The following is a 288358-nucleotide window of genomic DNA, read 5'->3' as shown; positions in this document are numbered from 1 at the left end:
TCCAATGGTAAACTTGACTGCTTTTTCGACGTTATTTTACCAGCTAACTAAAACTAGGAAAGCCTTGAACCCCTTCCACTAAATTTAGTTTGTATTAAGATTCTTTTACAGGGAGTGCAGTGTAGCTGACGCTGAGATAATTAAGTATTTGGTTATATCATCGCTAGTCTCACTGAACTCTTCTGAATTCTATATGTCATGTGTGGTCTGGCTTCTCCTTACCAGTAACAGGTACCAGATTCAAACCAGTCAATTCCCTAAAAAACAGGCTCAGAGCGTCGTTGCGCGAAGGTGGTAGGGAGACACGATATAGAACAGACACCACCATGAATGTTAGACATGAATGTTAGAACTTAGGTCAATTAAATAAACTGCTGACATTACATTTGTCCGGCCTATTCTCGATTATTGATGTATTTATGGGATCCGTAACAGATACGACTCACGGACGACATGAAAAAAGCTAAAATCACGGCTACTCGTTTTGTATTGTCGTGGAGTTGACAAAGTGCCACTGGTATGAGACACCGAATTGGAATGAAAAAAAATGTGTTTCACGTTGCGGCGAGATCTTTTCACTAAATTTCAGTCACCAACTATCTCTTCTGGATGAGTAAATATTCTGCTAGTGCGCACCTACGCAGGAAGATATAATCATCGCATTAAAATAAGAGAAATCAGAATTTAAGTGCTCATTATCCTTTGCCCTCTTCGCTAATTAAATGGCAGAGAAATAATCCAATAATCCTGTAGTCGTACTGCGCAATAAATGTCTTGGATGGACTTAACACATTTTGTACAACCGTTTACGCTGATATGATTATCATTCTTTGTATTTGAGCTAAGACCTATTTGTAAATCTATGTAAAATCATATTATGGATAAGTAACTCACATGTCACAGAACCAATGCACTCAAATTTGTAAAATGCTGTATTACATATTAGCTGATGATATATGTATTGCTGGAATAGGCCTATAGCTCAAATAAAAAATTAATATTCGTAGCAGCGCACTGTTTATACAAAATCTATTATGTCCTTGGTAGAGAAATATTATGAAGATGTTTCGATGAACCCTCTGGGGGCAGACAGTTAATTGTGAATTGCAGAACAGTCTTGTGGGTTTGGACGTAGAGGTGGGTCATTCGGTCGGTGTCATACGATCATTTCGTTAACATCAAAATCATTTTAGATGAGCAACCTTGCTGTATAAATAAAGACCAGAAACTTACTTAGATATATTACATAAACTAGGACAAGTTTCACAAAGTTCACAGGTTGCATTAATTAACATTGGTATTTGTGTAGTAAGTACACCTACATTTATTTTATGGTCTGCTTCTCTTCTCCTGAAGTCCACAATTTCACGAGAAGAGAAGCAACCGAAAAAGAAACGCAGATCTACAGACAGAGGATCACATTAAGAGCAGAAAGTCAATTGGAATCTGAAACAGGTTTATTGTCCTGGAAGACGAAAGAGATGATATAGAATAGTTACAGTCCAATGTCAAAATTGAAGTCTAACACGCCACAGATAACGTGATGAAATCATTGGAGAGAAGAAGTAACAGGACATGGCTTAATGGTAGCAGTAGAGATCCAGTGGACAAGAGAAATAGAGATAAAGTGTTACTCCTGACAAACGAACAAGCTGAAAGAACAAGGTCGGGATAAATGGAAGCAGCAAGATAATCAAGAAAAGTCCTCCAAAAAGAAAAGCGCCTATTCTACAAGAGAGAGTATATAACCTAACATGTCAAATTTCGACGACAGAAAGGCTACCAGGCAAACTGGATGCAGTCTGTCATCTGCCCAATATTTAAGAGAGCAGAGCGAATGCGATGCACCGACTGTAGATGAATTAGCGTACTATGACCAGCGCGTAAAAGCCTAAGCATGTGGTTATTGAAACGCCTAACACCGTACACCGAAAAGAAACTTGGGTTACAACAAGCAGGGTTGTGAGAATAAAAGTCGACGGTAGACGAGCTACATATAATCTGGAAATTCTTATGTAGAAGGTTGGAATTTCGCGGAGACGTTCACTTTCTTTTAGTGGACTTACAAAGAGTTTATGATAGTTTAAACACTAAGGCAATGTCACAGGAACTGGAAATTGCGGATTTCCCAGAAAACTAATAGAACTAACACAACCAAGTGTATGGAAAGACGCCGGAGAAGTTCAAGTTGAGGACTTCTGCTTAATCCAATTCTGGAAGGAGCATTGACAAAGGTAAGAAGCCTGAAAACAGGAATTAAACATGAATTCAACTGGGTAGAGGGCTCAATACCTTGTGCTATGCGGTTGAATAGTGTTAGAAGATATAACGAGAAGCATCTGTTTTAGATCGCAAAAATGTTAGTGGAAGAGGTAATGAGAGCAGCTTTGAAGATAAAGACGGTTGGGAGCAAATACTTGGTGAGTCGTGGCGCCTTTATATCGCTCCCGTCTGGAGCCTGTGTATCGGGAGAATGACTCATGTGTGCACCGCGGGAGATGGTCTGAAGTGGGTTCAGTCGAGAACGTAGTTCTAATTTTCAGCCACCAGAGTATAGTAGCGGACAGAGACAATCAAGAAAGACGTCAAAGGAATGTTATTGTGAATAGTTCAGTTTATTTCTTGAAGTCTTTTCTGTTCTTTATGTTTGTTCAGTTTTGTATATGATTTTAGTCGTGTAAATGATGCATGAATGTGGCTTAAAATAAATATGTAGATAATTGTTATACCGATAAATGCTGTACAAACTAGCGTGAGAAATTCTTAATACAATGTTAATGCAGACGACGAGGAATTTTTTAGCATTATATGTTAAGTAAGTTTGTGGTACAACGGAAGATAATTTGAGTGCTAATGAAATTGGTGAATACCATAAAGTATAAATAAAATATCACAATGATAAATATTTATTTCGGAAGAAAGTACATTTCGAAAGTGCCTTATTTGTTGGTTGGTTAGTCATCAAATTGCGGACTAACGCGGGAAAATAATATTTTTCTATTGGGCTTAAAAATCTGAAGAATCACAACGGAGTAGGATCAGCAGTGGGATTGGCAGTGAACTTGTAATCCTCAGCTTCAGGATAAACCCTCGGAGATATGGAATGCTTACAGCAGTCTAAAGTAGTCGGAGCCCAGCCTTTCAATGGTTCGGTCGAGTGTAGTATGAGCTCCGGAGGAAGTTACAGTTTGCCAGTTTTAGTTGTGCTACATACCTCAAAAGTTCTTTAATATGAAGGTATATACACTCCTGGAAATTGAAATAAGAACACCGTGAATTCATTGTCCCAGGAAGGGGAAACTTTATTGACGCATTCCTGGGGTCAGATACATCACATGATCACACTGACAGAACCACAGGCACATAGACACAGGCAACAGAGCATGCACAATGTCGGCACTAGTACAGTGTATATCCACCTTTCGCAGCAATGCAGGCTGCTATTCTCCCATGGAGACGATCGTAGAGATGCTGGATGTAGTCCTTTGGAACGGCTTGCCATGCCATTTCCACCTGGCGCCTCAGTTGGACCAGCGTTCGCGCTGGACGTGCAGACCGCGTGAGACGACGCTTCATCCAGTCCCAAACATGCTCAATGGGGGACAGATTCAGAGATCTTGCTGGCCAGGGTAGTTGACTTACACCTTCTAGAGCACGTTGGGTGGCACGGGATACATGCGGACGTGCATTGTCCTGTTGGAACAGCAAGTTCCCTTGCCGGTCTAGGAATGGTAGAACAATGGGTTCGATGACGGTTTGGATGTACTGTGCACTATTCAGTGTCCCCTCGACGATCACCAGAGGTGTACGGCCAGTGTAGGAGATCGCTCCCCACACCATGATGCCGGGTGTTGGCCCTGTGTGCCTCGGTCGTATGCAGTCCTGATTGTGGCGCTCACCTGCACGGCGCCAAACACGCATACGACCATCATTGGCACCAAGGCAGAAGCGACTCTCATCGCTGAAGACGACACGTCTCCATTCGTCCCTCCATTCACGCCTGTCGCGACACCACTGGAGGCGGGCTGCACGATGTTGGGGCGTGAGCGAAAGACGGCCTAACGGTGTGTGGGACCGTAGCCCAGCTTCATGGAGACGGTTGCGAATGGTCCTCGCCGATACCCCAGGAGCAACAGTGTCCGTAATTTGCTGGGAAGTGGCGGTGCGGTCCCCTACGGCACTGCGTAGGATCCTACGGTCTTGGCGTGCATCCGTGCGTCGCTGCGGTCCGGTCCCAGGTCGACGGGCACGTGCACCTTCCGCCGACCACTGGCGACAACATCGATGTACTGTGGAGACCTCACGCCCCACGTGTTGAGCAATTCGGCGGTACGTCCACCCGGCCTCCCACATGCCCACTATACGCCCTCGCTCAAAGTCCGTCAACTGCACATACGGTTCACGTCCACGCTGTCGCGGCATGCTACCAGTGTTAAAGACTGCGATGGAGCTCCGTATGCCACGGCATACTGGCTGACACTGACGGCGGCGGTGCACAAATGCTGCGCAGCTAGCGCCATTCGACGGCCAACACCGCGGTTCCTGGTGTGTCCGCTGTGCCGTGCGTGTGATCATTGCTTGTACAGCCCTCTCGCAGTGTCCGGAGCAAGTATGGTGGTGTCTGACACACTGGTGTCAATGTGTTCTTTTTTCCATTTCCAGGAGTGTATATTTCAGGGCGTTTTTTAGAAAGTACGGATTTTTAAGTAATTTTGTGTATGACGAAAGACAGTAATTCCGCGTGGATATTGAGCAGGTCGGTGACCAAAAACTTGATCGGATTAGACATCGATAAACTTCATAGTGTGAGGAGCATTATCATTTAAGAATAATCTGTGCTTTGTAGCTGTTCAGATTTCGGAAAATATGTAACCATAGACTTGCTAACGTGAATGAAATGGTTTGTACTGTGTTAGGATCAGCACGGGCTTGGCAGTGAACTTGTAATTCTCAGCTTCAGGATAAACCAACAATTTGCCAATATTACATTTGTTGTGTCTATGCTGAAAGACCGAGTAACATATAAACTAATAAAGATTTTGTAAATACGAATGAAGAGGAAGAAATCTCATTCAGTGTATGTGTTTCACAAACTAGCATGCCTAACCATAGAGATGGGGTAGATGATAGAGTAAAAAAGGTTTTTGACGATATTTCTTTGTTATTTACGAACAGTGGAGTAGAGTCTGCTGCAAGTATGTCAGTTAATGTAACTAGTGAGATTAATGTAAATCCTGAAAGTGACATTAGGCACGAAATCGGTAACAACCAACTGTGTGATGACAGTGTGGGTAGTGTTACTAAAACAAATTTGTCAAATGTTGATACCAAATTTGGTTCAGTACTGGTGGAAACAGGTAAACCGGGAACAGTAATGCAGAAAGTAGAACCTGGAAGTACGCAAGAAATATTTGCAGCATTAATAGGTTCTGTAAAAGATGGACATACTAATTTGACTGAAACAATTGGTCAGGAAACTGAAAAGAAAATTAGTGATTTTAATGAAAAACTTGAAAAGCAAACTATTGATTTTAATGAAAAACTGGAAAAGCAGACTTTGGATTTAAAATAAATGTGGAAAAATGATTTCAAGTTGTTAGAAAGTAAAGTGGATGGCAAAATTTTTCAAGTTAAGAATAACTGACAACAATCCATTAAAACAGTAAAAAGTGAAATGACCGAAGCCTTGAAAAAAGTTGCTGTTGGAAACAAAGAGAGGTAAATTTGATAAAAGGAAGTGTGCGGAAAGTAGAGGCGGTAGGGTCCATATGTGTAAATGATATCACGTTGTTAGACAGTAAAATCAGTTCTGAATATGCCAAATGTATGAACGAAGGAAAAACTGTGTCTGACCAAGTGGCTGTGTCTCATGAAAATGTTATTCATCTAACTAACCAGGCCAGCCGGTGTGGCCGTGCAGTTCTAGGCGCTTCAGTCCGGAACCGCGTGACCGCTACGGTCGCAGGTTCGAATCCTGCCTCGGGCATGGATGTGTGTGATGTCCTTAGGTTAGTTAGGTTTAAGTAGTTCTAAGTTATAGGTGACTAATGACCACAGATGTTAAGTCCCATAGTGCTCAGAGCCGTTTAACTGACCATGTAGAAGAGGCTGAAAATAAGTTGCATGAGCATAGAAATAGATCATGCCAAGTTCAGACTAACCCCAGACATGGAATTGATAGTGGTGGGTGTAGTTTTCTAGCAGAATCGCCTGAAATATCATATGTCGCTAACAGGCAGTTTTTATGCTTTGATCCTACAGGAAATGTACTTCCAAAAGAATTTTTGAATGCCTCTGAAGTTGTTCTACCTAGTTTGTGGTCAGATAGACATAAATAGGGTATATTACGTCTAAATGCTTGGAAGAGGCTAGAATTTGGGGGATTATTGCTACTGAACAGTACGATATTCAACACAAATTTAAAGAGGCGTTTTTTTAAAGAATATTTGGCCAAGCAAAAACAAATGTAGTTGCTAAATAGTTTCTTGGTTGGGGAAAAGTTTAATCCCAGAAAGAAAAGCGCAAGGAAATTTGCATTAAAATGCATGACAAATTTGTCATATTTAAACAATAAAATCGAGCCATAACTAACTGTTATGGGCGTGGAGCGTAAACTGCCCATGAACTGTCGAAACCAAATTATTTGTAGCTCCGCGGTATACGTTCTTAAATTCATAAGTTATTTGGAGAGAGTTGAGAATTTGTTGCATGAGGAGGAGCATGCGAATCGTAATGTTAGACCAGCGAATAATGCAGAACTGCGGCAGAATGTAAACATTAACAGAATTGGCGTGTACCAGGAGGTGGCACTCTCCAGCAAATGATAGGCGAAATAATGGGGAGCGGGTGCACAACTGTCGATCGTATTCTCCGGTGCGAGAGGGTGATGTTTTGCCAAGGCGACAGTAAATGGGGGTAAACGTAAGAAATGGTGCAGAATCCCATTAAACTAAATGCCGTCTGTGAAAGGGTTAGCGTTTACAAGAGAGGAAGTAGTAGTTTTAACCCGCTAGCAAAATCTTTTGTACGTGCTAGAACTAAACAGACAGGGTTTCTAAGTGAGGAGCAGAATAATGTAGTACCAACAGACTACATAAAAATGTGTAAATTCAATGGAGGTTTTGGGGAATTTTGGGACAGCCATAAACAAAAACAACTGCAGACGAGATGGGTGATGAATTACCGGAAAATGTGACACAATCTGATTGCCAGGAAATCTTTAACAACCAAGTTGAAGTCGAGTCATGTTCCGGGGAAGGAGTAAGTACAGAAGTTGCAGAATTACAGGAGAGTAGTGATGGCGTACAAGAAATACTAGCGTCTATTAATGATGACGTTTGTGAGGTTCTATGGCAAAGGAAGGGAAATGCTGACCAAAATGAGGTTGATCCAACTACTTGTGGAGAAAAGGAAGATAGAGAGAAATGGAGAATGGCGAAACGCCGGAAATATTTTGGATCTTTGATTTGTCGACAGAATAGTTAGTATGGGAGAGAAAAGTGTTTTAGGTAATTCTGCAAATATCTGTGTAGTTTCTGGAAATAGGGAAGGTTACGATAGAAGAGAGGTTGTGAACGATTTATTGTTGGAGGGTTCTGATACTAGCAATGAAAGGAAGATGTAGAGTCAGTCAGTAAGTAATCTGCAAGTAGTGTTTAGCAGATGGTGGCAGGGATTTATGTGCTGGTTATAATCGTTGCCAAATAGAAATGTAGGTGCAGACAATTGTAGCTACAGAAAAGAGTAGGAAACCTGTTAAACACGACGTTCTGTTGCTAGTAAAAATAAATGGTAAGCAAGTACTCTGTAACTTCCTTATAATTCCTGATATATGTATAAAAAGTCTCATTGGCGTAGATTTCTTTAACCAATATAAACTGAGATTTCATTTTGATGAACACGTAGTAATTTTTGAAATAAATGTGAAATATGTAGTGGTAACATTTTTTCGGAAAAATAATTTTACCAAAGAAGAAGTAGCCAGTATACCAACTAGGTATTGTATAACGATGAAGGATTTAGAGTGATGCAATGATTATGTGTGTGTGGGGCCGGGGGGGGGGGGGGTTGGACCCCAGAGGAAATGAAACCAATGGGCCTAAGAAATGTTGTCCGCTTGAAAAGATACATAGTCAGGAGTTAGATGTGAGCTAAGCTTGGAGGCTTCAGAGAGCATTGCAACATATGCAGTGCTAAGTGTTTCGTGAAAACCAGGTGCTTCAGTTATTGACAATGCTATTTCAGTTAATTTTCATATTATCAATCTTCCTCTTCTGTCATTATGAGCTGAATCTACCATCTGTAATTTTCTACTCTGTCAGTGAAGGTAAGAGCTTCAGAGGGAATTATGGTGTCTTATGAGAAAATAAGTTTTATGATGAAAGAAACAAGGGTCAAATTGTAGTTGAGCAAAGTTACGACATGTAGTAAAATGAAAGTAACCGGATGTGACAAGGGCAGATAATAAAGGAAATTTTGACGATGAACCCTAAAGTGTAGTTGTCAGGTTCAAAATGGTTCAAATGGCTCTGAGGTCATCAGTCCCCTAGAACTTAGAGCTACTTAAACATAACTAACCTAAGGAAATCACACACATCCATGCCCGAGGCAGGATTCGAACCTGCGACCGTAACGGACGCGCGGTTCCAGACTGTAGCGCCTAGAACCACGCGGGCACCCCGGCCGGCTTAGTGGTCAGGAAAAGGAGTGTTGTAATGACGAAAAAGGACGTACAGTGGCCACATAGCCAAAGCAAATTTAATAAATGTGACAGAAAATATACCTGGATAAAGCTGAAAAACATTTATTATGAATGAAATATGAACACCGCCACTCCCGGTCCCAAGTCCGGGGCTTCATCTCGCAAATGATGATGAAGGAGGAGGAGAAGGAGGAGGAGTAACACCTCTTAAAAAACTTGGGTCCATCTGGCTCTGGATGGCAGTACTCTGTGAGGGCCCCTGCCTAGGGTTGCAGGTGAAGCCCAGTCAATGGTCTCAAAGGCAGAGGAGGAATCCTAACTCCCCACAGAAGAGAGGGCGAAAGAACCTAATCGATGAAACCATGAAAAATAATCGTTTTGGACTAACAATCCGATCTTACCTCTGAATTTATTTCCTGTCATGTACAATGTACAATATCCAATGCAGAATGAAAAGTCCGCTAGAAGACAGCACTACCCCAGGTGGTAATTCTAAAGAGGAATCCACCATCACTTTATTCAATGCATCGGAACCTAGAGTTATGGGAAGTCCAAACATCTGCATTAAGGATGTGGCGGGGCATCCTTAGTATCCTTCCACACTCACGTTCGAATTGAAATTCTTTGCAGGTACCTTGAATGTAAACTCATTACTAAAACTTGATAAACAAGAAGAACTTCAAATCCTCTTAGATAAGCATGAAATACAAATTTTAGCAGTTCAAGAAAGAACATTATGCGATGAAAATGTTACGGTAACAAAAACAATAGAATTACTAAGGGTAAACCAGCAATAAAAATCAAGACTAGCATGACAATACTTGGTACTGCTTTCTATTTTCATAAAAGTTTAGTAGATAACATTACAGCATTCAAATCCACTTCAGAAAGAATATCTCTACTCACAGTTAAATGCAAAAATGAACAGTATAGCGTTATTAATTTCTATGCTGCATTCAGTGATGCCAATAAGAAAATCCCAATGAAGTAGAAGCATTTTGAGCAGTATTTGAAGAAGAAATATAAAAAATTCCAAAATCAAATGTTGTTACACTAATGGGGCATTTTAACGCACAAATAGGGAGGAAAAATCGTTTCTAAAAGCAGTAGGACATTATGCAGCCAATAAAATATCAAACAAAAACGGCACAGACTAATCAGTCTTTGCAAAACACTTCTGTTGAAAGTAATGTCAACTGTCTTCGAAAAATTACAAAGGAAGGCCAAAGCATCGATATCTTCAAATCCATTGCTATGGGAGATCCAGTTACATCACGTGGATATTTTTAAATGCAATTTTAAAGAAATAATAAACGTAAAAGTAGTAAGAAACAAGGAACTCGATTCTGATCATTGCCTGATTGTAATTAAACTGATGTTTCTCCTATTAAAAACCAAAAGAGACAAAATATAATTAAGTATTATACAGACATGCTCGACATCACCAATGAGAAATCACAAATTCTTGACATACAAAAGAACTTCGTAAAAAATAACTCCCAGAATTTCTATCAGACGATTAAAAGTCATCTAAAGGGTTAGCAAGCTCCAAATCTTTGCTTCACAGATGTAAGTGGTGAAGTACGTCTAAGCAACAGCCAGAATTGTGAAAGTACTTTGAATAATTATTGAACTGTTTGGGACAAACTGTAGACTAGAATTTCCAGACCTCCATGAAAATAAAGAAGCAGATCCACCACCTACAGCTGAAGAAATTAAAAAAAAGTGAAAAACAACAAAGTCAGTAGAGTAGACTCTACTACAGCTGAACTTATTAAATAGTCTCAACCAAAAATTATAAATAACCTTCGGCTCATGTTTGAAGAAAAATGGGAAACTGAAAAGATACCAGAAGACTGAAAAGTGGCTCTCATCCATCCCTTGCACAAGAAATGTGATAAGCAAAATGTAAATAACTACACAGGTATATCTTTGTTGCCAGTGGGTTATAAAATATATTGCTGGCCGATGTGGCCGAGCGGTTCTAGGTGCTTCAGTCCAGAACTGCGCTGCTGCTACAGTTGCAGATTCGAATCCTGCCATGGGCACGGATGTGTGTGATGTACTTAGGATAGGTTTAAGTACTTCTAAGTCTAGGGACTGATGACCTCAGATGTTAAGTCCTGTAATTCTCAGAGCCTTTTTTTTATAAAATATTTTCAACAATAATACTAAAAAAGATAGAAGCAATACTTGATAGCTATTTAGGAGAATATCAGAGTGGATTTAGAAAGGGCAGATCTTGCTCAGAACAGATTTTTCAACCTAACGTCCATAATTCGTTACAGGCTTACAGACTCGAAATATAATGTTGTAACATTTCTAGATTTTAAAAAGGCAATTGACTCTTTTAGTACGGAAACACTAGATAAAGTGATCAGAGAATTTGGCATCAAATCTAAATTAGCAAACCTTATACAAGAAATGCGCACAGACACCAAATCAAAAGTAAAGTTTTCGGGGTGAAATATTGAAGGATTCAACATACAAACAGGTGTAAGGCAAGGCCTGTCTCCACTCCTCCTTAACTGCATACTAGAGAAAATAGTAAGAGCATGGAAACAAACATTAAAAGAACAGAAGGTATCACCAATCACACTGGGAACAAATACAAAGGGACTGAAATTCACTGATTAATATTTGTGGAAGATTTCGCCATTCTTTCTTAAAACCTAGCAAATGCCAGAATACAAATCAATCTCTAAGAAGAAATAGCCAACAAAGCAAGTTTAAGAATATCTGTCAAGAAAACAAAATTTATGACAAATACAACAAATGCTCCAGAATCCTTGGCATAATATATTGGACAGATAAAGAGGGTACATAATTTTAAATATTTGGGTGAAAATATCCATGAATAAGCTTAGAAAAATTCGCTGTAGAAAAAAGAGTACATAAAATGGAGAGAGCTTTTGCAATCACTAGGAATGCCTAAAAGAAAAGGTGTCTGTTTAAAAATTTGAAGATACACCTCTATTAAGCTCCACATTACACAACTTGAAGTCCTAGAAAGGAAAATAGTTCGAAAAATACTTGGGTCACCAAAAATACAGAGGTATGGAATTTAAATACAATTATGAAGTTTATTGCAACATAGAAAACATAAATGATACACTACGAAACAGATGACTGTGGTCTTTTCGACTCAGGTGCAACAGAAAAACAGATTTTCAAGAGGAAAGACTAAAAATGGAAGGTTTTCCAGGCAAGAGGGGGAAGAAGACATGGTCAAAATTGTCTGAGGAGCGAAAAAGAATACATAGTGAAAAAATGAAAGAATACTGGAAGAAGAAAAAAGAACAAGAAGGAAGCATTTAAATTGATTTTTGTTCCTTAGACGACCCAAACAAAGAAGAAGTAGAGGAATTAGAAGAAGAAGAAAGGAATATGAATGAATGTGTATATTATAGTAAATTATTATTGTATTATTATTATTGTATTACTATTATTAAAGTAAATAATTTTTTTAATTTCTGTTTTATTAGTTATAAAATATGGAGAATAAGTAATGCAAAGAGACACTCCATAAAAGTGATGACTATGTATTATAAAATCTTTGTAATTAATTGCTTTGTGTGAAATGTGTTTCTCCCTATTAAATTTTCTCCAGTTGAGTTAAAGTGAAGAAAATATTTAAGTTTTGTTTTCAATAGCAACTAGTTGCAAAAAACTCATTAGATCTTGCTAATTATAATAAGTAATACTCAGTTAATTTACTTCCATTTGAAATCAAGATAAACGAAATAAAATATTTATAAATAATTTCTTGTAATAATAAGTGATTGTCGATTAGGATGTATGTAAAGAAGGTAGTCTTAGACGAAAGTATGGTTTCAGGGTCAAAGTTGCATGTAAACCATGGAAGGACAGATGTGTGGAGACTGGAGGAATTCTAATGTTTTTTGACGGCTAAAATGTGTGAAGTTGGATTGCAGGCTTCCCACTTCTCTTAGACGAGTCGACTTACTTGGTGTATACAGCTGATCTTCCCTGGATAGCCGGCTTCTGGAATCTCTATAAACTTCTTCTCCAAAGAATGATGCTAGTTGCAGTAACCTTAAAGACTCTCTCTCTACTTGCGAAACAATTAGGTACTCGAAGAATGATTTTCAACAACTATCGGTATATTTGAGCTTCATAAAGAACAAAATTCACACTTCGCATATAAACATTTGACTCACAATAGAAATAGGCTTAAGTAGAATTTAGAAAAGAGTTAGCTTAACAACCATACCTCTATTACAAACCAATCGTAAAAGACGGCTTGTCTCCAGCAAGTCCCAGATAAGAGTTTTTTCAGAATTTCGAATCTCAAACGTTTGTGTTATTTATAACAGTGGTCACTGATGTGATTAACACAGAAAAACCTAGAAGTTCCATAGTTCTTCATTGCTCTTCCACTATGACTTCCATAGATCGACCGACAAGTACTTCTCGGTGCCGTTCGACAGATGTGTCTACAGTCTTCTCACGACATACTTCAAACCTGCACACAGGAATATGTGACGTGCAGTAGGCCGGATTCTATCATCACACTCTCACATCTAAAATAACGTGTTTTCGAGCCGGTAGAAGGCCGAGTTGTTCTAGAATTTACGCCGAAATTCTCGAAACACTACAGAATGTTATGGATGCTACAACGCAAAAGTGCCACAATCGAAAACCTGGGAAATGTGTATGATGTCTATTGTGATGTGCTTGTTTTAAGGTAGGATACAATACCATTATTAAATGGAATGACACAAGAAGCAGTGCCTTTCAATAAAAAAGCGAAAAAAAACGGTAATTTCAAAAGACTTTCACGAAAAAACCTATTAAATGCTCTTCATTTGTTTTGAAAATTTGTATGACTTTTGACAAGTAAGAAATGAGTTTACATAAAGAAATTAAAAGATTAGGTTAAATTAGTTGTAGGTTGCCAAGTCTGGAATAAGCAATTTGTACTTTCAGTTTAAAGAACTGAGAATTTTTGAAAGATTTAAAATTTGAAGCCAGGATCGATAATTTTGTATAATTCTAAAATTTTTGGAAAAAACTTTATAATCGTCGCTCCTATTTAAAGCCTGTGTATCGAGAGAATGACTCATGCACGCACAGTGACAGAAAGTCTGACACGGGTTCAGTCGAGTACGTAGTTCTAATTTTCAGCCACCAGAGTACATTAGCGGACAGAGACATTCAATAAACGCGTCAAGAGAATGTTTTTTGAATTGTTCAGTTTATTTCTTGAAGTTTTTTCTGTTTCTTTATGTTTCTACAGTGTGGTATATGTTTTTAGTCTTGTGAATGATGCGTGAATGTGGTCTAATGTAAATATTTAGCTCATTGTTATACTGACAAACGCTGTACGAACTAGCGTGAGAAATTTTTAAGACAGTGTGAATTCAGACTACGGGGAATTTTGTATCAAAGTATGTCAAGCAAGTTTATGGTAAAAGGAAAGTTAGTTAGGGTGCTATTTAAAGTAATTAATAACATAAAGTATAAAGAAAATATCGGAATGTACAATATTTATTTCAGGGAAAAGTACAGCTCGAACAAGTGTTATTTGTTGATTGGTTAGTCATGAAAGGCTCGTACTGCTTCAAAAGTGCTTTAAGGTGAAGGCATATATATTCCGGTGCGTTTTTTAGACAGTACAGGTTTTTTAAGTAATTTTGTGTATGAAAAAGACAGTAATTCCACGTGGCATATTGAGCAGATCGGTGACCAAAAACTTGAGTCAATTAGACACCGATAAATAGTGTGACGAGAATTTTCGTTTATGATCAACCTGTGCTCAGTAGCTGTTCAGATTTCGGGAATTACGTTATCATAAACATGCTAACATGAATGAAAGGGTTTGTGCATGACTGTGTTAGAATCAGCACGGGCTTGGCAGTGAATTTGTAATTCTCAGCTTTAGAATAAATCTGCAGTTTGCCAGTATTTGCACCTTTCATTCAAAATTAAGATCTCTTCCTGAGTTTCAGAATAATTACGTTTTATACAGCTTGGTGCAAGTCGCAGTACGGTAAGTCTGTGCTCGGCTTTCCTGCCGCCGATCTGGTGCGACGAGGTCATAGGTAGGTGCTGCCTTAATCCCAGAAAGGAACCGTGCTGCCGCACTTGTACTGAATAGGGAGAAGGATGACAGAGCTTTATACGAGTATATGGCTGGTATGGCTCATTAAAAGGGTAAAACAGTTCATATGTCTTAGTGCAGCACTCAATGAAAGGAACGAGATAGACCAGGAAATAACGGCAACAATCCAGGCAGGAAACAGGTCAAGGTTTGCGCGCGCTTTTATGAGACATATTTTGGGAGTAGTGAATGACGGAGATGAGTGGAGAAAAAGGAAAACCCGTGAATTACAAGAACTTCACAACTGGCAGGACATCATGGCTGCAATTAAAGAGAGGATACAGAACTTCCATAGGCACGTAATGAGTCGAGAAGGGCACATTACCAAGCAGTTGGTGTAAGAAGACATCAGAGATAATATTCAGAGTACAGGTGGCCATTTAGACGGCCAGGTACAAGGTATGGCCCAATGAGATTGCCGATACAGATGTTCACGTACTTGGTGGTGTGATTCTCTACAGCCTGAGGGTTTAGAGGCCTCGTCAGGTAACAGCACAGTCGGGAGGAAATCTGGTCCATCAGTCGATTTTCACGGACGAGTGTCTTCAGTTTTAGAAATGTTCAGTCATAAATAAAGTAATTGAACGAAAGCAAAGTCTTGATAGCAGACTTTCTTTTAAGGAAAGTTTGGAAAAGCGTTCTTTACACCAATTGCTTCATATTCTATTAATTGAACCATACAAGCTAAAGGCCGGCCGCAGTGGTCTCGCGGTTCTAGGCGCGCAGTCCGGAACCGTGTGACTGCTACGGTCGCAGGTTCGAATTCTGCCTCGGGCATGGATGTGTGTGATGTCCTTAGGTTAGTTAGGTTTAAGTAGTTCTAAGTTCTAGGGGACTGATGACCACAGCAGTTGAGTCCCATAGTGCCCAGAGCCATACAAGCAATAAGCCCTCTAATTCAGGCGATAGATAGGGAAGGTGTTTGTATCATTCTCACTAATCGCTTTTTCACAATAAAGAACAGCGGTAATTGTTTATTTCCTATTGTACTGCGACGAAACGTGAGTAATTCATAGTCATACCAACAGTGTTTGTATATTGCGTGATAGTTTAAAGTCCTCCAGGAGATCTTTTGAATGACAAGTTGCGTTAGCGTGATGGTTAAAGTGTATGGGTGCTTAGCGGAAGATTCTGAGTTCCAACCTTGTTTGGTGCTTAATGTTTTCTTTATTTAAAAACAATATCGAAGTGTCTTACTTTACGAATTTTATTCGTTTGAATGTAATTTTTTGAAATTTCTAATGGCAACTAAAATCGACTATACGGAAAGTATACGCTATGGAGTGTTACCTCTGCAAACTCTTCAAAATTTCGTGCAATGGTTTACTACATGTAATGCTGCACAATAACTGCATTGAACATCGAAACAAAATTAAGTCCTTTATGGGAGGGGGGGGGGGGGAAGGTACCAGTCAAGAAGATGGGTAAAAATCAATTTTTCGGGTCAAATAGTTTTTGTGAAATCGAATGATAAATCGTGTCAAAGCAGTCGAAACACTATATGTCTGCACAGGCGAGCAGTGCAATGATGACAAAATCGCGCACAGCTCGGTATGCGGGGGGCTCGTCTCTATAGCAGCGAAACGGTTAATGCGGCCGTGGTCGCTCTACCTCATAAACTAAGTTTTGGAACTATAGTATGGCGCTGCTTCTCTTGGCGCGTACAACTGGCAACGCAGCAATCTCCCGCGTGTGGGCGGGCATGCGCGAACCGCCAAGATAAAAGAATTGAACTACAGTATGTGCAGTGCCCATTTCACGTGCGATACGACGAGTGCCTGCAGTGGCGTCCGCTGCAACCAATTCCAGCACCTCCTCTTCGAAACCGAGTGTGCGAATGGTCCTGATGTTGCCAGGTCCCTCGTTGGTTCTTCCCAATGAGCGTGTGTCCCGCATTCGTCGATCAAGAGAAATACTCGTCGTGACGCATAATGCCTGTTAGGAAATCAGGAGCTGGAGCATGGCAGAGTACTTCCGCATACAGAAGGTGCAGGTCGCTGATTACTGAGAAGCTGTACCGGTACTGCTCCACCGTATTGTACCGTAAGAGCCTGAACAGCACTGAATAATAAATGGGACGATGGTTGATTCATAGCACGTTCTGTCACGGGACAATACGACAGAGCCACCTTATCGATTAGTAAAGTAAACAAAGCCTGCATCATGACTTCCTAGTAAGTAGGTTCGTTGGCCTTGTTTTCTTGCAGAAAATAAATAATGTACATGTGAATAAACAGCACAGTACGTGTAAACCTGAACACATGTTAGTTGTAAATACGCTGGAAGGCAGAACTGCTAGACATAGCGGTAAACACTTTATATCCAAATCTTAAACTGCCTTCTCCGTCCCCAGGTTCCATATTTCAATTTATTCAGTGCAGCAATCCCTATATCCTTATACATTTTTGCACTCTAACGGAAACACGTAAGTAGACGCGCGGCTTAAGGAACTTACAAACTGGTGAAATAAAAAACTATTACATTTGATACACTAACGAAAAAGGGAAAAAATATACAATACGCAATGAAGTAACTTCGTTTCACCAAAATCTGTACAAACAGAAAATGGCGAAATAATGGGTTCTATGAAAGGGAAGTTATAGTATGCACGGGAATTCTCAAAGTTTGCGAACAATTTTCTAGAAACAGACATTTTCTAATTTCAATAATTAACAAACTGACATGTGACTTTAGTAAAAGTAACCATTATAGAACACAGAAATATCACTGCTACAGTGTTATTGCACTAGATTTGGGGTTGAAACGTATTTTTGCATTGGGATATTCATGAACACGAATATTTTGAATATGAATAACTATTGAACTGGTAAGATTTCGTTAGAAATAAAGCCCTTACAAAAATTTTCTAAGGGACAGAAATCGGGTGTGCAAGTATGTTTCTGGTATCGCAAACTATAAATTTTTCTTTACTCTAAACACTTCCATTTCTACTACATATTGTTATCATCAGCAAAAAGAACAATATTGAGTGAAATGCTGGAATAATAATTTCGAAATTTTGTGTACAATGGTATATGCACTAGCAGTACAATATAAAAACTAGAAAAAATACTTACATAAGCAGTATAATTTTAGCATGTGGGAGCCGGCCGTAGTGGACGTGCGGTTCTAGGCGCTACAGTCTAAAAACCGAGCTACCACTACAGTCGCAGGTTCGAATCCTGGCTCGGGCATGAGTATGTGTGATGTCCTTAGGTTAGTTAGATTTAAGTAGTCCTACGTTCTAGGCGACTGATGACCTCAGAAGTTAAGTTCCATAGTGCTCACAGCCATTTGAACCGTTTTTTGAGAATATCCGAGGTGTTAAGACCTCAAACGAGGGCTTAGCGTTAGCCGTTTTCACGCGTCATTCCCGAATAATAGAGGAAATGATGATGTCGCGGGGTGGTTTATGGAGCACAGATGGGGCTATAGACAGATGGTGTCTGAAAAGTAAGGGAGAGGGAGATACTGATAGATATCTATTTGATTTATATTTACATGAACTTTTATACATGCATTTAAGGCAATACGAGTAGTGCGATGAAAACTAAGAGTTCGCCTGTACAAATATCCCTACAGTTCCGTAGGATACTTGTGCTGTATCGACACGAGGCTGTCAAAACAGGCTCGTGCAGGTAGCTAGCAGCTGAGTAATCATAGGCGATGCTTGTTAGCTCATACTCGTCCTCGTATATACCACCATGTGCAGGCACGTGTCAATACGGAACTACATTAGGATCACTGTTATTGGTTATTGCGTTGTGGCAGAAAGGGATCGCCTGCTCCAGCTAGAGAACTGGCCCTGTCATAGCGTGTCATACCGACTAAAAATGATTTCAAAGTAGGGGGACGTTTCTGTCCTATCACCCCTGAAAAATCTAATCTGCGAAAACTCTGCATGTGTTTACTACCTTCGTTTGAACGGATGTGAAGATCGCAGACGCGCATGTAGTTGAAGACAAAATACCATGCAAAAGACAAGTGTGACCAGTATATTCACAAGAGTACCTGATGTGAGGTGTTAATTTGCAAAAAGCATCACATTAAAAGTCCTCGTCCCCAAAACAGAAGATCTTATGTTGCCTCACGTTCTTCACCGAACCAAAGACTTCATCGAAGCTTACATAGGAATTTTGGGAGAAAATGGTAAAAGCCCAGTTTAATCAATATGTACATCTACCTCTACATGACTTTTCGTCAATTCACACTTCAGTGCTTCGTAGAGAGCTCATCGAAACACTTTCTCTGTCGTTCCACCTTAGAATAGCACGTAGGAGAAACGAACACGTAAATCTTTCCATGTGATCCTGATTACTATAACTTTGGAAAGATGGTAATTTTTCCCTATAAAGATGGAAGATAGCAAGATATTCTTGCAGTCAGCGAACGTTGATGATTGAAATTTCGTAAAAAGTGGTCGCAGCAACAAGAACGTCTTCGTTTTTATGACTGCCAATCTAGCGCTCGTACCATTCCCGTGATAGTCTCTTCCATTTTTCCTGACGATAAAAAACGAGCTGCTCTCTTTTGAAGTTCTCGATGTCCCCCATCCATCATATCTAGTAAGTAAATGATACGGCGTGGCAGTATTCCAGAAGAGCACGCGCGAGCATGATGTGTGCAGACTCGGTAGTAGATTTGCTGTCTGTTAAAATTGTTTTGTCAATGAAACGCAGTCTTTGGTTCGCTTTCCAAACAACATTGTCTATGTGATCATTCAAGATTAAGGTCTGTTTTGTTGTAATTCTTAGACATCTAGTTGAATTGGAAACTTTTAAATTTGCTTAATAATCGTCTGACTTAAATCAAGAGATTCATTTTAATACTCATGAGACTCAACTACCCTGCCCCGTTGAATACGCCCCGGTTCCCAGGAGATCACCGAAGTTAAGCAATGCCTGGTGTGACCGCCGGCCGTGGTGGCCGAGTGGTTCTAGGCGTTACAGTCTGGAACCACGCGACCACTACTGTCGCAGGTTCGAATCCTGCCTCGGGCATGGATGTGTGTGATGTCCTTAGGTTAGTTAGGTTTAAGTAGTTCTAAGTTCAAGGGGACTGATGACCTCAGATGTTCAAATCCTATAGTGCTCAGAGCCATTTGCACCATTTGAGCCATTCCGTCAAAGGAGGGGAGTGGTGGTGGCGTACAAATGCTGACCACCACCGTTTTCGCCAATATACTGTAATAAGCTGCAAACTTCTCTTCAATGTCACACACTACACACAGTCCCAATTATAGCAATCTACATATATGACACGCACTCAACAAATGGCTCTCACAGTTCCCAAAGAACAAGCGTCAATGTGAACGTAGGACTGGAGAAACCTTCACAATTAAGCAGCTTGCGAACTACGACCCTAGCAGGCTGTATGACTTTCTCCTTTTAGTACCGTACTCTTGGGGATAACCTCACACGTTTTTGTTATTTAGTCAGTTTGCAAGATCCTCTCGCTTCTAAACTGGTACTGTTATTACTCAGCTTAGCCGCGAGTCCGTAGAGGGTGGTATATGTGACGTACAGTATAACTGGTCAGCACTTCCACCCGGAATTTGCGAGTGTAAGTCGGACCTTCCTTGATCAGCGTTGGTGGGTCGTGTCGTCGGATTTCCACCTACCTGTGCGAGTTGCAGCTCTCGTAAATGTCGTCCCGTGCAGATTCTTCATTGGCGCATTGGATGTCTCTGTCGGTGGAAGCTAATTGTCTGAAATTGCTGTCGATTAACTTTGGGGTATCCATTTACTCGAAATTAACATTCAGTATGCTGTAATACCATTTTTATTCCTGTTAGATCAATAATGAAACACTTATGTCACAAACTACTCGTAACCGAGAGCATGGCTACCATCGAACAAGACAGGCAGAGCTCTTAACGCCGACTGCCGACTTTGGTGCGCAGTCCGTGTCTCTTACTAGTTTCGTTACAGTTCCTGGATTTCCGATCAAGTTCGTACTTACTAAGATATGTATTTGTTAATGAACAGGTGTGAATTTTAACGACGCAAAATTATGGTAAATAGTTTTAAACATCCAAAGGCTCCTCCTAGTATTCATGTTGTCATAAATGACTTCAGTTATTGAATATAAGTAAACAAAATCGGTGACTTTGGCGGCAAGATGGCGGTACTTCCCGTCATCTATACTTCCCAGGTTGACGCTTGTTGCTACGGTCCAGCGCAGAGCCCCACCCCACTACGTGCGACATATGGTCGCATCCTCACCTAGCCAGCCAGCGTGTGAAATTCTCTCCGACTCATGGCCGGCTACGGTCTACAGCACTGCCTAACTATCGTGAATACATCAATAAGAGACCATAATTTACTAAAACTGGTAAAAATGTCTTCCTCGCGTAAGAGGCACCTTACAATTTGCCACTTATCGCACCATACAGATACCTTGTCTGAATCATTCTGCTATTGGATTTGATCTTCTATGTTTTTCTGGATAGTAAACGACAGCATCATCTGCAATGAATGTAAGAGGGTGGCTAAAATTTTCTCCTAAATAGATTAGGAATAGTAGAGGTTGTATAACACTTCCTTGGGGAACCCAGTGCCTTAGCATCAGTTACTACAAACTGTGTCTTTCTGCCATGAGGCCACAGTGGTGCAAATGCGACAATACTGCAAAGGCATATTATGTTATTAGAAACCTCTTGTGATGATCGATGTCACAAGTCTTCCCGAAATCAACGTAAACAGAATCAATTTCACATCCTCTGTTGACAGCTCTCGTTACTTCTCGTGAATAAAGAACCAGCTATGTTTCACAAGAACGACATTTCCTGAATTCGTGCTATGTGTCAGCTAGTAAACGGGATGTAGCATACCCATATTGGAGGCCCACGTGAAAGAGAGCCGCGGCGCGTACGTCACGAGTGTAGGCCTGAACTCGCTCGCTCTCACAGCTCGGCAGACAAAATGCGTTTCTAAACCTGTTAACTCGCAGCTGGGCGTGTACGTACTACAACTGGACTCTGCTATTATGAAGTCTTACTGATCAACAGTACTACAACACAATTTAATTTAAGCTCAGTACTCGATATAAACAGTATAAAGGCTTTTTAATAGCATGTAGTCTCTTTTGCTGAACAGTCCTCACTTCGTACATCAAGTGGTGCGTAGTGCAACTGATAATCATTTTGGCATCATTTTAATTTTGTTGTACCCCAGTAAAGCCGTAACAAATTATAAGTAGGCCTGTGGACTTCAGATCATTGTAGGACTAATAACAATAACATTCCATAAGAACGGATTCTATTGCTGAAGTGTTTGTATTTACTATGTCCACACTTCCACTGCCCCTTCGTGGGCCACAGTTAATTATTCGTGAAAACCTTAACAGGCGTGCCATTAACCTGTCCTTTCTTATGGTAAAGGCTTCCCATGGAGCTACTCCTTCACCTATGTTATTTAGGACTTCATTTCCTACTTTTTCTGTCACTTTTCATTCAAAACTTCTTGGATAACACCACTCTTCCTACGATACAAGTTTCACTGTGCTCTAGTTCACACTTTCTGTAACACCTGTCTCAGGTCCACATGAATGAATTACACCAGTAACGATCCATTTGTGGAGTCAAATTTCTTCTCCTGTGACAGTGAACTTCTGACCCATTCCTTGCTTCGACAGAAATTTCCTCTCCGTTGGCAGTCTACTTCTGATACCTCCCTGCTTCGGCCATAATGTTTCGTTACCAGTTTTGGGTATAAGTAAGTCTTTAAGCTTCTGCCACTCTTCACCAGCTTCGACACTGCGTTATTTCCTTATAAGCCGTATACTGTGCCAGTTATACTGCAGTCCACCTAGAGAAATGAATTAGAAGTACTACTTCTTTCATTGCAAATCAGAATAAATCAGAATCACCATAAAAAAGGAAAAGCACGGGTAAATGAATTTTTGAAATGAAAACTGATGTTTAATGTCTCACTGACGACTAAGCTTCTACAGAGGAAAACAAGCTCGTTTTGGAACCGTGTATAGGCATTAAATCAGCCTTCCCATTTTTACAGCAACCAGTTCAGCATTTGGGAAAAGCTTAATTGGGGAGGCCAGACGGCTGTTAACTCCCTGCTATTTCCAACGGCGAATCGAGATTCGGAGCCTGGCTGTATTTGTGTTGCAGAGTGATTATTCTTTCCATGCATACGGTAACTACAGCTCAGCGCCCCAGATGATGTTCTGGAACTAGAAACACTGTATACACAACTCAAGGATAGAACTAATAAATGTAGAAAGGTGTATGTGAGTTTGTACTGAGAGAATTTTTTTCACTTACTGTTTTCAGCAACGACAAAGAGACGTCGTAAGGGAGTAGGAACCATAATACACTACAGGCCATTGAAATTGCTACACCAGGAAGATGACGTGCTACAGAAGCGAAATTTAACCGACAGGAAGAAGATGCTGTAATATGCAAATGATTAGCTTTTCAGTGCATTCACACTAGGCTGGCACTGGTGGCGACACCTACAACGTAATCACATGACGAAAGTATCCATCCGATTTCTCATACACAAACAGCAGTTGACCGGTGTTGTCTAGTGAAATGTTGTTGTGATGCCTCGTGTAAAGAGGAGAAATGCGTACCATCACGTTTCCGACTTTGATAAACGTCGGATTGTAGCCTTTCTCGATTGCTGTTTATCATATCGTGACATTGCTGCTCGCGTTGGCCGAGATCCAATAACTGCTAGCAGAAAATGGAATCTGTTGATTCAGGAGGGTAATACGGAACGCCGTGCTGGATCCCAACGGCCTCGTATCACTAGCAGTCGAGATGACAGGCACCTTATCCGCATGGCTGTAACGGATCGTGCAGCCACGTATCGATCCCTGAGTCAACCATCTGCAGGAACAGTTCGACGACGTTTGCAGCAGCATGGACAACAGCACGGAGACTATGGCTGCGGATACCCTTGAGGCTCCATCACAGACAGGAGCGCCTGCCATGCTGTACTCAACGACGAACCTGGATGCACGAATGGCAAAACGTCATTTTTTCGGACGAATTAAGGTTCTGTTTAGAGCATCATGATGGTTGCATCCGTGTTTGGCGACATCGCGGAGAACGCATATTGGATGCGTGTATTCGTCATCGCCATACTGTCGTATGAACCGGCGAGATGGTTTGGGGTGCCATTGGATATAAGTCTCGGTCACGTCTTGTTCGCATTAACGACACTTTGAACAGTTGACGTTACATTTCAGATGCGTTACGACCCGTAGCTCTGCCCTTCATTCGATCCCTGCGAAATCCTACATTTCAGCAGGATAATGCACGACCGCATGTTGCATGTCCTGTAAGGGCGTTTCTGGATACAGAAAATGTTCGAATGCTGCCCTAACCAGCACATTCTCCAGATCTCTCACCAACTGAAAACGTCTGGTCAATGGTGGCCTAGCAACTGGCTCGCCCCAATATGCCAGTCACTTTTCTTGATGAACTGTGGTATCGTGTTGAAGCTGCATGGGCAGCTGTACCTGTACACGCCATCCAAGCTCTGTTTGACTCAATGCCCAGGCGTATCAAGGCCAGAGGTGGGTGTTCTGGGTACTGATTTCTCAGGATGTATGCACCCAAACAGTGGAAATGTAATCACGGGTCAGTTGTAGTATAATATATTTGTCCAATGAATACCCGTTTATCATCTGCATTTCTTCTTGGTGTAGCAGTTTTAATGGCCAGTAGTGTAGTAGCAGCTGGTAACCAATACACGTGTGCTCTGAGAACAACAAATCGTAATGTTCACGTGTGCATTTAGCAACAATAGAGTCTGCACATATACACCTTCCGCGTCCGTCCTCGTCGCTTGCAACGGTACTATTGAAAGAAAACAACGATAGAGTCAATAAAGCTCTACAAGGAAATCATATTTCGGAGTTGTCTCTCATTTTATTTTGGAATGAACCATTTATTTCGTTATTTAGTAGTTAAATAATTTAGGCCTCTTGGACATTCTCAAGCTACATCACGTTAAATATTTGATTTTGAGAGAATCCACATTGCACTACCTTCAAGGAATTGTCTAACGTCGTTTCCGCTTACGGATGTAAAATATTTTATTTTGTAACTAATGCGACTGCAGTTTCGAATACTACTCTGTAACTAAGTCTAAAATACATTTCCTCTTTATTGGCAGTAGCGATATAGCCGCTCTCCAACGTACAGACTTTCAGATGTTTTGGACGCATTAAAAAATATTCACGGTTGATAACGATGATATCTTATTAAATACAAGGCGATGCTAATTCAGTGCAAATGAACCTGTGCAATGAGCTGGTTAGTGGTTATGTGTGGCAGAAGAGCATGCTGATCCGAGTTCATACTTGATGATCAGTTGTAGATAATGGGACGATAGGAAGGTGCTTAGATGAAGGATGAGGATAGGGAGCAGACGTTGGAGTTATAAGCATGAAAAACAGACTGTTAGGTGTAGATTATGAGGGCTCACGTAATGGGAGGCATCTAGTTACGCTGTGAGAAGTGTTGTGTGAAAAGTACTAGATGAGGGTGTCTAGCCGAGAAAGTAGAAATTTAAATGGAACAGAAATTTGATATGAGCGAATAGTTTGAAGACGGTGGGAATGAAGCAGATGATGTCGTTAGTGGTGAGAGTGGTATGTAGTCATTTGTTGTTTGGGTAAAGTGGTAAGTCGATAGGACAAATTGGTGCTCTCAATTTAGGTCTGATGAGTGGCGGTTTAGTTCTATATTTATTAGATTAAATAAGATTGGTCGTAGATGTTGCGGAAGGATGGGATCCGTAGATCAGTATTGCTAGATTTCTGTGGATGGTTTTGGAGGCGGGGGTGGGGGTGGGGGGGGGGGGGGGGTTCGGTGGAGAAGCGTGGAGGGTTGTGACATGAGTGGGATTTGGCACTCAAAAGTGAAACTGCAGTTTTTGGTGAGTCTTCAGAGAATATTTGGATGAGAAACGTGGGACCATGGTGGTTGTGAATTCGAAGAACTTTTTCAGTCTGGCAGTTGGGTAGGACATTAGATCCCACCTGACAACATTCGCTGCGTTCTCGTGGTCCACTGATTTTGCAACAGCAATGAGGGTCGGTAAAAACTGTATGGAAAGACAGAGATTTCAATACCTCCAAAAGTAACTGAAAATATATGGTACAAATGCTACTCTGCGACGAAGAGGTTAGGGTGGGATAGAAATTTGTTGCGGGCCGCCTCAAACCAGTCAGGAGACTGAAGACTCTAGCAATACAGGAGTTGACGGACAGTGAGGGGTTACGTACTGTATGTGATGTGGGAAGTAAGGAGGCTTGAGGACCGGAAGTTATGGCAGGAAGCCTGTGGTGCAGGTGGGAATAGAACGCAGTACAAGACGATCTGATGATTATGGAGCATCTTTCGGGAGATGGCAAGTGCTGTTTGCAAACAAAACGTCGAAAGAAAGAGCAGAAAATGGAGTGACAGAAGAAAAACAAATTCATGGAGTGAAGCACGAGAGTCATAGAGCCTTATGTGATCTGATAGGGCGCAAAAAAAATTAAAAAAAAATGGTTCAAATGGCTCTGAGCGCTATGGATGTTACCTTCTGAGGTCATCAGTCCCCTAGAACTTAGAACTACTTAAACCTAACTAACCTAAGGACGTCACACACATTCATGCCCGAGGCAGGATTCGAACCTACGACTGTAGCAGTCGCGCGGTTCCAGATTGTAGCGCCTAGAACCGCTCGGGCACAGCGGCCGGCGATAGGATGCCAAAGAGAACCCCTACAAAACGAGGTATCCTTTGTATTGCGCAGCGAGTGTTGGGCAGGAGCTCTGCAACACTTACCTGTTTGCGACGCGGTCTCTCAAACACGGGTGTTGTGTAAATATTTTCTTTTGTAAGCAGGAAAAGACTTCTGTGGTACTCAGCCAAATATGTACAGAACAACCATTTAAAGAGAAGCATAATTTGATTAGAAGCACGATTGTTTCATAAAGCAATACGTAAGAGAGTAATTACTTCCTGAAATACACTGTGATACCTCCGATGAGGCTGTTTCCACCGAATCAAAACAGCAGCGGCCCAGAGTAACAAGAGAGGCGGACTGCATACGACGAGCGACCGAGACTTGGACACTAGAGGCGTTCTGCAAATACATGGCGTGTGCGTGGGACGATGCCCTCGTCTCACTTAAGAATGGACACTTTCCAGAAAGCCTGGTGGACAATGAGAAACGTGAAGCACACTGATGGAGCCCGTGCACCCACTAGAACGGATTGTCAAGAATGCACAATTGAAGGCGTATGAATTCTTCTGCTGAGTTGATTCCTCTGAAAATGAGACGGCTAATTTAATGGCTTTACCTTTCCCAAAAGGCGATCGTTTCTCTCAGTAAAAGCCTAATCGTCAGTATGACATCAAACAATAATTTTTGTTTCAAAAATCTATTCACACAAGCATATCTTTGTTATTGTAATTCTGATTTACTCTGATTTGTAATGAAATTAATGCTATTCCTAATTACTACCTCTAAAATGACTGTAGCATGGAATGCTAATAACTTGGCAAAGAATAAGGCTTATGGGGAAATAACGTAGAGTCGCAGCTGGTGAAGACTGACAGAAGTGTAGCGGGCCGGGGTTTAATGGCACTAGATACTGAGCGTTAGTGACAGAGGGGAGCAAAGGTCATTATTTTGTCAGGCATGGTGGGAGCGAAGCGACGTTTTCTGGGCTGTGGAATGTGTTCTTTCCTTGGTACAGTGGGTGAGCTGTGATGGAAAAATTGGTGGTTCCACTAACGGTCATTTATTGACATGTAAGATCCTTTGGTGACATTAAAAGCAACGGCGGTAACATTAAGAGTGCAACGGGAATTCCACTGTTAAATGCAGAGGAGAGAGCAGATAAGTGGAAAGAATACATTGTAAGCCTCTATGAGGGTGAAGATTTGTCTGATGTGATAGAAAAAGAAACAGGAGTCGATTTAGAAGAGATAGTGGATCCAGTATCAGAATCGGAATTTAAAAGAGCTTTGGAGGACTTACGGTCAAATAAGGCAGAAGGGATAGATAACATTCCATCAGAATTTCTAAAATCATTAGGGGACGTGGCAACAAAACGACTATTCAAATTGGTGTGTAGAATATATGAGTCTGGCGATATACCATCTGACTTTCGGAGCAGCATCATCCACACAATTCCGAAGACGGCAAGAGCTGACAAGTGTGAGAATTATCGCACAATCAGCTTAACAGCACATGCATCAAAGCTGCTTACAAGAATAATATACAGAAGAATGGAAAAGAAAATTGAGAATGCGCTAGGTGACGACCAGTTTGGCTTTAGGAAAAGTAAAGGCACGAGAGAGGCAATTCTGACGTTACGGCTGATAATGGAAGCAAGGCTAAAGAAAAATCAAGACAAGTTCATAGGATTTGTCGACCTGGAAAAAGCGTTCGACAATATAAAATGGTGCAAGCTGTTCGAGATTATGAAAAAAGTAGGGGTAAGCTATAGGGAGAGACGGGTCATATATAATATGTACAACAACCAAGAGGGAATAAGAAGAGTGGACGATCAAGAACGAAGCGCTCGTATTAAGAAGGGCGTAAGACAAGGCTGTAGCCTTTCGCCCCTACTCTTCAATCTGTACATCGAGGAAGCAATGATGGAAATAAAAGAAAGGTTCAGGAGTGGAATTAAAATACAAGGTGAAAGGGTATCAATGATACGATTCTCTGATGACATTGCTATCCTGAGTGAAAGTGAAGAAGAATTAAATGATCTGCTGAACGGAATGAACAGTCTAATGAGTACACGGTATGGTTTGAGAGTAAATCGGAGAAAGAGGAAGGTAATGAGAAGTAGTAGAAATGAGAACAGCGAGAAACTTATTATCAGGTTTGATGGTTACGAAGTCAATGAAGTTAAGGAATTCTGCTACCTAGGCAGTAAAATAACCAATGACGGACGGAGCAAGGAGAACATCAAAAGCAGACTCGCTATGGCAAAAAAGGCATTTCTGGCCAAGAGAAATCTACTAATATCAAATACCGGCCTTAATTTGAGGAAGAAATTTCTGAGGATGTACGTCTGGAGTACAGCATTGTATGGTGGTGAAACATGGACTGTAGGAAAACCGGAACAGAAGAGAATCGAAGCATTTGAGATGTGGTGCTATAGACGAATGTTGAAAATCGGGTGGACTGATAAGGTAAGGAATGAGGAGGTTCTACGCAGAATCGGCGAGGAAAGGAATATGTGGAAAACACTGATAAGGAGAAGGGACAGGATGATAGGACATCTGCTAAGACATAAGGGAATGACTTCCATGGTACTAGAGGGAGCTGTAGAGGGCAAAAACTGTAGAGGAAGACAGAGATTGGAATACGTCAAGCAAATAATTGAGAACGTAGGTTGTAAGTGCTACTCTGAGATGAAGAGGTTAGCACAGGAGAGGAATTCGTGGCGGGCCGCATCAAACCAGTCAATAGACTGATGACAAAAAAAAATACAAGATCCTTTAAGCAAACACAGTAATACCACACCCTTCAACTCGCTCAATTCCTCGCGGCTGCTCATCGGCGGAGAATAGCGTGCAGATTGCAGCGATCGCTGATGCGGCGACGGCTCCTGTTGCTACGGCGCGCCGGTGGCTTAAGCAGCTGGCACACGGACCGTGCCGTCGAACGTCAACATTGAGCGTTCTGAGTTCAACGTGCTGCTAAACGCTCAGAAACGATGCGCCTTGTGCATACGGTACGTACGCCCCAACATGGTATACGCGATCACAATGCTCTCCAGCGGCAGTTGCGGGATGTTCCTAGTTCGTAAATCACACTGTGCTAATCGGGCCCGCGTAAACTTCCCACATTAGCTCTATTAAAACTCACATTCCCTCCATTGTCCATATGCTAGTCACGTTGTTATATATGTAATAAATACACATAAAAACCTCAATATCCATGTTCATGTTTTAAGACGAAAAGGAAAGAACCATATCCAACCAATAAGCACACAGGCTTACAAACGTCCCTTACAAACGTCGTGATCCAAATTTTCAATAGCTCTCCACATAAGATGAACATTATTTCATCATTCCCTCATTATAGTATAGCGCCAAGGTCATCCTTACTTGATAACAGTTCCTACCTTGTAGCGGAATCCTTGCAACGTGTGAATCACGAAGCGTAAAAGAAAAAGTAGCAAAATATCTTTATACAAGTAGCGCAAGCTGTCCTGTAGATTAAGCTAATCGAACCAACTCACTGCTCAAAAAAGGTGAACTTATATTTAAATAACATTTATTTATTTATTTATGCATTTATTTTACCTAACCAGGCACACTCAGATTGAGCAAATTTCAGTTTCTACAGAACATTAAGGACATATGACATGTTATACAGTATTATTGTTAAAGAAAAAAATAGAGATTATAACAGTAGTACAATGATAATTATAACAATCACAAAATAATTATAACAATCAAGAATAATAATAATAATAATGATAATAGCAATGACTATGTATATGAAAGTATACATATTTTTCTTTTATGAATGTCAGTCCTATTGCTAGTTGCGAATTTTCTGGTTATATTCTTGCAGCTTGTGAGTTATTCTCATCGAGCAATGACATAAGACGATAGAATGGGATGAAAGAGATGTAGAGGAGGTAGATAGGTTAGAGGAAGAGAAATAGAATGGTAAAATTCGAAGCTATGATGGAGAGGAGAAAGAAAGAGATGAGAGGGGCACAAAAGTGGTGGCTATACCGTTCCTAATATGTAAGTCTTGAGTTCCCTCTTGAATGTTGAGTGACATCAAATATTATAGTATATACTTACAATAAACTAATAATAAGGCATCAGAAACTATTAAAAACGCGAACGTTAGGAAAGAAATAGGTGTGTGGGGTGGGAGACGCGAACCCCCATATCATAGTCGTTCAGGAATCAGTCATGTTACTCACTACCCTGCACCGACATCCCGTATAGTGGAGCCAGTATTAGCATGCTGCTAATGGCCAAGCAATTTAATTGTAGCTATGTTACTGATAATTTAATTATAACAAATTGTACCAAGAACAATGCGTTTTTGGTGGATCCTCAGTTTGTCGTTGCATTCAAATATCATACTCCCATAATAAGCAAGTTACAATAATTCTTTTGCCACGAATATGATGTTTCTCATTATTTACAGCAACGAATCACACAATTACGACGTGTTTCCGAGTGGGTCTCAATTTACTGGTGATCAGAAATGGCATATATACGTATAAGCTTGAAATGAATGCCAATATGGCGCCTCAACTCCGTGCTGAAGGGAGAGGGCGTGCGTGTGACGTAGGTGACGTTGTGCCGTCTCATTGGTCAACGCTGAGACACACGCTCAGAACATCTGACATGCCAGATATTGCTCAGCACGTTTGGAAACACTCCCGAAAGTGCTATTCGGCGCTATGACATCAGAAACTCGGCACCCTCCACGTTCAACGTTCGGATGCACGGTCCGTGTACCGACAGGTTAGTCTTCCATTCAGTACAGTGCCCGTTGAGTCACTGCTGTGGCGGCGTGATCTTCTCCTCGAGGTAGAAATCTAAGAATTATTAACATATTGCACCCTGTCACCAACTGTGATAGAGTGGGGCGGATTTTTCAACGTATTTCTCCTCGAGGATTCGCTAGCTGCGTTATCAACAAGCAGCTACGGCGTAGCGCGGTGTGCTCCGTCTCGGACTCGAACCAGCGTCCCTCAGTTTCAGCGTCTGCTGGGGGAGTGCATCAACCTCTTGGTTCACAGCTGACCCATTTGGTGAGGCTGCAGCCCCTTCGCCCTCACCAGTCACCTGGGTAGGCGCCACACGAACTTCGAACTTCTTTCTGATAACATCTGAGATGGCATCTTCTGCGTTGGCCTATTGGCGCGGTATCGACACCTCCTTCTGTCGAGCACCATAGTGGCTAAGCAGTTGACATCCGCTGACAAACCATAGGTCCGTCCGTCCAGGCGACGTTCCTTCGTGACTTCTTTCTCCTCTTGAAGGGCCTCCCCAAAGGACCCCCTCACACCCCTTTTTCGGTGTTTTTGCCAATGTCGTGAAGTTTCTAGGGCGCGACTGACTGTTCGGTCGTTGATCTACACTTCTCACGTTGGGCACGTGCCGGCCTTCCACTGTTTTACCTCTACGCTGGCGTGGTTGTTATAGCCCAGTGGTCCTCCTCCGCATCGTCAGATAAGTCTGAAACGTCCCTTAGAAAAATTATACACGACTGTGCTTAAACTGAAACACAATATCTTTTAGCGCAACGCAATCTGACTTTCAAAAATCCCTACGAAAGAATGGCCCTGACTAACATTAACCTATACGTTTCACATATCACTTACCTCACAAAAATTTTGGTTACTTGAACTACTGCAATACAGCAAGCACCACTACTGCCAGATAAATAAAAGATTCAAACTACGGAAGGCACTAACTACTGATAGGCATAGTTAGCAAATGAAAGATTTTAATACAGAACAAACAATGTATTTACGTTAATAGTCATAATGTATATATATATCAGTTCATGACATCCAGTCTTACAAAATTTCAAAACTCCGCCATCTCTCTCCCCACGTCCATCACTGCTGGCGGCTCACCTCCAACTGCGCAACGCTACGCGCTGTTAGAATCCAGCTGCCGCTGCCCAACACTACAATGCAGACAACAATGCAAAGCAGCCACAGACTGCACACGGCACAGCCAGTGATTTTCATACAGATCGCTACGTGGCGGCGGCGTTACCAATAAAAAAACCTAAACAGCCTACTTACAAGTCACGCACGTGAGTTCAGTATGCTGACAGTTCTTGGAGCAATTGTAAGTAGGCTGTTTAGTTTTCTACGTTGGTAACGCCACGTAGCGCTCTGTATGAAAATCACTGACTGTGCTGTGTGCAGTCTGTGGCTGATTTCCATTGTTGGAATTTTGCTATTGTAGTGTTGAGCAGTTGGATGTGAACAGCGCGTAGCGATGCGCAGTTGGAGGTGAGCCGCCAGCAGTGGTGGATGTGGGGAGAGAGATGGCGGAGTTTTGAGAGCGGACGATCTGAACGCGTGTCCATCAGAAAAAGGAAATTTGTAAGAGTGGATGTCATGAACTGATATATATATATATATATAATGACTTTTGAACACTATTAAGGTAAATACATTGTTTTTTCTCCATCAAAATCTTTCATTTGCTAATTATGCCTATCAGTAGTTAGTGACTTCAGTAGTTAGAATCTTCCTTTAGTTGCCAGTATTGGCGCTCTATTGCCGTAGTTCGAGCAACGAAGATTTTTGTGAGGTAAGTGATTCATAAAAGGTATAGGTTATTGTTAGTCCCGGCCATTCTTTTGTAGGGATTATTAAAAGACAGATTGCGTTGCGCTAAAAAAAAAATTATGTGTCAGTTTAGTGTTGATCAGAACACGTAACAGAGAAATGTCTGAGTACGTTCAGTTTTGCTCAGCTGTCTGAAAATCAAATAACGTAAGAGGTTTACCAGCACTGTCATTTATAAACTTTTCTAAGGGGACGTTTCACATTGACAACTGATGTGCGGAGAGTGTTGGTCGTTGTTTCCCTTCGAATCATTGCTCGCCTGCTCGTTCGTCGATCTGTCGTTCTGCAGCCTGCTTTGCACAAACTCCGCTGGTCATCTGCCATCTCACGTGAGCTACGTGAGCAATATCGACGCATTTGCTGGCTTCCCTTGTTCCACTCCTAGCGCTTCCGAATATTGTTGCTTAAAGTGTCAAAATCTCTAAAATATTCACTTAATCTATAATAACTTTTTACGTATTTTTCTGTTAGAACAACCACACGTAATTATTATACATAGTTATTATACATCCTACAGAAGCATAACTACTTGCTTAGAATCAGTATTGAGAAGGGCACAGGTTTTAGAAATGTACTGCCACAGGAGAAGAAATTCCGCCGAAGAAAGGAAGGTGCCAGAAGCACTCTGTCACAGCGGAAGAAATTTGTCTTCTCTAAATTATCTTCACCGGTATTACAAATTCATGTAGAACTGAGACATTAAGTTCCAGAAAGTGTAAGGTAGAAGTAACTACAGTAAAACTTGTATCGTTGAAATACACTCCTGGAAATTGAAATAAGAACACAGTGAATTCATTGTCCCACGAAGGGGAAACTTTATTGACACATTCCTGGGGTCAGATACATCACATGATCACACTGACAGAACCACAAGCACATAGACACAGGCAACAGAGCACGCACAATGTCGGCACTATTACAGTGTATATCCACCTTTCGCAGCAATGCAGGCTGCTATTCTCCCATGGAGACGATCGTAGAGATGCTGGATGTAGTCCTTTGGAATGGCTTGCCATGCCATTTCCACCTGGCGCCTCAGTTGGACCAGCGTTCGTGCTGGACATGCAGACCGCGTGAGACGACGCTTCATCCAGTCCCAAACATGCTCAATGGGGGACAGATCCGGAGATCTTGCTGGCCAGGGTAGTTGACTTACACCTTCTAGAGCACGTTGGGTGGCACGGGATACATGCGGACGTGCATTGTCCTGTTGGAACAGCAAATTCCCTTGCCGGTCTAGGAATGGTAGAACGATGGGTTCGATGACGGTTTGGATGTACCGTGCACTATTCAGTGTCCCCTCGACGATCACCAGAGGTGTACGGCCAGTGTAGGAGATCGCTCCCCACACCATGATGCCGGGTGTTGGCCCTGTGTGCCTCGGTCGTATGCAGTCCTGATTGTGGCGCTCACCTGCACGGCGCCAAACACGCATACGACCATCATTGGCACCAAGGCAGAAGTGACTCTCATCGCTGAAGACGACACGTCTCCATTCGTCCCTCCATTGACGCCTGTCGCGACACCACTGGAGGCGGGCTGCACGATGTTGGGGCGTGAGCGGAAGACTGCCTAACGGTGTGCGGGACCGTAGCCCAGCTTCATGGAGATGGTTGCGAATGGTCCTCGCCGATACCCCAGGAGCAACAGTGTCCCTAATTTGCTGGGAAGTGGCGGTGCGGTCCCCTACGGCACTGCATAGGATCCTACGGTCTTGGCGTGCATCCGTCCGTCGCTGCGGTCCGGTCCCAGGTCGACGGGCACGTGCACCTTCCGCCGACCACTGGCGACAACATCAATGTACTGTGGAGACATCACGCCCCACGTGTTGAGCAATTCGGCGGTACGTCCACCTGGCCTCCCGCATGCCCACTATACGCCCTCAATCAAAGTCTGGCAACTGCACGTACGGTTCACGTCCACGCTGTCGCGGCATGCTACCAGTGTTAAAGACTGCGATGGAGCTCCGTATGCCACGGCAAACTGGCTGACACTGACGGCGGCGGTGCACAAATGCTGCGCAGCCAGCGCCATTCGTCGGCCAACACCGCGGTTCCTGGTGTGTCCGCTGTGCCGTGCGTGTGATCATTGCTTGTACCGCCCTCTCGCAGTGTCCGGAGCAAGTATGGTGGGTCTGACACACCAGTGTCAATGTGTTCTTTTTTCCATTTCCAGGAGTGTAGTGGTGCTGTAGAAGAAGGTTTGAATTTGAAGAGACATAAAAAATAGCAAATGAAATCTTAAACACCATAGGTGCACATTGAGATCCATTTCAAACCTTTTCCAGAAGAAAGTGTACCACTATTATTCAATCTGTAATCTAACTGATAATTTTTTTCCTTCGAAGTTTGTAGTAATACAACTGTGACATGCAAAGACTATATGGGAAGTGTGCTGTATGTGAAGCTAGTGTACTTTGTTAATGTATGTTTGTAAATTATGTAAAGAATTGAGTGAAATGTATAATTTACAGAATAGTATTTATTCGTGGCCTGATGAAATGAAAATGTTCGAGTATCACATTTTATATAATTGTGCACGTTTTCATTTATATAAAATGGTACACCCTAAGGGTTGTTGCATAGGATATGTGATGTGTGAAAGATGGAGTGCTTTAGTATGGTTTGGGCTATTGTGGCGCCCCACCTGTAGAGCGAGCAGGATGGAGAGGATGTACTCCATAGGCAGAAGTGAAAGAGTCAACACACAGGCGTAGCAGGCGATGCCTTGCCTGGTAACTGATGCACAACAGCCTCGGATGATGACTGCTGAATTACCATGGCTCTGGGATAAGTTGTTCGGCTATGTTATGAACGTTAAAGTGATGCCAAGAAGAAATGATTAATCCGCACTTCAAGGAACTTTACGCTGTACGTTGGGTAGTGTAGCAGCCATTACTATCCACCACGCCCAACGACTACAGCCAGCAGGTTACGAACTGTATAATTAGAATCGTATAAGCATGGAAATTAACGTTTCTTATAAAATTATTGTGTTAAACACAAAATTTGGTTCGTCTGTTTCTTGTTCATTCACCTATGCAATGTTATTTAATGTTTTTGGTTATTATTAGTAAACCTGTTATAAAATCATTTGAAGAGCTTTACTCAATATCTACAAGCACTAATTTTCATCTTTCAATAAATGTATGAAAACAATTGTTGGGAACTAAATTGAAAGAGCAGGTAAAAGCACTATATGGTTTACATGGTACATATGCTGAAGTGAAATTATGCTTAAGTACTGATGTAGATGTCCTCAGACAAATTTAACGCTTTTATTATTCTTACTCACTTTGTGATAATCAATAAAGTGTAAGTAAATAATAAGTTTGGCTAACAAGACGAACTTGTCACGCATTAGTGAGGTTTTGCAAATTTAAGTTTTGACTAAAGACAAAATTCTTTCAGTTATAAATGAAATTCAGTTAAGTCCATAGTCATAAAAAGAAAATTGCTTATGTTACTCAGTAACACTGAAGTAGGGTTGCATAAACAAATTGAATGACAATATAGTCTGACCACACCCGACCTTTGGGCTTTGACAGATCATTTGTTGGAAGAAAGGTCTAAAGAAAGAGTCTCAAGACATTTTAATGTGTGTATTATGCTATTAGAATATTTAAGTATTTCATTTGTTGGTCGAAAGAAATGCAAAGGTAGTATTTTCCCCATGGAAAAATTTACTTTAATACATAGTGTTGATTAAAAATTCATGGCCTTTTCAGATCACAGCTATAAGTCTATGTGGTGTATTAGCTAAGAGAATATTGAGCTTTCTCAGAACCATGTCCTGAAATTCTATATTTACTTCTGAATTTACTTTATTGAGCAATAGGAACGTAGGGCAAAATTTACCTCTTCTGATTTTCTGGAAGTTAATCAGTCCTTTGCCTAGGTAGTCTGGGGACCGCAGATCCATTAGATAAACCACTTAATGCACTTGGTACAGAAACGACTTAGATTCAGTATTATTTGATTTTTTTCTGCGTATCTTTCTAACAGAAAAGAATTTGTTGTCTGATTTATATAGCCATTAGTTATACATCAAGATGAAATTGTGTAAAAGAGGTAAACATTATGCGACAGTTGTGGGAAGTAGTCACGTTTATTTCTATATGTTACATGCAAAGTTCGCCGTAAAACAGTGATATACGTTGCTTTGCCGTGACAGGACTACTTGTTCTGTCATGGTATAATGTTGAAAAAGGAGAGGTTATATGATGTATCATGCAGCGTAACTTGCTGTGACAGTGCGAGAGAGAGAGAGAGAGATAGAGAGAGAGAGAGATAGAGAGAGAGAGAGAGAGAGAGAGAGAGAGAGAGAGAGAGAGAGACTGTTTATTACTCTGTGGCGGACAGCGCTCACATAATTAGTCTTAGGGGATAGAGCTTTTGTGCTTCTTAAGAGTAAAATTTTAGGAGAGGAGAGCCATTCTTGTGATGTAAAAATTGACGCCATTGCGAGTTTTGATTCACATTGTAAAACATATGTGTATATGGAAGGAAATCAGTTAACAGAACAATAAAATATCGTTCATTTCAAGAAGGTAAGAAGTCACTTCATGGATCATTCAAATCTACAATAGTACCTGGACATTTCTCAGAAATGAAAGCAATCTGATTGCTATGCAACACAGCCCCGAAGAATATTTCTCCGTACTTTGGTTACCACTTTCAGCTCAACACGGTATCTGCAGCATTTGGGGCATATTTCTACAACAGCGGAAGCGTGTAATCGCTATCAGTTTCACACATCACCCCGTGTACGCTGTATGTATTTACCCACAACAGCGAACGTAAAGTTACTCATATACATAGAAAGACAATACGAGGTGGTGTGGGAAAACATTTCAGTATAAAAGTCCTGTAGAGCTAAACAGTAATTAGCCTAGTAGTAGTAGTGGTAAAGAAAAAAAAATTCTTTTTTTTTCAAAGGAGAATTTATATATGTCTACCGTTAGACAGGACACGATCCTGATACAACACTCATAGTGAACCTGCAATATAACTATGTAATTTAGTAATTAATGTTTCATTGTGTGTATATATTTCTAGTTTTATAGAGTAACTACATTATGGTCCTTTGTATGTTTCATGCTAACGGAACGTGCATGAGTATCTTGTAAAGAGAACGTGTACGCAGCCGAGCAGAAACTTCAAAAAGGCCAGAACATTTGAATTACTAGCTTTCTTGAGCATTTATGCATTGTAGTGACCTTTCACGTATTTTCTAAGTATAAATAGTATTGCTACATTACTTTTACTAGAATTCCAGTATTTCAGTAGATATAGTAAGACAGTATTTTATGTATTATCTATGTACTGTGTTTGTGCCATATTGTAAAGTATACATTAACAGCATTAGGACATTAACTTTTTTTGTGTGTAAAATTTAATAGTCACTTTTGTAGGACTTATTTTGCGGAGGAACTGTCAATTGCTTATTTACATGGTGATAACTAGATCTATGTTCAAAGCCAATAAGCAAGTACGCTTCACAATACCACAAAATGAATTGAATAGTGTGAATGCATCGTCAACTAGTGTCACAGAATTTAATACCGCCGTAGTTAGCGATATGTCGATTACGGCTGAGCAGCCAGCAGTAATTAATGCGCTCACGCCATTGACACAAACGGTTGCTAGTTCCGACATTCATATGTCGAAAGAAGTCCAGAGAAATATGCAGCAACCAACAAACAACATGAATTTCATCTGACACAGACGCGTGCGAAAACGAAATGACTGTACTGAAAATTGTGTCTGTACAATCCTCATTAAGCCCAGTGCAACCGTCAATTGCTGAGAATACCGATTTGTTGTCCCAGCTGATGTCAAGTTTGACTGTCATAACACAAGGTTTTAAAGCATTGGAAACCACACAATCCCCGTTTGCAAATGACATGAATCGTAGATTCCAAGAATTGGAGAGTGCGCAATTTAATTTGGCTCAGGAGCAATCTAATAAACTAAAAGAAATAAATGATAAGATTACTGAAAAATTCCAGAGTTTGAAACAAAGCAGAGTCACTTGATTCCCAGTCACCTGTACACGCCATCCAAGCTCTGTTTGACTCAATGCTTAGGCGTATCAAGGCCGCTATTACGGCCAGAGGTGGTTGTTCTGGGTACTGATTCCTCAGTATCTATGCACCCACATTGCGTGAAAATGTAATCACATGTCAGTTCTAGTATAATATATTTGTCAATTGAGGACCCGTTTATCATTTGCATTTCTTCTTGGTGTAGCAGTTTTAATGGCCAGTAGAGTATCTGCAGGGTGTTTAAAAAATGACCGGTATATTTGAAACGGCAATAAAAACTAAACGAGCAGCGATAGAAATACGCCGTTTGTAGCAATATGCTTGGGACAACAGTACATTTTCAGGCAGACAAACTTTCGAAATTACAGTAGTTACAATTGTCAACAACAGATGGCGCTGCGGTCTGGGAAACTCTATAGTACGATATTTTCCACATATCCACCATGCGTAGCAATAATATGGCGTAGTCTCTGAATGAAATTACCCGAAACCTTTGACAACGTGCCTGGCGGAATGGCTTCACATGCGGTTGAGATGTACTGATTCAGCTGTTCAATTGTTTCTGGATTCTGGTGGTACACCTGGTCTTTGAAGTGTCCCCACAGAATGAAGTCACAGGGGTTCATGTCTGGCGAATAGGGAGGCCAATCCACGCCGCCTCCTGTATGTTTCGGATAGCCCAAAGCAATCACACGATCATCGAAATATTCATTCAGGAAATTAAAGACGTCGGCCGTGCGATGTGGCCGGGCACCACCTTGCATAAACCACGACGTGTTCGCAATGTCGTCTAAGGCAGTTTGTACTGCCAAAAATTCACGAAGAAGGTCCAGATAGCGTGATGCAGTAATCGTTTCGGATGTGAAAAATGGGCCAATGATTCCTTTGGAAGAAATGGCGGCCCAGACCAGTACTTTTTGAGGATGCAGGGACAATGGGACTGCAACATGGGGCTTTTCAGTTCCCCATATGCGCCAGTTCTGTTTATTGACGAAGCCGTCCAGGTAAAAATAAGCTTCGTCAGTAAACCAAATGCTGCCCACATGCATATCGCCGTCATCAATCCTGTGCACTATATCGTTAGCGAATGTCTCTCATGCAGCAATGGTAGCGGCGATGAGAGGTTGCCGCGTTTGAATTTTGTGTGGATAGAGGTGTAAACTCTGGCGCATGAGATGATACATGAACGTTGGCGTCATTTGGACCGCAGCTGCAACACGGCGAACGGAAACCTGAGGCCGCTGTTGGATCACCTGCTGCACTAGCTGCGCGTTGCCCTCTGTGGTTGCCGTACGCGGTCGCCCTACCTTTCCAGCACGTTCATCCATCACGTTCCCAGTCCGTTGAAATTTTTCAAACAGATCCTTTATTGTATCGCTTTTCGGTCCTTTGGCTACATTAAACCTCCGTTGAAAACTTCGTCTTGTTGCAACAACACTGTGTTCTAGGCGTTGGAATTCCAACACCAGAAAAATCCTCTGTTCTAAGGAATAAACCATGTTGTCCACAGCCCACTTGAACGTTGTGAACAGAACACGCTTACAGCAGAAAGACGACGTACAGAATAGCGCACCCACAGACTGCGTTGTCTTCTATATCTTTCACATCACTTGCAACGCCATCTGTTGTTGAAAATTGTAACTACTGTAATTTAGAAAGTTTGTCCCCCTGAAAATGTACTGTTGTCCCAAGCATATTGCAACAAACGGTGTATTTCTATCGCTGTTCGTTTAGTTTTTATTGCCGTTTCAAATATACCGGTCATTTTTGAAACACCCTGTAGAAAGTCACCAGTAGATCAAAATCAATAGGAAAATTATTTAGTAAAGGTATCTGTACGGTGCAGAAAGTGGCAATTGACCAGCTAATAAAATGTGTGGCTATCCACACTAGTACGGCACTAAATGAATCATGATTGGCTGGTAGTTCCCAAGCTTCTTAACTATAGAGTTTCTCTCGTCCTTCGTGCACACCGTCACCTTTCCTTTAGGAACTGTTAGCGCCATTTATTAAGTGTGTGTCATACGTGTAGGTGACCGTAATGTGTGGGTATGTAGAGTGTGGTGTCATGTTCAAGACTTCGAGGTGAAGAGAAAATGGAAACGGTGAAACTTGGTGATGGCACGCAGCCCACTCCTGTCGAACAGCACAAAGGAGCCCGCCGATTTTAACCTCCCCATTTACTGACGGATCACCTTGAGTAGCGTCTGTGGCCCTCATTCCGTGAGACATTGCAAACACGTTTGTAACTTGATCTACGACATCGCCGAAAACCGTGGAGATCAGCATTTTGACAAAGCATCAAATAGCGCGAGGCATAACAGAGAGGTAACACGATACATCACCCATATTTCAAGGTTGCCAACTCAACTAAATGCCTGTGGACTACCATTACACACAACTTCAGTTGGAACGTTCACACAGAAAATGTAGCGAGGAAGAGGATCCAATGACCACGTTTTATTGATAAAACGCATAGAACAGGCAACAAATCTACTAAAAGACTGCTACATTACTCTTTCCTATCCTCACCTGGAATATTGCAGCGCCCTATGGGATGTTTACCAAATAGGGTTGACACGGGACTTCGAACAGTTTAATAACGGGCATTTCATTTTCAATTTTCTAGAAAGACGAAGATAGTGTCAAGGAAGTGATACGGGAGTTGGGTTGGAAATCATTAAAACAAGGGCGTATCCTGTTGCAGGGAGATCTTTTCACGAAATTTCTTTCACCGACTTAGTGTTCTGAACGTGAAAATACTTTTTCTGACCCCCACCTGCATAGGGACAAATGACCATCATACTCAAATAAGAGAAATGCTAGCTCTCATGGAAATATTTAAAAGTTGATTTGCTCCTCTTGCTATTCGAGAGTGCGACGGTAGAGACAGCGTATCTACAAACTCTCTACCAAGCACTGAAGAATGAACTACAGAGCAATCACATAGATGTAGACGTAGATGCCGATTCCAATGTGCTTTACTCATTTCTCTGATAATCCCCATCTGCGCTTCAGTGACGATTAAGTGAAGAAATTATGTGTTTTGCGAAATAATACCTCATGTAGCCCGCCCCGCTAGCCCTGAGGTCTAAAACGCTGCTTCCCGAGCGGGAAGCCGTACCGGTCCCCGACACGAAACCGCTCGGCGGAATATTGTCGATGCCGGGTGCCGACCAGCCTGTGGGTAATTTTTAAGGTGGTTTTCCATCTGCCTCGGCGAATACGGGCTGATTCCCCTTATTCCGCCTCAGTGACACTATGTCGGCCATTGCTGCTTAAAACACTGTCTCCACATACGCAAACACCATGCTTATTCTACCATGCAATCATTTGGGGTGACACTCTGTAACATTCCGTACTTATGGTTACCATCCATTCATTATGTATTCCTCGATCAGTACTCTTGTATCTGCAGCTATAGCTAAATTCAATTACTTTTCTATAATAGGAAAAAGGATCTTAAAAGAATAATAGCAGTACCAGACAATAGTATTTACAATACCCTTTGTACCATAAACAGTTAAAATCAGATTCAGGAAATTAATATGTGGAAAATGTTTAGATAAAAGAATAATATATTTTGTTCTCATCATCTGTAACTGGTAGGAATTAAATCCCTAGCCTAATTAACAAAATATAGATAATTGATCGTTTAGCATTGTTAGAATGATTGTTTATGCACTTTCAATGTTAATGTGATTATTGTGTTTAGAAAATGTCTTAAACTTGTTCTAGCAAAGTAGGGAATATTGTAGAGTGTTTGATAATGTTGTTAAACTATTTAATATTATAAATTATGTTTTGCATTATTATAACCAGTAGTACATTGTAGAAAGAGTGTAAATATTTGACCTCGACTATTGTTAGGACATAAGATGAGTGTTGGACCCTCTAGAGGACAGATCTGTGCGTACAGTTGAGATACGTTCTTGGTGCATGATTCATGTTTGGATTTACAATAGAGCAACTTGTGTGTTGGACATTGTCTCAAACAGCATATTAGAGCAGTGCAGTGACGGATTATTTCGGAGTGTTAAACAGTTTGACTTAATACCGCAAGAGGAAGAATGATATGTGTCTTTATGTTCGTACTTTGTTGAGTATCAGTGTTGAACAATGAAATGGACCTCACACGCGCATTTCTATCAAATTACTGCATCTGGACTATTCAAGATCGCCACTGTGGTATGTGCTGCCATCGGTTAGCTGTAGTAGTAACAACTAGGCTTATTACACCAAAGACTGGTCATGAGCTCGTAAGATACAGGTTTTGAAGTGAATAAATCTACGTTCTTACTTTACTTCAGTTTTGGCCTACATCAGTGTAGTGAAATCCATTATGGTATCCTGTATTTATTGAACAAGCATATTTAAGCTCATTTATTCATTCGTCGAGAGACACAAGTATTTAAACCATTTTTATCTACTCACCATCCGGTTGGACGTTACAACCCGCCTGGTATGAGACGTTTCCGGGTGGGTCCACTAGGGGCCAAACCGCACAATAACCCTAGGATCGGTGTTGGGGAGTGACGGTGGGGTGGGCGGACTGCTTTGACCTGTTGGGAGGGCTGTGAACCACTAAGGGCTACGTCGGGACGAAGCCTCTCCGTCGTTTCTAGGTCCCCAGTGAAATACACAATACAATACCTCATATTGAGAATACACTGCTACATTTGTCTGTTGTATAGTATTTATTCTTCATCAGTATGCGCGTCGGAAGCCTTTACATCGGTTAATGTTTAAACGGTGGTTGTAAATACATGATGAGTTTTGTGGTTGGCAGGAGAGCCAACACCGTGTTACTAGAGGAGGCCGAAAGGCACGCGTTTTAGCTCACCCAGGCTCGCGTGAGGTCTGGAACAGGACAAGGAATTAGAATTGAGAAAAACGGACGTAGCTGGTGGAATACTTAACTTTAATCGATTAATGACGAACGTCGGTCTTGACGGTACATGATACACAATATCAACAGAAACTGATAATGGCGCCTTGCTAGGTTGTAGCAAATAACGTAGCTGAAGGCTATGCTAACTATCGTCTCGGCAAATGAGAGGGTATTTTGTCAGTGAACCATCGCTAGCAAAGTCGGCTATACAACTGGGTGAGTGCTAGAAAGTCTCTCTGGACCTGTCGTGTGGCGGCGCTCGTCTGCAGTCACTGATAGTGGCGACACGCGGGTCCGACGTATACTACCGGACCGCGGCCGATTTAAAGGCTACCACCTAGCAAGTGTGGTGTCTGGCGGTGACAACACAATGAGCATTCGCAGATTAGATTTTTCAGAGGTGATGGGGCAGACACTTAGTCGAACTTTAAAATCATTTCTGATCGGCTTTAGGCGCTCTAACCGGGGCAGTTCTGTAGCCGGAGCTGACCATCATTTTCCGCCACATCCCAATAACCGATAACAGTGATCTTAGTGCAGTTCCGTGGTGACACGTGCCTGCACAAGGTGTTATCTACTGAGGACGCATATGCGCTAACAAATATCGTCTATGATTACTCAGCTGCTGCCTACCTTGACAGCCTTGTGTCGGTACAGCACAAGTACGCTACGGACCTGTAGGGAGGCTTGAACAGGAACACTAGTTGTTATCGCATTACAGTTTTGACTTGAATGGGTCTATAAAAATTCATGTAAAAGTAAATCAAATGGGTATCTATCTGTACGTGTCTTTCTATAGGTCTAATTGTTAGTTACCATTTATCTATAGCCCCATCTGTGCTCCACAAGCCATCGAACGACATCATCATTTCCTCTACCATTCGCGAATGATGCGTGGAAACGACTGACGCTAAGCCTTTGAAGTCTAAGATTTCCGATATTCTAACCTCGCTCATTTCGTGAGACGTATTTGTATGTAGCGAGGTACGATACCCCACATGCTAAAATTGTGCTACTTACATATTTTCATATTTTTCCATTGTACAGGTAGCGCACAAGCCATGTGTACATAAAATATCCAAATTCTTATTCACGAGTTTCATTAAATAATATTCTTCACAAACAGTTTACAGCTAGCTGTTGACAGGAGTATATTTAATTACTACGAAATATTGCACTTTGAGAAAAAATCGTAATTTACTATACACACAATATACTTGAGCGTAGAAATTCAGTACATCCACAAAATTGTTTCAAGGCTCGCTACAGTATGACTGAAAGCCCTCACTCTCCTCTTCCAGGAAAACGTTTTACTTGTATCGAAAATTCACCGGTTCAAACCTTATTCACATTCAAAATATTTGGGCTCAAGGACGTTCCAATGTAAACCATGTTTCATTCATTAATCCAGCGTAAAAACTTTGAATCCATGGTTTTTCTATATTCTACAACGTATACTTTTACTGAAGTAACGTGCTAGTTTGTTAATTATTCAAATTACAAAAAGTCAGTTTCCAGAAAATTTTTGGTAAACTCTGGGAATGCCAGTGGATATTAAAAATTTTCCTTTCATAAAAACTAGTGCCTCACCAGTTTCTAAGTAGACTACTGTTGGTGAAACAAAGTTACTTCCCTATGTATTGTATCGTTGCATCTTTTTTGTCTTTTTTGTTACTACACCAAATGTGATGGTTTTGTGTTTCACCATTTTGTAAGTTATGTAATACGCGCGTCTATAGATGGGCGTCGCAGACAAATAAGCAGTAAATGTGAAAACTTATATGACATTTCTAAAAGCTGTAACTAGCCATTAATATGCAATATCTTACGTTGCGTACTTCCACGCTCGGTGCTCGGTTAGTGTGTACCTCTTATGTTTAGTATTTGGTTGTAATAATTTTCGTCTTCCATAATTTGGCATACAAACTTACTTGCCTACTTACTGCGTCGGCCGCAAATACCTCAGTTTGTCTTTGGCCTCACCCGTCAGCCACGTCCATCTTCTTCGGTCCATGCATTCTTCTCCAGCTGGTCGCACTGTAATCGTATCCGCTCATATTCCGTCGATCCATCTCAGCCATGGTTTTCCTCTCGCTATAATGCGTCTGATGTCCGCTTTTACTCCAACTGCTTGGTGAACCGGATTACTCGACTCGTTACCACTTCAGCCTCCTTTCTTTAACCACAGACACAACGGTCCGCTATTTGTACAATTCGCGGTTTTTCATTTTTCTTCAGTTGACTGTCTTTCAGTAGTCCACTGATCGGTCTCAGACCAGCGAGTGCAAACCTTGACCTGCTGTTATTTCCTGGTCTGTCTCATTCCTTTCACTGAGTGCTGTCCTAGTGTATATGAACCGTTTTACCCTTTCAAAGATTTTGCCATCCATATATAAAGGTCTGTCGTGGCTCGCTTAGTCCTCTACGAGGTATTTGCTCTCAACCAAGTTCATCTTCAAGCTTCATCTCGATGGCCCTTCTATCAACACTTGGTCATCTGTAACACATGTTGCTCCTTCTGCGCTAGTACTACATTATCAGCAGAGTCAAGGGCGTTGTTCCCTCTAACTAACTGAATTCCTGTCCGCAGGGTTGTCATCTTCCTCAGCGTTCTTTCCAGCTTTCCAGGATCAAATTAAGCAGATGTCCTCAACTTTAACTTCTCCAACGTCTTTCAATTTACTTGGTTGTATTAGTTTTACTAGTTTTCCAGGAAACCCACCTTTCCCAGTTCTTGCCACGGTGATGGCCTGTTCACACTGTCTTACGCTTCTTGGAAGTCCACCAAAATATTCCAAGCTTTTTGCTAACACTTGCCTTAATGTGTGTAGCTGGTTTACGGTTGATTTTTCGCTCTCGAAACCCTGCTTGTTCAAATCCAAGTATCTCCGCTTCAGCAGTAACATGTTCCATATGTTATAAATTTGTCATAGTACGGTAATTATTATTTAATGTATCTCATGGGGTCTCATGTCTTAAGTATTAGACAGATGACATACTGCATCCGAGCTACTGGGATCCTTTCTCTCCTCAAAATTAGACAGGTTAGATTATATATTCTTTCGTGTAGGATATCTGTTCACTCTTTTAGCATCTCTGCAGGTATTACGTATATTCCTGGTAAATTTTCTTTCTTCAGCATTTTTGTGACTTCATCTTTCTGTTTCATGCTTGGTGTTTCATTCTCCACTGTCGCTACTGTCACTTCATTTTCTCTGTAAAATTCTTCTTGTTCTGACGCTGCTGTCGAAACCATCCACATTCACTAGATTGTCGAAATAGTTTTCCCATTTCTGCACACCTGTCCCTTCATCTCTTATCATTAGTTTTGCCTAACGTTTGACCGCATTAATCCTTGCATTTTATCGTTTCTTTAAGACCCGGACTGTCTTGTATAAGGCTCTTGTATTGTTTACAGTTCGATCCTTTTCTGCCAGCGTTATCTCGCTGATTAAATAGATGCGCTTTCCCTTTTCGGTGGACATTTCTTGATTCTGTAGCTACTTCCATGTATCCCTATCTTGCTGTTTCATCTTGTTCGTTTGTCAGGAATAACACTTTATCTGTATTCATATTGTCAATTGTATCTCTACACCTACCGTGAAACCATTTTGTGTTCCTTCTTGGTTTTTGCACCTCATCTGTGACGTGTTCGATTTCAATCTTGAGATTGGACCACAACTTGTCAGCATCACCTCTCTCTTCTTCCAGGGCAGCAAACCTGTTTCTAATTTCAATAGCTCGTCTGTTCTTAATGTGATCCTCTTTTAATAGATCTGCGTTTATTTTCCGGTCTGTTTCTCTTCTCGTAGAAGGAAGGATTCCGCAAACTAGAGAAGAGAAGAAGACCGTAAACCAAACATAGAAATACCTACTATTCAAATATCTGCTAATTAATGCAACTTGTGAACTTTGTGAAACTTCTCCTAGTTGATGTTGCCTATCTGTGCCACGTTTCTGATGCTCATACATACAGCAAGGCTGCTCATCATACATACAGCAAGGCTGCTCATCTAAAAAGAATTTTCTGTTGATGAAATGATCGTATGACATGTGCCGGGACATAGTCCGCTCCCTACACTGACACTTACATGAAAACCCTGCAATTCACAATTTAATGTCTGCAACAAGAGGGTAAAACGAACCCCTTTCAAACTATTTCTCTACGAAGTACGTAATTTTGTATAAAAAGTGTAACTAGCATAACCAGTTACGCTGCTATGAATATTATTATTTTATATGAAGTACAGGCCTATTTCAGCTATACAGCCATCATCAGATTAATACACACGTTTTCAAATAGGCCTATAGTTCAAACAAAAAAAATTGTACTCATAGCAGTGTAACTGGTTATATAGTATCTACTATGTCCTTGCAGACATTTATTACGAAGCAAGCCCATAGGATTACAAATTATTTTTCTAAGATTCACTCCAGAACAGGACACAGGAAAATCGAACACTTAAATATTTCCGTGAGAGCTCTGATTTCTCTTGTCTTACTGCGATAATCATGGATTTAAATGTAGGTGACTGTCAGCAGAATATTTTTCCATGTAAAAGAGAGAGCTTGTGGTTGAAATGTAGTGAAAACTTCTACTCTTTAGTTTTAAAGAACGCCACATTAACTCGCAGCTAATTTCCCAGGCACTTTGTCCCCTACTTCACCCCAATACAAAATGAGCTGCCATAACTTAAACATTTTCGATGTCATCTGTCATTTGCGTGTGATACTTACTTTTAGTATTCTTGTGGATAATCTCACATTTTTCATTATTGAGAGCCAGTTGCCATTTTTCGTAACATACAGGTGTCTTCTATGATTCATCTTGCAAATAGATTTGATCTTCTGATGAATTTACTAGGCGTTAGACGACAACATTACATGCACACAATCTAAGAAGGCTGCTCACCTAACTCATTTTTATATATTGTAAAGAGCGGATCTTATTATTTCTACGTTAGCAGCAATCTCATTGGCTGCGTTACATACTAATATGCAGATCGGCGGAAGCAGAATTTGGTCCGTCTCTAAAACAGCGCCATCTCGTAGTGCGGAGACGGACGATCGCTGCGTCTGCGCTGTTGTGCTTAGCGGGGCGCGCTCTAGTGGGAAAGTTGTGTTCGCGCTGACTACGCGGAACTATGTACGCAACAGTCGGCCTGCCACTTCCGAAGTCACAGAAGCCCAGTTTACAAAATGAGAGAAATAGGATTTACTGATAATTAATTTCAAAAGCACGAAAAGCAGTTCTATTATTACGGCATAAAGTCAAACGTCGGCAGGCTACTCGGGAACGAGTGAGCTGAGAGGTCAGTGAAGAAGACGTCAGTCAACTGCACGCTGACCGACCCCTCTCCAGGACGACAATGCGACAGCAGCGCACTCTATACGAAGGGGACTGAAGAGCCGCTCCCGATACTACAGCAGCTTCAGGACTAATCATTACGCTAGGGTCCGCCCCCGGTAGCTGAATGTTCAGCGTGACGGATTGTCAATACTTTGGGTCCGTGTTCGATTCCCGGCTTGGTCGGGGAATTTTCTCTGCCCAGGGACTGCGCTGTCCTCATTATCATCCTATCATCCTCATCGACTGCAGGTCGCCGAAGTGGCGTCAAATTGAAAGACCGGTACCAGGCGAACGGTCTGCCTGACGGCGGGCCCCAGCAATACGAATAAATAAAATGATATTACGCTAGTACTATTTCACATTGTCTGTACTGAAGAAGCTTGGTTATTTCGTACGTCGCTCTTTGCTTGCGATACTTCTGTGTTGTTATCTCAGTTAAATATTTTCATTTTTCATTTGGTAATAAAACTCATTAATACGATTTGCTTGAATTGTTGTCTAGCGATCCGAGAAACAGCTTTCCTAGATACCCCACAATTTCACGATGATTTGGCAGGGTTCGATATCAATGTTGAGGGATCGCGCCTGACAACAGGCGAACCAGACGGCACTGCCGATGCCAGACCATGGAGCATAAATATCTATTAAGTGAGTATTCGGAGGTGCAAAACGGGAAATCCGTCCGTACCATCTCCCGCTGCTCAAGTCACGTGGTAATGGGACGGCGCATGTTTGTCCGTATAGTGCTAAGCGGATTTTGAATGTTATTACTCCTCTAGAACAGATACATCACCTTGAGAAGTATCCTGAAACTTTTTATATGCGTTTTATAGACATCTTAAATTTATACCTGGAACTGAGATAGTTTTAAAGCGATGAAGAGTAAGGGTACTGGGCTTTTTCGCCACAGTTCCACTTTACTGACGTTTTTTCGGGTGCGGTAAGAGGAGTGACAGCCAATAATACCGTTTTATATTTTCAATTGCACCTATTCATGTTCTCGAATCTCCATTCTAATTAATTACGTCACAATGACACTGTATTGGGTGTCGACGAATCACAGAAACGGGGGCAAAAACGCATTTGTAGCAATGGAATTGTTACCGTAAATAAGCAGTTTACACCACCTGCTTTATTTGTTTGACAGACACTGACTGGCAGCTTAAACGCAACTGCAAATTTATATAGGATTTCTCTTGTAAACACAAGGCCAAACAAAAAAGAAGAAAATTATCACAGAAATTTGCTCTACAATACAAGATACTATAATACCATCTCGATATTTTTGAGCATATATAAAGCACCTCACATCAAGGGGTTTGTTGTACGTACCTGTGAAAAATAACTGGTCATCTTTCCACGCTCTTCTCTTTACACCCGTAGAAGCAACAATACTGTGCCATGGCCGTGTAATATTAACGTTTCGCTGTTACCACAAGTTGCAGACAAGCAGCTAAGTCCCACTATCACGTTACTAGCCCAGTTTCATGTTGAGAACATGCGCAGTAGGCTATGCTCATTCCATAGATGTTTATACTCTATGTGCCAGACAGGCTACAAGGATATACAAGTGATGGCAACAAAGAAAATTACTACGCTAGTGTCACTAACAGAACAGTCGTTGAATGTGCCGGGTCTGATGCTCAAATAATTAAAATGGACACGGAATCAAATATAAGATGAATCTCGTGTTTAGAGAAACATTGGCCATAAACTATCCAGGACATAAAATTACTAGCCTCTTTTAAAATCCATTCGACATTGCCGAGAACCGTTTCTTAAACTACTTTGCATCAGTAATAAACAGCTGCACCACCCACCACACAAGAAAATTTCTCTTAAAGTATATTTTACTATACTTGAGCAATGCTTGCTTGAGCAATGCAGTAAATCTAAACTCAGTCTAATACTAAAATGAGCCTTATTTTGATATTTCCTTCTGTGGTTCCAGTTTTTGGACTTCATTTAAATAAGTAAATTTGAGGAAATTTACATTCACCTGTGATTTAATTGCAGGATTTAAAATAATTCCTACTACTTAACATCTACAACATTTTGAGATATATGCATATCTGCTGCCATATAATTATTAAGTTGAGCTGTTACAATTTTCAGAAAAGTCAAAAGAAATGATTACTTATAAAAAAACTCTCAAGATATTGCTTTTTCTACTGCCCAACTTAGGCAGTTGTGGGACGGAGCATAAGTTTTTTGATGTATCAAATATCCGCGCCATTGCTGTACTTCAGTCACGTATGCCAAAGACGCAGTTACCAAATGTCGTGTAAACACTGGGCCTTCAGCTGCAGCTGCTTTAACACTGCACATGTTTGATTTGCCACTGTTGACTCAAGTGTCGTTACAACACAGAGGTTCTTTGCCAGCGCTTTATAAAGTGGGCCATGGTCGAAGAAAGGAACCTTTTGTTGAACCACCCGCTGTAAGTACACTACGTGATCAAAAGTATCCGGATACCTGGCTGAAAATGACGTTCGTGGCGTCCTCCATTGGTAATGCTGGAATTCAGTATGGTGTTGGCCCACCCTTAGCCTTGATAACAGCTTCCACACTTGCAGGCATACGTTCAATCAGGTGCTGGAAGGTTTCTTGGGGAATGGCAGACCATTCTTCACGCAGTGCTGCCCTGAGGAGAGGTATCGATGTCACTCGGTGAAGCCTGGCACGAAGTAAGTGTTCCAAAACAACCCAAAGGTGTTCTATAGCATTCAGGTCAGGACTCTGTGCAGGCAAGTACTTTACAGGGATGTTATTGTCGTGTAACCACTCCGCCACAGGCCGTGTGAAAAAGTGCTTAAAACATCTATGTAGGCCTGTGCTGTGACAGTGCCACGCAAAATAACGTTTTTCCACTGTTTAACCATCCAGTGTTTATGCTATTTATGTTGTGGTTGGCAGGAGAGCCAACCGCATGGTTAAAGGAGGCCGAAATGCACGCGTCTCAGCTCACGCAGGCTGGCATGAGGTCTGGAACATGACAAGGGAATTAGAATTGAGAAAAACGGACGTAGCTGGTGGAATACTTAACTTTAATCCATTAATGGAGAACGTCGCTCTATATGGTACATGATTCACAATATCAATAGTACGGATACTGACGCCTTGCTAGGTCGTAGCAGATAACGTAGCTGAAGGCTATGCTAACTATCGTCTCGGCAAATGAGAGCGTAGAAGTCAGTGAACCATCGCTAGCAAAGTCGGCTGTACAACTGGGGCGCGTGTTAGGAAGTCTCTCTAGACCTACCGTGTGGCGGCGCTCGGTCTGCAATCAATTGATAGTGGCGACACGCGGGTCCGACGTATACTACCGGACCGCGGCCGATTTAAAGGCTACCACCTAGCAAGTGTGGAGTCTGGCGGTGACAACACACCTTACACCAAGCGAGGCGTCGTTTGGCAATTACTGGCGTGATGTGTGACTTATGAGCAGACGCTCGACCAGAAAATCCAAGTTTTCTCACCTCCCGCCTAACTGTGATAGTACTTGCAGTGGACCTTGATGCAGTTTGGAATTCCTGTGATATGGTTTGAATAGATCTCTACCTAGTACACATTACGACCTTCTTCAACTGTCGGCAGTCTCTGTCAGTCAACAGACGAGGCCGGCCAGTACGCATTTGCGCTGACGTGTCCCTTCACGTTTCCACTTCACTATTGCACAGGAAAAGTGGGCCTAAGGATTTTTGGGAGTGTGGAAATCTCGAATACAGACGTATGATACAAGTGACAACCAATCATCGCATCCTGTTCGAAGGCCGTGAGTTCCGCGGAGCGCCCCATTCTGCTCCCGCACGATATCTAATGACTACTGAGGTCGCTGATGTGAAGTAGCTGGCAGCTGGTGGCAGCAAAATGTTTTTGGGGCTGTCCGGATACTTTTGATCACATAGCGTATCTCAATGTCGCATTGTATCGCGCGACCATTAAATAATTACCTCTACTGCAAATCATTATGGAATTACTGTAGAGTTTGTAGACATTGTTAGTTACCTAGTCTCTTAAGCTTCATATATTTTATGGCCTCCTAATAAGTGTCCTGAAACCACACATAAACTATCCGATCGTAAGCATTTGGGCAACTGTTAGTGGAAGTTAATGTGGAGCGTGCCCGCCCTTCACCTTGACGGCTTGACTCTCCTGGGGACTCTTTCAGTGACATCTGTAAATGAAACTTTCTCGCAGATTGAAAGTGTGCGCCATTAGGGGACTCTAACTTAGGACCTTTGCCCTTCACGCGGTAGTGATCTACATATTGACCTATCCAACAGCTACTCACGACTCTTCCTCTCAGCTCTAGTTAGACTCGCCCTCACAGTTCCAACTTTGTAATCATTTCACCTCCTACGTCCCAAACTTCACAGACGTTCTCCTGCGTACGTTACTGGAACAACAGCACTGGCACAAAGGATCTTGTGGTGACATGGCTTACCCCCAACCTCGGTGATTATTTCTAATGCAGGAATGTAGGAGATCCAGCACTGGTGGACAAGAAACATTGAGGACAGGTTATGAGTCGAGCTTTTATAGCTCAGTCGGTAAAGTGCATGGATGCGGAAGGCAGAGGTGCAAGTTCGATTCTCGGTTAATCCACCAGGAAGTTTCAAATCAGCGCACACTCAGCTCAAGAGTGAAAACTGATTGACGTGGCTGAATGTGTGTGGAGCAATGCCACCACCGTGTCTCCGACAACCGAAACCAGAGAAGGTAGTGACTATGTACGCTGGGGCCTGGAGTGATGTCGAACCTCTAACTCATTCCAAAGCAGTTCCGTGGGGTTCACGTTGGGAGACTGGGCAAACCAGTTCGTTTCAGAAATGATATTGTCCATAAACCGTTAACTCGAACTGTTTTATGACAGGTTGTGATCTTCTGTTGTTTCGCAAACGCAATGACACGACCAACGAAAAGCACCCCAATACCGTAACACGACATACGTCGTTCATCACTGTTGGTAGTGGGCATAGTGGCAGCTACCGTTCTCCAAGAATTCGCCAAACACATCCATCGGATGCCCACAGGGTACAGCTTGATTCAGCACTCCAAACGACGTTTTGTTTCCAGTCACCCACTGTTCAGTACGAGAGTCTTCACACCAGGGTGTCGCTTAGAACTGACTACAACTTAATCGAAGCTGTTCAACTATTACGCGGTATGCTTTTTAACTCCATTCACACAATTATCGTGCTGGCTGGGCTGCAGGCACCACTCTTGAACTCAGAATTCCTTTACAACCACCTACTGTAATGGTTGGTGTTCCTGCCCATCTGTAAGGTGAAGTCTGCCTCGTCCTGTTTTAACTGTAGTTGTTCATCTTGGACAGATTTAGAAGGGTAGAAACGCCCTTCATGGGTTTGCTACTCAGGTGACATTCAATGGCTGATACATTTTTAAGCCACTGAACTCTCTTCAGCTACCCATTCTGCTGTTATTTTCTCTGTACTGACAACTCAATACTCTCCGCCTACTTTCATGCTGAGGAGTCATCCTCTCGTGGCAACCAGTGATCAATTCCGCATTGCACAATGGTGTCCGGATACGTCCGATCCGGTAGTGTACTTTCAGCTTTGGTGAAGAGAGAGCCATTTGAAATAAAAAATTGTGTGTGTGGTAGCAGAACAAGGGGTTGTCAGTTCACCGCTCCCGTGCGGCTAGGAAAGCGCTGGTGATGTTCTTTTCTAATCACTGGATGTAGTGGGAATGCGTTGCCCGCCTAGGCAGCTGCGCACATTGGTAAGCAAAGGGGCCCGCGTTCGATTCTCGTCCCGGTCCGAGATTTTCTCCGCTCGGGATCGGGGTGTTGTTCTTACGTTCGGTGTCGTCATAATTGATATTAAAATAGTGATGTGACTGATTGGGCACGACTCGGAAGTTACCGGCCGCGGTGGCCGAGAAGTTCTAGGTACTTCAGTCCGGAACAGCGCGACTGCTACGGTCGTAGGTTCGAATCCTGCCTCGTGCATGGATGTGTGTGATGTCCTTAGGTTAATTAGGTAGTAGTTCTAAGTCCTAGGGGACTGATGACCTCAGACGGTGAGTCCAATAGTGCTCAGAGCCATTTGAACCATTTTTTGAAGACCCGGAAGTCAGAGAAAAATGGCTCTGAGCACTATGGGACTCAACATCTTTGGTCATTAGTCCCCTAGAACTTAGAACTACTTAAACCTAACTAACCTAAGGACATCATACACACCCATGCTCGAGGCAGGATTCGAACCTGCGATCGTAGCAGTCCCGCGGTTCCGGACTGCAGCGCCAGAACCGCACGGCCACCGCGGCCGGCTCGGAAGTCAGAAACAGAAATGGGAATGAGTTATCAGAAGTGTAGTAAGCTCAGAGCCGTAGGATGTATAGTGGATCCGATATCCCAAGTACATCTAAAACAACATGTTATTGCAGCGCATGTAACGATTTAGGTGAAGCGTTTTCAGTATGTCTAGATGACATAATGATAAGAAAATAGACATGCGTACGGTGGGAGAAATTCCCTCTCAGCCATCCACATTTAGTTTTACGTCTTTTAGTATTTACGACTGCCCACCTGAAGCTGCACTCTAATGACTTTTGAGAGCTACAGAGGTCTGCGTTGAAAGCGGATGGAGTGGTCTACCTGCCAGTTGCAGTAGCGAGATGTGTACCGGCAAAAGGGCATGGGTTTGGAGTCATGTGATACCGAGAGCCAGCATAAACACCTGCAGAACGACTCTGTTACGATTATTTACAGCCATTTGTGGTGGTCAGTAAAGTGTTATGGGTGTGGTGTGCTAGTTTCAGGTGGTGATATGAGTGGAAGGGGGTATAACTGTGTGTGTGACTGCTACCTAATTCAACTTCGCATTTCATAAAGGCTTAAATTTGATTGTAGTAGATTCTAGTAACTGTGGGCGAGCTTAAAATATGTACTTGAAAACGACCCACCGTTGCAACTGGCCAATCGTGCAGATACTAAACAAATTACAGTCCACTGGACCTTGTTTTCATTTTCGAAACTGTAGGAAACTCTAAGAAGACCGAGTCTTTCTTCTTAGAATTTCGGGAGGCTACTATGACGGAGGTATTTTCACTTCTATTTTTAACATTGCGTATTTATTGCTAGACGTTATACACTCCTGGAAATTGAAATACGAACACCGTGAATTCATTGTCCCAGGAAGGGGAAACTTTATTGACACGTTCCTGGGGTCAGATACATCACATGATCACACTGACAGAACCACAGGCACATAGACACAGGCAACAGAGCATGCACAATGTCGGCACTAGTACAGTGTATATCCACCTTTCGCAGCAATGCAGGCTGCTATTCTCCCATGGAGACGATCGTAGAGATGCTGGATGTAGTCCTGTGGAACGGCTTGCCATGCCATTTCCACCTAGCGCTTCAGTTGGACCAGCGTTTGTGCTGGACGTGCAGACCGCGTGAGACGACGCTTCATCCAGTCCCAAGCATGCTCAATGGGGGACAGATCCGGAGATCTTGCTGGCCAGGGTGATTGACTTACACCTTCTAGAGCACGTTGGGTGGCACGGGATACATGCGGGCGTGCATTGTCCTGTTGGAACAGCAAGTTCCCTTGCCGGTCTAGGAATGGTAGAACGATGGGTTCGATGACGGTTTGGATGTACCGTGCACTATTCAGTGTCCCCTCGACGATCACCAGAGGTGTACGGCCAGTGTAGGAGATCGCTCCCCACACCATGATGCCGGGTGTTGGCCCTGTGTGCCTCGGTCGTATGCAGTCCTGATTGTGGCGCTCACATGCACGGCGCCAAACACGCATACGACCATCATTGGCACCAAGGCAGAAGCGACTCTCATCGCTGAAGACGACACGTCTCCATTCGTCCCTCCATTCACGCCTGTCGCGACACCACTGGAGGCGGGCTGCACGATGTTGGGGCGTGAGCGGAAGACGGCCTAACGGTGTGGGGACCGTAGCCCAGCTTCATGGAGACGGTTGCGAATGGTCCTCGCCGATACCCCAGGAGCAACAGTGTCCCTAATTTGCTGGGAAGTGGCGGTGCTGTCCCCTACGGCACTGCGTAGGATCCTACGGTCTTGGCGTGCAACAGTGCGTCGCTGCGGTCCGGTCCCAGGTCGACGGGCACGTGCACCTTCCGCCGACCACTGGCGACAAGATCGATGTACTGTGGGGACCTCACGCCCCACGTGTTGAGCAATTCGGCGATACGTCCACCCGGCCTCCCGCATGCCCACTACACGCCCTCGCTCAAAGTCCGTCAACTGCACATACGGTTCACGTCCACGCTGTCGCGGCATGCTACCAGTGTTAAAGACTGCGATGGAGCTCCGTATGCCACGGCAAACTGGCTGACACTGACGGCGGCGGTGCACAAATGCTGCGCAGCTAGCGCCATTCGACGGCCAACACCGCGGTTTCTGGTGTGTCCGCTGTGCCGTGCGTGTGATCATTGCTTGTACAGCCCTCTCGCAGTGTCCGGAGCAAGTATGGTGGGTCTGACACACCGGTGTCAATGTGTTCTTTTTTCCATTTCCAGGAGTGTATGTAATGTACCTTCAGTTTAAATTTCATTGTTATTTTTGTATGTATTTACGTGTATATTAACAAAAATGTAATGAAAATGTGAAATGGATATCTACAACCCATGTTTCACAAGATTTTATTTTAACGTAAGTGTAAAAAGTATTTTTGGTATGACTGCAGAAAATTCAACTACACAAATTCTTGTTAAGAAGGAAGTGATAAAGGCAGAGTTTGAAAATTGTGTTTGTGTGTGAAGAAGCATAGACTACTGTCTAGATAGACACATATGTGCCCTGATATTTTGAGGATGCGTAGAACATACACTGTTGGAAAGAAAATCGAAATACCACGAAGGATTTGTGCGACATAAACGAAAATTCGTAGGTGTGTTTCTTCATCTGAAAGATGGTATCTATTACACTTTCGCGGCAGTCGCATAAGATTGACGCTAGTAGTGCCATAATGAGATTGAAATCAGTTTTCTCTTAAATACCCGCTGTTACGGTCATGAGAATTAGTAACCTTTAAGATTGGCTGTAGTGATATGATGTTAAGAGCGAAGAAGTGCAACAGGCATGAAACTCCCTCCCAGAAACTGACATATACACCTGTAAAAGTTCAAATCGACATGCCGACGCCGCAAGCTGAAGACGATGAGATAGAGAATGTATATGAGGAAATTGTATTGGGCAACATAGTACGTAAAAGGAGATGACAATCTAAAAGTCATGGGTGAATGCATTGCGTTGTAGGAGAAGGAGTAGAAGAAACGTTTACAGGAGAATATGGTCCTGGGACAAGTAATGAGACAGAAGAATGACTATTTGAATTCCGTAATAAATTTCACGTACTAATAGTTAATAATCTGCTTAAGAATCACAAGAGGAAGGGGTACGCTAGGAAAAGGTCGGGTGATACGGGAAGATTTCAATTCTATAACGTTATAGTCAGGCAGAGATTCCGAAATTAGATAATGGATAGTAAGGCGTACCCAGAAGTAGATACAGGCTCAAATCACAGCGTAGTAGTCATAAGGTGTAGGCTGCAGTTTAGGAGATTAGACAGGAAGAATCAATATGCACAGAGGCGGCACACGGAAGTACTAAGAAATGACGACATACACTTGAAGTTCTTGAAGGCTATAGATACAGCAATAAGAAACAGATAAGTAGGCAGTATAGATGAAGAGGAATGCACATCTCTAAAAAAGGGCAATATACAAGTTGGAAATAAAAACACAGTTACAAAAAAAAAAAAAAAACTGCGGAGAAACCCTGGTAACTTCAGTTGCTCGATGAAAGAAGGCTGTACAAAAATGTTCAGGGAAATCCGGGGTACATAAAGACAAGTCTCTGAGGAATGAAATGAACAGGAAGTGGTGGGAAGCTAAGACGAAATGGCAGCATGACAAAAATATGAAATGATCGTATAGCATTCTTGGCCGGGAGGCCCCATCCGAGTGCAAGTCTTACTCCAGTCGACGCCACACTGGGTGACTTGCGTGCCGGTGATGAGGATGAAATGATGATGAAGATAACACAACACCCAGTCCAGGCGAAGAAAACCTCCAACCCGGCCGGGAATCGAACCCGGGCATACTGCATAGGAGGCAAGCTCGTTACCACACAGCTAAGCAGGCGGATGGAAGCATGAAAACATAAGAAATCGAATATGAAACGGTTATCGGAAGGACTGACTCAGCATATACGAAAGTCAAAATAGCGTAGAGTAAAATTAAACGCAAGGGCGGTAACATTAAAACTGCAACGAGAATTCCACTGTTAAATGCAGAGGAGAGACCGGATAGGTGAAAAGAGTACATTGAAGCCTCTAAGAGGGGGAAGATTTGTGTGATATGGTAGAAGAAGAAACAGATGTCGCTTTAGAAGAGGTAGGGGATCCAGTATTAGAATCAGAATTTAAGAGAATTTTAAAGGACCTAAGATAACACAGAATGGATGGATCTCATTCCATAAGAATTTATAAAATCGTTGGGGTAAGTTGGAACAAAATGACGATTCACATAGGTGTGTAGGGCGTATGAGTCTGACGACATACCATCTGATTATCGGAAAAATATCATCCACGCTATTCTGAAGACTGTAAAAGCTGATAAGTGCGAGAATTATCATGCAATCAGCTTCAATAGTTGATGAATCCAACTTACTAACAACAGCAATATACACAAGAACTGAAATGAAAATTGAGGTTTTGTTAGATGACGAACAGTTTGGCTACAGGAAAGGTAAAGGCGCCAGAGAGGCAATTCTGACGTTGCTGTTGACGATGGAAGCAAACGTAAAGAAAATTCAAGACAGGTTCATAGGATTTGCCGACATGGAAAATGCGCTCTACAATGTAAAATGATTCAAAACGTTCGAAATTATGAGGAAAATGGAGGAAAGCTATAGGGAGAGATGAGTAATATAAACACAGCAAAAAAGGTTTTGCATCAACCCGGTTCCCAGAGATCCTGACGACAGCCGACCATCTATAGTCATTGCACCAGGAAGAAAGTACACGGCACGTGTTATCTTTAGTTTAACAATGCCTAGACTGTTCGATCGCGGTCGCATTATTACTTTGTTCCAGGAAGGGCTCTCAACAAGGGAAGTGTCCAGGCATCTCAGAGTGTACCAAAGTTACGTTGGTCGGACGTGGAGGAGATACAGGGAGACAGGAACTGTCGATGACATGCCTCGCTTAGGCCCCCCAAGGACTACTACTGCGGCGGATGACCGCTACCTAAGGACTATGGCTCGGAGGAACCATCTCAGCAACGACACTATGTTGAATAATGCTTTTCGTGCAGCCAAAGGACGCCATTTTACAACTCAAACTGTGGGCAACAGGCTGCATGATGCGCAACTTCACTCCCGACGTCCATGGCGAGTTCCATCTGTGTAACCACGACACCATACAGCACTGTGCAGATGGGCCCAACACCATGCCGAGTGAACCGCTTAAGAATGTCATCACGTTCCCTTCACCGATGAATGCCTCATATGCCTTCAACCAGACCATCGTTGGAGACGTGTTTCGAGGCAACCCAGGCTAAACGGCACAGACACACTGTCCAGCGAGTGCAACAAGGTGGAGGTTCCCTGCTGTTTTGAGATGTCATTATGTGGGGCCGAAAGACGTCGCTGGTGGTCATGGAAGGCACCGTAACGGTTGTACGATACGTGAATGCCATCCTTCGACCGATAGTGCAACTATATCGGCAGCATACTGGCGAGGCATTCGTTATCATGGACGACCATTCGCGCTCCCATCGTGCACATCTTGTGAATGACTTCCCTCAGGACAACGGCAGCGCTCTACAAGAGTGTCCATGATGTTCTCCAGACATGAACTCTATCGAACATGCCTGGATAGATTGAGAAGGGCTGTTTATGGACCTACCACTCTGAGGAATCTACGCCAAATCGCTGTTGAAGAGGGGGATAATCTGGACCAACAGTGACTTGATGAACTTTGAACCATTGAATCGTATCCACGACGAAAACAGGCATGCATCAATGCAAGAGGCTGTGCTACTCGGTATTAGAGGTACCGGAGTGTTCAGCAATGTGGACTCTGCCTCTGATGGTGGTACAACATGCAATGTGTGGTTTTCATGAGCAATAAAAAGGGCGGAAATGATGTTTATGTTGATCTCTATCCCAATTTTCTGTACAGGTTCCGGAACTTTCAGAACCGAGGTCATGAAAAACTTTTATTGATGTGTGTATAACATGTGGAAGAGCCAAGAGGGAACCATAAGGGTGGACCGCAAATAAATTTTCGATTTTCATCATTTTATATCTGTACGAAATTTTCAGTATTTCAAAGACACCCGAAAACCTTTATTGGTCAACTTCATTTATCATTATCTCCTCACTCTGATGTTCAATCTGGATGTTGTATGTTCACATATCGAGGGAACAACGGCCGAATGCATGCGGAACATTGGAAAAACGTACACGTCATACGAAGACTTTCGTGACGCCTTTTTAAACAAATACTGGACAAGGAGACACAGGACAGGATCGAACAGGAAATAATGATGAGTAGAGACTTGGAGAGTTCATGGTTCTGTAGTACTGTGAAGTTTCTGGAAAACTTTACCAAGAAGAATCTGTATTTGGACTACCCATGCACACCGGCTGATATCATAAGATTGTGTTACATGAAGCTGCCAATTTCCTACCAGCACACGCTCATCGGCCGTGGATGTGATGTAGAAGGCTTCAATAGTATCCTAAGAGATTTAGAGTTCCCTTTCAACGAGCAGTAGGCGCGAGGAAAACCTAGGCAGAGAGTCATGCACGGTGAAAGAAGGGAGAACAACTGAGGGAATAATAGAGCCTATACTTGGAAAAACAATGCAATCCGTCCGCCCCACCAAAAGATGTACCAGTGAGATTGTAGCGGGTATAATAGACAATGGAGGAACCATGATAGAGAATCTAGGCAACAAAATAACCGGAAATGGGTGCCACAAAATAATGGCGCATCATGGTGCGACAATAGAGAAACTCGTCAACGTCTGACCTCGGATGGGGTGAAAGGACCAACAACAGGAAACGGGAACAATCGATTGAAATTAGACCACCTAACCCTGGGAGAATTCGCAAAGATAACATCGAAAATGAACAATGACTATGCCGTACGTCGGGAACTAGAGAAAATGCGCCCGTAAACCGCCTCGGAAGTAATAATAAAAATATTATAGAATATGAGTATATGACTAAGATATTACTCGAAGAAAACAAAACGTTACCTAAACGGGACATCTACACTGCTGGCCATTAAAATGGCTACTCCAAGAAGAAGTGCAGATGATGAACGGTTATTCATTAGACAAATATATTATACTATAACTGACATGTGACTACATTTTCACGCAATTTGGATGCATAGATCCTGAGAAACCAGTACCCAGAACAACCACCTCTGACCGTAATTACGGCCTTGATACGCCTGGGCATTGAGTCAAACAGAGCTTGGATGGCGTATACACGTACAGCTGCCCATGCAACTTCAACACGATACCACAGTTCATCAAGAGTAGTGACTGGCGTATTGTCATGAGCCAGTTGCTCAGCCACCATTGACCAGACGTTTTCAGTTGGTTAGAGATCTGGAGAATGTTCTGGCCAGGGCAGCAATCGAACATTTTCTATATCCAGAAAGGCCCGTACAGGACCTGCAACATGCGGTCGTGCATTATGCTGCTGAAATGTAGGGTTTCGCAGAAATCGAATGAAGGGTAGTGCCACGGGTCGTAACACATCTGAAATGTAACGTCCACTGCTCAAAGTGCCGTCAGTGCGAACAAGAGGTGACCGAGGCGTGTAACAAATGGCACCCCATACCATCACGCCGGGTGATGCGCCAGTATGGCGATGACGATTCCACGCTTCCAATGTGCGTTCACCTCGATGCCGCCAAACACGGATGCGACCATCATGATGGAACCTAGATTCATCCGAAAAAATGACGTTTTGCCATTCGTGCACCCAGGTTCGTCGTTGAGTACACCATCGCAGACGCTCCCCACTGTGATACAGCGTCAAGGGTAACCGCACCCATGGTCTCCGAGCTGATAGTCCATGCTGCTGCAAATATCGTCGAACTGCTCGTGCAGATGGTTGTTGTCCTGCAAACGTCCCCATCTGTTGACTCAGGGATAGAGACGTGGCTGCACGATCCGCTACAGCCATGCGGATAAGTTGCCTGTCATCGCGACTGCTAGTGATACGAGACCGTTGGGATCCAGCATGGCGTTCCGCATTACCCTCCTGAACCCAACGGTTCCATATTCTGCCAACAGTAGTTGGATCTCGACCAACGTTAGCAGCAATGTCACGATACGATAAACCGCAATCGCGATGCGCTACAATCCGACTTTTACCAAAGTCGGAAACGTGATGGTATGCATTTCGCCTCCCTACACGAGGCCTCTCAACAACATTTCACCAGGCAACGCCGATCAACTGCTGTTTGTGTATGAGAAATCGGTTGGAAGCTTTCCTGATGTCAGCACGTTGTAGGTGTTGCCAGCGGCGCCAACCTTGTGTGAATGCTCTGAAAAGGTACTCATTTGCATATCCCAGCATCTCCTTCCTGTCGGTTAAATTTCGCGTCTGTAGTACGGCATCTTGGTTGTGTAGCAATTTTAATGGCCAGTAGTGTATACAGTGGTAAAAATACAAATTGGAGGAATTAGGGGGACTGCTGTAATAGATAGTGGAAGTGAACTCTCAGCTATTTCAGATAGGCTGTTCGCTAAATGCAAAGAGTCAATTAATCAACCGGTGCTCACAGTACAAAAAAGACGGGTACGAGGTGCGTTAATCGGAAAGGGTATGGGAATGTGGCAACAAACACGTCTAGACTTTGATTGCCAAGGACACCATATGACTGCAAATCTATTCATAATACCGAAACTAACAGCTGATATAATAATCGGTGCACATTTTCTTTCAGTGCAGAGAGCTATCATCGATCTAGGAAGAGGGGAGTTAACGTTAGGGAAAGAGAATAAAATAAAAATTAGATTTGATGAGAAGGCAATAGAAGCTCAAATTCCGGGGAGCTGTTTAAAATTACAATTCACGGGCCATCATGCAGTTCAGAGTGAAGAGTGTAAAAAAGATACCGACAATAGAGCTGGGTTCAAGTCATAACGTGAACATATTAATGAAATTAACAGTAGGATTGATTCCAAATATGAAAATATGGATAAGGACAGAAAAGGGTTGGAGCTTGCACTCAAAAATATCGCAGATATCTTCGTACCCATAACCGGATGCGTTAAGGAGTATCAGTATAAATTTGATGTAAGGAAACATAGACCACTTCGGGTACCTCCTTATACCATCCCATGGTCATACCGAGAAAGGGTTCTAAGTGAACTACGAAAGATGGAGGACGAAGGTGTAATTGAAGCCGTGAGATCTGAGTATAATAGTCCGCTACGCATAACAGACAAAACGGACAGTGGAATTTGACTGGTGTTAGACTCACGGCGAATAAATACCATTATTGTGCCACAGACGGATCACCCTGAAAGGCCTGAGGAGGTGCTTCTAAGATTTCATGGGGTTTCGGTGTTTTTCTCTCTTGATTTGCGCTAGAGCTTTTGGCAGATAGACCTCAATCCTGAATTCCGAAATACACGGCATTTATTGCCTTCGGAAAGTGTTTTCAATGTAAAAGTCTCCCTTTTGGATCGAATATATCTTCAGCTGCGTTTATCAGGCGTTTTATCAAAATACTGAGTGAAGAGTTAATAGAGAAGCTCACGTGCTACGTAGACGATGTATTGATAGCCCAAAATACCTGGGAGAGACATAACAAACTCTTAGAGGAACTGTTAAGCAGTTTGAAACGGTATGGTGTGACCGCAAACATTGAGAAGTCTTGTTTTTGGAGCAGTAGGGTTAGCTTTCTGGGACACCTGATAACAGGAGAAGAGATTAGTCCCAACCCAGAGTGGATGGCAGCAATTACAAAGTTCACGATTCCTACAACCAGAAAACCACTGAGAGGGTTTCTGGGAATAATAAATTTTTATAACAAGTTTATCTATATGGAAACATTAGCTAGTCCCCGACTCTACCAATTAACAGGAAAAGGAACACCCTGGGTGTGGAATGAGTGTGCAGACCGAGAATTCAATAATTTGAAGGTTGCACTCGTCAATGCTACTATTTTATCTCATCCTGACTTTTGACAAGATTTTTGTTTGGCCACTGACAGCGCGAAGACAGGTCTGGGAGTTATGCTGTTCCAGGAGTTTGACCAAGATGGCAAATTAGTACACACAACAATCGCCCTCGGTAGAAGGGTACTATCCAAAAGTGAAAGAAATTGCTCTGTTACCGAACTTGAAGCCCTTGCAATAATATGAGGATTTAAAAAGTTCAGATAATTTCTGTTTGGTAGGAAAACCAAAGTTTATACGGACCTTAGGGCCCTAGAATTTCTCCTAACCGCCAAATTTCCGCATGGGAGACTGGCGAGATGGCTAGTTGTTCTTCAGGAATACCAGTTTTCAACTGCCTATGTACCTGGTCCGACCAACGTCATCGCTAACGCCCTCTCCCGCTAACCTATTGGTTTAACAGAAGAGACGGCTGAAGCATTAGAGCAAGAGCACTTTTCATTGTTCTACCTCAAAGGCGTGGCATTTGAAAACTTCCTTACTGGAACGATGCGGAATATCCAGAATGAGCAGGATAAAGACCCAGTTTTAGTCAAAATAAAAAAAAATGGAAGGATCGGACGCAGGCCTGAATAAGGCACCACTACCTCATGAGAAAATGAATTCTGTTCTATAGGGCAAACGCTAAAGATTCGTTGTGGGTGGTGTGCATAACAAATGAGTTATTAAATATGCTTATATGGTATACACATATAAGTTACGCACATTTCGGTCCACTAAAATGTTTTATCAAAATGAGCAGTGTGTGCTACTTCTAAAAAAAAGGAGAAACGCATACGGAAAGTACTAGCCATCTGTAAAAACTGCCAAAAGGCGAAATCCATAAGTGTAGGAACACAGTCTCCTTATCCCCAATTATTCCTGAGCAGCTAAGGCATGTAGGAGCGACGGATTTAATTACACCAAGGGGCAACCTGTGTATATGGGCAGCATTGGAGCTGACATCCAAATTTGTGACGTTGACACCACTAAAAAAAGGGCGACTGTAATTAGAGGCTTGTGTAGAGACTTCATAATACCAAGTGGGAACTGTAGACTATATCATCTCAGACAATGGACCTCAATATAAGTCTGAAGTATGGAAAAGAAGACTAAGGAGGTATAAGGTAAAGACCACATTTATTAGTACGTTTCACCCGAGTTCGAAACCCGCAGAGAGAACGGTGAAAGATTGGGGAAATTTATGTAGATTATACTGAGGAAAGAATCATGCTAGCTGGAATATGTTTCTTAAAGATTTTCAGGATGTGGTAAACGAGCTTCCCCACAGTACTACACTGCTGCCACCTATGATGGCTCCGAAGAATAGTGACCCTACAGATAAAATTCGCGGACTGATTGATTTTCCACAAAGGACGCACCGACAGCATAAAGTTATTGTGGAGGAGGCTTTGCGCAATATTCGGGTAGCTGGAGAGAAGCGCAAGGTGCGCGCAGACCAAAATGCGCACGTAATGGAATTTGTAGTTGGACAAAAAGTCTTAGTTAAGTCTTATAACAAATGAAGTCTTATAACAAATGAAATTGTGTCAAAAGTCCTCCGGGAGATACGGCGGCCCTGTATGTATAAGAAGACGATCACATGCAAGTGCGGTTCAAATTGAATCTGTGAAAACAGGAAAACCTTTGGAACTCCATCATGTTGGCCATCTCAAGTCATTTATAGAAGACGTAGGGAGAACTGAAGTGAGCTTGTATGGCAAAAGTGTAGTACTATATACAGTTAGAAATTACACTGAAGGGATCTGTAGATTTGTCAAATTTTCTATAATATTATCATGTTAAAAGAAGTAATATAGTACATAAAAGGGTACGATACAGTGGGTAAGAAAAATTGGGTATGTCTTTTCGTAGGTTATAACTATGTGTACTAAAAGCTGAGCATACAATTTTAGAATATGTTTGGAGTGCAACAAGTGTCATGACGGAATAAAGTGTAATTGAGAGACTTGTGGTACTGCAAAGATGCTGTAAAGATGTGTTAACAGATAAAAGCTGTTAAGCAATTGATGTGGAACCTATTAGGAGAGAACGTAAGTAAAAAAAAAAATAGAGATGAGTGTCTATTTTACATGTTTAGCAATAGGATCATAAATGAGTGACTTACTAATAGGGTTTGCAGTGAGACGCAGGTGTGTCGTCCCAGTATGGTTTTCTCCATTCACAGAATGGGAGCCGGCCGGAGTGGCCGTGCGGTTCTAGGCGCTACAGTCTGGAGCCGAACGACCAGTACTGTCGCAGGTTCAAATCCTGCCTCGGACACGGATGTGAGTGATGTCCTTAGGTTAGTTAGGTTTAATTAGTTCTAAGTTCTAGTTCTAGGCGACTGATGATCGCAGAAGTTAAGTCGCATAGTGCTCAGAGCCATTTGAGCAAGCCAGAGAATGGGAGTTAAATAGGTGGTTAACTTCACGTGTCTACGCGAGAGTGCACCATTATTTGTATGGGGAAGTTGTATTTGTGCTGTCCAAAGAGACGGAATAATTGTGTAAATGGTGGCCAGTTCTACAGAATTCCATATGAGCGCACCGAAACATTATTGTGAGTGTTACAGGGACATGAAAAGAAAGTATAATAAGGGGATATAGGCACTTAAAATATAATGAAGGAAAATACGAAGCTGTACGATCAAAGCACAGGACTCAGAGGGTAATACATAAGGACATGGCATTCGTATCGGTGAATAGTGATTTCATATAATGTACCAAATCTTTATATTTCCAGATAGCACTAATAAAATAAAGTGTAAGTTTATTAAGATGAAAAGAAGAGACCACCAGAGAAAGGTAACAGCAGCAGATCCGAAAAGAGAAGAGAATATATTACTGTGTAAAACCATGAGAAAAGGTAAGTGAAAGCGTGATTAAAATGAAAGATATCAGTAATTGCACTAAACTTGTTACGTAGTATGATTGTCCACAGGGAGCGCGCCAGAAGCTTGAAATGAAGAAGATGCCCACCTAATCATTCATTTGTGTTGGTTTGTGTGTGCAGATATGCACTTTACTGTTCACAGATATTCACAACGACATCCAAAGTGTAAACCAAGAGCTATGAGATCGGACGATCTTGTGATATCCATGACAGTGTAGTAGTTAGACTTATATAAACATCCTACTGGCCAGTAGTTAACAGTAGCTTATCAAGTAGTTTAACAAGTAGTATTTGCAACTGTTAACAATTGGATTTGGTGTGGATTAATTCTATTATTGTATGAACAACTAATGAACATGTATTTTTATAGGTATACAGGTTCCGACAAATATTTAATAATTCATTGACATAGGTAGAGGCGTATTCCTTTGTAAGTAACATTAACAACGTACATAAAAATTGTCAAAATAATAATAGTATATACGTGAGTGTCTTGGCTAATAATACAAGTAGAACAATAATAAATGTAAAGGTAAATGACAGCACTACAGAGTAAATCTTAACATTTTATATTTCATTAATGTCAATGAATTGTGTTATGTACGAGTATTGTATAGTATTTGTTGTAAATCGGAAACTAATTGTGGACATTAGTGAACACAGTATGCGCAAAAAATTTTGCAAGACACACTTGATAGAACAACACGGTGTACAGACAGAATGATCCAGAAGCAAGGGCCACTGTCAGTCATGTCGCGGCAGAAATAAGGACGTGGGCTGTTCATCGGCTGCCTGAAGACCTCATCCCGGCGGCGGACAATGGCACCAGGTAACGTGGCCAGCTCAGCATATGATTTGTCTCCACTGTTCTCCTACACGATGGAGACGAGATCAACCATTTGCACACATAATACAGTCAGTTAAGCCTACAGCAGAACTGCTAATAGCTGTACAGAAATGTGAAATACTTTTGCATTTCTTCTGCGGTTTTCTGCCAGACAGAGGCTGATAACATCGTAATCCGTAGCAGTCAGTCAACTGGCATTGACCTCTAAGGAATATGAGTCACACACAATGGCTCAAGTTCCACGTGTACTGTCACCAAACAGAAAACCTACCTGTTCACAATTACCGGTATCCTGATCCAAAATACAATAGTTATATAAAGAGAAAGAAGCGACATGTAGAACAGAAATGAACACAAACACAGTAAAAGAAGAAACAGGAAGAACTGAAGACTAGATACAATTACACTTCTGTTAGCTAATACAGAATAAATCTGAGTGACCTAAAGATCCTACCTGACTATACCTTCCCCATACTGTATGCAAATTCGACAAAAATCTTGGCTGTTTCAAAACATACATCCACTTACCTGGCTGTGTATTCCGAGGACCCTTCCACATCATAAACTCTACGAGAGGCTGGTAACCTGACGGAGTCAGCAATGCACTGAGGGTCCAAAGTCTGACTTGCAAGTTCAATATGTCCGATCTCAAATGATCTTCGCGTCCTAACTTAACAAAAAACTATAGCTTCCAGCTCTGTACACAAATGAAGATGAAAGTTTGTTGTGAAATCCGAATCAGTGTGAGTTTCTTGATAAAGAAAGTGGCATAATGTAGTGAACACTGAACAGTTACAACTACAAAGTAACAATTTCCAGTATCTATCATTTGTTTAAACATTTTGTACTTATTTTTGAGGGTAGTCTTTAGAAAATATTTGTGTATGTATTCACGTAAAGTATTGTTTGACATACTCTTTGATAATAATGCGATATTGTTCACTATTTTTTTATATTTGTGTATTTCCAGAATTTTATTTGTCTATGTATTTATGTAAAATTATTGTTTGTCATTTTCTTTGTTAATGATGCTATGTGCTTCACTGTCTTATATATTTGTGTATTTTCCGAATTTTATTTGTGTATGTATTAATGTAAAATTACTGCTTGTCATGATGCTACAGGTTTCAATGTTTGTCATCTGTTACATTTTTATACACTGTGAACAAACATATTAGTTAAAATTGGTGGTCGATCCGAACTCTTATTACAAATATTAATTCTCACAGTAAATGTAAATTCAGTTTGTCAAAGAACTCTTTACAACATAAGATTTCGGAAATATTTAAAGGTCATACACAGTAAATAAAACTAGTCTTGGTCAATCAGTTTGTGAAATGATGCTTTCTTCTGCAATGTAAGCCAAGAGCATAAATATGACCAAGCGAAATTACGTAGGATGTCTCACAGAATTTTATACAAATGTATAATGACCAATAGATAACCTCTTGAAAAATTGACATAACTGCTAGTTTGGCATATCAGTGGCTAAATGAAGCACATGTAATTTACTGGTCGACCACTCTGGAAAGATTACGACACTTTACTTTAATATTTCTAGCCTCAACCTATGTCTTAGGGATGGATGAATGACAGAGAGCATGGGCCTTAAGTTTAAAGAAACATGGGAGCTGCCATTTTTGGAAGAGAATAAAATTTTGTAATGTTAGTTAAATTTTTTGATATTGTATATTCCAATTGTCACGTCTCGGAACAATGTTCCTAACATAAGGGGTAGACAGATTACAATAAACATTTAATAACTATATTTATGGGAGTAAACCCATTAATAATTGCAGAATGACTGTAGAAGAACATATAATAATTCAAATGTTCCTCTGCCCTCGTATTCTTATTAGCTCGCTTGTACTGACAGTTGATGGTTATATGATTTTGTGCTGGATGAGATAATGCTATAAGAGAATTACTCCATCCTAGTACAAAACAGTTCATTATGTGGGGTATTGTAAGGTGGCTATGAATTCGCACCTTACAAGATCTCATCCACATACTTTGCCGTGCTCTACAAACACAATTAGGCATCATGTGATAGGTTGTAAATCGTATATATGAATGTATAAAGGAGACTGACATTGTCACGTACGTCTTGTAAATAATTGTTAACGCTTATTGCATGAAAGGTGACGAAGTGTCTTTATTATAAAATCGGTGTAATGAATGATTGCCTATACTAGTAGAGTTTGGAACGCCAGTAGAGATGAAACGGCAGGCAAAACTCAAGCTCTGGGAGGAACGCCCGCACAGGTGTTGGTCCTTCTTAAACACAGGAAGTAGCTAGATGGACGTCGTGACATCTGAGCTGTGGAGCACAATAGGGTGACGGCCGCCAGCTATTGTAGTAGGGGCCGGAAGGACAACCAGATAATACTTCCGAACGCTGAAAATCTAGGACGCAGGTGAGAGGCACGAAGAAGTGTCTCGTCGGAAACCACGCAGGGTGGGTTATTTCCAAGGATTTTTACTCAGAAGCGTACCATTGCACGGGTATAGATTTTTCCTCGCAAACTTAACGCGCTGGACGACAAACGACTAAAATATGGTTGGTTGGCGTTCAGAAGAATCTCTAGAGAAAGAGAATATTCCGTGGCTTCAGGTATATGATTTGTTTTCCGAATTACGATGGTGGGAAGCCAAGCCTTGCTGGGAAGCATGCACTGGAGAGATGTGGTCTTCCGTTGTGAGCGCCCGTGTGTGACAGTCAGTCGATATCAGCTTTGTTGGTACGGACGGACTTGATGTCTTTGCTCTCAGAAGAGCCTGTAGTTAGAACAGTTAGGCACTGTACTGTTGTGAACTTATGCGGTTCTGGATTTCACTTCCGGGTTGGAAGTCGTCGTTGAGTATGCAGCGTTCAGTAACTGAGAGCACTTACTCTGGCTATACTTATGTTTAGACGTTATCTTAACTCCTTCCTTGTGGCTGGGAGTTCGCGTTTCTTGTGTGTAGAACACAGAGAGGAGAAGACAGTATTAGAATATATTAGTCAGAGGACCGCCTTCTGCAGCCCTGCAGCTGTGATCACGTTAGTTTATTTCCACTGAAGTTCCACACCACCGTAGATCATCTTTGAATGTAGTGTCTTCTAGTGTTTGGTACGTAGATTATGTCAGTCATTTCGAGTTACTGATATTCGACAGTGCAGTCATAATAAGGGGCAGAGTTGGGCAATTGATTATTAATTTTCCTTACGAAATGTAAACTTTCTATATAAAGTTTTTTTTTATTACAGTAAATATATACGCAGAAACAAGGTTTATTATTTAGTAGGATTACTTGTCTTCAACATTCATTTATGTTTAGATTGTAATTTATAGAATTAAGAGAGCCTAATATCTGCTTCAGGAGGTACTCAGACAGGGCCCAATCTTCATTTTGGCGTTTATTATTCTCTGTTGCGCATATTCACTTTACACCCACCTGCAGTAGCATCTTGGAAAGTTAAGGAGTTCTACCACTTAGGTAGCAAAATAACCAATGACGGACAGAGAAAGTAGGACATCAAAAGGAGACCTGACCAAGAGAAGTCTACTAGTATCAAACATAGACCTTAGTTTGAGAAAGAAATTTCTGAGAATGTACGTCTGGAGAACAGCATCGTATGGTGGTGAATACCGGAACAGAAGAGAATCTAAGCATTTGATGTGTGGTGCTACAGACGAATGTTGAAAATTAAATGGACTGATAAGGTAAGGAATGAGGAGGTCCTGCGTAGAATCGGTAAGGAGAGGAATATTTTGAAAATCCTGACAATGTGAAGTGACAGGATGATAGGATATCTGTTAAGACATCAGGGAATGACTTCCATGGCAGTATAGGGACGTGTAGAGGGCAAAAACGTAGAGCAAGACAGAGGCTGAAATACATCTAGCAAATAATTTAGGGTGCATGTTGTAAGTGCTACTCTGAAATGAATATGTTGGTAGAGGAGAGCAATCCCTGGTGGGCAGCGTGAAATCAGTCCGAAAACCGATGAAGAAATCCCTACTTGCATAAAATTTGAATAGTTAAGTGAGGCATTACTACCCAATGTCTCATGGCAGTCTCACCCAGCATACGATGAACCAACCTTAATCAGCACCTGAATCTTAATTAGGTTGCGGAGATATTCTACGTACTGTAGTTTATAATTCTCAGCAGCAGCTCTGTTGGCGAGTGTCTCTTCATCAGAGTCGTTGTGACTTACATAAAGGCAGCAAGACGGTGGAGATGCAGGCTCTTTCAAGTAGATTAAAAACAATGAGTGACATGGTTCTGACGAATAAATTCGTGAGACGAGTATTTAACAGCAAATGTATTGACTTTAAAAACAAGGTAAGAGCTTTACAGCCGCGTAGGGGTATTTCGGCCAACAATTTCAAGTGTCAAAAAAACAAAGCAATGCCATCTGAAATACGTAATTCTGTCCCTGTAAAAAAAAATTATCTTATACTTCGGGAGAGGTCGACTTCATTATTAGACGGAGGAAATAAAACAATATATGATGCAATAAGCAGCTGCCATACAGTACGTGATAGCAACTTGGAGAAGCTACTACATGCGTGCAAACATGAGAGCGGATACCTATAAGACGAGTAATATAAACAAATATTCTTAATCTAATCTCGCCACTTAAAGCTAATCATCTTCACACTAAATAAAAGGAGTTGCGCTTACCCATTTCCATACAAGTTGCAATGTCTGCTCAATAGCGCGGACCACGTTCACAGAAAGGCAGCTTACTTCTCAGAATCAGAACACAGTACAAAGTGCCTCTTCGACTTCACCTTTCCACGTCGGAACTTCTTGTTCTGAAGACTGTTGGAATATTACTTTCAAATAAGAAGGATCGCATCTCCCACATCGAGGAAAGAATACTGCTCGTCGAAATAAAAGCGACTCGTCCAAGTCTGTCACAATGATCAAAGACAGAGGTTGGTAAAGAGCTTATATCGACAAACAGAAACAGGTTAGAGCAAGCTCTCATAGCAGCAAAATGAAAGTACTGAGTGAATAGGAACCATTCAAGTTAAAGAGTGAAAACCGACGAGAGGTACGTGTTGCAATATTAGTGGACAAGAGCAGTGTTTTGCGTAACGGAAGCTGTCGGAAGGCGCAACTAGGAGAAGAGAATTATTGAACACAGATAGTGGACGCTCTTTAGGAGTGGAGAGACAAATGAAACGAAGAATTCCACAACCGATTGTCATGGCGGTATAGTTACGATAAATTAATAAATTTTAAGAGGAAAGACCTATTTGAAATTATAAACGACGACTGGGAGACCAAGAGAAAATTCCGCAAGAGTTAATTCTCAAGACAGAACCTTTAGTAAAAGCATCGCCACAGAAGATGCAATAACAGGTCAAATTTTACAATGCGTCGGTGACAAGTGGGTCGCAGGCAGTTATCACCTCAAGAAAATGAAATTCTGATACATCGGCAAAGACTCTGTACGAAGGATATAACGGAGTTATTTCGTCTAAGAGACAGAGTATGGTTTTCGTGCTGGAGGAGTGGGCAGATTAATTGCCAAACTAGTCACTCATTGTGAGGATGAAAGCAATCATTAAAACTGGTAGTGAAAAACTAATAAATAGACACCACACTACCCAAGAAAGTTTTACGGTGTTGTCTGTTCTTGTGTGAAAGAAAAGTGAGAATCTCATCTCCATACTACATCAGGAACGTCTACCAAAGTGTCGACTGTAAAGCCATCGGCACACGGACCGTGCGTCCGTATGTATTTAGGGAAGGCAATTTGTTTTGTAGTGATCTCTTCAGGTGAAACAGCAAAGGGCGTGGAGACCCGCTTAAGAATTTCGGTTATTGAGAGTGACAACTAGCAGTCCATCAAGCATTCCTTTATATCTGTAATAGTGAAATCAGTATTCAAGCTTACATCAGTGGTATTCCAGTATTATTTAGTCAGTCGGACATATTCTTAATAGCGATTTTAAGTGGATCTTTCGATTTCAATGAAAATGAATCAACAGTTACGAAATAATTCGGGGACTTAGAATAGTGACAACTCTATTTCATTTCCTGATCAGTACGCTAATTACAGTAATCCAATATTTTTAATATTTTGTGCAAATGTTTTTTAGAAGTGTGTATTAATTTTTGAGGTAAGAAATTAATTAAAAATAATGAATAAATGAAAGACGACCTGCAATCATGATATACATAGAAAATATCCATGTACAAAATGTGATGATACGCTCTGGTCTAGATTTCACCTGAAGACTAATTTACCCATCCCGTACTTGTGGAAACTAAACATATACACGCAACATGACATGAGCCTGGTAATTTTTTTTTAAATGTGGGGAACTTGTAACTAGAGATGCAGCAAATATTTACCGGTTAGGAGCTGCTGTGTACATACAGAATATTTGTGCAGTGTTATGGTTCAAATGGATCTGAGCACTATGGGATTTAACTTTTAAGGTCACCAGTCCCCTAGAACTTAGAACTACTTAAACCTAACTAACCTAAGGACATCACACACATCCATGCCCAAGGCAGGATTCGAACCTGCGACCGTAGCGGTCGCGCAGTTCCAGACTGTAGCGCCTAGAACCGCTCGGTCACCCCGGACGACTGTGCAGAGTTACAGTAGGACATAATAATAGGATTCTAAATAAAACTGTTGTAATCAAAAGTAGCATAAAAGAATTTAAAGTGCTACCGAACTATTCCTTCATTTATTTCTCTATGAAATATCGCTGATGGCTACCATTACGACAATGCAGCGAGAAGTAATCACAATTAAAAAGCAAGAAACAACCACCTACCTGAAACACTACTCCAGGTTTGGAGAGAGCAATTTATTTTTTTATATTATATTAGCATTTTGTAGGTACGAGGTAAGAATCAAACAATAATGTAAAATCCTATTGGTAGCAATAAGAATGACACCTAAGGTCGCTTACTGGCGGTTATGACTCGTTCGAGAAGTGTAAATAGTAGATATTGAAGGTCACAGGTGTCCATATCTGAATATTCCGCGAAACACGCATGCAGATAAACTAATATTAAATGAATTACGTAAGAGTTTCGTTTGACGCATCCTCTTCTGTATGTTCAGCTGGCAGTATTGTGTGGCCGTAGTGAGAAAGTTTGGAGCGTTTGTATAAAAAGACGTTGAGGTTCTCACAGTTTATCATTCGAAAGAGCAATCGTTAGCAGTAAGTAGCTGACTTTTATTCTTACACATCGACTATGCTCCTTTCTTGTATTTCATTTGGCGTTTTGTAGCTCCCTCCGTTACCTCCCAAACAATAACCTCACTGTCAACAAAATACTACAAATTTTCTCACTAAAAATAGGCAAAAATAGATTATTTACGTGTCCTGCTTAAGTTGAAGGTCGAAGCTAAGTTGCAAAACCAAGAGCTTGAATTTGAAAGGACACTGTACTCGCCTCCTTTATAGGGTTATTCCCCTTTAGTCAGAGTGAACTCACGTTTCATTATGGGCTGGGAGACTCCCTAAGGGGATGTGCAGATGCCTGATTGGAAATGCTCTCCAACCTTGCGTGCAACAGCGACATTTCTTCGTGAAGAGTGAATGGTGCGTCTGAAGTGTATATGCCTAGTGTATTTGACAACGAATGGTGCCTGTAGCGTTTTAAGTCATCTTTGTTTTGGTGACGGAAGGACAGGGAATGAAGAGGATGCAATCCTGTGTCGGCATGGAGTTTATTCTTTTAGATTATCACCAATTGGGAGCTCGAGCTTAGCGTTCGTATGCGACGGATGATTCAGCATAGCGTCCCATGTTCATTCCACATGAGGCGCTGTGATGAGGTTTGAAATTTAACGCAGGACGCTTCCGCGAAGTCTGATGATCAGGCATTGTCTCTTTCCCCCCCCCCCCCCCCCCCCACTCTTTAAAAAAAATTGTTCAAACGTCTCTGATCACTATGGGACTTAACATCTGTGGTCATCAGTCCCCTAGAACTTAGAACTACTTAAACCTAACTAACCTAAGGACATCACACACATCCATGCCCGAGGGAGGATTCGAACCTGCGACCGGAGCGGTCACGCGGTTCCAGAGTGAAGCGCCTAGACAGCACGGCCACACCGGCTGGCTCCCCCCCCCCCCCTTCTTCCCCACTTCTGGCCCACAAGCTGGCGACGAAGGCTTCTCCACGTCAACCAGGATTCGAACCTTTCATTCCGGGTCGAATGGTATCGCAAAGTCAAGATTTAGAAACGTCAATATTTTGTTCCTGAACCGTTGAAAGATTTATTCACGATCTCTGTTTCGCCCTACTGTGCCATTATCAAGTGACAGTTGTAACAATCTACATGGCCTCCAGGTTAGTTCAGCTTTCAAAATATATACCGTTCTCAAAAATTTATTAAAAATTATTTGACAATGGCATTGTAGGCCGAAACTGCAATGGTATGTTGTCATTTAAAAATTACTGTAGGACTGGAAAGCAAAGGCATGCCATATAGATCTGGCTAAGGAAGCGGGTCTAAGATTATCAGAGGAAAGACTTGATAGTTTTGCTGTTGCAGTTATGTAGCTAGTTTCCGGTGTTTGTTTCATCGTTGGATTCCATAAGTCCATGTCGCCAGTGCTAGTCTCAGTAAATGAAGAAACAACGGTCGAAGTTTTGGAGAATTAAACCACTTAAGGCTCACTCACAGATTCACTTTCCGGGAATACAGTACGGGTTTCTGACACGTGACGGCTTTCTCTTGTGCAGATGATGACTTCCTCCCTGCTGCTGGTACCTCTGCTCCTGGCTGGGGCAGCCCTGGCCGACACCTGCACGCTGCCCGACGCCTCCACAGAGACCTTCAGCGTCACCACGGTGAGTCTCCGTCACCAGGCACTCTGCGCCTGGTCAGATGCAAAGTAACACTGTGCACGTTGTTCCCCTTATCTACACAAGTGTACCTTAATGTGGGGTCTGTACTCCATACAAAGTACATCACTCACAGGGTACTGTCTCAATGCTCAGCATTTAGTTCGAATGCTGTTCTTCACTTTCTTCTGTGTCGTTGGCCATCCTGTATCGTCTCTTCCAGTTTGATTAAACTTTGACGTTGGCCTTGGTAGGCACTCACGTGCCATCTCGTTAATATGGTGTCACCATTTTTTCTTGTAATGCCTGATCTTATTACCGCATCTAATTGCCTGCTATTGTCCTCACATATACACTCCAGGAAATGGAAAAAAGAACACATTGACACCGGTGTGTCAGACCCACCATACTTGCTCCGGACACTGCGAGAGTGCTGTACAAGCAATGATCACACGCACAGCACAGCGGACACACCAGGAACCGCGGTGCTGGCCGTCGAATGGCGCTAGCTGCGCAGCATTTGTGCACCGCCGCCGTCAGTGTCAGCCAGTTTGCCGTGGCATACGGAGCTCCATCGCAGTCTTTAACACTGGTAGCATGCCGCGACAGCGTGGACGTGAACCGTATGTGCAGTTGACGGACTTTGAGCGAGGGCGTATAGTGGGCATGCGGGAGGCCGGGTGGACGTACCGCCGAATTGCTCAACACGTGGGGCGTGAGGTTTCCCAGTACATCGATGTTGTCGCCAGTGGTCGGCGGAAGGTGCACGTGCCCGTCGACCTGGGACCGGACCGCAGCGACGCACGGATGCACGCCAAGACCGTAGGATCCTACGCAGTGCCGTAGGGGACCTCACCGCCACCTCCCAGCAAATTAGGGACACTGTTGCTCCTGGGGTATCGGCGAGGACCATTCGCAACTGTCTCCATGAAGCTGGGCTACGGTCCCCACACCGTTAGGCCGTCTTCCGCTCACGCCCCAACATTGTGCAGCCCGCTTCCAGTGGTGTCGCGACAGGCGTGAATGGAGGGACGAATGGAGACGTGTCGTCTTCAGCGATGAGAGTCGCTTCTGCCTTGGTGCCAATGATGGTCGTATGCGTGTTTGGCGCCGTGCAGGTGAGCGCCACAATCAGGACTGCATACGACCGAGGCACACAGGGCCAACACCCGGCATCATGGTGTGGGGAGCGATCTCCTACACTGGCCGTACACCTCTGGTGATCGTCGAGGGGACACTGAACAGTGCACGGTACATCCAAACCGTCATCGAACGCATCGTTCTACCATTCCTAGACCCTCAAGGGAACTTGCTGTTCCAACAGGACAATGCACGTCCGCATGTATCCCGTGCCACCCAACGTGCTCTAGAAGGTGTAAGTCAACTACTCTGGCCAGCAAGATCTCCGGATCTGTCCCCCATTGAGCATGCTTGGGACTGGATGAAGCGTTGTCTCACGCGGTCTGCACGTCCAGCACGAACGCTGGTCCAACTGAGGCGCCAGGTGGAAATGGCATGGCAAGCCGTTCCACAGGACTACATCCAGCATCTCTACGATCGTCTCCATGTGAGAATAGCAGCCTGCATTGCTGCGAAAGGTCGATATACACTGTACTAGTGCCGACATTGTGCATACTCTGTTGCCTGTGTCTATGTGCCTGTGGTTCTGTCAGTGTGATCATGTGATGTATCTGACCCCAGGAATGTGTCAATAAAGTTTCCCCTTCCTGGAACAATGAATTCACGGTGTTCTTATTTCTATTTCCATGAGTGTAGTTGCTGTCTTACGTCTTCACTTCTCACTGTTCATGTTAACGTTAGTCCAATATGTTGTCAGAGATTTCTGATCTCAACTGCTTCAATTCAATAATCTTCTCTTTGGAATGATGTTTTCACTGCCATAAACAAGAACAGGCTTGGCCAACACGTGTGGTTTCAGTGTTATCTCTTTCCCCATAATTCTGTCAAGATACCGCCATACACAACCATGTACTTTTCTATATTTTTTTCGAACCACAACTGAATTAGTTTTGCAGATTGATATTTATACGCCAAAGTATTTGAACGAATTTACTTGTTCCGTTATTGTTCATCATTATTTTTGCTCTTCGTGAATGTTTCACTTCCACTGCCATTACCTTTGTTTCGTTTAGAGGCTATAAGTTTGCAAAAAGTTACTCAATGTAAACACGTATTCTCTTATAGGGCTTTCACTGTCTGCTAGGAGAACCTGGGCGTCCACAAATAAAATAGTGGTAACATGTTTGATCTTTCCCAGATTAATCTCCTTGGAGGTTTCAGAATTCCATTAGTCGATTAGTCTAAAACTTATTAGTTTCTACACGTCGACTGGTGAGAAGAGACCACACACCTGTATTAGCCCCTGATTTACAGTCAAAAACTCTTCGTTTACACCAGTTTTATACTTTTCGAACTGTGACCTAATAGTACTCAAGTAATTAATAGTTTCATTCTAGTCCGTATTTCCACTAATTCTTGCTTTCTGTCTTATCGTAGGGCTTCCCATAGTGTGGGAGAAGTAAAAAGTAAAACGACTGTCGCTTTTTTTCAAGACTTAGATTCACGAAGGCTGCAACGTTCCTCTCGTACAACTGTTTCTGCTTTTCGCCGGAGTTTCCTTGTAATGGCACATGAATATTTTTTATAATTCTGTTCTACGCCAACTAAAATCAACCGAGACTGTGAGACAACTGCAGACGTGTTGTGTGTGCTCCGCAGGCCCACAAGAAGTGGTACCAGCAGTACCGCTACCCCTCAGCAGTCCTGGACCCCCTGGGCTGCCTCATCCTCACGCAGGACCCTGGCGCGGCTGCTAACCAGATGACGCTCAGCGGTGCCTTCAGCCAGGACCCGACGTGAGTACCTCCATACTGAATCAGCAGATGACGTCCATTGCGACGGATATCTCTTTCTATTGACTCAGATAATGACTGTCTTCCACACATTTAGCTCAATGGTTAAACACCAGACTACAAGTCCAAAGCAGCTTCAGGGGCTGAATAAGGCTGTGGCCCAGATCGGGACTCGAACCCGAAACCTTTTGCGTCTGAGGGCAAATGCTCAACCGAGTTTATCGAGGCACGACTCATCATGAAAACTTTGCTTCTGCCAATAATGTTGTAAGGCTGGTCTTTAATCTATCTGTATGGCTCAGTCTCTAAAGCATGTGCCCGCGAAAAGCAAAAAAAATGGCGTACGTGTATCGGCCTTGCAATTCGTTTTAACCTGCCAGAAACTTTCAATTCATCGGACAGTTCAAATTCATTCTGGATACAGTTCTGAATTTCAGTCTGCAGTCGGTCCTAGGACTTTTTATGTCACATACTGCTTCTTTCACCTGCGGCAGCGTTGACTGTGACTGGTAGATCATGCTGAATTGCAGGTCTCCCTATATCTCGATAACTTCAAAGGTCGGAATAACGCAAGACAAAACCACTCCAAATAGCACCACGAAAGTAAATAGTTGAGGTTTTCCGTGGTTCGGATTGTGGCCCTCATTATTTACCTGAAAAAAAAAAGCTGAAAATTGATATGATTGAACGATTTTTATTTTATAAGAAATAAATAGAGAATTAAATATATAATCAAGAACAAGTTCCTTTGAGGCCAAGCCGTTGAAGACCTAAAACGATTTAGAAAAATGTGGGAAAACGTGTGTCAGTACATTACTTACAAAATTTCATCGCTACTCCTAAAGAATATGTTTCATGTTCTGGTCACGATATGACACGACGTAAAAAATTTGCAATAGGAATTAAAATCCATGGAGAATAAATAAAAACTTTGAGGTATGCCGATGACATTGTAGTTCTGTCAGAGACAGGAAAGGGCCTGGAAGAGAAGTTGAACGGAATGGACAGTGTCTTCAAAGGAGAATATAAGATGAACATTAATAAATGCAAAACGAGAATAATGGAATGCAATCTTATTAAATCAGGTGATGCAGAGGGAATTATAAAGGGTGTTACAAAAAGGTAAGGCCAAACTCTCTTTTCGTATGTGGCCTTCACATTCCTCACATATAAAAAAACAACGATGTTATGTGACATGTGTCCGGAAACGCTTAATTTCCATGTCAGAGCTCATTTTAGTTTCGTCAGTATGTACTGTACTTCCTCGATTCACCGCCAGTTGGCCCAATTGAGGGAAGGTAATGTTGACTTTGGTGCTTGTGTTGACATGCGACTCATTGCTCTACAGTACAAGCATCAAGCACACCAGTACGTAGCATCAACAGGTTAGTGCTCATCACGAACGTGGTTTTGCAGGCAGTGCAATGTTTACAAATGTGGAGTTGGCAGATTCCCATTTCATGTATGGATTAGCACGGGGCAATCGCCGTGGAGCGGTACGTTTGTATCGAGACATATTTCCAAAACGAAGGTGTCATGACAGGAAGACTTTCGAAGCAATTGATCGGGTTCTTACGGAGCACGGAACATTCCAGCCTATGACTAGCGACTGGGGAAGACCTAGAACGACGAGGACACATGCAATGGACGAGGCAATTCTTCGTGCAGTTGACGATAACCCCAATGTCAGCGTCAGAGAAGTTGCGGCTGTACAAGGTAACGTTGACCACTTCACTGTATGGAGAGTGCTACGGGAGAACCAGTTGTTTCCGTACCATGTACAGCGTGTGCAGGTACTATAAGCAGCTGATTGGCCGCCACGGGTACACTTCTGCGAATGGTTCATCCAACAATGTGTCAATCCTCATTTCAGTGCAAATGTTCTCTTTACGGATGAGGCTTCATCCCAACGTGATCAAACTCTAAATTTTCGCAATCAACATGTGTGGGCTGACGAGAATCCGCCCGCAATTGTGCAATCACGTCATCAACACAGATTATCTGTGAACGTTTGGGCAGGCATTGTTGGTGATGTCTTGATTGGGCCCCATGTCCTTCCACCTACGGTCAATGGAGCACGTTATCATGAATTCATACGGGATACTCCACCTGTGCCGCTAGAACATGTGCCTTTACAAGTACAACACAACATGTGGTTCATGCACGATGGAGCTCCTGCACATTTCAGTCGAAGTGTTCGTACAGATTCGGTGACCGATGGATTGGTAGAAGCGGACCAATTCCATGGCCTCCACGCTCTCCTGACCTCAACACCCTTGACTTTCATTTATGGGGGCATTTGAAAGCTGTTGTCTACGCAACTGCGGTACCAAATGTAGAGACTCTCCGTGCTCGTATTGTGGACGGCTGTGATACAATACGTCATTCTCCAGGGCTGCATCAGCGCATCAGGGATTCCATGCGACGGAGGGTGGATATTTTGAACATTTCCTGTAACGAAGTGTTTGAAGTCACGCTGGTACTTTCTGTTGCTGTGTGTTTCCATTCCATGATTAATGTGATTTGAAGAGCAGTAATAAAATGAGCTCTAACATAGAAAGTAAGCGTTTCCGGACACATGTCCACATAACATATTTTCTTTCTTTGTGTGTGAGGAATGTTTCCTGAAAGTTTGGCCGTACCTTTTTGTAACACCATGATTAGGAAATGAGACGAAGTAGCAGATGAGTTTTGCTACTTAGGGAGCAAAATAACTGATGATGGTCGAAATAAAGAGGATATAAAATGTAGACTGCTAACGGCAAGGAAACCGTTTCTGAATAAGAGAAATTTGTTAACCGGATACACATTTAAGTGGCAACAAGTCTTTTCTAAAAGTATTTATATAGAGTGTAGCCATTTGTGGGTGTGAAACATGGACGAAAAATAGTTTACACAAGAAGAGAATAGAAGCTTTCGAAATGTGGTGCTACAGAATAATGCTGAATATTAGATGGGTAGATCATGTAAGTAATGAGGAGGTACTGAATAGAACTGGGGAGAAGAGGAATTTGTGGCGCAACTTGATGGGAAGAAAGAGCGGTTGGCAGGACATGTTCTGAGGCATGAAGGGATCAACATGTTAGTATCGGAGGGCAGCGTGGACGGTAAAAAATCGTAGAGGAAGGCAACAGATGAATACAATAAACATATTCAGAAGGATGTAGGGTGCAGTAGTTATTTGGAGTTGAAGAAGCTTCCCCAGGATAGAGTAGCATGGAGAGCTGCATCAAACCAGTCTCAGCACTGAAGATCACAACAACAACATGACAACTACGACAACTGAGAAACACTGACAACTGACGAATATTGCAAACGAGAAATTACAAAAGGTATCAATGTTCTGTAATGTAACGTCATCATCATTTATGATGTAGAGCCTACAGTGTCAACACTAAGGTGCAGACGCACCCTGACAACAGTATAACTGACATTTTTACTTCCTTTAATCAGCAAGTGTATTTCATCAGAAATCATCAATTTGAAAAATAAGTAAGGAATAATATAGGGTGCAGAAAGATAATAATAGGAGTGAAGAGGAACATATAAAAACAGGATAGGTTTTGAGACTTTCACCGACGGTTGTGGTGCGAGCAATTAATTGTGCCTACTTAGGGTGCAGTAGAATACTTATTAGAAAGGACTTAGTTCGTTAGCTAACTATCAGAAAATCATATCTTCTCCTGTATTCGCATTATTGTAATACATATGTGTAAATATACTGTTTTACAGTGAAACCAAAGCTTGTTATGAACACGTCGTTTCAGAGCTCCTGTCACCGCCGACGTCACTATCGAAGGAAACAGACTTCACAGTACCTACTACGGCACGTGTGAGTACCTGTCATAGAGCTTGCTAACGGTAATGTATTTCATCGCCAAGTAATCAGATGCATTATTTATTGCTCTACAGTGATGGTACAAACAAAGAACAATGTCTTAGTTGCGTTCGTCTACGATACTTTTTTGCTGCTTTGCTACTTGTTCCATAATCTTATAAATTACTTACCTAACAGTTTGACACGTGTCTTCCAGACGGCGAAATGTTGACTGCTGAACGTAACCTCGTCTATGGAAGCGCAGACATCTTCATCGAACACTTCTGCATGGAAAGTGGCGGTAAGCTGCACATTTATGCCTCACGACTGTAGAAATGTTCTGTCATAATGTTAGTGGTTCAGGTAAATGTTTCCAACATCACTCGAATTATTGCATAATGAAACTGAGATTCAAATCTGTCCCTACTCAGTAATATTCGCAGACTTACAGAACCTTTGGAACGAAAGCCTACGAAAGAAAAAATCGTTTCCACAGTGTAATTCGTCTGTCAGTCAATTTCTCAGACCATATTTACAACTAGTAAACAGGGGTATCTGCAGTAATTATGTGCTGCACAGCTGCAGGTGATGAAGGAAAAGCTTGAGAGAAGTTCAGCACCCAGCTGAGAGCTACATACGAAAAAAGTGTTTTTTCAGCTGTCACGTATATTTTTAGCGTAACAATGTGTCAGTAAAGAACGCTACAAGCATTGAATCTGTATGATCAGTGTGAAGTAGACTGTTTTAAATAATTCTATTATTTTACTCTCACCTAGGCAGGTGTTGGGTATTAATTATTACGTTATTTTGTGCGATGAACTAGGTAGCATTACATGTTTTTATGACTCCAGACATTGAAGAATAAATGAATGGTTTATTACAGCTACATCCATACTCTAATCTGCCTTTCACTGCGCGGCGGAGGGTTCTTTCCGTATCATTAACAGTTCTGCCTGTTCCTGTTCCATTCGCGAATGATACTTGCGAAGAACGACCCTCCTTAAGCCTTCTTCTGAGACCGAATTTCCATTTGCTTTCAATGTCATTATTCGAGCTTAACAATGTAGCTTGAAGATATTCATAGCCTCGAGACACGTACTAATTTTTGATGCGAATAGTGAAAATGGTTGCAGAACTCATATCATAAGACTCTCATGGAAGTTTCAATCAGCAGTGTACTGCGACAAATTTGTTGAAAATGAGTGAATAGTTAACCACACTGATAGTATCAAATTACAGTGCCCCTCTTACATCAAGACTACACAATGTGGCTGTGCGTTTTGAACATCTGGACATCGTCTCTATTAAAACGTAATTCAGAAAACCAAGTGCGGAAATTTGACTCTGTAACATCTGTGTAGGGTATAGCCATTTTAGAGGGAGACGGGTGATAAAATTAACTATGGAAATCTAAACTCGATGTGGAATGAAAAAAACTTAAACCCAATGGGGACAACAGGCTTAGATTTACGCGGATAAATCTGGACAATGTTCTCAAATGCTGCTATTAAGCTTCTCATGCTTTATGTAAGCTACATTATTGAAGTATGCATATTCCTTATTTTTCTTTGTTCTTGTTACCCGTTGCGTAGCTTTAACTCATACTTAACATTCTATGGAAAAACAGGCGCAAGTGGCTTATTATTTTACCAACTTTTTCAGATGAGATGACATTCATCTTCACCACTGCCGAGAATCCGAGTGACGATCTGGTCAACCAGATATGGACTGAGGTCGACGCTCGCCCTGAAATCGACAGATCCAAGTTCCAGAAAGTCAGTTGTTAACCGTTGTTGATCTCTGAACGAAAATAAAACAACTTCAGTATAAACTATCATTTTGTTTAATTGTATTTCATACTCCTTGCCTTTGTTGACGGTGTTTGGCATGTAAGTGTTTAACATCCGTTTTTGAAAGAGGGTACTCTCCAAAGGAATGTATCGTCGATTAAGGAACTTTTATCATAAGCTGCACCTCGCTATTGTAAATAAACTTGAAGGAGAGACAAGTTATTCGTGGTGTGGCCTTAGACTTGGTGCAAATCTGAACCAGGTTGCACAGTACAACAGAGCTGACAGGAGTCGTCATCATATCATAAAACGACCAAATATACACACTCCTTCAGTTATTTGTCATTACTCTCATAGATCACACACTAGGAATTTCTAAAACCTGACATCGTAAAGTGTGGGAGATACGGAATATATATTGTTTATTACGAATGTTAATGGTCTTGTACACAAGATGAATGCGATTTTTTTTTATTAGCAGCCAACCTCAGATCATGGGCAAACTACGACTTGTTCCTAAATACAGTGTTAAGCACACCATCACCATTACCAAGTGTGAAAAAGGATGGTTTCTTGTGAACAGAACCACTTTACCTTCTACTGCTATAACTTTATATTATAATCAAGACCACAGCAATTAATAATGCACTAAGGAAGTTAGTGAAATTATGGAATCATAGAGACGTAATACACACTGCTGTATAACTTACACTGTGCTTCCTTCTCTAGATTGTCGCACAGTTGACAAAATGGTAGATATCGAAGTAGACGACAGAGGGATAGAGAAACAATTAAAATCGCTCAAAAGGGGAAAGGCCGCTGGTCCTGATGGGATACCAGTTCGATTTTACACTGAGTACGCGAAGGAACTTGCCCCCCTTCTTGCAGCGGTGTACCGTAGGTCTCTAGAAGAGGGAAGCGTTCCAAAGGATTGGAAAAGGGCACAGGTCATCCCCGTTTTCAAGAAGGGACGTCGAACAGATGTGCAGAACTATAGACCTATATCTCTAACGTCGATCAGTTGTAGAATTTTGGAACACGTATTATGTTCGAGTATAATGTCTTTTCTGGAGACTAGAAATCTACTCTGTAGGAATCAGCATGGGTTTCGAAAAAGACGGTCGTGTGAAACCCAGCTCGCGCTATTCGTCCACGAGACTCAGAGGGCCTTAGACACGGGTTCACAGATAGATGCCGTGTTTCTTGACTTCCGCAAGGCGTCTGACACAGTTCCCCACAGTCGTTTAATGAACAAAGTAAGAGCATACGGACTATCAGATCAATTGTGTGATTGGATTGAGGAGTTCCTAGATAACAGAACGCAGCATGTCATTCTCAATGGAGAGAAGTCTTCCGAAGTAAGAGTGATTTCAGGTGTGCCGCAGGGGAGTGTCATAGGACCGTTGCTATTTACAATATACATGAATGACCTTGTGGATGACATCCGAAGTTCACTGAGGCTTTTTGCAGATGATGCTTTGGTGTATCGAGAGGTTGCAACAATGGAAAATTGTACTGAAATGCAGGAGGATCTGCAGCGAATTGACGCATGGTGCACGGAATGGCAATTGAATCTCAAAGTAGACAAGTGTAATGTGATGCGAATACATAGAAAGATAGGTCGCTTATCATTTAGCTATAAAATAGCAGGTCAGCAACTGGAAGCAGTTAATTCCATAAATTATCTGGGAGTACGCATTAGGAGTGATTTAAAATGGAATGATCATATAAAGTTGATCATCGGTAAAGCAGATGCCAGACTGAGATTCATTGGAAGAATCCTAAGGAAATGCAATCCGACAACAAAGGAAGTAGGTTACAGTACGCTTGTTCGCCTAATGCTTGAATACTGCTCAGCAGTGTGGGATCCTCACCAGGTAGGGTTGATAGAGGAGTTAGAGAAGATCCAACGGAGAGCAGCGCGCTTCGTTACAGGATCATTTAGTAATTGCGAAAGCGTTACGGAGATGATAGATAAACTCCAGTGGAAGACTCTGCAGGAGAGACGCTCAGTAGCTCGTTACGGGCTTTTGTTAAAATTTCGAGAACATACCTTCACCGAAGAGTCAAGCAGTATATTGCTCCCTCCTACGTATATCTCGCGAAGGGACCATGAGGATAAAATCAGAGAGATTAGAGCCCACACAGAAGCATACCGACAATCCTTCTTTCCGCGTACAATACGAGACTGGAATAGAAGGGAGAACCGATAGAGGGACTCAGGGTACCCTCCGCCACACACCGTCAGGTGGCTTGCGGAGTATGGATGTAGATGTAGATGAAATAAATGAAACGAATATTTAGGCTGATAAAAGTGAGAGTGAGTTTAGCAACGAGTCATAATTTTTAAAATACGACATTACTTTTTTCTGTAATGTGGATGATGTCCTGAAACCACGGACGTTATACCTGAGATCAAATTTCTGTGTTTCAATTAGGGAGCTAGACATGTTCAGAGATTTAGTCGTGGTTCCAACGTACTGTACATAAGTTGCTGTGTTCAGATATATGTTCTGGTAGCGGAATGTTTTATTAAATAAGCTGTTCAAACAAGTGGCCATTCTCCGGAAAGAACAACTAAACGCGTCTTCTAAACGAGATTCAGACGAGGTGGAAGTTGCTGTTGCCATTGAGCAAAAAGCTTTATAGATGCGCTGCTTGAACTCCTCTGGAGTATGAAGGAATAGCTCGCAGAATCCCCTCGATTTGTCATCATGAGATTTTTTTGATGTGGAGATCTCTAAAGAATCGTTATTATCTCCTACTCCGCAATCCCAAATTAATTAGAACTGGGCACCGAGAACTATCTGACAGAGGTATATTTTTTACAAAAAGCGGTTATGTCATCAGCAATGAACGTAGTGAAGTGTAATGTGCCACACGAGCACATTTTCAGATCCGTTGATGGACAATTTTGTTTACTCAATTACTCTATCAGCATCTGAAGAAGAGGGTGTAAGCCATCGTACTAGTTACAAAATATATTGAAAATAGTGGGGGTAACGCATGTTTCAGTTCATAATATACTAATTATCTGAGTGTCCAGTGTTGCCTGGATACGTATTTATTCCACTCTTCTATTAGTACATCTCCTCCTTCCCCCCACTCTGTGCTTCTCCCACTCCTCCCCTCCCTATCCACCTCCTTCTTACTCTCACTGTTCATCTGCTCCTACTCCTCTCTGCCCATGTGATCCTTCATCCTCCGCCCATTTCCTCAGCTCTAAGCCCTCTCTATTTTCTCCTCACTCCCCCTAAACCATCTTCTCCTCCTCTCTCTGTCCATCTCGCTTTTTCCCTTTCCCTCTGTCCATCTCGCTTTTTCCCTTTCCCTCTGTCCATCTGTTCTTCCATATCTCTCTACCATTTCCATGTCCCAAATCTCGCTGTCCATCACCTCCTCCTCCTCCTCCTCCTCCTCCTCCTCCTCCTCTCCCTCCCCCTCCTCTCTCTGTGTCTATTTCTTTCTCCCCTCTATCTGTCCTGTCCTCCTCCCTTCTTCTCGTCCACCTCATCCTCACATGTCCCAGTCCATCTCCTCCCCTTTCCTTTCACTGTCACCTTCTCGTCCCCTCTATCTCTGTTCATTTCCTTCCCTTTCTTTTATCTGGCACTTTTCTCCCCCCCCCCCTCATTCCGTCCATCTTCTCCTCTCCCTATGCAATCCATCTCTTCCTCCCCCCCCCCCCCCCCTAGGTTCGTTTCCTTCTCTTCGCTTTCTCACGCCAATAGGAGGTTTCTGGTTCTTACCCCCACAATACTGCTCTCCACACATTGATATTCCAGACAGTAAGTGACATTTGTAACAAGTTTGATTGAAATCAGTCGAGTGGTTTAGGAGGAGATATGGAATATACATACATTCGTTAATTTTTATGGTATGTATGTACATAGTACAGAGCTGAAGAATTGTAAATACTGAACCGTGAATTTACTTTCAGAACCTTTTCTTAAGGAATTTAATTTATTTAATAACGATTCATCAAGAACATTAACACATTTAATCACACTATGAGAGCGCGGAAGTAGCTGCCAGTGGGTAACCCATGAAAAAGAAATTAAATTTAAACAAATGGAAATTTATTCATAAAAGCCTTTCCAACACACATTTAAAATTTATAAGCAGAAAAGCACCCTCTAAATATCAAGTTACAACTTTATTTAGAGGCAGAATGAACAATATTGACAGTATGAGCCTTCGGGCTGAGAAGCTTGCCGCTCCCTTTCAACACGGCCGTAGTCACGACCGCTCACAACAACCTCTGAAAGACTACACTGGTGCAAATCTGCAACACACCAGATTACTTTAAACTAAAAATTATAACAACTCACACAAACACATTAACTACGCCCCCGTAAGAGGGATGGAAATGATAGAAACACTCACACTAAGAAATTATATGGCAGCGAAAATGCAATTTGTTTTTAAAAGGACTCTTACGGTGGAAGGGTAGCACCTTTATAAAAGTGACTATTTAAATAAAACCCATGAAATTCAGACTTACATAAAATGTACAACATGCTCTACATTACACATATACCGCCTCGCAAGATGATAGGCAAGATAAAAACATATTTCAGGAATTCGGTGTGGCCGTGCGGTTCTAAGCGCTTCAGTTTGGAACAACGTGACCGCTACGGTCGCAGGTTCGAATCCTGCCTCGGACATGGATGTGTGTGATGTCCATAGGTTAGTTAGGCTTAAGTAGCTCTTAGTTCTAGGGGACTGATGACCTCAGAAGTTAAGTCCCATAGTGCTCAGAGCCATTTGAACCATTTTTTTCAGGAATTCGGCCTTTATACCATAATTCTATAAATTCGTTAACACCGAATCCGACAAACATGAAAGAGGCAGCTATTAACGTATGGCAGAGTGACAGGGGGAATACTGAACAACCCGAACCGCAGATTGCTCTAATCCTCCCCAACTCCAAAAGGGAAAAACGGACCACCCAATTCACAAATAACCGCCTTCCCGCGGGTGGGCAAACGGAGGAGAATGGTGGGACAACCCCAAAACAAAGCGGCTGGTGACCTCACCAAGAGAACAAGTAGAATTTAACAAGTAAATGAAACAACATATCTCCAATCACCTAACTTGTAATAAACTGCGATTTCTGGCGAAGACCTGGCGCAGCACCTCCAATGCTCTCCCGAACCGTCCGCTGGCAGCCGCTTCAACGGACGCTGGAAGGCGCGCCAATCTCCCGTCTCAAGGCGTCGCAGCTCGCCCCGACCAGTCCGATGTCGGGGGTTGACTCCTGTTGCTCTCGTGTCGGCCACGAAGCCACTACCCCTTTCTATGCGGCGCGGCCCTCTAGACTCACGTGGGGACCTCACATGCGCCGACAAGTCATCTCGTGTCTCAGTGCGCGACCGACCAACCGACCGATCCAACCGCCAATGACAGTTGCCCGAGCAGACTGGGGGCCTAACGTGCAGACTCAGATCCAGGAACTCAGCCCCGACCGGGCGATCACTAGCTGAGTTTTGTTACTGGCGGAGTAGCAAGACACTCATTTTCTGGCTTAAAGTTTGACCCAAACGACAGACATACTCGCACTCCGACGACAGACAGTCACTAACTGCAGCACAAATGCGAACGAGAGACAGACCAGCAACTGGTGACCTGAGACTGACCTAGCCTCACCCCGACTGACCTCCACTAGCGAGCTCATCGCGCCCCTTAAATGCACGTGAACAGGCAACCTTTCCCCTTTTCCACCAGAGGAAGACACCAAAGCTGCGACTGCGACAGCGGCGTCACCGCCAGAAACACAGGGCGACTGCTTTAAACTACGCTGTGCGGCGCTCTCTTCAAAACGGCAATTTTTTCCACGGCTCAAATACGATGGGCTTTTATTATGGTTTAACTATCACCTCGAATAATTCTATCTACTTGGCCCATTATCTAGTTAAAATCCAATGCTGTTGAGAGGTTCATTTTGCTCCAGACGTTCTCAATTGGGGAGAGATCCGTCGACCTGGCCAAGACAGACGTTAGCAAACAAGACGACAAGCAGTAGAAACCCTAGAAACCCTCGCCCAGTGCAGGTGGGCATTATATTCTTGAAATTTTAGCCCAGGATGGCATGTCATGAAGGGAAACAAAACGGGACATAAAACATCGTCGACGTACCACTGTTCTGAAAGGGTGCCGCGTGTGACAATCAAAGGGGTCATGCTACGAAATAAAATGACGTCCTAGATCGTCACTCCTGGTTGTCGTGCCGTATGGCGGGAAACAGTCAGTTTGGTATCCCACCATTGTTCGGGGCATCTCCAGTTACGTCTTCGCTGGTCATAAGGGCTTAATTCGAGGCGGTATATTCACTGAAAACAATTCTACTTCACACTGTGAGATTCCAGGCAGAATGTGCAAGAAAATGGTTCAAATGGCTTTGAGCACTATGGGACTTAACATCTATGGTCATCAGTCCCCTAGAACTTAGAACTACTTAAACCTAACTAACCTAAGGACATCACAGACATCCATGTCCGAGGCAGGATTCGAACCTGCGACCGTAGTGGTCACGCGGTTCCAGACAGAAGCGCCTAGAACCGCACGGCCACACCGGCCGGCGAATGTGCAAGACACCACAGCAATCGGGGTTGTTGATATACACAGGTCAACGGCATTAGGTGCAAGGAGCGCCGTAATCGTGGCCTAATTCCTGTGAGCTGCCTTGTAATGGTGCTTCCATCAGTGAAGCACCGGCTGCACGTTTGATCGATGATAATTCAGAATCAATGGCTCTGCGCACATCTCTGACGATGGCTTGGTCCCCACGTTCTGTTGTCTGCCAAGACAGACCACTGCCTGTTTGACGCTGTATTCGGACTTGTACCACCTATTCCTGCCAAAGTCGTCGAATGGTGGCATCGCTCCTGTTCAAACGTCGAGCAATTCGCCGCTTACTCCAGCCGGATTCTTTGAGCCCAACTACATGTCCTCTGTTAAACGCTGACATATGCGTACATTGTTCAAGCATCTGTCTAGGGGCCATAACTGTTGTCCACCTGACTAACCGGAATTATATTCTCTAAGAAATTATGATCTGATACCGATATGTCCCCCGTTTACTATAATTGCTAGCTGTGAAGTGGAGCTGTGCTGCGCGTCCCACATTTAGCCATCGGCAGCCAAAGTTTTCAGTTCAACATTTTCCGTCAGTATTGTACGATTATCAATTTGTGAGCAATTTGCGTCGTCTTTTGTGTCTTAGAACGTATTAACCAAAGGCCTAAATTTGACGAACTAAGTTCTGACAACATACATCTGGAGCCCCAGAACAGAATTATAGACTGATATAAAACAGGCAAAGTAAGAGTATCTAAGCCCGCCCGGTTGGCCGTGCGGTCTAACGAACGGCTTTCCGGGCGGGAAGGAGCGCCTGGTCCCCGGCACGAATCCGCCCGACGGATATGTGTCGACGTCCGGTGAACCGGCCAGTCTGGGGATGGTTTTTAGGAGGTTTTCCATCTGCCTCGGCAAATGCGGGTTGGTTCCCCTTATTCCGCCTCAGTTACACTATGTCGGCGATTGCTGCGCAAATAAGTTCTCCGCGTACGCGTACACAACCATTACTCTACCAGCAAACATAGGGGTTACACTCGTCTGGTGTGAGACGTTCCCTGGGGGGTCCACCGGGGCCGAACCGCACACTGGGTTCGGTGTGGGGAGGCGGAAGGGTGAAGTGGACTGCGGTAGTCGTCGTGGGCTAGCGGACCGCTGCGCCTGCGGCGGGGACGGAGCCTCTCCGTCGTTTCTAGATCCCCGGTTAACATACAATACAATACAACAGACAACAGCACCTAAGCGTTTGAAATTTGTTACAGAAGGATATTGCAAGTGAAATGGCCTGACAAGAAATTCAATTTTTTGAGTCAACAGTCTTCTTCTCACTGATTTGATGCAACCGCCACAGATTTCTCGCTTGTGTCAACCTCTTCACGCCAGAGTAGCAACCTAAGTCCTCAGTTATCTGCTGGATGTATTCCAATCTCTGTTTTCCTCTATAGTTTTTGCCCTCTGCAATTCCCTCTTGTTCCATGGATGTCAGTCCCTGATGTCTTAAAAGATGTCCTATCATCCTGTCCCTTGTCCTTGCCACTGTTTTCCAAATATTCCTTTCCTCTGCGATTCTGTGCAGAACATCCTCATTCCTTACCTTATCAACCCACCCTGTTTTCAACATTCGTCTGTAGCACCACATCTCAAATGCTTCGGTTCTCTTCTGTTAAGACTTTCCCACAGTCCATGTTTCACTATCATACAATTCTGTAATCAAAACGTATAGTCTTTCAAATTTATTCGTCAAATTAAAGCCTACGTTTCATACTAGTATACTTCTCTTGGTAAGGAATGCCATATTTTTCCAGTGCTAGTCTGTTTTTGATGTCCTACTTGCTCCGTCCGTCCTAGGTTAGTTTGTTGCCTAAGTAGTAGAATTCCTTAAGTTAATCTACTTCGTGACCGTCAATCCTGACGTCAAGTTTCTCGCTGTTTTAATTTCTGCTACGTTCAATTACTTTTGTCTTTCTTCGGTTTACTCTCAGTCCATATTCTGTACTCATTACATTATTCATTCCATTCAGCATATAATGTAATTCTTCTTCACTTTTACTCAGGTTAGCAATGTCGTCTGCGAATCGTATCATTGACACGCTTTCACCTTGAATTTCAATTCCACTCGTGAACCCTTGTTTTATTTTCATTATTCATTTTTTTATGTACAGAATAACCAGTAGGGGCGCCGGCCAGGGTGGCCTAGCGGTTCTGGGCGCTACAGTCTGGAACTGCGCGACTGCTGCGGTCGCAGGTTCGAATCCTGCCTCGGACATGGATGTGTGTGATGTCCTTAGGTTAGTTAGGTTTAATTAGTTCTAAGTTCTAGGGGACTGATGACATTAGAAGTTAAGTCCCATAGTGCTCAGTGCCATTTGAACCATTTTGAACCAGTAGGGGCGAAATACTACATCCCTGTCTTACACCCTTTTTAATCCGAGCATTTCGTTCTTGCTAGTCCACTCTTATTATTCCCTCTTGTTTCTTCTGCACATTGTATATTACCCGTCTCTCCCTATGGCTTACAACTGTTATTCTCAGAATTTCGAACATCTTGCACCATTTTATACTGTCGAACGCTTTTTCTAGGTCGGTAAGTTCTATGAACATGTAATGATTTTTCTTTTTTCTTGCTTCCATTATGAACCGCAACATTAGAATTGCGTCACTGGTGCCTTTACCTTTCCTAAAGCCAAACTAATCGTCGTTTAACACATCCTCTATTTTCTTTTTCATTGTTCTGTATCTTATTCTCGTTCCAACTTTGACGTAAGAGCTGTTAAACTGATTGTGCGATAATTCTCGCACTTACCAGCTCTTGCAGTCTTCGGTATTGTGAGGATGATATCTTTTTGAAAGTCAGGCTGTATATTGCAAGAGTCATACATTGTACGCACCAAAGTGACCAGTCGTTTTGTTGCTACTTTCGCTAAAGATGTTAGAAATTCTGATGGAAAGTATCTGCCTTATTTGACCTTAAGTCTTCCAAAGTTCTCTTGAATGTTGATTCTGATACTAGATCCCCTATTTCTTGTATATCAACTCCCGTTTCTTCTTGTATCACGTCAGACATATCTTCCCACTCGTAGAGGCACTCAATGGACTCTTTTCTCCAATCCGCTCTCTCATCTGCATTTAACAGTGGAATTCCCGTTGCACTCTTTAATGTTATTACACTTGCTTTTAATTTCACCGAATGTTGTATTGACCTTGCTGAGTCAGTCCTTCCAAGTATCATTTCTTTTTCGATTTCTTCCATTTTTCATGCAGAAATTTCGTCTTAGCTTCCCTGCATTTACTATTTATTGCATTCCTCACCGACCTGTATTTCTGTATTCATGAATTTTTCTGTACATATCATTATTTCCTTCTTTCATCCATCAGCTGAAGGATTTCTTCTCTTTCTCATGGTTTCTTCGACGTTATCTTCTTTGTACTTACATTTTTGCTTCCATCTTCGGTGATCGCCATTTTTAGAGATATCCATTCCTCTTCAACTGTATTGTCTACTGGACTATTCTTTATTGATGCATTTTCAGCTTTAGAGATCTACATGCGAACCTCGTAATCCCTAGTAATTCCTTATCCAACTTCTTTAAGTATTGATACTACGTGACTGATCTCTTAAACTTCAGTCTAATCTGCATCACTAATTCATTGTGATCTGAGGTTATATCTGATCGTGGGTACGCCTTAGAATCCTGATTTCGGAATCTCTGCCAGACCATGATGTAATCTAACTGAAATCTTTCCGGATCACCAGGCATTTTCCAAGTGTACCTCCTCCAAGAAATGGTTCAAATGGCTCTGAGCACTATGCAACCTAACTTCTGAGGTCATCAGTCGCCTATAACTTAGAACTAATTAAACCTAACTAACCTAAGGACATCTCACACATCCATGCCCGAAGCAGGATTGGAACCTGCGACCGTAGCGGTCTCTCGGTTCCAGACTGTAGCACCTAGAACCGCACGGCCACTCCGGCCGGCATACCTCCTCCTCTTGTGATTGTTGAACAGGGTATTCGCTATTGCTTGATGAAAAATATTACAGAACTCAATTAGTCTTTCTCCTCTCTCATTCCTTGTTTCATGCCCGTATCTTCCTGTAACCATATGTTCTACTCCTTTCCCTACAACTGCATTCCAGTCCCCCATAATTATTCGATTTTCATCTCCCTTTGCGTATTCTATTACCCTTGCAATATCCTCACATACTCTATGTCTTCATCTTCAGCTTGCGACGTTGGCATGTATACCAAAACAGTCGTTGTCGGTGTTGGTTTGCTGTCGATTCTGATAGGAATAACCCTATCACTTAACTCTTCAGAATAACACACTCTCTGCCCTACCTTCCTATTCATAACGAATCCTTCACCCGTTATACCATTTTCTGCAACAGTTGATATTACCCATTACTCATCCGACCAGATATCCTTGCCTTCCTTCCGTTTCAATTCACTGACCCGTACTATTTCTACATTGCGCCTTTGGAAATTTTATCCGAAGAAAAGACGAGGAAGTCAGTATCTGGATAACTGGAAGCATGAACGGGATGACAGTTTGACGCTACAACACAGTTATCGACGCTGATGTATTAGTTTTGTCTGTTTATCGCATGCATAGTTGTGTTTTCAGTCAGTGTGACCGACGAAATTGCATGTTGTTCAATTATTTTGAAGTACATATAGAGAGTGTTTATGTTCGTAACTACAACAATACGTGAAATATGAGAACAATTTTAAAGGTATGTAGTAGCGTCATTGGTATTGTCAGCGACTATATTACGTGAATCGTGAAACAGAGTGAGAACGAAAATTAGAATCTTTGACTTTCTAAAATTGTGTTGAAGATATCGATTAGTTGCCGTCGAGAGCCTGGAGTGCTGCAGAGTGGTGGAGGAAGGGTGGGAGGGAGAGAGGGAGAGAGAGAGAGAGAGAGAGAGAGAGATAGAGAGAGAGAGAGAGAGAGAGGAAGCAAAGCTCTTGCGTGGCAAAGATGAGAGCAACGAGTTATACTCGTTTAGAGCTACAGCGCAGGTTACTTACGTGGACAGAGTACTGCGGCCACTGGCTTCGAGGCTCCGTACTGCAGAGTAACAGCGATCGCTAGACCATTATCAGCACCACAAGTGTTAGCTTCCCGAAGAGAGCTACCATGGTGTGCAAAAATGGAACACTCTTATCACCGGAGGTCTGCAGGCAGTAAAACTGCAAGGTAAGAACACTACACACTTTTAGCAGCGTAAAAAACTTGCAAGTGTTTCGCATGATAATGACAAGTATTCAGGGTATCGAACTCGAAAGCAGCCCCACAGCCAAACATCTGCTTAAATTACATTTAAAGGCCGTGTATTAAAACCAGGAAATGAAATGAACACGTCATACCCTGTTCATGGATAAGTAAAACTGCTGCAAGTGACCGCCCTCGACTTGTAAACACAGTTGAACACAAAGCTGCAGGTTCTCGAATGTTGCAGTCAGAACCTCTGCTGTCACTGCCTAGATATCACTGATGATCTTCTCTCGTATGTCTTCCAAGTAGTATGGTTTATTCCTGTAGGCCTTACCATTTAAGCCACCCAAAAGGAAAAAGTCAAGTGGTGTTAAATCAGGTGGCCTTGGGGGCCACAACCGTTTCGAAATCGTTCTGAAATGATTCGACCTTAGCCATGGTCATTCGAAAACGTGGCATATGTTTCCATCCTATTGGTGCCAGCCGAGGGTAAGTTCTCCATCGTCCTCCTCGTTCAAAAATTACCGGAACATTTCGATGTAAACTGCACTTATAACAAAGCCGAAAAAAAATTGTCTGATGATGCGACGCTGTGACATTGCGCACACCACACCAATCTTTTGTTAATGGATGAGTTGCTCGACCAGTGCTTGTAGATTTTCGATACACCACAAACGTGTAAGCTACGAGCTCACATATATTTCAGGGAGCTAACACTTGTGGCGCTAGCAATGGCCAAGCGATCGCTATTTAATCGGCAGTACACAGCCTCAACAGAGAGGTGGAACCACGCTTTATCAGTGAACCACGTGTACTGCAACATTTCTGGCTTCTGAGAAATAAATTGCTGAAACCAATGGCAAAACGTAATGCCTCTTTATTTGGCATTGACGTTAATTTCCTGTTTATCGTATCGCGACACTGTGCGTTGGTCAAGATCCAATGACTGCTAGCAGAATATGGAATCGGTGGGTTCAGGAAGATAATAACGAACGCCGTGCTGGATCCCAGCGGCCTCGTATCACCATCAGTCGAGATGACAGGCAACTTATCCGCATGGCTCTAACGGATCGTGTAGCCACGTCTCGATCCCTGAGTCAACAGATGTGGACGTTTGCAAGACAACAACCATCTGCTCGAACAGTTCGACGACGTTTGCAACAGCATGGACTATCAGCTCGGAGACCATGGCTGCGGTTACCCTTGACGATGCATCACAGACAGGAGCGCCTGCAATGGTGTACTCCACGACGAACCTGGGTGCACGAATGGTAAAACGTCATTTTTTCGGATGAATTGAGGTTCTGTCGCATCCATGTTTGGTGACATCTAAGTGAACGCAAATTGGAGCGTGTATTCGTCATCGCCATACTGGCGTATCACCGGGCGTGATGGTATGGAGTGGCCTCGGTCAACTCTTGTTCGCATTGACGGCACTTTGAACAGTGGACGTTACATTTCAGATGTGTTACGACCTTTGGTTCTACCCTTCATTCGATCCCTGCGAAACCCTACATTTCAGGAGTATAATGCACGACCGCATGTTACAGGTCCTGTGTGGGCCTTTCTGGATATAGAAAATGTTCGACTGCTGCCCTGGCCAGCACATTCTCCAGATCTCTCACCAATTGAAAACGTCTGGTCAAACGTGGTCGAGCAACTGGCTCGTCACAATACGCCAGATGTATCGTATGGAAGCTGTATGGCAGCTGTACCTGTACTCGCCATCCAAGCTCTGTTTGATTCAATGCACAGGCGTATCAAAACCGTTATTGCGGCCAGAGGTGGTTGTTCTGGGTAGTGATTTCTCTGGATCCATGAACCCACATTGCGTGAAAATGTAATCACATGTCAGTTCTAGTATAATATATTTGTCCAATGAACACCCGTTTATCATCTGCATTCCTTCTTGGTGTAGCAGTTTTAATGGCCATTAGTGTACTTAACCCATCAATCCACATTGGAGTAAGAATAACATTACTTCAAGTTTCTAAGTTCATATTTGTAAAAAGTACTGAAATGAGTACAATATGTCTAATTTCAATAATATCCTGTTTATGAAATTAAGCTGCTCAATTATTTTGGTTCTAGTGACGACAGTATATTCCGTTGTAGCGATTAGTGGCGTCTTGCTTAGAGGTATTAATATGTCAATGAATGAGTACCGAGAAAAATATTAGGCAATTTAGAAAGGAAATTGATCCACCAGAGTGGCCGAGCGGTTCTAGGCCCTAAAGTTTGGAACCGCGCGATCGCTACGGTCGCAGGTTCGACTCCTGCCACGGGCATGGATGTGTGTGATGTCCTTAGGTTAGTTAGGTTTAATTGGTTCTAAGTTCTGGGCGATTGATGACCTCCTTAGAAGTTACGTCGCATTGTGCTCAGAGCCATTTGACCCATAACCGTTGGATTAGGTGATCCAGAAATTTTTGATTTTGAAATCTAACTGTAATAAATTTTTCATTCCCGAGACATTGTCAGTGCCAGTGTAAACGGATCTTAGGCGATTCAAAGAATAATCGTAACTACTGACTTCAAATTCAAATCGTCCGTTTTGCCATTTTGGCGATTATTGGTGCTCTTTTTCCATGACCTTGGTTTAAAAATCTTCGAAACTGATGCTTCATCTATGGAGTAGGTACACACGACCACAGTCATGTTAATTAAACTGAACGGCGTGGAAAATCACATTAGGACATGTGTTAACGCAATAGTCAATAATTTGCATGGCGCTAGAGGAAAACGCAGAGGCAAAACACTGTAGTGAAAGAAGGAGATTTTAATATATCTAATTGTGTGAGTTTGACAGATGTATATACTCACAAAGATGCCAAAACTATAAAAGGATACAGAAAAAGGGCGATACACAACAGCATAAGTAGCTCAGCAATGAAATAAGCAAAAAGACCAGGGAAGCTAAAGCGAGATGTCTGACACAAATTGTGAAGAAATCGAAACTGAAATGCTCACGGGAATGACAGTTATAACAAGTATGATGATTAAAACCAATTGCGCCAAAATTAGAAAGTAAAAATTATTGATAAGCGGAGGACGGATAGGAGGAAATGCAGTCAGAGTTTCTGCTAGGTGAACTGCGTTCTGACTCAACAGGAGAACAAATAGGCACCGACTTGGAAAACATAGATGATCCAACAATAGAGCAAAAAAATTAACGGAGTGTTTGGAGGCTTGCGATTAAGCAAGAAGAAATAGGTATGTGAAATTTCTACGGTCATTGAAGGCACAGGCTACAAGTTTCAAATTTGAAAACGCAAATAATCGTTCCTGAATATTTAAATATCTCGAATTTTTACACACTGGTTCTTCCTGATGAGTCTCTTCAACTTCATTACTATGTTGTGATTACTGTTACGTATGCTAATGGATCCTCCTTACAGTCCAACATCTCATTTCATAATCTCCTCCTCACCATGATGTAATCCAGATGGTATCTTCCCCAGTCTCTGGACCATTTCCATGTTTGACGCCATTTACTGTGACTTTAGAAAATTGTGATTGCTGTTACATGTTGAAATTTGTTGTAGACATCGGTTAGTCCTCCCCCTTTTTCATTTCTACTAGAGAGCCCATATACTATCGCAACTCTTTCTCTTTCCCTGCAAGATTTTTCCAAGCCACCATGATCATCTGATTTCAATCCCCCTTAATAAACAGGAAATTAATTAGGTTCTTTGTTTTCTTTCTCACGTACTTCTGCAAGGAAGTGAATTATACGTGTGCATGTTACTGTGTAGATTAGTGGTTTGAAAATTAATCGCAGGTTTTGGTTATTGCGTAAGTCTTGTGAATATCCTTGTGTAGAGTGGCTTCCTAGTGTAAATTTTCCCGCCGTCAGACAGCCACGCCACCCGTCGCGTAACTCAGTTGAGTAAGTGACCGTTGACTACTCAGTGCAGCGGCAGCCGCCGAGCCGAGAGGACGCAAGCAGAGCAGCAGCACCTGTGTGATAAACAGTAAATTAATTTAGTCTCGGTTTTTTTAATGTGCTTCTGCAAAGAACAGAATTATACGTGTGTGTTTTACTGTGTAGGCTAGTGGTTAGAAAATTAATAGTAGTTTTTTGTAAATCTTGTAAATATGTATGTAAGGCGGCTTCCTAGTGTAAATTTTTCCTTCGCGAGCAACTTCGTCACGCCACAAAGTTTCAATTTTGTGCTAGTAGACAGCGTAGAGTTTAGATCAGTACATTCTAGTTTGAATATTTATATCGTGCAGTAACTTTTCGGTAAACAGGATTTCTAATAACAGGTATCTGTAAATGTATCAACTGCAGTAGAGAAATTTATTTCTGTTTAAATAGCTTGCGGTCTCAGAGTACAGTGAGAAACCTGCACAGCAACTGTTAGTGTTACTTTACTCTACTTTGGTATATTTTGTATACATTTCAAACTCAATAGCTCCACTTGAGACCTTATATCTATCTTATACACAGTACGATATGGCTAGGGACTGAGCTTGTTGTATGCGAACACAAGGAGATTTAGCTGCTGTTCATAGACAGCTGGAAGCTGCGTTGGATACCATCGAATGCTCAGAGTTGATGTGCCGTCGCGGCTCCAGTGACGAGACCTGCGACAACCTTGGTGCCACTGGAATCCCTCGGTGACCCGGATGTCGCTGGGGCTTCTGATAAGCAACATCAAACCAGTCCGTCCTCACTCCAGAGCAGGTGGCAGCCAATGGTGTGTGTCACTGGACGGAAGGCGAAAGAGGGAGCAGGTCGTGCGCTGGCTCCCTACGTCTCAGCAACAGGCACAGGATGCCTCTCCTGTTGGTCCAGCGGTCGAGTTTCCAGCCTAGTCGGGACAAGTACAGAGGGTGGGTACGTAAGTAATTGGGAGTTCCAATGCTAGGCTGGTGATGGAGCCCCTCAGGGAGATGGCAGGCAAGGCGGGAAAGAATTCCAGTGTGCATTCCACAGGTTTGGCGGGTGGTCTTATCTGTGATGTGGAGGAAGCCCTGCCGGCGACTGTCGCGCGCACTGGGTGTAACCGGCTGCATATAGTGGCACATGTCGGCACGAATGACGCCTGCCGCTTGGGTTCTGAGGCCATCCTCGGCTCGTTTTTGCACCTGGCTGATTTGGTGAAGGCAACTGGTAACGCACGCGTGGTGCAGGCTAAGCTTTCTATATGTAGCATCATACCCAGGGTTGATCACGTTCCTCTGGTTTGGAGCAGAGTGGAAGCTCTGCACCAGATGCACAGATCACTCAGCGACGGAATCAGAAACTAATTTCTCGACCTCCGCTATCGGGTGCAGAAGTGTAGGGTTCCCATCAATAGGTCAGGCGCGCACTACGTGCATGGAGCGGCTACTAGAGTATCGCTGTACGTGTGGCGTGCACGTGAGGCTTTTTTAGGTTAGAGAACCCCTCCCTTGGGAGTAAAGACGATTTTCCTCTTAAATCAGTCAAAGTGATCTCAAAGAATCTAATTCCACGCAGATCAAAGATTAATATGATTTTAGTAAACTGCAGGAGAATCCATGGAAAGGTCACAGAATCAGTATAGCTCACAGGTAGTATTGGGGACAGAAAGATGGTTGAAACCAGACGTCAATGAAAACGAAATCCTAAGTACAGATTGGAATGTTTATCGTAATGATAGGTTAGTCTCCAATGGTGGCGGCGTGTTTATTACAGTAAAAAATTCGACAAAATCTAGCGATGTTATCACGCATTCTGAATGTGAATTAATTTGGATAAAGTGAGTATCAAAGAACCGTCAAAAATGGTGATGGGATGCTCCTACTGACCACCTGGGTCAGTATCTGCAGAATATCATTAGTAACTTTCCTGATCATGCCGTTGTAATAGGGGGTGACTTCAACTTATCAGATTGAGAGTGTTATGCCATCAGAACTTGTGCCAGATACAGGTATCCGTGTGGCATTGTCTTGGATGTCTTGTCCGAAAATTAGCTTCAGCGGATGTTAGAGAAACAGCTCGATACGGTAACGTTTTAGAACTCCTGGCAAAAAACAGATGTTAATTGATCGAATCAGTTAACGTAGAGAAAGGTATCACTAATGATAAGGTGGTGACAGCATCTATAGCGGCGGGTCCTGCAAGGAATGTTAAGAAAGGCAGGAAGATATATTTTCTCAGCAAGGGTGACAGGATACAAATTTCAGAATACCTCAGCAGTCAGCATCAAATATTCGGAGATGAAATGAAAAGATCGTATGGCATTGTTGGCCGGGATGCCCCATGCGGGGAAGTTGGGCCGCCGTATTGCAAGTCCTTTTTAGCTGACGCCACTTCGGCGACTTGCAAGTCAATGATGATGAAATGATTATGAAAGAAACACAACACCCAGTCATCACGAGGCAGAGAAAAATCCCTGACACCGCCGGGAATCGAATCCGGAACCCCGTGCGCGGGAAGCGAGAAGGCTACCTAAAGACCACGAGCTGCGGAGTCGTCGGATGAAGACGAAGATGTGCGGAAAAAATGGAAAAATTCAAACGCATCGTTCAAGTATGTTCCGAGTAATGTTTTAAGGGATGGGAAAGATAAACCACGGCTTAATAGTCATGTTAGGAAAGTGCTACACAAACAAAGAGCAGTTCATCTCAGATTCAAACTGACAAACCAAATCTCAACGAAGCGAAAATGAGCGTAAGGAGATCAATGAGAGAAGCATTCAATGATTTTGAAAATAAGGCGTTGTCAATCTAGTTGAGTTAAGACGTTAAGTCATTTTGGTTGTATGTAAAATCAGTAAATGGGTCAAATTCTCTCAGCGACCACACCAGCACCGAAACGGAAGATAACAAAGAGAAGGCTGAAATACTGAGTTCGGTCTTCCGAAGCTGTTTCACCGCGGAAGGTCGTAACACTGTCCCTCATTTTAATAGTCGTGCGAACGTCGAAATGGTAGACACTGAGAGAACTTCTCGTGGAACTGGAAAGCAGCTACAATCGCTTAGTAGTGGAAAGGCGTCAGGAGCAGATGAGATAGGTATAAGATTCTGTCCCGGTGTAACGAAAAGCTCCGTCACGAGGATCAAGAACGATACAGCAGAGACGGCTGTGAGACGGTAGCACGCTGACTAGGACGTCACAAGGACAGGAGCGCCACCTACACGAAGAGAATAAAAGCGACGCGCCGCCTAGCCGCGACCACACTGGTAGAACCGGACTGACAGAGCCGAGTTGTGATCCACACCCAATACTTGCATTCACATTGTATATTGTGAAGGACTTTGATTATATGCATGTCACCAATTGCTTGAGACAACACGTTGTAAATACAAACTCAATTACTGTAATAAACTACATTCATATGAGTGTGCTTGTATTTTGTCTAGCTATCCCAGTAGAAAGTTCCTAGGCACTATATAAGAGATGAGTGGTCAGGATCTCACAGATTGTATATTATGTTAAAGAACTTGCTCCCCTTCTAGCAGTAATTTATCGTAGATCGCTTGAGCAACGAAAGGTACCTAGAGACCGGAAAAAAGCATAGGTATTTTCCGTTTTTAAGATGGCCGTACGTTAGATCCACCCATTTATAGCCTTACATCGTTGACGTAAATCTGTTGTAGAATTGTGGAACATGTTTTATGCTCAAGAATTATTACGCTTTTTAGGAAAACGAACATATTCTCTATTAAAATCAACATGGACTCCAGAAACAGAGATACTGCGAAACTCAGCTCGCTCTATGCTCCGTGAGATCCACAGCGCAATGGACAAGAGCGCTCAGGTTGATGCCGAGTTCCTTGATTTCAGTAAGGCATTTGACACCGTCCCGCATTGCCGTTTATTGAAAAAAATACAAGCTTACCGAGTATCGGAGCAGACTTCCGATTAGATTCAAGACTTACGAGGAGATGGAACTAAACACGTCGCTCTTAACGGAACAAAATCGACAGATGTAAAGTAATATCCGAAGTACCGCAGGGAAGTGTGACAGGAGCACTGCTGTTCACAATATATATATATATATATATATATATATATATATATATATATATATATATATATATATATATATAGTAGAAGGCGTCGGATCCTCTTTCAGACTATTCGCAGATGATGGTGTTGTTTATATAAAAGTAGCAACGCCAGAAAAAAATGGTTCAAATGGCTCTGAGGACTTAACTTCTGAGGTCATAAGTCGCCTAGAACTTAGAAGTGCTTAAACCTAACTAACCTAAGGACATCACACACATCCATGCCCGAGGCATGATTCGAACCTGCGACCGTAGCGGTCACGCGATTCCAGACTGTAGCGCCTAGAACCGCTCGGCCACGCCGGCCGGCCAACGCCAGAAGATATTAAGAATCTGCAGAACGACCTGCAGAGAATTGATGACTGGTGCAGGCTCTGACAGTTGACGCTGAATGTAAATAAATGTAACACATTGCGCATACACAGGAAAAGAAATCCATTACTGTGCAGATACACTATTGATGGCAAACAACTGGAAACAGCCTCTGCCCTAAAATATCTAGGCGTAAATATATAGAGCGATCTTAAATGGAATGCCCATATAAAACAGGCAGTGGAAAAAGAAGACCACAGACTCAGATTCATCCGAAGAATCTTATGGAAATGAAACTCACCCACGAAAGAAGTGGCTTATAAGTTGCTTTTTCGCCCGATTCTTGAGTATCGTTCATCTCTCTGAGATCCCTGTCAGGTGGGATTGATAGAGCAGATAGAGAAGATCCAACGAAGATCGGCGCATTTCGTTACGGGATCGTTTATCTGGTAAGAGAGCGTTACAGATATGCTCAACAAACTCCACTGGCAGACGGTACAAGAGAGGCGTTGTGCATCACGGAGACAGTTACTATTGAAATTTATGGACAACACTTTTCAGGAGGAGTCGGACAACATATTACTTCCCTCCCTCCAGATATACAACTCGCATATTGACTACGAGGAGGAAATTCGATGAATTAGAGCCAGTACAGAGGTTTACCGACAATCATTCATCCCGGGTACTATTCGCGAGTGGAACAGGGTACGAGGGATCAGACAGTGGTACCAAAAGTAGCCTCCGCCACACACCATTGGGTGGATTGCGGAGTATGATGTAGATGTAGATGGCCTTGGTATGTTGAATCACTTGAGATTAATCCCATTACTGAACAGTCCACAGTAACTTATTCTCTGGCCTGCTCTGCTGTTCGCAACAAATCCTACTCATACAAGTATTGGACCATTTTCTTCTGATGTTGAAATTACCGTGTGTGATCCTGACGAGAAATCCTGATATTCTTTCCATTTCACTTCACTGTCTCCTGCTATACATTGAGCTTTCCCACATTTTCTCAGGCAGGCCTATTCTAGCTTTCCTACCCTTTTCAAGTGTCTGGCATTCAAATAACCGCCCGTTAGCTACCTTTGGCGGTTTTCCAATCATTTTTGTATGGCCTCCTCCCACTTGGCAGTCCAGTCCGGGAATTCCGACGGCAGAACTAATCCAAAATCTTTTGCCATTAGAGATCATCATGACACTTTTAAGTTTCAAGTCACATTTCCTGTTGACACACAATGTATGTCTTTAATTCAGTGCTTGCCATCGCCTTCTGTATCCTCACGTCTTTCATCATTGCTGGTTCTTTTCTTTTTTTTCTTTTACGGGCAGTTTCCTGTTGCAAAGATTAAGAAGGCGCCCGGTATCTCTATCCACTCCTACGGCCTTTTCGATAAAATATTTGTCAGAATGAGTATATTGCCTATAAGAAAAGTCTTCGGTCGCCATTGCTGACGATTTTCATTCAGATTCTTAGCAGTGCTGGGCTCTAATCTGGGACAACTTTGATCAGTACTCAAAGATTGTGCTACAAAAGTCACGATGAACCCTCTGTACTATCTAACATACTAAATTAAATTGTTGGAAACACCAGTAGTCTGAGATTTTAAGAAATTATTTCATGAAATCTGTTACCATTAAAGCAATAGTGTGCCACGTACTTCCTTCATTCAGCTGGACCTCTTAATATCAACATTTTTAATGGAAGAAGAGTAGGAGCAATGTCTTAGTTCACAATTTCTACTTAGATGCTGAGTAAAGGCCAGTCTTGGGACAGTACGGCAGACTGTGATCTTAGTTGGAAGTTCCTGAATTTGAGTAATTTAATTGCCTTTCTGCACCTGTTTATAGATCAGCCATGAGGAACCCCGTCTTCGTATGTCAGCTTACCGAGTCACTTACGACAATTGGAGTTTAATGTGGACTCTGAATCAAAGTACATTTCGAGTTTTTCTCTTACACAAAGCATTTCCAGACACAGAAGTCATTCGATTAATAGAAAGTACCACAGGGTGAATCACCATTCACGCGCTGGTAGATCATACTGTAGCTGTCGAATAAGAGTTTCTAGAATAGTAATATGTAGATTAATGACGAACATCCCCTACAAATTTCGTGCCCACAACGTTCTCTCTGTGTAGAATTGTGAAATATATCGCTTGTAAGGCCGAACGTACAATGCCCACACCGCTAGGAGATTTCCTTTTTGTCGGTTCTTGAGTACTAGCATGTTAAAAACACTTTTATGTCCTCCACATTTGCTGAAAAGAACGATGGAATATAGTAAGAACTATCAAATTATGTTGTCTTATGAGTAAAGTTCTTCACCAATGGAGAACGCTTTCCCATACTACCAGTGGATAGTACATTTGTCTCGTGTTCTGGACGACGGCAGTTCAGTTCCGGGTCAGGGATTGCCCTCACTCGATCGCGGACAATGCCGAGATTGTTCCTTAGAATGGGCACAGCTGATTTCCGCGTTCTTGAAACACCCCAAGCTCGTGCTTCGAATTTAATTATCTGCGTGTCGGCGGGACGTTAAACTCTAATCTTAATCTTCCTTCCTTTTCTTAAGTGGATACTCCAGGTGTACGTCTGAAGTAGTTTGATGAAAATTTAGAGGCGTAGTGTGCAATGACTGCTACGGATAGGTGGAAGAGCCGTTCTTCGGGTTTTTTGGCATGGCGCTCGGCTCTCCTACCTGTTAAGGGCTACAGGAGTCCGTCGGCAAAGTAAGTTGGCTACAGAAAGGCAGACGGCGGTAGTGGAAACACTTTACTGTTCCAACAAACTTACATCAGCTACAGGTACGAGAAGTCATCTGGCCCTGTCTGGCGTCGATGCATGGACCGCGGTGTGAAGGTCGTACTAGGCCACCTCTTTATGGCGTCTAGCCTGAACCAGATCCATGTTGACTCATTAGGTGGGAATATGAGTTTATGTAGACTTCTAGTCCAGAACGTCAACCTCTGATCATCTTTGTGTGTGGTGTGTTATCAACACACAACAATAAAAGTTTTGAATGACCACGGTTCCGAGAGTTCCAGAACATGTACAGAAAACTGGAATAGACATCAACATAAACACAATTTCCACCCTTTTTATTGCTCAGGAAAACCACACATTGCATGTTGTAACACCATACAGCGAGACCTTCAGAGGTGGTGGTCCAGATTTCTGTACCCTCCGGTAGTCATTGTCCAGTAGCACGTCCTCTTGCATTGATGAAGGCCTGTATTCGTCATGGCATACTATCCACAAGTTCATCAAGACACAGTAGGTGCAGATTTTTCCATCCCTCAACGGCGATTCGGCGTAGATCCCTCTGAGTGCTTGGCAGGTCATGTCGTCCAAAAACAGCAATTTTCAATCTATTCCAGGCATGTTCGGTGGGGTTCATGTCTGGAGAACATGCTGGCCTCTCTAGGCGAGCCATGTCGTTAACCGAAAGAAAGTAATGCACAAGACGTGCATGATGGGAGCACGAATTGTCGTCTATGAAGACGAATGCCTCGCCAATATGCTGCCGATATGGTTGCACTATCGGTCGGAGGATGGCATTCACGTGTCGAACAGCAGTTACGGCACCTGCCATGACCACCAGCGTCGTATGTCGGCCCCACATAATACCATCCCGAAACAGCAGGGAACCTCCACCTTGCTGCACTCGCTGGACAGTATGATTAAGGCGTTCAGACTGACTAGGTTGAATTCAAACATGTCTCCGACGATGGTCTGGTTGAAGACATATGCGAGGCTCATCGATGAAGACAACGTGATATCAATCCTGAGCGGTCCATTCGGTATGTTGTTGGGAGCACCTGTACCGCGCTGCATGGTAACGTGGTTGCAAAGATGTACCTCCCAGTGAATGTCGGGAGTGAATTTGTGCATCATGCAGCCTATCGCAGTTTCAGACGTAACACGACGTACTGTGGCTGCACGAAAAGAATTATTCAACAAGGTGGCATTTCTGTCAGGGTTTCTCCGTGCCATAGTCCGTACGTAGCGGTCATCCACTGCGGTAGTAGACCTTGGGCGGCCTGAGTGAGGCACCTCACTGACAGTTCCTGTCTCTCTGTGTCTCCTCCTTGCCAGAACAACATCGCTTTGGTTCACTCCGAGACGCCTGGACGCTTCCCTTGTTGAGAGCCCTCCCTGGCACAAAGTAACAATCCGGACGCGATCGAGCCGCGGTAATGAACCTGTAATCGTGGTTGAGCTACAGGCAACACGATGTATGTACCTCCTTCCTGGTGGGATGACTGGGAGTGAGCGGCTGTCAGACCATCTCCGTCTAGTAGGGGCTGCTCATGCATGTTTGTTCACATCTTTGGGCCTGATTAGTGACATCTCCGAACAGTCAAAGGGACTGTATGGTTGATACAACATACACAGTCAACGTCTATCTTCAGGAGTTCTGGGAACCGGGGTGATGCGAATTTTTTTTTTTATGTGTGTGAACCTCAGTCGAAAGTACCCGTTATGGAACATTAACCTTCAGTACTTAAAAGTCGACATCTAGTACCTCATGTATAGAAATCAGTTTATCAGATTTAGTTTCTTACACCTTTCTGTGTGAAACATCATTGCATTGGTCAAGAGATGATTGTATGTTTGTGTCAGTGTGCTCTAATATTCTGGTGAAGCAGTAAGTTGTATTCGTTGAGTCATTTGCACTCATGTAACTGCACACAATACGTCAGCAGTTTTTAGAAGTTATGTGATACAAAGAACACCATCTCGTCGACCTAAGAACATGTCTTTCAGTTCGCCAGCTGTCACGAGACGTTGCCGCTGGAAAAAGGACGGCTGTAAATGTCGCTGGGATGTAGGAAATCGCCTCGTCTTATCTGCGCTGCCGAGATGTTTGTGGAAAGGCATTCGGTCTCCATCTGCTATCATTAAGGAGAGAAGATTTCCACATTCTCTCACATTACGGTCACAAGCAGCCGTATTAAAATCAGTTTCCCTACATGGGTCATTTATGCAATAACTTACGCTACAGACTGCAACATTATGTACTTTGCCGTCTTCTCACCTTCTAGCGAACAGTGAGGTAGTTTTCAACACATACCATTTCAATAAGTGCAATTTTTCTTTCCGGAACAGGTTCTACTCTCTGTAAGATCCGCAGTGGTGTTTCGATCTAACAGGCTTACTACCGACTGTCTGTCTAGTGTATTACTTCCACACCTTTATTTTTTATGGCGTCTTTCGCATGTAGAAAATCACATGATTAAGAAATTGTTAACTCTTTGGTAAGCTTTGGGCGTCAGTGACAAGTTAATAGGAAAAGGCTGAGTGCATGTGCGATGTGAAAGCAGGAGCGTATTACAATAGCGGTTTAGCGCCATTTTATTGCTTTGGAAGACAAAACGTAATTTTGAATAACGCATGACAGGCTTCAAGTAAATTCACAGTTCGGTACTATTCACAATTACTATGAAACGATAACGATGAACATCAATCATAAAGCTGTAACCTTACTAAAACACGAAAAGGTTGCGCGCTCGTAAACTGAATCGTAAACCCGTAATCAAGTTACAAATGCTTAAAGTAATGGTAAAATATATAGTGAAAAATTGCATCATACTGACTAGACAGAATGAATTCAATGTTTTTACGTGGATTTTAACTATAGATACGTCGGACAGCAATGGATTTAAATATGCAACGTTATTTACATTTCATCGTTAGGCCAACTATAATGAAATTTATAATAGAATGAATTTCAAATTTTGAAACCTAAGTAACTCGTCAGAAACTAACTAGGTTAACATTTAAACTACCGAGTATGAAGGACATAATTAAAATTGAAAATTATCTGATACATCTATGTAATCGTTATTTTCACAGCAAAATAATTGTTACGTCGAGAATAGGTTATCAAAAAGTTTCCGCTTGAGGATATTGTTGCTGCTTTTAAGCAATGTCGACATGTGTCCGGAAACGCTTACTTTCCATGTTAGAGCTCATTTCTTTACTTCTCTTCAAATCACATTAATCATGGAATGGAAACACACAGCAACAGAACGTACCAGCGTGACTTCAAACACTTTGTTACAGGAAATGCTCAAAATGTCCTCCGTTAGCGAGGATACATGCATCCACCCGCCGTCGCATGGAATCTCTGACGCGCTGATGCAGACCTGGAGAATGGTGTATTTTATCACAGCCGTCCACAATACGAGCACGAAGAGTCTCTACATTTGGTACCGGGGTCGCGTAGACAAGAGCTTTCAAATGCCCCCATAAATGAAAGTCAAGAGGGTTGAGGTCAGGAGAGCGTGGAGGCCCTGGAATTGGTCCGCCTCTACCAATCCATCGGTCACCGGATCTGTTGTTGAGAAGCGTAGGAACACTTCGACTGAAATGTGCAGGAGCTCCATCGTGCATGAACCACATGTCGTGTCGTACATGTAAAGGCACATGCTGTAGCAGCACAGGTAGAGTATCCCGTTTGAAATCATGGCGGTGAATCGAGGAAGTACAGTACATCCTGACGAAACTAAAATGAGCTCTAACATGGAAATTTAAGCATTTGCTGACACATTTCCACATAACATCTTTTCTTTATTTGTGTGTGAGGAATGTTTCCTGAAAGTTTAGCCGTACCTTTTTGTAACACCCTGTATATGCACCGACATAAATGCAAGGGATTAGTGCGGCGTTCTTGGCGTTCCAACAAACGTGTAGTAAACGCTGAAAGACGGACTACCGCGGCACTATTACCAAATACGTCCAAACAGAACCAACGTGCTGTTATTCCTTCCTTGGCTCCGAAGGATAAACACCGGTAGAGATTAGATGGAAAATGGAGAATGTGTATGGGACAGCATTTCTCTCGAAAAACCAGTGTTGCGGAATGGAGCTCCAAGTTCCCAGTTGGTCGCGCTTCGACAAGGGACGGCGGTCGGTCTGAGAGGCCAGAAGGTACCAGAAGGTGCGTCAGATGAGGTGGGAGACACTATACCACATACCCTATAGTCTTGAACTTCCCCAACGCAATTATCACACCGGTCCCTAAAAAGAGGCGCCAGACTGAAACGCCTTGAACCGCTCGGCCGCTACGGTCGAAGGTTCGAATCCTGCCTTGGGCATGGATGTGTTGATGTCCTTAGGTCAGTTAGGTTTAAATAGTTCTGAGTTCTAGTGTACTGATGACTTCTGATGTTAAGTCCCATAGTGCTCAGAGCCATTTGAGCCTGAAATGAGGCCTTGAAAGGTCGACCATTCCTGTCGGAGGAGAATGTGCAGCTTGAAGCTGCAGACCTCTTCACGCAGTAGGGCGCGGCGGTTTTACTAAATGAGTAAATACAATCTGAAGCATGGGTGTGATTATTTCCACAATGCTCACGGCGCTTTTTCCTAAATGGCATTTCTGGAACTTTTTGATATTGTGCTCTGTAAAGCCACTCTATAATACATAAACTGGATATAATACCTTCGGTCGAAGTCAACTGATAATTTGGTTAATTCCTCCAATCAAACAAAAAAATTGATGAAAAACATATCTTCTTTAGAATAAAATATAAGGTACATAGTATGTAAAATAAAATAGACAGTATGGTACATGTATCACTTGTTCAAACGGCTGCAGCCCGTTTGTAACAGAGGGTACTAATGGGCAATTTAGCGTCCTCCCTCCTTTCTGCTGATCACATATAAATGGGTGCCGACGATTCGTGGCAGCCAGAGGCGGTCCAACAACTGTGAATCGCTAATAGTAAGTTGTTCGTCTCGTATTTGTCAGCTGACCGTTATTTCGTTTGCAACGCTATGCGAATATGAATGTTGTTGTTGTTGTCTTCAGTCCTGAGACTGGTTTGATGCAGCTCTCCATGCTACCCTCTCCTGTGCAAGCTTCTTCATCTCCCTGTACCTACTGCAACCTACATCCTTCTCAATCTGCTTAGTGTACTCATCTCTCGGTCTCCTTCTACGATTTTCACCCTCCACGCTGCCCTCCAATGCTAAATTTGTGATCTCTTGATGCCTCAAAACATGTCCCACCAACCAATCCCTTCTTCTAGTCAAGTGGTGCCACAAACTTCTCTTCTCCCCAATCCTATTCAATACCTCCTCTTTAGTTACGTGATCTATCCACCTTATCTTCAGTATTCGTCTGTACCACCATATTTCGAAAGCTTCTATTCTCTTCTTGTCCAAACTAGTTATTGTCCATGTTTCACTTCCATACATGGCTACACTCCAAACAAATACTTTCAGAAACGACTTCCTGATACATAAATCTACATTCGATGTTAACAAATTTCTCTTCTTCAGAAACGCTTTCCTTGCCATTGCCAGACTACATTTTATATCCTCTCTACTTCGACCATCATCAGTTATTTTACTTCCTAAATAGCAAAACTCCTTTACTACTTTAAGTGTCTCATTTCCTAACCTAGTTCCCTCAGCATCACCCGATTTAATTTGACTATATTCCATTATCCTCGTTTTGCTTTTGTTGATGTTCAACTTACATCCTCCTTTCAAGACATTGTCCATTCCGTTCAACTGCTCTTCCAAGTCCTTTGCCGTCTCTGACAGAATTACAATGTCATCGGCAAACCTCAAAGTTTTTACTTCTTCTCCATGAACTTTAATACCTACTCCAAATTTTTCTTTTGTTTCCTTTACTGCTTGCTCAATATACAGATTGAATAACATCGGGGAGAGGCTACAACCCTGTCTCACTCCTTTCCCAACCACTGCTTCCCTTCCATGCCCCTCGACTCTTATGACTGCCATCTGGTGTCTGTACAAATTGTAAATAGCCTTTCGCTCCCTGTATTTTGCCCCTGCCACCTTTAGAATTTGAAAGAGAGTATTCCAGTCAACATTGTCAAAAGCTTTCTCTAAGTCTACAAATACTAGAAACGTAGGTTTGCCTTTTCTTAATCTTTCTTATAAGATAAGTCGTAAGGTCAGTATTGCCTCACGTGTTCCAACATTTCTACGGAATCCAAAGGGATCCTCCCCGAGGTCCGCATCTACCAGTTTTTCCATTCGTCTGTAAAGAATTCGCGTTAGTATTTTGCAGCTGTGACGTATTAACCTGATAGTTCGGTAATTTTCACATCTGTCAGCACCTGCTTTCTTTGGGATTGCAATTATTATATTCTTCTTGAAGTCTGAGGGTATTTCGCCTGTCTCATACATCTTGCTCACCAGACGGTAGAGTTTGGTTAGGACTGGTTCTGCCAAGGCTGTCAGTAGTTCTAATGGAATGTTTTCTACTCCGGGGGCCTTGTTTTGACTCAGGTCTTTCAGTGCTCTGTCAAACTCTTCACGTAGTATCGTAACTCCCATTTCGTCTTCATCTACATCCTCTTCCATTTCTATAATATTGTCCTCAAGTACATCGCCCTTGTATAAACCTTCTATATACTCCTTCCACCTTTCTGCCTTACATTCTTTGCTTAGAACTGGGTTTCCATCTGAGCTCTTGATATTCATACATGTGGCTCTCTTTTCTCCAAAGGTCTCTTTAATTTTCCTGTAGGCAGAATCTATCTTACCCCTAGTGAGATAAGCTTCTACATCCTTACATTTGTCCTCTAGCCATCCCTGCTTAGCCAGTTTGCACTTCCTGTCGATCTCATTTTTGAGACGTTTGTATTCCTTTTTGCCTGCTTCATTTACTACATTTTTATATTTTCTCCTTTCATCAATTAAATTCAATATTTCTTCTGTTACCTAAGGATTTCTACTAGCCCTCGTCTTTTTACCTACTTGATCCTCTGCTGCCTTCACTACTTCATCCCTCAGAGCTACCCATTCTTCTTTTACTATATTTCTTTCCCCAATTCCTGTCAATTGTTCCCTTATTCTCTCCCTGAAACTCTGTACAACCTGTGGTTCTTTAAGTTTTTCCAGGTCTCATCTCCTTAAATTCCCAACCTTTTGCAGTTTCTTCAGTTTTAATCTACAGGACATAACCAATAGATTGTGGTCAGAGTCCACATCTGCCCCTGGAAGTGTCTTACAACTTAAAACCTGGTTCCTAAATCTCTGTCTTACCATTATATAATCTATCTGATACCTTTTAGTATCTCCAGGGCTCGTCCATGTATACAACGTTCTTTTATGAAGTGAATATGAATATGAATCTGAATAAAACGTTTTTTGGTATCAGACCGCGAGTAGTAAGCAGACTGACTATCACCATGTCCAAGTGGGTTGACAGGTCTGTTTTGAAGTGTTTTTAATGTTTTGTAATGAAGCGTGTTACAAAAAGAATATTATTCAAATTGTTTCTGATCGTTGAAAACTACGAATTATGTAGGTATGAGTAAGTTCTCTGCGAGTAACTTTCTTGCCTGTGACATATCGTATTCAGTCATTAGAATGTCTCCAGATTCATACAGTTTTTTAGCTTCTTCCTTAGACATTAAGTGCAGAACTGTTCCCAAACATTTCTCCCCGGTACTCTACCACAAGCTTCACAGATTTTGGATTTACCGTCAGAAGTAGTTCTTAGAATTCTGCAAGTCGCTATCCCTTCCAACTAGTGCAATAAATAATTTCGTTATTAAATATTCAATCTGTCCCTTTGGTCATTTTAATTGGGATTTTATTTTATCGAGTATAGAAGAGTAACCCTATTTCACTCAGGTGTTCACTTTAATTTCAATAAATCAGGGAAACAATGTTCAACATATTTGAGAATTTTTGACTAATTACGTTGTGTCTTGTAGCTTAAACTCTTTAAGAAAGAGAGGTCTTTCTTGCTTGAAGGATAGGCGCTATGGAGTTAACGCACATCACTAAATAATTGTTTTTCGTGGCATATCGAACGTCGTGTTTCAAAAACTTTACATCTTCACAGGGAATCCTTTGAAAAATACGGAGCAATAAACTGTTGCCTTACAGTAAGGTTGAAACGGCCACTTACACAACTTCTTTATGAAAGTTAATAATAATCATGGTTTCCTCAAGTGTGAAGAAATTGTGATAGGGATTCATTCTTCTCTCGATAGTATGAATTCAGGTGGCTACTTGAACCGCTGCAGCACTGGACAGTACGTCAATAGACAATGTTCTTTCACCAATGGTAAACAGCTGACTTTTATGTTGTATAAAAAGGAATTGCACTTATGGTGGAACGTTGCAGCAAAAGGACACACGACGTGGTATATCAATGGCCTCAGTTCACGGAAATTTGGTGATTCTACACTCAGCAAGACAGTTGCCAGAAGAATCTCAGAGCGAGGTGATGCAGTCATTAAGACGTTAGACTTGCATCTCAGAGGAGTAGGCTTCAAATCCATGATGGTTTGTGGGGCGCTCAACAGTCCTAATTTTTTCACAGTCCAGTTTTTTTACACATTCGAATCTAGCCACTGTTGTGAATGATGATCATGATGATGAAATGGTGAGGACATCAGTCCCTGGGCAGAGAAAATCCCCAACCCTGCCGGCAATCTAACCCGTGACACCGTGATTCAGAGAAAGTAACGCATTCGAATACCTGTCTGTGTAATCCGTGATTTCTCTAAGTAGTTAGGGCCAGCGCCGTCAATATGAATTTCGAAAAGACACAATTTTTTTCCTTGTCCAATCACAGCTACTGCTCCCTCAATAACAGGCTCTTTGTTGATTGGAAACAATGACGTTCCTCCTTTTCGAATTAGTAGCACCAGTCAGGTATTCATCGAAATTTGTGGAGATATTCAACATGTAAACAATACTACCACATGAGTACCCAGCATTGACCGGTTATGTACTTATTCTGGTCTTCTATTAATCAATCTCCTCCTCCCCCCTCTCTGTCCATCTTCTCCTCCCCCTCTCTGTGTCCACCTCCTCCACTCCCTGCTCTCTGACCATCTCCTCCTGCACTCCTCTCTGTCCATCGGTTAGTCCCCCTCTCTCTATCCATCTGCTCCTGCCCCATCTCTCTATCTGCTCCTTCACTCTCTGTTCATCTTCTCTTACCCTAGCTGTCCATCTTCTCCCCTCAGTCCTCTTTTTCACCTCTGTAATTCCATCATACTTCACCTCTTCATCTCACTTTCCATCTGCTCCTGCCGTCTCTCTCTGCCCACGTCCTCTTCATTCTGTCTTTATCTTCTCCTTCTCTTTCCTGCCTCTGTTGATTTCCTCCTCCCCCTCTCTGTCCGCCACCTCCTACCCTACTGCCTCTGCCCATCTCTTCCTTCCCCCTACCTGTCCATTTTCTCTTGTTTCTGTCCATCTCCTCCTCTTCTGTCCCTCTATCAGTATCCTTCTCTTCCCTTTCTATCAATCCCCTCCTGTCCTCTCTACCCATGTCCTTCTACACTCTGTGTCCATCTCGTCCTTTCCTTCTCTGTTTTGTCGTCTTCTCCTCCCCCTTCGCTCTTCACTTTATCACTCCCACTAATAGGAGTGTGCTGGTTCATATCACACAATATTTATTGCCAGATAGTAAGTTAAATGTTCACCAGATTTTGTTGAAATTGACCAAGGGGTTTAGAGGCATCATTTACCCATCGTTTTGTCCGCATATACATATGTCACGTACGTTTAACGTATTTCACACACATTTATACACGTATTTCACCCATATCTGTAGCGAATTGTGCCCAGTACTTGCGTTTTCACGTATTTCAGTGTCAATGCTGTAATATCTTCTGAACTGTGTGTCGTACAATGACATAATTTTGTTGGTTGATCCAGTAGTGAATGTGGATAGTAGCTGAGAAATGTTTTCCTAATTGAGTTGCTAGTAAAGAAGTAATAAATTAAAATTCCATGTGTGATGGAGCAGTTTTTCATGTATCTCAGTGTTTATGATGACTTATGTCATGAACTATGTGGCATGTACTCATGTATTTTTGCGAGTACATTCAGTTTTATGTATGAATAATGTCTGCAAAACTTGTTACGATGCGGCAAAGAAGTAATAAATTAAAGGTCAAGCCCGATGCGGCAGTATTACTACAGGAACAGCGACAAAGTAGTAAGTGATGAACGTTTTTCTCTTTCATTATGTGAGATGTGTCAACGAAAAAAAGTCTCTAAGGGTTTAATATAATGTGTGCTCTCATTCTCAAAAACTGGATGAATATAGAATGATTTCTGTTTCACACTGGCCCCTAACTCTTCCAGGTGTTAGGCTGTTCTTAGCCCCACACTGTTTCTTTACAGCAGATAGCTGACTTTTAGTTGAAATTGATCCTGTGGTTTAGCAGGAGGTGTAGATCATACATACATGCCCACATCCACTTTTGTAATATGCATGAATTCGACTTGATTCTGAGAGGCAGCCCTAGTGGGACTACATAAATTGATTCATTGTGTTGGCATAATTTTGGTGTTCTAACAATACTTATTTTTTTCTTTAAAACAGACATAAATTAGGCTAAACAAGTTATTGATTGATTTTTCATATACAACCGAGGTGGCTGATGGAAGTGGTTCACAGGCCTATTTTGCAGTTTTGGCGAACACAAAAACTTGCGAATTTTTATTATGTGTGGCTCTGCACAGAATGCCTGGCTTACAACTCCACTGTGTAGGTACATTTCTTCAGACCATCACCCTCATCCCAGGACACTGTTGGCACTGTGGTAGCTATCACTGCATTGTTCTGCTGGAGACCTGTCTCGACGAGGGGCTGCCATGTCTGCCCTGTAAGGCTGTGGGCCTGTCCAGCAAGCTGTACTAAGGGATGGTCTCGCTGCCAATTTCTTTCAACTCCCAACATGCCGTTTCTACAAGGTAGGAACCATAAAAATACCTCATCCTTTTAGTGCCCTACCAGGCTCCTTCAACATCTGCTCAGGCTGCTAACTTTCTAGAGTCTCGTTCAAGGTGCATCAGGTTGTTACATAATTTTCCATATGAGAGAAATAGGCAAGAGAGTAATTTGTCCTCTCTCAATTTTATCTAGAACTGATTTCCATAGTTAACATCGATAGGAGGTATCACCCCACAGGCTATAATAAGCTCTTGTATTCATTGTGGAAACGGACAGCCTCCAAATGGCATCTCGAGAAATTCTTGTCAAGACTGAAACATATCCTGTATTTGCTCAAAAAGTCTGCTGGCTGGAGGTCAGTATAATACAGCTTCTAGTTGCATCACAGACATATTGTAAGCAGGTCGAATCTGGGGATCAGACCAGTCAGACAATGAAACTGCAAATTCCTCATGGCGCCTGTAGTATGTACAGCAGTACTGGATGTTGCATTATACTGCTGGAATACAGCATTCGACATAAAAAATCGTTCAAATGGCTCTGAGCACTATGGGACTTAACATCTATGGTCATCAGTCCCCTAGAACTTAGAACTACTTAAACCTAACTAACCTAAGGACATCACATAACACCCCCATCGACATAGGATGTGACATTAGGATTTACCATACAATAATTGAGCATCCATTCTATCAAATCAGTCCTGTTGTCATATCCACTAACCCCACACACAATGGTTCCACGAGTTGAAGGAGTGGGGACCTACAGAAACACTACTTCCTTTGACCATTCACCAAGTCATCTACAAATAAGATGGTGTCGATATGACCATCACAAACGGAGGCGAGACGACGCAAAATGCTCAGTTTCCGTGGCTTTGCACAATGCAAGTCTCTGTTGTCTTATGTATGCGGTCAGCAGTAAATTTAGAGTTTCCATAAATTTTTTCCCAAAAGTTCGTGGTGACAGTCTGTGTGAAAACTCGTTCGGGATTTCGGTTATTGTCGTCCATCTGTTCGTCAGAGCAAGTCGAAGAGTCCTCTGAACTTGCGGTGCGGTCCTTCTGGAAGGCCCGTGACACTCTTTATGCAGTCGTTGCATTACAACCAGCTGTCCATGTGATCGGGCAGTGGAGTGACTCCAACGCCAATAATTCGATCTTTCTCAAAGTCCTGAAGATGGTGACTAGCTGCACAACCACGTTCTCTCAGCATGCTGTGTTACGGTCTCCGCCTGGAGATTTCCAGTATCGTTAGATACTTTCAGCAGCCATCCATGTACTCACATCCTTCCTCTATGGAAACTGGATTTTCCTGTATTGAAAATAAGCTCGCATGAGGATGACAATTCAGCGTATCCCACAGACAGTTGGGTACCGCTGGGTCTAAGTGTTCCACTTCTGTCAATGTATAAGGAGTTAAAATGTACAAGATTCAGTAGTGTGAATGTTGGAGCCACTAATGTCTTGTAATAATGCTAGAGATTATTGATCGGTGGAGTATTGTCAAAGAATTATGTTACATGCTCCTTTACAACAGTTGTTATATAAAATTCTTTCTTCAGTCCGAAGGTTGCCTTAAACAATGTAGTTGCCATTAGCCTTGTTCATATTTGTGGCGAAGGGGAAATTCAGACGTCAGCTACATGAGGGCACAGTGATTATTCAGCGCCGACAAGCGAACATTTGTATGGGACTCGGACTCGAACACTGATTTCCCACATTGCGCGTGCGGTCCCCTCAACTGCTTCGGCTATCCGAGCACGCTTCCCTCCAAGCCAAATTCCAAACTTGTTGCACAGTACTTTACTGTCCACCATTGTAATTCCTACCATCATTTAGCATTATTCCCGCAACATGGCGGACCTAGGGTGGCTCCATACTCAAAATATCATGAAATACCGTCAGAGCGTGTATATTCCTATGTATGTGGTAATACGGTACTACTGCATGATTCGGACATCTCCGAAAGAACAGACACGACACATATAACAGAAATGCTCTTGTTGGCGTGCCGGACGGAGTGGCCGCGAGGTTTGAAGCGCCATGCATGGAGTGCGCGGCTGCTCCCGCCAGGGGTTCAAACCCCTCCTCGGGCATTGGTGTGTGTGTTGTTCTTAGCTTAAGTTATTTTAAGTAGGTGTAGGTCTAGGTACCGATGACCTCAGCAGTTTTGTCCCTTAGGAATTCACACACGTTTGAACACGCCTGATGGAGATGGAATGCCCCTTACTTTGTAAGACGTTTAACTTGGTTTACCCAGGCTGTTATGCGGACACCTACAGTCAAACGTGGACTCCCAGCCACGGAGCAGCTACATTTTCCACGTATACAGATCGCTGGCAGAGGTTCACGGAAGCAGCAAATCACCGAAAAAGTTCGTGAACTGTCTAAGGATAAAAGCCTTAATGTATTCCACTTATCCCCTAAGTCACAACTATTCAGCTCGTCACGAATTTTACGAACAAACTTTCACATGTCATAGCGAGGTAACGTTTTTGTTGAAGAATCGTGTCCTCAGATCATACGTATCTGAGTAGGTACACTATTAAAGCTCCACCCCTCCTACTTCCGTGCTTACTACAAGATTTGCTACTAATAATCTGGAGGTTCTTTAGTTATTCTCTTTTTCAGGGTCACAAGGAAAGACTAAGACAGAAGGAGAAAATGCTGAGGGCTGGTGTAACATAGCCACTAGTGAAGTCACTATATCACACAATCGCTTGCCTACCGCTCGCCGTCTGCTCTAGTGCTTCGGAAGCGGGTCATATAGAATAGATAATTTTGTTTGGAATGCGGGCTAACTACCACACGAATGGCGAACACTTTTCTTTACAATGCTGTATTTATTCGGCACCTCGTCCTTTGCATGTTCCCTTTCAAGATTCAGCTTGCTCAAAATTGCATAACAAAATATCATATACAATGAGGTTCTGTTAATATTCTATTATCTTTACACTACTTTCAGGGCTGGCGCTATGACTGAAGTACAAAGTTGAAGCCACTCTACGTTTCTCTTTCTGTTACGATCAACCAACGTGGAAGTGTGCAAGAGACGGTACTTCATTGACGAGTCCCCCATAGTCTCCGAAAATAGCACAGCTCTTGATACCTGAAACTGACGGTCGTAGAGTCTCATTTAATTCGCGAGTGATTGGTTGACAATGCGATCCGCACTTGCTACCATTAACCGGGTGCTTTTGGTATTACTAATTGGTAATATTCATGTTCCTGGTCATGATTTTAAACAAATTATAAGGCGGAAGCCGGTGCTGTACACAGCTAACTTCACTCTAACAGTATCGAGAGTTCCCCAATTCTAGGTTTCCGATCAACCTGACGGATCACCATCTATTTTGCCACATGCACTCTTTCCCTCCCACATTTCATAAGGGCCTTTAACCCATACTTTGTGCTAATGTCTGCTGATTATAAACTTCACCTGCATTTCTTTGGCAACGAATGTTCCGCTTGAAGCTTAGTGCCATCACCAGTAATTGAACCTCGCTGCTTCAGTACAGTGCCTTTGCACAAGTATGCGTCATAATCCTAGACAGCCTCTAAAGCTCTGCACCTTAAAATTACTGTCTATTATAGAGTGGTGATTCTATTATAAGAGAAATTGGACTAAACTCCCTTAATTAGGTGTCAAACTATTTCCCATTCCAACATATTTCCACCTGGTATTAGGATAATATTTTATGGCATTCGTTCGAAGGTTTACTTTCAAATTTGGGTTATTTCGTAGTTGAACTAAATAGTAAGGAAGAAATATTATCGAATCATATAAACACTGATGTAGTGTACTAGGTACATTTCAATATTTGCGACATTAATCACATCATTAAAGGTTTTAATTACATAATTCACTATCACCATATTTTAGGTGATATATCTCGGCTAAGAAACATATATCACCCTTAGAGGTTATACATTAGTGTGATGCCTTCACATATAAAAGTGGTCAAAACCGAACTAAGTGGTGGATTCAGAGTTTTTGTGGTCACCAGCAGATCGTTGATAATCCAGATTAGAGACGTGCAAAGCTACTAAATTTGGAGCAACTTCAACCAAAATCAGTCCAAATGGAACTGACACATCACTAGCAATCGTAAGAGTGAGGACGAAAGTGGAGGAGGAAAAGGAGGGCGAAATAGTCCTGATATCTAGCTTATCAATCATTCAGGTTGACCTCAATTATTTTAAAATGACTTTAGGTACCCGTTGGATCTCGATTCAGGATAACAATAAATGATTCACAGGGCAGGATAACAAGTATTGTGTAATGGGTTTGAGATGTCCCCTTGCTTCTTTCACCAACAAGTTTATGTTTCTCCTTCAAGAATTTTAGATTCTTCTCCAACTACAAGAATAAATGCGTTTTGAATTTGCAGCAGGAACTAAAATACTTTATATGTTCAAGTTTAGTGTTAAATCAGTATTACATTAAATGTGTAGGTGATTTCATTTTATAATTTGTATACCTGCTGCTGTTATGCTTTTTTGGTTAGTGACTTTCAGGTGTCCCTAGATGACTGGGCGTTGTTGTGTCGTCTTCGTCATCATCATTCACCGTCATTAGTCTCGGAGGAAGGCAATGGCAAACCACCTCCGTTAGGACCTTGCATAGTACAGCGGTGCGGCTCTCACACATCGTTCCCATACGCTTTGTCAAGAAGCATGGTACTTCATTTACACTTTAGACAAATTTATTCATGTTGTGTACATAGTTCCGCGTAGTCAGCGCGTACACAACTTTCCCACTAGAGCGCGCCCCGCTAAGCACAACAGCGTAGGCGCACCGCTCGTCCGTCTCTGCACTACGAGATGGAGCTGCCATAGAAACGGATCAAATTCTGCTTACGCCGACATGAGTATTAATCTGTAACGCAGCCAATGAGATTGCTGCTAACGTAGAACCTTTTCTGCTCGCGGATCACACTCGCGCAGTGATACATGAAAGCGCGAGGTATTTTAACGAGTGTACAGACCTCCGATTAGTGATTCTGGATTTGTCTGTACCATTCTGTACGAGTTCTAAATTTGCCTATAACAGTTTATAGTCACGTTTCAGTCTGCACCTAATAAGATTACCATATTCCGGTACATAGGCATGAAGATAACTGAATAGACTCTTTGACAAGTATCAGTGATATGTGAGAATAAGATTAAAATATCAAGACCACAGGAACTTCAGATTGTCAATTTTAAATAGCATCCAGGACCAAGTTAAGTAATTTTTATGCTTGTTATTATTTTAATAAACGTGAGCGAAAATTAATCAAGGTCTGTTTAAAGTTGGTCACCGTGAAGCTGCTACTCTAAGAGTGCAAGTGGCATTTCTATCGTCTGACCTAACGGCAGAAGATAAACACGCCACGCCACGATAAGACCACGAGACATATTTCTGACACTCGCCTACTTCGTTAGAGTGACAAGTCAAATAATCTGATGGCGTGTGTACTGAAGGTCTTACTGTACGTACACCACAATTCATTTCCCTATGTAATACGTAACCGACAACGATTGGTAATCGCCTAGTTTATAACCAAACTACATAAAAGCATTAGGTACAATATACTGTTTACTGAATAACTGCGATGACACAGTTTTCACGTGGTTGGTAGCTCGGTCGTTAGTCATTGAATATCTGCGCTGTGCGCCTGCTATTTGTCTGCAGATGGCTGCCCTTCTCGTGTTGGTGCCGTTACTGTGTGTCGCCGCTGTGGTGGGGGAACCCAGTTGTTCGCTGCCACCCCCCTCCGAAGAGCAGTTCCCATTTACCATGGTGAGTTTCTCCCGACAGACATACGTTACTAAACTAGTAAAGGCACATCTTTTCTGAAGCCTGACGTTTGGTGTGGTAAACGGCTGCATTAAAAACTTCATTTATGCTACTACTACGAAGAAGGTTGTATACATCGAAGAACCCTGGAGATACTAAAAGGTATCAGATAGATTATATAATGGTAAGACAGAGATTTAGGAAGCAGTTTTTAAATGGTAAGACATTTTCAGGTGTAGATGTGGACTCTGACCACAATCTATTGGTTATGAACTGCAGATTAAAACTGAAGAAACTACAAAAGGTTGGGAATTTAAGGAGATGAGACTTGGAAAAACTTAAAGAACCACAGGTTGTACAGAGTTTCAGGGAGAGAATAAGGGAACAATTGACAGGAATGGGGGAAAGAAATACAGTAAAAGAAGAATGGGTAGATCTGAGGGATGAAGTAGTGAAGGCAGCAGAGGATCAAGGAGGTACAAAGACGAGGGCTAGTAGAAATCCTTGGATAACAGAAAAATATTGAATTTAATTGATGAAAGGGGAACATATAAAAATGTAGTAAATGAAGCAGGCAAAAAGGAATAAAAACGTCTCAAAAATGAGATGGATAGCAAGTGCAAAATGGCTAAGCAGGGATGGCTAGCGGACAAATCTAAGGCTGTAGAGGCTTATCTCACTAGGGGTAAGATAGATACAGCCTAAAGCAAAATTAAAGAGACCTGTGGAGGAAAGAGAACCACTTGTATGAATATCAAGAGCTCAGATGGAAACCTAGTTCTAAGCAAAGAAGGGAAAGCTGAAAGCTCGAAGGAGTATATAGAGGGTCTATACAAGGGCGATGTACTTGAGAACAATATTAAAGAAACGGAAGAGGATGTACATGAAGATGAAATGGGAGATATGATACTGTGTGAGGAGTTTGACAGAGCACTGAAAGACCTGAGTCAAAATAAAGCCCCCGGAGTAGAAAATATTCCATTAGAACTACTGAAAGCGTTGGCAGAGCCAGTCCTGAGCAAACTCTACAGTCTGGTGAGCAAGATGTATGAGACAGGCGAAATACTCTCAGACTTCAAGAAGAATATAATAATTCCAATCCCAAAGAAACCACGTGTTGACAGATGTGAAAATTCCCGAAGTATCAGTTTAATAAGTCACAGCTGTTAAATACAAACGCGTATTCTTTAAACACGAATGGAAAAACTGGTAGAAGCCGACATCTGGGATGATCAGTTAGGATTCCGTAGAAATGTTGGAACACGTGAGGCAATACTGACCCTACGACTTATGTTAGAAGAAAGATTAAGATAAGGCAAACCTACGTTTCTATCATTTGTAGACATAGAGAAAGCTTTTGACAATGTTGACTGGAATACTCGTTTTCAAATTCTAAAGGTGGCAGGGGTAAAATACAGGGAGCGAAAGGTTATTTACAATTTGTACAGAAACCAGATGGCAGTTATAAGGGTCGAAGGGTACGAAAGGGAAGCAATGGTTGGGAAGGGAGTGAGACAGGGTTGTAGCCTCTCTCCAATGTTATTCAATCTGTATATTGAGCAAGCAGTAAAGGAAAAAAAAGAAAATTTGGAGTAGGTATTAAAATCCATGGAGAAGAATTAAAACTTTGAGGTTCGCCGATGACATTGTAATGCTCTCTGATCCAGCAAAGGACTTGGAAGAGCAGTTGAACGGAATGGACAGTGTCTTGAAAGGAGGATATATGATGAACATCAACAAAAGCGAAACGAGGATAGTGGAATGTAGTCGAATTAAGTCGTGTGCTGCTGATGGAATTAGATTAGGAAATGAGGCACTTAAAGTAGTAAAGGAGTTTTGCCATTTGGGGAGCAAAAAAACTTATGATGGTCGGAGTAGAGAGGATATAAAATGTAGTTTGGCAATGGCAAGGAAACTGTTTCTGAAGAAGAGAAATTTGTTAACATCGAGTATAGATTTAAGTGTCAGGAAGTCGTTTCTGAAAGTATTTGTATGGAGTGTAGCCATGTAGGGAAGTGAAACATGGACGGTAAGTAATTTGTACAAGAAGAGAATAGAAGCTTTCGAAATGTAGTGCTACAGAAAAATGCTGAAGGTTAGATGGGTAGATCACATAACTAACGAGGAGGTATTGAATATAATTGGGGAGAAAAGGAGTTTGTGGCACAACTTGAAAAGAAGAAGGTACTGGTTGGTACGATATGTTCTCAGACATGGAGGGATCGTCAATTTAGCATTGGAGGGCAACGTGCAGGGTACAAATCTTAGAGGGATACCAAGAGATGTATACACTAAGCAGATTCAGAAGGATGTAGGCTGCAGTAGGTAGTGGGAGATGAAGAAGCTTGCACAGGATAGAGTAGCATGGAGAGCTGCATCAAACAACAACAACGATTTTCTGAAACGAAATGACGTCTTAACCTTCACGATGTGGCGTAAACAAGTTCTGCAGTTCAGAAAACTTTTACGCACTACTTGAATTTAACACATACATGATAGAATCATGTTATGAGAAAAACATCAAGCTGCATACGCACAGGCTTAAAGCAGACTGAACACTCAAATGCATAAAGACAGTTGCTGTCAACGAAAAATAGAGCATTCTACTTACAGGCGTACTTTCGTAACGAGCGTTCTATTCGAAGGAAAGCCAAAGTTGTTCAGACTTGGTTAAAAACACATCATTAAGCTACGTCTGCTAATACTAGACTTATTGAGCTCCCGATTCTATATACATAAACTATTTAAACAATGCCAGTATTTCAGATAACACAAAATATAATATCATTCTTAAGGCTTCCACACGGAACAAAAGCTGAAATATGTGAGATGTATCTAGTTATGCTTGCATTGAGACTCGTTCCTTTCCTTGTATCTTCGGTCTTCAGTACGAAAAATCACAGCCAAACACGTCTCATGTATTGACCATCGAGTCAAAATTGTAAAGGTGACGTAGCTGTAGTATTTTCTTACGGGTATTTTATCAGTAAATAAACAGCTATTTACTCGTCCTTAGCGGTCGCCTCCATATTGCGATTTTAAAGTGTTGACTTCAGTGGCAGCACTGAAACTGTACACGGTATTGCCGGTCCAGCAATGTATGCCTCTGCTCCCGGCGAACTGACACTAAACTACTCATCCACAACTACAAACCTAGTATAGACATGCAATGGTACTTTGTTCACTGCTACAAATTAGAAACTGAAATATGTAGTATTCATGTTCTAGAATATTATTTATTTAATACTCCATTGCAAACCGGCTTTTGTTGTTTTGGCCTTACTCCGATGACCCGAATCCTTTTTAGAGTTAGTACTGCATAATTCCTTAAGAAGAATGTAATGATCCTAATACCACGTAAGTTAAGTAGAGCCGAAACATCGTTTTAATAAGTCATACTTACAAGGGAAACACCCAATTGCAACCCCTTCAGATATAGTGGTAAGTTGGACGAGTAATAGCCTGTCAAAAACTGAACACAGATCAAGCATGAAAACAGTAAGAAAGTGTACTGAACTGTGAAAAAGAAGCATAGCAGAAACAGTAAGCGTTTCAGGCTGAAGAAATACGTTGAACGAAGGGGGGCAGTGGTTGTCACAGTATTGGGCAGCAAAGAGGACGAAGTGTGTAAAAAACTCCTTCCTGCCAATTTTGTCACAAAATTATGAACTGTCCGTCCTGTCATTGAAATGTTTGTTCCTTCTCTGTAGTCTTGGCAACTGTCGCACTATAAATTTGGTTATAGAATATGAATCATGTGGGATGAATACACTAGCATCGCAAATAAATGTTATGAATAGTACAAGCAGACGAGATACGACTTTTCACAGGAAAGAAAGCAACATATAATCGGGCATGAACAATATTACAACAAAGGAATTCAAGAGCCATAACTTCCAAAACGGAAAGCAAATTCAAAAAAAGTTAAAAACGTTTGTTCTGATAGAGCACAGAGAAAGCTGTGTGATTGTGAAACTGTTGCGTTGATTCGTGTGCAGGTTTTCTCACAAACTAATTATGCTTCCAACATTTCTTTGGTAGCGTTCACATTCACATTAATACGAATACCTAAATCGGGCAAGGAGCCATATCTCACTCACTCACCAGGCGCAGAAGTTAAGTGCGTCGATAAAAGATCCCTATCATATGACACATGTACTGTCACTAATGCCGTGTATGGCACACCAGACGTGTCTTCCGGTGAAGGATTCGGCTGACTAGTCGCGTTGTCATCAAAGGTTTGTGGTTCCCATGCGAATGCCACTTCCTTTCGGTTGTTAACAGAGTAGTTGTGCAGAAGCAGCTTTTATTATAGGTCCCCTCCTTCACACCTCGCTGTTGCAAACGGACGTTGCACCGCGACAAAGACATAAATTTGGATACAGCGAACAGACACGTCAGTGACCGGACAGACAGTTCTTAACTGTGAAAAAAAAATTGGCCTGTTGGACCTTTTGGACACGGCTTGCCCTCCTTGAGTCCAACACCGTGACCACTTAACCACGTGGACGTGGTTCTTCATCTGTACTACTTTTCACTCTTTCTGTTTTGCCTTTTTTCACAGTTCCATACAACTTTTTCCTGTTTTCATGCTTGATCTGTGTTCGGTTTTTAATGGGCTGTCCACTGGTCCGTATTACTTCAAAATCTGAGAGGGGTGTGATAGGGACTTTCCTTTGTCAGAAGCGGTGGTAGATGCCAGCCTCGGGGTGGATCATATTATGCGCTGGCGAAATGAAGGAAGACGAAGGACAATACCACCCTTAATTTCAAAGAGTGGCAGTACTTGGAGCGAAAGCTCTAAACTTACCCCTCTAACTTTCATGCACTATCACAGACGTCTGGTAACACGGTGTACTACAGTTGGTCTGCGTGCGGAGACGAATCCAGAATAACAATAGCAGCAAGCGCTACATGAAGACACTGCGACAGCTAGACCAAACCACAACAGTGCACTACAGCCACACTCGTAAACACGGTCGTCATCGTAAACATGTCCCTGCAGATGCTGCTCGTCGACCGTGGCCCGTGTTTGTTACAACACACAACTGAACGTCCGAGGTTTCAAGCGTCAAATTTGGTTACAATTTCTCCGGATGTAATTAACATTTTACAATGCAACAAACGGTACTGATTACGTATTTGTTTATATGTTCAGATGTGCTAACAAAACTAACGGGTTTCCATTTAAAAAACTTAGGTTTGTGTTAAAAAACATACTTCCGTTCATTTTTTTGTGGTTTGTATTAATCAATTACACTAGCCCCTCTCCTCACGTTCAGTCTGTGAAATCGATTCGTCAGTATTTGACGTGGTGTACGAAATATATCCAGCGGTAATGCTAGGTGGGTCACCCTGTTTATAATGAAAGATATGTAATTTGTTTTCCTCTTACTTTGCTAGTACATCTCTGAAGGGTTGGTATATACAGAAATAGCTGAGCCACAGTTCAGTAACACAGCACTAGAGTAGCTAAAAAAGACAGAAAAATGGCGTAGCCTATTGATGAGATGAACATCTCTCCACATTTCTCCTTTAACGGTGTGAGCGCTATTGCAACGTCTGTCAGAACAGCAGATATATACTTTCAAAGGAACTACACTTTCGTTACGTAAGTTTTTCAAGTCGATAATTAAAACTGCCGATGTACAATGCTCTCGTAATCAACCGATCTGTCACTGTCTCCCGGTCGTTAGTCAGTTAGTTACATGTTCCATAGATTATCTGAACGATGCTTTTATCAAAATGATGTGGAACGAGTACGTTTACACGCTATGTATACATGATTAGTGTTAACATTGATGAACACATTATTATTCTAGTATTGCAACTACACTTTTTATTTTTTGTGTTTGTTTTTACTAACCACCGGTTTTTAAGAAGAAATTCGTCAATGGAATAGAAGGATTTGTCCTGGGAAAATGATTTTAAATTAGGTTTTAACTTGATTCGCTACCTGTGAGTCATTTAATGTTAATGGGCAAATGATCAATAATACTTATTGCTGTATATTCAACTTCTTTAACAATGGGTAATGGTCATTCTGCCCTGTGCTGTTGTGGATACGGACATCACTGTTCTTCTCAAATTGTGATGGGTTATTCATGATGAAATTCATGCATTGTGAGGACCCAGCTAAAACGCCTAGCTCCTTGAAGAGGTTCCAACATGGCGTTCGTGGATGAACACCACATACTCTCCTTTGTGCAATCAGTGCTTCCTATGTGATGTGTTAATCCCGAAAATTATTCCGTAAGACGTTACTGAGTGGAAATGTGCAAAATAAACCCAACTTCTCATCTCAATCCAGGAACACACCAAATGGTTCTCTCTGTGCTTCCCACAGCACTACGCTGAGAAAAATAGGCCAGTGGATTGTGTTTAACCTACCAGGCGACATCTTAAAGTGAGATGCTTGTTATTATGGCAGGCCAGTTAATATCTTAGTGAATGCTCCACTACGCTTCAAAGTGACACACATACACTCCTGGAAATTGAAATAAGAACACCGTGAATTCATTGTCCCAGGAAGGGGAAACTTTATTGACACATTCCTGGGGTCAGATACATCACATGATCACACTGACAGAACCACAGGCACATAGACACAGGCAACAGAGCATGCACAATGTCGGCACTAGTACAGTGTATATCCACCTTTCGCAGCAATGCAGGCTGCTATTCTCCCATGGAGACGATCGTAGAGATGCTGGATGTAGTCCTGTGGAACGGCTTGCCATGCCATTTCCACCTGGCGCCTCAGTTGGACCAGCGTTCGTGCTGGACGTGCAGACCGCGTGAGACGACGATTCATCCAGTCCCAAACATGCTCAATGGGAGACAATTCCGGAGATCTTGCTGGCCAGGGTAGTTGACTTACACCTTCTAGAGCACGTTGGGTGGCATGGGATACATGCGGACGTGCATTGTCCTGTTGGAACAGCAAGTTCCCTTGCCGGTCTAGGAATGGTAGAACGATGGGTTCGATGACGGTTTGGATGTACCGTGCACTATTCAGTGTCCCCTCGACGATCACCAGAGGTGTACAGCCAGTGTAGGAGATCGCTCCCCACACCATTATGCTGGGTGTTGGCCCTGTGTGCCTCGGTCGTATGCAGTCCTGATTGTGGCGCTCACCTGCACGGCGCCAAACACGCATACGACCATCATTGGCACCAAGGCAGAAGCGACTCTCATCGCTGAAGACGACACGTCTCCATTCGTCCCTCCATTCACACCTGTCGCGACACCACTGGAGGCGGGCTGCACGATGTTGGGGCGTGAGCGGAAGACGGCCTAAGGGTGTGCGGGACCGTAGCCCAGCTTCATGGAGACGGTTGCGAATGGTCCTCGCCGATACCCCAGGAGCAACAGTGTCCCTAATTTTCTGGGAAGTGGCGGTGCTGTCCCCTACGGCACTGCGTAGGATCCTACGGTCTTGGCGTGCATCCGTGCGTCGCTGCGGTCCGGTCCCAGGTCGACGGGCACGTGCACCTTCCGCCGACCGCTGCCGACAACATCGATGTACTGTGGAGACCGCACGCGCCACGTGTTGAGCAATTCGGCGGTACGTCCACCTGGCCTCCCGCATGCCCACTATACGCCCTCGCTCAAAGTCCGTCAACTGCACATACGGTTCACGTCCACGCTGTCGCGGCATGCTACCAGTGTTAAAGACTGCGATGGAGCTCCGTATGCCACGGCAAACTGGTTGACACTGACGGCGGCGGTGCACAAATGCTGCGCAGCTAGCGCCATTCGACGGCCAACACCGCGGTTCCTGGTGTGTCCGCTGTGCCGTGCGTGTGATCATTGCTTGTACAGTCCTCTCGCAGTGTCCGGAGCAAGTATGGTGGGTCTGACACACCGGTGTCAATGAGTTTTTTTTTTTCCATTTCCAGGAGTGTATATGGCCCTTTAGAAATCTTTGGAAGAACTGTACGATCTACTTTCAATTTTGTGTTTGTTTATCACGACCTGCTTCGGCCCCAAGGCCAATTTCTAGTGAATATATCAGGCGTCCTGGGAAGGCACAATGATCCTTTTACCTACAATACCAAAGCACCAAAACTTTTCAGCCGGCTTCCAAGTCGAGAAAGCCACAAACCACGCGTGGTGCGTATCGTAACGATTATTTCAAACAATGTAGTTGAAATGTAACATATCCTTGCATGATTAAACAGCATGATCATCCAAATGAATGTTCTCTCGTTTATAGTTCACTCCTTGAAGTATACTTGTGAGAAAATATATACTTTGTACCTGCAAGAAAATCACATGCAACAATACCCCCCATGATATTTAAAGTTGATGCTTGTGTTTAGCTTGAATTTTGCAAAGAATATCTGCCTCATTCAATAAAATTCTAATTGGAATTTATATATATTCGCTGCTTTCGGTAACCCATATATATTACAAAAATTGGTGTATGTACATATGTATATGTAGGTATGTTCAATACCTCCTGCCGAACCGCTAGGCCGGGTACAACCAAATTAGGTACACATATCCCTTACTGTCAGCCAACAATCTATCCATCATAGTTATGGAGATCACACGTCAAAACTTTGAGTTGCGTCAAAAAACGGGGCATCATGCATAACGTTTAAATTTATTTCTTAATTGCTATTAACCTAATCGCAACGCATTTCACAGGCAGTATTCACACATGCCACTGAATATAGCTCCACAAATACATTATTGTAAGACACATAAGCCTAGATACACAGGGTGTTACAAAAAGGTACTGCCAAACTTTCAGGAAACATTCCTCGCACACAAATTAAGAAAAGATGTTCTGTGGACATGTGTCCGGAAACGCTCAATTTCCATGTTAGAGCTCATTTTAGTTTCGTCTGTATGTATTGTACTTGCTCGATTCACCGCCAGTTGGCCCAATTGAAGGAAGGTAATGTCGACTTCGGTTCTTGTGTTGACATGCGACTCATTGCTCTACAGTACTAGCATCAAGCACATCAGTACGTAGCATCAACTGGATAGTGTTCATCAGGAACGTGGTTTTGCTGTCAGTGCAATGTTTACAAATGCGGAGTTGGCAGATGCCCATCTGATGTATGGTTTAGCACGGGGCAATAACCGTGGAGCGGTACGTTTGTATCGAGACAGATTTCCAGAACGAAGGTGTCCCGACAGGAAGACGATCGAAGCAATTGATCGGCGTCTTAGGGAGTGCGGAACATTCCAGCCTATGACTCGCGACTGGGGAAGACCTAGAACGACGAGGACACCTGCAATGAACGAGGCAATTCTTCGTGCAGTAGACGATAACCCTAATGTCAGCGTCAGAGAAGTTGCTGCAGTGCAAGGTAGCGTTGACCACGTCACTATATGGAGAGTGCTACGGAAGAACCAGTTGTTTCCGTACCATGTACAGCGTGTGCAGGCATTATAAGCAGCTGATTGGCCTCCACGGGTACACTTCTTCGAATGGTTCATCCAACAATGTGTCAATCCTCATTTCAGTGCAAATGTTCCCTTTACGGGTGAGGCTTCATTCCAGCGTGATCAAATTGTAAATTTTCACAATCAACATGTGTGGGCTGTCGAGAATCCACTACGCAATTGTGCAATCACGTCATGAACACAGATTTTCTGTGAAAGTTTGGGCAGGCATTGTTGGTGATGTCTTGATTGGGCCCCATGTTCTTCCACCTACGCTCAATGGAGCACGTTATCATGATTTCATACGGGATACTCTACCTGTGCTGCTAGAACATGTGCCTTTACAAGTACGACACAACATGTGGTTCATGCACAATGTAGCTCCTGCACATTTCAGTCGAAGTGTTCGTACGCTTCTTAACAACAGATTCGGTGACCGATGGGTTGGTAAATGCGGACCAATTAATTACATGGCCTCCACGCTCTCCTGACCTAAACCCTCTTGACTTTCATTTATGGGGGCATTGGAAAGCTCTTGTCGACGGAACCCCGGTACCAAATGTAGAGACTTTTCGTGCTCGTATTGTGGATGGCTGCGATACAATAAGCCATTCTCCAGGGCTGTATCAGCGACGGAGGGTGGATGCATGTATCCTCGCTAACGGAGGACATTTTGAACATTTCCTGTAACAAAGCGTTTGAAGTCACGCTGGTACGTTCTGTTGCTGTGTGTTTCCATTTCATGATTAATGTGATTTGAAGAGAAGTAAACAAATGAGCTCTAACATGGAAAGTAAGCGTTTCCGGACACATGTCCACATAACATATTTTCTTTCTTTGTGTGTGAGCAATGTTTCCTAAAAGTTTGGCCGTACCTTTTTGTAACATCCTGTATGACGTCATAAACAGTGAGATGCATGAAAAAAATTCCGCATCACGCATGGAGTTGTAATACGTTCCTTCTTCACTACTAAGACACTCCTGCCTTCAAATTAACTTAAGAAAATCCCTGATACCTGTCAAGGCTTTTGACAGCTTTCAACTGAGAAGCGAAAACTGCTGTAGGCGAAAGCAATAGCCGTCTACGCAGCTACGAAGAGACGTTGCCGTAGACGTGTTTACAAATGGGCGTTGTGGACACGCAAAGCAGCTGTACTTGTATGTTACTCATATTTCTATGTACGACTGTTTCATAATTCATGGAAACCAACTTTTTTTCGATGTTACACGCTACAGTTAATTTTTGGTTTCCGTTTCTAATAGCAATTCACAATACGCATGCACTGACACTACCGTCATTGCAACCTAATAGCAAATAAAATTTCGACTCAGCAGTAAGACAAAAAATTGACTGTTTGAGACATGGGTCTTCATAGTGTATACCTTACGTTAATGTGATACCTGTTCAGTCAAATATTTTTGATGACCGTTGTAGATCGATAGAGTTAAGTAAAGAAATTATAAGAATTCAGAATTATGAGTGAAAACGCATGCTTCGAAACATGTCGTTCAGGTAAATGCCTGAATCTCTTTCATCTTCCGATACTTCACATAAACAATTTCATGCGTCTGTCATTTTTCCTTACAGAAAATCATATAATAGAAACGAAATTTACTTGATAAGAAATTAATTATTTTATGTGACTTTGATAATAGCAATGAATATTAAATCTGGGCTAGAAATTGCCCTAAATAAAGAGTTTTATTTTAGAAATGAATAAAACTTCGGAAATGACATCACAGACACACATACGCAACGCTACGGAAATTCTCAACGCATCTGAAATGATCTACTACTGTTTGTGAGTAACGTAAGGCAGTCACGGAATAAAACAAGACGATGTTAAAGCCTGTGCTCTAAAACTTGCGAAGCAAACTTATCTACAGCAATCCGAAATAGTTACTAAGATAACTTACAATTCGTACGACATGAGTAAGCATTATTGTCGATGTAATAAGTGACCTAAAGGCATAAAATCGTTTCCCTAATTATTCTTACATCCAGCGTTTACACAAATCCTCATAGTTAATCAATACTACCATACCGGAAAATCATTTAGCTGACTTGATGAAAGGAACGAAACAGAAATGAAGATCTGCAACCTTCTACTAATGTAACAGTTGTTACTGGATACTACAAACAAAAAGTTTTTACAGAGTACAGTCAGATTACAGTTGCACGATTCACGTTTCGCTCCCAGCACAACGACAGAAAGGACTGGTCCATAGCGCAGATATGAAAAATACATAAGAAATGAAACCCTTTGGTAAAATGGATTCCTACATTGAATCACGAATCGTGCGTAACACACGTAAACAAAATGCAATCTGCCCATCATTGATCGCAACCTCGAGTGTCACTCTGTTACTCATTTGATGACATTACCTAAGCAACCACAGCGTTCCAATACAGCTTGCCAGATCTTAAAATAAATAAACACATTACACTGTATTCTGTGGACGGTGTATAGGAAATACTATTAGAATTCTCAGTACCACTGAACGAATACAAAACCATAAGGTGGCTTTGGTTACTGCTCTCCAACCTTGTCAGTGTAATTTAATGCAGACGCGTTGAAAAGCACACCAAATCACACGCAACGAAAATACGCCTTCACTATAAAGTAGCCCCAAAGGAGTCGCTAGAAAGCAGAACGCTTTTCTTCTCCTCAAAACTGTGTGGTGACCGCGCCGTCACTACAAAAGCTCAGAAGGCACTCTCGCCTCAGAGTCCTCCGGCAGAGAAACAATTCAATCCAGGCAGCAGCAAATAAGCGGCAGTCGATAAATGATCACAGATACAAGAGAAAAAAACGTTGCTCACCAGAAACCTTAATATATGGATAATTTTCTTCATGTTGGGTACCACAGCCATACATTTTGAAGTTTTCCACCTCAGCTGTTTTTGAGAATTCAGGTTACTATATGAAGGGCTTATTTCAACAGTGGTACAAGTCCATTTTTGTTCATTCTGAGACACAGAGTCCTATAGTTAAAAGATATGAGTTGATATATATATATATATATATATATATATATATATATATATATATATATATATACTTGAATATATGTACTTGAATACATATACTTGAATATATCTGGTATCTCAACTGCAGACTTTTCAGCTCTCTTTTAACTTGTGACCCTGTATCTCAGAATGAACAAAAATGGACTTGTACCACTTGTACTCCCCCATTAACCACGGACCTTGGCGTTGGTGGGGAGGCTTGCGTGGCTCAGCGATATACATGGCCGTACTGTAGGTGCAACCACAACGGAGGGGTATATGTTGAGAAGCCAGACAAACGTATGGTTCCTGGCCTTGCAACATTAACCAAAACGGCCTTGCTGTGCTGGTACTGCGAAAGGCTGAAAGCAAGGGGAGACTACAGCCGTAATTTTTCCCGACGGCATACTGTATGTTTAAATGATGATGGCGTCCTCTTGGGTAAAATATTCCGGAGGTAAAATAGTCCCCCATTCGGATCTCCGGGCGGGGACTACTGCAGAAGACGTCGTTATCAGGAGAAAGAAACCTGGCGCTCTACGGATCGGAGCATGGAATGTAACATCCCTTAATCGGGCAGGTATGTTACAAATTTTAAAAATGAAATGAAATGGATAGGTTAAAGTTAGATATAGTGGGAATTAGTGAAATTCAGTGGCAGGAGGAACAAGACTTTTGGTCAGGTGAATACAGGGTTATAAATACAAAATCAAATAGTGGTAATGCAGGAGTAAGTTTAATAATGAATAAAAAAATTGGAGTGCGGGTAAGCTACTAAAAACAGCATAGTGAACGCATTCTTGTGGCCAAGATAGACACGAAACTCATGCCATCTACAGTAGTACAAGTTTATATGCCAACTAGCTCTGCAAATGATGAAGAGATTGATGAAATGTATGACGATATAACATAAATTATTCAGATAGTGAAGGGAGACAAAAATTTAATAGTCATGGGTGACTGAAATTCGAGAGTAGGAAAAGGGAGAGAAGGAAACATAGTAGGTGAATATGGATTGGGGGTCAGAAATGAAAGAGGAATTTTGCACAGAGCATAACTTAATCATAGCTAACACATGGTTCAAGAGTCATAGAAGAAGGTTGTATACATGGCAGAATCCTGGAAATACTAGAAGGTATCAGATAGATTATATAATTGTAAGACAGAGATTTAGGGACCAGATTTTAATTTGTAAGACATTTCCAGGGGCAAATGTGGACTCTGACCACAACCTATTGGTTATGAACTATACATTAAAACTGAAGAAACTGCAAAAAGGTGGGAATATAAGGAGATGGGACCTGGATAAACTGACTAAACCAGGGGTTGTACAAAGTTTCAGGGAGAGAATAAGGGAATAATTGACAAGATTGGGGAAAGCAATACAGTAGAAAAAGAATGGGTAGCTCAGAGGGATGAAGTAGTGAAGGCAGCAGAGGATCAAGCAGGTAAAAAGACGAGGGCTAGTCGAAATCCTTCGGTAACAGAAGAAATATTGAAATTGATTGATGAAAGGAGAAAATATAAAAATAAAGTAAATGAAGTAGGCACAAAGGAATATAAACATCTCACAAATGACATCGACAGGAAGTGCAAAATGGCTAAGCAGTAATGGCTAGCGGACAAATGTAAGGATGTAGAGGCTTATCTCACTAGGGGCAAGATAGATACTGCCTACAGGAAAATTAAAGAGACCTTCGGAAAAAAGAGAGCCACTTGGATGAATATCAAGAGCTCAGATGGAAACCCAGTTCTGAGCAAAGAAGGGAAAACTGAAAGCTCTAAGGAGTATACAGAGGGTCTACACAAGGGTGACGTACTTGAGGACAATATTATGGAAATGGAGGAGGATGTAGATGACGATGAAGTGGGAGGTGCGATACTGCGTGAAGAGTTTGACAGAGCACTGAAAGACCTGAGTCGAAACAAGGCCTGGGGAGTAGACAACATTCCATTAGAACTACTGACAGCCTTGAGAGAGCCAGGCCTAACAAACTCTACCATCTGGTGAGCAAGATGCATAAGACAGGCAAAATTGCCTCAGACTTCAAGAAGAATATAATAATTCCAATCCCAAAGAAAGCAGATGTCGACAGATATGAAAATTACCGAACTATGAGTTCAATAAGTCACAGCTGCAAAATACTAACGCGTATTCTTTAAACGCGAATGGAAAAACTGGTAGAAGCCGACCTCGTGGATGATCAGTTAGGATTCCGTAGAAATGTTGGAACACATGAGGCAATACTGACCCTACGACTTATCTTAGAAGAAAGATTAAGAAAAGGCAACCCTACGTTTCTATCATTTGTAGACTTAGAGAAAGCTTTTGACAATGTTGACTGGAATACTCTTTTTCAAATTCTAATGGTGGCAGGGGTAAAATACAGGGAGCGAAAGGCTATTTACAATTTGTACAGAAACCAGATGGCAGTTATAAGGGTCGAAGGGTACGAAAGGGAAGCACTGGTTGGGAAGGGAGTGAGACAGGGTTGTAGCCTCTCCCCAATGTTATTCAATCTGTATATTGAGCAAGCAGTAAAGGAAACAAAAGAAAATTTGCAGTAGGTATTAAAATCCACGGAGGAGAAATATAAACTTTGAGGTTCGAGGATGACGTTGTAATTCTCTCAGATCCAGCAAAGGACTTGGAAGAGCAGTTGAAAGGAATTGACAGTGTCTTGAAAGGAGGATATAAGATGAACATCAACAAAAGCCAAACGCGAATAATAGAATGTAGTCGAATTAAGTCGTGTGCTGCTGAGGGAATTAGATTAGGAAATGAGGCTCTTAAAGTAGTAAAGGAGTTTTGCCATTTGGGGAGCAAAAAAACTTATGATGGTCGGAGTAGAGAGGATACAAAATGTAGTCTGGCAATGGCAAGGAAAGTGTATCTGAAGAAGAGAAATTTGTTAACAACGAGTATAGATTTAAGTGTCAGGAAGTCGTTTCTGAAAATGTTTGTATGGCGTGTAGCCATGTATGGAAGTGAAACATGGACGATAATTAATTTTTTCAAGAGGAGAATAGAAGCTTTCGAAATGTAGTGCTTCAGAAGAATGCTTGAGGTTAGATGGGTAGACACATAACTAACGAGGTGGTATTGAATAGAATTGTGGAGAAGAGGAGTTTGTGGCACAACTTGAAAGAAGAAGGGGACGGTTGGTAGGACATGTTATGAGGCATCAGGCGATCAGAAATTTAGCACTCGAGGGCGGCGTGGAGGGTAAAAATCGTAGAGGGATACCAAGAGATGAATACACTAAGCTGATTCTGAAGCATGTAGGCTGCTGTATGTACTGGGTGATGAAGAAGTTTGCAGAGGATAAAGTAGCACGGAGAGCTGCGTCAATAGAGTCTCAGGACTGAAGACGACGATAACAATAACCACTATTGAAATAAGTCCTTCATATCTTGTGCAAGAAACAAAGGAAAACATCAAAATGTCCTATAACAAATGTAAAGCTGTGTTACTCAGCATGAAGAAAATGATCGAGATGCTGCCTCACGAGGAAGGAGTGTTCTTGAAAATGGCCTGTAAGGCAGATATTGGATAGTCGTGTATTATATAATACATTGAATTCATGTCAGAAACAGTCGAGGTGGAAAATTTCAATAAGTCCTTTAAGAATCTATGTGGAAAACAACAAATTAGAAAGACGTGTATCAAATTGAAAACCGTGTTTTCTGCACAGAAGCGCTGCCTGTTTTGTTTCACCTACGTTGCAGGAGTTCCACTGAGAAGTCCTTACACATCCTGCACGCAGCCCTGGTCTCTCCCTACGCAATTTCAATATATTTGGAGCCGAGATGAAGAATTTGTGGCCGTCGATTTGCTTCAGACGAAAAGGTGCACGCCAGGATACAATACTGGTTCAGTGGGCAACCGCAAACGTCTTTCTATGAAGGCAATGACTTTTTTGTCTCACAGTGGGATTATTGTATTAACATTTGCCGGCTACTTTTGAAAGAATATTGAATTTATTTATTTTATTCCAGGTGCCTTGCTTCCATTTGAGTGCCTGTTATACTTGGACAAGTAGTGTTATGAACTTCATGTAATCCATACGATATTACAGTGCCTGTGTTGTTCAGAAATGCGATGCAACTACAATGCACTCATATCCGAAGAAACATTGCACCTACTGCTGAAAACACAAGCACTGCAATGTCTTATTTTTCCTCCGACGCCGGTCAGACGACTTTCAGTTAAAATGTCTCCCCGTGCACGGAAATATATATACTAGATGTACCCATACACGTTGCAGCCACGTGGTTGACAACATATGGAAATTTTGTGTCGGATATCCTAACGGTAAGTTCGCCCCTCGCGATTATAGGGCAACACTGGTTCTAATCCGGTCAGACACAAATTTTCACTGCCGTCATTCCATTATATAGCTCATGGTTGTCCATATTCTCAGTTGCGAACAAACTCCATGAATTATGCAATCTAGTCATGGGGGAGCGCCCTCCAGCCACACGCAATGTGAGAGTGTGTCTGAGAACTATAGAACTATTTGTGACGGCCCCTTTCGTCCGCAGGAGACGAAGAACTGGCACGTGCTGTTCCAGTATGAGGCGCCAGACTACCAGAGGTTCGGATGCTTCGCTCTCACGCAGACGTCCGGCGAGAATCCGTACCAACTCAACATCAACGGCAGTTTCAGCAGGCAACCTGAGTAAGTGCACAGTGGAAACCACGCCACGCAGGATGTATGGCCAAAACGCGGCACCTACTTCATCGTTTCTGTAAACTGTGGGACTCTTCTCGCAATACGAAACAGGTTTTTTCATTTAAGAACTTTCAGCATTGCAGCGCGTCAGCAATCTTAAGTACCGAAATAATTATGAAAAATCCAGACGACCAGAAATCATTTCGTAAATGGTTCAAGACACCGAAAAGAGTGTCTTGGCAAATGGCAGCACACAGAGGGCCACCTGATTTTGTTCCATCATTGTGTCTAGAATACTACATAGATATTAAGACAAGTAAATTTATTTTGTATGGCCTTAAAAAAATTTTACAACACCTGCAAACTGTTGAAAAATTTGTGCCATGACATCTTTTTTCCTAATATCTTCGGCAGTCACCTTATCTACCCATATAATCTTCAGCATTCTTCTGTAGCAGCACATTCGAAAAACTTCTGTTCTCTTTTCACCTGGACTATTGCATACACGGCACTACACTCCAGATGAATACTTCTAGAAAAGATTTCTTAAGGTTTAAATTCTATATTAACACATTTATCTTTTCCACTAACGATTGTATAGTTACTGACAGCCTACATTTCATTTCAGTAGTTGTTTTGCTGCCGGTTTGCCGGTGTGGCCTAGCGGTTCTAGGCGCTTCAGTCTGTAACCGCGCAACCGCCACAGTCGCTGGTTCGAATCCTGACTCGGGCATGGATGTGTGTCATGTCCTTAGGTTAGTTAGGTTTAAGTGGTTCTAAGTTCTAAGAGACTAATGACCTCAGATGTTAAGTCCCATTGATAATTGCGGTTTGTATCCTTCAAGACATTGTTAACTATCATCAACTCATCACGTCCGATCTCAAAACTAATTAACACTCGTGATCGTAACAGTATTTAGAGCAAGCCTGATTTGTGCTACTACCGCCAGTCTTCTGCCACTGGCGCGAAATTTGAACAGACATCATCCTTCAGATATAGAAACACATCTATCATCTTTCGTTTAAGTCGCAAAATCCTCTCTTGGTATTGCTATATTTTTTCATCAGCGTAGCTTAAGACACTGTTTACAATGCAAACAAAACCGCTTTTAATGAATCGTTGCATTATCCTCTACTTGGAATTAAGGAGCTCTTAGACAATAACTAGGTCTAACTATCCAGGGCGACGACATACAGCAAATAATAGGAAAAGCAGATGGAAGACAGATTCATGGAAAGAATCATAAGAAAATGTAACTCTCCCACGAAGAAAGTTCCTTGTAAGGCTCTTGCTTAAGCTATTCTATCGTTCATCGATATGTAATCCTTCCCAGGTACAATTGACAAAAGATCCAACGGAGTGCGGCTCGTTTCGTCACAGGATTGTTAAGTCGGTGCGAGACAGTTATCGAGTTGCTTAACAAACTCCAATGTCACTCGATACAAGAGAGGCGTTGCTCTTTATAGAAATTTTTAATACCGAAATTTCGAAAAAAGCACTTTCAAGGAAGCATCGTACAGTACATTACTTTCTCCCCTCGTGTAATGACCACGAAGAGAAAATTCGAGAAATTAGGGGCAATACAGAGACTTAGCGGCAATCATTCTTCTTCGCTATTAGATCAGGATAGGAGGGATCAGGTGGTAGTACGAGAAGTATTCTCCGCCACACACAATTTGGTGGCTTGCAGAGTATGATGTAGGTGTAGACAACTAAATGCTAGATGGAGTGGTCACGCTGATTAGGACGAAAAATAACTGAAGAGTAAACTTTCACACGAATGAGCAGGACCTGAGATTCAAATGATAACCTTCCAGTATTTGAAGTAGCGTAAAATGTAGCAGCAACAAGTGAGGAAATGTAACGTAAGGTGAGTAAGGGTGAATACTCTGTATGTCTTGATGTGAGTAGGCTATGAACAGCTTCAACAAAGACTTTCACGTGTGACAAACTCGCTTATCGATAATGAAGAACATTTCCAGTTTGTATATTTGAAGCGCAGAACTGTGTTTTGAGTAAATGAACCAGTCTTTTGGTGTGACTGGTAGCGGGAACTTTTTTACATCCTATAAAGGCACAGTCACAGAGTTCGACAACATCCACTGTGGATAAAATTCGCTCTTCGAACAATGCTATAGAGCTCAAAGCACTATGCTCATTCATAATTTTAAATGTTTTTCAAACACGTATTGCTTCATTTAAGTATAAAAAATAATACCTTATTTACCTTTTTTCAGTTTCCCTGTGTCAGGTACTGCAGTATTCAAAGGAAACCGAATGATAAAAGTATATGACGGTAAATGTAAGTATGTGTTAAAATATAATTCATATTACATTAAAGATTATGCGGAAAATTTTGTTTTTCTTGTGCTTAAGTTTGACGTAAAGAACATCAAAACACATATCATTTACGCTGGGAAATGCCAGTTATTACAAATATACTGAAGATACGATAAACAAATAGTCTACATCTTCTCGAATACTAGCAAGAAAGCTTCCTCCAACTTTATGATATTTTACAAAGTCTAAACTGTTTCAGTACACCAGTATTTTCGCGTTTCGTTCTACAAAAACACCCTGCAATGTAAATCGGTACATGGTGTTACTAAATATTGACAGTGGTAGTTCAGTGCTTCCATTCTATTAGTGCCAGTCTTACTGCATTCCTCCAGTGGAGCTCTATCGTGAAATATTTCAAGAACATTTCCCTGAAGTATAATTTCTTGAAAGTCTCAGACATGCCAAACGTGGATTTCGTAACACTAGATCACACATAATAAAGTGAAGGATAGTATGTTCCACCAGGTTCCTCGCATATTCATATAGCCTAAAAGCCTCAGTATTACTCAAGTTACAATATTACTCATTCACAACCACATAGGAACTAACGGGTCACCAGCGGTACAAAGACTGACATTAGAAACAGAAACGATACAAGCAGAATACATAGAAAAGGAGAACTTACTTGGTCTAGAGAACAAACCTATGCCTAACTTATTTTCCGGATTATTCTGAAAAACAATGAAAATTGTAACTTTCTCCAAGATGTCTTACACGTCAGTATCAATATAACTGACCCAAAAATTAACTCTAATTTAAATAGAAAGTAAAATAACACTATGAGCTATTGCTAATTTTGTGTTACAATTAGACTTGAAGTAGATCACATTACATACATGCTTTTCGCCGTTTTCATTTCAGGGGACAAGGAGTTTACTGGGGACTACAATGTGGTGTACGTAGACAAGGATATATTCATTGATCACTTCTGCTATTTGGGAAATGGTGAGCCTACATGTTACATGCATTCCGATATCTCCAAAACTCTGCCTTTCCATTTGCGCTATATTTAGGACAAGCGTAAATATAAAATAGTGAATGATTTTTATCTGTTTACCGTCCACTTGTTTCGTAAATGCACATTGCTCTACATTCTCTGCCTGACGTAAATGTTTATAGCAAATACATCAAATTACAATCAATGAATTTAATTAGTGGAACGTTCATCAAGCGCATTGCTTAAAGTAATATATTTAGCGGAGTGAATTTCAGATTATTCGTAGTATGAGGATGACGGGTGCACATGTAGCAATGTTGCAAAGGCATACTGTAATTACTTTATATCTACGAAATTCGTCTAATTTGAATGATAGCTCCAATGGTGATTTTCGTATGTCCATTCCTCTCATAGAAGGATTGAGGGACTTCGGTAGTCCACTCACGTAATAAAATGGATTACTACTGCCATCCTTTGGATGATATTTCTTATATGGCTTCAGGCATTAGCTGACGCTGAGGGGGTTAACTCTAACCATATACACGATTCATCAGTGACCAGCATGTATGAAATGGTTTCGCATACTACTTGTAACAATAGACATACGAGATAAATCGGACTCACAATCAGAAAGTGGAGCACTGAAAGAAGAAGAGAAGAAAATCTTCACCGAACACTAGATACAAGCTCAGTGGTCCTCAGTAGCCCAAAACGATGAAGAAGACAGAGAAAGGGTACGTCGTATCAATAAAATGTCGTTTTTACTAACACTTCGTTAAGTAATTTTGTTGCTACGTATTCTTCTAATGCAAAAAGTGGTATATAGAAAATGTATGATCGAGTTCAGAAGGAATCAAATCTGGTGAAGAAGTTGACTGGCCTGGAGAAACGCCAAAAGTATGCAGAAGAGCAAGAGAGCATAAGAGCATCCTACACAGACAAAGATTTCGAAGTTACGTATTCAATTTCTGTTAATAACTATATATGTATCTACACTCCTGGAAATTGAAATAAGAACACCGTGAATTCATTGTCCCAGGAAGGGGAAACTTTATTGACACATTCCTGGGGTCAGATACATCACATTATCACACTGACAGAACCACAGGCACATAGACACAGGCAACAGAGCATGCACAATGTCGGCACTAGTACAGTGTATATCCACCTTTCGCAGCAATGCAGGCTGCTATTCTCCCATGCAGACGATCGTAGAGATGCTGAATATAGTCCTGTGGAACGGCTTGCCATGCCATTTCCACCTGGCGCCTCAGTTGGACCAGCGTTCGTGCTGGACGTGCAGACCGCGTGAGACGACGATTCATCCAGTCCCAAACATGCTCAATGGGGGACAGATCCGGAGATCTTGCTGGCCAGGGTAGTTGACTTACATCTTATAGAGCACGTTGGGTGGCACGGGATACATGCGGACGTGCATTGTCCTGTTGGAATAGCAAGTTCCCTTGCCGGTCTAGGAATGGTAGAACGATGGGTTCGATGACGGTTTGGATGTACCGTGCACTATTCAGTGTCCCCTCGACGATCACCAGAGGTGTACGGCCAGTGTAGGAGATCGCTCCCCCCACCATGATGCCGGGTGTTGGCCCTGTGTGCCTCGGTCGTATGCATACGACCATCATTGGCACCAAGGCTGAAGCGACTCTCATCGCTGAAGACGACACGTCTCCATTCGTCTCTCCATTCACGCCTGTCGCGAGGCCACTGGAGGCGGGCTGCACGATGTTGGGGAGTGAGCGGAAGACGGCCTAACGGTGTGCGGGACCGTAGCCCAGCTTCATGGAGACGGTTGCGAATGGTCCTCGCCGATACCCCAGGAGCAACAGTGTCCCTAATTTGCTGGGAAGTGGCGGTGCGGTCCCCTACGGCACTGCGTAGGATCCTACGGTCTTGGCGTGCATCCGTGCGTCGCTGCGGTCCGGTCCCAGGTCGACGGGCACGTGCACCTTCCGCCGACCACTGGCGACAACATCGATGTACTGTGGAGACCTCACGCCCCACGTGTTGAGCAATGCGGCGGTACGTCCACCCGGCCTCCCACATACCCACTATACGCCCTCGCTCAAAGTCCGTCAACTGCACATACAGTTCACGTCCACGCTGTCGCGGCATGCTACCAGTGTTAAAGACTGCGATGGAGCTCCGTATGCCACGGTAAACTGGTTGACACTGACGGCGGCGGTGCACAAATGCTGCGCAGCTAGCGCCATTCGACGGCCAACCCCGCGGTTCCTGGTGTGTCTGCTGTGCCGTGCGTGTGATCATTGCTTGTACAGCCCTCTCGCAGTGTCCGGAGCAAGTATGGTGGGTCTGACACACCGGTGTCAATGTGTTCTTTTTTCCATTTCCAGGAGTGTACATCCATTGCAAATAAATGTTAATTTTTTGGGAGAGTGTATTTCTCATCGTCTCATATATAAAGGTTAGTTCCCATTTCATTCACGGACGTAAGCAAGTTCCTCACAGCTGCTGGTATGACTCTTTACAGGCTATGTATTATTTCCCCATCCTCATCAGCCTTATCACAACGAGTGAAGTTGAAAAAAGTTTTAAGCTTCTGCCACGAATGACTGTGGATGAAGTTTCCTAAGCGGGATCTTGAAGCTTTCCGGACGTCCTCCTTCGAGTTATTGCCAGTCTGTCTGTAGTAGTCTCCAGGTCACATTTCTGGATTACGTCCATTTATTAGTAGGAGGTGGGCGGGGGCGGAGGCAGAGCTGACTAATGACAGACGGTTTTTCCCCACAGTGCGTTAGCGCAACTAATTACCAGGTAGGCGCTGTCATTGTCTGTCGGCGCACGCACGGCATCACGCTGCGTGCGTGCGTGCGAGGTCGGCGACTGCAGGAAGCCGCTGGTTGTGACCGGTCTAGCGTGAGCTCAGAGCCGACCGACATCTCGAACCAAGTCTAGAGTGACCGATTAACCAAGTCTTCCTTGGCACCTCTGGATCAGAACCCACTCACTGTAGACGTACTGTTTATCGTCAGAAGCTACACTCGAGAACCGCCCAGAATGAGAGAAAACTGATCGTCGTAAGGACTTACGTAAAACATCCGTTTCAGGCGCGTTCTGTCTTTTGATCTATCAGTATGGCGATTGATTCGTAGAAGTTGAGTTGTTCGCTAGAAATATTCCTCGCTCCTTGACGATGTACACAGATATTTTCAAAAAATATTCGAGAATATAAAGCAATTTCTCAGGTGTCAATTACAGCATCTCTACGTGAGCTAAACTCCATTTTCCAATAGCTAGTAACTACTTACGACAGCTACATGGAGCTCGAGCATATCCCTGTTACCTGCTGACCGACAACAAGCTTCAGGCCCATCTCCAATGTCCAACAAGGACTCACGGGTAGGACGTATCCTGTGCCCTGTTTGCTTTCTCCCCTCCAGAAGAAAGGAAAGAGGGCTAATTAAGGATGTACGTATCCTCGACGCTCAGCAGGCATGAAGCAACAGCTTAGAATGGGCAAACACCACTAAGAAAAAGAGTCACGTCCGTTGGAAACGAACTATCCTGACATTTGTGCTAAATGATTTGGGGAACCCTGAATCAGGATGTAAAGAAGAGGATCTCACGCACCTCCTGCTCCTGTTAAATTTGCGTCTTCTCTCTAAACCATTGCACCATACACCTCACGCGGTTTCCAATACAGACATACATCACAAAGCTGCATGATGGAAGAGACACACCGGGTCTCATCTTCAACATTTTCGTCTGTACGTAGTAGCACTGCAACGTAAGAAAATCCAAAGCTCAATATACAAATCCAGGACTTCGTACACTACATTATAACAACAACAAAAAAATTTGACAGAAAATACGTTCCGACAGTAACACTACACAACAATGTCTGTTGTAATTGGCAAAGCAGAGGTTGGGCGATACGCCAGAAAGAAACTACTTGTCATAATGAAATTTCGTCACAAAACGCCAGACCAGACTATCCAAGACAGTCCTTTCACTATTCCAAAATATCATATTCCACCAATGAGAAATTTGTAATTACATGTAAAGCTCCAGAATGAGATTTTTACTCTGAAGTGGAGTGTGCGCTGATATGAAACGTCCTGGCAGATTAAAATTGTGCTCCAGACCGAGACTCTGACTCGGGACTTTTGCCTCTCGCGAGCAAGTGCTCTACCAACTTAGCTACCCTAGCCCCCGACTCACGACCCGTCTTCACAGCTTTACTTCCATCAGTATATCGTCTCCTACATTCCAAATTTCACAGAAGCTCTTGTTCACTCTGGAAGCACCTCCAGGCTGTGGCAAAACCATGTCTCCGCAATATCCTTTCATCCAGGAATGCTAGCTAAGATAGTTACGCAGGAGAGCTTCTGTGAAGCACGGGTCGCGAGTCGTGTTTGGGTAGCATAGTTGGTAAATCACTTGCCCGCGAAATACAAAGGTTCCGATTTCCAGTTTAGGTCCGGTACACAGTTTTAATCTGCCAGGAAGTTTCATATCAACGCACAATCCGCTGCAGAGTGAAAATCTCAATCTGCAAATATCCCCCAAACTGTGTCAGAGCCATGTCTCCGCAATATCCTTTCTTCCGGGTGTGCTAGTTCTGCAAGTTTATCAGGAGAGCTTCTGTGAAGTTTGGAAGGTAGGAGACGAGGTAATAGATTACATTAGATTAGTACTTGTTAAATATATCATGAATACGGCACTTCGTAATGATGTGGAACGTGTTAGGTTAATAAAAGGTGTCTATTCAAGATATTACATTAGACAAAATATTACATGACACTCAATATTTTTAATTTCTTTTGTGGGGGTTGGGAAATTACCCACTTACTATATCCAAAAACTCATCTAATGAGTAGAAGGAATTGCCATTAAGAGATTCTTTTAATTTCCTTTTAAAAGCTATATGGCTATCTGTCAGACTTTTGATGCTATTGGGTAAGTGACCAAAGACTTTTGTGGCAGCATAATTTACCCCCTTCTGAGCCAAAGTTAGATTTAACCTTGAGTAGTGAAGATCACCCTTTCTCCTAGTATTGTAGCCATGTGCATTGCTATTACTTTTGAATTCCTTCAGATTGTTAATAACAAATTTCATAAGTGAATATATATATTGTGAGGCTACAGTGAAGATTTCTAGCTCTTTAAATAATTGTCTGCAGGATGATCTTGAATGAGCACCAGCAATTATTCTGATTACACGACTTTGTGCAATGAACACTCTTTTACTCAATGATGAGTTACCCCAGAATATGATGCCATACGAAAGCATAGAATGAAAATAGGCGTGGTAAGCTAATTTACTCAGATGTACATCGCCAAAACTTGCAGTGACCCTAATAGCATGAGTATCCGAACTCAAACATTTCAGCAGATCCTCAGTGTGTTTTTTCCAGTTCAAATCCTCATTAACGCATACACTTAGAAATTTTGAATATTCTACCTCAGCTGCAGATTTCTGATCGAAGTCTATATTTATTAATGAGGTCATTCCAGTTACTGTGTGGAACTGAATATACTGTGTATTGTCAAAGTTTAATGAGAGCCCATTTGCAGACAACCACTTAATGATTTTCTGAAAAACATCGTTTATAATTTCACCAGTTAATTCTTGTTTGTCAGGTGTGATAGCTATACTTGTATCATCGGTAAAAAGCACAAGCTTTGCATATTCGTGAATAAAGAATGGCAAGTCATTAATATATATTAAGAACAGCAGAGGACCCAAGACTGAACCTGTCGGCACCCCATTCTTGATTGTTCCCCAGTTTCAGAAATCACCAGTTTTTTGCATATTATGTTAACTGTTTACTTCAACTTTCTGCACTCTTCCAGTTAGGTATGATGTAAAGCATTTGAACACTGTCCCATGAATACCATAGTACTTGAACTTATCTAGAAGCCTTTGATAGATCACATAAAATCCCAACAGGTGTCTTCTGGTTACTCAGAGCATTTAATATTTCATTAGTGAAAGTATGTATAGCATTTTCCGTTGAAAAACCCTTCTGGAAACCAAACTGACATTTTGTTAAAACTTTATTTTTACAAAGGTGTGAAGCTACTCTACAATACATTACTTTTTCAAGAATTTTGGATAAGGCAGTCAGAAGAGAGATTGGGCGGTAGTTGCTGACATCAGACGTATCCCCTTTTCTATGCAGTGGTTGAACAATGGAATTCTTCAGTCTATCTTGGAAAATACCCAGCTTCAGAGAGATATTACCTATGTGGCTAAGAATGCCACTTATTTCTTGGGAACAAGCTTTTCTTAACCTGTTGGAAATGCCATAAATTCCATGTGGGCTTTTATTCTTGAGAGAGTTTAATATTTTCCTAATTTCAGAAGGAGAGGTGGGTGGAATTTCAATTCTATGAAATGGTGTGGGTAAGGTCTCTTCCATTAACTGCCTTGCTTCTTCTAATGAACATTTAGATCCTATTTTCTCTACAACATTTAAACAATGATTATTCAAAATGTTTTCTACTTCCAGCTTGTTGTTTATCAAGTTTCCTTTCGCTTTGATGGTGATGCTGTCATCCTGTACTCTTGGCTGTCCTTTCTCCCTTGTAATAATATTCCAAATGGTTATGATTTTGTTATCAGAGGTATTAATCTCAGACATTATGCACATGCTTCTGGACTTTCTAATAACCTTGCTTAATGTAGCACAGTAGTTTTTATAAGATTTGGCTGTTTCTGGGTCATTACTCTTCCTTGTTGTTAGATACAGTTCCCTTTTGTGGTTGCAAGATATTTTTATTCCTTTAGTAAGCCAAGGTTTTTTGCAAGGTTTCTTATAATTAGATTTAATTACTTTCTTGGGCAAACAGATCTCAAATTCTCTTAAAAGTGTATCATGAAATAAGTTATATTTTAAATTAGCATCAGGTTCCTTGTACATCTCATCCCAGCCTACTGCTGAAGATTTTCTCTGAAGTTTCAAATTGTCTAGTCATTAATTGAACGCACAACTTTGGAGGGTAGTTTTGAATTACTGAATGGAGCTATGTCATATATTGTAAGTAGCTGAGGATCATGATCAGAAAGCCCATTCTCAAAAGGACAATAATTTATGTTATTATACCTATCTTGGTCTATAAAAGTGTTATCTATCAATGTGCTGCTGTCCTTCACTACCCGAGTAGGAAAATTAATGACAGACCTCAAATTGAAAGAACCAAGCAAGACTTCCAGTTCATTTTTCCTATTACACTCTTTCAGTGAATCAACACTGAAGTCCCCACAAATAATCATTTGCTTTCCCCTATCTGACAGATAGCACAACAAGGCATCCAAGTTTTCCAGGAATAAATGAAAGTTTCCTGAAGGGGACCTATATACTGTTCCAATTATAAAAGAGCTCTCCTTCAGTTTAAGTTGACAGGCACATGTTTCTATATGTTGCTCTAGACAAAACTTTTAGTATCTAAGCTTTCTACACAGTGATAACTTTTGACATATATAGCAACTCCTCCTCCCAACTTATACTCTCTATTTATACGTGCAGCTAGTTTATGACCATGATATTTACCTTTCCCATATCAGACACAATGTGATGCTCAGACAGTCATAGTATATCTACTACATTATCAGATTCAATGTCATCTAAACTAACCAGGAGCTCAACAACTTTTTCTTCAATCACGGAATATTTTGGTGAAAAATTTTAACATTATTTTTTACTTTAATTTTGTGAGAATCTACTTTTTTCTTTAATCCGCCAATATTTTGGTTAAATATGGTAACATTATTATTTACTTTCCTGTTGTGAGAATTTTGTGAGTTTTGGACCTCTTTACCACCTATTGGCGGAAGTAAAGCTCTGAGGACGGGTCCTGAGTAGTGCTTGGGTAACTCAGTAGGTAGAGCACTTGCCTGCGAAAGGCAAACATCCCGAGTTCGAGTCTAGGTCCGGCACACAGTTTTAATCTGCCAGGAAGTTTCAGATGGAAAGTTACTGGCACTATTACTGCTAAATTGAAGCACCAGAAACTAACTTCGCATTATGGAACATTTGTTCATTTTTGAAATGAGTATTTTCTGGCGCGAAATATGGCGTATTCTGAGAGTTCACTTATTTGCAGCTGCTAAATCAGTCACCTTCCGTAAAAGTGAAAAATTGGGGACTCAGATGTTCCAGTACCAGTTCATTGAAAAACCACTCGCCAAGTTAATCACGTGAAGTTGTATTCGAAAGCCTTATGATTTGCACACAATTAAGCTTTTAAGTATAAAGTTGCAGAACGTGTTTGCTAATAGTCTGACTAGAACATTTTCACAACAGCAGCGTTCCTGTTTTGTTGGACTATTCTGTAGCATAGCAACGTTTCCTGGCGTTCTGGATAGTTTCCAATAACTCTCTAATGATCTCTTGGCTGTTTAGATGACGCTTTGACAGAAAATCTGAAACTACATTTCGAATCAGCTGTTTTATATTCATTCTTTTGTTGAGAACGTGGTACATATACAAGCAAACTACATGTCCTTAGCTTTATAGAAATGTGAGATGGATAGCTCCCAGTTGGTATGAATAACTTTTCTTTTGCAGAAATGGCCCAGATCTTCACAACTGACAAGGAACCCAGCGCTGAGGTGCTCCAACGAATCTGGAAGGTCGTTGACGAACATCCTGAAGTGGAAAAATCCAAATTCAAGGAAGCAATCTGCTAAGCTTTACTTGTTGACAAATGAAAGTTCGAGTAAGCTGTTTCTAAGATTTCTAACCTGTGTTTCCTTCCAATGAGCTTCCTTCTATTGAATGATAACTGAACACGTACAGGACCCAGCTAAACCCAATGTTTACACATATGTTACACAGATTATTTTAGAGATTAATAATAATATTGAAAGTTTCATTAGTTGACACCAGCAAATAAAATAAATAAATAAAAACTGAATAAATCGCTTATGCAAGGAATAGGAAATACCCTGTTTTGAAATGACTGTCAGAACCCACAAGCTGGAAAACTATATTGATAATGAATACAACTCTGTTTACTTTCTCATATTATCGGCACATATCACGAAACTTAAAGCAACAAATTGATGATAGGTACATTTATGTAAGAGAAGGGGATATAATGTGAAATAAGGTCAACTGTAGCGACGTCCAGAATACGCCTGCAACAGCATATGTCACTACGATCTCTTATGCGAACTCCAGATCTCCTCAAATTCAATTAACTGACTCTGCCTTATTTCATTTTTATTGTGTGACCTATTCCATGTATTCAACGTACATATCTTTTCCACAAGATTTCGTTCTGTCTCTGCTTCTGCATACTGTCTACGAACATCTCATATTCTTAAGTCATGTGTACCAGCAAGTAGACAGTTAAAAAGAAAGCGGATCTGAAGGAGAATATCAATCAGTATATGGAAACCAGGAAGAGTGGAGACATAAGAATAGAACAGCATACACGAGTAGGCCTATATGTCATTTACATTATGTAATCGTTAGAGACAGATTTAGGTACTGAGTATTGTACTGGGAGGCATGCTTAGGAATGAATACGAATTAAGATCATGACATAGTTCTACACCATAGGCAACAAAGAGAATAGAAAATGGTCGCGGGATATTTGCAAAATGTAACTGAATAAGGTAAAGTAGAAACCCTTTAAACATTTTCCCTCACGCTGTCGAAGGAGGCCCAAAGGGATAAATGCGAAACGTCCTAGACGGTCAGTGTGGAAATTCGTGCTTCAGACAGCAGATCACCCAAATATACGGTACAGTAAAACATCACTTGAAAAAAATACACAAACAGAATGTTTCACTTGTACAAACGACGAGTTTGCTGGTCAAGCTGTCTTAGAATGATGAATAAAGAGTATCACAATGAATGAACGCAGCAAAAGTACTTCAACAGTAATCACTCGATAACCGAAACTGTCATATCTAGGCAGAAACAATAATATTGCTGAAAATAATTGAGTGAAATCTGCGTTAGTCGGAGTCATTTTATTGAAAGGAATTTTTGGATTGTTTTTACCTTGGCTAGGAGAGTTCCTACATTAAATTAAGTTTATGGAAATCACTTCAAATGCTTCTATTAAAACATAGAAGTACCGTTAAAAGTAAATGACTGGGAAGTAAAGCGACGAAGGTTAAGATAAGAGAATGTTGGATTCACTACTTGATAACCGCTGGTTAAAAAATGTGATTTCATAATGTATCCACTATACTTAACTCTTGTTGCAAAATACAGGCGCTGAGAAGTATATAGAACCAAAGAAATTAGTCTTCACACTGTTTTGGTATTTTCAGATTTCTCTGCTCTGTAAGAAAACATTAAATTGTAATTTAACAAATCATAATACATTCTTATCTGTTACCGTACTGAAACTCAAGCAAATGGATAACCTTGTCGACAAATTTAATGAAAGCTGGTAGATGCATTTTCTCCGTGAGTTAAGGTTCTGGCTATCTTGATACCAGAGAAACACTTTTTTACTATTTTTACGTAAAATGTGTAAATTTTCCATTGGAATAAAAATTCTCTTGAAGTCAGATTTCCAGCAGTCTTCTTTTTGCAAATTAAAAAATCGGTGTAATTTTTGCGCTTTGCAAGTTTGCTAACAGTTTAATATCTTCCGTTTGTATTCACTCACTAACTGTAGCTTTTTTCTAGATATCCTAAACCAAGAGAATTTCTTGAGCACCGGTGCAATATGTGATGCTCACAATGGTTTCTGCGACGATCTGTGACCTTTAGCACTGATTTCATTAACAAAGAGAAAGTTTTTCAAAATTCAAGTAAACGTTTAAACACGTAAACACAAGCAAACTGCAACGCCTGCTTTTCACTTTTCACTCCGCCCCCTGTTCACTTAACGAAATTTAGTGTACGTAATTGTAGCCATAGGATCTGAAGGGGTTAAAAATTATTCAGACTGTCAGTAGATGACTGGGTGTTGTGCGATATCCTTTAGGTTAGTTAGGTTTAAGTAGTTCTAAGTTCTAGGGGACTGATGACCATAGATGTTATGTCCCATAGTGCTCAGAGCCATTTGAACCAATAACAGTAACAGTAAAAAAATCAAATAATAATGATAAACATGAGAAAAATTGGCAATAGTAATGAAGATTTGTGCAGTTGTACATTAATATCTTGGTGTGCAAAGTAGATGTTAAGTAGTATAACGAGTTTTGGTGAAGGGAGATTTAAGGAGGGGGAAAGAGGGAAGTATTGAGGTGAAGTGCATTCATGTACTGAGTAAGGCATTACTGTTGCTTAAGTAGATTCGTCATTAACTGTTTTTTGAAAACGAACGTGTTTTTAAGTTCTCTAACATAACGAGGGTTCCCACTACTGTAAAGGACTTGGAGAAGGTGATTGAGCGACGCAGGGGAACAGAGAGGAATTTATTATGATGGGAACGTGTGTTTCTGTCCTGTTGTTCCGACATCAGCGTTAAGGACGAGTGAAGAGAAATGAGGGACAGTGTACATTTATAAGGCAGTAGATGAGACAGAATGTATGTAATTCTCTGCGTTTGTCTGCACGCAGCCAGGACAATTTTGCATATGCTGGTGAAATGTGATCAAAAAGTCGAACGTCACAGATATATCGGACGGAGGCATTCATGATCAGTTCCAGACGTAGCTAATTTTCCTGAGGAGGCCTTGTAGGATAATATCGTTGCAGTCAATGATTGGGAGTATAAGCGTTTGTACTAATTTCTTTTTCAGATCGAAAGGGAAGAGTATTTCATATTTTTGTAAGACATGAAGGGATGCTGATGCTTTTTTGCACACTGAAGTTACGTGCTCTGTCCAATTTAGATTTTCATCTATTATTACTCCCAAACTCCTTGCTGAGGGAGAGAAGTTAATATTTGTTCCATTTAGGATAAGAGATAGTACGGATTCCCGATGTTTTGGGCTAATGAGCTTAGAGTGACTAGCAAGTACTGCTTGGGTTTTAGATGGGTTTAGTTTTAGTCCTATGTCCTGTGCCCATTTTATAGTGCATCGAGATCAGTATTGAAATTTTCAATAGCTTTCTTAAGATTGCTTGGTTTCGCACTTAGATATAACTGAAGGTCATCAGCATACATGTGATATTTGCAATTGGCCAGAACCGATGACACATCATTGACATACAAAGAGTATGGGACCTAGTACCAAGCCTTGGGGAAAGCCTGACACTACCTGCCACCATTGTGATTTTATATTCCCGGACAGGACGCGTTGCTGACGAGACGTCATGTATGAGTGAAACCATTGCACTGCAATTGGTGAGAAATTTAGACCGCTTAGTTTGGCTAGTAAGATTCGAAGTCGACAGTATCAAATGCTTTGCTGAAATCTAAGAAGCAAATGATAGTCGCTTCTTGTCTGTCCATGGGGAGTTTCAGGTCATCTGTCACCTTTATCAGTGCGGATGTTGTGCTTCGATGTTCAAGGAAACCTGATTTAGTATCATAATGTCTGAACGATTCAGCCACAATTCGTCGGTCGTGCACCATACTACACTGGCAAGCAGAAGAAGGTGCTCTGTAACGGAGCTCGTGCTATTTACAAATGAATTGAGTTTTTTTATAATATTATAACAATTTTCCCTGTCGTGAAAATGAAAATTTTTGTTGCTCTCAAATAGCTTCTGTATCAAAATGTTTTTAGCTTGTAACTGGTTTATGAAAATATTTCTTCTTAATTTCATTTTACTTACTGATTACTGGAGTGCAGTAGATTAATAACGAGACACAGAACTACTGAATACAGCATTGACAAGATTCTCACGATTGCAACACCTTCAAAAGCAGTTTGTACCTCGGAACCGTTTCTTATACACTCCTGGGAATTGAAATAAGAACACCGCGAATTCATTGTCCCAGGAAGGGGAAACTTTATTGATACATTCCTGGGGTCAGATACATCACATGATCACACTGACAGAACCACAGGCACATAGACACAGGCAACAGAGCATGCACAATGTCGGCACTAGTACAGTGTATATCCACCTTTCGCAGCAATGCAGGCTGCTATTCTCCCATGGAGACGATCGTAGAGATGCTGGATGTAGTCCTGTGGAACGGCTTGCCATGCCATTTCCTCCTGGCACCTCAGTTGGACCAGCGTTCGTGCTGGACGTGCAGACCGCGTGAGACGACGCTTCATCCAGTCCCAAACATGCTCAATGGGGGACAGATCCGGAGATCTTGCTGGCCAGGGTAGTTGACTTACACCTTCTAGAGCACGTTGGGTGGCACGGGATACATGCAGACGTGCAATGTCCTGTTGGAACAGCAAGTTCCCTTGACGGTCTAGGAATGGTAGAACGATGGGTTCGGTGCCGGTTTGGATGTACCGTGCACTATTGAATGTCCCTCGACGATCACCAGAGGTGTACGGCCAGTGTAGGAGATCGCTCCCCACACCATGATGTCGGGTGTTGGCCCTGTGTGCCTCGGTCGTATGCAGTCCTGATTGTGGCGCTCACCTGCACGGCGCCAAACACGCATACGACCATCATTGGCACCAAGGCAGAAGCGACTCTCATCGCTGAAGACGACACGTCTCCATTCGTCCCTCCATTCACGCCTGTCGCGACACCACTGGAGGCGGGCTGCACGATGTTGGGGCGTGAGCGGAAGACGGCCTAACGGTGTGCGGGACCGTAGCCCAGCTTCATGGAGACGGTTGCGAATGGTCCTCGCCGATACCCCAGGAGCAACAATGTCCCTAATTTGCTGGGAAGTGGCGGTGCGGTCCCCTACGGCACTGCGTAGGATCCTACGGTCTTGGCGTGCATCCGTGCGTCCATGCGGTTCGGTCCCAGGTCGACGAGCACGTGCACCTTCCGCCGACCACTGGCGACAACATCTATGTACTTTGGAGACCTCACGCCCCACGTGTTGAGCAATTGGGCGGTACGTCCACCCGGCCTCCCGCATGCCCACTATACGCCCTCGCTCAAAGTCCGTCAACTGCACATACGGTTCACGTCCACGCTGTCGCGGCATGCTACCAGTGTTATCGACTGCGATGGAGCTCCGTATGCCACGGCAAACTGGCTGACACTGACGGCGGCGGTGCACAAATGCTGCGCATCTAGCGCCATTCGACGGCCAACACCGCGGTTCCTGGTGTGTCCGCTGTGCCGTGCGTGTGATCATTGCTTGTACAGCCCTCTCGCAGTGTCCGGAGCAAGTATGGTGGGTCTGACACACCGATGTCAATGTGTTCTTTTTTCCATTTCCAGGAGTGTAGTTCTGAAAAGTGCATTATTCCGGATCAATTTTTGTATTTTAAAAGAAAGACTGCAGCACGCATAAAGTGAAAGCTGGTTGCTGTGAATTCAAAATGTGATCAGAAAATGTATTAAACGACTGTTACAGGACTGGCTATGGGCGAACATCTGATAAGTGCCCCAAGATACAGCGCTCCTCGCTACCACACAGCACCGAGGTGTATAGCACGCTCATCCATAAACACCGTATTTTCCGACAGTTTAGCACAACAAATCTTTTTTTTTTTTTTAAATGTGTTTCGGAGATATCTTTAAAACAATCTGTTAAACAGCAATAATGCTAGTACAACATCCAAAAGTACCAAACACCACACATTAGTTTCACAAGGTTTTAGATAAATAGGGCGGCTGCTTGCTCTGCGTATGTCAGAGACAACGACAGACAAGTTTCCACACAAAATAATGTTCTCTCTCTGACGACAAACTAAAAATCAGAGAATTCACCAAAAAAAATACCGTTTAATGTCTGTGTTATTTATCAAAACAGATAAAGATTTCACTGTCTCAGTACAAAACACACACAGCTTGCTTGTTGGCATTATTGATGGAACTTACAGGCAAAGCCGCACTCTTCTATGGCTACAGTTCGATATTTGTTCGAAATTTTAAGTAAATTAAAAGTTGTCGACATTATTTTTCATAATATTATTTCTGGAGCACTGCAAAACTCATGTGCTTAGGTTATTGGCAATACTGGGTCGAGGGTGTAGCCATGACATTAAGAAGCACACGAGCATTTATCTCAACACAGTGAAATATGACTCGTGTTGAGATTGGACAGGCCTCCAATACGTCTGAGAAGCACATAAATATTTCTGTTGACTTAGGAAAATATGATACACTGGAGATCGTTTCAGTGTGTAAGACAGCATACAAAGGAACCATCTCACGTTACCAAAAAATCTAAATCCCTCAATAACAAGAGAGATTTCGGTTACCTTGAGTTACGTGTCTATCTCCAGCAACATAGAACCAACTTCAGCGAGAAGTCAATTGACACACAATGGCTGATCTTCTGGCTCTTTTCTTCTCTACATCTGTTCAGCACTCACAGGAATGATCAATTAATTTCATTTCTGTTAAACTGTTCACGACTGCAACATGTAGCTGTCTTCCACGAAATATGTCTACAACAAATACTTACGAATGACAGTGAAACTACTGTTCAGCAATGGCAGCTCGTTCCTCTTGACAAAATAGGATGCTTACCAGGTAATGAGCTGCTCAATGCTGCAGACATTACATTCTCTCCGTTTATTGTTGGTAACTATCTTGTGGTGGCTGATTGAACAAATCACTCGCAATTCCCATTTACAGAGACATTAATTTTCATGTGCATAACTTTTAATTCACATTGTAGATACTGAGGCCAGAGCTGGCAACCTGTTACATGTGGGTTTTGAATTAACCGCTGGTAGCAATGCAGTTTCCTTCCGGTAAATTGTCGTACCTGATAGTGCAGTTCTTCTGCCGAATTCTGGAGAGCAGGTCATCTGTGTCACAGACACTGTGAGAGTAAACGTATCCTGTCTGTATGTAATTTTTTGGTCTCCAAGTATTTTTAATAGCTATTTAGCCTTTCTGTACACGAGTTCAAGTGGTGTGTCATGTGAGAGTCTTAACTTAAGGTAAGTGATAAAATGTTTAAAAGTTTTCTACATCTGAAAATTGAGGTTTATCTCTAAGTTAATATAAAGTGGCGATGTGTGGGACTACCTGTTAAAATTTCTTGGGACCTTGGTGTTACCTACATCTCCATCTACGTCATACTCCGCAAGCCACGTAATGGCGTGTGGCGGAGGGTACTTTTCATAGCACTAACCGAGCCCTCCAACCCTGATCCACTCATCAATATTGGGTGGGAAGATTGATTCTCTGTAAGCCTCTGTATTGGTGCCCGGATCGCGAGGATGGAATAAACCTCTGTAAAAAATAAAAAATAAAAAAAAAACACCTCAATCTCAAGGTACACTGCGCGCTGATGAGATGAAAGACAGTTGAGGTGGAACAGTCGTTAATGGTCAACGTCTGGGGAACCACAGTTGTATAAGGCTTACTCAGGCACGCGGGGCTGTGTCTGAGTGGGCCATTATTTCCCCAGCTGCTCGTGGGACCAGGATAGATCCTCCGAAATTTTCTTTTCCTCCTCCCAGCGGAGATGGTGGGCCACTGGAAGGTAGTAACGCTCAACCTAGTAAGAGAGCTCAGCCAGCCGTAACAGAACATAGGCCGGTAATCAGAATATGTTTTTAATAATAAAAAGGCTAGAAGGAAATTTAGATAAATTCTTCTCTTTCTAAATCCAGAAAGGATTAGAAATTATTTCCAGGACTCTAAAATCTGTACAGCGGTTGCGAAATGGCTCGCTGTTGGTTGAAACATGCAGTTCGCAACAACCTATTAACTTACAGAGTGCTAAGTGGCTGGAGGAATGTGCCATCGAGGCAGAGTCCCACAGCACCTTGAACTTTGCCAAAGGTTTTGTGTGATGTAGTGACCTAGTTGATATTCCTATCGAAGAACTTAAGAGCGCGTGGTCTCCAGAGGGAATTATTAATGTTCAGAATGTTATGAAAATGGTGGATGGAGACCTGGTGAAACCCGACCCTTTAATTCTTACCCTCAATACGCCAAATCTTCTAGAGCACGTCACGGCAGGCTTCACCTAAACGTACATCCGCATGTCCCAATCTTAATGCTCTGGTTTAAATGTCATCTATCATGGCAGAGTGTAAAGGAGAAGCGACGTGTGGCAACTATGGTAAGGTCGCTCACGAATGAATAGGTTGCTCGTCACTGCTCTGGAAACCACCCTGTTTGGAGGAGACATTCCAGAATCTTTCTAGAGAAACAGAAAGTACAGGAAATAAAAACAACAAAGCATTCCCCTTATGCTGAGGCCAAAAATACCTATAAGTCCGTGCTGCCTCCCGCATATTCTACATGTTTTGCATCACTGCTTCAGAAACCTGCTTCAAAACCTTGTGCCTCTCCACAGATGGAGGTAGCGAGTGTGAGCACTAACACCTGGACTTGCAAGGTAGCAAGTTTTTCAGAGTCTCTAGTCCCCCTACAACAGCAGAAAAAGTACAGTGGCCAACATGGGAGAGCCCCAGGCACTTCTAACTGCTGAGGCTCTTCAGAAGCCCAGCATGGTTATCACTACTTCTACTCTAGCTCCAGCAAACCTTTCTAAATAGAGAAAAACCAATGTCCAGTAGCAACAAAAGCTGAAATCAAGTAGTGAACCGCCGTACCATGTCGACATGATTCTCCCTGATGCTTCATCTGAATCTTCCCCAGAGCTGATGGAGTATGAGGTATGTTTGGACCAATCGTCTCGCCCCTCGACTGAACATCCACTTCCTGCAGTGTCCCCACACCGGCAGAGAGACATGATGAAGGCGCTACCCCTGTGATAAATGGGTCCCATAGTTCAGTGGAACTTTCAGGGTTTGAGGGCACACTTGGTGGTACTTCATCTACTATCTCAGGGTAGACCACTGTGTCTATGTGCAGGAGACTAATTTCCATCAATCATACGTCTCTGAGCTCGTTGTTCTCCACAAAAAGGACAATGTGAGTGGAGAGAGTGCTCGAGGTGGAGTAGGTATTTTCGCCAGAACCGACTATCACTCCTCACCTCTATCAAATGTTCAAATGTGTTCGAATTTGTAAGGTACCAAACTGCTTAGGTAATCGGTCCCTATACTTACACACTACTTAGACTAATTAAACTATGCTAAGAACAACACACACACCTATTCCCGAGGGAGGACTCGAACCTCCAGCGGGTCGCCTCTCTCCTTACAACGAATTTACAAGGTTTACATATCAATGCACATGTGTCATGTGTTGACAATATGTTCCCTTTAGCTGTCCCCACAAGACGCACTTGGCGAAGAGGCTCTCAACGACTTTCTTAACAGTTCCCCCACCCCTTCAACCTCTGTGGTGATTTTAATGCCCACACTGCGATTTGGGGTCTGCAACAACCTGCCGCAATGGTAGAGCAATTGAGAGGCTTCTCGTATCGTCATTTGCCTATTTGCTAAGTATGGGACAGAGCAGACACTTCTGCACTGCAACTGGATCGTCCTCTTCCATCGATCTTTTACTTTGCTCTCCAGCCCTTGTTGACACTGCTCAATAGGAAGTGATCACTTCCTGATCTGGATTCACCTCCCAAGTGGAGTGGAACCCGATAGGAACCCGCTGCGATGGGTGCTCGGTAGATCAGAGTGGACACTTTTTTTACAGTCACCTAGCCCAGTGTGAACATCGTGTAGATTTTGAGGAATGGGTGGATCATGTTACCAAAATGGTCCACCGCGGCGCTGTAGCATCTATTCCACAATCCACGGGACAACTAAGAGGCAGCCTGTCCCTTGTTGGAGTGACGAATGCCGCTATACAATCAGGACTAGGCGTGTGGCTCTGCGTAAGTTCAAGTGCCGAACAACCACAGAGAATCTTGTAGCCTTTCGAGTAGTTAGGGTGAAATGTCGCCGGATTATTCTAGAGAGCAAGAATAGCTAGTGGCAGCAGTTCCTGAACACCATTAAACGTTCCACAAAGAGTGCTATTGCATGGGAGACCATCAGGAGAAATTCTGGAGAGGATGGAGATGTCACATGGTTACTGTAATGGGGAACGGTACTATCCAAATCGATCTGCGAGACATTCCCAAATTATGGCGGTCTGTTTTGTAGCAGTTACTGCAACTGCCAGTCAGTATCCAGGTTTCGTAGTAAAGCGGTTGATGACAAGAGCAGTTTGGACTTCCTGTCCACCACTGATGAAGACTACAACTGCCCTTTCCTAAGTAAGAGCTGATTCTGGATTGTCTGTGGTTTGTGACACATCCTCTGGTCATGTCAGAGTCCATTATAGTACGCTGCGGCACCTCAGAAGGCAAAACAGAGATATCCTGCCCGTACTTTTTAATGCTGTTTGGGTGTTAGGTCACTTTCCCGACTAGTTCTGTGAGGCAATTGTAATTCCTCTTTTAAAAGCTGGCGAAGGTCATACATGCCCGAGTAGCTACTGTAGTGTTGCCCTCACTAGGTGCCTGGAAAAGACCCTGGAGCGGACGGTCAACTGTTGGGAAGGGACCTCCGAGTTTCCTTTGCTACCGTTAGGTGATATGCAAATGAACTGTGTACTGAACTCGCATTTCTATTGTAAATTACCCCAATTAGATTGTTTGCTCTTAGTGACATCTGAATCTACAAGAAGAAGTGGACTGGGTAGGGTCGCTTGCCTCATAGAAGGTAGTGACAGATCTAAATTATTAACATCAAGTTAACCTCACCAGAATTTTTGACTAGGTTGTAGGATAGGATTGGTATGTTAATGTAGGGAGTCTGAAATATCGGGAAAGAGAATCAAATTTATTCCATTTGAGAATTTACATATGATCATAAATCACATTCACGAGGTGATGCCTCTTGAAGGTGGACATCTTAATAACTTACTAAGGACAAAAAACACGAATCTACAACGATAAAAACTAGCGATATGCATTGGAGCTTCGTCATAACTGAATGAGAGCACATGATTCTAGGTCACATACTTTCCACCTATATCTAATCACAGATATAATGCAAAAATGCGCTGCGGTACTCAATAGGTCAATGGCCAATTGTTTAACTTCTATGAACAGTGAGGCTGATCGTGCTACGTCCACAGCAGCGTATATTGCCTAGTCTGCTCTTATGATCAACGACAGGGTCCCCAGCGGGCTGTTCTCATCTTGTTGTTATGCAAATAAGGTGTGGTGTCTCTGTAGCAACAGCAGCACGCATCCGCGACACAGTCCCGCGAAATCATCCAGAATTCCGGATAAGGTACACAGTTACTCCGCGATCACTCTGTACCTCCCGGTGCAGAGTACTGGGTCCTTCATGAAAAGACGGTAAAACTCAATTGTCTCCTTTCTACCAAAAAACCTAGTGCGGTGTTCTATTCCGCTGGTGTGGCTGTCCAATTGTAACATTTTAACAAATTTTTCACCAATGACTGTTACTCCCGCTCGACTATGAGTGCATGGGAAACACCTCTTAGGTCTCGTCGGTCTGGGAAAACGTGGTGGCCTATGCGAGTCGCCGCTCGTCCGAAGAACTTTACACATGTTTCCTTGGCATCAACGTCTAAATGGACACATTCCGCTCCTGTGTCCCACGCTCAAAAAATACGGAGTGGAAGATTCGCGGAGGTACATTTCTTGCTGGCAATATCGCCTGCGACGCTTTTGTGAGGACAAGGCGACACAGCCAAGGGGGAAAAAACCGTCTCCCTATGTTATGAACATTGGGAAGACATTCTGCTTGCGTCGTAGTGTTCTGCCGAAAATGCTACCTGCCTGTCGGGTGGCATCAAAGCCCTGCCATTAGAAACTGCCCCGACGGTCGACCACCTCCTGGAGTGCTGGAGGTTGCAAAATTCGACCTTTGGGCTGAAACGCCGCTGGCTTTCCGCCACCGGCACCCTGAGTAAAATTCCCCATGCAACTCTATCCACAAAAATTATTTGCACTTAACACAATGCAGTACATTCTCATTGCTCATTCCTTACTCATCTCTGTTAGCATAGCGCGATGAACCGCAAATTTGTTCACAACATGCTGCTACTTGTCATTACTGCTCTAATTAATTACTGATAAATGCCAAGTGGCGACTGATTGGACGTTGCTGTCCCAGTGCATAGCTCATATATGTTACCACCTGCCACCATCGTTTTTCCAGGATATTAGAATCCAGGCACTCCTTAGTCACTTTCAGTGTGGCTCCACCTCTGATAGCCTGACCGTCCTGGAGGGCGGCATACAACAGGCTTTCATGAACCGGCGTCATCGTCTATGTATAATTTTTGACATCATGAAGGCCTACATTACTGCTTGGTGGCATCTTATCCTCGAGCAGTTTCACAAATGAGGTTTTCGTGGATGTCTTCCCAATTTTTTCTGTCCTTTCTCTCGCAGGCGAAATACCCTCAGACTTCAACAACAATATAATAATTCCAAGCCCAAAGAAAGCAGATGTTGCCAGATGTGAAAATTACCGATCTATCAGTTTAATAAGTCACACCTGCAAAATACTAACGCGAATTCTTCACAGACGAATGGAAAAACTGACAGTAGCCGACCTCGGGGAAGATCAGTTAGGATTCCGTAGAAATGTTGGAACTCGTGAGGCAATTATGATCCTACGACTTATCTTACAAGAAAGATTAAGGAAAGGCAAACCTACGTTTCTAGCATTTGCAGACGTACAGAAATCTTTTCACAATGATGACTCGAATATTCTCTTTCAAATTCTGAAGATGGCACGGGTAAAATACAGGGAGTAAAATGCTATTTATAAATTGTACAGAAACCAGATGGCAGTTATTAGAGTCGATTGATATGAAAGGGAAGCGGTGGTTGGGAAGGGAGTGAGACAGTGTTGTAGCCTATCCCCGATGTTACTCAATCTGTATATTGCGCAAGCAATAAAGGAAACAAAAGAAAAGTTCGGAGTAGGTAATAAAAACCATGGAGAAGAAATAAAAAATTTGAGGTTCGCCGATGACATTGTAATTCTGTCAGAGATAGCAAAGGACTTGGAAGAGCAGTTGAACGGAATGGACCGTGTATTGAAAGGAGGGTATAAGATGAACATCAACAAAAGCAAAACGAGGATAATGGAATGTAGTAGAATTAAGTCAGATAATGCTGAGGGAATTAGATTAGGAAATGAGACACTTGCTATTTGGGAAGCAAAATAACTGATGATGGTCGAAGTAGAGAGGATATAAAATGTAGAATGACAATGGCAAGGAAAGCGTTTCTGAATAATAAAACTTTGTTAACATCGAGTATAGATTTAAATGCCAGGAAGTCGTTTCTGAAAGTATTTGTATGGAGTGTAGCCATGTATGGAAGTGAAACATGGACGATAAATAGTTTAGACAAGAAGATAATAGAAGCTGTCGAAATGTGGTGCTACAGAAGAATGTTGAAGATTAGATGGGTAGATTACATAACTAATGAGGAGGTATTGAATAGAATTGGGAGAAGAGGAGCTTGTGGCCCAACTTAACTAGAAGAAGGGATCGGTTAGTAGGACATTCTGAGACATCGAGGGATCATCAGTTTAGTATTGGAGGGCAGCGTGGAGGGTACAAATCGTAGAGGGAGACCAAGCGATGAACACACTAAGCATATTCAGAAGGATGTAGGCTTCAGTAGATACTGGGAGATAAAGAAGCTTGCACAGGATAGAGTAGCATGGAGAGCTGCATGAAACCAGTCTCAGGACTGAAGACCACAACTACAACGACACCGAGTCGGTGACGCCCTGTCTTATCAGTTTGAGCAGGAGTATGGTGCCCCTCAAGGTAGTGTTTTAACTGTGGCAGTATTTGCCATAGGTATTAATGGCGTAACGTCATTGGTGAAATGTCCAGTCCTGTGTTCTCTGTTTGTGGATTAACTCTCTGTGTTTTGCTCATGGAAAAGGGGTGACCCAGCTGAGTCACGCAATTTTACTCTTATTCTGATCAAGAGGTATGGCCATAGTTGCACGCGTTGGTCACGCAGGCTGACGTGAGGATCAATGAACTGTACTTGACGGGATGTACCTGGAACATCTTTGGTCAGGGCCGGCCAAACGCTGCACAGTGAGCAGGCGTGTTAAAGTGCTGCATATGTGCGCACGTGTGCGACAGCGAGCGACAGCGACATCTGTTATTAGGCATGTGTCCTAAATGAACGGCGGCGGCTCCACTTCCCTGTGGTACAAGCAAGAGCGCAACATATCCAGTTTCGTTTACCTCTGGTGACCGTAACCTTAACAGAGAAGTACTGAGAAATGGCAAGTATTGTGAAAAAGCAAAGGACGGGAGACATATGTTCTCAGTCATTTAAAAATGACTGGGAAATGCAATTCTTTTTTGTATCCGTTGGCGAAAACTCACAGTGTTTGCTGTGCCGCCTAATAATAGGCGGCCAGCGTAAGTTTTCAATTGGAAGACACTACAATACACATTACAAAGACGAGTGTAGTGTACTCAACAGTGAAGAACGACAACCGAAATTAAATGTCCTTAAGAAAATGGATGAGACACATCAACTTGATTTTACTGCACGTCCAAGTAACATACTTCTTGAACTCTTAGTTTCGTGTGTTACATTTGTGTTTTACTGTACGCTGTACTATGCACTGTTTTCCATTTTCCAGAATGACAACCACACTAAACCTTCACTGCGAGCAAGTTTTAAAATCGCATTAAGAACTGCACAATCTGGGGAACTCTTTTCCGAACGGGAGTTTGTGAAAGGGTGTCTGATTGATGCTGCAGAACTTTTGTGTCCCACGAACGTTAACAGGTTCTATCCAAACAAACAGTGACAAGACGTATCATGCTATGGCCGGCGATCTGCACAGGCAGCTAATAAATAAGGCTAAATACTTTGTTGCTTTCTCTGTTGCGCTCGATGAGGCAACAGATCTTACAGATACAGCCCAGGTTGTGATATACATACGAGGTGTCGATAACGTACTTTGTGTAACAGAGGAGCGACATCTGTACGTAGAAACATGCACTACATGAACGCTGACGGCTGCGGCGTGCACGCTGTGACCCGGAAGTTGCACATGTGCAAGAGCACCGCACGCGTGCAGAATTCCTGACCGGCCGTGTCTTATGTGATTAGAAAGTTAGTTGTATAACTGCCCACGTCGTTTTGTGCCGACTTCACTGTAGCATGAATAGATTTTTAAGTTTTTTTTATGTGCCCGACTTCCAATTTCACCACACACGTCTCCATGGTTGAGCAGTTATTGCCCGATGACGACACGAAATACAGTTTGTTAAAGCGGAGTTCATCGTTATTAATTATGTTTTTAGATTTAATTTTATTACTCGTACACAGACTCAACGTTCCTTTGTTTAACAGCGCGTCGTCAAAATAAGTATGAAATGCTAATGTCTTTGCAATACATAATGTCGACTATTGTGTTAAAGTTCGTACATATTTTGCCATTTTAGAGAAGAGAAACCTTAAGCGCTTTTGCTTCTATAGTCTCAGTATCAAATATTCGCTAATTTTAATTTACTTCCTATCTCAGTTCAGTAGTTAACACAAATTATATATGAATGTCCTCTCAGAGATATTACGTCGGTTCCACACTAATTGTCATTTAACATCACTTTTATTAATAATCTTTTTCTTATGAAGTAAATGTTAATGAATGATCACTATCTAGGAGGAAAGAGGGATTGATCCTAATCATGACATAGTAGCTTTTAATTAAATTAAAAGTCACGTTCAAGGATGGTAGGCGAACTACTTTCGTTACGTCCGTTTTCACGTATCTGTCAAAATTAATCCTGTCGCCCAAAATTCAAATTAACACTGACGTTAACCCCTTTTGTCGGAACATCGAATCGTAACTATTATGTGAAAGTTTATTCTAGTCCCCGAATTAATTCCTTTCAGATAAGGAACAACCGAACAACGGAATGACGTTACATTACGTCAATGTCCGCCCAATGAACATCTCTGACTTTATCTTCTCTACTCTGCCTAATTAATTTATTCCTAATTACAATTTATTCAGCTATTAAACGAAAACATCTAACAAAAAATTTATCCCAATGTAAAAGATCCGTGTAAATACTTAGCTTTAATTCAGAACCAGCGGTGAACGTCGATCTTGACTTTGTACAATAATATTTACAAGTTCAGATATAGACTGAACTGCGAATACCCCTTTACAATTCTGATTGCTTCACACATACAGATCAATTGTCAATGAATAAACTGTATGTGGCACCTGGCTAGGTCGCAGATACTGACTTAGCTGAAGGCTATGCTAACTAGCGTCTCTGAAAATGAGATCTCTGAAACTATAACAAGTGAACCATTCCTATTAAAGTCGGCTGTAGAACTGGCCAGTGCGCTAACTTGTCTCGTAAGACCACCGAGTGGCGGTCTGCTAGCGTCGACAGTGGCGACTTGCGGGTCCGATGTGTACTGACGGACCGCGGCCGATTTGAAGCCTACATCGTAACTACTGTGGTGCCTTGCGGTGACACCACACTTTTTAACCATTCTCGTTCCATTTTAACCTCTTCTGAATTGAGGATGAGGGACACAGATCGTAATTTTAAAGACACAGTGAGGTTTCTGAGCTTCATATTTGACTGTAAATTTACCTGGTTGCCAATTCTAAAGGACCTTTAAAAAACGGTCCCTTAAGGCTCTAAGTATTTTAAAATGTGTTATCCAGTCTAGCCTGCTCCAGTTTTACAGGGCATTTGTGAGATCTCGCCTTCAGAAAGTGAATAATGTACTTGTCTTTTTGCACCAGTTGACGGGGTAACAAACCGCGTATAGTCACTGCGTTTGTTGATACACTGAGAATTACTGTTTAATATGGAATCCGAATCAAGGTACAGCTGGATTTTTTCCGCTGAGACAGAGCATTACCAGAGGGACTGGAGCCGTTCCAAAAATTAGGGAGTATCCTAAGACGAGTCGCCAATCAAAGGCTGCACGTTGGAGTTAGTACTCGCCGGCCGCGGTGACCGAGCGGTTCTAGGCACTTCAGTCTGGAACCGCGTGACAGCTACGGTCGCAGGTTCGAATCCTGCCTCGATGTGTGTGATGTCCTTAGATTAATCAGGCTTAAGTAGTTCTAAGTTCTAGGGGACTGACGACCTCAGCTTGTAACCTCCCAACAGAAAAATAATATAAATAATATTCTCATTTAGTGTAACCTCAAAACAGAAAAATTTCTAAACCTCTCAACAGTAAAAAATATTATGTCGTTCACATTCAGTATAACTTACCAACAGGAAAATTGCGTAACCTATCAATAGTAAAAAAATTACTAATCTCCCAATAATAAAAATGTGACTCACTTATAACCTTTCAGTAACTAACTGTGAATTTAAACTGGTAAATTCTGGACGTCAGAAGTGCTGCGTCATGGCCCTGAAAATTCATTCTGAATAAATTAAAAAATCTTACCTCAATTAGGTCGCTGGATAACGCGTATATATCTGCTCCTATAAGAAATTTTTCTGGCGCAGCTCTGTGCAGTGCTGCCCGATAGAGTTGTCATGTATAAAAAGAAACAACTGATTTTTCCTTTCAATAATCGGGATGACTAAGGAGTGGAGGAACTAGTAAATTCTTTAAATTGAAATGACTGGTTGTCAAAAGTTACTTTTTATGAGAAATATGATTATTAAGAGATTTTTAAAACATTTACATGGGACTTGATATAACAATACTACATATGCGCGAGGGTGCATTTACCTTATACTATAACACTCAGGCTCCGCCATGACTCCACCACGACCGGCCCAGCCAACACAATACACGAGACAGCTCGCTAGCAACAACCTCCTCCTACTGCTACACAGTTCCTATTGCAGTCAACACTGCTCTTTGGTCTCAGATTCTCTTATAGCTTACATATCGCAGGCAGCATGTCAGCAATCCATCGAAATTACATCAGCTCGAGTGCGCTCGCAACGAATTCTTTAGTCATGGACCTCTTACATAACCCTCCACTGAGGGGGGGGGGGGGGGCAAAAATTTGGCAGCGATGGTGAGTCAATTAGACTTGCCATGAGCAACAAATTTTTCTGTTATCTATTTAGTTACTAAGTCTACAGTCTCAGAGTATACACATTATTGATAAGTGCAGAACATATAACGAAATGAAATAGAGTGCACACGCACTGAGTACAGAACATATCAAGAAATATATTAACGAATAACATAAAGTTCACACGCACTGTAAAAGTTTTTAGCATTTTTACATGAATTAAACATATCACGGAGTGAAATAAAGTGCACACGCACTGTGAAAGTTTAGCATCTTTACATGAACTAATCACATTAAGAGATGAAATAAAGTGCACGTGCACAATCTTTAGCATATTTACATGAATTGAAAACATTAACAAATGAAATAAAGTGCACACGCACTGTAAAAGTCTCTAGCATATTTAGTACAACTGATCATATTAACAAATGAAATGAAGTACTCACGCACTATATATGTCTTTATCATTTGCCTAGAATTTAAACGCACTGTATAACTCGTTAGCATTTTATAAGAACTAGGAAAGGAATGCGAAGGATTGCATCATACTTGTAGCACAGTAGTTTGCACGTAGCTGCACTGAAAGTCCATATCTTTCTACAGAAGCATTTCATAGTAAACCACAGTGGTTCTTTAATTTATTTCTTTTTCACAGTTTTGCTTTCTAGAAATGATGAATAAGGATTAATATGTTGCATTTAAATCACATATTCATTAAAAGAAAACTTGTTTCTAGTGATATAATTAAGCATACAGCATAACATGACAGAAAACGTATTAGGTCAAAAACATAGACAGTTTTCAAGTGCATAAAATGTACACACAGTATCATAATGTAGTATCAAAAAATGTAGAATAGTCAAGATGTTGAGATATCATAAGGCAAAATGTCAATGTCAACTGGTTTTTATTACATCTTAAACATTTCATAGTGCATACAGACAAAAATTCTACTTTCGATAGGAAAACAATCATACATACACAAAAAATCGAAAATGCGCACGGTCTGATGTCTAACGACAAGAAAAGCGACCTGCTAACCTTACCTTGCCGGGCACTTGCCAAGAAAAAAATATAATCATCTTCAGTAAGTGGTCATATAAATATCTGGAAATGGCATTACAGTGTGCTGAATCATCAAGTATGTTCATTCAATAAAGGGCTTAATATTGGAAATATGGTGATTGCCTTTGCTTTTTCTGGTTCTCAAAGTTTCGACGTGTACTACATTGGGGTGAGGAGTGCAGCGAATTCTGTATGGACCTGCGTATAGAAGCTCGAATTTACTGCACCTACTCTTTCCTCTGTTGGATAAATAATGCGTGCGTACTAATATCTTCTGTCCAATGTGAAAGTCACGGCGTGTACAAACCTGTTTCTGCTGTCTTCTCCGGCGCTCTGCGGCACTTTTGATGTTGTTGAGCGCAATATCAATTATTTCATGGTGGCGTAGTCGATGTAGGAAACGATACTAATTCTTTAATTTTGTTAGGTGGTTCAACATTTTTGAATATAACAGTGGGAGACAGCGTAGTAGACTTTATATGTTTTTTATGGCAGTTATATTCTACATAGTTTACCAATTTCTTTCATTAGTCGTTCACAAGGGTTCGAAGAAGCGTGATACCTGGATATATAGATCGGAGAAATGTTTGCAGCTCGTAACATACGTGTCCATATCGCAGATCGAAATTGTGGTCCATTGTCGGAAGTTACTTGCAATACATGAACTACATGAAATAGAAAATGTTTTATAAATGCATTTGGAACAGATTTAGCAGTAGCTTTGCGTAACGGAGTGAAGGTAACAAATTTCGAAGTGAGTTCAACAGCGACAAAGATGTAACAAAAACCTCTATTAGATCTGGGAATCGGACCAAAAATGTCTACAGCGGCTATGTGTCTCAATTTAATGGGTACAATGGGATATAACGGAGGAATATGTGAAGTCGTGTCTGATTTAGCTTTCTGGCAGATTTTACATGACGCTAAAACTCGTCGAACACGTTTCTCCATGTTCGCAAAATATCACTTATGTCTCAGTATAAGAAAACATTTTCTGGCTCCGTAATGTGCGTAACGTAAATGAGTATACCAAATTAATTTGTTAACAAGCTCGTCAGGAATACATAATAACCAGTTGTTGCTGTCAGGGTGAGAGCGGCGAAACAGAATATTATTGCGTACAGTATAATGGTTTCTAATGGTAACATTATTCTTATCTTGCCAAAGGCGTTTAATTTCTTTCCACGCGTTGTCTTTGGTCTGCTCTTGTCCTAGGTCTCGTAATGACGATGAAATGAAATTTTCAAATGCGACTTGTTGAGTATACATGACGCTAAGAATTTACTTGGCAGAAGTTGGTTGCGATGTCTTGCTCATTGTTGGTGAGAGAACGGGATAGTGCGTCTGCTACAACATTTTGTCTACCGGGAATGTGAACAATTGTAAAATTAAATTCCTGTAAATAAAGTTTCCATCTGCTTAACCTGTAGTGTGTAAATTTTGCGGAAAGTAAAAACTGTATAGCTGTATGATCTGTGTAAACGGTCGTATGTCTTCCATAAAGAAAATGCCTAAATCTCGTAAATGCCCATATAAAACATAATGTTTCAAGTTCTGTGACAGAATAATTGCGTTCAGCAGGTGACAGAAAGCGACTTGCAAAGGCGGTGTTTTTAGTTACTGTAGAACCGACTTCTTCAATTTCCTGAAAAATGAGTACGCCTTAAGTGGTGTTAGAACTGTCGGTGGCAATGGAAAAATGTCTAGTGAGATCTGGGTGTGATAAAAGTGGTGCATTCAACAAGGCATGTTTCAAATTAACAAATTCTGAATGTGCTTGGCTATCCCACGACCAAATAGCGTTTTTACCCGTCAGTTGGCACAATCTATGGGTGTCTAAAGTAGAGTAATGAATAAATTTACGGAAAAAGTTAATTAATCCCAGAAAGCTGCGTAATTGTTTCTTTGTCGTTGGAACAGTAATGTCACGTAAAGCTTGAAGTTTTTCCGGGTCAGGCGCAATGCCTTCTGCTGAAATTACATGTCCAAGAAATTTTATGGAAGTTTTCCCAAAGTGCGATTTGTTAAGATTAACTGTGAGTCCTTGTGCACGAAAAGTTTGCAACAGTAGTTCCAGAATCAGATTATGTTCAGACCAGTTAGCTTATGCACTAAGAATGTCGTCTACATACGTTGTGATTCAGTCTTTAAGTTCTGTCGGAAGTAAAGTATTCAAACCGCGAATAAATGCAGCTGAAGAAATTGTTAGACCAAACGGTAATTTGCAAAATTGATAACAGTCACCAAAACAGAGAAAAGCTGTGTACTTTCTGCAGTTCGGTTGGAGCTGGATTTGCCAAAATCCCGATTTCAAATCTAATGTCGAATAAGTATCAGTACCATGAAATTTCTGTAAAAGTTCTTCTAGTGTCTGTGGGCGATCTGTTTCATTAATAATAATGTCGTTGACATGAAGCGAAACAAGTACGAGGCGAAGTGATCCATCCTTTTTCTTAACAATATGGAGCGGGTTTATGTACGGACTAACTGCCGGTTCAATAATACCTTGGTCAAGCACAGCTTGTAATTCTTTCTGAACTTGTTCTCTGTAGATATACGGAATAGGATAATGTTTGGCTTTAAATGTGTGATGCCGTTTAACTTGAAATTCATACATTAAGCCAGACATAGTACCAGGGATGTTGTCAAAAACTGGAGCTTGCTGTAAAAGAATATTGAGTAGTTGAGTACGTTCGCCGTCTGTATTTGCACTGCTTTGCTTTACTTTCTCAGAAATCATTTGCATAACGTCACAGTCGGCTTCGTCTGGGGTATTGTAGTTGTGTATGTACGTATCAGTGAACAATATAGAATGACAGTCTATGTTAAGCGATGTCGAAATGACCTCTGTTCGATTAATTGCCTCTTCTTCTGCAGATAAAGCGTGCTGAAATTCTACTGCCAGTTGTATATTTTCATCCTTTAACATTAAATAGGAATTCTGAAAGTCAATAATTGCGTCGTGTTGTACCAGAAAATTCGTACCTAAAATAATGTCTGTTCTCAATAAGGGAACAATCCAAAAATTTGAGTGAAACTTACGACCTGCAATACAAAATGATAAGTGTGTTTGTAATTTTACATCTACTCCTTTACCAGATACTGCTCCTTTTACTTTATTTTCGCCTAATCGTAGCGTAGGATAGGTATTCTCTTTATTACATTCGTTGAAAGTTTCCTCATTTATAACTGACATAGGTGATCCAGAATCGATTATTGCTGAAAATGTGTATGATCTAAGCTTTGCTTCACTGACTGGGTGGGAAATGGTTTTTTTGAATAACTAGTTTTTCATGCAAAAAAGTGTCTCCGATGTAGTCAAAAGTAATAACATTTTCGTGAACAAGATTCTGTGAGTTAAAAGTATGGCTTACGTTGCTAGAAGATGCAACCTGTACTGTGTCCAGTCAAATTCTTTCTGACGTGCTGTTATTTGCGGGAGGAAGCTGTGGCATTTCAACAATTTGTACTGTTCTGTTACTTCGTCCTGACGTATTAGGTTCGTGATGATACAGACTGTCTGGTTCATTCAAGATAATCTGTTGTTGTGGTTGATTCTGCTGCTGGTAAGACCGACTGTTACGCTGAAAACTGTCCTCATTACTTTTACGCCTGTCATAATAATCATTGCTATACGACGCATTGCGACAGGAGTTGAAATGAGGCGTATTCTGTACGTAGTGATTTCCTTGTTGCTGTGCGTTACTATTTGGTGGAGCCGACGCTATACGTGTAGGCGGCGAAACATTAAAGCTTGGTTCACCTTGCAGACTACATTGTTGGTTAGGTATGCTAACCGGCTAGTTTTGATGCTGTTGCGGACAAAAGCCTCTATTGTCGCCAAAATACATCTGTAATAGCTGAAAATTTTGTACATACTGATGATTACACTTCTGTCTTTCATTAAAATTACGCTGGTAGTTCTGGAGTGTCTAATGAAAATTGTCACTTTCGGCAAAACGTGCCATATCGGGTTTTCTTTACTCATTTCTTAATACTAGATGGATCGATATTTGGAGAGCTGTTTTGATAGACGTATAGGATAGTAAAAGAGAAGGCAGAAAACTAAAGATGAAATAGCACTACTACGGCTCGCGGCCCTGTGCACGCTACGGCACATATTCATCGAAGCGTAATGAATGCCCTGAGGTCTTTTACGCGCTGCAATAAATTTTAGTTTCTGCCTTACAGGCAATGTCGGTAAAAATTCAAAAGCAAGTTGTTGTATCCTGTCCAAAGCGTGAATCTGTTTTCTGTTATTCTTATATTTCCTAACCGATAGAAAGTGCTTGTAATCAAAGTTATCGTCCCTACATGACATTGCAGGTTCAGGTTTGTGTAACCATCTGTCTGTGATTGTTCGGAATCTAAGACACGTACTCTCTGTAAATTACCTAAATTATACTGGCTGTGTGAGTGTGACAAATGTTCGGAATGTGTCGTACGCTGTGCCGTGTTAGGGGCTGAAACATTTTTCATCTCTGTCACTTCTTGCTGTAAGGACGACACTTTTCTACGCAATATATTATTGGACGAATCTATCTCACTGATTGTCTGGTGTAAGTTTTGGAATTCGGGTGTTTGATTGAACGAAATTGGTGACGTATCGTCTGATTTAGTGTCGTTGTTATTTTCGATAACCTCAATACGACTGGCCAATTCATCAAATTTGTCAGTCAATGCTTTACTTGATCATCATTTTTAGTGTCAGAAGCATTAATTTGTTTTTTGATTTTACGTGTGGTTTTGTTTAATTTCTTAACGTCTGCTTTAATGGCATCGGAATCCTATATTAATTCTAACTGTTCAAGTGTGTTGGTCATTGTCTGTAAGCCTACTGTATATTTTCCAAAGTCTGAATATTAGTATCTGTTTTTGTTTTTAGATCGGATATTTCACCAAGCAATTCAGTGTCCAACTGTTTGATAGTATTGATTTTGTCTGATACTGTAGCAATGTTGTTGTCTACGTATGTTTTTGCTTTCGTAAATAACTTACGCTTATCTTCCTGTCCCTGTACAGTCAATTGGCTGTTCTGTTGGTCAAGTTTCGTGTCTACTTTCGCATCCGGTGCGCGTGAAAGTTCTGATGACATTAATTTATACTCGTCGCGTAACTGTGTTTTCAGAATATTGTTTAGCGACTGCACTAATTTCATCTCTAAGTAATTTGGTTGTGGCTGCATGTGTATTACTTAATTCTTGTGCAACGGATCTACACTCGTGGAAATTGAAATAAGAACACCGTGAATTTATTGTCTCAGGAAGGGGAAACTATATTGACACACTCCTGGGGTCAGATACATCACATGATCACACTGACAGAACCACAGGCACATAGACACAGGCAACAGAGCATGCACAATGTCGGCACTAGTACAGTGTATATACACCTTTCGCAGCAATGCAGGATGCTATTCTCCCATGGAGACGATCGTAGAGATGCTGGATGTAGTCCCGTGGAACGGCTTGCCATGCCATTTCCACCTGGCGCCTCAGTTGGACCAGCGTTCGTGCTGGACGTGCAGACCGCGTGAGACGACGCTTCATCCAGTCCCAAACATACTCAATGGGGGACAGATCCGGAGATCTTGCTGGCCAGGGTAGTTGACTTACACCTTCTAGAGCACGTTGCGTGGCACGGGATACATGCGGACGTGCATTGTCCTGTTGGAACAGCAAGTTCCCTTGCCGGTCTAGGAATGGTAGAACGATGGGTTCGATGACGGTTTGGATGTACCGTGCACTATTCAGTGTCCCCTCGACCATCACCAGAGGTGTACGGCCAGTGTAGGAGATCGCTCCCCACACCATGATGCCGGTTGTTGGCCCTGTGTGCCTCAGTCGTATGCAGTCCTGATTGTGGCGCTCACCTGCACGGCGCCAAACACGCATACGACCATCATTGGCACCAAGGCAGAAGCGAATCTCATCGCTGAAGACGACACGTCTCCATTCGTCCCTCCATTCACGCCTGTCGCGACACCACTGGAGGTGAGCTGCACGATGTTGGGGCGTGAGCGGAAGACGGCCTAACGGTGTGCGGGACCGTAGCCCAGCTTCATGGAGACGGTTGCGAATGGTCCTCGTCGATACCCCAGGAGCAACACTGTCCCTAATTTGCTGGGAAGTGGCGGTGCGGTCCCCTACGGCACTGCGTAGGATCCTACGGTCTTGGCGTGCATCCGTGCGTCGCTGCGGTCCGGTCCCAGGTCGATGGGCACGTGCACCTTCCGCCGACCACTGGCGACAACATCGATGTACTGTGGAGACCTCACGCCCCACGTGTAGAGCAATTCGGCGGTACGTCCACCCGGCCTCCCGCATGCCCGCTATACGCCCTCGCTCAAAGTCCGTCAACTGCACATACGGTTCACGTCCACGCTGTCGCGGCATGCTGCCAGTGTTAAAGACTGCGATGGAGCTCCGTATTCCACGGCAAACTGGCTGACACTGACGGCGGCGGTGCACAAATGCTGCGCAGCTAGCGCCATTCGACGGCCAACACCGTGGTTCCTGGTGTGTCCGCTGTGCCGTGCGTGTGATCATTGCTTGTACAGCCCTCTCGCAGTGTTCGGAGCAAGTATGGTGGGTCTGACACACCGGTGTCAATGTGTTCTTTTTTCCATTTCCAGGAGTGTAATTTCTTCCCTACTATTCCTAGCACAAGCCTTAATTTTCTCATGTAATTGTTGTTTACTTATCATGACATTGCACGGCAACGGCTGCAATCTGTTCATTAATCAGTTTAAAGTTCTCATTAATTTGCTTGATCGACCTGTCGAGTTTTTCATTCGACTGTTTGAAACTTCCATTAAGTTGTTTGAAATTGTCGTCTTGTTCTTTCTTGGACTGTTTGAGATTTTCATTAAGTTGTAGCAATACTGCCATAACTTGATCCATGACAAAATTAGCGACTCTATTTTCTATGCTGTGTGTTGGTCTATCTCCATTTGTCACGTTTTGTGTAACCATTAGGTCATTGTCTGATTCAGGAAAAGGTTTGCAAATCGGATGTGCTCTGTTGGTCACTACATCGGAATCAAATAAATCTGACGTACTTTGAGTACATTGTTCACCTTCGTTAGAAACAATTATCTGTTCGCTACGTAAATTTTGCAATACAGCCGTGTCAAACTATACAGCGTTCATTGTAACTGGAAGTGCCGCGTCATCAATTGTCGTTAAATTTACAGTGGACACAATTGAATTTGTTTGCTCATCATTTAGATTATAATCATTACTGGTGGTCGGTACGCACTGATTTCTGTAACTGTAGGATTATTATCAAGACACTGAGGGTCGCTAGTATTATCAGTCAAATTATTCAAGTCGGCTGTTTCACTCATTACGGATCGCGATATACTGTTAGCAGTTTTTCGCGCCATTTTCACAACTTAAAGTTAAGCACAAAATCAAACAAAGACAAAGCAAAAATGGAAAAAATATAGTTACAAAAAGAGCAATAAATTGCCAAAGATCTGTGAAAGAAAGAGTGACAAGTTAGTAAATGCTTTGCGCCAGATGCAAACTACCTTTAACAGTAGTGTAAATAAGAGCAGACATATAACTGACTAATTCTCAGAAATTCACAAAAATACGATCCTGCCCGGTTGTCGCCAAGAGTAACCTCCCAACAGAAAAATAATATAAATAATATTCTCAATTAGTGTAACCTCAAAACAGAAATACTCCTAAACCTCTGAACAGCAAAAAATATTATGTCGTTCACATTCAGTATAACTTACCAACAGGAAAATTGCGTAACCTATCAATAATAAAAAATTACTAATCTCCCAACAATAAAAATGTGACTCACTTATAACCGTTCAGTACCTGACTGTGAATTTAAACTGGTAAACTCTGGACGTCAGAAGTGCTGCGTCTTGGACCTGAAAATTCATTCTGAATAAATTGAAAAATCTTACCTCAATTAGGTCGCTGGATAACGCGTATATATCTGCTCCTATAAGAAATTTTTTGGCGCAGCTCTGTGCAATGCTGCCCTATAGAGTTGTCATGTATAAAAAGAAACAACTGATTTTTCTTTTCAATAATTTGGATGACCAAGGATTGGAGAAATTAGTAAATTCTTTAAATTGAAATGAATGGTTGTAAAAAGTTACTTTTTATGAGAAAGATTATTTTAAGAGATTTTATATTTACATGGGACTTAACATAACAATACTACGTATGCGCGAGGCTTCATTTACCTAATACTATAACGCTCAGGCTCCGCCATCGCTCCACCACGACCGGCCCAGCCAACACGACACACCAGACAGCTCGCTAGCAACAACCTCCTCCTACTGCTACACAGTTCCTACTGCAGTCAACACTGCTCTTTGGTCTCAGATTCTCTTCTAGCTTACATATCGCAGGCAGCATGTGAGCAATCCATCGCAATTACACCAGCTTGTGTGCGCTAGCAACGAATTCTTTAGTCATGGACCTCTTACAAGTTGTTTAGTCCCATAGAGCTCAGAGTCATTTGAACCAAGTTAGTACTCATGTACATTCACAGGCAAACATTCACAGGTCACACTGATAACGTTTCTTGAAGGAAAGACACAATTTCACCTTTATGCAAGACAGGTGTCCGCTCTGATCATTTAATCACAATTCCTACTGTTAAATCATGTAGACTGATAACCAACATTCCCTACAAACATCGCTCCTACAGTATTAAATACATTTAGTATATGCATCTGTTAATCTTATCATGGTCAAAAATGTATTTAGTATAAAGCTGAAAAATAAAGGTCAAAATCGATGAACTGAGAAACATGTGTCGCTTGAACCTAAGAAGATTCATTTTTTCATGTGAAACTAGGATTTTCGGGGCTAAATTTTTAATTTTAGAATGACTTCATCAATATGGCAATTATGGAAAAGAGTGTAACAAACCAGTACCAACAAACATTTATTTTTCTGACAATGAAAAACATGACATATCGTACACAATAGTCGACATAAAATTTGAAAATGGTTTTCACGTACTACATCCCAATGTTTTCTACATTCTGTGGAGTTTCCTGGGGTATATGTGTCCCACTACACACAAATAATGTATCAACCAGTAAAATCACTGAGGTGTATAGTAATGTTTCAAAACAATGTCTATGATGTGCAAGAAGACACATTTAATTTCTTCAGACATTCTTGGAACGCAAAAGATGGTGTTTTGATTTGATTTTCGTGAAACAGACCCACTATAAACACACACTGCTCCATTCAATCACTCGCTAAAGCGCCACTCGGTAGTTAGTATTTTTCCCCAAGTTCCGAATTCATCTCTCTGTATGGTAGCGTCAGGCAGACACTCATAACTGAGTGTAACTTTAGTGGAACAACATGTCAACGGCGAAAATATTAAAATACTTTCATATCCTCCGCATTTGCTGAAAAAAAAGATGTTAAAACAGAAAGAATTACCAATGACAATGCCTTAGGAATAAATATCTTTGTTCGTCAGGAATAGGGCCATTTGAAGTAGTTGCGGATGGAACTCGTTGCAGTGTGAAACTGATATGAGCTCGATGTATTTTTTTAAAGGTTTTCCATAATACCGAGCAATGTGGCGCAGCGGCTAATATGCTAGACTCGTATTCGGGAGGACAACGGCTTCATCTCTAGGTTTTCCGCGATTTCCCTAAACCGCTCTAGTCAAATGTCGGGTTGGTTCCTATCCTTCGAACAATCAGAGCTTGTCCTCTGTTACTAGTGACCTCGATGTCAAGGGACATATCCATGATCCTCTTTTTCATTCCGGATTACTTACGAGTGAATAGTGCCGGCGTTGTGTCTGAAGATGTTTGAAGGAAACTGCAGCGGTCTGGTATGTAATGACTGCTGTGGAGTATGGGAGAAACCTTATTGTTCCTGTTAACAATCTCGGAGCAGCTACTGGTGCGCAAGCTCCTCATTCGTCACAGTTTGTCGTCGCTCTACGGACTACAAAATGATCCTTGTAGTAGGTAACATCGTTATGGCGTCTAGCCTTTTGATGGACTGGTGCTGTTACAAAACCAAAGAACTGACTAGTTGGGGATTTCAGTTCCTTCACACTTCTAGTCTAGGATCTCAACCGCTGCGCCACCTTCTACGGTGTTTTATCCAAACTTCACTCGAAAGGTCCTGTAGGTGTAAACACTTAGTGGGCACAAAAACCTTCATTTACAATCATCATCATCAAGACTGATTATGCCTTCCAACGTTCAGTCTGGAGCATAGCCCCCTTATAAAATTCCTCCATGATCCCCTATTCAGTGCTAACATTCGTGCCTCTTCTGATATTAAACCTATTACTTCAAAATCATTCTTCACCGAATCCAGGTACCTTCTCGTTGGTCTGCCCCGACTGCTCCTACCCTCTACTGCTGAACCGATGAGTCTCTTGGGTAACCTTGCTTCTCCCAAGCATGTAACGTGACCCCACCATCTAAGCCTGTTCGCCCTGACTGCTACATCTATAGAGTTCATTCCCAGTTTTTCTTTGATTTCCTCATTGTGGACACCCTCCTGCCATTGTTCCCATCTACTAGTACCTGCAATCATCCTAGCTACTTTCATATCCGTAACCTCAACCTTGTTGATAAGGTAACCTGAATCCACCCAGCTTTCGCTCCCATACAACAAAGTTGGTCGAAAGATTGAACGGTGCACAGATAGCTTAGTCTTGGTACTGACTTCCTTCTTGCAGAAGAGAGTAGATCGTAGCTGAGCGCTCACTTCATTAGCTTTGCTAGACCTCGCTTCCAGGTCTTTCACTGTTTCCATCCTGTGAGAATATGCATCCTAAGTACTTGAAAGCGTCCACCGGTTCTAACTTTGTTCCTCCTATTTGGCACTCAATCCGTTTATATTTCTTTCCCACTGACATTACTTTCGTATTGGAGATGCTAATCTTCATACCATAGTCCTTACATTTCTGATATAGCTCTGAAATATTCCTTTGCAAACTTTCAATCGAATAATTTAAAAAACATCATCATTAAAAAGAAACGACTTTCACATATCTGCTTTGGAATTTAGATTATCGCCAGCCTTTCTTTTGTGCTCCATTCCATGTGATAAACAAGCTCGTTGCATTGATAAATTTATGATTGTAAAATTGTATCAGTATGCTCTAATACGCTTGTAACACAGAAAGAGATATTCGTTGTGTCATTTTCTGTCATAAAACTGCACACATTGCGCGACCAGTTCCTTGGATGTCCTCAGATGCAGAGAATACAAAGGCCTGTTTATAATCACCAGCTGTCAGAAGACGTTCCCGCTGGAACAAAGGAATGCTGTGAATGTCTTTGGGACGTAGGAAACCTCCTCCACTTATCGGCACTGTTGGATGTTTGTCACGACAGAGTCGTCGGTGGGAAGGCGGGCGACCTGCAGCTGCCCTCATTAAGACGAGGAGCTTTCCACATTCCCTCCCGCCAAGGTTACAAAACGTTGTCTTGTCGGTTTAAAACAGTAACATCCCTACATGAGTCAGTTATGTGACGATTGCCACTATTGCCTGCTACAAAATGTTCTCATCTCTCTACTTATTTTTCAACGAACAGTGCAGTAGCTATTCAATAGATACGACATAAACATCTTTTTCCGAGTCGGTTCTTCGCTTTTTAAGACAACAGTAGCGTCTACATCTAACAGGCTCTATACCTTCCTCACTTGTACCTTATCTCGAAGGCTTTTTGCACATAGTGAAAAAGTTTCTTCCTGCTGACAAAACAGATAGTGGGGCAACATTTTCATGCAGTAATTATACTCTTCATAGATTCGGCTGTGAGAAACTGAAATAACATGCTAAATTATTTTCACTATATCTCGCAGCCAAACGTAATGAAACTTATGATGCGATGAAATTGGAATTTTCAAATCTAAGCAACTAATGTGAAACACTCCTCAAGATTAATTTATTACCTCGTCCCTGTCGCCCGCACATTTCATATCTGTCGTTGGTTCTGAGGTCAGAGCACGTCGTCTACGATGAATTGATGGTACGCAAGAGTCGCATACGGGAACGGCGCTAGCGTAGGGTAGTGGCGAGCGTTTAAGTCTTGCGGGGCTCAACGACTGCATTAGTGGCTGTAGACGTAAGTTCGCGGAAGGGAAGATTTAGTTACAGAAGATTATTCTACTTGGGTTTGAGGTGAGCAAGTGTGGCAGGAATACATTTTTGTATCGTAGTTGATAAGAGCGGCCAGTGTGCAGAAGGAAGAAGCTATAGATTAGATCATTCATGGATGTGGTAACTGGACTCAGGCGTTGTGGAAACCGATGCTTGTTGTGGCTTGTTCCTTGAGGACTGTGTGGCATGTCGTATGTTCTCTGGCTACAGATTACAAGGTACTGAACTGAGGCTGTACGTTCCTCTGTTTAACTGAGGTCTGTCTCGCGAACTCTGTTCCGAACAACGGAGATTGACAACTGTCGTTGGAAGTTTGATGTGTCCTTGCTATCGATCATATGGTATTATGGTCTTGGAGTTCGCTGCTACCGGTCATTCAAAGCTTTTGGTTTCCTTTCTGGACATGTCGTAAGACACAGTAGTGATATCTGCATGGTTGTTAGGTGTATATCTTCGTCGCGCGCGCCGTGTTTGGTGAATACGTTTGCCGTTGAGCAAGACGTCAGCTGTTTATAAGGGGTGTGGACGCACTGGTCATTGTAGTTGTAAGCAGTCATGTTACAGGGGTTTAACTGGTAAATTCTTTGTGGTCTACATGTTAATGCATTGTATTAACACTAGTTCATTTTCGAACTTCCGTCTAAATGTTAAAATGCGTAACCTAAGTAAGCATCATTAAGGACACTAAATGTCACTGAAGACAGGGCAGTGTTTGGGCAGTAGCCATTTTTTAAATTGTTTTTAAATTTTTATTTTATTTTATGTGCAGACCACAGTGAAGACAAGGGAGCATATCTGGCATTTTCAGACTGGCTTCATGGCCCACAATTTTTAAAGACTTTAATTATTCTATATAACTACATGTTTTCAGATTTTAGCGTTAAAGGTCCAAACTATTAACTCTTAGTTGATGTTGTATATACATGTACTTGTGTCTAATAGCTGTTTGGCAACTGATTTTAATTGTGGCTGACAGAGGAAAAAAAAAAGTTATACCATGTTTTCAGGCTGATGTATTTTGCATTTGAAAAAGTGTGTAATCAAATTTAAAGCCTTTAAGTAATGTAACCACGCCCGCCAAGCAATTTATCGCTAGTAACTTTTAGATATTTATTGATTATGTGTTTTGTTGTTTACCCCAAGGGAAGACCGGACGGGCAGCGATGAATACTGTAATTAAAACTGTAATACTTACTGTAAAATTCATATAACTTTTAATTCAACAGCGAAGTAATGGTACTTCTGTATAAGTACGAATATAATACATTCAGTTGTGATCAATTAGTATTTCGGTCTGTTGCATCAATGAAGACGAAAAACTACAGATAAGTACAGATATTTTCTTTATAGTGACGTCTGGTTATTTTCGTCAGTTGCTTCACATAAGACGAAAAACTGCGGACTAATACAGATATTTTCTTTAGAAAGATGAGTGTTTACTTTTCTATTCGTTATATAAAATATGTATGTGAGATACACCTATCACCTGTTCGAAGCCTATAGCACTTTTGTTACCGTGGTATTAACAGATAGTTTAGTGTCCTCCAAGCACGATTGGGTCTCACGCGGGGGATAACGGCCTCCCCTCTACCTGCTAATGGCATATAAATTGGTGGCGACGGCTCCTGACAGCCAGAGGTGGATCAGCAACTGTGCATCGCTCACAGTAAGTATTTTTCCTTGTAGATGTTATTTGACAGCTATTTCGAAGGCAATGTCACATGAATTTGGAGAAGAATAAAATGTTTTTGATATTATGTCGCAGGTGTTAGGGTGACTGACAAGTCCGTTCCCAAGTCGATCGATGCCTCGGCGTTGAAGTTCTTTAGTGTTTTACGATGAAGCTCATAAATACCCCAAAGAATTTCGTTCAAACTTGCCCTGAGCGTACAAGATTACAAACTTGGGCGCATATGAGTAAAATACATGCATTTAGGTTTGTTGCCAAAGGCATACCGTATTCAATCACTACAATTTCACTAGATTCAAAGTTTGTTCTCGTTTCTTGTGTGGACATAAGAGACGAACTCTTGCAAAATACTGGTCTCCGAGATTTTACATAAGCTTTAATATTTCAGGATTTATCGGTGACAAGTATTTCCTGGAATCCTGTAAACAGCTATCCTCTAAACCAGTGGTTCCCAAATTGGGCGTGGTGTAATTACGCTCTGAAGGATAAAATAAAATTTTTGGAGAAGTATAACAAAAATATTGAATTCTATTACAAGCTAAATTATTTTTACAATATTATTACAGTTGTCACAATTCCTAGGGCTATTGAACTAATTACAGAAGTTGCCCTTTTGCTCATGTAGTCCATCCACTACACACGTTTTTCACCATCCATCTATGACAGTAAAATTGAGACATATAGTTCACATACGCTACACTTTGATAGATCATGAAAATACCATCTGTAAGTTGTACTTAGTGGTCGCAATACGGCAGAAACTGCTTAATTATTCTCTTCGCAACAACAAAGAAACAGACTGAGAGCACAAAAATAATTGTGTAATGGTTACTAAATTGCTGTATGGCCTATATTGTATTACTATTTTTTTAAAAAAAAATTATATTAGCCAGCTAGAATCACTTCGATTCCTGTTGTTTTTTTTGTTGTGTTTTTCCTATTTTTTAATGACGAATTTTCTTCTCCCTATGTTTAGTGTTTTCCTTTCTTCTGTTCATGGTCACCCTCATTTCTTAATTCCTCTGAACTGAAAGCGTTCTAGGATTAGTATTTTATTCTGAATAATATTCCTGTTTGTTGTTTCCAGTTTTTTTGATACATTTTCTTTCTGTTTATTTTCCTGATTTCTGTAATCCATGTTATTACTGATTTCCCCTTCCAGAAATATGGGAATGTTTGTTTCGATAGCCTGTTCTGATTCATTCCGCAGAGATATTCGAAGAAAGATTAATCTTCTTTTAGCCATTACCTCTGATATATTCCCAATAATTTTGTCTAGCTGCTCCTTACTACTTATTTTCCAGCCATGTTTAGTTTTTATTGCACTCATTATTTTTCTAATAATCAGTCATACATGTACCAACATTCTTCACAGCTTATAGTTCATTGTTAGGCATTCTACATCTACATCTACGTGATTACTCTGCTATTCACAATAAAGTGCCTGGCAGAGGGTTCAATGAACCACCTTCATGCTGACTCTCTACCGTTCCACTTTCGTACGGCACGCGGTGAAAACGAACACTTAAATTTTTCCGTGCGAGCCCTGATTTCTCTCATTTTATCGTGATGATCATTTCTCCATATGTAAGTGGGTGCCAACAGAATGTTTTCGCAATCGTAGGAGAAAACTGGTGATTGAAATTTCATGAAAAGATCCCGTCGCAACGAAAAACGCCTTTGTTTTAGTGATTGCCACTCCTATTCACGTATCATGTCTGTGACACTATCTCCCCTATTTCGCGATAATACACAATATATCATCTCACCTGATGCGGAGCGCACACCGCACAGCAGTACTCCAGAATAGGGTTAACAAGCGTAGTGTAAGCAGGCTCTTTGGTAGACCTGTAGCACCTTCTAAGTGTTCTGCCAATGAATCGCAGTCTTTGGTTTGCTCTACCCACAATATTATCTATGTGGTCGTTCCAATTTAGGTAATTTGTAATTGTAATGCCTAAGTACTTAGTTGAATTTACAACCCTCAGATTTGTATGACTTATCGCGTAATCGAAATTTAGCTGATTTCTTTTAGTACTCATGTGAATAACTTCACGCTTTTCTGTATTCAGAGTAAATTGCCACTTTTCGGACCATACAGATATCTTATCTAAATCATTTTGCAAGTCGTTTTGATCATCTGATGACTTCACAAGACGGTAAATGACAGCATTATCTACATCTACATCTGCATCTACATCTACATCTACATGACTACTCTGCTATTCACATTTAAGTGCTTGGCAGAGGGTTCATCGAACCACAATCATACTATCTCTCTACTATTCCACTCCCGAACAGCGAGCGGGAAAATCGAACACCTAAACCTTTCTGTTCGAGCTCTGATTTCTCTTATTTTATTTTGATGATCATTCCTACCTATGTAGGTTGGGCTCAACAAAATATTTTCGCATTCGGAAGAGAAAGTTGGTGACTGAAATTTCGTAAAAAGGTCTCGCCGCGACGAAAAACGTCTTTGCTTTAATGACTTCCATCCCAACTCGTGTATCATATCTGCCACACTCTCTCCCCTATAACGCGATAATACAAAACGAGCTGCCCTTTTTTGCACCCTTTCGATGTCCTCCGTCAATCCCACCTGGTAAGGATCCCACACCGCGCAGCAATATTCTAACAGAGGACGAACGAGTGTAGTGTAAGCTGTCTCTTTAGTGGACTTGTTGCATCTGCTAAGTGTCCTGCCAATGAAACGCAACCTTTGGCTCGCCTTCCCGACAATATTATCTATGTGGTCCTTCCAACTGAAGTTGTTCGTAATTTTAACACCCAGGTACTTAGTTGAATTGACAGCCTTGAGAATTGTACTATTTATCGAGTAATCGAATTCCAATTATCTGCAAACAATCTAAGACGGTACTCAGATTGTCTCGTATGTCGTTAATAGTGGGCCTATAACACTTCCTTGGGGAACGCCGGATATTACTTCTGTTTTACTGAAGGACTCTCCGTCTATTATTACGAACTGTGAGTTTTCTGGCAGAAAATCACGAATCCATTCGCACACATTCATATAAACATTCCAGCTGTACAGGTGTGGTATAGAGTTTTTTTATTGTTTTTCTAGATATAAATGTCTTGTTGTAAATATTTTTTATCGGACCATATTCTCTCCATTGTCTTAACTCTTATATCGACTACAAATTTTTTCTTGACGCAATAATTTATCAACAGCGGTACGCATTGTAGAAATTTATTTTATGAACTTCTTATATGCTACCGGTTTTGGCATTACACTGATGCCATCTTCACGCCCTAGACGTCATAGTGGTAAAAACGCTATACACGGAAGGAGCCGTATAACTGGATCCATGAATCAAATCGTTATGCAACAGCCCTTGGTGCCCAGGAGACACAGACTGAGCAGTCACTCTTGCGGGCAGCTTCATCCCAGGTAAATTCAGGAGCGTGACGCTTATGGATTTGTCCAGTGGCTGCCTCTACTAAGGTAACGTTAACATGGAATCGCGATGCGTCGTCACAGCTTTACTTTCGCCAGTACCTCCTCTCCTACCTTCCAAAATTAACAGAATTTCCCCTGCGAACGTAGCAAGACAAGTACTCCTGGAGGAAAGGATATTGCGGAGACATGACTCAGCCACAACAGGGGGGATGTTTCCACTAAGCTTTGGAGTATTTGATGATATGATATTTTCTGGTATATTAAAATTCTGTGCCAGACGGAAACTCGAACTTGGTACCTTTGATTTTGGCGGGGAAGTGCTCTACCAAGTGAGTTTTAATCTGCCAGGAAGATTCATGTCAGCGCTCACCCCACAACAAGGTGAAAGTTCATTCTGGAATATCCCCCAGGCTGCCGCTAGTCCGTGTCTCCGCAATACCCTTTCCTCCAGGAGTGTTGGTCTTGCAAGGTTCTCAGGAAATTTAGTAAATTTGTGGTTTGGTCTTAAGGGATCAAACTGCTTAGGTCATGGGTCCCTAAGCTTACACACTACTTAATGTAACTTATACTAACTGTATGGACAACACACACCGACCCATGCCTGATAGTGGACTCGAACCTCCGACGGGGGGAGCTGCGCGGACCGTGGCAAGACGCCCCAGACCGCACGGCTACCCCGCGCGGCAGTTCGCAGTAGAAATGCTGTTAAGGTGGGAGCGCGGGAGACGAGGTACTGGCAGAAGTAATGCTGTGAGGATGGGTTGCGAGTCGTGCGGGGATAGCTCAGACGGTGGAGTATTTGTTCCTGAAAGCTAAAGGTCCCGAGTTTGAGTTTCGGTCAGGCACACAGTTTTAGCCTGCAAGGAAGTTTTATATCAGTTCACACTCCGCTGCGGAGTGAAAATTCATTGTCGATTATTATTATTAGTGCCATTGGTCAGCTACAAAACATTCAATGCATCAAGTCTACCATTTCTGCCGGTTCAGAAGTTTGTTGGTTGGACCAAAAAGAGGGGTAATCGGTCACATCGGATTACAGAAGGATGGGAAGGAAAGCTGATCTTGTCCTTCCTAATGAACTATACAGGCATTTGCCTGAAGTGATTTAGGGAAATCACGGGAAACCTAAATCAGGATAGCAGGACACGGGTTGTAAGTAGGCTGTTTAGGTTTTTATGTTGGTAACGTCACGTAGCGCTCAATGTAAGTAGGCTGTTTAGGTTTTTATGTTGGTAACGTCACATAGCGCTCTGTATGAAAATCACTGACTGTGCTGTGTGCAGTCTGTGGCTGGTTTGCATTGTTGGAATATTTGCTATTTTAGTGTTGGGCAGATGGATGTCAACGGCGGATAGCGTTGCGCAGTTGGAGGTGAGCCGCCAGCAGTGGTGGATATTGGGAGAGAGATGGCAGAATTTTGAGAGCGAACGATCTGGACGTGTGTCCAGCAGAAAGAGTAAATTTGTAATATTGGATATCATGCACTGATATATACTGACTTTTGGATATTATTAAGGTAAATATATTGTTCGTTCTCTATCAAAATCTTTCATTTGCTGACTATGCCTATCAGTACGTAGTGCCTTCAGTAGTTAGAACCTTTTATTTAACTGGCAGAAGTGGCGCTCGCTGTATTGCAGTAGTTCGAGTAACGAAGATTTTTGTGAGGTAAGTGATTCATGAAAGCTATAGGTTAGTGTTAGTCGGGGCCATTCTTTTGTAGGGATTTTTGGAAGTCAGATTGCGTTGCGCTAAAAATATTGTGTGTCAGTTTAGTGTTGATCAGAATAAGTAAAGAGAGTAATGTCTGAGGACTTTCAGCTTTGCTCAGCTGTTTGAAAATCAAAGAACATAGAGCTTTATCAGCACAGTAATTCATTAATGTTTCAGGATTTGAACCGTCAACCTTCAGAATGCCAGTCCAGTGTGCTAACCACTGCATAAACTCGTTCGGTACAGTTCAGAAGTAAGAAGACCTAAGTATTGTGTACACATTTTAATGCAGGATGTGAATGAAAGAAATGTCGCTAAGGAGAGCGCTGACGCAGATGAAGTATACTTTGTGACGAGTAGCTTCTATAATATGGACAGTTAGCTCTCTCTTCCGAAAAGTGGTTGTAGGTAGCACGCGTAATATACCGAGAGTTCATCTTTTAAAGGAGTGCTAGTCTTGCAAGGTTCGCAGGAGGAATTCTGTGAAGATGGGAAGGTAGGGGTGGGGTTACGGCAGAAGTATAGCTGTCAGGAGGGACTGTGCGTCCTGTTTGCGTAGTTCAGTGGGGGCGGTAGTCTGCGGCGGTTGGAGGTCGTGGAGAGGGGACCCCCGGCGTGTGTTGTGTGCAGCCGTCTGCTGCGCTCCGCTGGGCCAGTCAAAGTGCCTGTTGCAGTAGTCAGCTACGTTATTTGAGAACCTTGATGGATTAGTACTAGAAGGCGAGATGAATCAGCCTAACAGAAGAGACATGTTGAAATTTATGTTTGACCAGAAAGTTCATAGGCCGAATTCGTTCAAAATTGATATTTGGCTAGAGGAAATTGCGAAAATTTCGTTTGAGGACATTGTACGTACGTATTCACCTATCAGTTGTCAGCATCATCCTGTGAGTAAAGCTTAAAAACACACGACTGTCTCACAAAATTATAAAATCTGGTGGCGGAACGTTCAAGTACAAACACCATGGGGTTAATATCGGTGACGTTTGTGTTAGGCTGGCTGGATTAGAAATAAGGACTGTTCGTACCTTTCAGCTACCTTTTGAAATCGCCGCTGAGCAGATCAATTCAGTGACAGCTCCTTACGTAAGAATAATCAGTAATTTTTCCAGCAAATTGGTCTATTGCTCAAAAGCTATAAGTCTAGAATTGTTCAGGCAATTGCGAGTAGATTTGCACAAGCACATACCCTCGTACGTAAATGTTTGCGGTTATCGCGCTGTTGTATGATGTGCGGCCAAGAACCTGTGCATCTTGCGGCGGTACAGGTCATGTATACTCATATAACGCTGAGTGGGCCAGGTGCCTGCCGACGAAGCTTAATCAGTAGAGCACCTGCCGACGAAAGCTTCCGAGTTAAAGTCTCGGTCCGGAACACAATTTTCATCTGCGATGAAGTTTCATATCAGTGCACACTCCGCTGCAGAGTAAATATGCATTGTGGATTATTATTATAAGTGCCAGTGGTCACTTGCAAAGTGTCCACAGCCTCATATCCTCCAACGTCTGCCATTTCAGATGTAAGGAGACCTACAATCAACAGTAAGCCTAAGCACTGTGTACATATTTTAATGCAGGCTACGAATGAAACGTACACTCCTGGAAATGGAAAAAAGAACACATTGACACCGGTGTGTCAGACCCACCATACTTGCTCCGGACACTGCGAGAGGGCTGTACAAGCAATGATCACACGCACGGCACAGCGGACACACCAGGAACCGCGGTGTTGGCCGTCGAATGGCGCTATCTGCGCAGCATTTGTGCACCGCCGCCGTCAGTGTCAGCCAGTTTGCCGTGGCATACGGAGCTCCATCGCAGTCTTTAAAACTGGTAGCATGCCGCGACAGCGTGGACGTGAACCGTATGTGCAGTTGACGGACTTTGAGCGAGGGCGTATAGTGGACATGCGGGAGGCCGGGTGGACGTACCGCCGAATTGCTCAACACGTGGGGCGTGAGGTCTCCACAGTACATTGATGTTGTCGCCAGTGGTCGGCGGAAGGTGCACGTGCCCGTCGACCTGGGACCGGACCGCAGCGACGCACGGATGCACGCCAAGACCGTAGGATCCTACGCAGTGCCGTAGGGGACCGCACCGCCACTTCCCAGCAAATTAGGGACACTGTTGCACCTATGGTATCGGCGAGGACCATTCGCAACCGTCTCCATGAAGCTGGGCTACGGTCCCGCACACCGTTAGGCCGTCTTCCGCTCACGCCCCAACATCGTGCAGCCCGCCTACAGTGGTGTCGCGACAGGCGTGAATGGAGGGACGAAGGGAGACGTGTCGTCTTCAGCGATGAGAGTCGCTTCTGCCTTGGTGCCAATGATGGTTGTATTCGTGTTTGGCGCCGTGCAGGTGAGCGCCACAATCAGGACTGCATACGACTGAGGCACACAGGGCCAACACCCGGCATCATGGTGTGGGGAGCGATCTCCTACACTGGCCGTACACCTCTGGTGATCGTCGAGGGGACACTGAATAGTACACGGTACATCCAAACCGTCATCGAACCCATCGTTCTACCATTCCTAGACCGGCAAGGGAACTTACTGTTCCAACAGGACAATGCACGTCCGCATGTATCCCGTGCCACCCAACGTGCTCTAGAAGGTGTAAGTCAACTACTCTGGCCAGCAAGATCTCCAGATCTGTCCCCCATTGAGCATGTTTGGGACTGGATGAAGCGTCGTCTCACGCGGTCTGCACGTCCAGCACGAACGCTGGTCCAACTGAGGCGTCAGGTGGAAATGGCATGGCAAGCCGTTCCACAGGACTACATCCAGCATCTCTACGATCGTCTCCATGGGAGAATAGGAGCCTGCATTGCTGCGAAAGGTGGATATACACTGTACTAGTGCCGACATTGTGTATCCTCTGTTTCCTGTGTCTATGTGCCTGTGGTTCTGTCAGTGTGATCATGTGATGTATCTGACCCCAGGAATGTGTCAATAAAGTTTCCCCTTCCTGGGACAATGAATTCACGGTGTTCTTATTTCAATTTCCAGGAGTGTATGTCGCTATGGAGAGGGCTGATGCAGATGACAAAACTTTGTGACAAGTTGCTCGTCCAGTGAGGGTAGTTAGCCTCCTCTCATGACAAAAAGTTATAGGCAGCACGCATTATACAACAAGAATTACTTCATCATTCATTCAAAAACGTTTTTAAAATCAAACAGTAACAATTGCCCCACTGAGTCATTAGTTCGTGGTTTAATAAAACGTAACTACAAAAACTAACTATCATTTACCTTTACTCATTATCAAATTGCAAGTACTCGAAGAAAATGGTATTCATTTTGAAAGTTATTTAGACACTAATATTAATGATCGTGGGGGACGCGCTGAGGGTCGTGGGTACTAGCTAAGACTGGTTTACACTCGGATGTAATGATCTCAGAAAAGTTGAGAAGTTCTGCTCTAAGCCCTGTACAATAACGTTTCTGGTGTTTGTTATTAAACATTTAGGTTTCGCAGTTAGTCAGTTGACTATGATTTCATATAATCGAGATACTCTATCGAAGAAACTCAATGTTATCAGAGCATACAAATAACTTTCTTAATTTTATCTTTTGGGGAAAATTTTCACCACTTTTGAGAATTTCTATACGAGTTTGGCACAATGTTACGTTTTGTTCTCTGCTATTGGTATCATCTGGTTATCAGTTGGGCACGGAAATTAATTCAACGGTGACAAGTGAAAATTTGTGCTTAAAAGTTCTTTCTGTGTGTCTGTGTGTATATATAAAAGTCGTTCCTCACTCCTAAGGTTGGTATCAACACCACAGTCTTCATTCAGCAAGGTAATATTGGAGATGTAATGCCCGCCTTCCTCTGATGTCTAAATGGTTCAAATGGCTCTGAGAACTATGGGAACTTCTGAGTTCATCAGTCCCCTAGAATTTAGAACTACTTAAACATAACTACCTGAGGACATCACACACATCCATACCCGAGGCGGGATTCGAACCTTCGACCGTAGCGGTTGCGTGGCTCCAGACTGTATCCCCTAGAACCGCTCGGTCGGCCGGCCCTCTAATGTCTCACCTGATTGACGCAGGCTGTTACGTGGAAAACTACACTTTAAAGCAGATCTCCAGCCAAAGCGCAGTTGTATTTTTAACATGTACAGGCCAATGCGAGATATTTTTGTAAGTGGTAAACGACAGAAAAAGTTCGTGAAATGACTGCGGTTGAAAGTCTACACTTTTGCCTCATATCCTCTAAGCCAGCGAGGGTCATACAACTCTCGTGTTCGACACGAATTCTGCGAACTAAAATTCACGCGTTATGGACAGGTAATGTTTATGCTGAAGAATTGTGGACGCGGATGATAAGTAACTGTGTAGCATCACTGTCAAAGCTCTCCAATTTTTGTTTCCGTACCTGCTGCAAAATATGCTACTAATATCCATGAAGTTGATAAGTTATTCCCTTTTTCAGTATCATTAGGTGATACTAATACATAATTTGTGACAGGAAATAGTGAGAGGTAGTATAATATATCCCCGAACGTATATGGGAGAAACAACTTTCGTTAAGAACGAAAAGCGATCTTTTGATGACACTACACCACACAGTAGCTCACATAACGCTCGGCGTCTGTTCAGTTGCTCTGTAAGCTGACTGTATAAGTTAGTTTTCATGAAGTATGCAAAAACTAATTTGTAATTAACGCTGTCTTTAGGCCATTGTAGTTATTGGTCACCAATTTCTTTTTGTGTGTACCTTTAAGTTTCTACGTCACGCCTACATAACAAAAAAAAGTCAGTTAAACTAAAGCTCTAATATCTTCCTATAACAACTGCAATACTTCCAGACATGACGTATGAAGCACATGCCAAACCACTTTGAGCTGTTCATTTTATTATGATCAACCAACACGAAATTGTAGACGAGGTGGCGTTTCAATAACAACTCCCCATTTGTCTCCAGAACCAGTACAATTCTTGTGAATTGAAACTGATGTTCATACAACCTCATACAAATCGTGAGTGACCAATCGAAAGTGTGAGACAGCTTGCTACTCTTTACTGCACACATCGCGGGGGGGGGGGGGGGGCGGGGGGAGGGGGGGAGAGGGGGGGCGTTTGGGGGAAGAGACCAAACAGCGAGATTATCGGTCTCGACGGATAGGGAAGGATAGGGAGGAAGTCCATCGTGTCCTTTCAAAGGAACCATCCCGGCATTTGCCGAGCGATTTAGTGAAACCATTGAGGACCTAAATCAGGATGGCCGAAAGCGGGATTGAATCTTCGCCCTCCCGAATGCAAGTCCAGTGTTCCATACTTCGATATTACTAAATGTTGTATTTATGTTTTTTATTATTATTTCAGATGAACTATAAGGCTGAACGCAGTACTCCACTCGAACAGCTTCGTGGGTGCCGCCGATACTCGTTTTCCCAACAGACTGAATTGTCACCATCAACATCGCGACTTGTGTTCTCTCTGTGGTACGCTGCGAAGATGTCTTTAATCCAAAACGTAACTTCATCTCCGGTTTTTTGTCAACGAAATATTCCAGATGAAGCTTACCGTCAATATTAGAAACTGAACTGGCTCCTTTGAAGTAGAGTGCCTTTGCATTCGTGTGCGTAAGCGTCCTAGCGTACTTTTAAACAACGTCTTGTATAGTGTCGTGACGCTCGTTTGTGAAAAACTTAGCTAAATACCTCAGTAGCATACCGAACCAACAGCACGTCCTATTTCCACCTGTGATGTTCGTTCGAAAGTTTACTTCCAAATTTGAGTCATACCGTAGTTGATACGAACACCGAGGAAGGATGTTATTAGGTCAGAAAAAACTCCGGTAGAGTAAATTAGGTACGTTTCGATATATTCTGTTTTAATTACATCAGTAACTACATCTTCTGACTATTAGTGAGACCACTGGTGCAGTATTACCGTATATTAGGTGATATATTTCAGCTACGAACACCTTTGAAGCTTAGACGTGTATGTGGTGTGATGGGGTGACAGGTATATCTAATCACATTCCAACTAAGCGTTGGAGCCAAAGTTTTTGTGTCACTAGCAGATTAGTGATACACCGTATTGGCCATTTACTTACAGATTATGGGGTTTGGTGGTGGAACTAATGACTTCAACCACAGTTGCTTCATATGACACTATAACATCACTATTACTCGTAAGGGATAGGACGAGAGTAGAGGAAGAAAAAAAGAGGACGAAACAGTCCTCAGCCTCAGACATCAATCATTCAGATGGATCTCGTTTATCTCTAAAGGTTTAACAATCGCGATAACAAACCGTATTTCACAACGACGAGATAACAAGTATTGTGTATTGGATTTGAGATATCGTCATGTTTCTTCCACTGACAAGTTATGTTCCTGGTTCAAGAATTTTAGTTTCTGCGCCAATGTCAAGAATAAACATATTCTTGAAATTGGAGCACAAACGAGAAAAAATGGCTATTCACGTTTAATGTTTCAATTTGTATACCACATTTATACTTTTAAATTCTTGTATATAAACTAAATTTGTGTTTAAAGATAAATTTATGAGTTCCCGATGTAACGCAATTTCGCTACAATCAATATCTGATGACAACTTACTTTATCACCACACTGTCCGAAGAGCGTTCAGTAAGTGATGCAAGAAATGTTACTCGGTCAATTTCGTTGAAAAATGTGGAATTTTTTGTTCGACACCATGGAATAATCCCGCTTCAGCCCATATATCTTCCCTGGGTGGTGGCGCTACAGGTAGCCTTCGAAGGGGCTTCTGTAGCGGAGGTGTGATCCAGGCAGAGAGCTGTGACTGATTTCCTTTCTGTGGAAAACCAGAGCATGACAGAAATTCATAGGCGCTTGCCTAACGTCTACGGAAACTTGCAAGTGAGCAAAAGCAAAGTGAGTCGTTGGGCCAGGCGTGTGTCGTCATCGCAACTAGATCGCTCAAACCTTTCCCATCTCCCGCGTGCTGGCCGGCCTCGAACAGATGCGACTCATTCGGTATTGGAATGTACAGACAGTCTGACTGGAGGTGATCTAAGGATCACAATCAGACACCTCGCTGCAAAACTGGACATCTTTGTTGGTAGACACACTCGTCCATAAGTTGGCGTACTCAAAAGTGTGTGTCAGAGGGTTCGTCGCAGCATAATAGAAGACCATAAAGAGCAAAGGCTAACGCGTTATGATGCTGATGTTGACAGTTTTTTGTCGAGCATCGTCAAGGGCCATGACGCATAAGTTCATCTCTTAGGGACGGAAATAAAACGGCAATTCGTGGAGTTAATCACACCGCCTCCTCCGACCAAAAATTTCAGAGCCACACCGTCAACCGGCAAAATCATGACGACCGTCTGCTGGGACTCTGAAGGGGCTATTCTGTTCGATGTTCTTCCTGTCGGTGCAACGTTCAACTCCGAAGTTATTATGCTACCCTCAGGACATTGAGTAAACAATTTAAATGTGCTCCTCGCTCAAAAATTCAAACGAACTTCTTTTTCTCCATGACAATGTAAGGTTTCAAACAAGTCTGCGCACCCGATAGGAGCTCACAAAACTCCATTGGGTTGTTCTTCTTCATCCACCCTAAATCCGGGATCTCACACCTTCCGACTCCCATCCGTTTGGCCCCTCGAAGGACGTAGTACGTGGTTAACAGGGAGATTATTGATACAGGAAGACGTTGGTTTCGACGCCGACCAATAGTGAGGGCGTACGGGCCTCCCAGTAAGGTGCCATAGTCCATCACATTCAGCGGAGATTATTTTGAAGAATATGATTTTGTAGCCAAAAGAGTGATGAAACAAAGTAAACAAAGCCCCGGGAATATATAACACTTCATTAGAACTTCTATCAGCCTTGGGAGAGCCAGCCCCGACAAAACTCAACCATCTGGTGAGCAAGATGTATGAGACAGGCGAAATACCGTCAGACTTCAAGAAGAATATGATAATTCCAGTCTCAAAGAAAGCAGGTGTTGACAGATGTGAAAATTACCGAACTATCTGTTTAATAAGTCACGGCTGCAAAATACTAACGCGAATTCTTTACAGACGAATGGAAAAACTAGTAGAAGCCAACCTTGGGGAAGATCAGTTTGGATTCCGTAGAAATATTGGAACACGTGAGGCAATACTGACCCTACGACTTATTTTAAGTGCTAGGTTAAGGAAAGGCAAACCTACGTTTCTTAGAGAAAGCTTTTGACAATTTTGACTGGAATACTCTCTTTCAAATTCTGAAGGTGGCAGGGGTAAAATATAGGGAGCGAAAGGCTATTTACAATTTGTACAGTAACCAGATGGCAGTTTTAAGTGTCGAGGGGCATGAAAGGGAAGCAGTGGTTGGGAAGGGAGTGAGACAGGGTTGTAGCCTCTCCCCGATGTTATTCAATTTGTATTTTGAGGAAGCAGTGAAGGAAATAAAAGGAAAATTCGGAGTAGGTATTAAAATCCATGGAGAAGAAATAAAAACTTTGAGGTTTGCCGATGACATTGTAATTCTGTCAGAGACAGCAAAGGATTTGGAAGAGCAGTTGAACGGAATGGATAGTGTCTTGAAAGGAGGATATAAGATGAACATCAACAAAAGCAAAACGAGGATAATGGAACGTAGTCGAATTAAGTCGGGTGATGCTGAGGGAATTAGATTAGGAAATGACACACTTAAAGTAGTAAAGGAGTTTTGCTATTTGGGGAACAAAATAACCGATGATGGTGGAAGTAGAGAGGATATAAATTGCAGACTGTCAATGGCAAAGAAAGCGTCTCTGAAGAAGAGAAATTTGTTAACATCGAGTATAGATTTGAGTATCAGGAAGTCGTTTCTGACAGTATTTGTATGGAGTGTAGCCATGTATGGAAGTGAAACATGGACGATAACTAGTTTGGACAAGAAGAGAATAGAAGCTTTCGAAATGTGGTGCTACAGAAGAATGCTGAAGATTAGATGGGTAGATCACATAACTAATGAGGAGGTATTGAATAGGATTGGGGAGAAGAGAAGTTTGTGGCACAACTTGACTGGAAGAAGGCATCAGTTGGGAGGACATGTTCTGTGGTATCAAGGGATCATCAATGTAGTACTTCAGGGCAGCGTGGAGAGTAAAAATCGTAGAGGGAGACCAAGAGATGAATACACCAAGCAGATTCAGAAGGATGTAGGTTGCAGTAGGTACTGGGAGATGAAGAAGCTTGTACAGGATAGAGTAGCATGGAGAGCTGCATCAAACCAGTCTCAGGACTAAAGACCATAACAACAACATGATTTTGTAGCCAAAAGAGTGAGGAATACTATGATGTATTGGAATGCTAAATAAAATCAACCTATAATTTGAAATCATTTTGACTATTATTCGACCGCGACTGTCTCAAGAAATATGTGAAGGTCTTTTTTAAAGTACCGCTACCAATCACAAACTATGATAACTGTTGTATTATTTATTCGAGAGAATGCCTCATCTTCGTGCTAAATGGCTTTACAAAAACAATTCCACGATAAGATGTTAATAGTCTTTTCATAAAGATAACCGCAGAATTTATGAAAAGACTATGTAACATCATATAATCTTATCGTGAAATTGTTTTTGTAATGCCGTATAGCTTGAAGATGAGGTATTCCCTCGAAACTTATATCAAAATAAATAAATAGTACAATAGTTAACAAAGTTTTTGACGCGTAACGGTAATTAAAAAAAAATTTACAAAATTAACCTGTTTTCATAAAAACAAAGTGTTGCATTACGTACTGAACGACCCTCGTACAAAATCACCAGACACAATACACTGTTTATTGAATAACTGCGATGACACAGTAGCCCGGTCGTTACTCATCGAATAACTCTGCACTGCGTGACTGCTGTCTGCTTGCAGATGGCTGCGCTCCTCGCTTTGGTGCCGTTACTGTGCGTGGCCGCCGTGGTGGGGGAACCCAGCTGTTCGCTACCGCCTGCCTCGGAAGAGGAGCTCAACGTCCCTACCGTGAGTAGCTCTTTGTCTGCTGCCACTAAATAACAACACCCACAACTATGTGAATAAAACAGTCAGTCACTTGTTTATTTTCCCACTACAAGCTTGACAACTTCCTGTGAAGCAACACGTAAACATAACATGTTGTGAAATAAGTAGCAGCAGGCAGCATCTTTTCGGTTTCACTTCCCTTCAAAGACGAAACGTATCCTAGTTTGCACTTTGTCTGTTTTTGTTAAAAGTCTTCTCAGCTACACACTATCACAGTTCTCCGCCTGAAGATCATGGCTTGAGCAACCTAAACTTACATTGGTAAAATAAACACGTAACTGACGCAGTAAACTTTTTTATTTATAAAATTGTGTCCTAGGAGGAATGGTCAGTTTTCGGGGATATTTGAAGAACGATCAATTGAAGAAAAAGGTCTAGTAATACATACCTTTAGACTTCTGAGCATTTCCTCGTCTCCGATAATGTGAAAAAAATCTCTTCTACCACAGTCTCGCAGCTTTTCACACTTTGAGAGAAGATAGTATGAAGAGACGGGTTTCACACTAATAAAGATCAACAATTAGTTGTAGCTCTTATGGTATGCTAATAGGACGGCACGTTTACTACAAACTTTTTTTCTTGTTCATAGTATCGAAGAAGAAAAAGTACTCATATCTCTCAAGGTGTCCCGTTTAGAGTCCGTGTTTACTAGATTTTTTTTTGCACCAAATGATGATTCCTGTCATATCTCTGAATATTGACTGTTCTTGATGGGACAGCCTGTACTTAGTAACAGTTGCATACCTCATGTTGGCGTCCTTATGACAGAAATATTCAACCTTCACTATTACACACTCAGAAGTTTCGTATCAGAAATGTTTGAAATGTAATTATTTTTGAAACTTTCAAAGAAGGTAGCTTTAAAGAGTTTGTCTCTTCTGATTACTAAGACCTTTTTAAGCCGTCAACAGCGATATACAGCTACGATATTTATAAAAGCCTTGTTCAGTTGGTACATATTCCCTTTTCTCACATTATGGACGTTCCTGACAGTGATAAAGAAAATACACTGAAAAAAAGGTCATAAATTTTACACAATGGTAGACCGATGTGGTGAATATTGAGATAAAACGAATGAACCATTTTTAGATGTAACACTGCATAATTGCTTAAAAAGAATGTAATTGTGCAAATGGCGTATAATCTGAATAATAGCGAAATATCTTTTCAATAAGTCTTGTTTGTAACGAGTGATAAAGGCCAACCTCGCAGTGGGTCACATTAGGTGCCGGTGGCGTGAACAAAAACGCAAGGCATCACAGGTCCAGCAGCTTAATTTAGAAGAGTTAACTGTACGGGAGCGAAAACCTTACACTCTCCTATTGTTGCCTACAGACACTAATACGAGACTGCCTCAGCATAAACCATGCCGTAACCGGAAACACTCTCAATAAAAAATGGTTCAAATGGCTCTAACCACTACGGGACTTAACATCTGAGGACATCAGTCCCCTAGACCTAGAACTACTTTAACCTAACTAACCTAAGCACAACACACACATCCATGGCCGAAGCACGGTTCGAACCTGCGACCGTAACAGCAGCGCGGTTCAGGAATGAAGCACCTTGAGCCGCTCGGTCACAGCGGCCGGCTTGTCACAGCAGTCGGTGTTGTTTCTGAGAAGATATCTTCAGGACACTGAAGAGAGTTGTAATATGCAATGACCATGCCGTAGAACACAGAGTGATGCAGCAACGAAATACGTACACTTTTACCACAGTCATGGACTGTGCGGCTGGTCCCGGCGGAGGTTCGAGTCCTCCCTTGGGCATGGGTGTGTGTGATTGTCCTTAGGATAATTTAGGTTAAGTAGTGTGTACGCTTAGGGACTGATGACATCAGCAGTTAAGTCCCATAAGATTTCACACACTTTTTTTTACCACAGTCTGTTCTGTTAGTGTACTGTACAGCAAGTAACAAATGCACAACTCTTCATTAGCAGTTATTGTTCAGAATATCGACCAGTACAATCACTGTAGAGTGTACAGCGAGGCACCACTCACTATCTCACACTCTCAAGAATTACAGGAGTTTGCCGTACTATTGCCACGGCTGCGATAATCCTTTTCACATGATCCCAGAAGAAAATTCGGGTCATTTCTGGTGTCCAAGCACGCCATGGAACAGAACCAATCCATTGTCGTTCGTAGTGTGCTACAGTGTGGTTCATAACATCGATCGCGAAGTATGCCCCGTCATGCTGAAGTCACATAAGTTGACAAATTCACAGCGTCACATCTGCACTTTCGTGCACTATTCTGTTGACCGTTTTTTTCAGTGCAACACAGATACTAAACTATCTAGGTCAAGAAACCAAAAGAAATACAATAAATTTGTAATGAGCCGGAGACCCTGCGTTTCTGATACTGATATCTAACTACTCAGAAGGTTCCACAATGAGATTTTCACTCTGCAGCGGAGTGTGCGCTGATATGAAACTTCCTGGCAGATTAAAACTGTCTGCCCGACCGAGACTTGAAGTCGGGACCTTTGCCTTTCGCGGGCAAGTGCTCTACCAACTGACCTACCGATGCACGACTCACGCCCGGTACTCACAGCTTTACTTCTGCCAGTATCCGTCTCTTACCTTCCAAACTTTACAGAAGCTCTCCTGCGAATCCTGCAGAACTAGCACTCCTCATTCTGGAAACATTCCCCAGGCTGTTGCTAAGCTATGTCTCCGCAGTATCCTTTCTTTCAGGAGTGCTAGTTCTGCAAGGTTCGCAGGAGAGCTTCTGTAAAGTTTGGAAGGTAGGAGACGAAGTACTGGCAGAAGTAAAGGTGTGAGGACAGGTAGCTCAGTTGGTAGAGCACTTGCCCGCGAAAGGCAAAGGTTCTGAGTTCGAGTCTCCGTCCGGCACACAGTTTTAATCTGCCATGAAGTTTCATATCAGCGCACACTACGCTGCAGAGTGAAAATCTCATTCTGGAAACATCCCCAAGGCTGTGGCTAAGCCATGTCTCCGCAGTATCCTTTCTTTCAGGAGTGCTAGTTCTGCAGGGTTCGCAGGGGAGCTTCTGTAAAGTTTGGAAGGTAGGAGACGGATACTGGCAGAAGTAAAGCTGTGAGTACCGGGCGTGAGTCGTGCTTCGGTAGCTCAGTTGGTAGAGCACTTGCCCGCGAAAGGCAAAGGTCCCGAGTTCGAGTCTCGGTCGGGCTCACAGTTTTAATCTGCCAGGAAGTTTCATACTCAGAAGTTGTCCTTTAACAATTTCTCAAATTTGTCGTTGGAGTTCTGGTTCACCGTGTGTATTCGTAGTTTGGAATATACGGTAGTCAGGTAGTTATGGATTTAACCTGACGATAAAATTAATCTAGCAATCGTTTAGAAGATATGATTTGCACATAAAAGGCAGACAATGGTGAGAAATGCAAATTAAGAGATCCCGTAGAAACAATCAGTTGCCAACATGTAACTCAAGTGAATACAATGTGAACATTTGTCTAACGAAGTTGAAGTAACACAGTGCTATCAGGAACGACCTCCCGTTGCAAGCTGTGTAACGGCGTTTGTGGATTCCCTGTGACGGGCTGGCTCCTCTGCAGGCGAGGATGGACCGGTACGTGCAGTTCCAATACGAGGCGCCGGACATCCAGCGGCTGGGCTGCTACGTCCTCACTCAGTCGCCTGGAGAGAATCCGTACGAACTCAACATCAACGGCAGCTTCAGCAGGCAGCCTGAGTAAGTACACAGTAGTCACAACACCACGTTTGAGGCACCATGAGAATACGCCACCTGTTACACCATTTCTTACGAGGAAACCCCTTTAGTGCGAGATCGCAAGTTCAATCTTTAGTAAGGCTCATTTGCCACTGTTTAGGAGCGAGCTAGACAATGAGTGTGCGGGAGGGGCAGAGAAAACAAAATTGGCATCGTCATCATCGTCAAAATGTTCAAAATAAACCATTAACTTTGACCATGAACGCCGAATGAAAAATGGTGCATCACAGTGACCACAAAGCTTCGCACCATCAAGATCGAATACGAACTTTTTTCCCTTGGGAGATCCTAACCATATAGAATGTTGAGATAGGTATCCACTCTTAAAGCCTGCATAAAGAATCATGTTGGTGTAATGGGATGATGAGAACTGATGGAATGTGACGACACGCAGCCGAATGCAAAACAGTCTGTTTCTTAAATGACTATAAACTATAAAATGGTTCAAATGGCTCTGAGCACTATGCGACTTAACATCTGTGGTCATCAGTCGCCTAGAATTTAGAACTAATTAAACCTAACTATCCTAAGGACGTCACACACATCCATGCCCGAGGCAGGATTCGAACGTGCGATCGTAGCAGTCGCGCGGTTCCGGACTGAGCGCCTAGAACCGCGAGACCACCGCGGCCGGCTATAAATTATATTATCGTACTACCTGTAGCTACGCCTTAAAAGATAGCCAGTGTCACTAAAGGCTCCACGACAAACATACACAAGGTGAATTTGTCCAGTGTTTCCAGGTGGTATGAAATGCAACGTCGCACACTTTTTGGGAGGGACAGTTTGCCTTAAAGGAATATGATTTTTATACGCAGACTATGAATCAGGCAAATGTAAGTTATTTTGACCACCTATTGGCCAAAAGCGGTGCTGATCCCATAGTTGTAGTTCTTTCACGCCAATTTCGCCACTCTTGCTTGTGTAACGTAAACATTCGCTATTGCCATTGTAAGATCACGCACACAAGAATGAATCTTGGAGGCAGAACATACAACTTCCCGCAGCGCAGCAAATAACTTTCGAGCCAATTAATGTGCAGATTATCTGCCGTTATAACTTTATACGAATGCATTAAATCATTGATGTTAGTCGATCTTGACAGAACTCATTTGGTAACTCTGATTTCCTGATTTACTTTCAATGCACTTCCTCTTGAAATCTCGATTGGTCCGAGTTGAAACCAAATTACTTACTGAGCGATGGGATACGTTTATTTATCTCATATACTAATTTTTGGGCGGATTCCTCGGTTTGTCGTGCATCATGAAGTCTATTTTTTGTTTGAAATTTCGTTAAGTCTTCCAATTCAGTTGAAAACAATAGACTGACTGGGTGAGATCAAGATATGTGAACACAAAATAAGCAGTCTTGTATATGCGGATGACTTAGTTGTGATGGCAGATTCGATTGAAAGTTTGCAAAGTAATATTTCAGAGCTAGATCAGAAATGTAAGGACTATGGTATGAAGATTAGCATCTCCAAAACGAAAGTAATGTCAGTGGGACAGAGATATAAACGGTCTGAGTGTCAAATAGGAGGAACAAAGGTAGAACAGGTGGACGGTTTCAAGTACTTAGGATGCACATTCCCACAGGATGGAAACATAGTGAAAGAGCTGGAAGCGAGGTGTAGCAGAGCTAATGAAGTGAGCGCTCAGCTACGATCTATTCTCTTCTGCAAGAAGGAAGTCAGTACCAAGACTAAGTTATGTGTGTATCGTTCAATCTTTCGAGCAACTTTGTTGTATGGGAGTGAAAGCTGAGTGGATTCAGGTTACCTTATCAACAAGGTTGAGGTTACGGATATGAAAGTAGCTCGGATGATTGCAGGTACTAGTAGATGGGAATAATGGCAGGAGGGTGTCCACAATGAGGAAATCAAAGAAAAACTGGGAATGAACTCTATAGATGTAGCAGTCAGGGCGAACAGGCTTAGATGGTGGGGTCATGTTACACGCATGGGAGAAGCAAGGTTAGCCAAGAGACTCATGGGTTCAGCAGTAGAGGGTAGGAGGAGTCGGGGCAGACCAAGGAGAAGGTACCTGGATTCGGTTAAGAATGATTTTGAAGTAATAGGCTTAACATCAGAAGAGGCACCAATGTTAGCACTGAATAGGGGATCAGGGAGGAATTTTATAAGGGGGCTATGCTCCAGACTGAACGCTGAAAGGCATATCAGTCTTAAATGATGATGATGATTAATGAAATGTCGTGTGGCTAGGGCCTCCCGTCGGGTAGACCGTTCGCCTGGTGCAAGTCTTTCGATTTGACGCCACTTCGGCGACTTGCGTGAGGATGGGGATGAAATGATGATGATGAGGGCAACACAACACCCAATCCCTGAGCGGAGAAAATCTCCGACCCAGCCGAGAATCGAACCCGGGACCTTAGGATTGACATTCCGTCACGCTGACCACTCAGCTACCGGGGCCGGACATGATGATGATGATTCCAATTCAGTAGCACTGTTTGAAGTTATGAAGCCATCCACTGCTTCCCTCGCATCACGTAGTAGGTCCCTGTCAAACAAACACAGTAAAATGTACTGAGGGCCCTTGAAAGACACAAACACAAGTACGCCCTGTGCTTTCTTGAATATCGCTAGTTTTCTGATGCACTACACGGTGGTACTGACGCTGAGCGTACTTACTCGAAATTGGTTCGTAATTGGTTCTTTACTACGCTGCGGATGATGTTCCATGTACATAATTAAGTTTAGTACCCGCTGTGGCTAAGCCATGTCTCCGCAATATCCTTTCTTTCAGGACTGCTAGTTCTGCAAGGTTCGCAGGAGAGCTTCTGTAAAGATTGAAAGGTAGGAGACGAGGTACTGGCAGAACTAAAGCTGTGAGTACCGGCCGTGAGTCGTCCTTCGGTAGCTCAGTTGGTAGAGCACTAGCCCGCGAAAGGCGAAGGTCCCGAGTTCGAGTCTCGGTCGGGCACACAGTTTTAATCTGCCAGGAAGTTTCATACCAGCGCACACTCCGCTGCAGAGTGAAAATCTCATTCTGGAAGTTTAGTACCCGCTTCTTGGACAACGATTGTCCTTTACTTCATTTCCCAGGAGAAGGGAGCTGAGGATCCCTGCCCGACAAGGATGATGAACGACATGTTTCAACATCACTTTCACTTTAGAAGCACGCATCATCATCATTGTACAGCTCATGTACATTGTCCGCACAATCGATCGTAAATGACACCACACACTCCACCCACTCGTCTGGTAGAAACACCAATATTTCATGTGCCTCTTCTTTCTTACTGTGAGAAATTTCTCGTATTCCTTCTTCACGAGATATCAACTTCGCCAACTATTGTAGACATATTGCAATGTTTGCCATGCTTATCGTCGCCATTTCTCTGCTTTCTATCAACGCCATTAGTGATGTTGCACTGTTGTGATTTGTTAGTTGATTAAGCAGTTCAACCACGCATAGCAGCCTCATACTACGCTCACCATTACATACCTCCAGTCCCGCCCCTTGTTTCAGTTAACAGTCATTACTGTAGTTGCATGGTAGGAAATACGTCGGTCTTCGAAGTGGCCTTTTGCGAGCTCGCACTCAACGGGTCCCTTGTTACTACACTGGGTGAGTCGCATAGTAGAAACAGCTATTCGAGATATCGAAGCGATATTTTGGGTATGTGATAGTATGCAAAGGGGTGCGTAATTCTGTTTCATGTTTAACACTCCTAGCTTTTGTACCAGCCGGTATATTGAAGCAAGTGTTTTTTTATGGAAAGATATACTATTTTATGGTATTTGAAAGTCCTCGCAAAAATAATGTATGCTGCATATTGCCCAGAACAACCACCTCTGGCCGTAATAACCGCCTTGATACGCCTGGGCATTGAGTCAAACGAAGATGGCGTACACAGGTACAGCTGCCCATGCAATTTCAACACGATACCACAGTTCATCAAAAGTAGTAACTCGCGTATTGGGACGAGCCAGTTTCTCGGCCACCATTGACCAGACGTTTTCAGTTGGTGATAGTTCTGGAGAATGTGCTGGCCAGGGCAGCAGTCGAACATTTCCTGTACCCAGAAAGGCCCGTACAGGACCTGCAACATGCGGTCGTGCATTATCCTGCTGAAATGTAGCATCCTTTCATTACTAATCATATCTCCTCACCTAATCTCTCAGGACTATTCTGCACCACAATATTTCAAAAGCTTCTGTTCTCTTCAGCATTGTAGTGTTTATCTTCCTCAGTTCACTCGCATACTGGGCTGCTCTACATACAGATACTTCCGGAAAGGATTTCCTCATACTTAAATTCGATGTTAACATGTTTTACCTTTTACAGATGCTATTATTGTTATTGACAGTCTGCATTTTACATCGTCCGTTACTTTTATACTCAAACATCATCTGATGTGTTACGTAGTGTCTCATTTCCTAATCTAATTCCTTCAGCATTTCCTTATATTCGACTACTTTCTACTACCACTTTTGTTGATGTTAATTTTATAAGCATTTGTAACACACAACTCAAATGCTATTCTAAGATGTTTGCTGTCTCTGACAGAATAACAGTGTCATGAGCAACCTTCAAAATTTTAATTTCTTCTCTCTCTTCTTCAATTTTTGATTTCCTGAACATTCTGCTTTGTGTGCAGATAGAATAACATGGAGGGTAAAGTACAGGCCATTTTGGCTCCCTTCTCAGATACTTTCTTATGTAGTATAGGTAATCGCACTGTCCATGTACTTTATCACCGCTCTATTAAGAATGTGAAAGAGTGTATTTCGGTCAACACTGTCCAAAGTTTTCAAAAAATGTGTATTGGGAATGTACGGATGCCTTTTGTGTAAATGTATTGGTAAATTACACTTTTAGTATGTCGTTGTATTCGATCTATGCTCTTGAGACCACAATAATACGCTCATTCATATTTTTAAAAAAAATTTAAAAAAATTGAACTGTCATGTATGGCTTCATGGAAATGCTACATGATAATACCTTCATTATCCTTTTTTCAGTTTTCCTGTGTCAGCTAAAGTAGAATTCAAAGGAAATCGAATGATCAAAGTTTACGAGGGAAAATGTAAGTATGTGTTAATATGCTATTCTTAATACGTTAAATGTTATACACAAAAATTTAATTTGTTGCTACTGTAACGATTGTTGTAAAGCAGAACTAAACACACATTACTTATAGTCCAAAAAAGTTGATTGTTACTCACGGACAAAAGAGACGATAGTCAAACAGACTACATCTTCTTGAAGTTGAATAACAAAATGTTCTCACAATTATTGACATTACTCAAAGTTTATAATCCTACGTTACACCAGAACTTATAAATTTAGTTACAAAAGCATACCCTTGTTACATTCCCGACCTATGGAGCTACCAGAGATCAACAGTGATAGACCAGCGCTCCTCTCCTATTAAATTCGCTCTTGCATTCCTCAGATATACGTATTGCAAGTAGATTTATTCGAACTGCAGTTTCTCCAAAGTTTGAGATAAGCCAAATGTGGATATGCCACACTAGATTGTCATGTCAGAGTAGTTATATTGAAAGTTTAATATATTGTATCAGTTTGTTCAGATCTTCACTCAAAAAGTTGAAGTATTACGTATTCCCAACCGCACCATACAACAACCATGTCATTTGTAAGTGCTATAAATACTTACATCGAAAAACAGAGACGCTACAAGTAACGTACACTGCAAAGATGAACTTACTTGTTATGCAGACAAAGGAAAAGTTGAATGATTCTGTCAGTCTCTAGCTCAACTTTCGATACTGTCCCGGAAAAAAATTATTCTCCGAACTACTTTACATGTATATCATAAATAACTTTCACAAAAATGCATTGTAATTTAAGTAAAAAATAAAAAAGTATGAGAAATTATTGTTATAATCATATGTTAATATTAGTTTTCAAGTAGATCTCAGTACTAATATTCTGTCCTCGGTTGTCATTTCAGGGGACAAAGAGTTTAGTGGGGAATACAACGTGGTGTATGGAGACAAGGACATATTCATTGATCACTTCTGCTATTTGGGACATGGTGAGTCTATGCGTTACACACTTACTAAGATATGGAAAACTTTGTCCGCCCATTGCCGTTATCTTTGGATAATGTGTAAGTCTGAAACGAGGTACGACAATTACCTGTCTATAAGCCAGTTGCTTTGCATATGCACGCTGCTCTTCATCATTTGTCAGACGTATACGTTTAGGGCAAATATTTCGTTGGAAATAAATATGATGAGATACTGCCAGTAGCATGTCGAAAACAGGACAGAAATTACTTTAAAAATAGAGGTATCAATTGGTTGGTAGATGTTAGGACCTTCTGGATTCAAATAAGGCATAAATTAATTCGTTTTCAGTCAAAAGTTGCAGTAAATACCAAAACTCATCAAAAGTGCAATTTCTTTAATAGATGCAGTAACATACCACAGAGAAGCATAGTTCAGATGAATCAAATAATATCGTTAACTATTTCAATTGTTTACAATCCAATTTGCAAGGAGTAAACGGTTTTCAAACCAAGATTGTTACAAACGTTGCTCTTCATCCACGAACGATGGAACTGCATTAGTTATTTCACGACTGTTAGTAACACTTTTCGAAAAGTGGGCGATGGAACCTTCAGCTATCGTGACACATCTCATACACTGTCTGAAGATCATATATTGCGTCCACGAATTTCAGTCAAGGCGAAAATAACTTTTTAACAATTCGTAGCATAATTGGTTGGTAACTCTAGTGGGAGAAGTTCCCAAATTGCCAGTTTGTTGGAACTTCCAGATCATGTTTCGCCACCCCGTTGGAGAAAGAGGACCTCTCCGTATTCCTTTAGAGCTTCGATACACGCTAAGAGAAGCACCATTACGGTTGTTGTTTTGATACAACAACTGTAAGAGCAAAGTCCTGCTCGCCTTGTCAAGACGCATTTTTACTGTCTGCAATAATTGTAATGGACATCGATGCATGAGCTTCAGCCCTACGTCACGATACCAGTACAGGCGCCTAACGGCAAATCATGACCCTGACGCTACTTAACAACGCCAATCTACAGCGAACACTGTGAACATCATTCCCACAACGTTTGGTGCCCTTACAGTATAAGGTTCCCGTATACACTAGTTCGAGTTTAATTGTAACCATCCTGTAGTATATTAGCAGCAAAAAGATAATAATAGATATATTAGTCATTGAATGATCAATACAGACTATAATAATAGTAATTACAAATGGTGTAGTAACGAATATATGAGATTTGAAATGTGCCATTGTACACACAGGAAGATAAAATTTCTACACCACGAAGATTACGTGCTACAGACGCGAAATTGAACCGACAGGAAGACGATGCTGTGATATGCAAATGATTAGCTTTTTAGAGAATTCACATAAGTATGGCGCCGGTGGCGACACATACAACTTGCTGACATGAGGAAAGTTTCCAACCGATTTCTCATACACGAACAGCTGTTGACCGGCGTTGCCTGGTGAAACGTTGTTGTCATGCCTCGTGTAAGGAGGACAAATCACGTTTCCGACTTTGATAAAGTACGTATTGTAGCCTATCGCGATTGCCGTTTATCGTCCGCGACATTGCTGCTCACGTTGGTCGGGGTCCAATGACAGTTAGCACAATATTGAATCGGTGGGTTCAGGAGGGTAATACGGAACGCCGTGCTGGATCCCAACGGCCTCCTATCACTAGCAGTCGAGATGACAGGCATCTTATCTGCATGGCTGTAACGGATCGTCCAGCCACGTCTCGATCCCTGAGTCAACAGATAGGGACGTTTGCAAGACAACAACCATCTGCACGAACAGTTCGACGATGTTTGCAGCAGCATAGACTATCAGCTCGGAGACCATGGCTGCGGTTACCCTTGACGCTGAATCACACACAGGAGCGCCTACGATGCTGTACGCAACGACGAACCTGGGTGCACAAGTGGCAAAACGTCATTTTTTCGGATGAATCCAGATTCTGTTTACAGCATCATGATGGTCACATCCCTGTTTGGCGACATCGCGGAGTACGCATATTGGAAGCGTGTATTCGTCATGGCCATACTAGCGTATCACCAGGCGTGATGGTATGGGGTATTGGTTGTACGTCTCGGTCACCTCTTGTTCGCGTTGACGGCACTTTGAGCAGTGCAAGTTACATTTCATATTTGTTACGACCCGTGGCTCTACCCTTCCTTCGATCCCTGAGAAACCCTACATTTCAGCAGGATAATGCACGACCGCATGTTGCAGGTCCTGTACGGGCCTTTCTGGGGACAGGAAATGTTCGACTGCTGCCCTGGCCAGCACATTCTCCAGAACTCTCACCAACTGAAAACGTCTGGTCAATGGTTGCCGAGAAACTGGCTCGTCCCAATACGCGAGTTACTACTGCTCATGAACTGTGGTATCGTGTTGAAATTGCATGGGCAGCTTTACCTGTATACGCCATCTTCGTTTGACTCAATGTCCAGGCGTATCAAGGCCGTTATTACAGCCTGAGGTGGTTGTTCTGGGTAATGATTTCTCCGGATCCGTGCGCCCAAATTGCGTAAAAATGTATTCATATGTCAGTTCTAGTATAATATATTTGTCCAATGAATAGCCGTGTATCATCTGCATTTCTTCTTGGTGTAGCAATTTTAATGGTCAGTAGTGTACGTAACGCTTTCTTAAGTAATTTTATGGTTACCTTTCACTGTGAACAGCAACGTCAGGCACTGGTACACGTAATTTTTGGCATGTCAATAGAAGACAGGTAAGAGTATTGCCAGTAGGAGACACTAATACGCTTCGAATCCTGATTTGTCATACTAATTGAATTTGTAATGAAGTTTGATAAGGACGTTTGTATATCTCTGCACAGCAAGGGATTCATTCTTTATCCGAAGGACTGTGCAAAGAAATTAGCTGACTATCTCATTTAGATGACGCAGAGCGTATAGGCTGTGCATAATGTAACTGGCTTTAAGTTTCGTACTAAACAGCTTAACGCTATGCAACTGTTGTTCCATGTAGTGATCAGGATTTTCTAGTGCATAATGGCAAATTTTCAGTGAGTTTATTTAGCGTCCGATGGAACGAAAAACTGCGGACTCAGATGTTCCGGTACCACTTCTCTGGGAAACCTATAGCAGAGTCAGTTACTTGCAGGTAAGTTCGGAAGATTTAGGTTATACACAATACGGCGCTCCTAAGAATATAAATACAGATCGTGTTTGAAATCTTCCGACAAGATGATCTTTTAATATCCTCAGCATTCTCGTTTTGTTGGTTTGGAGAAGAGGACCAAACAGCGAGGTCATCGGTCCCATCGGATTAGGGAAGGGTGAGGAAGGAAATCGGCCGTGCCCTTTCAAAGAAATCATCCCGGCATTTGCCTGAAGTGATTTAGGCAAATCACGGAAAACCTAAATCTGGAGGGCCGGACGCGAGTTTGAACCGTCGTCCTCCCGGATGCGAGTCCAGTGTGCTAACCACTGCGCCGTCTACCTCGGTCCGTTTTGTTTTGACTTCTCTAAAGTTCTATGGTGTTCGGAACCGTTTAGAATAATTTTATAATAATCTCTTAGCTGACGTGATTCTTGAAGTTTTCTGTGCGTATAAAGTATTCCATGAAGTTTCTGGTTTGGAACGGACATCTTGTCACTGTATTTTGGCTGGAGATTGCTAGTGCCTGTATTTATACCCAAAATAGGCGCGGAGACGTACGCGATTAGTCAGCCATTACATGAGCGCCATCTGTTGAGTGACGGCCCTCTTCCAATATTTCTCCAGCTCTGGCTCGCAGGCACATACTTACAAGTGATGAGTCCGTATATCAGTAGAGGGCGTGTATATAGCATCACTGTTATGCACGTGCCTACACGCCACGGATGGAACAATATTCGAAGAGGGCGCTAAAAGCAACGGAGGGCGCTCATAAAGTCGTTCCCTATGCGCGTGCCTCTCTGCTCTAATTTTTGGTATAAAGTTAGTGAAAGCACTAGCATTCGCCAGTCTAAAACATAACAATAGCCAAAATGTCGTGACAAAATGTCGTCGTCATCTTGTTGGCTGGCATAGGATTTATTAGCTGTTTTGATAACGTTCAGACAGAAACACGTAAAATACTTTTCAGACGAACTTTATTTTATCCACCGCTCTGTAGATGATCTAGCACATCCGCAAACAAAGTAAATATCCTTATTTTATTGATAGTGTGAGAAGGATAGTCACTGCTGCCAACTGAATAAACAAAATTATTTGTTGCAGAAATGGCTCAAATCTTCACAACTGAGAAGAAACCTAGCGCTGGGCTGCTCGAGCGAATCTGGAAGGCCGTCGAAGAACATCCTGAAGTAGAAAAATCCAAATTCAAGGAAGTTGTCTGCTAATGCCATACTTGTTGCCAAATAAAAGTTTATGTAAGCAGTGTCCTAAATTTGTATTCTCTTTTTCCTACACTGAATTTCCTTCTATTGAGGATAAAGTATGCAGCTACAGGAACCAGCAAAAGAAAATCTTTACGCACATATTTCATAGATCATTAATGAAACTGAAAGGAATTACTTTTTTCAGGAACTGAGAACATATTTTGAAAATGACTGCGATAATCTATCAGCTTAAATATTATATTCTTATTGTAAATATACGCAGCTCCAATCGCTTTTCCTTAATTCTCACGTACCAGTAGACTCTCGAAGGCAGATTAATAAGACAGGTGCATTTTTGTAATAAAGCTTCATATTGTGAGTGACACGTCAACAAGGCCGCCCCCACAACATACCTATGACCCTGATGTTATTATCATCCTTAGATCTACTCACTTTCATTTAAGTAACTGTAGCACACTGAATTTTTCTTGTCCACCCCAGTAATCGACATCTGCATCTCCCACACTGGAGGCTCATCCCTGGGTTCCGTCTTGTCTCTGCTGCGGTATATACTCCACGAACATCTGATATTTTCGGGTCATTGACCCACTGCTGGGAGACTGTTAAAACTACTCTGAATCGAAGGATAATATCGATTAGTGTCGGGAAAGTAGAGAACATTGAGCTGGAACAGTTTTAATTGCCAAAATGACGTTCAACCACAACTACAATAAGATAAACAAATTTATATTTGACGATCCCGACTGTAAATAAAGCTACGGAACAGCATAGCTTTTTTGAAAAACTGACGAGCAAAGTTTGAGTAACATCTACTAAATAGGATGTTCCCAGGACATGGAACGTGATTTTTTTGAAATTCCTATGAGTCATTGTTCTCTAATATGACTACAGTAATGACATATTTTAAAATTAGCAGATTCTTAAAAATCTGTTAGTGGGTAGATAAACATTGTTTACTGGCACAATGAATACACTTAAAATGGATTCGTAGTTACTTACCACTGTGTACTTGTTGGATGGATAAATGAAACACTACAGCGAAATCTATCAAAAACAGTAATTTAAAACATCCTCTTTCCTTCGATTTTTGATACCAATATTTGCATTTGTAATTTTTGCAATAATAATGCGGAACAAACTAAAGAATTAGTCTATGTCTCAGTACAATATAAAATCATTCTTAACAACCACCTTATTACAGCACGTAAACTACCTTAAGGACGGCATTTAACATTTCTATTATATCCTGCCAAGTAAATTCACGTAAGCTGTCGTAGAGGACACAACTTAACACTGTTTATTTGATTAAGTAAAAATTCACATTTCTCTGATAAGAAACACCTTTTGACCCACATTTAAATCCAGGATCATATTTAAGTTCTTTACCTGAGTATTACTTATCCAAGTAAGCCTCCTCAGATTCGTACGAATCGTACCACAGAATCGAAGGATAATATCGATTAGTGTAGGAAAACTAGAAAGCGTTGAGGTGTAACTGTTTTAATTGTCAAAATCACCTTCAACCACAACTACAGTTAGATAAACAGGAAATTACAGGAAGACAAGAGCACCGAACCCTTTGCTGCTATCGGCCACCACATTTTTGACACACATGCTGACAAAGTTAGTGAGAATCTGATGTATCGTAGGACTATCACCTAAAGTGGTTAAATCACATCAGTTACCATATTTTAACTGCTATAATTCTATTTCTCTTCGAGTGTTCTTCACCATTGTTTACAACCGGAAACTTCATATCAACTGGAATACGCCCTGGTTGGAGAACGATTTAGATACGAAGTGCGGACTCCATATTTCAGTATGCAAAGGAGATCATCGTAATCTAGATCTAGACCATGGACAGTGAAGAGGAAGAAAACCGGAACGATATGGGATACTTGCTACATGGAACCGAAAGAGATGATGTAAAAATACTCTAAACAGCTTTGACGGTGTTGTCGAGGCAGCTCAGAAATATGCATCAGACAACCAGTATGCAGCGTGACTTTTCGAACAGCTGATCACCTACGTACACAGTACAAGAGTTACTGGAGGATGAGTACGTTTGGTTTAGAAAAGAAGCCAGAAATGTAGGTACGACACTTTCCTTTGGTAACGGAAGGTCGAACAAATAAAGCTCCGAAGATCAAATCATCTTCATAATATTTTCGATTGCATTCCCACGGAAATAAAATGTCTGACATAAGGGAGAAGGGTTTTTAAATACAGAACAAATCTATTTCTCTTAAACTTTTACTCTGTTATAGAGTAATTCTTAAAAAAAAGATATGTGGCCAGTTACAGTCCTGTTAATGCCCGGTATGCAGTCACATAAATACGTTTTATATTTTTTGAGAAATTGTTTGTTCGAATGACACGTTTCGTGCCATAACGTTTATCCTGGATATGATTTATGGAACTAAATAAAATCAAAAGTAAACATAAAAACCTTCTAGATTCTTAAATCGATTATAGTGTTGACTTTTAACGCTTGCATACTTGCATTTATCATTCCGCCGTTTACACGGGTTATTAATATACCAGCATTTCACATTTGAAATGGCTTTTCTCTCTCCGAATTCCAGATATTTCATTCCTCCAAGTTAATAATTGTTTTCCGTCAATTTGGTACTTATCAGGAGATCACGACGTCCTGTGTTCACGATGCTTGTCGTTTGATGAAAATTGTCGTCTAAATTGAGATGCTGGATGACGATGGTGGACGCTTTCGCTAATCTTTATTCCTGAGATGATCCAGTCTGGTTGCAATTTGCAGTGTATGGTAACTGAAGAAAACTTCACAAGCCAAAATCGCCCCAAAAGCATTCCATTAGATGATCGGTTTCGACAGAGTTACGCTATCATCATGGAACGTCATGCTTTTGAATTTTTACTACATATCACAAAATCCGATGCTGACAGCATAGCTCTGTCGAAACCTGTCATCCAATAAGGTGCCTCTTTAGCAATTTCGGCTTGAGAATCATTCTTCAGTTACCAGCTTTACTTATTCTATGTCAAGGGTGCCATAATCATATCGAGAGCTATATGTCGTCGCAACTTCAGCAACAAGTACGTATCGAAATGATCTATGGCATTTTTGGCTGGCGTACCCCATATGTGGTATTCAGCCGGCTGGTGCAATTCCTTCTGTCTGACACCAGTTCGACGTCTTCGCGTCTTTCTGATCAAGATGCTATGAACTGATTAGGATAACACAAAGACTGAGCCACCAAGCGAAGAAAATCTCCATCCAGCAACCAGGCTGGGAATCGAACCCGTGTCTCGGCTATTCAGATGCAGCGACACTAACAGTTGTACCACGAACTGTGGACATGTGTGTGTTGATGCACTCAAAAAGACCAAAAAACGCATACCTGTAAGAAGTAAATGTTATCGGCAAATCTACAAAGACGCAGAGGAATACAAAGTCTACAAATGAATTTTCTATGGTATATGGTTACTGTGAAATGTGGATTATTGACAGCATTTATTGACTGTAATAAGAGTTCCAATGAACCCAGTGATGAATTAATAAGATATTTACGTGTTACAGTATGTGTTATTTCTGTTAATACAGAAAGGGGTTGGTCCATCAGTTCATAGAGTTCTTCGGTAAGTTCAATAAACACAACAGATACACATAACGGAGACTTTATTTATGAGTAATAAATTCTTCTTCGCTATTTACAGCAGCTTCTAATGCTCGAGCAAGTTTTAGATTCCTCGACTGTAGAAAACACGTGGTTTTGGGGCGAAGATTTTGTCTCGACATGCTCTCTATTGAACAACCTGCAAGGAATAGAGAGCAGAAAAGCTGATAATAAGGGGGTGCAATATCAGATGGATAAAGTGGGTGCGGCATGACTTAGCAACCGAGCTCCTACACAGAGATTTTTGTCAGTCTAGCGGGATACATCGCTTCACGCAAACTGCCTGGTCATTACTCTTGGATTACGTGTGCAGGACGTTGACTGTAAATGTGAGTAGTGATGGTTACAACGTCAGGAAGCAATTCGATGTACATCACATCGTCGCTGTTCCCCAAGATGCGTAACATTAACATTGTGGATCTTCCGTTCTTCGAACGGGAAGTTTCACTTTGTTTGGATTTAACCATTCTTTCCCTTTGTTCGCATAAGGACACCATTTCTCGTCGTCAGTAACAATACGGGACCGGAAGAGTAATTGTTGTCCACATGCCAATTGATGACTAGCAAGCAGAGATGCATTTATGGCCACACGGTGATTTTTATGCTGTTGGCTCTGAGTATGCAGTAACCATGCGCCCGGTTTTTGTGTCTTCCCCATTGCATGCAAATGTCGCACGATGGTGCAATGAACACCGTTCATCACATCTGCCAGTTCTCGAGAAAACGCGTGGGTCGTTGTGGATTAATGCATTTAAACGATGTTAATGAAACGTCGTTGCTCTTCCTGAACGTGGAGAGCCATTAACGTCAAAATGATCCTGCTTAAATCGAGGAAACTGTTTGCTGTCCGTGCTCACAGAAGAACGTATTGGAAATATTCTGATTTCTCCTCATGGCACTCCATTTTCTGCCGTCCACTCCACTCGCTACCTCCAAATGACAAAATGACAATAAGTGAACGCAAACAGCAAGAGTGAACAACACATGAAATATGACAATAGAAAAATAGACCCATAGCAACAGGAATACCAACTTGCAAAACAAAAACGCTACGAGCTTACTCCTTTCATGTGTCGAACGAACGGGGGAGAATGGTCGACGATTTAGGAGCTGCAGTGTAGCTCGTCGCTAACAGTTACGCGTCGACGGCTGACTCTCATCACAGTTACATCTACACGTTGTTCCCGTTTACTCCATGTAAATTATTAACTGAAATTTGAATCTGGGCACCAGCTACGATGCGTACATTTTGTTCTGGGACTATGGAGATATGGGAAAACTTAGATCCACCTCACTTTTACTGTAAAATACACTCCTGGAAATGGAAAAAAGAACACATTGACACCGGTGTGTCAGACCCACCATACTTGCTTCTGACACTGCGAGAGGGCTGTACAAGCAATGATCACACGCACGGCACAGCGGACACACCACGAACCGCGGTGTTGGCCGTCGAATGGCGCTAGCTGCGCAGCATTTGTGCACCGCCGCCGTCAGTGTCAGGCAGTTTGCCTTGGCATACGGAGCTCCATCGTAGTCTTTAACACTGGTAGCATGCCGCGACAGCGTGGACGTGAACCGTATGTGCAGTTGACGGACTTTGAGCGAGGGCGTATAGTGGGCATGCGGGAGGCCGGGTGGACGTACCGCCGAATTGCTCAACACGTGGGGCGTGAGGTCTCCACAGTACATCGATGTTGTCGCCAGTGGTCGGCGGAAGGTGCACGTGCCCGTCGACCTGGGACCGGACCGCAGCGACGCACGGATGCACGCCAAGACCGTAGGATCCTACGCAGTGCCGTAGGGGACCGCACCGCCACTTCCCAGCAAATTAGGGACACTGTTGCTCCTGGGGTATCGGCGAGGACCATTCACAACCGTCTCCATGAAGCTGGGCTGCGATCCCGCACACCGTTAGGCCGTCTTCCGCTCACGCCCCAACATCGTGCAGCCCGCCTCCAGTGGTGTCGCGACAGGCGTGAATGGAGGGACGAATGGAGACGTGTCGTCTTCAGCGAAGAGAGTCGCTTCTGCCTTGGTGCCAATGATGGTCGTATGCGTGTTTGGCGCCGTGCAGGTGAGCGCCACAATCAGGACTGCATACGACTGAGGCACACAGGGCCAACACCCGGCATCATGGTGTGGGGAGCGATCTCCTACACTGGCCGTACACCTCTGGTGATCGTCGAGGGGACACTGAATAGTGCACGGTACATCCAAACCGTCATCGAACCCATCGTTCTACCATTCCTAGACCGGCAAGGGAACTTGCTGTTCCAGCAGGACAATGCACGTCCGCATGTATCCCGTGCCACCCAGCGTGCTCTAGAAGGTGTAAGTCAACTACCCTGGCCAGCAAGATCTCCGGATCTGTCCCCCATTGAGCATGTTTGGGACTGGATGAAGCGTCGTCTTACGCGGTCAGCACGTCCAGCACGAACGCTGGTCCAACTGAGGCACCAGGTGGAAATGGCATGGCAAGCCGTTCCATAGGACTACATCCAGCATCTCTACGATCGTTTCCATGGGAGAATAGCAGCCTGCATTGCTGCGAAAGGTGGATATACACTGTACTAGTGCCGACATTGTGCATGCTCTGTTGCCTGTGTCTATGTGCCTGTGGTTCTGTCAGTGTGATCATGTGATGTATCTGACGCCAGGAATGTGTCAATAAAGTTTCCCCTTCCTGGGACAATGAATTCACGGTGTTCTTATTTCAATTTCCAGGAGTGTATGTTGGAATTCTAAACGTGAGTAGCTGATTCTTATTCATGTTAGCAGTTCTAAATGTTGGCTTAATAATACTGCGACTCACTAGTACTACAAAGGTTGATTTCTTCAAGAAATATATTTTAATTTTTCTATTAAGAGTAGGATGTGATGGTATTCATAGCGTGTTTGTGCTGAAGTGAGGATTACTCGTATTGTGTGAGTGCAAACCACATTTACGGGCAGAAAAAAGTTGATTAATAACGTTGAATACTGAAGTTCTGCGCTGTTCCTCGGCGATTGTGATAAGTGAATTTTCTTTGCGACGGGTTTTCAAAATAATTACGTACAATCGGCATATTTGCTTTAATTATCCGAAGATTTTTATCGTTTCCTATGAGTTTAAACGCCTCACCTGAACCCTCACAAACTTATGTCGACAACAGAGAAGAAAAAGAAGAAGAAGAAGAAGAAGAAGAAGAAGCACCTCAGAGCATTCCAAGGTACCAGGTTTACGTGCGATCTTACGAAACCACGTTCATGGTAAACTGACATTAAGAGAAATCAGTTTAGATATTTGTTACAAGGAGGCTCTGAAAAAGTGTGGCACTAAATAAGTGACTACCACATATGAATGGCCCTCGACAAATCAACCAATGAATGTGGATGTTTCATTGGCAGTCCCCTTGTTAAACTGCCTGGTACACCAAAAATGTATGCCGGGCTGAGACCCGAACGCTGGAGCTAAAGAAACGCGACTCACTATTCCCCCCTCACAGCTTCAATAATACCACTACCTCACCTCCTACCTTACAAACCTCACAGAAACTCTTCTGCACATTTCCGAATCTGGTGAACACGGTGCGTCGTTGTGCGAGGCGTCTGGCATCGTCGCAACAAGGTCGCGCAGACCTGTCGAATCTCCTAAGTTCCAGCCGGCCGCGCATAGTTGGGGCTCATGCAGTGTTTGAATGTGCGGATTGCAGTCAAAAACTTCGCTGCACAACGGACGTTTCTTATTTTGTTACTAGTACTGACACGCTCGTCCACCAGTTGCCGTACTCAACGCTGTGTGTGATCATAAAGAGCATCGACTGACCATCTGTGCGGAATTACTTGCGCATTAGGATGCCGACAGTGAAATTTTTTGGGCAAACATCGTCACAAGCGATGATACATGGGTTCATCACTTCGAACCGGAAACAAACCGGCAGTCCATGGAGTGGCGCCACAGCACTTCTCCTCCGAAGAAAAAGATCAAAACCGCACCTTCATCAGGTAAAGTCATGGCGACGGACTTGAGGGGCCATGAAGAGGTTGCTCTGTTTGATATCCTCCCTCATGGTGCAACTATCAACTCTAAAGTGTTTTGTGCTGCCTTCAGGGAATTCAAGAAACAACAACTCTTCGTTCTCCTTGAGATGCAACACCTCACACGAGGCTACATACCCGAGAGGAGCTCACAAAACTTCATTGAACAGTTCTTTATCATCCACTCCATTATCTCAATCTGTTTGGCCAACGAAGGATGCACTCCGCGGGAAGCAGTACGTGGATGATGGAGAGGCCATTACAGCTGCAAGATGTTGTATCCGAAGCCGACCTGTAGATTGGTACCGAGCGGGCTTCCATCCAGTAACATGGGATAAGGCCGACACACTGACCGGAGATTATACTGAAAAATAGAGTTTTACAGCTAAAAGAGTGGAGAATAATATGGTGTCAGAAATGGGACATAGCGTGTGCCGAAAACCGACATACACGGACCGATTCTTGCACAACTATCAAACCACCACCCGAGCCAGAAAGAGGCCTGATTCATACTCTGGTAACGCGAGCAGGACGAATATGTGAGCCGCAGTACCTCAATCGCGAAAAGCAAAATCTGGAAGGTGTCTGAGGAACAATGGGTACTCCACAAATTATATTAGAAGTGTAACGGAGCCAAACACTCGGCGAAGTAAGAAATCAGGAAAAGATAAGTCGGGTACAGCCTTGGTGCCATACATTCCCAGTATGACGGATAGAATCGGCCGTATATTGCACAAACACGGCGTAAAGACAATTTTCATACCGACAATGAAGATCAAAGAATGTCTTAGATCGGCAAAGGATAAATGGGACCCACTTGCAATGTCGGGAATTTATCGCGTACCATGCACATGCGAAAAAGTTTACGTCGGAATGACTGGACGATCAATCATCACCAGGATCAAAGAGCGTAAGCGAAATTGCAGGCTGGCGCAGGTGAAGAAATCGGCCGTGGCAGAGCACGCGCTGAGTGTAACCGACCATGTTGTAAGAGGTCCATTTGTTGCTAGCGCACTCGAGCTGATGTAATTTCGATGTATTGCTCACGCGCTGCCTGCGATATGTAAGCTAGAAGAGAATCTGAGACCAAAGAGTAGTATTGACTGCAGTAGGAACTGTGTAGCAGTAGGAGTAAGTTGTTGGTAGCGAGCAGTCTGGTCTGGTGTATCGTGTTGGCTGGGCCGGTCGTGTGCAGCGATGGCAGAGCCTGAGCGTTATAGCATAAGGTAAAAGCAGCCTCGCGCATATGTAGTATTGTTACATCAAGTACCATGTAAATGTTTTTAAAAAAAATCTGTTAATAATAATATTCCTCACAAAAAGTAACTTTTGACATTCATCTCAATTTAAAGAATTCACTAATTTCTCCAATCCTTGGCAATCCCGATTATTGAAAAGAAAAGTCAGTTATTTCCTTTTTTATAAGACAAATCTATCGGCCAGCATTGCACTTAGCTGCGCAAGGAAAATTTCGTATAGGAGCAAATATATACGCGTTATCCGGCGACCTAATTAAGGTAAGATTTTTCAGCTTATTCAGAATGATGTATCAGGGCCATGACGCAGCATTGCTGACGTCCAAAATTTACCAGGTTAACTTGACTGTCAATTATTGAAAGGTTATAGGTTTGTCACATCGTATTATATTTTCACTGTTGGGTAGTTACGCTATTTTATTTTGTGGGGAGGTTACACTTGGCGACCCTGCCAGGATCGTATTTTTGTGAATTTCTAAGAAGTGGTTAGCTATATATCTGCTCTTATTTACTTAAAATTAAAAGTGGTTTGCATCTGGCGCAAGGCATTTACTAATTTGTCGCTTTTTCTTTCACAGGTCATCGGCAATTTATTGCTCTTTGTTGGAACTGTATTTATTCCATTTTTGCTTTGTCTTTGTTTCATTTTGTGCTTAACTTCGAGTTGTGAAAATGCCGCGCAAAACTGCTAACAGTGCATTGTGATTTGCTAGGAGTGAAAAAGCTGACTCGAATAATTTTACCGATAATACTAGCGACACTCAGTGTAATAGTGATAATCGTCTAATTACAGATAATCAGTGTGTGCCGATCACTAGTAATGATTTTGATGCTAATTATGAGCAAACAAATTCAATTGTGTCCTCTGTTAATTGAATGACAATTGATGACGCGGCACTTTCCGTTACAATGAACGCTGTCCAGTTTGACACGCCTGATTTGCAAAATTTACGTAGCGGACAGATAATTGTTTGTAACGAAGGTGAACAACATACACAAAACACGTCAGATTTATTTGATTATGGTCTAGTGGCCAACAGTGCACATCCGATTAGCGAACCTTTTCGTGAATCAGGCAATGACCAAATGGTTATTCAAAACGTGTCACATGCAGATACACCATCACACATCATAGAAAATAGAGTCGCTACTTTTGGCATGGATCAAGTTATAGCAGTATTGCTACAACTTGATGAAAAACTCAGACAGTCGAATGAAAAACTAGACAACAATCTCAAACAGTCGAAGAAAGAACAAGACGACAATTTCAAACGACTTAATGAATCGAACAAACAACTTAATGAAAAACTAGACAACAATTCCAAACAGTCGAATGAAAAACACGACAGGTAGATCAAAGAAATTACTGAGAACTTTAAACATATTAATGAACAGATTGCAGCCGTTGCCGTACAATGTCATGATACTAAAGAACAATTACGTGAGTAAATTAAGGCTTGTGCTAGGAATAGTAGTGAAGAAATTAGATCCGTTGCACAAGAATTAAGTAATACACATGCAGCCACAACTAAATTACTTAGAGATGAAATTAGTGCAGTCGCTAAACAATGTTCTGAAAACGCAACACAGTTACGCGACGAGTTTAAATTAATGTCAGCAGAACTTTCACACACGCTGGACGCGAAAGTAGACAAGAAATTCGAACAACGGAACAGCCTAATTGGCGAACGTTTTAATCACCACCTGCAAAACAGTGAAATGCGTTACCGTAAATTCATACAGGAACAGAACAAAGTAAAGAAACAAGTCATGGAAACAATTACTGCACAGAGACAGGAAGATAAGCGTAAATTATTTACGAAAGCAGAAACATACGTAGACAATAACATTGCTACAGTATCAGACGAAATCAATACTATTAAACAGTTGAACACCGAACTGCATGATGAAATCTCCGATCTTAAAAGAAAAGCAGACACACACACAGTAGACTTTCAGACAGTGACCAACAGACTTGAACAATTAGAATTAATACAGGATCCCGATGCCATTAAAGCAGACGTTAAGAAATTGAACAAAACTACCCGTAAAATACAAAAACGAATTAATGCTTGTGACACTAAAAATGATGATCTGGTTAAAGCATTGACTGAAAAATTTGATGAATTGGCCAGTCGTATTGACGTTATAGAAAATAACAATGACACCAAATCGGACGATACGTCACCAGTTTCGTTTAATCAAACAAACGAATTCCAAAATTTACAGCAGACTATTAGTGAGATAGGTTCGTCCAATAGTACATTGCGTAGAAAAGTGTCGTCTTTACAGCAAGAAGTGACGGAGCTGGAAAATGTCTCAGCCTGTAACACGACACAGCATACGCCACTCTCCGAACATTTCTCACACTCACACAGCAAGTACAATTTAGGTAATTTACAGAGAGTATGTGACTTAGATTCCGAACAGTCACAGACAAACGGATTATCATACAATCCTGAACCAGTTCACACATTCAGAGAAGATAACGTTGATTATAAGCAATTTTTATCCGTAAAAAAATCTAAGGTATTTAAAAATGACAGAACACAAATACATCCTTTGCACTGGATACGACAAGTCGCTTTTGTATTTTCACCAGCTTTGCCTGTAATGCAGAAACTAGGATTGGACTGGATGCAACAACTTCTTTTTGAATTTTCACCGGCATTGCCTGTAATGCAGAAACTAAAATTTATTTGCAGCGCGTAAGAGACCTCAGGGGATTCATTACACTTCGATGAATATGTGCCGTAGCGTGCACAGGGCCCCGAGCCGTAGTAGTGCTATTTCATCTCTAGTTCTCTGCACTGCTGCCTTCTCGTTTACTATCCTTTATATCTATCAAAGCAGCTCTTCAACTATCGATCTATCTAGGATTAAGAATAAGTAAAGAAAAACTGATATGACAAGTTTTACCGAAAGTGACAGTTTTCTATAGACACTCCCGAAGCGACAAGAACTACCAGCGTAATTTTAATAACAGACAAAATGTTAATCATCAGTATGTACAAAATTTTCAGCAATCACAGACACATTTTGGCAACAATAGAGGGTTTTCACCGCCACAGCATCAAAAGCAGCCGGTTAGCATACCTACCCAACAATGCAGTCTGCAAGGTCAACCAAGCTTTAATGTTTCGCCGCCTACACGTATAGCGTCAGCTCCACCAAATAGTAACGCACAGCAACAAGGAAATCACTACGTACAGAATACGCGTCATTTCAACTCCTGTCGCAATGCACCGTATAGCAATGATTTTATAACACACGTAAAAGTAATGAGCACAATTTTCAGCGTACGTTTAATAACAGTAGGTCTTAACAGCAGTATAATCAACCACAACATCAGATGATCATGAATGAACCAGACAATCGGTATCATCCCGAACCTAATACGTCAGGAAGAAATCACACAACAGTACAAATTGTTGAAATGCCACAGCATCCTCCCGCAAATAACAGCACGTCAGAAAGAATTTGACTAGATACAGTACAGGTTGCATCTTCCAACAACGTAATCACAATTTTTGACACGCAGAATGTTATTCACGAGAATGTTATTACTTTTGACGACATCCGAGACACTCATTGGCAGGAAAAACCAGTTATTCAAAAAACCATTTCCCACCCTGTCACTGAAGTAAAGATTGGCAGTAATCGAATCTGGATCACCTATGTCAGTTATAAATGAGGAAACTTTCAACGCTTGTAACAAAGAGAATACTTATCCTACATTACCATTAGGCAAAACTAAAGTAAAAGGAGCAGTATCTGGTAAAGGAGTAGATGTAAAATTACAGACACAATTATCATTTTGTATTGCAGGTCATACGTTCCACTCAAATTTTTGGATTGTTCCCTTATTGACAACAGACGTTATTTTAGGTACGAATTTTTTGGTACAACACGACGCAATTATTGACTTTCAAAATTCCTATTTAATGTTGAAGGATGAAAATGTACAACTGGCATTAGAATTTCAGCAATCTTTATCTGCAGAAGAACAAACAAATAATCGGACCGGGGTCATTTCTGCATCACGTAACATAAACTGTCATTCCACATTGTTCACAGATACGTTCGTACACAACTGTAATGTACCAGACGAAGTCGACTATGACGTTATGCAAATGTTTTCTGATAAAGTTAAACAGAGCAGCGCAAATACAGACGACGAACGTACGTAACTACGCAAAATTCTTTTACAGCAAGCTCCAGTTTTTGACAACATCCCTGGTACTATGTCCGGTTTCATGTATGAATTTCAAGTGAAACAGCACGACACATTTAAAGCTAAACATTATCCCATTCCGTATATTCACAGAGAACAAGTTAAGAAAGAATTGCAAGCTATGCTTGACCAAGGTATTATTGAACCAGCGGGTAGTTCGTACATAAACCCGCTCCATATTGTTAAGAAAAAGGATGGCTCACTTCGCCTCGTACTTGATTCGCGTCACATCAATGACATTATTATTAATGAAACAGATCGCCCACAAACACTAGAAGAACTTCTACAGAAATTTCATGGTACTGCTGTTTATTCCACATTAGATTTGAGATCGGGATTTTGGCAAATTCAGCTTCATCCGAACTGCAGAAAGTACACGGGATTTTTCTGTTTTGGTGACTGTTATCAATTTTGCAAATTACCTTTCGGTTTAACAATTTCTTCAGCAGCATTTATTCGCGGTTTGAATAGTATACTTCTGACAGAATTAAAAGACAGAATCACAACGTATGTAGACGGCATTCTTATTGCAGAAGCTAACTGGTCTGAGCACAATTTGATTCTGGAACAACTGTTGCAAACTTTTCGTGCACGAGGACTGACAGTTAATCTTAGCAAATCACACTTTGGCAAAACTTCTATAAAATTTCTTCGACATGTAATTTCAGCAGAAGGCATAGCGCCTGACCCGGAAAAACTTCAAGCTTTACGTGACATTACTGTTCCAACGACGAAGAAACAATTACGCAGCTTTCTGGGATTAATTAACTTTTTCCGTAAATTTATTCATTACTCTGCTTTAGACACCCCTAGATTATGCCAACTGACGGGTAAAAACACTATTTGGTCATGGGATAGCCAAGCGCAGTCAGAATTTGTCAATCTGAACAAGCTTTGTTGAATGCACCACTTTTATCACACCCAGATCTTACTAGAAATTTTTCCATTGCCACCGACAGTTCTAACACAGCTTTAGGCGTACACATTTTTCAGGAAAGTGAAGAAGACGGTAATACAGTAATTAAAAACATCGCTTTTGCAAGTCGCGTTCTGTCACCTGCTGAACGCAATTATTCTGTTACAGAACTTGAAACATTATGTGTTGTATGGGCATTTACCCCATTTAGGCATTTTCTTTAGGGAAGACATACTACCGTTTACACAGACCATAGAGCTAGCTATCCAGTTTTTACTTTCAGCTACATTTACACATGACAGATTAAGCAGATGGAAACTGTATTTACAGGAATTTAATTTTACAATTGTTCACATTCCCGGTACACAAAATATTGTAGCAGACGCACTATCCCGTTCTCTCTGCAACAATCAGCAAGACATCGCAACCAACTTCTGCCAAGCAAATTCTAGCCTCATGTATATTCAACAAGTCGCATTTGAAAACTTCATTTCATCGTCTTTACGAGACATAGCACAAGAGCAGAGTAAAGACAACGTATGGAAAGAAATTAAACACCTTTGGCAAGATAAGAATAACGTCCCATTAGAAACCATTACACGGTACGCAATAACATTCTGTTTCGCCGCTCTCACCCTGACGGCAAAAACTGTTTATTATGTATTCCTGACGAACTTGTTAACAAATTAATTTGGTATACTCATTTAAGTTACGCACATTATGGAGCCAGAAAATGTTTTCTTATACTGAGACAGAACTGTTATTTTGCCAACATGGAGAAACGTATTCGACGAGTTTTAGCGTCATGTAAAATCTGCCAGAAAGCTAAATCAGACACGACTTCAAATATTCCTCCGTTACATCCCATTGTACCTGTTAAATTGAGACACATGGCCGCTGTAGACATTTTTGGACCGATTCCTAGAACTAATAGAGGTTTTTGTTACATCTTTGTCGATGTTGAACTCACTTCGAAATTTGTTACCTTCACTCTGTTACGCAAAGCTACCGCTAAATCTATTTTGAATGCATTTGTAAAACATTTTTTATTTCATGTAGGGCATGTATTGAAAGTAATTTCCGACAATGGACCACAATTTCTATCTGCGATATGGACTCGTATGTTACGCGCTAGAAACATTTCTCCGATTTATATATCCAAGTATCACGCTTCTTCGAACCCCTGTGAACGACTGATGAAAGAAATTGGTAAACTGTGTAGAATGTACTGCCATAAAAGACATATTGATTGGGATACACACAAACACTCATTCCAGGATGTAATTAACTCCATACCAAATGAATCCACTAAGTTATCTCCGACTGTTATTTTGAAAAATGTTGAACCACCTAACAAAATCAAAGAATTAGTATCCTTTCCTACATCTCGTCGACTACGCCACCATGAAGTAATTGAGATTGCTCTCAACAACATCAAACGTGCCGAAGAGCGCCGGAGAAGACAGTAAAAACAGGCCTGTACACGCCGTGACTTTCACATTGGACAGAAGATATTAGTACGCACACACTATTTATCCAACAGAGGAAAGAGCAGATGCAGTAAATTTGAACGTCTATACGCAGGTCCATACAGAATTCGCAGCATTCCTCATCCCAATGTGGTACATGTTGAAACTTTGAGAACCAGAAAAAGCAAAGACAATCACCATATTTCCAATATTAAACGCTTTATTGAATGAACATACTTTACGATCTATCACACTGTAACGCCATTTCCTGATATTTGTATGACCACTCACGCAATTATATTTATGTGACTATTTACTGATGATTATCATATTTTTTCCTCGCAAGTGCCCGGCACGGTAAGGTTAGCAGGTCGCTTTTCTTGTCGTTATATATCAGACCGTGCACATTTTCAATTTTTTTGTGTATGTATGATTGTTTTCCTATCGAAAGTAGAATTTTTGTCTGTATGCACTATGAAATCTTTAAGATGTAACAAACAACAGTTGACTTTAACATTTTTCCTTATGATATCTCAACATCTTGACTATTTTCCTTGTTTTGCTACTACATTATGATACTGTGTGTACATTTTTTGCACTTGAAAATTGTCTGTTTTTGACCTAATACGTTATCTGTCATGCCATGCTGTATGCTTAATTATATTACTAGAAACAATTTTTTATTTAATGGGTATATGAATTAAATGCAAGATATTAATCCATATTCATCATTTTTCAGAAAGCAATACCGTGTAAAAGAAATGAATTAAAACAACCACAGTGGTTTACTATGAAATGGAAATTTTACCATCAGAATGAAGGAACGAAAATGCAATATCTTGTTATGAAGAGTAAATGGATCAGAATTAACAAGCATTAACCAGAATATACTATACACATCGTATGATAGCAGTCTTGACTAATTATTTTTCTTTCAGGGTCCAAGGCGATTGATGCAGGCTGTCAGACAGAACTACAGATGTTAATTTTAGTGATGAAATATGCTAGAAGTAAGAAACTCTATACTATATGAAGTAATGAATGATAATGAATAGTTGTATGAAGTAAATGGTAATATGAATATGCATAATGAAGTGTCTATTTTTTGCAGATGGTAATAAATGATGATGAATAGTTATATGAAGAATATGCTAATATGAATAATGAAGTTTTTCTTTGCAGATGATGATAATGTTGAAGTTTATGTATTTACTGATAGTTAAGAAATGCTATGTAGTTATTTAAGTATTTGTTGCAATTCCTTTTGACAGTATGTCTTATGTCGCATAGTATAATGACTGAATGTTTTGGAAAAGACAGCTAGAGTACATACATATTAAGTACACGTTTCATTACCTGTTAATTCGAAGTTCACTACTTTTCAGCATAATATGCATTTCTTCTTTCAGCTCAATAATCCACTTTGTATTTTTCCAGGAGAAGCTTTTCATGATACTTACTAAACCTGTTACATATTAAATCTGTTCTAGTACTTGCATTGTTTTACCCAGTTGTGTCTATCATTTATGAAAGTGATCACATATACGGTACTTGTTTCATAACTTTGCTACAGCTGACTCATGACGAATGACGTTAATAATCCTTATTTCCAGCAATAAGTCGAAAGCAAATATTTTCATGCCCCAGCAATTAATTATCGATCCAAGTGCAATGCACTGCTAGCAAAAAAAAAAAAAAAAAAAAAAAAAAATATTACGAGTCCCAAGTATTACCAGTATACAACTAAATATTGCTGCCAGGTTAAGATATATTTTTAGTCCTAAAGATAATTCAAATTTTCTGTGTATTGATTCCATTATGTCTATGTATTATTGGACTACCGACCTTGAGTAATAGTTGCAATGTCTTACATTTTAAATATGTCTCATGTCACTTACATGATATCATATATAAACACCAGTAACTTGGTGCTACACTCAATAACTCCTGTTTTAATTGATGACTTGTGAATAACACTGAATAATGTTTTGTAACACTATATGAATACTTTGTAACTAGCCAATGAATGCCACTGATTCAGTCAGATGAGTTATGAATAGTGTTTCGTAATACTCAATATTGTTCATATCGGTTGATACACTATTGTAATTCTATGATGACTAGCATAGGACTTAATGTGTCCTTCACCTTCTGACCTAATTACTGCAATATCCGTTTATCCTGTCCATCCTCATGATCATGGAGCACTATATTGATTTCTGCATTAATTCTACATTGCTGTAAGAGTATGGATTCTACAAGAATATGGTGTTGACATATCAAGCTGTCCACCACCTTGAACGATGGAGATGTTATTATGGTCCTACTGTTTGGTGTACCTAATGTACTACCAAAATGATAACATTGAATATTAATACAACATTTCAGTGTCTTGGCTACACTAATAAATACTTCAGGGAAGAGAACTTCAGATTGTCTCACTTGGTGTTGTGCTTCTGTAGAAAGATATGGACTTTCAGTGCAGCTACGTGCAACCTACTGTGCTAAAACCATGATGCAATCCTTCCCATTCCTTTCCTAGTTCCTGTAAAATAGTAAAGGCTTATACAGTGCATTTAAATTCTTGTAAAATGATGTTTTCTACTCAATGCGTGTGCACTCTTTTGTTAATATATTTTGTACTCATTGCGTATATACTTTGTCATTTCTGAATGTTTTGTACTCAGTGCATGTGCACTTTGTCTAATTTCTTAATATGTTCTCCACTTATCAATGATGTATATACTCTGTGATTGTAGCCTTAGTAAACTAAATAGATTATAGAAAAAGTTGTTGCTCATGGCAAGTCCAATTGACTCACCATCGCTGCCAAATTTTTGCCCCCCAGTGGAGGGTTATGTAAGAGGTCCATAATTAAAGAATTTGTTGCTAGCGCACTCGAGCTGATGTAATTTCGATGTATTGCTCACGCGCTGCCTGCGATATGTAAGCTAGAAGAGAATCTGAGACCAAAGAGTAGTATTGACTGCAGTAGGAACTGTGTAGCAGTAGGAGTAAGTTGTTGGTAGCGAGAAGTCTGGTCTGGTGTATCGTGTTGGCTGGGCCGGTCGTGTGCAGCGATGACAGAGCCTGAGCGTTATAGGATAAGGTAAAAGCAGCCTTGCGCATATGTAGTATTGTTACATCAAGTCCCATGTAAATGCTTTTTAAAAAAATCTGTTAATAATAATATTCCTCATAAAAAGTATACTTTTGACATTTATCTCAATTTAAAGAATTCACTAATTTCTCCAATCCTTGGCAATCCCGATTATTGAAAAGAAAAGTCAGTTATTTCCTTTTTTATAAGACAAATCTATCGGCCAGCATTGCACTTAGCTGCGCCAGGAAAATTTCTTATAGGAGCAGATATATACGCGTTATCCGGCGACCTAATTATGGTAAGTTTTTTCAGCTTATTCAGAATGATGTATCAGGGCCATGACGCAGCATTGCTGACGTCCAAAATTTACCAGGTTAACTTGATTGTCAATTATTGAAAGGTTATAGGTTTGTCACATCGTATTATATTTTCACTGTTGGGTAGTTACGCTATTTTATGTTGTGGGGAGGTTACAATGTAATAAACTTCTCTGACACGGAAGTTCTGGCTGTAGGAGAAGTACTATCACACCCGCTTGTTTAGGGAAGCTGTAGAAATACACAAACACGGGAACATCTTCAACAGGAAAAAGGAAAGCCTTAAAGTAAACTGATCCTGGCTTCCCGTAGTGCAGCGAAAGACCGTCGCAGGTAGCAAGAGGAGAAACGCAGTGGAAATAACCGCGGAGAAGCCCTCGGACGTTGGTGCGAGCTCGGCTCCAGCTCAACATCGGCAATGGAGGGTGAAGCTCTGATAATGCCAGCCACTCGTGCTGGCGAAACGTCAGTAAAATAATTAGATGAACGTCAGCCGAAGAACCCGAGACAGAAGCAAATACGCAGTTTGTCATAATGTGGTGTATTGGAATATTGAATGTAACAAAACTACTTTCAGAAAAAGAATGTGTTGCACTACTTACTAAACGTCCCTTGTATATCTGTATTTCATCCACTTCCACTGTCTCGTCCATGCACTACAACGTACCACCAGAGAAGTGTGCGGCGGATGCGCAGCGGTAAATACAATAATTTCACACACGAACAGTGTTTCTCAAGGCCTCGAAGCGTTTGTCGCTCTACGGCGAACTGTTCCCGAATCTAGCGGTGCCGCTTGTGGATGTCTAAAAAAAAAGGGAGGGGGGGGGGGAGGGTACACGGGTTGAAGTTATAGTTTGTATTATGAACAATTCCACGCAATTAAACCTACGGTGGATTCATTTGCGAGCGAATCTTCACGTCGGTACGACATCACAAAATGGGATTATTCAGCATAAATTCAAAAACGCTGCGGCTTGCATCCCTAGCATTTTCAGTTTCCTTGCAAGCAGCACTAAACAGTCAGAATCTATCGGTTTGACTCTGCAGAAACAGGTATTGTTGACAACCACAAATGGAAGGTGACGGGCTTAAGGCGATACTGGGCAGGAGATAGTGAACGCGTTTGACGCTATACTGGTAAGAAATCCTGGCTGTTCGTCTTTTGCTGTAAAATTCACTAGACGCCTTCTTAAGACACAATTTGCATTTCTTCCAAACTGTGTAGGCGTAGACCAGATATCGATTGAAATCGGGGAACTAGTATCCAAACCAATTGCGAGGTATATACAATTAAAGTGCAGCTACTTACAGAGATCCAGTGTGGACTGTAATTATACTCAGGCAATCAAATTTGGTAGCCATTCTAATGTGTTAATGCTGAACCGAATTATGGTGAAAAATTTATTTAGTTCCAGTTTTGGCTACCCGGTGTCAATGTGGCGCTTGTGAATGCAGCACTGGTTCTTCATGGTCAATTCTCCATGCAGGACATTACACACGCGCTGAGGTGAGATGCCTTCACCCTCCGCAATCTCACGAAATTTTATTCAGCGGTCTTGCATTATCGTATCATGGAATTTGTCAATTGTTTCCTTTGCGGTGGTCTCAATTGAACGTCTGGTACGTGCTTCGCCTTCTGGACTTGTCCGACCACGTTTAAATTCACTGCTCCAAAAGTAAGTTGTCTCAAACAATGACATAGATTCTGTCTGAACTTCATCCAATTCTATTTTGATTTGTGTGGCAGTTCACCCCTTCAAATGAAAATGTTTAGTAACAGCATGAAAATCAGTTTCCTCCATTGCCAGTCGGCTGTCAACAATGAACTGTATGCTGTATATCGTTAAAATTCTTTGTAAGATCCTAAGAATAACTAAGCTTGCCTAATATGAAGGCACGACATAAGTGTTCCATTCTTTCGTGGAAATACACCAAACTTATTAAATTAGACTTCGACGAGATGCTGTACAGCACTAGCGCCACACCACCTAGTGACAAAAATAGGAACCTACTTCTTTCCAGCGCAAATTGGTTCCTCATTAACGCATTAGCATAACGACCAAGTTTCGCTGCCCTACGATAATTGAAACCCACAATCAACTCCGTAAGTAGCTGCACTTCAGTTACAAATATAAAGTACTAAATAAATTAATAAGCACGGATCTGATAACCCATTGCACGGAAAACAAATGAAGCAACTAGAAAGGTTTGCCAAATTTAAACGAAAAGGGTGTCATGAATATACGCGACTTGGGGTTGCTATCATTTAACAAAGGCATTTTTCGTTGCGGCGAGATCATAATATATTTCGTTGACGCCTACCTGCATAGGAAGTAATGAGTACCGTAACAAAATAAGAGGAATCACACCTCGTACGGGAAGATACATGTGTTCGTTTTCCGCACACGCTATTTTAGAATGGAACGGTAGTGAAATAATGTGAAAGTGGTTGGATGAACACTGCCAGTCACTTACTCTCCAAACCAACCAACTTAAGTGTGAATTTTGGAGTAGTGATGTAGTTTGCCGGCCGCGGTGGTCTAGCTCAGTCCGGAACCGCGCGACCGCTACGGTCGCAGGTTCGAATCCTGCCTCGGGCATGGATGTGTGTGATATCCTTAGGTTAGTTAGGTTTAAGTAGTTCTAAGTTCTAGGGGACTTATGACCACAGATGTTGAGTCCCATACTGCTCAGAGCCATTTGAACCATTTTTTTTATATAGTTTACTGTGCATTATATATTTGCTGCATGGAAACAAGGAGTAGGTTCAAATGGCTCTGAGCACTATGGGACTTAGCATCTGTGGTCATAAGTCCCCTAGACCTTAGAACTACTTAAACCTAACTAACCTAAGGACATCACGCATATCATGCCCGAGTCAGGATTCGAACCTGCGAGCGTAGCACTCGCGCGGTTCCGGACTGAAGCGCCTAGAACCGCTAGGCCCCGCGGCCGGCAGTCAACGACAGACCCATTCATTACTCAGTGCTATTCAGGGGGCATACACCACAATACGATGGAGCAGTACCGTTAAATAATTTCCTGGTCGCTGGATTGGAAGGGGATTACCGCCGATGAAAATTGGGTTAGGTACCTCGTTGTTCACTGTGCTTCAAAATGAAATGTAGGTTAGGGCAATTTAGTAATGTCAGTGTGGATGGACACTTTTGTAAGTGAGTGTGGCTGGAAGTAATTTTATATTATTAGCACAATAGAGATAATAATAAACAAAGTAATGTAAACTTTATAATGTACTTGTGTTTCTGGTATGTTTAAGTGCATGTTAATAGAATGTAGTAGGCTGTGGTGTATTTCAGATTTTTATTTCAACAAAACTAATTTTTATGTTAAATATTTCACGAAACATATTCATCATATTACATTTTTTCTTACAAATTTCTCATTTGCATATCATAAATATGTACGTTATTTGTTTGTTTGGATTACGTTGAAGTCTGGGATCTACATTCGAATGCACTGTGTAAGTAGGCTGTTTAGGTTTTTTTATTGGTAACGCCACATAGCGCTCTGCATGAAAATCACTGGCTGTGCTGTGTGCATTCTGTGGCTGAGTGGCATTGTTGTAATATTCGCTATTGTAGTGTTGGGCAGCTGGATGTGAACAGCGCATAGCTTTGCGCAGTTGTAGGTGAGCCGCCAGCAGTGGTGGATGTGGGGAGAGAAATGGCGGAGTTTTGAAATTTGTAAGACTGGATGTCATGAACTGCTATATATATTATGACTATTAAGGTAAATACAGTGTTTGTTCTCTATTAAAATCTTTCATTTGCTAACTATACCTATCAGTAGTTAGTGCCTTCCGTAGTTTGAATCTTTTATTTAGCTAGCAGTAGTGGTGCTCGCTGTATTGCAGTAGTTCGAGTAACCAAGATTTTTGTAAGGTAAGTGATATGTGAAACGTATAGGTTAATGTTAGTCAGGGCCATTCTTTTGTAGGGATTTTTGAAAGTCAGATTGCGCTGCGCAAAAAATATTGTGTGTCAGTTTAAGCACATTCGTGTATAATTGTTCAAAGAGGACGTTTCAACTGTTAGAGAACATGCGAAGTAGCAGTGTTACAGAATGGCCACTTTCGGCTGCAGAGTGGCTTGTGCGGGAAGCTGTGTGATGGGATCTGCAGTACCGTGGCGAGCTTGGAGTCGGAAGTGTTTACTCCGACTGTAGCTAGCGGGCAGCGAGTGACGTACGCTGAGTCAGAGGAATGCTCTTGACAGCGTTATAGCGGCTGGGTCGACGGCGCCCCTGGTGACGGATACCATGTTTCACTTAGCAGCTCAGTTGGTGGCTGGGCTAGTGCGAACTCCACATGGCCGCTGGAGGCTGGCAGGAACGGCTGGCGCCCCGCCTGAACCCGGGAGCATCGGGGAGTGGCTGGGGTGCAAGGAGATGGCGACTAGCGTGTGGCATCGCCTTGGCGGATCCAGTTCGAAGCTTGATTGCACCAGGACTGGCTGACGGCTCGTAGATCAGCGGCTGCTTGGCTGCTGACGCAGCTCGTTGAGTCAGCAGTGACGTAGCTGCACATTCTACCGATGTCCGTCGCGAGGACTCTACCGGTAGAATGCACGGCGTTGAAGGACTGTTGCTCACTCCGGCATGGTGTCTCCTGGAGGAAACGCTGCATTGTGTTACAGCGTGTAGTGAACTAGTCCACTGCAGACGGGACTACGTTGCATACCGCACTGATGCGACGCCACCAGTGTTACAGCAACCATTAGCAGAATTGCGTCGATGGCTGCCCCTCATTCTCCTTAACTGGTTGTGAAAGTCCGCCTGAAACTTAATGGGTGGTAAAAATCATACATGAGAGCATGCATGTTAATAGTCTTTTCTTAGTATGTAATAAAACTATACTACAGTCTCGACGTACTGTAGGTAAAATTAGTCCTGAAAGTTATTTCGTGGTATTGATCAATTAATAAAAGCAGAAAAAAGATTAGGCACTGTGCAAAACAAGCGAATGTTGGGATTCTGTCATACAAAATTCTTGTCAGAAGTGGTGAAATAAGAACTTGAGTCTCAGTTTACATATATTGTATTGCTTGACAGTTACTAAGGAACAGAGACAGTGCCGATCAGGATTAATCACGGTAGTGATGGACGATATGACACGCTGCACATACGTAATACAGGTGGAGTGATATATATATATATATATATATATATATATATATATATATATATATATATATATATATATATATATATATCAACAGTTCAATGTCGGTTTTGACGGGTCCAGGCAAGGCGTAAAGCCTTGTGTCGCTCAGTCATCAAGCGTACATGAGAGGGCTTTCGGCGCCAAATACCCATATCGATCATATTTCATTGAATGGTCTGCATGCTTGCACTTGTTGATGGCCCAGCAGTGAAATCTGCAGCAATTTTCGGAAGGGTTGCACTTCTGTGACGTTGAATGACTCTCTTCAATCTTCGTAGGCCCCGTTCTTAGAGGGTCTTTTTCCGGCCGCAGCGATGTCGAAGATTTGATGTTTTACCGGATTCCTGATTTCACGGTACACTCGTGACATAGCAGTACGGGAAAACCCCCACTTCATCGCCGCTTCGTAGACGGTGTGTCCCGTCACTCGACCGCCGACTATAATACCACGTTCAAACTCACTTAAATCTTGATAACCTACTATTGTAGCTTCAATAACAAATCTAACAACTGCGCCAGACACTTGTCTTGTATAGACGTTGCCGACTGCAGCGTTGCATTCTGCCTGTTTACATATCTCTGTATTTGAATATGCGTGCCTATACCGGTTTCTTCAGTGTAAATTTCTTACAATATGGTATTGACTGAGAAAAGCGAATAAGTTCAAAAATGGGTGGTACGTTTTGTGTAATGATGAAACAGAAGAGGAAGTGGCATAAATATTGGTTCAAAATGGCTGTGAGCACTGTGGGACTTAACTTCTGAGGTCATCAGTCCCCTAGAACTTAGAACTACTTAAACCTAACTAACCTAAGGACTTCACACACATCCAAACCCGATGTAGGATTAGAACCTGCGACTGTAGCGGTCGCGCGGTCCCAGACTGTAGCGCCTAGAACCGCTCGGACACTACGGCCGGCGCAGAAATATTATAACCAAGTTTCGATAGCAGTGATTGGAATAAAAGCCTTACTACTTGTTGGGAATTATTTTGACGAAATTCCAGTCAGCAACTTTCTCCTCCAAATAACAATGTACCGTATGTGCACTTATGTATACAGGCACCTAATAGTGGACACTGTTGTAGGTTGCACCCACCCTTCACCTTTATGACGAATTGAAATCTGCTGGGGACGCTTTCACTGCTACGTCCGAATGTCTTAAATAACGAGAGCCTATTGTTCCATAAGAGCCCAAAACAAAGAAGGCAGTGATGTTGGACGCTGAAATCTGGATAGGAGCACGACTTTTTGATTCATCCGGAAGGTGTTCCAATGACTCCTGACTAAGGGCTGGCCAGTCCATGTCTAAAAACGTATTGTCAGCAAATCATTTCTCATACGGCAGCTTTAAGACAAGCTGCATTTTTGTGTTGGTAAAAACAACTGTTGTGTGCTCGAGCCGTCCCTCCAATGTAGGCAATACAAAACGCGAGTGCAATGTGTTCATATCTTTCCGCATTCAGCGTTTTCTTATGCGTAAAACTCCAACAACGATACACGCAACCTTACTTCCTTTGCAATTCGCTGTGGCACTCCAAATGACGACATATAACGTTCCCCAGGCTTTGCCAAACTCAAACAAAAAAATGGTTCAAATGGCTCTGAGCACTATGGGACTCAACTGCCGTGGTCATCAGTTCCCTAGATCTTAGAACTACTTAAACCTAACTAACCTAAGGACATCACACACATCCATGCCCGAGGCAGGATTCGAACCTGCGACCGTAGCAGTCGCACGGTTCCGGACTGCGCGCCTAGAACCGCGAGACCACCGCGGCCGGCAAACGCAAACACTTCCATCAGATTGCTACTGGGTACAGCGCCCCAAATCACTCGTTTTCAGTCATAAACTGCCCCGTGGCGTCGCTATTTACACGACCTCAAACGTCCGTTGGTATTCATTACAAAATTGTCCATTTTAACCGAGCTGCTCTGTCACTGGTGTCAGTTACTTGTAACTCTCAACTCACATCGTGCTAGCTCGACAGCTGACATAACTTTGGAACTGAAGAGCGTTTCCTTCTGCTAATTTAATGCTACTCTGACAGCAGACTTCCTCGGTGCTCGACGGTACCTGTTCGCCAGTACGTGGTGTCACACTGGTCCCATCTTACCTGCAAGTTGTTCACAATCACACTACCAACAGTCCAACTAGGCAGCTTCAGAATGGTTGAAATGTCCCTGACGGATTTGTGACTCAGATTACATCCAGTGACTAATCCACATACTAAGTAATCGAGCTCTCCTCATCGACCCATTCTGCAGTTACTGTTTATCTGCGGAGTACACGATACGGCACTCCTACTTTGGTACTGGCGGGCCTGCCTCCCACGACACTTACTGCGCAGTTGCCCATTATATACCAGTGTTCCGCTAGTTTTCATCAGATAGTCTATTTTTTTTGCCTTTGACTTTATATTGTGGAGTGACCACTGTGTCAAAATTAGAGAAATAGTGTCTTAAACATAAGGATACAAGTGTGCGTTACTTCCATGGATTATTACAGACTCAAACAATATACATATAGTTTGGAAGTGAACTTTGCGCCAAAGTCAAGCACTTATTGATCGGTCATTTACACTACTGGCCATTAAAATTGCTGCACAAAGAGGAAATTTAGATAATAAACGGGTATTCATTGGACAAATATATTATACTAGAACTGACATGTGATTGCATTTTTACGCAGTTTGGGTGCATCGACCCTGAGAAATCAGTACCCAGAACAACCACCTCTGGCCGTCAATACGACCTTGATACGCCGGGGCAAACAGAGCTTGAAATGGCGTGTAGAGGTACAGCTGCGCATGCAGCTTCAAGACGATACCACAGTTCATCAAGAGTAGTGACTGGCGTATTGTGACAAACTAGTTGCTCGGCCACCAATGACCAGACGTTTTCAGTTGGCGAGAGATCTGGGGAATGTGATGGCCAGGGCAGGAACTGCAACATGCGGTCGTGCATTATCCTGCCGAAATGTAGGATTTCGCAGGGATCGAATGAAGGGTAGAGCCACGGGTCGTAACACATCTGAAATGTAACGTCCGCTGTTCAAAGTGCCGTCAATGCCAACAAGAAGTGACCGAGACGAGTAACCAATGGCACCCCATATCATCACGCCGGGTGATACGCCAGTATGGCGATGACGAACACACGCTTCCAATGTGTATTCACCGCGATGTCGCCAAACACGGATGCGACCATCACCATGCTGTTAGCAGAACCTGGATTCATCCGAAAAAATGACGTTTTGCAATTCGTGCACTCAGGTTCGTCGTTGAGTACAACATCGCAGGCGCCCCTGTCTGTAATGCAGTGTAAAGAGTAACCGCAGCCATCATAGTACATGCTGCTGCAAACGTCGTCGAACTGTTGGCGCAGATGGTTTTTGTCTTGTAAACGTCCCCATCTGTTGACTCAGGGATCGAGACGTGGTTACACGATGCGTCACAGCCATGCAGGTAAGATGCCTGTCATCTAGACTGTTAGTGAAACGAGGCCGTTTGGATCCAGTACAGCGTTCCTTTTTACCTCCCTGAACCCACAGATTCCATATTCTGCTAACAGTCATTGGATCTCGACCAACGCGAGCAGCAATGTCGCGATACGATAAAGCGCAATCGCGATAGGCCACAATCCGCCCTTTATCAAAGTCGGAAACGTGATGGTACGCATTTCTCCTCCTTACACGAGGCATCACAACGACGTTTCACCAGGAAACGCCTGTCAACTCCTATTTGTGTATGCGAAATCGGTTGCAAACTTTCCTCATGTCAGGACGCCAACCTTGTGTGAATGCTCTGAAAAGCTAATCATTAGCGTATCACAGCATCATCTTCCTGTCGGTTAAATGTCGCATGTGTAGCACGTCATTTTCTTCGTGTAGCAATTTTAATGGCCAGTAGTGTGGTAACAGACTCTCTGGCAATCATTCGTTTACTCTGGCTGACAATAAATGACGCAACATTATGTACTGTTGAAGTAATTACCGTTCAAAATTTTCCCATTTACTTATAACCTAAAATCTCATTAGAAGGGTAAGAGCCTTAGGCGTCTATTTCTTTTAGAAACAGTTGTTATATTTACCCATTCATGTAACCAAAGACTCTCAGTGGCACTGAGAACCTCCACACGAGCAATTTTTTCGCCAGTATAGCGTAGAGCGGAGTCCTGAGTGTGAAGACGATTGGTACTATCAAACACAATCTGTAAAGAGACAAATTATTGAAACTATAAACTGACAACGTTTTAGTTTTGCTTCCTTATACCACACTCAAGGATAGCAGTACTATAAATATCACTATGATTTAGTTGCGAGGAATAAAAATTACACTTTGAGACCAAAAAAGGAATTATTCAAATGCGACGGATATCGGAAAATATGATGTAAATATACAGACAAGCAAATAGGGAAATGATTCCAATTTCAGAAGAATTGAGTGATCTATTCAAGAGAGAGAGAGCTTCACCTATTGAGATATGTAATGAAGTCAGTTTCACGTTGGTCCACCTCTGGCCCTTACCCAAGCACCTATTTGGCTCAGCTTTGGTTGATATAGTGGGCTGTATGGCCCTTCCCATAATGCTACAAACGTTCTCCATTGGGAGAGATCCGGCGACCTTATTGGCCAAGATAGGGTTTGTCAAGCACGAAGATAAGCAGCAGAAACGCTCGCTGTGTGTGGGCGGGCTCTATTGCGCTGAAACCTAAGCCCAGAATGACTAGAGACGACGTGGCTGGAGACGCTCAGAGAGAGGTGAGATACCAACCCGATTGTCGCCCACCATAACCAGGAGTGATGGTTTGGAGTGACATTTCATTACATGGCATGCACCCTTTGGTTATCAACAACTGTACCCGGAGCGTCGACCACACTTTGTGCCCCGTTTTGTTGCCCTTCATAGCAAACCACCCTCGGTCTACATTTCAGTAATACAATGCCGGGCCGCACACGGAGAGAGTTTCTACTGCTGGTCTTCGTGCTTGCGAGACCCTGCCTCGGCCAGAAAGTTCGCCGCATCTCTCCCCAGTTGAGAGCATTTGGAGCATTATGGACAGGGCCTTCAAACCAGCTCGAGTGTTCAACAGTATAACCCCCCCCCCCCAACTGGACAAAATTTGGCACGATAATTCTCAGGATGACATCCAACAACTCTAGAATGAGATTTTCACTCTGCAGCGGAGTGTGCGCTGACATGACACTTCCTGGCAGATTAAAGCTGTGTGCCCGACCGAGACTCGAACTCGGGACCTTTGCCTTTCGCGGGCAAGTGCTCTACCATCTGAGCTACCGAAGCACGACTCACGCCCGGTACTCACAGCTTTACTTCTGCCAGTATCCGTCTCCTACCTTCCAAACTTTACAGAAGCTCCCCTGCGAGATTTGCAGAACTAGCACTCCTGAAAGAAAGGACATTGCGGAGACATGGCTTAGCCACAGCCGGGGGGATGTTTCCAGAATGAGATTTTCACTCTGTATCGTAGTGTGCGCTGATATGAAACTTCCTGGCTAATTAAAACTGTGTGCTCGACCGAGACTCGAACTCGCGACCTTTGCAAAGGTCCCGAGTTTGAGTCTCGGTCGGGCACACTGTTTTAATCTGCCAGGAAGTTTCATCCAACAGCTATGTTGATCAATGCCAAATCGAATAACTGCTTGCACTAAGGCTACAATTGGAGCTTTCTCTTGAAATAATCATTCAACTTTTCTGAAACGTTTATCAGTTGTTTGTCTGTACATGTTTACCACGTCTACCGATTTCAGAGTCATTCGGAGAATTCTTTTGTCGTACATCGTGATCTTTCTTTTGTGCATGTGCCGGAACGAGACACGAACCCAGGAGTCTGCTCCTCTGGCACATTGCATTATTAATATGGCTATTCGTACACTAAACTCCTCAGTTTCAAACTTCTCCGTCCACCGTTTTCATGTCCCGCAGGAGAGTGTAAAATTACTAACCCAGTGACCCTAAAAGGTGTACTTTCTGGACTCGATTTCGATTCGACGTATAACTAAAGGTAATTAAAAATGTTTATCGCAGCAGACACTGCCTTAAAGAGTAGAAAAACGTCGTCTCATTACTTACATACTTAATACTCAGGTGATCGCGACGAATCCTCCACCGCCCGTCGATGTCTCGGAGTCTTCAGCAGCGAGCACTCTTTGTGCTGTTTCCACTGCCTGTAGCCTTCAGAATCTTCTTTGTTTATCTTCTTCTGGGGTGATGTGTTGGAGCCCTCTGTGTTAATTGCCTGTCTGTACCTTTCAAAAACCCTCAATATTTATCATCTTCTGCGGCTTGTACATTTACAACACCGGTAGTCAGAGCAAAGCAAACAGTTCCTTATTCATTGGAGCGATGTAACTGTGCGCTTGATATAAATGGCTGTGGGGAAGAAATTCATCCTTCATACTCGTAATGAGGAAAAGTGCTGCACTTCTCGTCGAAAGGTTACGATAACAGCAACCTTTGGTTTCCACTCAGCGCTTGTCTTTTCCCCAAAAGTGCCAATTGTTTGCAGAAGAATGTTGAGACCATTACGAAGATTTCAGGGAAGACAAATCCTTTCTACCCATCTTTTGGGGTCTGCAGCTTGTGCTCCATCGGCGTGTCTGTAACTGTGGCCTTGCAGTGGTTGTGATACTGATTTCTAACCCATTATACACTTTATCCTTTAATATAATTCTTCCCGCACTACAAGATAATGCTTTCACAGGCTTGTGTTCATAGCCTTAAATGAGCAACTACAATATGGCAATCTGATCATGTTACGTGAAAGCTGCCTTTCCGTACCATATACGTAACTCTGTTCGTGCACCTAACATCTGCCGTGCATCGTTCCAGTCTGATTAAGCCGATACAGAAGCAAATATCCTTAATTGATTTCTGAGAAAGTACGCTTGGAGGACAGAACTGAATGAATGTGATCGTACACTTTGTGAGAACTCGAAAAGAAAGTAATCGAAGCGTTTAAAATGTAGTGTTATAAATTAAACTCAAGGGAAATGGTAAGATAAGAAATGTAGATGTTCTCTACAGAGTGGGCGAGGAAACGAATGCTACTGTCGAAAACCCGTGCAGAAAACGGGAGAGGAAGACAAACAGATGCTAAGGTAGAACTCACTTCCAAGGTACCAGAGGGAGCCGCAGAGGGCAGAAATTCTAGGAGGAACCATCAGAATATACGCAACAAGTACTCGCGGATAACGGGTGTTAAACGCTGCTGTGAATTGAAGAGAAGAGATTGGTATCGCAAAGTAAATATTGGCGAACCTTATCAAAATAAATCGAAAAACTGAAGAAATATTTTATGCAATTTCATCAAATCGGTCCATATCACCTCTGCAATTTCCTAATGTATCTGTAACGTACGCATATGAAGGCAACAACGTGTAATTGTAAATACTGAGTCGTAACAGATAGTTTATGTCGATAGTTCCACTATACATCAGTACGAACTTCCAACCAAGTCATAAGCTGGAAACGTCCGTTTAGTATCAGCGCTAATGTTGGCATCGATATCTCACACATAATTCCCAGGTTGCATTACGACATTTAAGACTTTATTACAAAGAGGAAGCAAATCTTCGCAACTGACAAGGAACCCAGCGACAAGTTGCTAGAGAGAAATATTGAGAATGCTGTCGAGAAGAGGGGATAAACATAGAATGTTCATCAGCGGCAAATTTAAATTCCGTACAACTTATTCGAAAACTTCAGTTCAATTATCAAGGATCCAATTCATCAACAAGTACAGAATTACGACTTAACTTTGACATGCTGCCTCCAGTTGCGAAGCACATCACTTGTCAGTACAGGAGCCATTGTATTGTATCAGATAAATAGATATGAATAGATTTAAGCCTTTACCCGTGTAAAGTGTCGTACAAAATGGAGTTGTTTCTTCTGGGCCGATGGGTTTCAGGTTTCTTGATCGTCCGAAGAAGAAACGTACTATCGCTGAACACAGAGAAAGATGTGACTATGAACTCATTAGCTGCAGAAATTCATCATAGGACTCAGTTCTTTTACAGAAAGAAGCAATTTAGACTCGTTCATGACAAAGGACCTTAGTAAGCAAAGGCAAGCTCCGTTATAAAAAAAAAGTATTACTTGAAGCAACTACGCAACATACTTCCACCATTAACGGTGAATGGACACAAGAGTCAAAGCGATGCATCATAATACGCTACGACAAGCCGAGGCCGTGAGGTGAAACATTACCAGAAGCTGACTGACGTCTCGAGAGTTTCTGTATGCCGTTCTATTTAAGGAACGCTCTTCGGAGTATTGGCGACCGTTCCTTGTGTGGATCGGCAACAGCATCCTGCCGTTAGTGTATGAGAGTTTGTCGGTGATATTCGAAGAAGATGACAGTTTCGTGGCCACTACAGTTTTGCTTAACGCTACCATATTTTCTGCTTCGGGAGACATACGAGATAACCTATCCTGAACCTCTCAGCTTACACTTCACTAGCTTTCGTAATGACGCATGAGATTCCAGAAAGATACCAACAAAAACGTTGCCCTACCATAACTGATAAAGGCGGTAATGTGGAAGAACTATGTCCACATATTTAACTTGCAAAGACCAGTGATAAAGAAAGGTACTGGTAGCCGGTTTAACACGTGCTCAATGAAATAGTTCATTCTGCGGCACCAAAGCAGGCAAAGTTGATTGATTACGAGGGTCGCGTTCAATTTGCTCTGACATAATACAAAAAGGTAACTATACGATCTGGCATAAGAGACTACGCGAAGAGGCAGCCTGCTGCGTCATCCTATGCCAGGTTACGTCATTTACATGTGGTACGGCGGGACATGGGTTCAGCACACTGCTGTACCGCCCGCTGTGAGATTTGCAGGGATTGCAGCCGCTACTCTTCACTGAAGAAACTCCTCAGTTGGCTTGAGAAGAGCGCATGTTCAGGCCCTCGCAATGAGCAACATATAGGTCAAAGATGACCGTTCAATTACCGACACTGACGTCACAATATAAAAGGACGAATTAGGAAGAAAAGGTTTGATGTAAGCAACGCTACTCTTCTCAAATTAAAATTTAATGTTTTCTGGAGTCAGAGAACCTACACGATTCATAGAATACTTTATTCACGACAGCTCGTGTTATCATTGAATTACTGTGATGCAACAAAATGGCACGTGGAAAATCCACTTTACACGTGTCTTTGATGAGCTGTATCTCTAATACGTAATTCAAAAGCCTAGTTGCCTGTGAACGAGGTGTACAAAACTGGACAGGAGACGTGCGATGACCAGCTCATCTGTTACAAGCAGCGTAAGATTATATAGTATAAGTGTAACCACGCTATCGGGAATTATCTCCACGGTGGAGGACCTAGGAAACTAAATCTGCTGACCAGAGTCACAGCTGTACTTTTAATGCTTCACGTCGCTACTTACCGCCACTGTGTCATGAACACCGTAGAGGTATGAACACCCCAGCACGATACAACAGTCCACTTTAACGAAGGTACATCTTGAAGTGTTTATGGTAGACTACATACTCAACACAGAGAAAACACGTCGCCGCCAGAGAGGAGATATTTTGGCCAAGATTTGGTGAATGCAAAAAGCACTGCAGGTAGTACCTATTATAGGCTGCCATCAAAGATACTCACTCACCTACCCTCAAATTACGACGCCAATGGCAGGCTAGAGCCTTTATAGCTTTACTGCTTTCAGTGCTCGTGGATCGTGTATAAGAAGTTAACTCCGCCTTCAGCTCAAGATATGCTAACGTTCACTCAGAGTCCGCCGCTTCGGCACTATTGGCGCTACTCTTTGAGGACAGAACGTTGGTACACACTGTAGATGCCGCCAAATACGACGAACTTCTGACAGCTATAGTGTGCAATCTTCGCAACTGCCAAGGAACCAAGTGACAGGTTGCTAGAGATATCGAGAATTTTGTCGAGCAGAGGGAATAAACATATAATGTTTAACTCCGACAAATGGAAGATGAATACAAATGATTAGTACTTCACTATTCGTTTTCCTTCATAACACAATTTACAGTTCCATTCAATGAGCAAGAGCTGAGTTCACCAACAGCCACTCATTTATCGCTTCATAGGACATACTGTTTCCTGTGAACGAGCGTCAAGGGCATCACTAATTATTACAAGAATGACTGTGCCGTACCAAGTAGACATGAATAGATTTAAGCCTGGCACCGAGTCCAGTGTGGGACAAAATGCATTTTTTTTCCTCTGGGCCGAAGCGTGTCAAGTTTCTGTATCGTCGGTAGATGAAATCGAGTATTACCGACCGTCTACTGAAATGGGCCTACCAATTCATTAATTGTAGCAGTTCATTATAGGACCAGCCTTTTCTACGAAGATAAGCAATTTTAATTCATTTAGGAGACAACACCTTAGTAGACAGACGAAAGTTCCATAATAAACAAACGATTTATTACCTTCGACCATCAACATAATAGACTGGCCCTGACGTCATTTTCGTGGCTCCAACATCTCTGGGCTGAAGTCACGTGAATGTTGGCCAAACATGGTTGTTTCGTGTTGCGCTTATGACTGTACTCAGCGTTTCGTCGGGGGAAATGGCGTTATATTTCACGTGTAAATGTTTCTATGATAAATCTGCTGAAGTGACTTTTCTATGTTTTTTACACTTGAAATAGAGTTTCACGTAAATTAAAGTGTTGAAAGTGGTGCCTGTAAAGTCAGACTCATACTACATTTTGGAAAGTATCTGTAATAATTCGGTTACAGAAGTAAGTATAACTGTTTCTCGTTCCTACTCATAGGTTCCCTAAGGATGAAAACCGAAGGCAGCTTTGGATACAGGCCCTGAAGCGGAAAAACTTTAAGCCATCTGCAAATACGCGCCTTTGCTCGAAGCACTTCGAGGAGAAATGTTTTGATAGGTTAGTTGTTATTTACAACGTATATTTATAATTTGTATTTACAATGGCTGTCATTTTTAAACCTGATGTTTTTATAGGGCTAAGACTGGAGAGAATTGGCTAAGAAGTGATGCTATCCCGACACTTTTCGATTTTCTGGAGCATATTAAATCGAAGAGGCCTAAGCTCCGTAAATCATACACTAGAAGGCGTTCGTTAGATGATGCCTCGTCTTCTGAAGTCTGTGCTTCCAATGCCTGTAAGTCTGAATGTTGTTAGAATGTGTGTAACAACTGCGAGTTAGTAAAATATTGTATTAGCATAGAACTGTTGCACGTTTCGTTAAGTGCCATTTCGGACATGCTTCGCCCACAAATTATACCTCAAAACATGCATTTTTGTTTTCCTTACAGTGACGTTATGCAGTATGGAAAAGAACACCCAGAAAAACAAAAGTTTCTGGTATATTGGGGACTTTTCGAATAGCGATTTGTGTACTCCTGGCATAGCAGAAAAAGTGATAGATGTAGCAAGACGGCAGATTAGCATCAAAGCCAGAAAGTTAAAGAATTTGCACCGGTCATCTCGTGGGATGAAGAAGAAAGTCTTGTCTTTGAAATCTTTGATAAATAATCTTGAAAATAATCGTGTTATAAATGAATCCCTGGCTAATTTCCTAAAGGCAAGTATATTTACAATGACTTTCATTTTCAAAATGTATGACTGATTGCAGGTTGGAATACTTATGCATAAATGATGTGGCTTTTTGGTATCAGATGCTGCCACCTGGTACTTCGGAGTTGCTCCAACGTGTCAGTAAAGGTAAGGAAGCAAATATGTATCCAGCAGCTCTTCCGACCTTTGCTCTAACACTAAATTTTTACAGTAGCAAGGCATATAGCTATGTAAGGAAACATTTTAAAACATCACTGCCACATCCACGAACATTAAGAAAATGGTACAGTGTTGTTGATGGGGATCCTGGTTACAGTAAAAAAGGAGCAATAGCGCTTAGAATAAAGAGTCAAGAACTCATTAGCAAAGGTAAGAAATTGCTTTGTGCCATGTCATTTGATGATATTGCCATAAGGAAGCATGTTGAATTTTGTGGAAATAAGTTTATTGGTTACATAGATTATGGTACAGATCTTGACAATGACAATCTGCCTGTTGCAAATGAGGCATTAACATTCATGTTGACTGCTGTTAATGGTTCATGGAAAATTCCAATTGGCTACTTTTTAGTCAATGGCCTGGGTGCTGTTGAAAAATCAAACCTACTTAAGGAGGCGTTGAAATATACATATGATGCTGGAGTAGAAGTAATTTCTGTTACTTTTGATGGTGCTCGTGTAAACATTGCAATGGTAGACAAGCTAGGGGCCTGTCTTTCAACATGCAGAATGAAATCTTTTTTTTAAACACCCTCTATGTAAGGATGATGTTTGCATATTCCTTGATCCATGTCACATGTTCAGGCTAATACGGAATACATTACCTGGTGAAGGTCTCATTTTCGAAGGAAACAGAAATCCAATAAAATGGGATTATGTATTAAAATTATATGAGCTGCAAAAAGTGGAGAAACTTCTGGCTGCTACAAAAATAAGAACAAAACACGTTGAGTGGTATCGTCATAAAATGAATGTAAGGATTGCTGTGCAAACATTTAGTGGTAGTGTAGCTAATGCTCTAGAATTCCTTGACAAAGATTTGCAGCTAGCTGACTTTAAAGGATGTGAACATACAGTTAAATTTATAAGGACAATGAACAAACTTTTTGATTGTTTGAATAGTAAGAATCTCCTGTCCAAAGGGTATAAATCTCCTCTGTCAATGCAGACAGCTGGCCATATTTTACCATTTCTTGATGAAGTGGAAAAATATATTAAGAAGCTGAGACTTGAGGCTAATGGGCCATCTATTTTGTATACTAACAGAAAGACTGGTTTCCTTGGCTTTCTTGTATGTATACAGAGCCTAAGAAAATTACATGTTTCCCTCATAGACAGCTCTCAACCAAAACTAAATTCTTTGCTTACATATAAATTGCTATAGGACCACATAGACATTTTTCAGCTCAATCAGAAGATATGGTGGTGATAACAACAATCGCACAGCAGCTCAATTCAAATCAGCCTACAAACTATTGCTTGTCCATCAGCAGGTAAGAGGGTCAGAATTTGGACCTACTTTGGATACTGCAGATTGTTCCATTCTCAGTGTATCTTCTGGACTGGATGTAATGCAATCTAACCCATTTACATCAAATATCAATTGTAATTCAGAGAAGTTAGGCCTAGATGTTGCATCAGTCTCTCATGATTACTCATACAACATTCCTGCTGTCTCATTTGAACAGCTGTCAAATTATGTACAGAATGTTGTTGCATACATAGCAGGATTCATTGTGCATATATTGACTAAGTCAGTACATTGTGTAGAATGTGCAAATTCCTTGTGTGGGGCAGTGGACAGTGATATTGGAATAATCAGAAGAAAGAATGTGGGAGGATTAGTTATGCCTTCTGCTGACGTTATTAAAATTTGCAAAGCAACAGAGCGAGCTTATTGGTTGCAACAGGCGAAGGGAATGTTGCAAAAGTAAAATATTAAGCTTGTTCTTGTTTCATGTGCTGTGGCAGATATTGATTGTAGTGTTTTTCAATCCACCAACGAATATATTATGGAATTTGAGCCCACAGAAAATCACAGAAATGCTCTAATTAAATCAATTTTATTTGAGTATTTTAAAATTAGAAATCACCATTTTGGAAAGTCTGTGACAGAAACATTCCAGAAAGGTTGTGTGAGGAGTTTATATACAAAAACTGTGCTGTTTAAGGGACATTAAATATTCTATACCTGATCCCTATTACATTAGAGTTAATAATTGCCAAGGTTACGTTTATTATTATTAATGTTTGAACCATGATGTCTACACAAAGTACAAACAGAGGTATCTGGAGTTCTTAGCCTTTCTAAGTGCCTGTACTGCATCCACAAAGCCTTTTTCAATATATGTTTGGACTTTACTTCTGTTTTCAGACCAATTGGATTCATTTGTTTTATGTGAACCTAGATATTCTTTTGCTCTTAACAGAATATATATTTATGTACTGTCTTTTTTTATTTTTTGTTCCTTCTAGATCTGTATGTTGTGTTGTTAATTTGTTTGGGCCCTTATATTTTTACTAGATTTATTCTCTTGTCAGTGTCTTCTATATCTTTTTATCTGTTAAACATTGTTCTGCCCTCTTAGAATATGGGCTTAAGAAATAAATCTGTTGGAAAATATTGTGTTGTAAGATAGAAAATGTGAAACCAAATTTTGTAAGAAATACAATAATGTTGTGAAATAAATTATTGAGTTAACTTTTTCTGCATATCTATTTTTTCCCAAGAGATGTTAGTTTTCTTTGAATACTTGCAGCAACTGAGAAAAAAACGTAATAAATTTAAAATGAGAAAAGCACTTGAAAGAACCCACATGTATTTCTTTTCATGTTATCTATGAAAACTCAAACCCCCAAAAGTTGTTTCACGTAAAAGTTTAAACCAGTTTCTTGATTCTTAGTCAACTGTAGTTGGTGCAATGGATTGTGTTCACTTCAGTAAATTGTGTCTGCTATAGATACGTAATAGCCACCAGGTAGTAAGGATTTGTCAGATGAGATTGTAATACAAAATTCAGTAGGCTCTGAGTGAAGCATGTACAGGTACATATATCTCATTCATATGCAACAGCTTTCAAAATTTGCTAAGGAACTTAGCGAAAATGTGAGATTGTGCATGGTGTTGACAGTGCATGTTTGTAAATATCATTGGAGTGTCAAGCACATAAGTATTTCTATTACCTCAATTGTTACTGCAATGGATAGTGTTTACCTATGGCAATATGAATCCACTACAGACACCAGGTACTAAGGATTTGTCGCATAAGCTTGCAATAAGAAATTTGGAATGCTGTTTGAGTGAAGCAACTACAGGTATATATATTTCATTCATATGCAACTGTTTCCAAACGTCATGAAAATGTGACATTGTGCATGGCATTGGCAGTTTATGAACTCTGCAGAAAACTTACCTCACTTTTCAGTGTAAGAACAACTTTTCCTATCTGTAAAGGTTACTCCTAAGGTGCGCCTAAAATTTATGTTAAAAAAGTGAGTTTTTAAGCTCTAGGTTGACTAATTGTCTTCTGCTGCATTTGTAGTAAGCTATTAAAATTGTCCACAAACTGCAATGATAATTAAAGGGGAGTTTTATTTTATTTATGCCCACATGATCATTATGCAGAGGCAAGGAAAAGTTTCCTCATGATCCCAAGCAGTGTCAGAACAAAATCAGATCACTGTACAGGCATTATTTTTCAAAAATAAGAGCCCCTATTCTTATTGTACTGAGAGACTGCCAAATGTTTTTGTTTTGGCAGATGAGCTCTAAGCTGTTTGTGCCCTGGAAAATAGCTCTTAATCTGGATGAGGGTCAGTACAGTTTTGCAATATTAGGAATGAAAAGTGTCCCTTAGATAGTTTTCTTAAAAAATTATGTACTGTCAGTTATTTTGCAGTTTGTTTCCCCACAGAATGACTATCTTAAGACAGAAGTTGACAACCGTGTTTTAACCATGAGAAGAGTTTTCCTTGAGATTGTTTTCATCAACTGTGAAGAAATGCCATTTAAAAAATTAAAATCATTGCATAGTCTCTTGGAACATTTAATTTATGGTCTGCTCTGGTTAAATTGAGAGCTATAACGACAGTTTCATTTGAAATTTTATAGGTGTTTCTTGAGTCATAATTGACATCTTTTACTGCGGTGCACAATATTCACCTTGGTATATGCATTATTCATTTTGTGGCACTTAATAGGCCACAGGTAGCAAGGATTTGTATATTCAGGTGAGATTATAATAAGGTAAGAGCACCTATAGTCGACACATTAAGAGAATTTTTTCTACCTTCTAATACTATTACATAAATGTGGGCTCCAAAATTATTTTCTGAAACTTCAAAGTCTCACCTTTCATCTAAAATATCATTTTTTTTAAACTGATAGTTTAAACTTTTGTAAAAATATTGAGAAATGAACCTTTGAAGTACACCTAAAATTGATACTGGAAAATTTGGCACCTATAGTTGACATTATTCCCATATCCCATTTTCTTTTATAAGGGACTAGAGCTCAAAACGCGGCGAATCCAATGTTTAAAGTTTTGACACAAGCCCACTCTTACTGTTTAAAATAAGTTTAACGAAATTTTACTTTAATTGATAGTTTATGGTAATTTCGTCTCGCAGCGCAACCAGAGTGGCGTTCGATGTATTTGTTACATTTTATAAATGGTACTGTGAACAAATCCAGGTCAAATGTAGTTCTCGCATAATTATTCGCAAATGAAAAGTAATTTTTGTTGAAAGCGTTTGGCAGCAATTGAGAAATGTGGGGAAAATACGATACAAACATAGGATGGCAGACTGCTGATTTGAAATCCCTCCGTGTTTTGCCAACAGTCACGTGGTTTATGTTGGAGCCACACCAGCCCTACAGCTTCTGCACAGCAAGGCCAGTCTACTAGTATCTATGATCGAAGTTTATTACGCAACTGTGGGTAACGACCAGTGATTATAAGTGACAAAGGCCAAAAGGAAGTACATATAAATCACACACCACTAAATGGTCTGACAGGACAAGGCCATGAGTGAGACAACACCAGAACCGGACGCCGTGAGCTATTATGAGTTTTTATGTGTCGTGATGTTAATTTTAATCGGACTTCTGGTAACTGTAACCTAATGTGTGACAACAACTGCAAGTACTGCCTTTATAATGTAAGGATTTATTGGTGGGCTCTGGAGAGTATGACATTTTCACGGCCGTTACAATTAAGATTAGCGCTACCATATTTTACCCTTATTGATGTCTAAAATAACGTGACTTGGGACTTTCAGAGGCCATTCCTCTAGCTCTAAGAATGTCGTACGAGATTCCAGAGCCGCCCGGTGTGGCCGTGCGGTCCTAGGCGCTTCAGTCTGGAACCGCGTGACCGCTACGGTCGCAGGTTCGAATCCTGCCTCGGGCGTGGATGTGTGTGATGTCCTTAGGTTAGTTAGGTTTAAGTAGTTCTAAGTTTTAGGGGACTGATGACCACAGATTTTAAGTCCCATAGTGCTCAGAGTCATTTGAAACTTTTTTTTCAGATTTCAGAATGAACTCACGAACAAAACAGTCTCACTAATCCTGACAGAGCTAATGCTATGAAAAAGGAAATATCCTGCTGTTCGACACCCAAAATCCACCGACCTAGAAAGGCTTTGGTTGCTCACTAAGCATGTATCTAAAAAAGCAGCACCATCTGCGGCGCACAAGCTAGTGGAGCTGCTTTTAATTTGCATTGATATTATACAAGAAAAGTTGTTGTTGTTGTGGTCTTCAGTCCTGAGACTGGTTACATGCAGCTCTCCATGCTACTCTATCCTGTGCAAGCTTCTTCATCTCCCAGAACCCACTGCAACCCACATCCTTCTGAATCTGCTTAGTGTAGTCATCTCCTGGCCTCCCTCTACGATTTTTACCCTCTACGCTGCCCTCCAATACTATATTGGTGATCCCTTGATGCCTCAGAACATATCCTACCAACCGATCCCTTTTTCTGGTCAAGTTGTGCCACAAACGCCTCTTCTCCCCAATCCTATTAGTTATGTGATCTACCCATCTAATCTTCAGCATTCTTCTGTAGCACCACATTTCGAAAGCTTCTATTCTCTTCTTGTCCAAACTATTTATCGTCCATGTTTCACTTCCATACAGGGCTACACTCCATACAAATACTTTCAGAAACGACTTCCTGACACTTAAATCTATACTCGATGTTAACAAATTTCTCTTCTTCAGAAACGCTTTCCTTGCCATTGCCAGTCTACATTTTTTATCCTCTCTACTTCGACCATCATCAGTTATTTTGCTCCCCAAATAGCAAAACTCCTTACTACTTTAAGTGTATCATTTCCTAATCTAATTCCCTCAGCATCACCAGACTTAATTCGACTACATTCCATTATCCTCGTTTTGCTCTTGTTGATGTTCATCTTATACCCTTGCTTCAAGACACTATCCATTCCGTTCAACTGTCCTTCCAAGTCCTTTGCTGTCTCTGACAGAATTACGATGTCAGAGATCATAACCAATAGATTGTAGTCAGAGTCCACATCTGCCCCTGGAAATGTCTTACAATTTAAAACCTGGTTCCGAAATCTCTGTCTTACCATTACATAATCTATCTTATACTTTTTAGTATCTCCAGGCTTCTTCCATGTATACAGCCTTCTTTTATGATTCTTGAACCATGTGTTAGCTATGATTAAGTAGTGCTCTGTGCAAAATTCTACCAGGCGGCTTCCTCTTTCATTTCTTTGCCCCAGTCAATAATCACCTACTACGTTTCCTTCTCTCGATTTTCCTACTACCGAATTCCAGTCACCCATGACTATTAAATTTTCATCTCCCTTCACTATCTGAATAATTTCTTTTGTTTGATCATACATTTCTTCAATTTCTTCGTCATCTGCAGAGCTAGTTGGCATATAAACTTGTGCTACTGTAGTAGGTGTGGGCTTCGTATCTACCTTGGCCACAATAATGCGTTCACTATGCTGTTTGTAGTAGCTTACCCGCATTCCTATTTTCCTATTCATTATTCAACCTACTCCTGCATTACCCATATTTGATTTTGTGTTTATTACCCTGTAGTCACCTGACCAGAAGTCTTGTTCCTCCTGCCACCGAACTTCACAAATTCCCACTATATCTAACTTTAACCTATCCATTTCCCTTTTTAAATTTTCTAATCTACCTGCCCGATTAAGGGATCTGACATTCCACGCTCCGATCCGTAGAACGCCAGTTTTCTTTCTCCTTATAACGACATCCTCTTGAGTAGACCCGCCCGTAGATCCGAATGCGATTTGGCGGAGGGCACTAAGCAATGAGAATAGGCCGACGTGCCACTCTCTGGCATATGACTTCATTTCTATGTGGTATGGAGGGGCATGAATCAGGATACCGCTGCCCCGGCCGATGTCAGATTCCCAAACCTTTGAGTTACTGGGTCCTCAGTCAAATAGCTCCTCAGCTGGCTTCAGGGATTGCACGTGGCCCGTTCTAGTCTTCCCACAGACGAAAAATCGCTTATAGTACCTGGAACCAAACCCAGGGCCTCCTGAGGCAGGTCATTCAGTCACAAGCTGGCCATTAAGATCGGACGCTGACAACAAAGAACGCGAAACAGGTACAAAATATGCACTGTAAGCCACGCCGTAGTTCTCCCACTACCAGTTAGTGTCTCCATTCTAGATTCAGACAATCTGTATGATTTTGTACCTTGATGGAATCCTTCGGATACCAAAGGGCGTCTCAGCACTGATTTAATGTACTGCACCAAGGCGGCGAACGACAAACCACCAAGTAGGTTTCACGGTCGAGCAGGGTATCAAACACATAATTCAAAGGCACGCAATGATTAAAAAGTGGACTTTCGCACTCAGTTATAGCAGGCGCTGTAAGATGGTGTAACACAAGAGTAACCCAGCATTCAGAAAATATCTACACGGAGGTACTAGGAAACAAAATTTGCAGACATCAGTACTATGGACACATTTAGCGTTTCGCGTCCCTGCTGCCCTCCCCGATTCACGAGCGCCAAAAGCGAAGCATTTTTCCCATCATGGCACAACAGAACAACCTAACGATGGTGGATCTTGAAGTATTAACGGGGGATTATGTACTGAAGATATGCACAAGTTGCAGACGAAAAAGAGAATGAATGTTGCAAGCGGAGAACTAGGTAACACCGGAAGCACCACAAAGCTCTTCGCAGATGATTGTGTTGTACACACAGAACTCGTGAACCTATTAAATGTAAGGAGACCTTCAGATTATTGACGCTTTAGTGGCAATTGACTCTCACCATAAACAAATGTAACTTATTGCAAATTCATAGACATGAAGTTTGTTGTTATATGATTTCACGATTGTAGAACCATCATTGGAAGTACTTGCTTTCATAAAATATCTAGACGTAGATCTGAAGTGGAATGAAGATGCAAGGCCGAGAACCATTAGAAGGCTCCTCGGGAAATGTAGTTCATCAGCAAAGTAAGTAGCTTACAGGACTCTGGTTTGATCTGCACTTGAATATTACTCGTCATTATGGGATCCATACCACAGAGAACCGATAGAGAATTAGAGAAGATCCAAAGAAGAGCAGCACTCTTCGTTACGGGTTCATTTAGCAAGCGCGAAAGCGTCACAGAGATATCAGCGATCTCCGGGGGCAGAAGCTGTAACGAAGGCGTTCTGTGTCACACTATGGTTTATTGTTTAGATTCCAAGAGTGTGCGTTGCTGGAAGTCTAAAAATAAATTGCTTCCTTCTACGTATATCTTGCGACAAGACCATGAGAAAAAAGTTAAAGAGATTCGAGCTCACACTGTGTCTTATCGGCATCGTTCTTCCTACGAAATAATCGCGGCTGGAACTGGAAACGGGTCAAGCGACAGTGGTACAGAAAGTATCCTTCGCCACACACCGCAAGGCGGCTTGCGGAGTATAGACGCAGATGCAGAAGGTTTTGTGACCACAGAAATGTTCAAAGGCTGCAGCTTCTACCTATTACAAGCTGTCATCAAGATTATTCATCTGCGCCAGCGCTGTTGATTTCGGTGCCTTTCGTGTCTTCAGAGTTCATGAAGCAAATTGCATAGCTCATTTCACCTGCAATTTAGAGTCTTGTCCTTCAGAGTTTACAAATGCTTCAAATGGCTCTAAGCACTAAGGGACTTAACATCTGAGGTCATCAGTCCCCTAGACTTAGAACTACTTAAACCTAACTAACCCAAGGATGTCGCACACATCCATGCCCGAGGCAGGATTGAAACTTGCGACCGTAACAGCCGCGTGGTTCCGGACTGAAGCGCCTAGAACCGCACGGCCTCAGCCGCCATCTTCAGGGTTTACAACTTCTGCACGAATGGTGCTGGTATTTGAGGACTTAATTTGCACAGAAATGCTGCAAAAGACTGAAAACACATGAGCCAGTAGTATGCGTGATAGTCGCCTAGATTAAGGACTTACAAAAAAACGTTAAGACTCCAAGAAACAACTGACACATATATGTCGTTTGGGGCTCACATTGGTATATTACCATCACCATGGATGACACTGATCTCTGTAAAATAGAATATAATTTAGTCGTCTAGATATATGACAGTGTTGCGCCACGTTTAATACCAAATCCCAATCCCAATGACACCACCTACAGATCCATGTTGTTCCAATATCTCTTCCTCTTATACATTGATACTAGGAGCATCCTTCGACAGAACAGAGAAATGAATAGCACAAGGACTGAATGGCGCAAGAATAACCCCTCGACTCACAAAGAGGAGAAAGGAATTAAGATTGGACTTTAACTCTCCGTCCACGAGCGCGTGATTAAAGGCAGAGCGCAAGATTCAGAGTGTGTTCTAAGTCACCCCTCACCGACATGGTACTTGGAGATGGAACATGAAACTCAGATTCGACAAGAACGGTATAACGATATGTTTACGTAATGTGTATACATAAACACACAGTTATAAATGTCCCCGTTCGTAGTCGCTAATTATAACAATATATTTACTGTTGTGCTGCAACATATAGCTATAATCAGCGGTGGAAATATATTTGCGAACGCCGACCGTGTGCGGCTGTTTCTTGTTGGATCGTCTGATCAGTCGGAAGTTGCACTGCAGAGGAGATTAAATGCCTATTCAAAATATAATTATTTTTGAATAGCTCAACATGAATTTCCTAAGGGACCGTAGTTTTATCATGCATTTACCAGTAGAATATGGCGCGGAGAAAATATTTCGCCTCATGAAACTTCTGTCCGAACTCTACGAAAGAATTCGTGACTGTGAACTCTCTATTTGGCAGAAACATGAAGAAAATTAAATAACTTCATGAAGGAGTGAAACATAGATTCTTTAAATAAATAGTCCATACACTAGTTCCATTTAACTCTGAATTTATGGCAATTAATAGATGAACTCACACTACAATGAAGAATTTAACATGGACGCCGTTTTGACTGGCACTTCTCGTAATGAAAATAATTCCTTTGACGTTTTCACATACACGCCGCACAATAAATTTACTGCTATGCAGTACTGCACTTTTACTTTACACTAAAATAATATTTTTAACGATAATAATACGGCGGCAACACATGCGCGTCCGACACAAGTTACAAGAGACAAGAGAAGAATGAGTAACTGTTCATCTAGAATGTCTCATACATACAAATAATGTGTAAAAGTGTTCTTCTTTTGTCCGTTTTTTCGGGCCGCGGTTTTCAAAGTCAATAACTCACTGCATCTCTGACAGCGCTTCGACAATAAACAAGTTACGTCACAGGTCGTTCACCTTTTAGATTCTCGCAACATTATTTGCTAACTGTAGCTGTTGCCGAGCGACTGCACGATTAGTGAATGATTTAAAATGATAAGGCAATCACATAATGTTACAATTGGTAGGAAATAGGCCGTGTCCATTGTAAGCAACCTTCAAGAGATTTCTCCCAATATATTTGGGGATATAATGAAAAAAGTAAATCTCGAAGGTCGAATGAAATTTGAGCCCCTCCTTTGCCAAAATGAAAGTGCTGTTCCTTATCCATTGCTTCCCCTCATTCCAGAGATATTTAGTAATTTACTCAACGCGCTGATGACGAAAACAAATGTATCATAATGTGATGATACTTTATGAATGAAGACCCATAACAACTTCTTACGTCAAGCAGAGATATTCTCTTAGCAACAAGCAGGGAAATTGCTCGTCTCGCAAATCAATACTATAGCCAAGTACAGCACCATTCTTCACTGTTACGTCACTTTCGAATCATAAATAGCAATCACGCATCAACAAAAGATACTGCAGCAACGAAACGGGCTCACTTTGAAGAAGAAAATGAATCTGCTTTTCCGAACTGTGTATTGCAACATATTCGATGGGTAATTATATAATAGCACCTGATTCCCGATTATCATCTAATTGCTCCGTAAAGCAAATATCCAGGACCGATTATGTGAGAACTATCTTCAGTAGTATTCTCGACTGGAAAACATTTCAACGTCGTTGAAACAGTAATTCATGTTCCTCTGAAAATCAGTGCTTCTCATCGATTTCTAGTATTTCATTGATTACTTCTATAAGTCTATACACATTGCTCTATCATAGCACATGCTTTTATTTGCAATGCTCCTCGATAAAAAGTACCCCTGTATCGATTTACTGGTCGTATAGCCCTATGAAGTAATCAGACATTTCTCTCTTCTCACTGTCGAAAGTAAGCAACTGAAGTACTTCGCTTACTTCATATTGTATCTACCTACATAGTACGAAAGTAAATTAACAAAAGCACGAACAGCTCGAAACGGATATGTTTTCAATAGAAAACAACAATTAGAAACTTCCAATTAACACTAAAATACGTAATGAAACGGGCAGCATTCACAATCATCAGTGTTACTTAACCCTACGTCTACGCCTGCCCAGTACAGAAGCTCAACCACAAATACTACAGTTCAAATCTAACAATTTGACAGAAAATGAGCCACAAGTACCTTCTCTAATGGATGTTGTGTATGGCGACTAGAAATGTAAAGTACTTTGACGGAAATTGCAAAGCAGGAAGTCTCACATATCACAATCATGAGATCTATCTCATGTAATACATTGCCACACCAGTTGACAGACACGCCCAGATTAAATGCCACGTTTCACTGCGCTGCACAGCTGACCTCTTTATGTTTCATCGTATCATAGTAAGTCATACCCATATGTGTTCAAATCACGTAATGATTGAGCGAAGTTCCTGTTTGATTCTGTCTTCACGTACGGGACAGTCGTTAATGAATCACTTCATTTGACAAATATGCAGCTAGCCCCTGTGGGCTTTCTGAAACTGCGTCAAAGACATATTTCATCGTAATTAGTAGTTCTTTTGTTATGTATTTCACAGATGCAATTGCAACACATCAAACGAATGTGATCGATAACTGCTCTTGTTACAGTTATGATCGATTCCCCTGCAAATATACTGATGAGCTCACACTTTTATTAAGGTTTCGCCATCATCACCATCGTATCAGTATCAATAACTTAATCCGTCAGTACCATCCTGTAATGAATAAAAGTCTTCTCCAGACTTGTGTACTCTTTAAAATGTTCAGCTTTCTCCACGGCCGTATTTTCTGTACGTTTGCTGACAAAATTGGGAACTAAGTTTGAATAGGCCATTTAGCTATCAAAATGCTTACCGTGCCATCACTGACCTCCTGTTTATTTCTTTCTGAATCCAACCACTCATCTTTCCAATTATAGATCATTTTTGGCTCGCTATTAATTACGCAAACGCAACAGTTTATACGGAAATCGGTTGTCATACACTTATGTGTATTTCTGTCCATGTAATTTAATGTAACTGAAGCTTTAGACTTAGAGTTTCGTAGTAAGTTAACACATATTTCTTCCATGGCCTATTCGTCCAGTGCAGATTTGACAAAAATTGAATGATCTGCTTTGAGAGGCTTAAACAATTCTGACGCTGGTGACGATTGACTACTTACGGTTATCATTTCCGTGTTACGATCCTGTACTCTGCCTGCGAGCCACTCAGCTCTACCTGCGACGACTGATGTTCCTCTTTTATGTGGGGATGCTTGCTCGCAGTATTCACATGCTGCCGCACCCACGCACACATCTAAAGAACAAAAGAACAGTGTTTGCGGCTGGTGCCATATGTGCACGTGCCGTATTTGATGTAGTGGTGCCAATATCCTGGACGACACCGAGGTCATGCAACTAAAGAAATATTTGAACAGGCGCTTACTTAATTTGTCTTATTTTCTGTCTCTGACTCTCTCTCTCTCTCTCTCTCTCTCTCTCTCTCTCTCTCTCTGTCTCTCTCTAAATCCATTTGCACTAATATCGATGTATTCTGTGTACATTTTCGTCTGACATATACGCCGAAGTGATTCAGTTCTTTCAACGCACTTATCCTAGCAGCTAAGTACGATTACTAAATTTGACATCTTGCACAGCGTAACACGCTGAGAATTAGACTTCAGTGCAGGAGTATGAGGGATACCCGGACCAGTACACACTACGACGCAGCGAACGACCTTCTCACGAACTCCCGATCTCGTTAAAGCTGTTCATCACATTCCTAACTGTATTACATTAGTAAGACAAAACGCATCACATCCATGGTGAGCTCAAACGATCGTTAACTGCGAATCTTTAGAGGACGAAAAAAGCTACTCTCATATTTTATCTCCACTTTTAACTTATCAGTTTAGTCATTTAGTATTTCATATGAACAAGACATAACGGCTCCATTAGTTTAATCAGTGCGTATTATTTATTTTTCGTCAAAACTCGTCAGATAATTGAAAAAAGTTTCAAATAAACAAATGATTCGCTTATAAATATTGAATGAATAGCACCTCAGTCGATCAAGCATTCTACTTCCTCTACAACTTCCAAACACCTATTTGGCTGTACGACATGTGTTCTATGATGTCTGCGTACCGAGCTAGTGATTTCGCAAAACGCGTCGTCCTTTAATATACTACAAGTTCTAGGTCTGTTAGCTACAGCATATCTCACGCAACAACATCACATCGCCAAAGTTATCTGATTCCATGTGATTTATTTATTACAAAATATTTTCGAGGAATCTGCTGACGCCTAAGGAAAACGTTCTGCTCTGTTCCTGGGCTGCGATGCTTGGGAAACTGCTCTTTACTTGCTGTACCTCATCTCTCTGTTTCGTTATTTTGTTTCATCGTTATGGTAACAAGGAGGTTTTCTTTGTTGTTTCTCATTACAGTGCGTTTGCCTGTTGATGAAGAACGTCAGATGAATAAATTTCAGGTATAACACCGTGTTCTGGAAACTGACCCGAAGGTTATGGGGGAATATAAGAAACTTAAAATTTACCGTTGTTCTGATGACGCCACACAAACTGAATCAATTGTTTCCTTCGGAAAGCTGTTCAAAGCGTTGTACCATAGCACTACATTCAAAGTAACATTCGTTTATTTATTCAATTACTTATTTAACCTTGTGATCATATGCAATGGAATGTAAAAGATGTAAAAGATGATACTGTACGTGACTTAAATCTAGTAGTTACAAAGCAAAGTAACCATATTGGAGCCTAAATATCACAAATTACTAACTACGTAATTGTAGTTCATCTATTCACTTACAAAAAAAGAAGTCATGGTACTGTAAATATATCTTTCAAATGCAGTATAAATTTAAATCATCTGGAAACTTGTTGATAAGTTTTATTCTCATACAGCATGGAATAATGTTAAAGTTTCTCTTTTGGATTCTGTAGGTCCCAGGAACTTTTGGGGAAGTTACCCAGAATATGACGCCATGTTTCAGACATGCATTAAGAAACGTCTGCCAGAATAAATATTCCTTAGCGACTGCTCGTTAGCGCACCCTTTTTAGAAGCCTTCAAAGATAACACCCAAATCTATACAGTCAACCAAAAATAAGTTCTGGGGTCACTTATTAAATACGTTTATCCCATTTTAGATGTCTCCGTATCGAAATAACAAGAAATTTGGTTGCCTCTTTATTCACAAAGGGTTGAATGTTGTTGGCTACATGAGGTAATGTAGAATGTTATTCTGGCAGTTATGTAAATTTTTTAATACTGGTTTCCAATTGTTTCTAACGAACTGATTTGCTGTTGACATTTTACTGATCTGATTAGTAGTGCAGTATACTACATTTTGTGTACTTTCAATTTTTGTTGTTCTACAAATAATTTTTTGTCGTCAGCCAATGCAAACCAACGTGCACTTCTGTCGCGAAACAGAGAAGAGAGTATCGCAGATATGATACACAAGTGGACTGCCAATTACTAAAAAAAAAGGCGTTTATCGTTGCGGCGAGATCTTTTCAAGAAATATCAATCTCCAAGTTTCTGCTCCGAATGCTTAAATACATTGTTGGCACCCACCGGTAGAGGGAAAAGTGATCATTGTAATACATTGAGAGAAATCAGACTTCATGCTGGAACATTCTCGTGCCCGTTTTCCCCCTACTCTGTTAGAGAGTGGAACAGGAGGGAAATACAGTGAAGGTGGTTGGATGAACCCCCTGCTAGGCACTTAAGCGTCGATTGCAGAGTATTCATGTCCATGGAGATGTAGGCATCGGCCTTTATAGTTCTGGAAGAAAAGAGTTCTACGATGACAGGAGACCGTAATATATGCATTTGCATGTTGCATGTGTATTGACATGTTTTGCTCATTTTCAACGGTTATTGCATATTTTAACTAAAAACTAGTGACGATGCATATTTTAGCTGTATGTTTGCAACATTTTAAAAAGTAGCCAGGCGAGCTCTAGCTCAATTTCGTTTTGATGTCTTACAGAGTAACCGCGACCTACAAGCGCGTGCGATCCCTAACCGAGAGATTACTTGCAAGCGAAAACCGGTTACTGGACAGGACCAGGCAGACAGAGTCAATGCGTCCCTGCTTAATCTCTTCCCCTGTCACACCGCACGCGTCGGTAACAAATTACGCACGTTGTTAGTTGCATGTCCATTGTTTCAGTTTAGGTTTATATTTGATTGTACAAAGTTGAACGTGTTTACGGTAAGTGTGTAACGTGTTACGCACCATGTTGCCAGAAAAAAATTAATGTCGTTTCGTCTAACTGACCATACTAGAACATTTACAAATGACTGAAATGTTTTATAGTGCGGAGTTTGCCAGAAAAAACGTTTCGGGCAAAAAATAGTTTCAACATACCAGTATGTCAAGACAAGTCTTCATACAGCAGGAATACAAAAGAAGCCCACGATAACTTTTGACGGCGGCAAGTAGTAGAAATTTAATGCCCAGATGTAACAAAAAAGATCGCTCTAACATGGTGAGTTGCAAGTAATATCCCTCTTCACAAACTTACAAACCCTACCCTCAAAGGTTTCCTGTGCAAACAGTGTTTAAAACAAAATAGGCGTATACCAGGTGAATCAAGACTGAATAACAACTACATACCGACAATTTTCCTGGATGTTCGCCGGCCGCGGTGGTCTAGCGGTTCTAGGCGCTCAGTCCGGAACCGCGCGACTGCTACGGTCGCAGGTTCGAATCCTGCCTCGGGCATGGATGTGTGTGATGTCCTTAGGTTAGTAAGGTTTAATTAGTTCTAAGTTCTAGGCGACTGATGACCTCAGAAGTTAAGTCGCATAGTGCTCAGAGCCTAGATGTTCTGAAAGAATTTAGGACAACATTATTTGGATTTTAGTTGACGAAACTACCGACATCTGTGGCCGTTACATTGCAAATGTAATTGTTGCTACGTTAAAACAAGAGCCTTCTTCTTCATATTTAGTGGCCTGCAAAGAACTTCAAAAGACGTATCATTCTACGATCGCCAGATTCTTAAATAAGGGTATTAGAAAAATACTTCCAGAATGTTCTGCAGATGAAAAATTGTTTTGTTTCTCTCAGATGCTACTCCTGTATCGGAAAGGCAGGAAAAGCCCTCCAAGTACGGGGTGTTCAAAACGTCTCTACTCAGTGCCTTATGATTGTTAGCCATGCGTGCTGTATTATTGTTCGCTTGCCTGGGAAACTTCCCTTGAAATGAATTCTTCCAACATTCCATTGTTTTGTTAATCTCAGCTTGTGTGTGCCTTACGTGTTGACGTGAACGTTTAAGTTCAGATCTTTTGTTCGTTTGTTCGTTTTTGTCAATGTTAAAATGTTAACCACTGAAGAACGTGTGTTTTCAGTCAAAGTGTTCAAAGTTGGTAGTAAATACGCAGTTTCAGTTCGTCAAACACTTAATTCAGTTTTTCCGAAGACAAAACTCCCACATCGCGATACTGTGTGAGACATGCTTAACAAATTTAGAAGTACTGGTTCAGTGACAGATGCACCGAAAAGTGGTCGTCCTAGCGCTTTGTCTGAGGATAAACTGCTCGATATTCCCGGTAAAATTTCCATGAGTCCGAACAAGTCAGTAAGAAACACGCCCAGGAAATCAATTATGGTGCTGGAACTGCTCACACAGCTGTTGGGGAAAAATTAGAACTTTTCCCATACGTAGTGACAGTCGTGGCAGAACTGAAAAAACTGATCATGGCAAGAGACTGCATTATTGTCAATTGCTCAAAAATTTCGTTCAACAAAATCGAAGCGATATTTTTAATGAAACGTACTCGCATAATTCTCATATGTGGAGTACTGCAAATCCGTTGTGCATTTACGAGGAACCACTTCATTCTGTGAAAATAGTGGTTTGGATTGCAATTTCTAGACGTCGGATTGTGGGTCCCATATTTTTCAACGAAACAATACACGTACAACAATAGTGCAGTGATATTCTGTACCCACTCATAGGAGAACTTGTGTTAAGTGAAGTACTGAACGGTTATTTTCATCAAGATGGTGCAACCGCGCATACAGCTCGCGTTTCAGTGTTACTGCTTGATGTTTTTGGTGATCGCTTAATTTCACAGGTACTTTGGCCTCCACGATCGCCTGACCCAACACAACCTGAGTTTTTCTTCTGGGGAGCAGTGAAAGTAACTGTCTATAAAAACCGTCCCAAATCCATCGATGAACTGAAAACTACAATATCCAGTTTCACTGCTTCTGTTACAGAAGAAATATTACAGCTTGTTTTTGGAACGGAATTGTGTATTCAACAACAGTTTGGAAACTTTCAACATTTAATGTGAAAATTTGTTTGTAAAAATGAATATTCAATAAATTAATAACGTGTATTTCATTGCGTTACATTGAAAATTTGTAAGTAAAAATGAATATTCAATAAATTAATAAGTTGTATTTCATTGCGATTCATTTCGGTATACACCTCGTCATACGGCACGCGCGGCTAAAAATCATATGGCACTGTGGAGAGGCTTTTTGAACACCCCGTATTTTTCCCCAATTTGATTGATGTGACGTGGTTCACTCACTGAGTAGATCGTCTTACTGAAGTTGTTTTGGACTGTAAATAAACAGATTGCATCCACAAAGTCAGTGTTTCTTAAGGCACCTGTTCGTATCAACACCTACAAAGGAAACTTCCAAATGTGTTCTCACCTCCCAGACCAGTGGTTGCTCGTATGGGGTAAAAGGGCCGAAACTTTGTTTTTCTACAATGAACATTTCGAGGCCATCAGAGACATAATAAACAAAGTCGATGGTGCAGAGCCTTTGGTAGTTTACAAGTACGAGGAGGCATTTAATCATTCCAGTATTAAAAAACATTGCTATGATTAGCACTCATTTTTCCGATGTAGCTGCGAGTATTAAAAAGCTTGAAACTCAAGCATTGGCGTTGAATGAATCCATTCAGTTAATGAATAAAATTAGTGTGGTGAAATCCTCATCGCCGAAGGAATTTCCGAGAAACTTTCCGAGAAGCTTGGAAACATATTGGACAATAGCCAATGCTTTGAACCCTTGTCCCAAATGGGTTCACTAATGGGATGGGTGAACTATTGCGAGGCACAATACGTGGCGACGTAGCACCAAATTCATATAACCCCCGGTCACCTCAGCTCTTTTCTGCTTATAAAAATGTTTTCAGTGATCAAAGACACAGTCTTACAGCGGAACATTTACAACAGTACCTGATCGTTTATGTTTACAATAGTAGCAAAGTCTAAAGTAATCGGTAAACTATACTTTAGTGCGATAATATTAATTAAAAGTTGTTGCTGTGGTCTTCAGTCCTGAGACTGGTTTGATGCAGCTCTCCATGCTACTCTATCCTGTTCAAGCTTCTTCATCTCCCAGTACCTACTCCAGTCTACATCCTTCTGAATCTGCTTAGTGTATTCATGTCTTAGTCTCCCTCTATGATTTTTACCCTCTACGCTGCCCACCAATACTAAAATGGTGATCCCTTGACGCCACAGAATATTTCCTACCAATCGATCCATTCTTCTAGTTAAGTTGTGCCACAAACTCCTCTTCTGCCCAATTCTATGCAATATCTCCTCACTAGTTATGTGATCTACCCATCTAATCTTCAGCATTCTTCTGTAGCACCACATTTCGAAAGCTTCTATTCTCTTCTTGTTCGAACTATTTATCGTCCATGTTTCACTTCCATACATGGCTACACTCCATACGAATACTCTCAGAAACGACTTCCTGACACTTAAATCTATACTCTATGTTAACAAATTTCTCTTGTTTAGAAACGCTTTCCTTGGCACTGCCAGTTTACATTTTATGTCCAATTAAAAGTTAATGCTATTCAAAATGTTACAGATTTCATTTTTTTTTAAATAACACATTACGGAGTTCTTGTGCGGCCCTTCTAGGGGCGTTATGTCTCGAATGTGGACCTTTGCATATTGATTGTTTAGCTGTGAGCACCTCGTATCGCATTCACTTGTTACAATGCAATGAAGGGCTAATGTTGGAAAAACGGTGTGCGTCTTCTTTTGGTAATTTTGAAGCAACTAATCTGATAAAGGGTCCTGCCTGACCTCTGCCACAAAGCATACAAAGTATGAGGTCAGCATTCTAAATGTCATGATTTCTGTCGAGGCCGACAGTCGAGTTATATCACTTGCTGTAACTACCACGTTTTTTTATTATTTGGTCTTGCATGTTTCATGGATATTAGCATGCATATATTGAGCTTTCTTATGTTGTATATAAACCGGCCTTTAATGGTGACCCATCGTCTTCATTATGGATTCAAGTCTGATTCATAACCAAATTTATGTTCTTCAAAGCAAGAGCACGGAGTAATTTACAAATCATCGATGTCTAAAAAGAAACTAAAATCTGTTATATGTACATTTAAGTTACCAACACCAAATTTGTTATGTGGTTTCATTTATAGGTCATATACATGGTCTCAGTATCATAAGGTGGCTTTGAATTTTTTGTGTCAAATAACTGGCACTTTGAATTACGTCAAGTAGAGAGCTTAAAGTTTCTTTATAGACTTTGATGTTTCTGGATCTTTTAATAATACCACCACATCACAATTTCAGTTTTACCTCGTCATCTTTCCTTACAATCAGAAAATTTCACGATTTTGCGCTCATGCTTGTTTAAATTGAGTTTACATTTGTTTTTAATAGGTGTGAAGTACTTACAGTGACTACACATAAAAAGTGAAGAGACATTGCTAAAATGTGTAATCCATCAGAATGTGTTGCATTCTACGTGCACTGCGGTAACAGTGACGATTATTCCGAATTTCAGCTGTACCGATGTGCAGACTGCATGGAACGGTTTGGCAGTAGCTGCATAAGATAGCAAAGCGCATAGAAAGTACTTCGTACAAAAAAAGAAAAAAAAATGATTATGACTTCCGAAGAAGAAGGGCTGTCAGAATTTAGCGACATTTGTTGGAAATGCTGCAAGCAAACAGACGTGAAACATAAATATCCTGTCATTTAACGTACAGTTTTACAAGGCAGATGTAATTTCAGTTGTAGTCCTGGTTTATTGTGCCTGGTGTGTTTCACAATCTGATGAATTACAATTAATTGTATAATCAGGAACCTATGTGAACTTGTGGAAGAAATGATTAAAATAAATTCAGACCATGTTTCTGTGATTGCAGTAAACTTTAAAAAAATTTACAGCACTCACTGAATCTATGGAAGTGGGCAATTTTAGGTAAATAAAATTTAGGTTTATAGATCCCATTAAGTTTCTGACGTCCTCTCTAGAAAAAATGTGTTTCTCAAAAACCTTGTGCAAGTTAGCCCACGTGGTGTATCGACTACTGCTTTGAGGATACACATTTAAAACATCTTACGCGACATTCACTTTAAGGACACAGTAAGAGATCTTGGGCTTCTCGGAATGTGCACCACTGTTTGTTTATCTGACAGCTTCTACAATGGAATGTGATAGGTTATGTGTTATGGTTTTGCTGTAATGTGGCGGCCAGATTTGTTCAGTTTTCTGTACCAAAGGCTGCAATTCAGCCAATGGCATGCCGTCACTTGCGCGTAAAAGGGGGACGCTCGCGAGTTTCACTACTGTGAGAATAGTTTCTGAGGATGATGGTGATGTAGGTAGCCACCAACAGATAGTGATTTTATCTGAATTAGAAAGGGCAAGTTTACTGAGAACTTTTTCTCCAAGGACTCCAGTATGAGAGGCCTCATAGACAATTTTCTACAGCTTCAGTATAACATGTATGACGATTTTTTGTTTTTTTACTGTAAAATGGGCCATTTGTTACAGTTTCACTGTAACATGGATGGTCATTTATTACAGTTTTTTGTGTAAGGTAGACTCTTTGTTAAACTGTAGCTCACATGGGCGGTTTGTTTGCAATTTGCTGCAACATTGGCAACTGATACAAATTTTCTGTTACACGGAGGGCTCTTTATTGCAGTTTTGCTGTAAAATAGCCAATGGAACACCTCTGGGATGACTGATAACGTCGACTTCTCTTCAGACCCCAGTTTCCAAAATGGCTACGTTCAGTGATATGGGTTCTTTAGGAATAATGGTTTGCCATTCTTCCAGAGACATTCAGACATATCATTGTTCCCAGCACAGTTTGAGTCATCATAAATGTGAAGTGTGGTCACTCGATATTAATATCAAGTATTGCAATGCTATTAAATTATGGAGAGCAAATTTGTTAAAATTTTGAGAATACAAGGAGAGGACTTTGTTACAATTTTCGATAACCTTGGGCCTATTTGTTATAATTTGATTCTAATAATAGCTACAGAGGATGCATTTTGTTATAAATTCATTTGATGCTTATCTAACCTAAAATAAAATGATGACATATGAGCAACTGGTTATGGTGTAACAGTGTACTAATGTCATGTGCAGTTACTTATGTATTTCCTTATGAAGAGAAAATGGGAAGACAAACAGAGGCGCAACAACAAAAGAAACATATAGCAAAGGGCAAAAGAAGTAGGAACAAGTTATTCATTGACGAGGGCTACTAATATGCCAGTATATGGAATAAATTTCATATCATTTGCTAGTAGTAACTTTCATAGGTGAAGCATCCAATTATCTACGGAAGATCGCAGGCCGAAAGACGCCTTCACAAATACACCAGCAGTATTCTTATGATAACGACATTTCCTTAGCAAACTGAATTGATCTGGCTATTTTCAGAGTGATATTCACTGATTTATATCGATTCTGCCTTTTTGGTCAAACTACAGAGTGTAATATAAACATCATTACCTATAAATAACATAAAGAGTTCTTGTACGAATTTTCATAGGCAAACGAAGAGTGGGCAATGAACAAATGGCGAATCAAATAAGCGAGAGCGAGCTGAAGTTTTGCAAAAAAAAAAAATTGATTACTTGAAAGAAGCAGAGTAATTAAGAGAAACCTTAATTAGTGACTTGAAGGAAAATGAAAAAAATGCTGAACAGCTGCTGCTACCTGTGTAAATGAAGTGTCAAAATTTTCATCTCCTCAAGGCCCAGCCATTTTGCACACGAAAAGTTGCATTTGTGTTATAATTAACTGTCAAAGAGGTTTCCTTCGACTCAAGTACTAAATTCGAAACGCTAAGACAACAGAAGACGCTACAAAAGTGATTTTGTACGCGTCTCTATGGTAACTCCGCAGATGACTATTGCGTCTACCACAGCCGTTAGTGCTTCACATTTCACATTCAAAGTCGGTAACTGCACTGCTCTGAAACAGGGAAGTAGGGTTCAGCCGGTGGTACCAGAAGTACTGTAACATTCATGATGGTGTCTGTTTGTTCTAAGTCGTGTCTCCCTACCACTTACGCGCAACGACGCTCTGAGCATGTTTATTAGGGAATTGACTAAATTGAACCTGGGACCTGTTGCTGGTAAGGAGACGGCAGACCACACATTACATGTAGAGTTCAGAAGAGTTCATAGAGACTAGCGCTGATATAACCAAACACTTAATTATCTCAGGGTCAGCTACACTGCACTCCCTGTAAAAGAATCTTAATACTAACTAAATTTAGTGGAAGGGGTTCAAGGCTTTCCTATTTTTAGTTAGCTGATAAAATAATGTCGAAAACGCAATTAAGTTTACCATTGGAATTGTTATTCTACTCACAAAACATTGTTTATAAATTGCACTATTGATACAAGGAAATATTTTAACACAGGATGATAAAAACCAACTACGTTCAACAAAAATGTGAACGAATATTCCCTGAATGGGTTTCCAAGTTCTACAATGGATCAAAGGATGACCTATGCCATATCACATCTATAATCTAGGTTTAAATTAAGTTTCACAAAAGGGAAAACTATCAAAATGGTCTACAGTGACCCTCAATTATCTTTAATTACTTATTTAAGTTGTCATAAATTACAGTGGCTGATGTGGCTTCTCAATAATTATATAACAGAAAAATCATTGCGTTTCAGATTTTTAACTTCAAGTAGCAAATGTGAATACCATGAGCTCTAATTGACGATCGACACTAGTATTACGCAAAAAGGGGATGTAACAGATGAGACTTATGCAGTTCTGAGTGAACCCTTATGCGCGCGGCATCGCGTGCGTTCATTAACTTGTCGTTGGTTAGCGTCAGGGGGCGGCGGGCAATGCAGCTCCACACACCTCGTCATCTCGAAAGCAACTCTTCTCTAACCTCTCCTTACTACAATTTACCGAAGTTGATTTAAAAAAAAAAAAGGTATCTGGCTGTTTTTCCAACTGACCAATCAGGGTCTCAAGTTCCTTAGGAATCTCTTTTTTTTAATTATTGTCAGTTTTCAATCCTCTTGTGAAATTACGTTAATATAAACGATACTATTCGTACTCATCCGATAACGTATTCAAAAGTGCTGGTGATGTCCACTTGGAGGGCTGCTGTGGCAGAACAGCGGTGTGTTCAGTATAGGTGTAACTCCAGTGGGCGTCAACTATTTCGGTCAAGGGCCAGTGTTGACGTTAGGTCTCGTGATAACTTGCACCCTTGGCCGTAGAAGGAGTTGGGGGTGGGGGGTGAGGGCGGGGAGGTCGGGGCTGTTAAGTGGCTGCTCAAAGAGAAATTCCATTTTCAGCGAACCGTGGGTACCGATAACAGCTTACGACTTACATGTTTCTAATCTACGTTTTAAGGTATCACACCAAGCAGTTTAGGTCAAAAATAAAACGGTATATAGAAACTGCATACATATTTTGAAGGCTTACATTGTGTCCAGTTTTTCGTAACCAAGCGGATAATGTGGCACGTGCCATCGCAACAAGATACGATGTATATTTCTTTGACATCCGGGAATTTGTTCCCTGCATCTTCGGGCTCTATTAACTGACAGAATACAAGTCGGCTGCAGCAGACTGTTTACAATCGGATTTTTTACTAGGTCAAATAGAAAAGAACAGAGACAATTTTAAATAGTATGAAATAATTAATTCGGAATAGTTACAAAGCGACAGAATCTCTGATGACAGCTTTACATAGAAACGCTTTTCGAAGGTAGTTATACCTGTTGTATCATGCCTAGATTTTCGACGTAAGTAACTTGTTTTGGCAAAGAACGTGGCCACTTTTCCAGAGGAGTAGGTTGGTCGCTTTTTCCGACAGGGCGCCATGATCTGTGATCCACAGATCATACTAACAACATGGAAAAAAAAATAAACAAGAACAAGGAGCCACATTTTTAGGCGAAAAGAAAAGACGTTGCTTAAACATCAGTATTGTAAAATATTATCACTCTCCATACAAGTGAGATAACAAGAAAAATATGAAAGTCATACCTTACATCAGATGACTCAAACACAAAAAGTTTTTACTAAAAAATAGCGGAACAAGCTCCCTCTTTCAGTCTCACTCTCAATAACGGCAGTGTTTGTTACAACTATTCTGACAACTTTTCGGCAGTGCTGTTCAGGGCAAAACATACGCAGCAGCCGCTTTTCCCGCTCTTACCGCTTTGTCATACCTTTCCCTACCGATCTTACTGCTAATTGGTAACATATATAAATTATATAAATTAGTATGTTACATTAGATAATGACTGTAATGGTAATATGAGTCGCGATCACAAATGTTTACTAAATGTTTTGAATGCCATTTTATTTTACTCATCTCATTGTATTATAACAGCCTTAATTTTAGTTCATTGTACGTGATTCAAAGATGCACCGCATTTGACGATGACCGTCTTCATAAGGTACAATCAAGAGCCCATGTCTTTTGTCTGACTTTCATACCGTAGTAGCTGATAGTTGCTATCTGCACCAGCTCGTGAGTGTAAGCATTTAAAGACAAACAATAAAATATTCGTCTATTAACCCTTCAGTGGCCGCGCTACATGGGCCTACCAATCTGCCCACGACGAAGGGCGCCAAAATTTTACACTGCAGGCCATTGAAATTCCTACACCAAGAAGAAATGCAGATGATAAACGGGTATTCATTGGACAAATATATTATACTAGAACTGATTATATTTTGACGCAATTTGGGTGCATAGATCCTGGGAAATCACTACCCACAACAAGCACCTCTGGCCGTAATAACGGCCTTGATACGCCTGGGCATTGAGTCAAACAGAGATTGGATGGTGTGTACAGCCCATGCAGCTTCAACATCATACCACAGTTCATCAAGAGTAGTGACTGTCGTATTGTGACAAGCCAGTTGCTCGGCCGCCATTGAACAGACGTTTTCAGTTGGTGAGAGATCTGGAGAACGTGCTGGCCAGGGCAGCACTCGAACATTTTCTGTATCAAGAAAGGCCCGTACAGGACCTGCAACATGCGGTCGTGCATTATCCTGCTGAAATGTAGGGTTTCGCAGGGATCGAATGAAGGGCAGAACCACGGGACGTAACACATCTGAAATGTAACGTCCACCGTTCAAAGTGCGGTCAATGCGAATGAGAGGTGACCGAGGTGTGTAACCAATGGCACCGCATACCATCACGCCGGGTGATAGGCCAGAATGGCAATGACGAATACACGTTTCCAATGTGCGTTCACCGCTGCGTCGCCAAACACGGATGCGATCTTCGTGATGCTGTAAACATAACCTGGATTCATCCGAAAAAATGACGTTTTGCCATTCGTGGAGTCAGGTTCCTCGTTGAGTACGCCATCGCAGGCGCTCCTGTCTGTGATGCAACGTCAAGGGTAATCGCAGCCATGGTCTCTGTACCTAGTTCCGCGTAGTCGGCGCGTACACAACTTTCCCAATAGAGCGAGCCGCTAAGCACAACAGCGCAGGCGCGACCCTCGTCCGTCTCCACACTACGAGATGGCGCTGTCTTAGAGATGGACCAAATTCTGCCTTCGCCGATCCGCGTATTAATATGTAACGCAGCCAATGAGATTGCTGCTAACGTAGAACCTTTTCTCCTCGCGGATCACACTCGCACAGTGATACCTGAACGCTCGAGGTATTATAACGAGTGTACAGACTTCCGATTGGTCAGTCTGCATTAGTCTGCATTTGTCTGTACCAGTTTATAGTAAAGTTTCCGTCTGCGACTAATAAGATTGTCATATTCCTGCACATAGCCATGAAGACAAACGAAGAGACACTTTGTCAAGTATCAGAGACATATGAGAATAAGGTTAACATACCAAGACCAAAGGAACTTCAGATTGTCAGTTGTAAATAGCATCCAGAACCAAGTTAAGTTATTTTTATGCTTGTTATTATTTTAATAAATGTGTGTGAAAATTTATCAAGTTCTGTATAAAGTTGGTCACCGTCAATTTGCTACTCTAAGCGTGCGAGTGGCATTTCTATCGTCTGACATAACGGCAGAAGATAAACACCCCACGATAAGACCACCAGACATGTTGCTGATACTCGCCTACATCGCTAGAGCGACTAGTCAACTAAACTGATGGTGTGTGTACCGAAGGTCTTACAGTACGCACACCACAGTCTGCGAGCTGATATTCCATGCTGCTGCAAACGTCGTCGAACTGTTCGTGCAGATGGTTGTTGTCTTGCAAACGCCCCATCTGAGTCAGGGATCCGTTACAGCCGTGCGGATAAGATGCCTGTCATCTCGAATACTAGTTATACGAGGCCGTTGGGACCCAGCACGGCTTTCCGTATTACCCTCCTGAACCCACCGATTCGATATTCTGCTAACAGTCACTGGATCTCGACCAACGCGAGCAGCAACTTCGCGATACAATAAACTGCAATCGCGATAGGCAACAAACCGACCTTTATCAAAGTCAGAAACGTGATGGTACGCATTTCTCCTCCTTACACGAGGCATGACAACAAAGTTTCACCAGGCAACGCCGGTCAACTGCTGTTTGTGTATGAGAAATCGGTTGGAAACTTTCCCTCGGTTCAGTACATTGTAGGTGTCGCCACCGGCGCCAACCTTGTGTGAATGCTCTGAAAAGCTAATCATTTGCATATCACAGCCTCTTCTTCCTCTCGGTTAAATTTCGCGTCTGCACCACGTCATCTTCGTGGTGTATCAATTTTAATGGCCAGTAGTGTTCTTAACTCACGACAGATATCGCTAAAGACAATTAAAATTAAGCAAATTTTAAACTGTTACTGTCTCTAGAAGTAGATTTGTTTGCTATTGAGGAAGAAGAAAACACTCGTGAAGTGCTGTTAACGTAGTTTGCAGTTTTTGGTTCGAAATGGCTCTGAGCACTTTGGGACCTAGCCTCTGAGGTCATCAGTCCTCTAGAACTTAGAACTACTTAAGGCTAACTAACCTAAGGACGTCACACACATCCATGCCCGAGGCAGGATTCGAACCTGCGACCGTAGCGGTCTCGCGGTTCCGGACTGAGGTGCCTAGAACCGCTCGGCCACTCCGGCCGCCTGCAGTTATTGGAATCTGCCGTCAGTTTCGAGAAGGATTTTATTGTATAATATGGTTGAGAACTGCGGGCTGCAAGAATAGTCGACCTGGGTTGCTTGAGGCCTGCAGACTGCATTTTGACGACCGCTGTGTTACACTGTAGTTCAGATGCAACGTTTTGCGCTGCTGTCTCCTTGTCTGAGCGGAGGCCTCGGCTCGTTGCAGGTGTGTGTCATTCAGAGCTAGGCAGCTGCAGGAAATGCCGCTACATACAGCAGTCGCTTATGCAAGTCTGTCTGCTGCACAAAGTATCAAGGACGTGCAGGGAGTTGCAGCTTTCACAGACGTCAGTGACTGCTCAGTTGCTGTTGCCCTAATTATGTTTACACAGTGGACGTGAGATGTGCGTCACAATATGGCAAAATGACAAATAGTATTGAAGGACTGTTTCAGCAGATGTGAGTGCCGAAGTAGGTATAAAGCAGTACAAGTCACATAACAGACAGAACTGCGAAGACAGTCTGACGACAATAGGTAAATCACGTTTCCTTCTAATTTCTTCTTCTGTACTTGAGATTTCATACAAAATATTTCCACTCACCTCTCACCCTTACAGCGATCTACACTTAACTCTCCGAAACACGTATTTCTGATTCATTTCTACATCTGCATCTACATTTATACTCCGCAAGCCACCCAGCGGTGTGTGGCGGAGGGCACTTTACGTACCACTGTCATTACCCCCCTTTTCTGTTGCAGGCGCGTATGGTTCGCGGGAAGAACGACTGTCTGAAAGCCCCCGTGCCCGCTTGAATCTCTCTGATCTTACATTCGTGATCTCCTCGGGAGGTATAAGCAAGGGAAGCAATATATTCGATACCTCATCCAGAAACGCATCCTCTCGAAACCTGGACAGCAAGCTATACCGCGATGCAGAGTCTGCCACTTGAGTTTACTAAACATCTCCGCAAGGCTATCATGGTTACCAAATAAGCCTGTGACGAACCGCGCCTCTCTTCTTTGGATCTTCTCTATCTCCTCCGTCAACCCGATCTGGTACGGATCCCACAGTGATGAACAATACTCAAGTATAGGTCGAACGAGTGTTTTGTAAGCCACCTTCTTTGTTGTTGGACTACATTTTCTAAGGACTGTCCCAATGAATCTCAACCTGGACCCGCCTTACCAACAATTAATTTTATATGATCATTCCACTTCAAATCGTTCCGCACGCATACTCCCAAATATTTTATAGAAGTAACTGCTATCAGTGTTTGTTCGGCTATCATATAATCATACAATAAAGGATCCTTTTTTCTATGTATTCGCAATGCATTACATTTGTCTATGATAAGGGTCAGTTGCCACTCCTTGCACCAAGTGCCTATCCGCTGCAGATTTTCCTGCATTTCGCTACAATTTTCTAATGCTGCAACTTCTCTGTATACTACAGCTTTTAATAAAAATTGACTGCGCTCGTATGATAGTACAGGGGAATATGATAGAACTGAAAAACACTCTGCTCGTGGAGGAGGTCAAAATATTGATTTGGTGTACACTGAAATCTGACTGGAATCAAGTACGTTAAATCACTGAACAGCAGTCTCAAAACAATCAAATTATTAAAAAAAGAGCGCATTGATGGCATGTTAGTAGGTGCTTGGTACAAACCGAGAACTTTAGCAGCTAGGTGTGTGGAAGTATCGTTCCCGTGTCGTACTGTCCCTGCACTGTAATAATTACATGTACACACAATTACGGGCACTTTCTGATACTTCGGGTACCCTCTTCTTGGTACAGTGTACTCCTGCAGTTGGGCGTATAAAAGATGACAGAAATTTAGAATGCTTTCTTGATAGATGCTACGTTCCGATTATACTCCCTTGAACTGATTAGCGGAGGGTACTTTTAATTGGACTTTACGAACTCATTAGCGGAGGGTACTTTTTATTGGACTTAACAATGAGCTTTATTCCGTCCAAGCTATTATTTATAACATTTTATCTTTTGTCCATTCTTAATGGCAGTTCTGGGCCTCTGGAGGTGCTTTAAGGAGAGGGGGACCTAGATGGTTGGCTCCCACACTGTGCAACACGTCATCCAGCTTGCTGCAGTATGTACACACATCCAAATAACATAAAACACTGTAATTCCACCTTTATTCGTGTCAGTTGCTACTTTGTAACTATGCAATTATGTAGAAGTATGAATTCACCATAAATATGTCAAGTCCACATCTTTCACAGTTTTGGAAGCATAGAAATTTACTTAAGACACAAAATATTTAGCAGTTAAATACAATTACGATTGGCATGTTCAGTGAGTGTGAAGACTACGAGGAAACTGAATCTTGAATTTGTGAAGGACTGAGAATGTTACAGCTTGTAAAGAAATACTGTGCGGTAGTGACGCCAGCAACAATACCAATTGAATGAAAATATGTGAGTAGTCCAATAACAAAAAGGACAAATTCCATTTCTTAAAATTTTTCAGGAGTGGCAAAAAACTGTTTTGCACATTTACTACCTCCCTTCCAAGTTGGTTATTATTGTACAGTTTCTTAACATCGTCAGAATCGTATTTACATTAGTATTTTCATATGATCTGACACAGCTAAGTAGGAAATGATGGTTGAAATATGGAGTTGGCCATGTCTGTAACTAAGGAATGAGGTTGTCCGCGTGTGTAACGAACTTCAACTGAACTGTTCTAACACAGTAAAATCATTAGTACTGTTAAAATTTATTGTAGGTACGTTTAACAAAAACTCAGAACTATCAATTTTATTGAAGAACATGAGATTATTTTATCAACGATACAAATGTAAGAAAGTGGTTCTGATACTCTATACATACCATAACAGTGTTCAGTTGGTGAAGTTATACAATCACTTCCACAACGTCATAATGAGCCTCTTTGTTCTGAATGAGACAGTCACATCCATCAGCTTCTGCAGGTACCTGTTGTTTGGTGTCATTTACGTCAATGATGTTCTGAAACCATTTGAGTTCCTCACGTTTGTTCCATTGCTTCCCGTCGTGTTTTAGAAGCAACTTTCTGACATCTTGTACCTTCGAGGGATTACCTCTGATGCCATGAACCAGTTCTGTAGGATTTATGTTTTTCGGCCATTTACCTTTCTTCACAACTGACCAAGACTGCGCAATCTCGAAATTATAGTTAAGTTCTCCACTAACGGTGACTGAGTTTGACCTCCTAGTCAACACAAGTCTTTTAATTTTTTTCTTTCACACATGTTTTAGGTCTAGCTTTCCAGTAAACGTCATTCCAGTGAGTATTCAAGAGCTTTACGATTCCATGATTCCTTTAAACTTTATGGTCCTCTTCCAGTTGAATAATTTCTTCCTTTTTCTTTAACTCTCTTTAAATTGTTCCAAACACTCTATCACTCGGCATGAATGAATGACCAATGACAGGGAAAACAAAAATGGTTCAAATGGCTTTCAGCACTATGGGACTTAACTTCTGAGGTCATCAGTCCCCTAGAACTTAGAACTACTTAAACCTAACTAACCTAAGGACACCACGCACACCCATTCCCGAGGCAGGAGTCGAACCTGCGGCCGTAGCGGTCGCGCGGTTCCAGACTGTAGCGCCTACAATCGCTCGGCCACTCTGGCCGGCCAGGGAAAACAACTTCCATCTTCTGAATGGTTGGTTGAGTACGGGATAACCAGGAAAGGCACATCGTCAAAATTGTAGTATTCTTACTTTGTCCTGGGCACCTATCCCCGACAAGACGTTCAGTGTGTACATCACTGAAAGTTCCCGAATCTGCTTTACTCTGAAGTTCATGAAACAGTGCAGAAACCACTTCATTGGACGACTTTTTCATTTCATGTTCTCCCCAGCAATATATCGCAACATCCTCTTTACTTAATGCTAATTTCCCAGTAGAATGTCCAGAAACATCAGTCAAATTGTGGCAATACAACTGTCTGAAATAGTATGCAATTTGATCAGGCAGTTTTGGTATGGGTAGATTCTTCTGTATATCAAACAATACGATGCACATGTCAGGGGTTTCCTCTTTTAGAAGTCAATAATATCTTTTAGTTTGAAGTTTGAGAAACGTCAAATCTGTCTGTAGTTTCTTTAATACTTGGTCATCATTTTTATGCTTTATTTTAACATCTGTAGATGGTGCATTAAAACTGATATTAAAATTGGTGACAAAAACTTTGCGGAACAATGATTGTTTAAGTTTTAGATCATCAGAAGCCGATTTCTGGTACATTTTCCACATTTTAACTATACATAGATTAGTGTCCAAATAAATAGGAGCACTTCCTTTATACTGTTTAGTAAAAGTTTTCACAGACGTAATTCTGGTGCTGAAAACAGCAGTCTTTCTATAACCGCCACGAGTTTCAACAGGTATAAGGCATCCTTACTTCTTGAAACGTTTGAAAATGTCTTCAACTCGATGTTTTGTGCTCCTAACAATATACTTCTGCAAACCTGTATTATTTCCTGCCATGTTATCAATGGAATATTCAAAAGTATAGCCCATCTCACCCCGATCTCCACCACTTGGTCGGTGTCTAACTGGAGAATTTGATGAGCAGTATTTCATTGTGAAAGCATCCTGACTCTGGTTTGTTGATACAACATAAAATGCTCCCTGAAATTGCTTGATGTCTACCATTTTCAGGAGACTACAGTTCTTCTTTCCTCTAAGACCACAGCCTGGAAGTACTGGTAATTTCTTCAGTCCACCCCTATACCACAACAATGACGTCAGACACTATAAAATCTCTTGTTGTAACTAGGCTGTTATACTAGTTACTTCTGAAGGAAATAAGTTTTTATTTACTAACCTCACTTACTTCTCTTTTCCACGTTTCCATTCCTCTCGTCTGATGACTTTCTTCCTGCTTTTACCAGGTGGCGTTTCTTCTATACTTTTCTCTATGTTACAGAGTGATATCAACAAAAGCTACAGTTAACTCCCAGTTCCTATGAACACCTGCGCCAGACACGTGACTAAACCGAATCTTATGATTGATGGGTGTGGAGGTGGTCGATTTTGTTACCTAAAGAGTTGGACGTTTTTGTAACGTAGGTTGATTTTCTACTGCTGAATTAACACTGTTCGGGCCGAATTTGAAACGAACTAACACCGGAAACAGATTCCCCGTATTCTGAACCATGGGAATCAAGCATAACCCCGATTTTAAAAACTGCAGTTGGCCATGTTTGTAACTAGGCTACTCATGTGTAAACAGTGGGCTATTATATCGAAGAAATAATGTATTTTCTCCGGCCCATGGAAAAAGTCAAGATTTATCTATTGCAACTTCATCTGACACATCTGGACTAAAATTTTGAGAACTGGCAAATTCTGCGTAGGAGCTATGACTGGTCAGATACAGGAGTCTTCTTGGTTAAATGAGAACAAGTACAAGTCTCATTGCCCATCGCTAGAGCCAGCCAATCAAAAAAAAGCGCACTTTAGCGCATTCTGGAGTGGGAAGATTTATTGCGCGGGTGGTAGGCGGACATTCGTAACTGAACCACCAGTGGATAACGTTGGGTCTACAATGGCTCCGACGATCACGTTAAAATGTTCTTAAGGGCGTTTTTTGATAACCGTGAGATTTAGGACAGAGAAATGTGAAGATTTTTAGATAACGTGTTTCAATAACAGTTTGGGTAACTTATTTCGATGAAGAGACACAGGCCTTATTTCACTAGATTTTGTAGCTCCACATGTATTACGAAGAAGTTTGGAGTGTATAACTAATAATCGAGCGTTCAATGGAAGGAAAACAGTTTGTAGTAACAGAACGTCGTAAGTTCGATGTGACTATTTAGTTTTACCGTTGATGTCGCTTGTGAAATTAAAACTGACACTTAAATAGAATCAATGCACCAGAGATTTTCAGATGACCTTAGAGAACGGACATGGAAACCAGTCTGTGATTTAGATATTCCGAGAATGTATCATATATTCTTTAAAACACTTGTTCTATTAGCATAAAACAAAATCCCGAAAGGTAAAATTAACTTAAACATATTTACAATGATCATGCAGTCTAGGCACGCTTGCAGTGACACCGCGGTTTTCCACAGCTTTCCTTGGGTAACTAGCTGCATGTATCGGCCTGGATCAGATAGTGTAATGTGTGGAGCTTATAGGGGTGTCGTCATACCACGACCCTTAGATCTGCACTACGTTCACGAGTAGAATTGGAAGGAGAATCAGCACTGGTCGCATTTTTTTGTTTTATTATCCCGCAAATCGATTTTCGGTCACTTAGTGACCATCCTCAGTGCTGTAATATATAATTAAAATCGGTAGGCTCTGGCATCAACAAGCTTGGAGCGATCACATAGTTTATGTGACCTCTCCAAGGATTTTGACTATGTAAATCGTGAAATTCTTCTTGATAAGTTTAAGTATTGTGCTATGAGCTGGACACTGCACACGTGGTTTAATTTGCATTTAACTGGAAGAATGCAGAATGTTGAAATTTACAGTACAGTTGGTCTGCAAAAATCAGTGGAGTTCTCTAACTCGAGAGTTATCAAGGAGGGTGTCATATAGGGTTCAGTCTTGCGTCCCTTATTGTTCTTAAAGTACGTTAATAACTTGCTACTCTATATTCATGCAGATGCAAATTTAGTTCTTTTTGATGCTGATACAAGTATAGTAACCACGCCCAAAAACCAAGAATTAGCTGAGGAAATTGTAAACAATATCTTTTACAAAATTTTAAAATAGTTTCCAGCAAATAGACTCTTACTAAATTTTCATAAAACACTGTATACACAGTTCTGTAAAATAAGTGCAATCACACCATTGATAACTG

General features: G+C 41.8%; 3 protein-coding genes and 1 long non-coding RNA gene across 4 annotated transcripts; 3 read left to right on the top strand and 1 right to left on the bottom strand.

Annotated features, from left to right (window-relative positions):
• The first annotated feature begins 76564 nt into the window (after positions 1-76564).
• LOC126281303 (uncharacterized) lies at positions 76565-86752 on the top strand. The gene is made up of 6 exons (XM_049980135.1): positions 76565-76592; positions 78127-78234; positions 80968-81104; positions 84869-84933; positions 85136-85219; positions 86581-86752. Exons 2-6 carry the CDS (start codon positions 78127-78129, stop codon positions 86703-86705), a joined length of 519 nt encoding a protein of 172 aa, XP_049836092.1. The 5' UTR covers positions 76565-76592; the 3' UTR covers positions 86706-86752.
• Positions 86753-114478: 27726 nt separating this feature from the next.
• On the top strand, positions 114479-155564 carry LOC126281304 (uncharacterized). The gene is made up of 6 exons (XM_049980136.1): positions 114479-114533; positions 126176-126283; positions 143238-143374; positions 145607-145671; positions 146571-146654; positions 155196-155564. The coding sequence occupies exons 2-6, from the start codon at positions 126176-126178 to the stop codon at positions 155315-155317; spliced, it is 516 nt and encodes a 171-aa protein (XP_049836093.1). The 5' UTR covers positions 114479-114533; the 3' UTR covers positions 155318-155564.
• Positions 155565-188319: 32755 nt separating this feature from the next.
• Positions 188320-217675, top strand: LOC126281301 (uncharacterized). Its single transcript, XM_049980134.1, has 6 exons — positions 188320-188375; positions 203386-203493; positions 207081-207217; positions 212247-212311; positions 213203-213286; positions 217507-217675. The coding sequence occupies exons 2-6, from the start codon at positions 203386-203388 to the stop codon at positions 217626-217628; spliced, it is 516 nt and encodes a 171-aa protein (XP_049836091.1). The 5' UTR covers positions 188320-188375; the 3' UTR covers positions 217629-217675.
• Positions 217676-239903: 22228 nt separating this feature from the next.
• LOC126281302 (uncharacterized) lies at positions 239904-266395 on the bottom strand. Its single transcript, XR_007551246.1, has 3 exons — positions 266339-266395; positions 245867-245986; positions 239904-241396 (listed from the first exon to the last, which is right to left on the bottom strand). It is a non-coding gene; the product is annotated as an uncharacterized LOC126281302 (long non-coding RNA).
• Between the last annotated feature and the right edge of the window lie 21963 nt (positions 266396-288358).

The sequence above is a fragment of the Schistocerca gregaria genome, chromosome 7 (genome assembly GCF_023897955.1).
Source record: "Schistocerca gregaria isolate iqSchGreg1 chromosome 7, iqSchGreg1.2, whole genome shotgun sequence".
Lineage (NCBI taxonomy): Eukaryota > Metazoa > Arthropoda > Insecta > Orthoptera > Acrididae > Schistocerca > Schistocerca gregaria.
Note: the sequence above shows the minus strand (reverse complement) of the source record. Positions and strands in the feature narration are given on the sequence as shown.

Excerpts from the sequence above, each read along its gene's own strand:
- LOC126281301 (XM_049980134.1), top strand. The coding sequence starts at position 203,386 with ATGGCTGCGCTCCTCGCTTTGGTGCCGTTACTGTGCGTGGCCGCCGTG. Across the intron at positions 203,494-207,080 it reads AGGAGCTCAACGTCCCTACC|GCGAGGATGGACCGGTACGT; the intron begins GTGAGTAGCTCT and ends GCTCCTCTGCAG. Across the intron at positions 207,218-212,246 it reads AGCTTCAGCAGGCAGCCTGA|TTTTCCTGTGTCAGCTAAAG; the intron begins GTAAGTACACAG and ends TCCTTTTTTCAG.
- LOC126281303 (XM_049980135.1), top strand. The coding sequence starts at position 78,127 with ATGATGACTTCCTCCCTGCTGCTGGTACCTCTGCTCCTGGCTGGGGCA. Across the intron at positions 78,235-80,967 it reads AGACCTTCAGCGTCACCACG|GCCCACAAGAAGTGGTACCA; the intron begins GTGAGTCTCCGT and ends TGTGCTCCGCAG. Across the intron at positions 81,105-84,868 it reads GCCTTCAGCCAGGACCCGAC|AGCTCCTGTCACCGCCGACG; the intron begins GTGAGTACCTCC and ends ACGTCGTTTCAG.
- LOC126281304 (XM_049980136.1), top strand. The coding sequence starts at position 126,176 with ATGGCTGCCCTTCTCGTGTTGGTGCCGTTACTGTGTGTCGCCGCTGTG. Across the intron at positions 143,375-145,606 it reads AGTTTCAGCAGGCAACCTGA|TTTCCCTGTGTCAGGTACTG; the intron begins GTAAGTGCACAG and ends ACCTTTTTTCAG. Across the intron at positions 146,655-155,195 it reads CTTCTGCTATTTGGGAAATG|AAATGGCCCAGATCTTCACA; the intron begins GTGAGCCTACAT and ends TTTCTTTTGCAG.